Below are 243,793 nucleotides of genomic sequence, written 5' to 3' on the forward strand. Positions count from 1 at the left end.
CAAGGTTCTTAACATTTTTGTGTCATTTGTACCATTTCATAGTCTAATTAAGTCTTTGAATTCCTTCTGAGATGTTTTTAATGAATAAAATAAATGTTATTATGTTTTACAAAAGGAAATTAACTATTGAAATAAAGATGTAATATCTTTTCCCATCTGAGTTCATGAACCTTCCCAAAGTCATTCATGGACCCCAGGTTAAAAATCCAGGTATTATATGATCTATAAAGTGCCTTCCCACTCTAAGTTTGATTCTGATCCAAAGATAAAGAGGTCATCTGAACATACTCCAGAAATTGATTTCCCAATCTAAACTAATCTAAACCCAATCTAAAGAATCAAGAGCCACACTTATGGTTGAAGGAATCTCTGAGACAGGCTGAAGCTTGGTTATATATTTTCATTAATCCAGGTATGAGTTGTAGGTACCTAATTAATCCCTTTCATAAAGCAAGGAGTTCCCTCAAAAAAAAAAAAGGAAATTTCAATGTTGTTTTTGGTTGTTTCAGAGGCATCCTATAATATGTCCAAAACATAATTCATTATATTCCCCCTCCAAAAAATACAATCTCCCAGGTTTGGCATCATTCTAGAATCCTCACTCCTGCTCATTCTACATATTCAATTAGCGGCAAATTCTAATTCTACTTCTCTTGCATCTAACCTCCTGTACAATCTGATTCTACATTATCTTTCTAGGTTTATTATATATTGTTCTCCTGCACACACTCTACGATCCAATCAAACTGGACTTTTTTGTTTTTCCTCACACATGGCTCTACCTCTCATCTCTATATCTCTGCACTGAACACTGAAATGTATTGTCCCCTCCCCTCTCCCTCTTAGAATTCTCTATTTTCTCTAAGACTCAGTTCTGTTTAAAGCTTTTCCATGATTCCCCCACCCCCTCAATTCTATGGCCCTTTTTATTTTGTACTTTGGTACATTTTGACACAGGGCAGTCAGGTAGTGCAGTGAATAGGGTACTGAACTAGAGTCAAAAAGACTCATCCTCCTTAGTTCAGACCCACCTCAGATACTCCTTCAGCAAGTCATTTTAATGCTGTTTGCTTCAGTTTCCATCTTAAAATGAGCTGGAGAAGAAAATGGCAAACCACTCCAGTATCTCTGCCAAGAAAACTCCAAATGGGGACATGGAGAGTTAGACATGATGGAAAACAATGGAAGAAAAACAACATGTATTAGGACAGTAAGAACTAGTCCAATTTTTACCTGCATATCCCTAAATCCTAGCACATAGTAGGTGCTTAACAAGCACTTGATGATTTATTGAACTAACCATTACTATTACCCAGTGTGATGGGAAAACAACAGAAGGAACCCTTCTTACATTGGCCCTACACCAGGATCTTCTTGAAAGAGTGTGGCTCTGTCAGAGTATAATTTCCCCTCAGGACTTCCATGATCATTACAGAAGTCATTTGACTTAATTGCCATTTGATCTTTCATTGGAAGAAGGCAGGGAACATTCAAACTTCTAGTTTCTTTGTTCCTTAGCTTCTCTCTGTCAAATAAGTCACAAGACTTTGCGGGAAGGGGCTTTAGAGATTATCTTGTCCAATCCCTTCATTTTCAGATAAGGAAATTGAAATCCAAAAAGGTTGTAAATTTGGCCACAATTAAAGAAGGAGTAAATGAATGAGTGAGAATTTGAACTCAAGTCCTTTGACTCCAAATTCAGTTTTCTTTATTAAACCATGCTTCTTTTATAATGAGTGTGAACTTAAAGAAAAATGAGATATAAAAAGGAACTCTTTTGAATTGGTTTTAAATTTTAAAGCTTCTCTTTTGATGCCCTTATATGAATTTTCTTAAGGGGAGTAGTACTAAGGAGGATTAAATTTCTATTCTCAGGAAGGAAGAAAGTCCAGAGTGGGGACAGCTAAAGAGTTTAAGTTTACATGTATCTGATCTGTGTAGGAACCATACTTCTCACTAATATACTAGTACCAATGTGATTTCTCACACAGCCTCCAATTCTCTGTGGACTCATGTGGGTCTCAAATGTTGGGGTTTTTTTTTACTTTAGTTTCATCTGTGTTTGTTAAAAAGTACATGTAGGGGGAAAAAGTACATGTAGTTCCCTCATAACCTTTTAACTAACTATTGTCCATTGATTCCACAGAAATGCCATATATGTCAAATACCTTTGCAAGGATCACTTGTTTCATAGAAATAAGGTAAAAATGGGCAAATGGACAAATGGCATGGGACAGAAAAAGGGTTCCTTCTGTTGCTTTCCCATCACACTAGGTAATAGTAGTGGCTAGTTCAATAAATCAGCAAGTGCTTATTATTTTTCTTTGAGGCTTGGATATACTATATTAACTGTATTGATTAGACAGTCTTTTGCAGTATATTCCCATGTCCCTTAAGTTCTTTATCCTCCTATTCTACAAATTAAGTTTTTCTGCATCTTTTATTTTATATGATTAAATGATAGACCATTTCTCCTTTACTATGCAAATTCTTCCCTTATATCCTATTTGTCCATTTACACAATCAATTAGCCAGCATTTATTAAGTGTCTACTGTGTGCTAGGTACTATTATAGTTAATATGAAGAAAATTGAAATAGTACCTGCTCTCAAGGAATTTACATTATATTAAGTAAGACAACATGCATGTATTTAAGTATATGCAAAATACATACAAAGTAAATGCAAAGTAGTTTTGAGGAAAAACCAATAGTAACTAGTATAGTCAGGAAAGGTCTTATGTAGTACAGTACTTGAGCTGAACTTGGAAGGAAACTTGGGATTCTAAAAGGGGAAGATGAGGAAGGAATAATTTTCAAGCAAGGGAGTCAACTAATGTAAAGACATAGAAATGGAAAATGAATGTTGTGCATAAGGAGCATCAGGTCAGTTCTGAGGTACCATGGAGATCATGAAGGGAAGTAATGAATAATAATGCTGGGAACCTATGTTGCATCTAGCCTGTGAGAGGATATTAATGCTAAACAGAGAAATTTAGAAGTAATAGACTGTGTTGTTTATATACATGGTCAGATTTGTGGCTTAGAAATGTCACTGTGGCAGCTGTATGGAAGATGGATGAGAATAAGGAATGTCTTAAATCAGGCAGATCAATTAAGAGATAATTTTAGTAGTCTGGGTGACAAAGACTTGATCTAGGATGGTGGTCATGAGGATTGAAAGAAGAGAGGGAATGTAACAGAGGTTGTAGAAATGGGATTAGCAAGATTTTGCAATTAATTGGATAGATATATGGGATGGGGAAGTTGAGGATGACTTGGAGGTTGGAACTTAAATGACTATAAAAGTGATAGTACCCTAAATAAAAATAGGGAAGTTTGGAAGAAGGTTGGATTTAGGGGAAAGATAATGGGACAAGTTCTGTTTGGGGAAATAATGAGCTTGAGATAACTACAGAATATCCAGTCTAAAAAATCCAATAGGCAATTGATGATTCAAATCTCTCTCAGGAGAGAGTCAAGGGTTAATTATAGAGTCTTGGAAACCGTCTGAGTAGAAATGACAGAAACCCACTGGACTTAGGATCTGGAAGAGAGATGATGGGAAAATTATGTATTTTGTCATCACTCTAAAAGTATTTAAGAATGAAACTGGAAGGCAGACAATTGACAGTTTAAAAATGGAAAAGATATTTACACATTCCCAATAGTAGATCCTTGTCTTCATCAATGGCTTTGTAGCTACCACAATTGAATTTTAATATCCCAATCCCCAGTATGTTACATTTTTAAAAACACATAGAAGTACTAAATTTTTTTTTTAATTTTAAAGCCTTCAACAGATAAAGTATAAACAGAAGGAAGAATTCTGTGATGAGAGTGACACAGTGTTGAAGACACTAGGGGTTGAATTTACAATATACCTAGAAGAGGAAAAAATTATTGAGTTATTAGGAAGGGGAATCACAGATATTAGTAGGAAAAGACAGTTTAGTAGATATTTATAAGTCTCAACTATATGTCTATTCATTCATCCCTTATTAGAATACTCTAGACATTTATCAATTGTGTCTTTAAAGAAAATATAAGAAGAGAACAGATGTTCTTTGCCTAATTGTATATTTGTTGAAATCTTTTGGTCATGTATCACAATTTTTTAGTGTATCCATCCTTACTTCTACTACCCTAAGAAACATTTTTTTAAAAAATGCATTTAAGCAAAACCAATCAACATATCAATCATTGCTGACAGTATTTGCAATATTTCATGCCCACAATCACCTACTTCAGATAAGGGAGGGTGACGCATTTCCTCAATTCTTCTTTATGGCTAAATTTAGTCATTATAATTATGCATCTATTTGTAAGGTGAGGAAGAGTTAATCTGTACCTATCTCAATTAATATAATATGTTCAATATATAAGCTTATTGTAGTTTTAGTTTAGTTTAAATACAGTGGTTAGTGCTTTATGAGGTCTCTTTATGAGTTGGGAATTTCTTTTATTGGACAAAGAAGGGAAGAGCTAATCATCTAATCCAAAATGTTAACCACACTTTAGAAGGTTTTTAAATTGTTGAAAGAATTTCATCAGAAGACAGAGGTAGAGTTAGTCAGGCAGTAAAGGATTCTAAATTGAAGAATACTTGAAGAAATAGTCCCTTGTATCTGGATCTGTATCAGTACATTCAAAGAGAATCACACCAAGGAGAAATACAGACATAGATAGATCTAGAATAACACAGCTTCAGAGAGTTTTTAGATTCTAGAAAGGCCAGTGGCTACCCTTCTGTCTTGTTTGTCCTTGGTATGTATATCTCTCTTTGGATGCACTATCGGCTACTAGTCCAGTATTTCCAATAACTGGTGGGATGGAAAAGTGGGTTGTTGTGGTTTTGCTTAATTTGTTTCTTGGCAAGCCTATTGTTGTTATCATTTTTATTTTGCTTGCTGTTAGTCATATATTTTGTGTTCTATGTATATGCATATACTATTAAGATTCATTCATGTAATTCTGCATGTAATTTAGACTTGTAGGAAGCAAAGTAAATTATATGCTATTTTATTAAGTCTGTTGAATGTATTTACTAACATATATTTGTCATAAACATCACCGTAAAGTAATTTCTGGGGATACTGGGTTAACCATCCCTGTCCTATTAAATGTCAATGTATTTTTATGTTGTCAGGAATAGTTTCAAGTGTCAGTTGATTTTGCAAGATAATGAGAACAACAAAAGGTTTTGTAAGTTCAGAAAGAAAAACAAGACCTTACAACCCTAAGAATTATTTGAGCTACTATGATTCTTGAGCTAGAAAAGGGGCAAATGGAATATCAATGAGTTTCAAAAGAGTCAGACATAACCTATGAGAAAACAAACTAAGAGGAAGACCTGGGGTAGTCCCATCCCCAGACCAATCTTACACTTCACAAACTGAACCATAAAGCTTTGGAGGTACAGAAGCAAAAAGTCACAGAAGAAACTTCAGAAACTAAAGGAAAAACTGAAATGAAGGTAGAGCTTCAGAAGAGAGGGGAGAGATCAAGTGGGCCATGGGACTTTTACAGGCATTTTAGAAGAGAAAATGCAAGCTGAGGCTAGCAATTATATTCACCTCTCCAAGGACTGAGAGAATTTCAGAAATAAAACTCTGTTCTTTCTTCAACTTTCCTACCACCTGCCTATTCACTAGTAATCATTGTTTCACTTGATTTTTAACCTAAATATTTCTTGTATTATGATTTTATCTTAAAACCCAAAAAAATTCATTGCTAGATATAATAGGCATAATTTTGTTCATCAATTCATTTATTATTTTTTGTTTTTGTTTTTGCAAGGCAATGGGGTTAAGTGATTTGCCCAAGTTCACACAGTTAAATAAGTATTAAATGTCTGAGGCCAGATTTAAACTCAGGTCTTCCTGACTCCAAGGCTGGCACACTATCCACTGATTCCATTGATTATTATAGCAAATTGAGCATAAAATTGCTATGTCTTGGCTCATATCTAGAAAAGAGTCTATGTGAAAGATGAATTTCCTATTAATAATGAGGACCTACTAATATCCTTATTTCAAATTATAGTATAATTATTGCATTAAATCCCAGAATATTTCAGTCTCTTAAATGAGATTTATGATTACTTTTAAAAGTTCAGCCTAACTATCCATAGAAGAAGAAACAATGGATGAAGAATGTCTAAAAAAATTGGTCCATCAGTATACATATCTTAGACAAATACTGGAATAGGACTTCCATCTTCAGAATTAAATACAAGGAAGAGAACAGATAAGATGACATTTGGAAAATTGTACAGTATTTTTAGGAAGAAGCTAGGAGTTATTGAAACAAAAACCCCATCTTTTAAACATTAATAGTCATCCAAATCAAAGAACACTAAAATCATCAAGGAATCAAAAGGTCATCCAAATAGCACAGTAGTAATGGAAATTATATAGAGCGCGCGCACACACACACACACACACACACACACACACACACGATAGAAAGAAGAAAGAGAGCATGCACCCATGAGAGAGAGAGAGAGAGAGAGAGAGAGAGAGAGAGAGAGAGAGAGAGAGAGAGATGAATGGATGGATGGATGGATGGATGGATGGATGGATGGATGGATGGATGGATGGATGGATAGATGGATGGATGGATAGATGGATGAATTAATAAATGGATGGGCAGTTACATAAGTGATTGGGTAGATGAAAAGATAGATATGCTGTAGTGTATTACTAGTGGCAAGTTATACCCAAAAGCAACATCAAAGATATCATTAAAGAGGTATGTAACCTGAAAAAAGAAGTAGTTGATCATATGGTAAAAGAGAGTAATAGTAAATGGAAAATCTTTTGTGGCCAGGACCCGTGTAATATCAAGATACCTAGAGCAGAGATGCCAAACAGGTGCCTTAGGCCTCAATGCAGCCCACAACGCTCCCAGTACGGCCTGAAATAAATTAAAATTTAATAGGGAAATCTTTAATAAAATACATAAAAAATACAACAGAATATATATTAGACTAATTTGCATTTCCTCAGTCAAGAAAAAGCCCACAGGGATCCTTATATTTGGCTTAGTCACCGACTTCTATTTGAGTTTTATGCCACTGACCTTGGGCGGGGGGAAGATCTTCAGAGATTTGAAGGGAACCCCTAAGGAGGATTTATAAGTAAACATAGAAAAACATTTAATGAAATAGAAAAGATAAGATTGGGTGGAAATTGGCATTTTTGGAAGGCATACTCTCATCAGTAAATTTAGAGATGCTTTGAAGTATGTTGTTTATTGTTTACTTTTATATGTGGTCTAAGTTTCCATGGAAAATTTAGTGACATAGTATGATGTTAATGTGAGGGAAATGACTTGAAATGAATATTCAGGAGAAAAAAAAGGACAAGTTAACCAATTAGGCAATATGTCTTTTAGTCTTACATCTTGTTCACATTATATACGCTCTGAGAAACTCAATTAACTGGTTTAATTGAAGTTTCATATTTGAGCCCATAATGTATTTACCATATGCTTGGCAGAACAGCAAACAACATCCCTGATTTTTGGAAACCAATATCCTAGCAAAACCAGATGAGCAACTATTAAGTGATCTAGCTTAGGTTTTGTGAGCTTAGGGTGGGTATTTGCTAGTGTTTCATGTTTTAGTTTTATTGGGAATTGTAGAAAGGGTGGAGGGGAGTAGAATCAATCATCAGTCATGCTTTATGGAACAGGAATTAAATCATCATAGTACTTTTTGAGGTGAGCAATATGACTATCACATCAAATGTAAATAAATCCTTCTTGCACTCTCTAGGTCTAAATCCTAATTTGGGCTCATCAACAGCTGAAAGTAATCCTAGAATTTCATCTTACATTTTACAGAAGAAGAAACAGAAACTCTGAAGTCAAAGGACTTGCTCATAGTCGGAAAGTGAGTCAGTAGCACAGCTGGAAAGAGAATCTAGAGGTCTGGATTTCCAGATCCTTTTCCTACCATGCACTGCCTCTCTTTAGTCAGTCCTAATGATCCTGGACACTACTAATTCTACTCTTCTCCTGTTTTAGTCTTGCCCCAACTTGGAGTCGTGGTTCTCCCACTGTTCTTCACCAGTCCAGGCCCCGGCACATGCAGCCATTCTGCTCTGAACACCCAAAAACTCTAGAATTAAAAAAAGAATGCCATTAGACTAAGATCTTTCCCTGGAAGCCTTTAAGGACAAGAGTTAAAGAAAAAGGGAACAAATATTAAGCCCTGCTATGGGACAGACACAGCACTAAGTGTTTTGTAAGTATCAGTAGGTATCATCTCATTTAATCCTCACAACCCTGTGATTATTAGTATCCCCACTGATCTTCAGTAGACTGAGGCAGACCATAGCTGAATGAATTAGGCAGGTAAGCATCGCTAAGTCATCTTGACCTTTGTCTTGCCTCTGAACTTCAATGACTCTGGAGGAGAAAGTGATGCTGATGATTCTACACAGCCTTGCTTCACTTAAATCCAATTCATTTGCAAGCCAAGTAATGTCCAATTGTCATTAGTCCTCTTTGAGAACAAAGAACAATCGTGACTTGCCCAGGGTCTTAAAGCTAGTAAATATCTGAGGTAAGATTTGAACTCAGGTCTTCCTAATCTCATACCCCATGCTCTAACCACTGCACCACCTAACTAATTAGAAATATCCATTGGTCTGGGATTGCTTTAAAGTTTAGTCCTGCTTGGGGACAAGGAAAAGGACTAACAATAACTATAATTCTTTTAAATCACCTACCATTGAACTTCCAAGAGAGCTCATTGATGGCATTCTTTGTGAAATATGAAATCAGAACATAACTCTGTGGTCAGTATCCAAAGATGGAGCATTACTGACTAAAGGCCCATCCAAAGAAGGTGATTGTTTTCTAATTTATAACAATTTGACTATTATCTTGATCCTAATAGGTTATGGTATAATCTGTCAGTTCCAAAAATTATAGGAGTTTTTTGAGGTCAAGCAGGCAGATGAGTACACTCACTGCCATCTCTCCCACAAATGTGGTACCATCTGATCTCTTAGAGCTCATCACCACCTTAGAGTGGTCACCGTCAAGCCCTCTAATTGCTGCATTGGTCACTGTCAAGTAGGGGTGTCTAATGTCTGATTTCTAGGCAATACACATGAATCCAATCATCCTTCTGGGAAGCTGAGCATCTGTCCAAACCCTCTCATCATGAGCTTCTGAGTAGTTTAAGTATCATCCTATCAGATAGCTAGGTCCTCATAAGAGGTTTTATACAAACTTTCCTTGTCCAGCTTCTAAATGATGCATCAGTACCACAATTGACTGGTGATTTCATCCATGTGTATAAACAACACCAGTACCTGTTAGCATCCATTCATATTTTCTCATCCTGTACAGTTCTTATTCATGTCCTTTGACAGAGATTCCAAGGAGGAACTATCCTATAGGCTGGAGATCTTCCTCTAGCCCAGCACAGGGGAACCTTTTCTCTGCTAAGGGCCATTTGGAATTTATAAATTATCCAAGGACCATACAAAATTATCATCTCAAAAATTAGCCTGCTGTATTTGGTCAAACATTCAATTAATTCATCCCTAAAAAGCTCCTAGACTTATTGAATTTTGAATCCTTCTGATTGCCAGGGCAGCAATAGATCAAATGATAAGACCCTGGATCAGAATATTGTCATCCTTTCTCTAGGTCATTTCCTATTTTGTGAGTCTTCATGCAGTATCCTAGCAGCCCCTCTGTTAAAAATCAAACTCTAATCACATGAATCACCACCATCTTTTCTAACCATTTATTCCCTTACAGAGAGTGAAATATGAAGTCAAACCTAGTTCTGAATCCTGCTTTGAATCACTTACCTTCATTGAATGATGATGATGATGATGATGATGATGATGATAATAATAATAATAGCTAGGGTTTATATAGCACTTTAAGGTTAACAAAATACGTTAAAATCATCTCATTTGATCCTCACAACAAACCAGTAGAATAGGTGCAATTATGTTCTCTATTTTTTTAATAGGGGAAACTAAGGCTAAAGTGACTTGCCCAACATCCCATAGCTATGAAGTGTGTGAAGCCACAAGCTTCCTGACTGTAGACCCAATAACCTATGTCACCCAGCTGACTAAAAGTGGGGATAATAATACCTACACTGCCTCCTTCATGAGATAAATAGGAATGAGGATCAAATGAGTCCATGTATGTGACATACTTTGTAAATATTAAAGGACTATATAAATGTCAGCTGTCATTAATCTCTCAAAACCTCAGTTTTCTCACCTGTAAAAGAGTGATCATACTCCACTATCTACCTTAAATGGTTCATGTGAGGAAAATCTTTGTGTAAATTTTGAAGGTGTATGTAAATGAGTCAGCCAATCAACAAACATTGCACTTACTATGTTCCACTCACTGAAAAAAATACACAAACCAATCACTTTCTTTTAGGAACTCAGATTCTAATGGGGAAGCCAATATGAAAATACCCATATATGCATGTATGTATTTATGTATATACATACACACACACATACTAAAAATATAATGTCAATAGGAAATAATCTCAGAAGGTAAATACTAACTGTAGGAGAAAGCCTACTTACAGAAGGACATCTAGGAAAATCAGGAGATACAGTTTAGGAGGGAACAGGCCCTTCCCCTCCAAAAAAGGCAGAGTCAAGAGAGAATTTCATCTCCTCATTTAGAAGGAAAATCAAGTATTTGCTAGATGAAGTGGTTTCTTGGTTCTTTTGGTGTCCTCATCGTAGCAATTGTAAACTTTTGTTAAGAAATGGTTATAATAGTTATAATCAAAACTAATTTTTTATACAATCTGTATATTATTTGTCAAAGACAGCAATTTTTTAAAAACATGTTGTTAGAGTTCATGTAAATGCCCAATGACTCCTAATGTGATAACCCCAACTAACTGATGATTTGACTACACATAGCAGTGTGGTCATTCTGAATGTCTGCCACATCAATGACTGGTTATTTTTTATCTGTTAAGATACAATCAATTTCAATAGATAGACAGGCAGACAGACAGTTAGACAGATAGATAAATAGATGACAAAAAAACAAAAAAAAAGATATGGTCAATTTTATTTTTAAAAAAATAATGGTGATTAAACATTGCCAAGAGCAATGCCTTCTGGCTTTCTTCTTAAAGATAGTATTCATGAAATATGTGTTTGAGATTTCTAATATTCTTTAAGGTATAGGCCTCTTCTGTTTCTTAATCCTCAATCATATTTTCCAGTATATCTTTTAATGTCCTTTCCTTGTGCCCATTTTTGTATTAGCAGTCACTGAGTATCAACTTTGATAGAATCATTGAAATTAGATAGAATCATTCCAAGTTCTTCATAGAGTTTTTCTTCCATATCTCATATAGACTCATAAAATGAAATTGTCTTCCTTATGGTATCTTTTTCTTACGTTCATCATGAATGCTACAAAATATGAAGTTCAAGTGTCCAAATAAATTATTTCTCTAAGTTATTTTGGGTCTATTTTACACTCTCCAAAGAGAATCTGAGCTGTCCTTCCATTCCACAGCTATTTATGTCTCCTGACTTCCTTTATAATAAGAATGTCAATATTGATGTGGTTCATTTCTTCTAGAAGCACATCACTGGACAAAGAGTTCTTGTTTAGAGAAACGACAAATAAAGGTTTAGAGAATATCATAAAATCTGTGTAATTCTTTTCTAACCCCTTTTCCTGCTATGCTACCATTATCATTGCAAAAGCAAAAGGGAACCAAGCAGGATCAAGAGTTCTTTTTCATTTTTTCTCATTTTCCAAAGTCATGGCCTATAGCTTTATCATCAAAGTCCCTCTGGACCTAGGCTGGCCCTCAAAAAAGCAAACACAATCTGACATTAGGAGCAATACTGAAACTTCCCCCAGCTTGGGAAAACCTGTTAGACAGAGTCCGTGCTCCATTAGTAAAACCTTCCAGGACCCATGATCCCCCCTCCATAACACAGCAAAGCATCAGAGGAAGATTTTTGTGTGGGGTTTTTTTTAATAATAGCATTTCTACCAATAATAACCTGTTTGCAACTGATATAAACTACAAATCCCTAGACAAACACTCTCAGTATAATTAATATTTCCTGATTTGATCCTGTTTGATCCTACAACCCTATAAAATGGGCACTATTGTTTTTGTTTAGTTGTTTAGTAGTGTCTGACTCTTTGACCCCATAGGGAGTTACCTTAGCAAAATGGATTTCCTTCTCCAATGGATTAAGGCAAAAAAATTGCTCAGGGTCACATTAAGCTAGTATATATCTGAGCCAAGATTTGAACTCAGGTCTTTCTGACTCCAGTCCCAGCACTCTATCCACTGAGCCATCTAGCTGCTACAGATGCTCTTATTATCCTCATTTTACAGTATAGAAAATGGAGGTAAGCAGAGGTTAAGTGATTTGCCCTGGGAGTGATTTGCCCTGGGTTACCTAGCTATTAAATGTCTGCAATTAGATTGGAACTCCTATCTTGCTGTCTTCAAATCTACTGCCCTATCCACTGTGTCTTCCTAGCTTTTCAAAACTGAGAGTAATACAGGGGAACTAGGTGGCCAATGATTAGAGCACCAGTCCTGGAGTCAGGAGGACCTGAGGTCAAATCAGACCTCAGACACTTGATACTTACTAGTTATATGACCTTAGGAAGGTCACTTAATCGCATTGTCCCACAAAAAAAAAAAAAGAAAGAGAATAATAATACCCTGTGTGACCTCCCTCATCAGACTGAGGATTGAATAGGGATAAGAAGCAAATGAGACAATATGTGTAACATGTGAAAGTTAAAGGAATAAACTTTAAATGGAGAGATGCATAGGGTCACCAAAAATATTCTGATTGAGCTTTATCTGCTGAGAAACTCCTTTGTATTATGCCAAATTACCATTTAAAATAGAAAAGCAGACAAGAAAGGAGAGAGGAAAAGGAGAGGGTGGGATAGAAAAGAGAATAAGAGACGAGAAGAGGAAGGAAGAGAAAAAGAAGACAAAAGGGGCAAAGAAAAAGAAAAAGGTGATCATTCTGTGATCTTTCTTCTCCCTTTATGTTCTATGCTCCAAATCTAAATTCTTTAGATCAGGATCTATGGGTGCTTGTTTCTTTAAACGGTTCTGGAATAACTTTTTTACATTAAGGACACCCAGAATAAATTCAGTCCCTAACTAATAAAAACACTAGGCGATGACTAATCCATAAGAGCTATGTACTTAGTTTACACCATTGTTTTAATGAATTCATCTTTCTGTTTCCAAAGTAAAAATAGAGATGCTCCAAATGGAACAACTCATATGCTTCTTACTTCTCAGATTATTTCAGAGCTCAAGTTGCTAGAGCTGCCTGGCTAAACATTCACAAGGTTTCCCCTCCAGAAGTTCAGACCTATCCTTACATGACTGTACATGAAGATGAAAGATTATGGATGGTTTCAAACTTTCTATCTGAGTATCAGTGGCAACTGCAAAGGTCTATCCTTCTCTTTCTCCCAGTATGATGATGAATTATCAAACTACATGTCAAATGGAAATTGAGGTTCTGTCACTGAAGTCACTCTTTTTTTTATCAGTCTGAAACAAATTCAACCAACACGTATTGATCCCCATCATGTCAAGGTACTCTGAAAAATGCAGAAGTATAAAAGACAAATTTGTTGCCTTCAAGGACCTCACAATAGAGAAAGAAGTAGAGGGAACTTCTGATCAATACAGTGATCAACCATGATTCCAGAGGACTGATGCTGAAGAAGGCTTCCTGCCTTCTAAAATGAGATACACAATTTTGAACATGGACAATAAGAAAACTGGTTTTGCTTGACTTTACATAATTTTTTTTTGTTTTTTGTTTTTTTAGTTTTTTGCAAGGCAAATGGAGTTAAGTGGCTTGCCCAAGGCCACACAGCTAGGTAATTATTAAGCGTCTGAGACCAGATTTGAACCCAGGTACTCCTGACTCCAAGGCCGGTGCTTTATCACTACGCCACCTAGCCGCCCCCGACTTTACATAATTTTAATGAAGGTTTAGTTTTTCTCCCCCCCCCCATTGTGAGGACATAGAAGAGAAAGAAAAAAGGAGACAAGTGCCTGCTAATTGAAAAAATAAGAAAAATAACCAAAGCAATGTGATGCAGTGAAACGTACCTTTGGAATTGGAATTAAGGCAGCTAAATGGAACAGTGGATAGGGATCAGACTCTTCTTCTTGAGTTCAAATCCTGCCTCAGATATTTACTAGTTGAGTGACCTGGGCCCTGAAGTCACTTAAACCTGTTTGCCTCAGTTTCCTCATCTGTAAAATGAGCTGTAAAAGGAACTGACAGTCCATTGCAATACTGTTGCCAAGAAAACCCCAAATGGAGTCACAAAGAGTTGGACATGACTAAACAACTGATGAACAACAAAACCTGTGTGACTTTGAGAAAGGCAGACATTTAATTTCTTTGGGACTCAGTTTTCCCATCTATATAATGAGGGGGTTGAATTAGATACTTCTGGTTTGCTTCTCATTTCTAAACTGATGATTTTAATGTAATGAAGGTAATTAGGTATCTTGATCTGATGGACTGGGAGCCACCCCACAGAACACGTTTGAAGAAGGGCCCGAGGAGAGACAACAGGTCCCATTCTACTCTCCCTAATTGACCTCATTACACTACAGCCCTCAAGCTTTGCTTCTGACCTTTGGATGTTGTTACTTTGCTTCAGTTGCCTCAGCTGCTTCAGTTTCTGGGTCTCTCTCCTTGGAAAATCCATCAATCCCTAAGACTTCCTCATCCCTCCACCATGTTGGTCTCCGTCTGCAATTGATATGTTCTCCAAGGCTTTCATTTTGAAGAGAGACCCAGGACAGCAATCCTTCAGGCTTTACTTCTGCCTTTTCTCACTCCAGTACAGTACACTTTTCTCCCTTTTGTGTTGTCTTCCCTCTATTAGAGTACAAGCTCCATGAAGGCAGGGACCACCTTTCCTTTTTTTCTTATATTTGTATTCCCAACCCTTAGCATGTCTAATATAGCGGAAGTTCTTACTAAATCAATTGTCCCTATAAATAAAAATAACTGTCTTTTGCATAGCACTCTAAAGTTTGCAAAGTGCTTTATAAATTATTTTTAGAGATCTATGGGGGGAGATAAGGCATATTCACAAATACCTATATTTGTCCCATAAAGATCATAAAAATGAGATCCACAGAGTTATAGAGATCAGAGAAATAAGAGAAGACTTCTGGCTCTGGGAAGAAGGGGCATTTGCCCAGGAACTATTCTCAAATTATAGGTTCAATACAGCTATCTTGTAAATATGTAGGTCTTACTTATACCTTCTAGCTGGAACCAGAATATGTGTGTGTGTGTGTGTGTGTGTGGATATGAATGTGCAAACAAGGATGCATGCATGTGACTGTGATGATGATGATGATGTTTGTCCTTCATTCTCAAAGAGGACCATGACATCATAGAGGTGATGTCACCACAAGCATATGAATTGGATTTGAGTGAGGGGGTGCTGTGCTAGGTCACCAGCCTTACTTTCTCCTCCAGAGTCATCTGGGTCCAGTGACTAGATATGATCAGGACAAGTGGAAATGGTCCTGGATGCAAGGCAATCAGCCTCTACCAAAGCAGACAGGTGTCTGCTCTACAATTTATAGTTGAAGAGAGATGATTAGGGAACTGAAAAGAGAAATGATTTGTCCAGGATCACACAGTCAGCATGTGTCTGTCTGATTCTGATGCTAACTCTCCATTCCCTGCTCCATACTGCCTCTTGGGCATGTATGGGCAGACTTGTAGATAGAGATGGATAGTTCATAGATGTAGAGGCAGAGATAGAGAGTTAACTAAGTATGATGAATAGAATGGAAAGAACAGGAGATCCATTGATAAAGAGTTGACTTAGGTGGATGGATGGATGGATGGATGGATGAATGGATGATAAATGTGGGTATGTAGAGAGTAAACAAGGCACAGGTAGGTAAATAGAAGATGACAGATAATTAAATAGAAAAGTAGAAGGACCAATGAATTGATGCTCTTGGGGCTGATCATCATGACCTGAGTGTATGTCCCAGATCTATCACAAATATAACATCTGAATCCTAGCCATAGAATTGCTTCAAGTTCAACTCAAACTAACAGGGCTACATTCATGGCACAGAAAGCTCTCAGGCCTGGAGAATTCCTGACCAGTTTGTATTTGTCTCAAGAAAAAAACAATAACAATCAAGTCAGTGATAGGAATTAGCATCATTCCTACAGCCAGTCCAGAGTGGGAAGAGCTGCATATACTAATCTTCTAACAAATAGTTTAACATGTTACTCTTCCCCTAGGCTAAATCTTGGGAAGAAGGGGACCTCAATTGGACAGTTTAAGATCCTTGAACTGCTGCCCAGGAAGAGATTTAACATAATGTTCTGAACAAGAGAGAAATCCAAGAATGAAGTAGACAAAGGAAAACAGAAAAAAATGTTATTAAAGAAGTAGGAAAGGAAGATGCTGGACTTTTTTTTTTAATACTTTGTAAGCAAGCCCTCAACCAGATTTAAATATAGAGGTTGAGACTTATGTGCTAATATAAGTATATACATGAACTTTTAATAAATGAAAGGAAACAGAGCTTTAAAGTAAAAGATTTTTCTTGACTAGTCAGCTGCAATTGAGAATTAGGGAAGTGCCTACTATGTATCTGCTAGGTGATGAGACCAAAAAACAAACAAGCAATCAAAAAACACTAGAAAATGAAATAACTCTGCTCTTAGTTGGAAATGAATGAGTGTGTGTGTGTGTGTGTGTGTGTGTGTGTGTGTGCTTCAGGTACTAAGCTAATCAATGTAACTTGAATTTGCTTGTATCAGAGAACTATGTATGTATCAGAGGAAACTGGTTTGTATACTAATTAAAAAAATGTGTCTCTGACCTATTTGGCTAAAACACAAGCTGTTTAGTTACTGAATACTGTGGATTTATTGTTTAGTTTTGTTGGCTTTGTTTTGTTTTTCAGATTGTCCACTGCCCTAATTAAGGGCTCAGCATCACTTCTTGACTGTATTGTTGTAATGGCTTCCTACTCTGATAATATATTGTCTGTGTGACCCTTTGCCTAATCTTTTTAATTATTATGAGCCAGACAAACATAAGCACTGAACATTTCACAACACAAAGATGAACAGAAAAAAAAAAGAATGGCATGTGAAACTAAAGCACTATATACACTTTGGTTTGGGGGTTGATTTTTTTTCATATTTCAAACTTGGTGTTTCCATCATCACCTTGTTTGTGTGTCTTTCTAAACTTCTATTCTCTGACACTTTTTTGGTATAGCTATCATTAGCCCACTTTCCCATTTACATCTTCCCCCCATTTAAAAAAAAATCTAAAAGTCCTCACTTACAACAGATGCTATTCAGTAATTTTTTTAGTAATGTCTGACTCTTCATGACCCAATTTGGGGTTTTCTTGGCAGAGATATTGGAGTGGTTTGCCATTTCCTTCTCCAGCTCATTTTATCAATGAGGAAATTGAGGCAAACAAGGTGAAGTGACTTGCCCAGGGTCACACAGTAAGCATCTGAGGCTGGATTTGATCTCAGGAAGAGGAGTCTTTCTTACTCCAGACCTGGCACTCTCTCCACTGTGCCACCTTAACTCAGGCCCTCAATACCTCTCAATCATATTTTTGCAATGGTATCTCAACTAGTGTTCCTTCCTTAAGTCTCTGCCTGCTGCAATTCATCATCTACAGTGTTAACAATAGGATTTTATTTGAGTAAAAAACTGGCCACGTCACTCCCATATTCAAAAAAATTAGTGGCACCTTATTGCCTTGAACATAAAATAAAAACGCCTCTTTGGGTTTTCAAAAACCTTACATTACCTGGTCCCACTTCCAGTCTCATTAGATATTATATTATTACTCCCTTTTACACACTCCATTTTCTGCTCATGGGTCACCTTTCTCAATTATCAGGAAAGTAACTTCTTTTTCCAGTTTTCATATATCAATAACAGGCCAATGTCAACCTTTCTGGATATTTCTTGTAACCATCCCCCTTGCCTGGAATGCATACCTCCCTTTCACAGAATTTCTATCTTCTTTTTAAGATGGCTCAAGCATCACCTTCTATGTGAGGTCTTTCCTGATCTCTATAAAGGTCCATGTTCTTCCTCCCTATAGTGTATTTATTTTGCATTTGTTCTGAATTTATTTCTTATTTATGCCTCCTGGCTATCCTGAATTCTTTCAGGTCCCAACTAAAAACCATTCTTAATCCTCTTAATTCTAGTGCCTTGGTTCTCTTATTTATATTTAAACTTTCCAATGTGTTTGTTTGTGGTCTCCCCAAAGAAATTGTGGTCTCCTCAAGGGCAAGAACTATCTTTTGCCTCTTTTTGTAGTTCCAGACCTTAGTACAGCATGACATACCATAGGCACTTAATAACTGGATGGAAGAATGCAAATTCCTAGAGAATAAAGATTGCTTGTTTTTTTTGTCTTTGCAACCCTAGTAACTAGTTCAGTACTCAGCATACAGTAGGTGTTTAATAAAGGCTTGATTAATTGGTTGAATGATTCAATGCCAAGAACAGATCTGATTCTTTATAACCTCCATTTGAGGTTTTCTTGGAAAAGGTACCAGAATGGTTTGCCATTCCTTCTCCAGCTCATTTTACAGATGAGTAAACAAAGTCAAATAGGGTTAAATGACTTGTTCAGCATTGCACAGCTGGTTCATATCTAGGGTTGAATTTGAATTCAGGTACTCCTAACTACAGGGCCGGCACTCTATCCACTGAGTTCAAATCCTGCTGTTTGATGCTAAGGCAAATCACCTCTCTCATCCTCAGTCCAATATGATACCCAGGATGTCTTCTCATGATCTGGCTAGGGACCTTCAGGTATGAACTTGGCCCTGATGGAAAAACCTGGGGTCAAGTAATTTCTTTAAGGATAATCACACATTTTCCTTCCAAAATAGCTCTAAAGCTTTGTTGATCTCCAGAAATTTAATCCAGAACTAGAGGTTGATTAGATTAATGGTTGATAATGATAGCATTTGCTTTGGAGGTTAAAAATTTTTGTATAAGTGCCTTTTGGTTTTGCATCTTATTTAATTCCAAAATTTCCCTCTCCCTCTCCCCTACCCAATGAGCCACCCCTTATAACAAGGATTTTAACAGAAAGAGGAAAAAATTAATAGTTCAAAAGCATCAATGTATCAGCCATGTCTGATAATATGTGCACTATTCCACATTCATAGTTCCCCACCTCTGCAGTGAAGGGAGGGAGATGCATTTTCTCAACTCTTCTCCAAGGTTGTACACCACTGTTTCATTATCGTTCTTGTTTTAGTCATTGTATGTATCATTTTCCCAGATCTTATTACTTTACTCTACATCAATTCCCATTAGTCTTCCTATGTTTCCCAAGATGGTTCCAGGGCACAGTCTAAAGTTCAGGTGGATTGGGGTAAGAATGATGAGAATGAGGGCAGGAGTGCAAGCAGCATGGTTTGAACATCTGTGAAGAACACTTGTGAAGTAATGTTATCTTTCTCAAGGAAAACCTTGCCGTAGAATCATTACTTACTAAGTGCTCCAGTGCTTACTACCTGTGTGATCTTAGGTACGTCATTTAACCTTCCTTGGTCTAGGTTCCTCACCTGTAAAACCAAGGGTTCAGACTCAATAGCCTCTGAAGTCCCTTCTAATTCTACAGTCATGATCTATTTTTTAAAAAATTCTCCTTGTTTCCCCCCTCAGCATATACAATATTGATTTTTTGTTTTTAATATATAATATTTTCCCCCAATTGCATGGATATATATTATCTTGAAAAAAATTTAAATACAAAAGAAAATTCAAAAACAACTCTAAAGAAGGAAGAGGGTGACTAGGTGGTACAGTGAATAGAGTGGCAGGCATGGAATTAGGAAGATTTAAGTTCAAGTCTGGTCTCAGACACTTACTACCTCTGTGATCCTGGGGAAATCACTTTACCTTGTTTGCCTCAGTTTCCTCATCTGTAAAATAAGTTGGAAAAGGAAATGACAAACTGCACCAGTCAAGAAAATTGCAAATGGTATCACATAGACTCAGACATGACTAAACATGACTGAACAACAACAATAAAAAGGAAAGAATGGAAACAACTCAAAAGATACTTTCCATTCTTGTGATATGAAATATTTATGTAAATCTGTTTTCATGTATAGATAGAGCATCTCATTTTGGTTCTTTTTTTGTGCTTTGTGTTGGATTTTGGCAGAAGTATACATTGAATATTATCACATACAGTAGGGCTCTGTTTATTCCTTCTGTACTTAAGCCTATTTTCAATCACCTTGTGCTTTTCCAGTTTATGTAAAGTTGCAGGACATTCAATGAGGTGAAAAAAAAATTAGATTCCCAGAGAGCCTGCCCTCACTGATAGCAGCTATTTGGCTCAATTTTTTTTCCTGACTGCCCCTAGAACATTAACTTTTACAATTTGGCTTTTTTTTTTTTGGCAGAGTTACTGTTCCTTCCTAGCATAGTTATGAAAATACAATGATTACAATTCTCCTCAAATTGCCCAGGAGGCATAGATTGTCATAAATGCTTAAAAGATAACCTTATCCTCCAAAAGGAGGAGAATATCACTGCTTTGTACTCAGGATAGAACAAAGTACAACTGCCTTACTCATTGCTCTGTAAGTAGTCTATAAGGAAGCAAAGCTGCTCTTGCAATCATGCCATACATAAATGGCTCTACGGGGGGGGGGGGGGGTGTGAATCCACATTTATTTGAATTAAACATGGGATTTCCCCTATTACAAAAATTTGTCTGGTAAATGATCAGGGCAATGCCCCCTCCAGCCAGTAAGGATGAAGAACCAATATCTTCCTAAATGCAAAGGAAAGGATTAATGATAACATGCATTATACTGTTAATCACTAGTCCTAATGAGGTTGTAAAATAAGAAATGTGTAAGGTGTTGCTACCTTACAGTTCAGAACTACTACATAGTGTCTCAGAAGTCATTATTAAAACTTAAAATTGCACTGAGGGTTTGGGGGATGTCATATATAACCAATTCATCTTTTGTTCTGGTCATCCATTTCATTTGTGGCAAAAATGTTGAGATTGACACCAGGTTCTCCCATTTGTATTTCCTCTTGTTGGTTAATGGTCTAGGATTATATACATTGATAGTATTAAACAGCTAAAAATGTTTATAGATGTATAAAAAGATGTGTGATTCTTAGCACCAATTTTTCTGCAACTCTGCCATCATCTTTGCAGAACAGAGTCTTGCAGGACTAAGGGCCATTTTATGTTTTTTCTTGTTTCATGGATTTCCATGATCCAATTATTTATTATCTACTGACCAATCTAATAATGATAAGCTTCTTTACACTTCCCTTTTCTGGTCCTCAGTGGCATCTATTGTTTGTTGTTAGGATTATACTTGAAGTCGTTTCAATATGTTGAACCCTAACATGGCTACTGTTCCATTGCATAGCTTTTGAAAACACAAGGTCAGCCTCACAATGAGGAGTCACTGAATGAGTTTGTGAAGGTTTGTTTCTATCCTAAAATATAACAGCACTAGAATATTCCATCCTAGTCATTAGCAATCTATGCAACAATAGAGAGCCAAAATGAATTAATTCCCTTTTAGTTATTGGTTAGAAAAAGCTAACAAATATAACTATGTAAGACTTAGGAACCCTGATCAACACAACAGAATCAATCATAATTTCAAAGAACTTATGATCAGACATGATCCATGATCTCCACCTTCAGATAAAAAGGTAATGAATTCAGCATGAAAGTTGGAACATATCTTTTTTTTGGGATATGGTTGATGCTGGAATTTGTTTTGCTTGACTATACACATTTGTAACACATTTTGTTTTTCTTGTTTTCTCAATGGGTGAGAGAGAGGGAGGTGGGAAGGAGAGAAATCAGAAATGAAAATTAAATTAAATTTAAAAAAGAAAAATCTAACAAATATAGTGCCATCAAATTCAACAGTATGCTAAAAAAAACAACAACTAAATTGGCCCACTACAGAACTCTGTGATCTGCAAAAACATACTTTTAACTGATTATGTATGTTCTAGAACTCAATATATTTCCAGTTCTTGGGCACTCACCCAACTACTTCCTGGAATTGCTCTTTTCTTGTGTTTTGCTTTGCACATCTGGTCCAGCTAAGATTCTCTCACTCTAAAGCAGATGTCACTTGATATAATACCCTACTCTTATGTGTTTTAATTCCCTGATTGGTTTATTTGTAACATAATTACAAGAGTGAATTCTATAATGTTTTCTTATGATTAAAACATTCTAATGATTTGCTTAAAATTGGGCTCCTTTGTGATGCTAAAGGCTGATTGGCCCAGGATTGTGATGTTTACTGACTCATAATGATAGAAATTATAAAAAGATTTATCAGATCATTCCTGCATTACTGAACCTTGGAGAACAGCCTCTGGAGTTGGGTATCAAAACTGAAGGAGAAACTCCATTGGTAGCCAAACTGAGTCCAAGCTGTAATACCACTCAAATGAATATTCCACCAGAACACTGCAGACTATTAGCCCCCCCCCCCCATCAAAAGGGGGCAATGTTGCAATACATTCCAATATGTTAGGGAATCTGAGGGGCCAGAACTGCTTTCAGGAGAAAAGTAAGTGTTCCCACTGGGCATCCTTGCCCAAACAAGTGAGTGGAAAAACCTAGATTTCTTCCCTTGTGAGTAAAAGCCCTATTGGACTGGCCCAGCTCTTTATTTTTTTATTTTCTTTTAGGTTTTCGCAAGGCAAATGGGGTTAAGTAGTTTGCCCAAGGCCACACGGCTAGGTAATTATTAAGTGTCTGAGATCACATTTGAACTTGGTACTCCTGACTCCAGTACTGGTGCTCTATCTGCTGCGCCACCTAGCCATGTCCCCCCTCCCCCAGCCCAGCTCTTTAATAGTTGCTAGCACTTTGCTAATTTAGACAGACTAGCATAGGGTCTGATCCTAGAGTGATGATGGTATGAATGAAAAAGATTAAAAATTATTTCATTGGTAGAAAAACAGTAGGGACAAAGAAGGAGAATGAATAAAAGAGGATTCCAAGATCTCAAGTAGCTGGAAAGATGAGAATGTCACTACAGAAATAGTGATGAGAGAAGAAGCTGTGTGGGGAGAAAGATAATGATTTCAGCTTAAGATATATTGAGTTCAAGATAGTAGCAGAATATCCAGGCTAAGATTTCCGAGAAGGAGAAATTAAATTTGAGTGTTGAGCTCAGGGACTAGAAATTTGGCTCTTCTTCATATAAAGGTAAGACTTGAAACCATGGAACTAGATGAAATCAACAGAGAGAAGAATGCCAAGAAAAGCCCTGAATTTCAGTTGCCTACTAGACATTTCCACTTACATGTCCCACCTGCATCACAACCCCAACATATCTAAAACTGAATTCATTATTTTGTCAGCCTCATTTAATAACTATTTCTCAAATTCAGAGGTCTGTCTCCTAGCTTTCACATAGCCTGTCTCCCATGTCTCCCTCCTCATCTCTCAGAATCCTTTCTTTCTCCAAGATTTATATCAGGATACCACCTCCTCCACAAAGCCTTGTTGAATTCTACCTCCCCCTTCCCTTGATATTCGTCTGCTTGCTCTTCAAATTACCTTGTATTTATTTAATCTGTGTACATATTGTATTCTTCCCCAGACAGAATATCAAAGCCTTAACAGAAAAAAATTAGTTTATTGCTGCCTTTGTAACCCAGATCTAGCACAATGTCTTAAAAATGTTAGACCCTAAACTGCTTTTCATAGAATAGGATTAACTGGACAGTTTGGGTAGGAAAATGGTCAGAGAGATCCCTGAACTGTATAAGAAAATACCATTAGACTATATCAAGATGTGCCCTTAGGGGCAGCTAGGTGGTGCAGCGGATAGAGCACCGGCCCTGGAGTCAGGAGTACCTGAGTTCAAATCCGGCCTCAAACACTTAATAATTACCTAGCTGTGTGGCCTTGGGCAAGCCACTTAACCTCATTTGCCTTGCAAAAACCTTAAAAAAAAATGTGTCCTTGCTCCCTTTGGACAAATGTGTTATCTACAGTCATTATTGAATCACCACTGAGATTTAGGTGAAATTTCTTCCTTTCCAGTAATCCAGGGGATACTTAGTAATGTCAATCTTCACAAAGCACCAGATCCATTTTAGATGTGCCACAGGAGTCATTGTTCCTTATAGGATGAAGACTCTCATGCCAGAGGAAATTGGAAAGTCAGATCCATTTGAGAAAGAACAAAACTGCTTATTCTGTTATCAACTCATCTTTCAGATGATTGTATCCTAAAAATAAGTTATATAAATATGGCAAAGCTATATTTCACCAGGGTTGTCGTCCCATCCAGTATTCTTACAAAGTCTCTAGAAAGGCTTTATTAAAGCATTGTGCTTTGGAAAGTCTGGAGAGGAAGCATCGTATTCTGCAGAGGTATCAACTACAGAGAAAAATGGGGGCCACTATACCATATAACATAAGGATCTACATAAGTCATAGTGACTAAGAAAAGTACATATTTTTTGATTTTGCTAAATATTTTTCAATTACATTTTAATCTGGGTCAGCCACATTCCCAAAAGGTGGTTTGCATTTTGCCTGCCTAAGAGCCTGTGCTCTCAGTAATAGAGGGTCAATCTTAGAGTCAAAATGGGGTTCAATCCCCATCTCTGTCACATACTTGTATGATTCTGGGCAAGTCCCCCTAACTCTTCAGGGCTCTAAACAACTCAATTAGACAATATCTCAGGGCAAGTGTTGATATTCAATTTTTCACTGGAATTCCCTGCCCAATGAAACCATAGGTTCAATATAAATTTAAAAACCTTGTAAAGATTCTCCAGGTTCAATAAAATTGTGATCTACCCATCACTCTACTGAAAGGGAACTTAGAGATCTGAAACATAAGAACAAATACAATGGAAAACTGGAGGTATTTATTAGAGCCAAAAGTACTAATGTAAAATTACTTTAAAACCAGGGATATGCAATAGGTATGCACAGTCATTAGATCTGATTATCAATGAATAGACCATTTATTCATTCACACAGCCTAGAAAATGGAAGGATTTTCTTTCTCTTTTTTACTTAGACTGCACATTGACATTTTAAATGTGACAAAGATACAGCACTCTGCATAAGGGCAGTAAAGAAACCTAACAGACTTTACTACAGACTATATATCATGGTTTTGATTAGAGGCTTAGGTAAATTTCTTTTATAAATTAAATGATAATTCATATTGACAGTTTTCTAAAATTTGTAAAATATTTCCTTCACAATATAGTAGGCAATGTAAGTATTATTCACTCCATTTTACGGATTAGAAAGCCAGGGTTCTGAGAAATTAAATGTTTTGTTCATATTATTACAATTAGTAAATGTCTGAAGTTCAAGTTAAACCCACATCTTAGGGCTCTCCAAGACCAGCATTCTATACACTACCCTCTCAGGCTTACCAATAATAGCTTCGGGGACTACAACTAATTGTATCAGCTAAATCATAAACCTTATTAATTGTGTAATGTTCCTAAAGCAGGAATTCTTATCTTAGCTTGTGTCATGGGCCATTTTGTTTCTTTCTTTTTTTTTTAATGTTTTTGCAAGGCAAATGGGGTTAAGTGGCTTGCCCAAGGCCACACAGCTAGGTAACTATTAAGTGTCTGAGACAGGATTTGAACCCAGGTACTCTTGACTCCAAGGCCGGTGCTTTATCTGCTACGCCCGCCACCTAGATGCCCCAACCATTTGCTTTTTAAAGGAAAGCAATTATACTGAAATACAATTATTAAAATATTTTTTAGTTTATAAAGATAAACTTCCATTTAATGTTACAGTTTTATTTTTATTGTAAAGTTAGCAAACATCAGTAAACAAAAAATATATAAAGAACATGAAGACTATAAGAAATTGTAAATCTACTATGAATAGTTTGATTTTTAATATATTAAATACATATTCAATATAGTAAATTTAGCAAAGTAGTAACAAAATTTCTCATTTCTTACCTTCTGTGATTATTTTTGTATTGTTAAATGTTTACTGATGCTTCCCCCCCCCATTTCTATCACTACATACTAATTCTGTCTCCCCTTCCCTATCACACTCAGCTCCAAAAGGAGCCCTGCCTTGTACAAATTGATATATATAGTTAAGGTATTTTTAATAAATAGGTATAGTCAAGGAAAGCAAATAATACATTGATCCTATCTAAAATTGTGTATCTCATTCTGCACCTACATTTCATCACCTATCGCCCAGGTCACTGGCACACTTCATTATCATTCCTCTGATGTCCTTCCAGGTAACTGCTTCTGATCAGAACTCTGAAGTCTTTCGAGTCCTTCATTTACATTATCATGGTCAGTCTGACAAATATTTCCTGGTTCTTGTCATTGTTCTCTGCATCAGTTCTTACAAGTCTTCCCACATTTCTCAGAATTCACCATTTTCACCCTGTCTCACTACAAGTCTATTTTACAAAGAGTTTTATTTCTATTTCCTTTATGGCTTTCCATCCTCATACTGTGTCAATGAGGCAAAAGAAGTGAGCTGGTGTCTTTTCCTTTTTGTGATTCAATCCCATTGGCTCTTTTCAGTAGCATTGTTAATCCTTGTAAAATCTAAAGTGATTCTTAGTTTTATGATCCACACTTATTTTTATCCCAGCAGTCATTGACTTCTTACTATTGTGTAGCTAAGGATGTTACCTAATGAAAGAGGTGTACAGTTAATTCTAGAATAAGAGGAGGGTGTCTAGCAATTCCCAAGTGGCATAAGATAATGCAATGCATTAAAAGCCCATTCAACGAGTATTTAAATCTATTTGCTATCATTTTTTTTTTCCTTTTAGAGTTAGAAGTGTTGACCAGGGAATTTGGATTAAAAAAAAAAAACAGAAAATGGATCTGCCTAGATTTTCAAAATTGGGTTAGTGAGGTAAGGTTGAATCGAACATAAAAATGACTGAATTTTGAGAATTGGAATGGATCTTAGCAACCACAGTTCAAGAAAAGAATCCCTACAAGAAGAATTGGAACACATAGCTACCATCTGGAAGTCCTCCAATGATAGGTAGATCACCAACCACAAAGCAGATCATTGTGTTTTTTGAAGTTTTTTCTGATCTCAAGTCTAAATTTACCTCTTTGTAACTCTTGCCCATCTCTCCTGAACAAGTTTAATTTCTCTTTCTCATGTTAGGTCTTCAAATCCTTCAACACAGTTATCAAATCCCAAGAAAGACAAATAAAACAAGCAAGAAAATTATACTTCAGTTAATACTCCATTTGTTCATTTTCTCTCTCACTTAAAAAGCAAGAAACAAAATTTTTAAAAGGCATGCTTTAATCAGCACTCAGAGTTCATCAGTCCTGTCTCTCTCTGAAGGTGGATAACATTTTTGATCATGAGTCTTTTGGAATGGTTTGGGTTCATTGTATTGATTGTATAGATTCAGTTGATTGCTATACTCCCTTGCAAAGTGATCTCCTGGTTCTGCTCACTTCATTTTGCAACATTCACATAAGTCTTGGCCTATTTTTTTATTTTAGTCTTCGTTTTCTTCTTGAAACCTCCTTGTTCGTATCCTTTAATCACTTCAATAGAAGAAAGGCTCTTTTTACATATAATTTGACTCAGTTCTCAATAAAGTTAAGAAATGAGGCATTTAGGGGCGGCTAGGTGGTGTAGTAGATAAAGCACCAGCCTTGGAGTCAGGAGTACCTGGGTTCAAATCCGGTCTCAGACACTTAATAATTACCTAGCTGTGTGGCCCTGGGCAAGCCACTTAACCCCATTTGCCTTGCAAAAAAAAAAAAAAAAACTAAAAAAAAAAAGAAATGAGGCATTTAGCAGGGAAACTTGCTCTTAATTTTTTGCCCTAAGAATTTCACCTTTCTTTTTTTTATAATTAATTTACTCATTTATTTTTGAATTTTACAATTTTCCCCTAATCTCACTTCTCTCCCCCACCCCCACCCCACAGAAGGCAGTTTGTTAGTCTTTACATTGTTTCCATGCTATACATTGATCTAAGTTGAATGTGTTGAGAGAGAGAGATATCATTATTCTTAAGGGAAAAAAATAATTACATAATAAGATAATGGGTTTTTTAATCAAAGGTAATAGTCTTTGGTCTTTGTTCAAACTCCACAGTTCTTTCTCTGGATACAGATGGTATTCTCCATAACAGATACCCCAAAACTGTCCCTGATTGTTGCACTGATGGAATGAGAAAGTCCATTCAGATTGATTATCACCCCCATGTTGCTGTTATGGTATACAATGTTCTTCTGGTGCATCTCATTCAGCATCAGTTCATGCAAGTCCTTCCAGGCTTCTCTGAATTCCCATTCCTTCCTGGTTTCTAATAGAATAATAGTGTTCTATAACATATATATATATATCACAGCCATTCCCCAATTGATGGACAATCACTCAATTTCCAATTCTTTGCCACTTCAATCAGAGCTGCTATGTATATTATTGTACAAGTTATATTTTTACCCTTTTTCATGATCTCTTCAGGGTATAGGGCCAGTAGTGATATTGCTGGATCAAAGAGTAGGCACATTTTTATTGCCCTTTGGGTGTAATTCCAGATTGCTCTCCAGAAAGGTTGGATAGGTTCACAGCTCCACCAATAATGTAATAGTATCCCAGATTTCCCACATCCCTTGCAACACTGATCATTGTCCTTTCTGGTCATATTGGCCAGTCTGAGAAGTATGAGGTGGTACCTCAGAGATGCTTTATTTAATTTGCATTTCTATAATAAGTAATGATTTAGAGCAATTTTTCATATGACTATGGATAGCTTTGATTTCCTCATCTGTAAACTGCCTCCACATATCCTTTGGCCATTTGTCAATTGGGGAATGGCTTGGTTTTTTATAAATTTGACTCAGATCTCTATATAACTTAGAAATGAGTCCTTTGTAAGAAATAATAGTTGTAAAAATTGTTTCCCAATTTATGACATTTTTTTTGCAAGGCAAATGGGGTTAAGTGGCTTGCCCAAGGCCACATGGCTAGGTAATTATTAAATGTCTGAGACCGGACTTGAACCCAGGTACTCCTGACTTCAGGGCAGGTGCTTTATCCATTATGCCACCTAGCTGCCCCTTACTACACTTCTTTTGATCTTGGTTACAGTGGTTTTGTCTGTGCAAAAGCTTTTTAATTTAATGTAATCAAAATTATCTAGTTTGTTTTTAATGATATTCTCCATCTCTCTTCCTTAGTCACAAACTGCTTTCCTTTCCATAGATCTGACAGGTAAACTATTCCTTGATCTCCTAGTTTGCTTATAATATTGTCTTTTATGTTTGAATCCTGAATCCATTTTGATCTTATCTTGGTATAGGGTGTGAGGTTTTGGTCTAATCCAAGTTTCTGTCAATTTTCTCAACAGTTTTTATTGAAGAGAGAAGAGTTTGGGATAAAAACTGTTGGGAGAATTGTATCTTTCAATTCAATTCAGTCCTCTGGCTTGTCTATCTTTTATTTTTAATCTTTTTTCTATTATACTCAGTGTTAGCTAGCCCTGCCTATAGATAATAAAATTCATTTAGAGCACTGCTTCATCTATGGATTGATTTAATGCACCATGACCAAAACCTTCACCTTCTTTCAATGTGATCACAGTCATGTAGTATAATTTAAGATGAACCTGATTTCATGGTGAATTTGCTATGCTCTGATACAAAGATGTTACACTTTCAAGTCACAATAATATTTAAAGTTCTAAAAGCCATTCTAGGACTTGAGAGAACCCCAATTTGATTATTGGGAGTTAACATCCTAGTCTAAAACCGGCATCCTCGATGTCCCCTTTTGTATAATTTAGGTTCACTCTTGTCTGTTTTATTGAAATAGCTAGGTAATATAATGATGGAATGTTTGATTGGGAGACCTAAAGACTTGAGTTCAAGATACTTACCAGTGGTATGACCTGAATAAGTCACTTAATTTGTCTCAGTCTTAGTTTCCTCATCTGAAAATGAGGAATAATAGAATCTATCTTACCTCACAGGGTTATTGTGAATTCCAAAAATTGTTCAAATTTAAAGCAGTATATAAATGCTATTACTAGTACACATCACACTCAACTTCATGTACTATATAGAAACAGGGCAAAGTATTGACTTGCATATTGTAGGTACTTGATAAAAGTTTGTTGAGCTCAATTCAGAGTCACTAGAAGCTGCTGCCAGGGTATCCATGTGCTTATATTGGATTACAACTTAAAACCAGAATGCCATGGAAAGAGCATGCATAAATACCCTTCATGTTCTGGCTATTAGTTAATGGGATGTTTCCATGCATCTTGTTGCTGCCATGATTACTGTGTGTTTCTCTATTTGGTTCTCATCCTGTCCTATCTTGGAACTTGGATGTAGTGGTCTGTCATCAGTTTCTTTGGGTTCTGTCACCCTCTCTATGTAAATGTGTCTTAGATCTGTAACATCCTAAGCTAGAATCTCTCCTAACATCACAATCAGCACCAATTTCTTCCTGGATATCCCCAACTGGATGTCTCAACGGCATCTCCAATTCAATGTGTCACAAATAAAATTCATTACCTTCTTTTACCCCCCCCCTCCAAGTCCTCCCTCTGCTCAGTTTTCCTATTCTATTTACAGGCCCCCCAACCTTCCTCAGTAACCCTGATTAATAGTTTCTGTTATCCAGAATGTTTCCTCATCCCCATATCCAATCAAGTTGTCAATTCTGATGGATTCTACCTCCTTTCTCTTGAATCTGTCTATTCTTTCCACTCTGGCCTCTCTGATTTCTTGTATGGACTATTGCAATGACTGTCTACTTGATCTCTTCCCCTAGTCTTCAACCCATACTTTACACTGATGTCAAATTGATATTCCTAATATATAGAAATGTCTGGATGACACAGTGCCAGGCCTGGAGTCAGGAAGAATGAGTTCAAATCTGGTCTCAGATAGACTAGCTATGTAACCCTGGGCACATCACTTAACCCTGCTTGCCTCAGTTTCAACATCTGTAAAATAAACTGGAGAAGGAAATGGAAAACCACTCCACTATCTTTACTAAAAAAAAAACTCCAAATGGAGTCATGAAGAATTGGACATGACTGAACAAATAACAACAAAAAATTCTATATCTTAGACACACCAAAAAAAAGGTGTTACTCTCTTACTCTAATGATCTTCAGTATCTCCCTCTTGCCTCTAGGAGAAAATATAAACTCCTCCACTTGACATTTTAAAGACTTTCACAATCTGGATCCAGTCTACCTTTCCAGATTTATTGGATGATTTGAACATTATCTTTATTCTAGCTATACCGTCCTGTTTCCTATTGCCTTTATATGACATGACAACTCCTATGTCTATCCCTTTGCTTTGGAATGAATCTCTGCCTCTTAGATTCCTTCCACACTTCTTAGGAGTAGGAATTATTTCATTCATTGTATTTATATCCCTAGTTATAAATTCCTGACCCAAAAAAGGCTTTTTGATTGATTGATCTATCCTCTACACCAATATCCATCATGCTCTTCTCCACAGCTTAAAACAATACAGACTGGGGGATTTCTTTGGGAGTGTCCCTGGGACTGACTCTGTCTCTCTCTGGATGTGTCTCTCTGTGTGTCTGTCTCTGTCTATCTGTCTGTCTGTCTTAGTTGAGTTATCTCTCTCCCAATAGGAGAACTCCCTCAATCTATATTGGTTGGTACATATTCTCTTGTGTGTCCTTTCTCTGATATCTGTTTTGCTATACTTAAAATGAGTTTCTTTAGTATTTTCTCTATATGTGTATATTGCAGAACTGGTATTTGATTGGAAGGGGATCAATCCTTACAACTCTGTCTCTCCTCATTAGGAAATAATTTTCAGTATTTTAGCTTAAACTTTAAAGTCCTCTAGACTAACAATATCTAAGGGAGAAGATAAACATAATTCTAGCCTGGGTTTTCCTCTCTTAGGAGACCAGAGTGACTGGCCTCAACTTCCTACTTCCCCCTCCTATCACGAAAGCAAATCTCACTTGGAGAAGGCAGGTTGGAGGCTCTAGAGATGTCTATTCTTGCCTCTCCTTCAAACCATACAAAAGAAAACTTAAGGTAGAGTCTGATTTCTGCTACAAGAACAGTTTCCTTCTTGTCTGGAATATTTCAGAGGCAGCCAGATGGTACAGTGGATAGAGAGAGAGAGTTGGATATGCAGTAGGGAGGATATGAGCTTAAATCCTGCTTATTTGTACCAGTTGACTGGGTGAACCTGATTAAGTCACTTAACTGCTGCCTGCCTTGGTTTCCCCATCTGTAAAACAGGAATAATAATAGCACTTACTTCAGGGGTTGTTATGAATATCAAATTCAATAACAAATGAAAAGTGCTTTTCAAGTCATAGCTATAAATGCTAGCTATTATCATTATCATTGTAATTATTTTTCCTTCCAGACAATTATTTCCAATCTCCACCATCATAGGACAGACTAGTTGGTAAAAGAACATTTCCTGAAATGAATCCTGAAATCCTGAAAGAATTCATTTGCCTCCAAAGAGATGCACAGCTTGCTCCAGAGAATAATTAACTCTCTATAAAACCAGCCCTGTTGTTTCTAAGAGGGCAGCACAAGAGCGTCACAGGACTATACCGGATGCTATGTTTGGCTGTAATTCCCTTACTTGTTAAACAACCATTTTAAATACTCATATACCAGCTTTGCTTCGTGTATTATTTAATTTTTTCACTGTGCCCTTCTTAAAGGGACTTTTTGCATTATGAAAATGAACAGATACCTAAATCATGATAATATATAACAGCATATATGATTTTTAAAAATCACAGAGGAAAAAAATCTGTCACTATCACATCAACAAGGTCAGTGATGACATCATCTTCTCAGCTATGGGAGTGACCTAAATTCTGCTCCCACTCAACCTGAGTCTCTCAGTGCCCTGGCTTAGAAAGTGAAAATACTTGACAGAAAGTTTATGTATCATTTTGCTGAACCATTCTCCTGTTTCCTATTCTCAGGAGGAATATTGCCCACTTACCCTCACACCTCTCCAAGCCAGGGGTTATATAAACATTAGGCACATGGGCATAGCAATTCCTTATTGATGGAGCTATGATTTGGTCCAACCATTCTGGATAGCAATTTGGAATGATGCTAAGAAAAGTGACTAAAAGTTGCATTCTCTAGTAATTCCCCTGCCAGATACTTACCCCAAAGAGGTCCCACAATCATCAAACCATTTATAGTGGCACTTTGGAAACAAAGGAAATGACTGAAAATTGGGAAATAATTTTGTGGGACATAAATGTAATGTTATACTATTGAGCTACAAGAAATAATGAATATATTGAATACAGAAAAGCATGCAAAGTGAAGTAGACCAGTAAAAAAATACTGGCAATGCCAAAAAAACAGTGTATATGAAAAGAACAAGAACCAAAAAAAATGAGACTGGATGTTGTCAAATTATAATGAGCAAGGTTGACCTGAAAACTGAGATGTAAAAATGTACTTCTCTCCCTAATCTATAGAGGTGAGGGAACTTTGGGTATAGAACACTGTATATAATTGGACTTTAGTTGATGTTTTGATTAGCTTATTTGGTTTTCCCTCCTCTTTAATTCTTTATAAGGGATAGTTCTTTGACATGGGGAAGGTTTATGATGTAAAAAAAATAGAAGCAAAATTTTTTATTTAAAAAAAGAATAAAAAAATTCTATAACAAAGATGACAACAAAACTAGAGGGAGAGTACAACACTGGGACCTAGAGAAGGGGCATAACAAACTACAGAAAATAAAAAAAAAATGAGGTCTGCTGTGCTTCATATCTCAATTCTTAATAACTCCTCTATTATTACATAAGTCCTCTCATTATTAGATGATCTTAATATACCAGAAACAAATGCCATGTGCATATCATTTGTCATATATTGGTCAAGGCAACATCCTACCCCTTTTATTACTATATGCCAAAAAAATAGGCCATAGATTTTTGTGAGTAGGTGGAAGGAAGGGAGGGAGGGAGGAAAAGAAAGAGGGAGGAAGGAGGGAAGTAGGGAAGGAGGAAAGAAGGAGTTATTAAGTACTCACTTGTGTCAGACATTATGCTAAGTGCTTTGCAAATATTATCCCATTTGCTCCTCAGAACAACCATGGGAAATAGCTACTATTATTATCTCCATATTACTAGTGAGGAACCTAAGTGATTTGCCAAAAGTCATACAAAATAAGTGTCTGGGGCCAGTCCTGACCTTACAACCAGGACTTTAGTATCATAATTTTAATTTTTTATTTTTGTTTTTCCTTAAATTCTTTTAAAAATGTTTTTATTTTTAAATTCAATTTTATTTTATTTTCAGTCCAAATTTTCTCCCTCTTCCCTCACCATTGAGAAGGCAAGAAAAATGAAAACCATTACAAATATAATACCATCATTTTTAAATTTTGAAACACCTAAAATAGATGATTTGTTTCTGTAAATTCAGGACACAGAGAAGGAGAAATGTGAGATTGTAGTTTACTCCACTCCTCATTATAGATTCACCTACATAAAAGCAGAAACAGTATCATCATGGGCTTTGATCAGTTGGATGCTGCATATGTAATAATAGAAATGTCTTGCATTTTTGCTATTTTCCTCATCAAGAGATTGCAAACACTTTGCTGATATTAGCTGGGGATGCATTTCAGTATCTTTGTTTTACAGGCAAAGAACCGGAGGCCCAGAACCACTAAGTGATTTACACAAAGTCATTGACAACATAATCAGCTGCCGGGGGAAGAGATTTTAAAAGTCCCAGCTGGCCGCCACCTAGCCACTCTCCTATTCTACCTCATGCATATTGCAAATCATTTTGTCATCAATTCAAGAACAACTACAGGGTACTTTTCTATGGCCTAAAAAATAATAATAAGGACAGAAGAGATCCCTAGTAATTACTGTAATTCTCTCCCTTGCCTTTAGTTCTCATATTCATCATTTTTTATTTCACAATATTATTCCATTACACTCACATACCATATTTTTGTAGTTATTCCTCAATGGCTGAGCACCACTGGTTTTTCATTTCTTTGCTACCACAAAAATGTTCACATGTATTTAGCATACAATTCTCATATATTGCAGGTGTTTAATACATGCTTTTTGGATGAATGCTGGAAGGAAGGAAGGAAGAAAGGAAGGAAGGAAGGAAGGAAGGAAGGAAGGAAGGAAGGAAGGAAGGAAGGAAGGAAGGAAGGAAGGAAGGAAGGAAGGAAGGAAGGGGAGGGGAGGGGAGGGGAGGGGAGGGGAGGGGAGGGGAGGGGAGGGGAGGGGAGGGGAGGGGAGGGGAGGGAGGGAGGGAGGAAGGGAGGGAGGAAGCAAAGAAAGAAGGCATTTTTCTTGGCAAAGCCTCTGGAGTGTTTTTGTCATTTTCTTCTCCAGCTCATTTAACAGATGAGAAAATTGAGGCAAACAAGGTTAAGTGACTTGCCCAGGGTGACACAGCTAATGAGTGTCTGAAGTCAAGTTTGAGATCTTCCTGACTCCAAGTCCAACACCACCCAGTGGCAATATTAAAGATCTGAAGCATGTTTTTATATGGTCACTTACACTTTGAAATTCTTTTGAAATGTGCTTACCCTCCTTTTTTGCTCCTTATCTATTATTTCCCTCACCTTCTGTTAGAACAATTTGTCCAAATAAATTAGGCAGATGGGAACTATGTATCATTATGCCACATCACTCAAAGTAAACTATTTCAACAACTTGTATGGCTTTTAGAAATTCTTCCTTACTTATTGTTATTAATTTCTACCAATAGCAAAATTCCTTTTTTCCCCCTGGAAATAGAAAATTTCTGATCACCTTCTACATTAATAACACTTTATTTACTTAGAGACTGTTGATAAGCTGTCCCTCAGCTCTCACTATTAGGCAATCTCACCTGTCATCTTCATTGCTCAGCTTTCTTTGGAACCTGTAAGTGTTATGGTTAATATTTAATTTTGAGCTAAGATCAGATATCCTGCAAAGTGGTTTAATGTTTAATATAAACAGAGAGCAAATATATTATTTTATTATGCTTCCTATTTATTGATTTTTTAAAAATTCTTCTTCCTGATGATTGACTTTGCAAATGATATTGCTTCAGGTGTGATTTTCTTTAGTTTACACTAAATCTTCTTACATAGCCCCTGTAGCTAATGTCCAATATTAATCACCCAGTGGCAAACTTTTCTCTTATTCAGTGAAGTATTTGACCTTTTAATAGGGGAACCTAAGGAGTACAATTTTTAAAAGACCATAATTTTGGTGCTTAAAAAGTAGCAAATAAGAAAATCTTTCTATAGTGTAACCTTACTAGAGAAACAAAGAACTGTGGAGGCCAGCTAGTCCAACTTCTTAATCTCATTGAAAAGAAAACTAAAGATCAGAGTTAACAACAAGCATTTATTAGTTATTCATTCATTCATTCATTTTGCCAACTGCATGCAAAGATAGTTTTCAACAATCATCTTTGGGTAAGTTTTGAGTTCCACATTTTTCCTCCCTTTCTCCCTTACCTCCCCTGACAGAGAGTATATAACTATGTTAAACATATTTCTATATTAATCCTATAACAAGCATTTATTAACCATTTATTATTTGCAATACACAGTCTTCTTAAGTGCTAGAAATAAAAATAAAACAGAAAGATAACCCCTACCTTCAAGAAACAAAAAGCAGAAGTTGAGTTGAATTTGGAAAAAAAAAACAAACACCAAGAATTCAAAGAAGAGGAGGTAGAGGAATGGGCATGTTGTACAGCCATGATGAAGAAATGAAAAAGTGCAGAAAGGTCTTTTTCCTGGTTTGTAAAGTACATAAGGAGAGTAACATGGGAGAGAGCTGGAGAGGGGAGCAAAAGTTTAAAAGATAAAAGGAAGCCACTGGAACTTATTTGGTGATAGACTCAGGATGGGTTAGAGAAAAACTTGAGGAAAGGAGATCAATTAGAAATTTATTGAAATAGTTCTGGTGAGGAGTCATGAAGACTTGAATTGGAGTATAGCTATGTAAGCAGACTGAATGGATCATCTTCAAGAGATGCTATGGGGCAGCTAGGTGGCAGCTAGGTGGTGCAGTGGATAGAGCACTGGCCCTGGAGTCAGGAGTTCAAATCTCAGACACTTAATAATTACCTAGCCTTGGGCAAGCCACTTAACCCCATTGCCTTGCAAAAAAAAAAAAACCTTAAAAAAAGAGAGAGAGAGAGATGCTACATAGGTAGAAGCAATATTATTTAGGAATTGAATATGTGAGGTGAATGAGGAAGAGTCAAGGGTGACATGGAATCTTTGAACCTGGGTGACTGAAAAGATGGTGGTGCCCTCAATATTAATAGGGAAAGTTCACAAGTGAAGTGGATTGAGGTGTGGGAGGTTAGAAGTTAATAATTTTTGTTATGTTGTTTGAGAACTATCTAGTTTAAACTATTTTTAAACTATCTAGTAAGCAGTGACATTGGAATAGAGATCAGGAGAAAAAATATATATATATATATTTATAGGTGTGCATGTATATAAATATATGTATGTATGTGTGCATATATATATATATATATATATATACATAAATGATATCTGGATCTGTAAGTCATTTTCTTAGAGATGAGAATTCATCACAAGGAAGTGGATGAGGTCACCAAATAAGAAGGCAAAGAGAAAAAAGGGAAGGCGGCCAGGACAGAATGCTGGAGAAAGCCCAGAACCAGTGAAAGCCATGGATAAAATTCCATCAAAAGGGACCTCATGTAGTCAGACAAGAAGAGAACCAATAGGTAATCTAAGATCTAGGTGATTATCTGTGTAACTACATAATATTACATTTAGAAATTATCCAAATCACTAAATAATTATTTTGCTTCTATGTGAGCTGTTATAAAGACTATAGTTAGCACACATACATAATAATGTATATGTATATGTACATTTTTGTGGATATATATCTATATAAATATATATATACATTATAAATTATCAGTTTTATTAATAGATTTTTAAAATAATCCTACAAAAACATAGACAGAGCATCAAACCTGGAGTCAAGAAAACTTGGGTTCAAATTTAGCCTCAGACCTTTATTAGTTGTATGAACCTAAGCAAGTCACTCAATATTTGTTTTATTCAGTTTTCTCATCTGTTAAAAATAGCATCTACCTCCCAGGGATGTTATGAGGATAAATGAAATGATAATTTATCAAGTATTTAGGGTAGCTCCAAGCAGAGTAAACACGATATTCATTTTAGCTATCATTATTATTATCATCGCTATTGCTATTGACTATTCTTACCTACAGGAACCAGCTATGACTTTGGGTCTTAGTTTCTTCATCAGTTAAATGAGTCTAATTTATGGTTTCAAAACCTTATTCTATCTCTTAGACTCCTAGACTTTCTAGCCATCATCTTTTCTTATCATTACTCTTCTAGGGACATAAGCATTGGGTGATTTGTTACATCTGAGAAGAAGTATAGTGAATGCAATGATGGGTTTGGAATCAGTATATCTGATTTTGAATCTTATTCCTTACTACTTTGTGACACTGAACAAGTCGCAACCTCTTAGGGCCTGAGTTTCTTCATGTTGGACTGCAAAGCCACTAAGATTCCTTTCTAACTCTAAAATTATGAGTATCTTCCAGTTGCACTGTATCTGTGATGGTTCTTAGATACTACTCATTGTCTCATGACATAGTGAAATGACATTTGTAACCATCGTTGGTTCTGTTAAAATAACAGGAAAAGAAAAAGAGAACTCATTGTTGACCTCCAAAAGGAGAAAAATCCTTCTCTAGTCCTACAAGGTTTCCTCCCTAAAGAAGAAAAAGATGACTTGGTTTTAAAAAAAAAAAATTCTTATTCTTCTTTTTCATTCAGTCTCAGTGGAAAATGTCTGCAGCAATATTATGGAAGAGATTTGGGAGGCTAGAGGAAGAGACAAGGAGGGAAGGTGGGAGGATTCCTTTTCAAGTGATTAGGATAAGATTAGGAAACAACTAGGCTGGGGAAGTTGTGATTACTCAATCAACCAATCACATTTTATTTATTTGTAAACCAGAGTTTTTGTGTTAAGAGACTTAGTTGTAAAATCATGAAGCTTCACTGGCATCCTTGCTAATACTCCCAAATGGAGATGACTCTTCATCTCCTTTTCTTCCATCCTTTCCAACTCTTTGTGAGTCCCATTTGGGGTTTCCTTGGTAAAGATATGTTAATGGTTTACCATTTCCTTCTCCAGTTCATTTTACAAATGAGAAAACCAAGGCAGACAGGGTCAAGTGACTTGACAGTAAGTGTCTAATGCTGGATTTGAACTCAAGAAAATGTCTTCTTGCTCTAGGTCTGGCCCCCTATTCACTACCCCCACTCTTTTTCATTGGTTAGTCTTTAAAGAACTCTCCCCTCTACCTCTTTTTAGACTTGACCCCAGTGCTTTTCATGAGATTACCTTCATTTGCACTATATAAATCTTGATTAGACATAGTTATTTGCAAGAAAGTGAGCTCTGGGAGGGTAGGGATAGCTTTTCTCTGTATGCTACACAGAGTCTCTGGCACAAAGTTAATTATTTCATAAATGTTTATTGACTGACTGTATAAAACTTGAGTTTCAGACTGTATAAAACTTGAGTTTCAGATTGCATCAGGGAAATGCCTGTGAGATAGAGAAAGCTTATGGAGTGTATATTTAATCTTTGCTCCCCATCCCCTGACTCTTCACCCCTTTTCCTCTGCCAAAAGACAGGTATATTCATTTCTTCCATTTCATTTGGGTGGCTTCACCAACCAATAAATGGGTCAGGAGTTAGAATCAGAAAGAAGCACAGATTGTCTGGAACTCTGCTTCTTCCTCCCTGGATATTCTCTTAGCTGCATTTAAAGATCTGGGGCCTCATTGGGGTAAGTAGGAGATGATTTTGAGGCCTCCAAAATTTAGTCTTTGAGGGACTGTTGTGCTTCATAATATGCTCATACTGGCAGGCAGTAGACCATTTCCTAGCTTTGTCAAACCTTGTGTTCCAATAAATAGCTTCCACAGCCTTCAGGTCACCTCTCAGCCATGATGGCTTTCTCCAGTCAACCTGATCCATATCTGGCCACTGAACTCAAATGGCTTCAGAGGAGAAAGTGAGGCTGATGACTTAGCACAGCATCCCCTCACTCAAATCCATTTCACTAGCATGTCATGACATCACTTCCTTGATTCATGGTCCTCTTCAAACAATGAGACATCAGTGAAAGGAAGGCTATTCTCTTTCATTTTATAAGAATGGGGACTAGGTCCAAAGCAAAACATAACCCATATAACTTATACCCAGTTGACAACCATGAAAAAGTTTGTTCAATGAAACATTGCAGGTGGAATTTCTGCATCTTTGTAATGGAGAGTTGGGTGGACAGATTCTGGTGCATTCCAACCTTCATTAGTCTCAATCAATTCTTAGGTTTCAGTGCACACACCCAAGTAGAGTCTCCAAAGTCAACTGAGGTTATATAGATAGACTTGAAAGAAATTGAGTTTTGACCAGGCAGATAGCTATTTGGAGTTTTCCATCTCAATTGTATGTGTTCTGAGAAGTCATTTTTCAGATGGGGGGTTTATCCAGGACTGATGCAAAGTGAAGTGAACAAACCTAAAAGAACATTGTACACAAGTAACAGTAATATCGTAACAATGAATAACTGTGGAAGCCTTAGTTCCTCTGATCAATACAATGATCCAAATCAATTCCAAAGGATTCATGGAGAAAAATGCTATCCACCTCTGGAGAAAGGATTGATGAACTCAGGTTAGATTAAAGCATACTTTTCCACTTTGTTTCTCTCTCTTTTTTTTTTGCAATATGGCTAATATGGAAATGCTTTGCATGACTTCACATGCATAATTGATATCATATTCTCAGTGGGTAGGAAGGAGGAAGAGAATTTGGAACTCAACATTTTTAAATGAATGTTAAATTTTTTTTAAAGATGAGAAAGGCTAAATACCCACAAAATTTTTCTTATACGTACAAGGGATTAAATAAATATTTGTTGACTAAAAACAATGGACTTGCCTAGAGTCATACAGTCTTCCCCTGTGTAAATAGAGCCAGAGGAGTAAATCATAAATAATCCAAGTCTACACAAAGCAAATTTTTACTTGAACTTTTTGGACAAGGACTTCAGAAATTCATTTTATTGACTACAAGGACATGGCCAGAGTGGTGCTTCAGATCTATTTTGTCAATCAAGAAAAGCAGATAGCAAAATTTATGAACTAAAATGGAAGTTGGTTCAAAATTCGAAAGAATATCAGAGGTGATATCTTCCATAATATAAATACAAGTACAAGTACAAGGACTGTGTGTGTGTGTGTGTGTGTGTGTGTGTGTGTGTGTGTGTGTTTGTGTGTGGTATGTAGATGTTTAAATAAGAAACTACCTAACCAATTGATATTTTTGACAGACATCACATTTTGTCTGTCAAACTAGGTGCCAAATTCAAATCCTTTGCGGTTTATATTAGCTGTTACAAACCCCTGGAAATCAAAAGTAATTTGTTGAAGGGTAATTCTTGTTCTGTGCTATTTCCCATCTAAAGCAACTTAATAATCTGTGTCACTCAAGTCTGTTTTCTCTAGCAATTAAAATATGGCAATCTTCTTCCTGTGTTTTTTGCTCATTAGTCAGGATTCCCAGATGATTGCTAAATCATAATCTTGGTCTGTTTCCACCCAGTAACCCAGGGAAGTTTCCATGAAACTAACAAAACTAAGAAACACTTCATACTACTTTATAGCAACAAAATAAAAGGACCGTAAACCAGAAAATGAGGATAGAAACATCAAACATAATGAAAAAGAAATGTAAGTGTAATTAGGCCTCCCAAGAACAATGTTGTCCTGTTCACATTCCTTTTTAGTAAGAAAAAGGCAATAGATATACTTCCTGGGATTAGAGAGAGATATGTACAAGAGGATGAAGACACATCAGATTTCACCTCACCCTCCCTAACACCCCCCTTGCCTTTCAGAGTTTGCTCCGTTGGCCTGGTGGGAATAATCCCCAAATGTCTTCCTTTCATGCTACAAAAATTGGAAGAATTCTTCCCATTAGGGTCTGATTAAGCATTTCCTTCTTAAAATAACAACCTAGTTTCTTACTCATATGGACTTTTGTTCATTCACAGGTCAGCATTATGGAGAAGAGAGGGAACAGGAATAAAAGGTGATGGTACTTACTGAAATGTTAAAAGCTAATGCTACCAAGTCCCAAAGATCACAAGTATAGCATATCTTCTTAAGTTAGGAATTCTCCCTAGAAACTGTCCTATAGTTGAAATTGCTTGAAATCACACTTCCTGGGTTGAATAATTGAGTTATAGAACTGGATATAACAAACAAACAAACAAAAAAAAATGAAATGTTCAAAACTGAAGTCCTGTCATTTTGCTGTTCACAGTTATAATCTTTTGTCTAATAATTGATAATGATGACCAGTAGCTTTGAAATAATTAAGTTGTAACTAAAAGAACTTAAAATAATTGAAGTAGTATCCAAAAGAATCTGAAAAACTTCCACTCTCCTACTTATCTGGATAGACACTGATTCTATACATTTTGCTATCTGTGGAAGTATACCCCATGAGTAAAAAAACTAAAGGAAAAAAACTATTAAAGTCCTTTGAAAAACTAAATTATTATAAAACATTGTGTATTGTAGTCAGAAGCACAACTAGCTATGATTATATCTCCAGCAAATTGAGTAAAAGGGAAGGGTGGCTAGTAAGGACATAGGAAATGTTTATAGTTGAACCAATACATGCATATAATGGCATTACCTCTCTGATGTTCATAGTCTTCAAGAACAAGAAGTAAATATCATCCTCATCATCAGTCAACATCAATAAGACCCTGATGACTTGGGGGAAAGAGGGGTATCTATCCCCATGATACTGAAATAAAGTCCTTTTGCGCCTTCCTTGGAGGAAAGGGTGATAAGAGATTGGCTTTAGGGGGCAGCTAGGTGGCACAGTGGATAGAACACCAGCGCTGGAGTCAGGAGGACTTGAGTTCAAATTCAGGCTCAGACACTTAATTACTTAGCTGTATGACCTTGAGCAAGTCACTCGATAACCCATTACCTTGCAAAAATAAAATATTTAAAAAAAGAGATTGGCTCTAATTGTATACAAGTATGCCACAATTTTCCAAATGAAAAGAATTATAGCTGACATCTAAGTTTACATTTTAGCTGGAAATAGAATATATATATATATATATATATATATATATATATATATATATATAAAATACAATACAGATATGATCAATCTGAAAAAAAAATGAACAGACACTATAAACAAATGTGTATTTTTAAGGGCAGAGTCCACAGCAGGGAAGATGAGTTAGCAATTCATTAACTATAAAATTTGTGTCCTTTTTGGTATTCTACAAATGTACTTACTAGGAATTGCAGACTTTTCCCTTCATTGTTTGCATTAATTCATATTAATGAATGATAAATTTTATGTCAGGATATCATAAGATTATATTTTAAAGGGCAGAACATTAATGTTAAATGTGCTGATACTAAATAATCAAAACATGAGCCCTGCGACCTATTTTCCATTACAGAATTGCAGTCATAAATTCACCCACTTACAAATGTTTTTGTTTTTTTTCTCCCCCCCTACTAAGGGCATTGGCCTGATCTGGTTTAGTTGACTTTCATAAGGGATTAGAATTACATTTTATGTAGGTTCCTTTTCCTGTGACCTATATTCAAAAATGACTCCCCTACTGACTGAATATTCAAATATTAATATATTATATTATCATGTTAATATGTAAAATATATACAATAGTATATTAATTGATTCTAATACTGATATATGTTAACATTTTAATATGTTCTAAGTATTTTTAATATATCACCAAGCCTGGTACTTGAATAGCCAGTCTTGTAATCAAATCAGAGGATTATTCATTTTGAAAACAATTATTTACTTTACAAAAATGAACTATCAAAAATTCTTTAAAAATGGACCACTTAAGATCACATGACTTAGACCTCAAAGGGACTTTAGTGATCGAGTCCAACCCACTCATTTTACAGATGAGGAAATTGAGTTAAAATGACTTGTCACAAAGGTAAGTAAAAAAAGGTCAGAATTTGAATCCAGGTCTTCTAACTACAAATCCAGTGCTTTCTCAGTCTGCCAAGTAGGAACAGCTTCAAGTATGATCTTTACAAGATACAAGCCTCCATTATCTGATGACAGGTTCGCTTCAGTTTGGAAAAACTTGTCACCAAATTGGCTGCTGGCTGGCTGATGGTTTCCGACCATGGTAACTCTTGAAGATAAGCTGCAGGAAGGGTGTGATTTACATTGGTGGAGGAAATACCCACACCAACAAAGTCACAGATCCTGGAATTAGTGACACAGGAGTCACTGAACTGGGGCAACAATTGTGCATGAACCCACCTAAACCTCTGAGACAGTCCAGGTCACAGAATATGTGAGAATATGTCATTTATAAATATTATAGGCTCTTTGTGATTTCATTTGGGCTTTTCTTTTCAAAGATACTGAAGTGATTTCACACTTCTTTGGTTCAATTTATAGATGAGGAAACTGAGGCAAACTGGTGACATCACGTTAAATATAGGTAATTCTCCCATCCTACTTAGCTATTCTATAAGGAGAAACTAATGTGAAAAGACTGCCATGCCCATATAGATGTCCCCAAGGTACTCGGTGTGCAGTGCCAACCTGGAAACCTCTGAAGGCTGCCATCAGTCTGTATTAGGTCACACACGCTCCCTTGATTATTAGTGTAAAACACCCTGGTGATTCACACCGTGGAATGTTTGAGCCAAGGATGTCGCCTCATATACTGCAGGGAAATACGGCTTTATCTGGATATTATGTAATCTGTCTAATGTAGCAAAGTAATAAAGGAATTTGGTGCTTTAAGGGAAAAAAAGACCACCTCCATTTTTTGGCTTTTGCCAGAGGGTTCCCTGCGGGATCCTCAGCTGGGCAGGTGATGGATGAAACTAGGGTTAGAACAGAAGCTCTCAAGTAGGTCAGTTTTGTCAAAGAGGCTAACAGTGGGCCCTAGACATTAACCCTTGCCACGCGGGGCCTGTGATTGGCACCCCGAAGTCCCTGGGTGAAAGGTCCCGTCCGGCCGGCCGGCCGCATTTGCCCTGCCTGTGTCCCGGGTCTGGCATGGCAGGAGAAGTGGAGCTGGTGCGGCCCGGGGCCGGCTGGCCCAGCGCCCTTCCCCGGCCTTTGCAGCTTGGGGACCCTCCTTAGGCCGGGGCAGGTGTGGGCGGTGCACAGGGCGGGGGGGGGGGGGGGGGGCTGGATCCCACTTGGGCCGCCCCCCGACGTGACCTGGGCCCAGCGGCCCTCGGGGTCCCTCGGAGACCCTCCCGAGTGCTCGGCGGGCCAGGGCCCGAGGCCAGGGCGGCCGAATCCGGGCTCTGGGCCTGGCTCGTGCAGGGTGGGCTCCCCGCGGGGCCGCTCCCGCTCGTCCCCGCCCCTCGCCGCCCCGCAGCACCTCCTCCCGCGGGCTCGGGCTCGGCCGCGCGCGGGCAGCGGACCACGCAGGGAGGGCAGGGCCCGGGGGCCGCGGCCGCTTCCCGCCCGCCCTGCGCCGCAGCCTCGGGGGCCCCCGCCCTGTGCGGGCCGCGGGCCGGTGAGCCGCCGCCGGGGCCGGGCCTTTATATGCCGCCGCCGCCCGGCCGGCACGCGGCTCTGCTCCACCCCGGTGCGCGGCGGCGGCTCCCGGAGCTGCCCCGGCCCCGGCCCCCGCCGGCCCCCCGCGCCCGGCCCCGGCCCCAGCCCCGGCCCCGCGCCCCCGCCCGGCCGGCGCCCAGTGTGCCCGTGCGCTCGTGTCTGCGAGTCGCGCGTGAAGGGGTGTGTGTGCGCGCGCGCGCCCGTCAGCGCCGCGGCCGCAGGAGCCCCGGCTGTGCGCGCCGGAGCCCGGCTCCGACCTGGGCCTCCCTCCCCCGGGACGCGGACCCGGCGCCCCGACCCCTCCCCCCCGGCCCCCGGGCCCCCGGCCGGGCCACAAGATGGCGGGATCGGTGGCCGAGCGAGACTCGGTGCTGGTGAGTGAGGCCGGGGGGGAGGGCCGGGGCCGGGGCCGGGCCGCGGCGGGGCCGGGCCGGGGCGGCCTTGCAACCCAGCCGCGCGCGGCCCCCCGCCCCTGCCCCGCCGGGCGCAGGGCGGGCGTTAGGAGGGGGCGCACGTGCGGGGCGGCCCGGGGCGCGGGGGGCGCGGCGGGCGCCCCGAAGTGCCTCTCCTGTGCTTCCGTTTGTAGAAACTAGAAGACGGGCATTTCCACAACTCGCTGGGGTCCCCCGTCCAGGCAGACGTCTACTTCCCCAAGCTGGTGAGCCCCCTGCCCCGCACCTTCCCCACCGCGTGCAGCGCCCTCCTGCCCCGAGGAGCCGGGCCGGCTCCGCCACCCAGCTAATGCTTCTTCTGCCCCTTCCAGATTGTACCATTTTGTGGGCACATTAAAGGCGGGATGAGGCCAGGCAAGAAGATCTTAGTGATGGGGATTGTAGACCTCAACCCCGAGAGGTAAGGCTCCGCTGGTATCCTAGAATTTGTGGGGACTAAACTGCTTTTCTTCTTACCTGCTTTAAAAAAAAAAAAAATGTTTTTTGTATAAAGATAGGGATAGCTTATATCCAGAAAGTTTCAGGGGAGGGGGCACAGCTTATGTTCAGGAATTCAATGTAAAAGCTATCAATAAAAATAAGGTTTTCACAAAGCATCAGGCTCCATCTGGGGATGGTTGATGGGAGTGCCTAGAGGAGAAGGAAAACTTCTCTTTCCCTTCCAACTTTGTGGTCTGGTGCTTCTCTTGCTTCTGGATCCATTTCCTGCCCAAGGAAATGCCAAGAAACTACCACGTTCCCATGAAAAGAATTTCTGTGAATCCCATCCATCATTTCTGCAGACTGCTATTTTTATCAAGGATTATAAATATAGACACACATTTTCCCTTTGACCTATAGAGGGGGTTAGGATCCTTTCATCATTCTTTTATGTGTTTTTTGAAGCCAAGATATGATTTAAAGAACCCATTACTACGGGATTTCAATGCAAGTTGATTGTTGTTCCTTTAGTCAACCTCTTGGGGCTATTTCTGGTACTGAGAGTTTTAGCAGTGTTGGGTTAGAGTATATGTAGAGGCATTCCTTTGATTGGGGACTCAGGGGTACAGGTTGGAGAAAAAGGGAGACAGACAACCCCTTCAGGGAGAAATAACAAAAGTGTGGATAATTGAAAATCTATTTATCATCCAAAATCCCAGTTTCCATCAATAAATTTTTCTTTCCCTCACTCTGCTGGCAGGTAGCAGCATAGCTGATTTAGGAAACAGAACTTGGGTAATCTAGAAAGGATGACTGGTAATCCAAATGTTGATCTTTCAGTTTTGAGATCAGTTTGACATGTGGGGACTCCAACGACCCTCCTGCAGATGTGGCCATTGAACTGAAAGCAGTATTTACAGATAAGCAGCTGCTCAGAAATTCATGTATATCAGGAGAAAGAGGTGAAGAACAATCAGCAATTCCCTATTTCCCTTTCATCCCAGACCAACCATTTAGGGTAAGTCCAAAGAACAATGTAACACCAATTGCATGGGAGTTTTGTGCATGTAACTAGTTGGTGGGTGGAGAAATATTAAGCTGCCAAAATTTTCTGCACATTCTGAAAATAGGCTGTCTAAGAGTTGTAAATATTTAAAATTTTAATTATTTAGAGGGGTATTGTATATTAATGCTTGAAATAGTCACTATTGCTCTGTCGAATAAATTGGATGGGTCCCATGAACCACAGAAATGAATGTGGAGTGTACTAGGAATAGAAACTTTTCACACAAACATCCCTACTGCCCCCCCCATCAGACTTGATAAGCACATTCAAATGACTCTTTGAATTACTCCCAAGGATTACATATTTTAGTCATTAAATGACAATTTACTTTTTCATGTATTTCTACTTTTCTTTAGGAATTGTGAATATCATTTCACCAACCTATTCACTGATACCTCCCTCCTAGAGTTTATGCCCTTGGGACTGGACTAGGGAGCGATAGGGTAATTCAGTCCTACCTTGTGGTTTAAAATATGGGAAGCCAGTGATAAAGTTTTATGGTGCCTCTTGTTAGCATATGTCCTACTGTTGGCAGCTATAGTTTAAAGGCTCCATGTCTCTTAATTAGGGACTGACCCTTTGTATAGTATAGTAGATAGCACCATTGAACCTGGAGTCAAGAGGCTTGAGTTCAAATCCAGCCTCAGACCCTCATTTTATATCCCTGGGCAGGTCTCTTAACAGCTTCCTGTTAAAATAAGTTTACTTATCTGTAAAATGGGAATAATAATAATAATAACACTGACTTCTCAAAGTTGTTGTGAGGATCAAATGTGATCATCTTTGCAATATGAGTATATATGTACTCATAAATATATGTACATATGTATGTATGTATATGGGCAGCTAGGTAATGCAGAAGATAGAATACTGGTTCTGACCTGAGTTCAAATTCAGCTTCAGACCCTTGATACTTCTTAGCTTGGTAACTCTCAGGGCAAGTCAATCTGAATTGCCTTGCCAAAAAAAAAAAAGTAAAAAAATGCTACACATTATCATTATTATAACCTCATTCTGAATAAAATTTGCCTTTAATCTACTGATCCTCATCCCTTACCTAGAAATTCTAAGCATGAGATATATGAGGCAAGAATTACCTCTTCCCAGTTTAAAAATAGAGTCAAAACAGTATAGTGGACAGAGGGTTGTACTTGAAATCATGAAGACCAGGGTTCAAATCCCACTTGTGATGTTTGGCAGTATGACCAGGTACAAGTTACTTAATGTCTCTTGGCCTCAGTTTCTTCATCTATAAAATGGAGATAATACATACATGTAGTATCCACATTACATAGCCTCAAATGAGATGATGTTCAATAAGACTTTTGAAAACTTGAATCTGTAGAAATGACAGTAGTTACTATAAACATTAGAGAATGTGAGAGAGAGAGACCTGTCCAGGCTGATACCCATTCACCCACCAGATGTGGGACTGTGGCCAACATGAGGGATTCCAAGAATAGGGACTCTGGATGGGAGTAACTAAAGCTTCTTGACTGCCATTTTGAAATAGTCGACAATAAATTGAACCAGGATCAGGGCCTTCTGTGTTAATCTCACCTCAAGAATGATCCTAATTAAATGTGATTAATGTCATGTGTGGAATCTCTCCTTACATGGTGAATACCCATGTCTTAAGAAACACATTCCAAGAGACCATTAATTACAGCCTGCGGTAGATTATTTAAGGTGTAGTTAAGGAAGAGAGAATGAAGGCACAGTGTTTGTATGGAAGTAGCTTATTTGACAGAGGCCCTGATGATAAGGTATGTAAGGTGCTTTGCAAACCCTTAAAGAGTTATATAAATTTCAACTATTCTTATTGGAAGTTGGTCCAGCATGAACTGACATGTCAACTTCTTGACCAAATAATAGAATCGTTTCACTTCAGGAATGAAATTAGTGGTAGAAGTTAGGTGGGTAAACAGTGGTGGTATCAAATAGCATATTACCCTTCTGCCAAGGACATTATCACTTCCTTGGTGTCGGATATTTGAAGGCAGAGCAATTGTGGGTCTGTAAAATGTGCCTATTCATTCCTAGATATTACAAGATCATGTGTTAGACCAAAATCATTGAAATTGTACACTGAATTCATCATTTTGTTTTCCCAGGTGGAAATTCTTTGTGAACACCCACGATTTAGAGTATTTGTGGATGGACACCAACTTTTTGATTTTTACCATCGAATTGAAACACTGTCCTCAATTGACACAATAAAGATCAATGGAGACCTCCAGATCACTAAACTTGGCTGACTTTGGTGCCGTGCTCATCATCCCTATTCCAAATAGGAGCAGATGCCATCATCTATTGTCTAGAAGAACAATCCTACCAAGATATGGAAACTTAACAAAAACAATACAAACAAAAACAAAAAGACAAGCTTCTCTGTGTGCAGTTTAAACCCAAAATGAGGACTTGAACCATGGCACCCTCATGAAGAAAGCTTTTGGGTAACAGACACTGAGCCGTAGTCCTGGAGCAAAGTAATACATTTATGCTGGGTTTTGTCCCTAGAATGTGTTTGGGGTCGTTTGTGGTTTGGGACTTAATTGGCTGCAATGTCTTCATCTTTCATTTGCAGAGGGAAGTCTGCAAACAAAAGTGCTAAATAATAATAATAATAATAATAATAATTTAAACACGGTATACCGAAAAGCTTTTTTTTTTTTTTTGTGCAACCATTGTTTCTGCACTGAAGTAGATTCATGTAGCACAACCAATAACATTTTAGTCAGGGTATTTACATAGAATGTAGGTTGTTCAAGTTTTTTGCACAGCATAATATTAATAGAGTTTTTAAAGCTTTCTTGTAGTTTATTTATTTATACTCAGTGTATGTATTAGAAGAATAAGCAATGTTATTGAGTACAGAGAATAGCAAGTCATGAAGTTTTGAATGTACAAATGACTTAGGTCCATGGGATAAATTTTTATCATCTTTGAAACACATATAATTCTGTTTGAATAATTGGGTTCTGGGGGTATCTATCCTTTATACCCCTAAAATTAAGCTCCTTTGTAATAGTTGATATAAATGTTTTGGGGGGGGGGGGAGAGAACTTTGCAGTAATTTAAGTAAAATAATTTCCCATGCTATTGGTCATTACATGTCACATTTACACTGATTTTGCTCCTTTCTGTGAATCAACATGATACATAATAGGGCTTCCCTAAGGGTAAATTCCTACTCTTTTTTTTATTTTTGGAATTTATACCATAGCTCATTATCTAATGGTTCAATTTATCAAAAATACTTATGAAGTGATTGTAAAAAACAATTTTTTTAAATTGTATTTTACAAGGACTTTCAACTTATTATGAAGAGGATGTTTGTGACCTGATAGATAGCAAAGTAAGAATACCAAGAGAACTCTGGATTTTAAAGTAAGGTATTTATGCTGTAACACCAATAGCTGCCGAATTTCAAAGTCACACAGGTCTCCTTTCAAATGACACTCTTAGTAATTTCCTAACCAGTACTTCCTCTGCTTTGGCTTACTGTTACAGACTGACAGAATCAATCATCTTCTGTTTCTATTGATCCATGCAGGGGGAAAGGCTAGGATTGAGGCTCGATCCTGACTAAGTAATTTCATTTTGTTTAGTGTGGACAGAATTTTGATACCACCTGCTGGCTGAGCTGATAAACAGGTGCAGTTTCTCTAGGGAGTGGTAGTAGGTACTATCACAATGTTTAAGAACTGGACTCTGAGCTCCACCCTGTGAGGCTGAGCTGGTGGTATTGGCTAGAACTTCAGTATTAGTAATCTTCCTAGGGAGGGCAGAGCATGGCATGGGAGGAGTCCGAGAGCTTCAGTTTGACTCCCAGCACTGCTCCCTTGTGTGACCTTGGGTACTTCTCTGGCCATTTTTGAACCATATAATAATGATGGTTTCTACAATCCTAAGAGTGACTGCAAGGGTGGGAGTGGAGTGGGGGAGGTGTATTTATATATAGTTCAGATTTTGTTAGTAGAATATTGAGTCTTGTTAAGGTCATGTTTGCTTTTTAGTTATTTTACACAACATGCAGACAAATGGAAATGACCAGTTTGTTTCCATATGTCAAAAGAAGGTAGACAGTGTTTCAGTACCAAAGTATAATCTTTTTTTTTTTTAAAAAAAGCCAAATCATGAGGTTTGAGGATTCTTCCCCATCTCAGAAAGTGTGTAACACAGTCTTACTGTGTTATATAAGAAGATTATTTATTCCTCAGATCTACTCTGCTCTGAAGAGTTTTAGGTACTAGTTTGGACTATACTGCCTTTGATCAACTTTTCTCACCTTATTCTGAAGAGAATTTGTAGCAAGCAATCTATTTATAGCCTAACTGAGCTCTGCTCATCATTAAATGATCACCTTTAGAAGGTAACCCACCAGCTACATAATTCAGCAGAAAATAGAGGTCACTTGAGTGTAACCAGCTGGAAACTACTCAATTCTGCCGACTTATCACTGAACCAATTAACAGGTCTTTAGACGGATTAGCAGCAAAGGTACCGTGTTAACCCTTTCATCTCAACTCAGATATGGCCTTGAAAGCCCTTAATAAGCCTCTTCAGGAATGCATTTTAGCCATGAGAGCTTGATTTGAGTGCTGCTAAATTGAAAGGTGAATAATCCTGTGATTTTAATCATTTTTTTAAGCTTCAATTTGAAAATAATTTTTACCTCTTCTATGAGGTCTAAGGTGGGAAATGAAAATGAGAAGGTACAGTTTAAAATTTCACAAGAAAATGTTGTTATATAGATGTTATATACTGAATACCAGAGCCCTCATTTCAAAACATGATTAAAATCATCCCAAATATCAGATTAGACTAAAGAAAGAAAAATTAAGCTTTACCTAGGGTCCTTAGCCTCCTTTGTGTCATGAACCCCTTTGGCAATCTAGTGAAACTTAGGGACCCCTTCTCAGAATCATTTTTTAAAATGGCATAAAATAAAGTAAAAAGTTACAAAAAAGGCCAGTTATATTGAAATACAGTTGTCAAAGTATTTTTAAAAACAAGTTTACAAGTCCTTAAGTTTAAAACCCCTGCTTTAGACAATCTTATTTCCTTCCTACAATATGATGTCTGTAAAACAAAATTGAAATTGGTGTCTTCTCTTTAAATTATTTAAGGAACTTTAAGATTTTGTTTGGACATGCTTCCAGTGAAACAGACCTTCATATTGAACTCCTTGAGGTTCCCTCATAAAATTGATAGAATGATTTTCATTTTATTCAACCCCCCCCCAAAAAAGAGGGAAGGAGAAATGTTGCCTTGACATTCATGTAGAGATAGTATTCCTATAAGAGATTTTCAAAGAAACACTTTCTTATTTTCTTCGTGGTGTAAACTGTTGCTGATGTGTTATCCTATGTCACTGCTGAAAATTATTTGCACTAAAATAAAAGAGCATTTTGTACAAAGTGTTTTTCACATCTTCTAATTTATTTATTGAGCACCAAGTATGAAACAATGTTCTATACTCCTTTCTGAACTCCACCTAGTGATTTTATCTATGTCAGCAAACTGATCAAAGGCTAGTTTTTTATACTGCATGTATGTTGCAGATGTTTGAGAAATAGTGAATGGATGAGATCCTAGCCATATTTATACTGTTTTTGAGATCGTGTTTAAGTTTCTCTTCTTTGTTTTTAAAGCATGCTTCTGGGAATCAGGAGAGAAGCAAAAAAATAAATCTCTAGAGGGTGATAGAAACAATAAGCTTTGACTTTTTATTGCATAAATATCTGGTAAAACAGTATTTTGGTACATAGGAATTTAGCAAGTTTCAATCAACAGTTACTAAGCATCAACTGCAACTGTTATGTATACGTTATATTTAGTAGGCACTAAGCAGATGAAGGATCCAGGTCCAAGGTTATCTCTCAAGTGGTCAGGTATCTGGAGACTTGAAGAGTTCCAAAGCCAAAGGAGCTGCTATACTATTCCTGCTGGGTAACTTTCTGTATGAGTCGATACTAATCTTCACAGCTTTAACTTAAGCTGGGAAAGAGTTTTGAGGGAAAAGATGCTGTCTGTCAAACCCAAATGTGCTTCTCTCCAATTGGGAAAGTCCCCTCAGACAATATACCTCTAACACATGACCATATTAACTTCACTTCTCTTCCCCTCAAGGCTAGAATAGTAGAGGACTATATGGCTTCAGGTCACTCTAAATATAATAAAAGAATTGAATTATCAAGTAATGTGGGGGCTGTGATAGTTGTGACTGATTTTTTTATATCTGCCTATAAACATGACATTTCAGTGTTCATCCAAGGCAAGTCAGGGTCATTGTCACAATTGTTATCTTTCCATCTGCCCCTCTAAAATACAGAACAGAAAAAAAGTTTGCTTTACAAATCACAATTTTTTTTTAAACCCACAAGATTGAGGATGTTTTGGGGAAATTAATTTTGATTTATACCAAAAGATGAGGGTGGTGAGCCACACTATAATTAAGAAAAAGTAGGAGTGGTAAGGGGAGTATACTTTATGGGGCTGACAAAATTACTCTTTTGAAAAACTAAGTACTGGGTTACGTTTCTAGTCACTTGATATGTTTTCAGAGGTACATGTTTATATGTTGAAGTTTGGGAAACTTACTAAAAAGCATTTCAAAGGGAAACTATAAATTAATACATAGCATATTAGTCTTAAAATACCCTTCCATAAGAAAAGTGTAACTGAGTTGAAATGTGCTCCTTTGTATCCTATGTCAAAATACATTTATTTGCCTTAAGTGATATTCATTCTTAGTTATTTTAATTTAATGTTTTACTCCCAAAAGATTGTTTAGGAAAAAAAAAAGTAGAGAACTCCCATTCAAAAAGAAACAATTAAAATGGGTATATCCAATATACTCTACAATACCCAATTCCAGTACATGGGGGAAAAATCCAGATGTTTTCCCTGGCTTTCCAATCATCTCTTAGAAAAATATGGGATTATGTGAACAATAGCCAAGGTTAGGAGAAATCATTGTTTACTTGATATAGTAACATATACTATACCCAAATAACATACTTTTATGTAGTTAATAGCCTTTTCCTGTGTTTCTTGGATTTTGAAGAATATTTTGATCTACAAGTTTTTCATGAATAGTAATTAAATATTCTACTAGTAAGCCCTGCACTCCCTTTATGTGATGGTGTCCACTGAACAATATATACTACATGTCATAACTAAGTCTATGATGTTAACCCAAAATAAAATAGAACTTATTTTACTTGGATAGTAGACAATAGGAAATCTAGCTGACTAAGAAGGATGAGGAGTAGGAATGGGAAGGTCTGTTTCATCAATCCTATGTCAATCATAATTTGGGCAAGTCATCCATCTATCTGCCTTCCCATCTAGAAGATCATAGGATCCTATGATACCTGTTTATGAAATGAGATGACAAGGAATTCTATGAATACAAGATAATGTTTATTATGATAACATTATGATAATCCAGGGTCAATATAAATGTAAAACTAATTTCTTTACTAATTCTCTATGATTTTTATAATGAAAACTATTAAAAGTGCATTTCTTGGGGACAGCTAGGTGGTGTAGTGGATAGAGCACCAGTCCTGGAGTCAGGAAGACCTAAGTTCTAAGCCATCCTCAGATACTTAATAATTACCTAGCTGTGTGACCTTGGGCAAGTTACCATTGTTTTGCCAAAAAAAAAAAAAAAGCATTTCCTTGAGTGAATATTTTAAATTATTATTATCTAATTATAAATATGCAACTCTGAATACTGAAGCAAACATTAGAGGTATATTACATGGGGCATAGTAGCTAGGTGGTACAGTGGCTAGAGCATCAGCTCAGGAGTCAGGAGCATTAAATTCTCAGATACTCAATACTTACTTAAGCTGTGTGACCTTGGACAAGTTACTTAACCCCACCCCATTGCCTTGCAAAAAAAAAAAGTATGACTTTCAGAAATTTTTAAAGAATTATACTCAGAATTTTTTAGTTTTTATAAGAGAAGCATAGTGTCCCTAATGCAATGATAATGATATTCAATTCAGTTCAAGGGATTATTTTTTATTATTTTTTAAAGGAACCAAAGGTATGCATTAAAGGACTTGAAAATATGCGAATCCTACACCATATCTATAAACTATAAAGACACTCTGTGAGAGACCTATTAACAAAAAATGAATGAGAAATATGTTTATATATAAACATATATATGTATATATATATGTATATATATATACATATATATATATATATATGAGGTGGTATAATTTGTTGCTTTTTGGTTCTAAATGATCCTTACCCAAATTTCTTTCATGTTTCAGTCAATAGGAATAGACTCTAGGATCCAGATACTTTAGATAAGCTTAGAACTGATTACTCAAGTAGTTGACTCCCAATCAGTGATAAGTCTCATAGTAGAATCATGCCCTATAGTTATTACTTTCTTACTTCTATTTGTGCATTCTAATATCCTTCAAATTTAAGCCCTGGTAGATGGAGCTCTGACCTCAGAGTCAGGAAAACCTGGGTTTATCACTGACTCTCTGTCATTGATTCCCACCAACCTGCTTTCCCCAAGGCAAAAAATCCTGTAGTTAACATTTGGTATCACCTTATTGACATCCTTTGTCTTAGAGAGATAACGGATGTTCTCCCTAGAGATTTTAAAGCAAAAACTAGATAGAAAGATTAGAAGACCACTCATTGGAGACATTATAAAACAGAATTTTTAGGTATTGCTTGGACCATTTAGTACTTGATATCCCTTCCAACACAAATGCTCTATGATTCTGTTTGCTATTCTGTGATATAACAAGGAGAAACTGTTTCTATGACTTTTTTTTTAATCACCCTATCTGGTTGATTATTGATTATGGAGTAATCAACCATTTAGATTGAAAAGTAAAAATATAATTGTTTTTACACTTAGGAATCATTAATTTCATGTCATTGTCAAGATGACTTTTGACTAGTCAACTTAAAAAAATCTCTTTCTCTCACAATCCTTCTGTATAGACCAGCTTGAGACCTCCAGCCTCTACATTTTTGCTAGTATTGTTACTCATTACTGGAATATCTTTTCTTCTTTATTAGTTTGCTGAATTCCTACCCAAATATTTATTTGTTGATACATCCATTTATATTAGGACTAGGTCTCTCCACCTCCCCCAGGCTAGAAATGCAATCCCAATCCGGCATGAGATCTTTGATCTGCTTTGTCAATCACCCCTGGTTGGGTAGCCTGACCCTAGCCACATGGTATTAGTTTCTTTTTTAAGTTTTTTTTTCAAGGCAATGGGGTTAAGTGGCTTGCCCAACACAGCTAGGTAATTATTAAGTATCTGAGGCCGGATTTGAACTCAGGCACTCCTGATTCCAGGGCCAGTGCTCTATCCACTGTGCCACCTAGCCGCCCGGATTAGTTTCTGATACTTCATTGGCTTATTAATGACCTCAATGGATTCATCAACTTCAATCTCCTTGGCATCAGTGATTACAGAACTGAGCCACCACTCCTGCCTACACCCAAATTATAAAGCCAAATTCACAGGTCACTTTCCTCTACCAAGCCATTCTTGCTCATCTTACTTCACACTGGCAATAAACTTGCCCATAATACTTCATATCATATTATTATTATAACTCTCTCTGTAATACTGTATACTACAGACACTTGTATTTGTGTCAGATATCTCTATGAAATAATAAATTCAAGGGCAAGGAATTATGTCTTATCTCCATTTCTATATCACAAAATAGTACCCATCCCATATTTGTAGAATGAATTTATGGAGTCAGTCTTGGCTGATAATATATATGGGTTTCACAACCTCAAACTAACACAGGGGGTGGGGAGAGAGAGAGAAAGAGAGAGAGAGAGAGAGAGAGAGAGAGAGAGAGAGAGAGAGAGAGAGAGAGAGGAGAGAGAACTGCCAAATCTGGGCTATTCAACCAACTTTGATATCTACCTACCACCCATTTCTTACCTGTGGCTCCGAGAAGATATAGCATGAGCAGCAGCTACACTGTCAACCATCTCAGCAGAGGAGCTAAACCAGGTTGAGGGTAATTAATACGCCTCAAGTCTGTTGGTGAGTTAGGGGGATGTCTACATCAAGCATATGAAGACTTTTCCTGGCAGAATGGGCAGATAAGAACAATTTGTTCCAATGACCACGAAGGCTGTTGGAGCAGATAAAGAAGCCAAGGCCATTCACTGAATCTTAAGCCATTGCCAATCATTCTGACTTTTTTCCTTTTCCTGGTGTCTTTCTTCCGTGACTTTGGAAGAAAGAATGAAGCTGATGACTTTGTGCAAACTCTGCTTCACTTAAATCCGGTATCATTGGTCCTCTTGAAAAATGAAAGACCACCATCAACAACAACAGCTGCCACCACTACTACTACTCTCACCACTACCATACTACTGCTACTGCTGCTGCTGCTGCTGCTGCTGCTACTACTACTACTACTACTACTACAATTACTACTACTACTACTACTACTACTACTACTACTACTACTACTACTACAAGGTAGAGTAAGATGGAACAAAGTGAAGAATCTAAATGATTCTCTAGGAAGATTTGATGGGGGAGAGGACACTTTCATCTAGGGAGATGGGGGGGGAGAATCAAGACTTCAATCTCTATGTGCCCATTTGGGGTTTTCTTGGCAGAACTACTGGAGTGATTTGTCATTTTCTTCTCCAGCTCATTTTTAAAATGAGAAAACTGAGGCAAAGTTAAGTGACTTACCCAGGGTAACACAGCTAGTAAGTGTCTGAGGCTGGATTTGAACTCATAAAGATGAATCTTCCTGAGTCCAGGCCAATCAACAATCTATGTACTCAGCCACCACCTAGCTGCCCCCCTCATGGAAGAAATAAGATCTAAGATCTAGACTAAGAAGTCTAGAAGGGAAGGATGAGGAGGGAGATCTGTACAAGAGGAGAGAGATGGAAAACAATGAGACTAAATTAGAAAATAACTAGAAGTAATTAATTCCGGTCATAGACTGAGAGCCAAAAGAGGTCATAGAGTCCAACAGACTCATTCTACAGAATATGACTTGCACAGGATCACACAGATTACCCAAAGTAAAAAATCAGAATTTGAATCTAGATTCTTTAACCTTTTTTCTTTTTAAAAATTTTTATATTGTATTTTATTTTTTCCCTAATTACATATTAAAATAAATGGGGATTTTTTAAGTTTTGAGTTCCAAATTCTATCTCTCCCTGTGTTTCCTTCCTCCTCCTGTCCCTGAGATGTTAAGCAAGTAGATAAGAGTTTCTATTGCACCACTGATTAGGTTGTAGTATTAGTGAAGGGGACCTACCTTGACCTACCTTGTCTTAATTTAAGGGGGAAATTACTGAATAATTCATGCTATCCTAAAAGGGTTGTTGTTAAAGAGGGTAGAGGATTCTCCACTCTCTAGGGACAGTCAAGCAAAGATTAGACCATTTGATTATTATCTTTTGTAATCAAAGAGATCAAGACATAATATGAATAATGGCATGACTTGCACATTATGTTGATTGTAGTGAGGGGAATGTTATACAAAAGCATCCTTCTCACTCCCTCTTTCAGAACCATCTTCACTACATGTCCTGATCTAATAGGAAACAGGACTTCTTGTGATTGATGATCTGGATACAGAAGGAGACCTTGGGCTTTTGGGGTGGGATCTTTCCCATGTTAATGAGGCCAAGACCAAAGTGGAGAGAGTATTGGGTCATGATCTTCTGTTTGCAAATGACTGTACACTCAATGCAGCCTCTGAAGCTGAGATGCCTTCTTCCATAACAAAAGACAAGAATCAATGAGGCATTACTAATCACTACTATAATGCCCAGCATTGCATCAGTATGGTAATTTTTGAAAACAAAACTTGCAACAATATGGTAAACCTAACCTGTCTCTTGATAGTCTGTTAATAGGATGAGTTTATGGCAATAATCTTTTGATGATCTAATTATCAATAAGATGATTTTATGGTAATTGTCTTTCAACAGTAAGGTAAAACAAATCTGTCTCACAATGGACCACTTGTCAGTGTGGCACAATTGGCAACAAATTTTGAACAACAGGACAAATTTGTTGTAAAGAAAGTGCTTTTCAGGAACATACTGGACTGGTTTTTACACTCCAAAGAATGCATTATATGATTCTGGTAGTCATCCAAGATTGGAAAGGTGGGTTGGAGCCAGATTGTGAGGGGTCTTAAATGTCAGACTAAAGAATTCACATTTTATCCTTGCAGGTTTTTTGGGCAAGGGAGTGTTAAGTCAGACCTGTTTTTTAGGAGGATCATTTTGGTGACTACATAAATGGATATACTGGAAAGGGAAGGAAGAAAATAGGAACAGGGAGAACAGTTGAAGGATAATAATAAGGCAAGAGATAATTAAAGTCAGACTTTGGGGTGGTAGCAGCAAGAGTCAAGATGATAATAACAGTTAACATTTATTTGCATAGCATTTTATGGTTTGCAAAGCATTTTCTAAATATTATCTCAATTATACACACACACACACACACACACACACATCTCACTCCTTACAACAACCTTGTGAGGTAGGTGCTATTATTGGCTCTAATTAACAGATGAGGAAATGAGCACACAGCAATTAAGTGACTTGTCTAGGGTCACACAGCTAAGATGTTTCTGAAGGGAGGATTTGATCCCAAGTCCATCCTGACAACCGTTCCAGCATTCTATCTACCTCACTAACCTAGTGGTTAGAGAGTGTTTAGAGGTAGAATTAACAAGACTTTGCAACTGATTTTGATATGGGGAACAAGGAAGAGGAAAGCATCCAAAATGATCCTGAGATCTTTAAACTGGATGACTGAGAAGATGGTGGTGTCATGATTAGAGAAAGGAAGACTTAGAGGAGGGTCAGGTTTAAGAACAGAGGATAAATTCAGTTCTGAAGAACAATCTGTCACTAGGCCCTGGGGAAGCAGGTCCCTGAGATACCCAAATAAAAAAATGAAGCAATCTACACTCAGAGACCTTAAGTTTGATCAAGGAAAACAAGAAGCATATATATTTACTTATTATTTTACTTTTTTTAACAGAATAATATTTTTACAGAATAATGTAAGGGAGCTGGAATCAGGAGAGGCTTCAGGTAGGTGGTGCTTGGGCTGCCATCTTGAAGGAAGGGAATGAAGTCTATGAGGTAATGTGGTAAGAAGAAAGTGAAGAACAGGAATGGGGGGAAGGTCAATTAAAAGATTCAGAGAAGAGAGTGCAGGGGATGAACAAAGGACTATCTGGACTAGAGTCAAGAAAGAAGAGTGGAAGAAAAACTCAGCACTTTGTCCCTTTGGCACAAATCTGTCAGCCACAGATTTATTAGTTATCTATGTGAGCATGGTTGTTAAACAGAAGATAATGAGATCAAAAGGGGACAAAATTTCTACTATGAACTGAAAAGCTTACTAACCAAGCTATTTATCCTTATAAAGAAGTGTTCAGAAACAAAACAAAATTCTAAGAATACAGAATTTTAGGGATTGATTCACCAAGTAGAACTAATAACAAGTTAAGGCTGGACATTCTTTGTTTTTGTTTTTGCTTTTTTAGGTTTTTGCAAGGCAATGGAGTTAAAGTGACTTGCTGAAGGCCACACAGTAATTATTAAGTGTCTGAGGTCAAATTTGAACTCAGGTCCTCCTGACTCCAGGGCAGGTGCTCTATTCACTGTACCACCCAGCTGTCCCTAGACATTCTTAGAGATAATGTCTCCCTGGAAAACAGAAAACTTGGGTTTAATTTCTGACTTTACAAGCTGGGCGACTTTTGTAAAAGTCATTTCAACTTTCAAAGATACATATACTATCAGAGTTGGAAGGGGAATTATCCTCAGTTCTATAAATGTCTGTTCCTTCTTCATCAAAATGAAAGTAATCTTCAAATTACCTACCTCTTAGGGGTGTTGTATGGATTTCATTGTGGGTATCCTCTGAAGGATATATTCAGGGTCTTCTATTCTCTCTGCACTGTCTCACTTGATGATCTCATCAGCTCCCATGAATTTAATTTTCATTTTGCAGATAGTTATTGCTCCATCCATCAGCTTCTTTGTGAGCCATCTATTTGTCCAGCCCTGACCTCTCTCCTAAACTCCATGCTCACATCCTGAATTACTACTATGAACTGAAAAGCTTACTAACCAAGCTATTTATCCTTCTAAAGAAGTGTTCAGAAACAAAACAAAATTCTAAGAATACAGAATTTTAGGGATTGATTCACCAAATAGAACTAATAACAAGTTAAGGCTGGACATTCTTTGTTTTTGTTTTTGCTTTTTTAGGTTTTTTGCAAGGCAATGGAGTTAAAGTGACTTGCTGAAGGCCACACAGTAATTATTAAGTATCTGAGGTCAAATTTGAACTCAGGTCCTCCTGACTCCAGGGCAGGTGCTCTATTCACTGTACCACCCAGGGCAGATAGGGGTGGTAATGTGGTAAGAAGAAAGTGAAGAACAGGAATGGGGGGAAGGTCAATTAAAAGATTCAGAGAAGAGAGTGCAGGGGATGAACAAAGGACTATCTGGACTAGAGTCAAGAAAGAAGAGTGGAAGAAAAACTCAGCACTTTGTCCCTTTGGCACAAATCTGTCAGCCACAGATTTATTAGTTATCTATGTGAGCATGGTTGTTAAACTTCTTACCCAACTTCTTACCACATTACCACCCCATGTAAAATGGGGATCATAACAGCACCTACCTTTCGGAATTGTTGTGAGAATCAAATGAGAAAAATATTTTTAAAGTGTCTAGCATGTAGTAGGCACTATAAAAAACATTTATACTCTTCCTTCCCACAAAGCATCCTCTACCTACAATTCTAAGACAAGCCTGTTTTACCTTTTCACAAGAAACTGAATTTTAAAGCTATTAGGGAAGCAGCTAGGTGGTATAGTAGATAGAGCACTGATCCTGAAGTTAGGAGGACCTGAGTTCAAATCCGACCTCAGACACTTGATACCACCTACTACCTGTATGATCCTAGGCAAGTCACTTAACCTCAATTTTTTTTAAAAAAGGGGGGGGGGAAAGACATTAGGGCCTTGAGAAATCATATATTTCAGCCCACCCCAAAATCTATCATAGTTATTACAGATAGAGATATTATAGATATAAACATTATTATCGACAGGGGCATATTTTAGAAGAATATCCACTAGGTTACTTTACTCCTCTAACCCAGTTCACACTTAAGTAGGTTTACCAAGTGCTTTGCTACCTCTGCTTTGTGACATCTGGCAAAGTCACCTCAAAGGAGTGTGGGATAGTGCTGAAGAGATAGTGGCTTGCAAAAGAAGCTGATGGATGGAGCAATAATTCGGTCATGGGATCCTGTATTCTGGCTGTGCTTAGAGTCATTGCCAAGGTGAACTGAAGAGCTGGGAGCTGTCTCAGCTGTTTCTGCATAAAAAGATTGGAGAACCAGTCCTACCTACCAGGGGTTTAGAGATTAATGAGTAATGAGCTGCATATCTCTGACAGGGCATCATTTTCCCCTAGAAGATACCTTGGGACACCTAGCAACCATAGCCAGATGTGAAAACAATCATTTAAGTCTCAAGCTTGCTCATCCATGATTTCTGAGAGCTCTGAAAGTCACTAATTGTTTCTTTTCTTTTTTGTTAAAAAAATTTTCCTCACTGGACAGGAAAACTTTCAAATTCTTGATTTTAATCATCCTTGTCTTGGCCATTCATCCTGTTGCTTCATACACTGTGCTATTTTTGTTTTTTTCAGATGCACATTTTAATTTATGAATGCACAGCTAATGAAATTGTCCCCATTCCACCTGGCTTGTGCTCCCTTCAATTCACCCCAGTCAGCTCTTTATCCCCCAAAATCACACTTCTTTTTCATTGCTTGGCCTCAATTCTAGAGTGAGACCAGAAATATAGGAAACTTAAATTCACTGTCTTTCCATACTTCCACTAACATCTTATTCTGATGCCTCATCATGTTGTGGAGGTCACCTTGGGCTCTCAAAGGTAATGCCAATGGAAAACAAGTTCTGGAATGTTCTACTGACAAGTCAAACTAAATTGAGAGAGGTTCTTCACCATGTTGATTTTTATAACTACAGAAACTCTCAAACAACTCTGTGATTTATGTCAGAGAGGATTTATAAATGAAAGGAATGGACCCACATAGAAAAGGATGAATCTTTGAAGTAATAAGGCATTCTTTTCAGAACCTCTCTATGATGGAACAAGGAATATATTCACTCTTTTCCAGGTAGTGCTTTGGTCCCAGTAAGTACAAGATCCCAAATTAAAATAAAATCTGATAAACATACAGTCGTGTCCACGGAAGTGAAGGGAAGATATTGTAGAGAAAGAAACTGAAAGGATTGTCAACAGACTGGATTTGTTGGGTTATTGAACTGTGAGGCAAGGATATTCAAACCAATGAATTTGGAAGGGTGGTAGTAGTAGTAGTAAGAAAATTCAGGAGAGGGAGGGATTAGGGAGGGAAGGAAAGCAGTGGGAATAAAAATAATGATTTCCCTTTTGAATATGTTGAGTTTAAGATGTCTTGTTTGTGACCCAGTTATTAATGTCCAACAAACAATTCAGGATGTGAGCATGGAGTTTAGGAGAGAGGTCAGGGCTGGACAAATAGATGGCTCACAAAGAAGCTGATGGATGGAGCAATAACTATCTGCAAAATGAAAATTAAATTCATGGGAGCTGATGAGATCATCAAGTGAGACAGTGCAGAGAGAATAGAAGACCCTGAATATATCCTTCAGAGGATACCCACAATTAGTGTATTCAACATAAATAAGGATGTAACAAGAAAAAATGAGGAGTAGCTAGAGAGATAGGAGAAGAGTCAAGAGAGTGCATGAAAACCTTAAAAAAAAGAGAGAGTATACAGGAGAAGAGGATCTGCAAAGGTTGCAGAGAGGTTAAGAAGGATGAGGATTAAGAAAATACCATTAAGTATGCCAATTAAGAGAATTTTATTAATTTTGGAGAGAGTATTTTCAGTTGAATAAACTAGATCACAAGGTTTAAAAGAAAATGAAAGGAAAAGAGATGGAGGCATTGAGTGTAGGTGGATTTTAAGAAGTTTGGCCTTAAAGCAAAGGAGAAACAGAAATAAAGAACCATAGCTAATGGGAATGGTAGTACATAGTGATGACATTGTAAGTATAGGCAAGTCATGAGTAAGCTACAGGAAGGTACCCAGTAGACTGGAAGAGATTTCCATTTAGAAATCAGGGATGAAAGGGGGGGGCAATCTTTGGGATAAGTCAAGGGAGATGGAATCCACAGTATAGAGGATTGACCTCAGCAATCAAAAGACCCACTTCATCTAATGGAAACTAGGTTGAAGGAAAATAATAGGGGACAATTCATTGCTGAATGTGCTCATTTATTTCAGGGAAGTACAAGATAAAGTTTTCAGCAGAAAGGAGTGGTGGATGAAGGGAGGAGAAACGGTATGGGACACAAGGAAAGAAGAAAAACTTTGGAATAGTTGCTAGTTAGGGTGATAAAGATTACTAACATACATTTATTATAGATTCAGTCAGTAAGTTAAAAGGGAAGAAGGAAGGAAGGAAGGAAGGAAGGAAAGAAGGAAGGAAGGAGAAAGGGAAGGGGAAGGGGAGGAAGGGGAAGGGGAGGAAGGGGAAGAAGGGGAGGAGAAGGGGAAGAAGGGAAAGGGGAAAGGGAAGGGGACGGGGAGGAAGGGAAGGGGAAGGAGGGGAAGGGGAGGGGAAAGGGAAGGGAAAGGAGTAGAGAGATTAAAAGAGACTGCCAGAGTTGCTATGGTTAGGGTGAATTTGCTATGGTTAGGAAGAGAATGAATTTGTATAAATGTGTATCAAGCTAACCAGAGTGCTTTCATGGGACCCTATATATCTGAAAAGACTTCTGAAAGGGGAAATCATTAAAAATGTAAAGGTAAAGAAATAGGAATCTGGGGTATGAAAAGAGAAATGGAATCATTTCAGAAAACTTGAGTTTGAATCTGACCTCAGACATTTACTAGTCATTTGACCCCAAGCAATCACAGAAGATAATGGAGAGCATTCCAGGAATGAAGGACAGCCAGAGAAAATACCTGGAGTGAAGAAATAGAGTCTTGTTATGGAAACAGAAAGGATACTGTCTCTGGATCAAAACTCTGTTTAGAAATGTAAAGATAAAGAAATAGGAATCTAGGATATAAAAAGAGAGAGAGATGGATTCATTTCAGTTTAATCAGATTTCCGAAGATAGTAAGCACTTCTAAGCTGGGAAAAAGGAAGATTCAGATGAGACAGGTTACTGTTTACCTTCAAATAGCCTGTTTTAATTCTTGCAGGGTATGTTATTTGGTTTTTAAACAAATAGTGATGCTTCCAGCAGAGACCATGTTGAAAGTGAGTAGACAGATTTATCACTCAAGGTACCCAGGAGTGAGTTAGAAGTAGGTAATTAATAAGGTCTATCGTGACCAGTAATAGTGTACAGCAAATATATCAAACAAGAAGTTGTCCAAATGGATGGTTCACTATGTGAGTCATTACTCCCTTTCTGTTTTCATGCACCTTGTATATGAAAACCCAAGGTAGCTAGATAACATAAATGGATAGAGCTCTGAGTCTGGTATCAGAAAACTTGAGTTCAAATGTGACCTCAGACATTTTCTATCTATGTGAGACCAAGCAAAGCACTAAAGTGCCTTAGTTTCCTCAACTTTTAAATGAGAATAATAAGAGTACCTTCCTCACAGGATTTTGTGAAGTTATGTTGAGAGAAAATATCTATAAAGCATCCAGCACATACTAAGAGTTACCTTAAATAATACTTTTCCTCTTTCTTCCAAAAACAGCTTTAAAAACTGTGTCAGTCATCTAGTTTTGAAGGGATTTCCAAAATGAAGTAGTAAGACATATTAAAAAACTGGTAAGAAAAAAAAGTTGGGAAAGGGATCTCTTGTCAATGAAGGAGATGTATTTAGTGTGACATGACCTATCTTGATAAAGTCATTCTGGGTCTGTGTTATGATCTAGCTTTCAAAGATATTTACTAACCAATAAACTAAGGTCCAGAGAGATCAAATTCCTGTGCCAAAAACAATTTTTTTTTCAAAAAAATTAAACTGTCCCTTTCACTATCACCATCTACCACTCTCCCCTCCCACATTGAATAAACAAACAAAAAAAAATAAGTAGATGGGTTGGTTAAATAAATAAATATCAAAAGAACAAATCTAAATTTCTCAGTAGATATTATCTATATAATCTGACAAAATAAATCCCCTACATTAGCCTATTGTTAGCTAAGTGTCCTTCTGAATTTTAAGTTCACAATGGTGTTATTCAGGGATGATTATTACTATTATTATATTTATCAGACTTCTAAGTCTCTCCAAAGTTGTTTCTCTCTGTGATGTTATCATTATATGAATTATTCCCCTATTTCTTCTTACTCTGATCAATTCATAAAGATCTTCCCAAATTCCTTCAAAATTGTTCATTTCAATATTTTGTTGTTGCTTTTTGAGACAAGTAATAGTGTGCAGTTAGTAGGGTAGTAGGGGTGGTAGGTAGGGCAGTGAATACTGCTGAGTCTAAAGTAAAGAAGATCTGAATCCAAATGCAGCCTAAACTATGTGACCCTGGTAGCTAGATGACATTAACCCGTTTGCCTCAGGTTACTCATCTATAAAATGAATTGGAGAAGGAAATGGCAAATTACTCCAGTCTCTTTGCCAAGAAAATCACAAATGGGATTTTAAAGAGTCAGATACTACTGAAAAACAATTAAAAATCCCCAAAGCAGTGTGCTAATAAATGTTTAACAACTAGTTCTCTTGGAAAACTTTTGAGTGTAGTTTCCATTTTTAGCATTTTCTCCATTACTTTTTAAAGTCTAGACAATTAACAAAACAGTAAGTCAATCCTTGCAATGAGCTGGAATGAGCAGGCCCCCAACACATTTCATCATTTCAGTCACATCAGCTTTTTGTGATTCTATTTAGGATTGTCATGGCAAAGAGACTGGAGTAATTTGCCATTTCCTTCTCCAGCTCATATATACAGATAAGGAAACTGAGGCATACAAGGTTAGGTGACCTGCCCAGGTTCACCCAGCTAGAAAATGTCTGAAGCCAGATTTGAAGAGGAGTCTTCCTCGCTTTAGGCCCAGATCTATTTACTGTGCCACCTAGCTTGTCCTATAAGAATAGCTAACATTTATGTTACTTATTTTGTTACCCGCCATTGTGCTAAACACTTTACAAATATTATTGCATCTGATCTTCACAACAACCTTGGGAGGTGGGGTTTGTTATCATCCTCTTTTTACAGCTGAAAAAGCTTTATTTGTCTGATAGTCTCACTCTATGTCCCAAATGGTAAATTTCCATAAAACTACTTGCCTGGAAAAAAGATGCAACCCCACTTAAGACTGTTTCCTATAATCTGGAGGCTGAGAATCCCATAATAAGCAAAACTATTCAAGTAAGGTGGTGTTCAGACTCACCCTTTGGTTTGGTTCAGACTTGTGGAATTTGATTATGTTTCTTCAAGTATAACATCATCTGAGCTCCAGCCTCCAAAGCTGCTGGTTCCTGGGAAGAACATTCTAAAAACATTTTTTTCTCCTTTTGAAATGATGCTTTGATGGTTCCAGACAGTGAGTATTGGGAACATAAGCATTCCCTTTCTCTCCTCCCTTTCTTGAGGCACAATTCACTGGCAGCAATTGGCAAGCTGTCAATAGAGTTACTTAGAAGACTCAGGCTTAAGATACACCTGCTAGTGGTTTCTTTCTAGAAGCAATAAATGCCCATTCCAATTATTCATGTGGTCATTTCTACTTTGCATCCACAAATCCTGTGGTCTTTTTAAAATATATGACAAAGAGTGGCTAATATAACAAAAAAAAAAAGAAAAGTGTTAGATGTTGGACGGGATTTGGGAAAACTGGGACACTAATGAACTTGTTGGTTGAGTTGTAAACTGATTCATTCAGGAGAGCAATTTGGAACCATGCTCCAAGGGTGATAAAACTGTGAACACCCTTTTGATGTAGTACTACTACTTACTAAGTCTGTTCCAAAGAGATCCAAAAAAAAAAAAGGAAAAAAGGACTTATTTGTACAAAAATATTTATAGTAGATCTTTTATGGGGACTAAGAATTAGTAATCAAAGGGAGGCCCATCAATTGGGGAACAAGCTGTGGTATATTATTGTAATTGAATATTCTTGAGCCATAAGAAATGACATGCAAGATGATTTCAGAAACATCTGTAGAGACTTACATGAAATAATGTATAGTGAAAGTGAACAGAACCAGTAACAGCAATACTGACTGATGAGAAACTGAGAATAACTTAGCTATTCTCAGCAATATAATGATCCAAGACAATCTCAAAGGGCTAAAAGATCTAATGATGAAGCATATTTGAATAGAGAAAGCATGATATTTTTCATTTTTCTTATTTGAGTTTTCTTATACAAAATGACTAATATGGAAATGTTTTACATAATTCCACATGTATAAACTATAGATTGTTGACCATCTCAGGGAGGGGAAGGAGAGAGAGATAAAATGTGGAACACAAAATTTTCTTTCTTTTTTTTTTTTTAGGTTTTTGCAAGGCAAATGGGGTTAAGTGACTTGCCCAAGGCCACACAGCTAGGTAATTATTAAGTGTCTGAGACTGGATTTGAACCCAGGTACTCCTGACTCCAAAGCCGGTGCTTTATCCACTATGCCACCTAGACGCCCCGGAACACAAAATTTTAAATAAAAATGTTTTGAAAAATCTTTTTTTAAGTATCTGACAGGATAATTGTGTATTTTTTTCCAACTCATACATTTGAGATTACTTAAGTGTTTTCCTATCTGAAAGAAAGGAAATGGACAAGATCAGCACTTTTCAAATATGTCCAGTTTAGGGAAAACTTGGTGAAGGTAAATTTCTCTCAATTTACCTGTGGTCTCATTACTTGCCATTACAACCAAAAACTTTAAGAGAACAGGTGGGAACATTGGCCTGCTATTACAACCCTCATAAGGAACACCTGGTTTTCCTTAAATATCAAATGTTAATCATTAATTCATGCTGGAAACAAAAGTATAAAGTGGAAGTGTGGTGGAAAGATCCCTAGGGCATCAGGTAAAGTGATCTGGGTCTGTCGCTAATTTTCCTACATGTGACTTTTAAGCAAGTCATTTAATTTCTTTGTGCCTGTAAAATGTCTCACTACCAGATTGGTATTGAGATCAAATGAGACCATGTACATGAAAGCACTGTGAAAAATAAAAAGGGAAAACTAAATACAGGGTAAAACTCATTAATATCTTTATGAGGAAAGGAGAGAAATTTAACTGACTAATGGAACTATGATGAACCAGCAGATATCCCCTGACCAGACTTCAAAACCCTTTGCTCTAGACAATTTCTAGAGCCGAATTTTAATAACTGCAATCCAAGTTATAGACAGACTGTAAAATATTACAGATGAGAAGTAACACAGCAGACAAAGGGCAAAGATTATCATCAGATAACTGGTCATATATGTATATGTAGCTAGAGTGAGTGATAATCATGGGATGGGACAGTCAGGAGAATGCAAAGGTTCTGTGACAAACTTGTGGGAGGATGTGGATAAGCATCATATAGAATGGGCAACCAAGGATGGATTACAATCTGCATCTTTGGGTTGTACAGTGTAGGAAGGAGTAACCATACAAATGAGATGATTCCTACTCCTATAAGACTAGAGCAAGAGTTCTGTTCCAGGGAACAGAAGTCTTCTGGGATTATGGTAGGTAAGGGGGAGAGGGAGAGAGGAAGGAAGGGTTTTGTGTTTGGTGGGTTTTTGGTAGATTATAGGAGCTCAAAGAGACCTTGGTGGCCTCATTCAATCTTTTCATTTTTCAGAGGCAGAAACTGACACTAAGAGAGATGAGACAACTTGGCAAGTCACCCACCTGAGAAGCTGAAGAACTAAGACCCGACCTCCTGATTCTGAACTTATTTTATATTTTTAAATTTGTATGAAGGTCTGACACATACTGGCTATGACACTGGAAAAAGTGAGAACTTCTCAGTGCTGAGACAATTCTCTAAGACCATAAACTCTAGAACAGTGGCTAATCACCACTGATGAAGGGAGTTTTCTCATCAGGACTTCCCTGTACCAAGGAAATCAAAGGCCAGATCAGAGAAGGGAAGTTATAATTTCTGAACTGAATTTTTCTTTCAACTATCTTTCAAATGTACTCCTATCTTCACCCTGAGTATTGTTCCCAAGTGAACCAAGGACACTTTGAGAAACCACACTGCATAAATATCATGTCAGGAGAAGAGATCGGGAAAAGTTTTAGTAAGCAACAATCTTTCTAATTGTAACTTGTGTCATGCTCAATCGCCCATGCTAATTGCAGCCTTACTCAGTTGACTAAAACGGTTGGCTTACCTACCTTGACAGCTTTGAGTTCAAATCTGACCTTTTCCCTCAACTGTAAAATAGAAAAAATAATAGCACTTCCCCACAGGGTCACTGTGATGATCAAATGAAATAGTAGTATTAAAGCATATAGCACATAGTGTTTAGTAAAAATTATTTCTTTTCTTTTTTCTTCCTTGTTTTTGTTTTCTTCCTTCCTTCCATTCCTTCCCTCCTTTTCTTTACTCCCTCTCTTCTTTCTTTCCTTTCTATCTTCTTTCCTTCCTCCCTCTCTCCCTCCCTTCCTTCTTTCCTTCCATGAACAAACCGTGGGTCCCTAAGTCCCTATGAGTCATAGAAAGAAAACAGACCCCCCCCCCAAGTAGGGTATAGACAACATAGTTTTGTCCAACAGAGTCAGTACAACAAGGGACTGTGGGGTGGGGCAGAGATGAGACATACTTTTTAATATATTTTACACACACACACACACATACATACACATCTTAATTCTAAAAAAATTCTATTCTTCATAGTGTAAAAATGTTCATTGTGGTTTCCAATTGCATGTGTTAAACAAAGCCTCTCAGGTGTAATACCACAAAGGGCTAAGGTATGGGGTTGACCATTTTTTTAACCTAAAGCTCACAGGTATCTTGTCTAGGTCTTTCATCCAGGACCCAGGAATGGCCCCTTAGCCATAGGCAGAATATATGAGCTCAAATACTAGGAAGATGAAGAAAAGACCCCTAGGGCCACTGCAAGGAAGACAACTGGATGCAGGGATCCCATGAGAGATCACTGTCAGAGTTCAACACTTGATGTAAAGATATGAAAGGGTGAAGGGAGGCTACATAATGAAGAGGCAATGACCAATTTGACAGAACTTTCCCTCTGGTTTCTTCCCTTAAGAGCACAGTAGTGGAAGTCCAAGTTCTAATGGCAGAGAATGGAGCTACTTGAGAGCAGGGATGGCTGTTCTCTGGGCAGCCCTTGTCCTATATCTTTCTTTGGAGATAAAAACCAAATGAGTTTCACTCCTTGCTCTGGTCTCCCCGCCCTTGGAATTCAGGTGTTATTAGCTCAAACCGAACACTCCCTCTTCCCTCCCTTTAGATATGAACTACTCTTTAGTCACTGTTCTCAACTCCACCCCTGAAAAGAAATTTCTCAGTGTGCGTGGAGGAAGGGAGAAAGAGCAATGGAGAAGACAGTGTTGTTGACCTGACTATCTGACCCTCTGCCAGGCAGCAAGAAATCCTGACCCATATTTATCCAACATTCATTAAAATTTTTATTGCTGTTATATATTTGTTTCAGTGGGGTTTTCTAGGCAAAGACGCTGGAGTGGTTTGACATTTCCTTCTCCAGCTCATTTTAGAGATGAGGAAACTAAGGCAACCAGGGTTAAGTGACTTTGTCCAAAGTCACATAGTATTTGAGGTCAGATTTGAATTCTTCCTGACTTTATGTTCTGAACTGTATCCACTGTGCCACCTACCTACTCTTATAAAAACTGATAAATTAGTATTGTCCTTTCTTTCATATTCCCCCTGTGCCTCAGTCTTATCCAAATTTGTCAGTGATCATTTCTGCTTGCATATTAATTAGTCACTATTTCTTCTTTTTTTGCAATTTTTCTATTCACAAGTAATGTAAAACACAAATTTTTAAAGGTTATGATTAATCCTATATCATCTGGAGTCAGTCTGCTTTTTTTTTATTTAAGGCAATGGGGTTAAGAGTGACTTGCCCAAGGTCACACAGCTAGGTAATTAACAAGTGTCTTTGAACTCAGGTCCTCCTGACTCCAGGGCCAGTGCTCTATCCACTGTGCCACCTAGCTGTCCCCAGGAGTCAGTCTGCTTTAAAAGTACTAATTAAAACAAGAACTTAGATAATGTTTGGATTAGACATCTGCCTTCTCAAACAAAAAGGGAAGGGAAATGGTAAAGAGAGGAGAGGGGAAAAAGCATCTTTATTAAGTACCTAGGATGTACTAGGGGCCTTTTATAAATATTTGGAAGAAACAGTACTGTGCTGCATGAATTTTGAGTGTGGAAAGTTCACCACTAACAGGATCTATGTGGACCTCTGGCCTTAATTATCCCATCTGGCCACAGCAGCCCCAGTGGGGCCAGATCTCATTCAACACCAGCCATGAATGGTAGTAGCCCCTTTTGTTACTCTCTCTTTCCATTGCTGCTCCATCTCCTTACTCCTTCCTTGCTCCTGCTAGAGCTCTTCCATATCATCCTGTTTCCTCCCAAGTCTGCGAGTCTAGGCCATGGAGCTACTTTAGCATCAACAATGCCTGTTGTCAGGACAAACAGGTCTATCTAACTCCTCTCTAGCATCACTCTTACAATGTTGGAGAAATCTCATCCAAAACCCCCAGAACTTACTTCTCATTCTGGGAGCTCAATCTACCTTCTCCTCCAGGCAAGGGAGGGATAAAGTCAAGCACTATCCCTTTGAAACTCACCCCCTCTCCCATCCATAGACCACCAATCCTTCTCTCAGATGTCACCCTTGAATATACAATTCTCCATGGTCTAAAAGAACCACAAGGTTACCTTTGCAACTCTATCTCCACATACATAGTAGGCTCCTCCAAAATACTTATGGATTGTCATTGTTATTATCATGCCAGTCTTGGACAGTTACATGCCATTAATAGGTAGTAAATGTTCTACTTTTTTAAAAAAGTAAAGTAAAACAAAATATTTTACTTTAAAAAGTATGGATAAGAAGCAATATAAAAGGGAACAAGAGATGCTATTAAAAATCCCCACAATTTCTATCTTTGTTTTTTTTGCTTTTTTGCATCAACTAGGTGGTTCAGTGAATAGGGTACCAGACCTGAGGTTGAAAAGCCCTGACTTTAAATCCAGACATTTACTAGCTCTGTGACCACCAGTAACTTAACCCCCAATGCCTCAGAAACAATATTTGCACATTCTATAATTTTTTAAAAGACATCAAACTGCTTCCTTATCTGTAAAATGAGGAATTTGGATGAAAAATCTCCAGTGATTACTTAATAAATATTTGTTGACTAGCTTGGTGTTGACTCTAAGGTCTTATTAGGCTCCCCATTCTCCCTTACCCAGCATATATATTTCTCAAATCCAGACCCTTTTTTCTACTTGTACAACTAATACCTTAATTCAAGTCCTTATCACCTCTCATCTAGATTATTGAAACAGCTTCCTAATTGATCTGTTTGCTTGGTCTCTCATCACTCCAGTTTTTATTCTACACATAACAGCTAAAATAATTTTCCTTAAGAGTAGCTCTGATTATATTACTTCCTTACTTAATCAACTTCACTGCTTTCCTATTGTCTCAAGGATAAAATAGAACTTGCTTAGCTTTTATACTCCTTGACAGCCCTCCCAACCAACTTTTTGGTTTCATTACATGCTTTCCTCCTCCCACATGTTGTGATCCAAGCTGGCTTCCTCCTTCTTCTTCACATCACCCTCCCATCTGGAGCTTTGCTGTAGCTCTTCCACAAGCCTAGAACATACTTTCTCCTTACTTCTGCTTCACAGAATCCCTCTCTTCCTTTAAGATAAAATTGGGACTTCCAGAGCAGAGCCAAGATGGTGGCGCAAAGCTAACAAGCTCCTGGAAACTTTTCCTACCAAAGATACATAAAGCCTCTACTCTGACACTCACACTACAGATCCCACCAATAAAAAGAGAGGATTCAAAAAAGTGTTCAACTGCAGACATTGTGGAGGATCTTCAATGAAGGTCTGTTCCTTTGGGGGGGGAGGGAAGGGAAGAAAATTCCAGGAGGTGGTAGAGCTAGGAAAGCCAGCAGGAGGTTTTTAGCCACAGTGCAATCCAGGTCCTGACAGCTTAATAACAGAAGTCCCGGCAGCTGGATAGCAAGCCAGCAGGGAGGATCCCAACTCCAAAGCTTGAACCCTGAGAGCACCAGGGTAGAGGGACTGGGTTGGGAACAATCCTCTGTTAAGTCAGAACCTGGACATAAAGGAGGAAACAAACATCTGCAATGATAAGGCCTGGACTGCATAGGTAATATCTTGGCCAACAACAAGCGAAGGATCAGACTCCAGCCCCAGCAAAATAAAAGCTTGGATCTATACTCCAAATATCCCAGGAACAGAACTACAATAACAAAGATGAGCAAAAAAGCTAAAAGAGTGCTCACTATAGAAAACTACTTCACAGATAAAGATAACAGCAATGCCATGTCTGAAGAAGAAAACTGAAACATCACTCACAGGAAAAGTACCAAAACAGTCTATAAATTGGACTCAAATACAAAAGCTCATCAAAGAGCCTAAAAAAGAATTTAAAAACCAAAGAAGAGAAGAAGAGAAATGGAAAAAAGAAATGAAAGTCATGTAGAAAAATTGTAATATGTTGACCAAAGAAATCAGCTCCATTAAAAGTAAAAATAACCAACTGGAAAAGGAAACACAGAAGAAAATAAAATCCTAAAAATTAGAATTGAACAATTAGAAACTAATGAATCTACAAGACCACAAGATTCCATTAAACAAAATTAAAAGGCTGAAAAAATTGAAGAAAATGTAAAGTAATTTCTAGGGAAAATGAATGACCTGGAAAATAGATCCAGAAGAGTCAATCTACAAATCATTGGACTACTAGAAAGCCTGGACCAACAAAAGAACCTAACATCATGCAGGAGGGGCGGCTAGGTGGCGTAGTGGATAGAGCGCTGGCCTTGGAGTCAGGAGTACCTGGGTTCAAATCCGGTCTTAAGACTCTTAGTAATTGCCTAGCTGTGTGCCCTTGGTCAAGCCACTTAACCCCATTTACCTTGCAAAAACCTAAAAAAAAAAAAAAACCATCATGCAGAAAATTATAAGGGAAAACTGCCCTACTCTACTAGAACAAGATAATAATATAACAATTGAAAGAACCCACAGAACCCCTCCAGAAAGAGACCCCAGGATAAAAACTCCAAGGATTGTAATAGCCAAATTCCAAAACCCTCAAATAAAAGAGAGAATATTGCAAACAGCAAAAAGAAAATAGTTTAAATACAAAGACGAAAACAATCAGACTAGCACAGGACTATCATCATCAACATTGAAGGATCAGAAGAACTAGACTAACACATTTCGAAGAGCTAAGGACCTGGGATTACAAACCAGAATGTACTACCCTGCAAAATTCAACATATATTGTCAGGGGAAAAGATGGATATTCAATGAAAGATAGGACTTCCAGAACTTCTTGACACAAAGACCAGAACTAAACAGAGAATTCAATTGCCAAATGCAAGACTGACGAGTTACATTTTAAAAAAAGAAAAGAAAAAGAAATTGAAGAAACCATCAATAAACTCCCTAAGAAAATGTCTCCAGGTCCATATGAATTTACAGGTGAATTCTACCAAACATTTAAGGTACAATTAATTCCTATTCTACATAAACTATTTTTTAAAATAGGAGAGGAAGGAGTTCTGCCAAACTCCTTTTAGGACACCAACATGGTGCTGATACCTAAACCAGGAAGAACCAAAACAAAGAAAATTATAGATCAGTCTCCCTAATGAATACTGATGCAAAAATCTTAAATAAAATTTAGCAATGAGACTACAGCAAGTTTTAATCAGGATGATATACCATGATCAGGTTGGATTTATTATACCAGGCAAGCAGGGATGGTTCAACATTATGAAAACACTTAACATAATTAAACATATCAATAATAAAACCAGCAGAAATCATATGATTATCTCAAAGATGCTGAAAAAGCCTTTAATAAAATATAATATCCATTCCTATTAAAAACACTAGAAAGTTTAGGGATAAATGGAGTTGTCCTTAAAATAATAAACAGTATCTATCTAAAAACCATCAACAATATTATATTTAATGGGAATAAACTAGAGCATTTCCAATAAATTCAGGGATGAAACAAAGATGCCCATTATCACTATTACTATTCAATATAGTATTGGGAATGCTAGAAGTAGCAATAAGAGAAGAAAAAGAAATTGGAGGAATTAGAACTGGCAATGAGGAAGCAAAACTTCACTCTTTATAGATGATATGATAGTATACTAGAGAAACCGAGAAAATCATCTTAAAAAGCAACTTGAAACAATTAACAAATTCAGCAAAGTAGCAGAATATAAAATAAACTCAAATAAATCATCAGAATTTCTACATATGAACAACTGAACCCAAGAACAATATATAGAAAGAGAAGTTTCATTTAAAATAACTGTAGACAACATTAAATACTTGAGAATCTACCTCCCAAAACAAAACCAGAAACTATATGAACACAATTATAAAGCTCTCCTCACCCAAATAAAGTCATATCTAAATAACTGGAAAAATTCCCATGGTTAGGTCAAACTAATATAATAAAAATGACAATTCTACCCAAATTAAATTACTTAATCAGTGCCATACCAATCAAACTACCAAATAACTACTTTACCAACCTAGAAAAAATAGTAACAAAATTCCCCTGGAGCATCAAAAGGGTAAGAATAGCAAGGAAATTGATGAAAAAAAAATGTAAAGGAAGGTGGCCTAGCTCTCCCAGATCTAAAACTATACTATAAAGTGGCAGTCATCAAAACTGCTGGGTACTGGTTAAGATATAGAGTAATGGATCAGTGGATTAGGATAATTTCAAAAGAAACTACAGTAAATGACTGTAGTCATTTACAATCTACTATTTGACAAACCTGAAGACATCAAGCTTTGGGATAAGAACTCACCATTTCACAAAAATTGTTGGGAAAACTGGAAAATATTATGACAAAAACTAGGCATAGATCCACATCTCATACCCTATACCAAAAAAAGGTCAAAATAGGTACAGGATTTAGACATAAAGAGCAATAGACCAAAAAATACTCTATCTGATCTATGGAAAAGGTATAAGTTTATGACCAAAGAAGAATTAGAGCTCACTATAAACTGCAAAATGAATGATTTTGACTATATTAACTTAAAAAGTTTTTGTACTAATAAAAATCAGTGCTGCCAAAATTAGAAGAAAAGCAGAAAGCTGGGAAACAATCTTCATAACCAGGAGTTCTGATAAAGGTCTGATTTCTAAAATATATAGAGAATTACATCATATTTATAAGGTCATAAGTCAGTCTTCAATTGATAAATGGTCAAAGGATATGAACAGACAGTTTTCAAATGAAGAAATTAAAGATATATATATATATATATATAATCATATGAAAAAATGCTCCACATCACTACTGATTAGAGAAATTAAAGTTATATATAATCAAATGAAAAAATGCTCCACATCACTATTTATTAAAACAACAATGAGATATCATCTCACACCTATCAGATTAGCACAGATGAGAAAAAGGGAAGATGATCAATATTGGAGAGGTTGTGGGAGGACTGGGACATTGATGCATTGCTGGTGGAGTTGTGATTGGATCCAGACTTTCTGGAGAGTAATATGAAACTATGCCCAAAGAGCAATAAAACTGTTCATACCCCCTTGACCTAGCAATTCCAATTCTAGGTCTATATTCAGAAGAAATTGTAAAAAATGGGAAAAGTCCTACATGTTCCAAAATATTAATAGCAGTCCTTTTTGTAGTGGCAAAGAATTGGAAATTGAGGGGATATCCATCAACTGGGGAATGGCTACACAAGTTATGGTACATGAATATTATTGAATATTATTGTTCTATAAGAAATCATAACTGGTAGGACTCTAGAGAAGCATTGAATGACTTACAGGAGCTGATGCTGAGTGAAGGGAAGAGTCAAGAGAACAATGTACACATCAACAACATTAAGAGATGAACAAACTCTCTGGAAGCAACTCTTCTTGACAGTCCAGAAAGTTTGGACAATTGCATTAGACTGGTTATGGAGTATATTATCCCCAACTAGAGAAAGAAAGAAACAAAACAAAACAAAACAGGAAAAAAAAAGAAACACCCCTACAAAATCTGAAGAACACTTTATAAAAATTATCTCTTATGTATCTCTTTCCCTTAATCCTAATTCCTCATGTCAAAAATTACTAATTTGTAAATATGTTTAACAAAATATGAATGTAAAATGCTAACCTGACTGTTCCCTACTGAGGGGGGTGGTGGGAAAGAAGGGTTAAGGGAAATTTTGTAACTTGGAAATATGCACATTCAAATGGATAAACATTTTTTAAAAAAGGATAAAATTGGAGCACTATTTTCTGATTAAAGTCTTTCCTGATCTCCCCAACTGTTAGTGTGCTCCTTCTCAACTTACTTTTTTTTTTTAGGTTTTTTTGCAAGGCAATGGGGTTAAGTGGCTTGCCCAAGGCCACACAACTAGGTAATTATTAAATGTCTGAGGCCAGATTTGAACTCAGGTACTCCTGAATCCAGGGCATGTGCTCTATCCAGTGCGCCACCTAGCTACCCCTCCAGCTTACTTTCTATCTAACTATTGTAATGAGAAACTTGTATATATATTTGAATTTATTTATTTTATATTTATGGAGTACATATTCAGTAACTAGGTGATGCAGTGGATAGAGTATTGGATATGGAGTCAAGAAGACTTGAGTTCAAATCCAGTTTCAGACATTTCCTATCTTGAAGACCCTGGGCAAATCACTTAATTTCTGTTTGTCTCAGTTCTCTCAAATCTAAAATGGTGGTGATCCCTTGAAAAGTGCTTAAAATAATGCCACATTGGGGCCTCTCTCAATGCACATTTTCTTCCCCTTATGTATTTCTGTATGTACAGCTGATTTGCCCCATTAGAATGTAAATTCTTAGGAATAGGGATTGGTTCATTGTCTGTATGTATACATATATCTCCCTAGAGGTCTAGCAAAGTGTGCAGCACATAGTAGATACTTAAAAATTGATTCTCAAAGGTTAGGTCAGCAGAACAGAAGCTTGAATAGGCTCTTTCAAGCTGAAAAGACTTTTTGGCTGTCAGTGGATGGTACATTTCAGCATAGCTAAGTCCATAGAGACTCATCACCAGAGCATGCAATTTTCCCTTATGGAGGAATCACCTAGACCAATAAAGTCATAGATCTAAGAGTGCTGATTATAAAAATTAATAATTAAACCCTCAGGAATGAAATTCTTCTCATTTAATATTTTAAGATTAATATTTTCTATTTTATAATAAAACTTTTATCTTTTAAATGTTTATTTTGTAATTTTAGTGAAATCCTTAAATTTTATGTATGTAGTACATAAATAAATTTTACATAAAACATAAATTTTATAACTAAAATTATAAATGTATAAATTTGCTTTATTACCATTTGTCTTGGACCTGTCATTTAAACTTATCACTTGGGAATGGCTAGGTGGCATAGTGAGTCAGAACCTCAGACACTTGATACTAGTTATGTGACTTTGGGGAAGTCACTTAACACCACTTCCCCCTTAAATCAAAAAAAACAATCTTATCACTCTTTTATAGCTTCTTCCTTCCTAATTTTTACTTTCTTCTCTCCTTTTCATTTGCTTCAGTTTTCCTTCTATATAAAGTTTACAAGAATTCAAAGTCTTATTTAATGTAAGAGCATAGACTTATACATTTAGAACTAGAAACCATCTTGTCCAACACCCTCATTTCATCTATCTATATTTTCATTCATTCATTCATTCATTCACTCATTCATTCATCTACTTCAGATGGACTTTGCTATATGTTTTTAGTTGTATGAAATTTCAAGGATGTCTCCTCAGTCCTGCTATAAGGTGTAAAGATGCTAGGTGACATAAAGTGCTAGGCTTGAATTTTGGGAGATCTGAGTTCAAATTATTAATGTGATTTAAGCTCTTTTGTCTCTGTTTTTTCAACTGTATACCTGACATCTAGTTAGGTGCTTGATAAATGATTGTTTCCTTCCTGTCTTCAGCACTGTCTATATACATTTATGGTATGGACATATGTTCACTACATATGGTGTGCATATTCACGTGTGATCAGGAAAGAAATAGTAATTTATTGTTTATATATTATATATAATATATATGTACATGCACAAATATATGGTAGGTAGATGTATATATACATATCGGTATATATGTTCCATGTTACATGGGTATATATATATATATATATATATAACACATATATATATATATCTATACTTACATATTATATATATTTTTATTCCTGAGAATTAGAGTTTAAAAATCAACTCAATTATACTTCAAAAATATTTCATTCATTCATTCATTCAGCAAACATTTATTAAGTGTCTACTATGTGTAGAATTGGAGTATATGGGGGAGTTCAGGGAGGACTAGCACCTCTGATGTTAGGACTTGCCCAGCCTTTTTCAGGGCTGCTCATCCACCAACTTTTAGCTAGAGAGCTCCAAGAGAATATAGCATGCACAGGAGGCAACTGTTTTGAGAAGGTGGACAATACCAGGTTGAGAGTGTCCAACAGACCTCACACTTGGTGAGTTAAGAGGTGTCTATCCCAAGCATATGAAGACCTTTCCCAGTGGAATGGGCAGGTGTGAACAATTGATCAAATGGCCCAAGAAGTTTGCCAAAGCAGAGCTGTGGAATGCTTCAAGACTGGTCAGATCTGGAAGATGCCAAGGTCATCCATTGCATCTGAAGTCATCACCAGTCATCTTGACTTTTGTCTTATCATTGGACTTCAATGACTCTAGGAGAGCAATGTTGACAACTCTGTGGACCTGTACCTCATCTAAATCCAATTCACATATGAGTCAAAAGACATCACCCCTATGATTTTATACAAAGTATTTGTACCTGACTTGTGGTAGGTTTGTATTGGTCTAATCAGCCACAGCTGGGCACATCATATAGTGATGCCACCAGAGTGACGTTGTTTGAATCCTCTTCAAGAATGAAGGATAACTACACCTACTGTGAGCAGAGTATTGTGATGTGTGGCCTTTAGCTTCCTCCTCTTCTAAAACCTGTATGTCCTAACTGGAGCTAAAGAGAGGGTTCTTATTTTGATCTACTTCCATAAGAATAAAAGGTAACAAGATGCCAATAATTATAACATTAAGAGTTTATTTATATTTGCTTAAATGATCTTTAAAAGGCCCTTCTAATTCTAAAATCCTACAATTCTGTAATACCCCAAATACCTTTTTCTGCAACACCCTCAGTTTAAGACAAAAAAAAAAAAACAAAAAACTAAAAGCCAGAGAGGTTTTGACTAGCCCAAGATCACAGAGGTCATAAATGTCAGAGATGGGGCTTATCTGGATCTGACCAAAGTATATTGTTGTGTTTACAAGTCCATAAGTCAGATTTCAAGGAAAACGAATCTCCTCCTCTCCACCCCACCCCCCCATCTTCTACAAATACAAGCATACCTGGGTACCTGGGTTGAGAGAACACTCTCTTCTTTCAAACTCAGCTTGCTTGTTTTTAACCTAAGCTCTTGCCCCATTCTCACATATGCCTGAAGGTAGCTTCTGGGATTTGGGACAGAAGAAGTTCTCCAATCTCAGATCTCACTGATTCTGTGGTGAGGCTCAGTATATAAATCTAAATCAATTTGTCAACACTTCTCTCCCCATACTGCAATTATTTAAACAGATCCAGTAAAGTGAAGGGAGTTTACTCCCAGATGAAAAGGGTTGGGGCTGGAAAATTTGTGAGCAGATTCCTAGAGCCAGACCTGAAAGGGCATTTCTGGAATTTGAAACTTGTTTATTATTTTTTTTATTAGGAATTTGAAACTTGTAAAGACTTAGCTTTTAGTCTTTTTTTCCCCAAATATTCTCTCTCTCTCTCTCTCTCTCTCTCTCTCTCTCTCTCTCTCTCTCTCTCTCTCTCTCTCTCTCTCTTTTTAGGTTTTTGCAAGGCAAATGGGGTTAAGTAGCTTGCCCAAGGCCACACAGCTAGGCAATTACTAAGTGTCTGAGACTGGATCCGAACTCAGGCACTCCTGACTCCAAGGCTGGTGCCCCATCCACTGCACCACCTAGCCACCCCAGATATTTCTCTTTTTTAAGCAGTTAATATTACCACCAAGGACTCAGCACTCTTTTATATGGGGGGTGGGGGAGAGACAGAGAGAAAAGGAAAGAGGGGGAGGAAAAATAACAATCACTGGGACAATAACTAGAATAGGTTGAAGGAGTCGTTTACAAGTAAAATGATTCAGGGGTATAGAGAAGGTCCTCCCTTTGCCACCCAGAAGAGCCTCACACATTAGCTCCACAAAGTTTAATCTTTAATATAGGATAAAACCTTTTATTCCACAACTAGAAAAAAAAAGCTTAAAACACTTCTGAGAAAGATATGAAAGAGATTTAGATTTATGCAGAAATATAGATGACTGAGAGAGGTAGAGAAAATGTTATTGCTATTATTTAGTCATTTTCAGTCACTCTTGGTGACCCTATTTGGGGTTTTCTTGGCAAAGATACTGGAGTGATTTGCCATTTCATTCTCATTTTACAGATGAGGAAACTGGAGCAGCAGAGTTAAGTGACTTGTCCAAGGTCTTACAGCTAGTATCTGAGGCAAGATTTGAACCCAGGTCTTCCTGACTCCAGATCTGGCACTATCCCCTGTGTCACCTAGTTTCCAGTAGGGCTGCTAGTTGAGGAAATAAGAAGATTCTATCCACCTGAAATGATGTATGGGGAGATAAGGAAAAAGGCATAACTAAAAAGAAAAATGGCAAGAAAGGTGGTTTAGAAATGTGACATAGACAGTATGAGAAATTTGTGCCAGTTCAAACTTCACAGATTTTGCTCATAAAATGGGTGCAAGGAAGAGCAGGAATATACAACTGCAGAATTGTTGACAGGCATTAATGAAAACATATATGAATTTAGGAATCCAAGAGAATGTTTATCAGAATGGCTTCTATACTTTAATGAGAGAGACTCATCATCAATAAGTAGCAATTTATGTGCAAAGATTTCTCCAGAATATCCTTTTCAAGTCAATTTAAATCTTTTCTCTTTACTATAGAAATCAATTCCTTATTCTGGAAAAATTAAAAACTTTAAGAAAGAAAAAAAAACTTAAGAAAGAAATTTTAAAAAGAAAGAAAGAATGGAACACCCAGGCAGTAAGTGTTGCTATGGAAACAGAAAACTCAAGAAAAATGCTAACCAGAAATGCATCAGGTTGGTGGCATCTTTTTTTTTTTAGGTTTTTGCGTGGCAAATGGGATTAAGTGGCTTGCCCAAGGCCACACAGCTAGGTAATTATTAAGTGTCTGAGACCGGATTTGAACCCAGGTACTCCTGACTCCAGGACTGGCGCTTTATCCACTACGCCACCTAGCTGCCTCCTGGTGGCATCTTTGAACTTGGTTTGGAGATTTGGAGAAAAAAAAGATGCTGGAAGAGATGGATATTTCTTCCACACTGAGAAACAAAAGAAAGCATGGGGGTATTTTGGGGATGTTAGAGGAGCACATCCTAGCACAGAGCAACATTCCCCCATCCTGTGATCCCTTCCAGTAGTTGGGGCAGGAGAATGATCAGATTTGTGAGGTCCCAGAGGTCAAACTCAACTGATTTCTCTTCCTTCTCTTCCCAAGGATATAATTATTGCCCTTTACCAATCAAAAGAACTGTTCCCCCTCCACCTACCCACTGCTCATTGTACTTTGACTGCTGTCACTTTCCTCTCCGAGATAAAGTGAAAATTTGCTGGCCACTAATCCTTGTTTGATTCAGGCAGAGATTCAGTAAAAGATGTCAATCTCCTTAGAAAGACCAGAGACACATCCCAGCTTGAGAGTGGGCTGAGGGAAGAGAGCTGTGATGAAAGGGGAAAGAACTGATATTGATTCTATCTGAATTTTTCATAATACTAGAGATAGATCCTATGCTCCTACCCTTGGGCAAGTACAGATTCTCCATAAACCAAAGAGCCTATAAACAGGAATGAATTTTACTAGCTATAGTGATTTAAGATTTGTAAAATATCTAACAACCCTGGGAGAAAGATATTATTTTCTCCATTTACAGAGAAAGAAACGAGGCAAAAAGAGGTTCAATGTCTTGCCCAAGGTCAGTAAGTGTCTGAGGAAGGACTTGAACTCAAGTGTTTCTGATTTCTATGTACTGTACCATCTAGCTGCTCTATAATTTTATACAAATATACCTAGACCTACTAATATAATTTTATATATATAATTTATTTTATATATATTATATTATACTGCTTTATATTAAACATAAACTTATGTTAGCAGGTTTATCATTAATAATTACATTGGAATATAATATGAGCAGTTAGATGGTACAATAGACAGTGCCATCCTGAAGTCAGGGAAATGAGTCTTTCTGAGTTCAAATATGACCTGTTTTGTGTGACCCTGGGCAAGTCATTTAAGCCTGTTTGCCTCAATTTCCTCATTTGTAAAATGAGTTGCAAAAGGAAATGGCAAACCATTCCAGTATCTTTGCCAAGAAAACCCCAAAAGAGGTCACAGAGAATCAGACAATGACTAACATATTGTCTAGTCCATGGGAATGGGGTGAAATTTTATCAAATGTAATTTTAATTGGTATGGAAAATTCTAGGTAAGGAAACTGGACACTTCTTTTTGACTTAAAATCTTAGGAGATTTATGTAAGGCACTGAAGGCATTAAGTGATTTCTGCCATGGTCACATAGCCAAAAATGTGTTAGATGTGGGACTAGAACCCAGAATGTTACTAGTTTCAGAGCTAGGTCTCTAGCCACCAAGCTACGTGGTCTCAAATGCTTTGCTAAACCAGTTTCAATAACTGTATGCCAAAAAAAAAGAACAAAAATTTAAGGAATTTCCTGGTGAGATTTTTAGCAGAAGTTGAAGGTCTTAGAAAGGCCAAAAGTAAGGGACATTTAAATGGAAAGGGGGAAGCAAACCTTCAGATGCAAAAAAGACAGTGTCCATAGAAGAAATGGTCTGAGGTTTAATCAGCTCCAATACCCCTTTGGGACCTCACTCATCCCCTCTCTGCTCTCAATGATAGACTGGATCCTCTAGAGAAGTAGCTGACACTGCCATCATGGTCCTAGAGATAACTGTGGATTTTTCTTCTTCTCACAGGCTCTTCTGCTCAGAGGTGGTCACTTCAGGCAAGAGGTAGGAGAGACATAGTCTCTCCTGAGTGACAAAGCCTTCCAGGCTCAAAAGCTCTTTTGCTCAGTAAGGTCTTTCTTAGCCTGATCAATTCCAATTCAATCAGTTCTGCCTCCTTTGAGAATTTTAGGCAAGTGAACTAAGCAACTTGTACCCTGGAGGCAGGTTCATTGTTTCACTGATCTTGTCATATGCAATTGAACTATTTGAGTCAGTCCTTATCCCTATTTGTTAAACTAGGAAAAGAGAGATGGACTGCACAATAATAAAATTAGATTTCTTGTAAATTGGGTCCAAGGTTGGACTCAAAGAATATTGATAACTCAGTGTTACTGTGGAATGCTCCAGGGATCTCTACATGTTATTATTGTTCAGTCCTTTTTGACCCCATCTGGGGATTCTTGGCAGAGGTACTGACTAGAGTGATTTGACATTTCCATCTTCAGCTCATTTGACAGATGACGAGATGAAACTGAGGCAAACAGTATTAAGTGACTTGCCCAAGCTAATAAGTGTTTGAGGTCATATTTAAACTCAAGTCCTCTTTACTCCAAGGTTCTTCAATCTATCCACCCAATCACCTCTACTTCAATAGTTGATAGACCTTCTAGTCTTCATTTCAATATCCCTATCCTTTAGTCCTCCACAACTACCCTTCCACTTTTTCTAATCTTAAAATCCCTTCCCCCCACCCTCTTATGTCAGGATAGTCTGATACTACCTGTTCTTGCTAAAAGCAGCTTGGCTCTTAATAATCACTGCTTCATTTTCTAGATATTCATTAACCATCTTTTTTAATTATCTGTTCTAAAATTTTCCCCAGGAATCAAAGCCAAGCTCTACGATTTGTAATTTGAGGGCTCTGTTCTCTTTTCCTTTCTGAAAACTGGGTCAACATTTGTCTTCTCCAGTCCTCTATTTCTCCCCTTCAAGAAAGCTTGATGATGAGAAAAGTATTCACCACCCATGAGGGCTCAGGCCCCTCAATACTTCTCCTGACCTCCTACCCCTCTCCAGAGCCTGAGGATGGTCAAGAAGTGGGAGAGGCTCCACCACTAGAAGCACCTTCCCATCTTGGCCTTCCCTCTGTAGTCCTGCCTGTTTTACAGATCAGAGGATTTGAAGAAGGATGGTAGCAGCCCTGTTCTGCCAGGATGAGAACCACAAGACCTTCCTTAACTATAACTATATACCTGGCTACCCACTCCTGAAACCCTCTAGGCTCCACTGTCTCTCCTGCCTCTCATTCTGCAGTGTTCTGCATGATTTTCTTAAATTCTTATTATAAGGATGTTTTCATCTACCTCATCACTGTTCCTGTAATATTTCCAGTCCTTTTTATGGAGCATTACGTCCTCCAATTAGAGTGTGAGTTCCTTGAGAGTAATGTCTTAATTAGCATGATGCTTAGTTTGATTAGAACTGCCTTAATTAGCACAGGGACCAAGAACAAATGAAAGGCTATGTGTGTGCTGTTTTGCCTATGCAGATTATGTGTGTTCAGGTGGGTATGAGTAGATGTGGCCTACAGGAAGGTATGAATATTCTCCCTCTACCCTTATTTAGGGGAAAAATTGACTCCTGGCAAGAGAAAAGCAAGAGATTGTACCACTTTAATCTCCTTAAAGAGAGAGACCAGAGACTGGCCACTTCACTCTCCTTAAAGAGAGGCAGTACCAGAGTAGACATATCTATTCACAACCAGAATTATGGTGAGTCTAGGAAAAATCCTTTTTAATTTGAAGCAAGAACTCTCAGAAAAAGGGGCCCAGTTCCTACTCAAGAGGAAATAACCCAAAATTTCTGGTGTAATAAGCTGGGGATAGGGATATGCTCAACATGCCAGCTTTTCTATATGTTGGTTTCTGCCTGGAGTCCTTCTCTCCCTTTAGGGACTTGAAGAGAGTCTGGTAATGAATGTCATTTCTCTTGAACGTAAAAGTTAAAAGAATAGGATTTCCCTTCTTTCAGTCAGGAAGTTCATCTGGACCAAGTGATTTGAATTAATTATACAAACTGAACTTAAAAATTATCCCAAGCATACCTTTTTTGAGTCAGTTATTAAACATATACCAGCATACCTTTGGATAACAAAACCAAAGACCATGATAATAATGAAGACTAGATTTAAAAAATAGACAGATAGATGACAGATTATGCTTAAGGAAGTTCAGTGTGTTAACACTAAAGTTATACAGTTATACAGAAAAATAGAAGGGATAGATTATGATTAAGAAATTTCAGTGTTCAGGATCATGGAGGTGGAAGTTATAGATAATGGTGAGAGCTAAGATATAACAATTCAGGGTTGGCTGAGGTGGAGTGAAGATACGTAGGTCATGGGAGTTGTGTAGGTTGATGAACTTGGAGGTAAAAGTATTCAAAGTAATATCCAAGGTACATGTCTAAGGATGAATCTGGGAATAGAGAAAGAGAAAAAAACACACACACTTAAAAAAAAGAAGGAATAGTAGATACTGCAGTGATTAACCAGATTCCAGGTGTAGGAAAGCTAGAGAGATTTGGGAGTTTTCCTGAACATGGACGAAAAATATTCCTCCAACACCAGAGAACACTCAAGGAAAAAAGCATTTTTTTTCTGTGATCCTCAGAAAGCAGTTTCCACTATCTTCTAGTTCCACCCTTTCTGAGATGGCAACTAGTCTAGAAAACTGTGGTCATGTAGATTTATCCTATTAGAATCTTGGATCTAGCCCTAATTCACTAGGAAATTTTACCTTCTCCACTGGTCTGCTATATTTCCATGAACTTTAGCTATTATATACTAAACTATATACTTTACTCATGATCAAAGAGGTAAAAGCAGTTCTTTCTCCCTAGATAGATAGATATGTAGATAGATAGATATGTAGATAGAAACAATTATCATGAGGATTAACCATGTGCCTCAAGTCATCTTCACCCAATCAAGGGGGCAAACCCCAACCCAAGTGATTTCAGGCATAATCCAGCTGTCTAGACCCAGCTCTTCCCTATAAGTCCTTTACTTGTGCCAATTATGGTATTTAGCGAATGTCTCTAAAACCATCCTTCTCATAAACCCTCAAGAGGGTCCCAGTCATGGCAGTTAGGGGAATTGAAATAGAACACCTGGCACCTGGATGACCCAGACCATCATCATTGTAATCTGTTCAATTCTTTTCTGGCATGTCTTTGCCTGCAGAATGCAGAATAATGGAACTAGTCCTAAAAAAGACCACTGTTCTCTTACAGGTAGATATTTCCTTAATTAAGTTACTTAATTACTCTTTAGCAATTCCACTCTCAGATTTGGGAGCACAGAACAGCAACTTTGATGCATACTTCCTGATGACACAACCTGGACATATTCATCTGTTCATCCATCTAATCTTGCACTCAAAATATTTTTATTGAATGTCTCCTATGGACAAAGTATAAGAGTTGATACTAGAAGAGATATAAACACAATTAAGATATACTCCCTTAATTTAAGAGCGCTTATGCTTAAGGGTGGATATCTAGTAGGGATGATAAATTATGCACATATATAATACAAGTTAAAACATGAGTGAATATAAATAGAATTGCTATGAGAACCATTAAAGAAGAGACCACTTCCAACTTTTGGGGGGAAGGGTGGGAAGGGTAGGAGAAAGTCTCCTAGAGAAGATGAATAATGTAAACTGGACCTAGAAGAATAAGAAGAAAGTCAACAAGTACAGATGTAGAGGTGGGTATTTCCTCTTAGAAATGAGTGGAAGGAATTAACCCAGACTAAATGTTGACTCTTGCTTGTGGAAGGAATGAAGAGCAGTTGCTAGGCAGTTCCCAGAGGCAATGGGCAAGGGTACTAGCAACCAAGCTAAGTATTTTCTTTGGTATTTTGCCAGCATCTGTTAAATGAGTTGCAAGTCAGTGATTTACCCTGGAGGTTGTTTTTCATAAGAATTCAGTTGTTTTCCAGTCATGTCCAACTCTTCATGACCCCTTTTGGGGTATTCTTGGCAGTGGTACTGGAGTGGTTTGCCATTTCCTTCTCCAGTTCATTTTGTAGATGAAGAAACTAAGACAAACAGGGCTGAGTGACTTCCCCAGGGCTACAGAGCTAATAAGTGCATGAGTCTGGATTTGAACTCAGGTCTTTTTCATGCCAGGCCTGAACTCTATCCACTGTGCCACAAGATGTAATACAGTTTAACAATTCTGCTAATTATCCAGGTAGTGACTGCTTTATCCAGGTAGTGACTCCTTTCTGAGGCTGATTTATACCCATTCCTTCTACCACTAAGACACCCTGGACAGTAACTGACCTTTCATCCCTGGACAATAATTGATCTTCCCAGTCCAGGTGGTTGGTTCACCCTGTCCTCAATTTCCACTGCTCCAAGGAATGTTAATTGGGACAAATGCAAGTCTCAGGTCCTTTGTTGACAGTCAAGTCAAATAGCACTAGACTTGGAGTCAGAAGAGAAATGGAGTCCTAGCTCTGCTCTTCACTAGCTATGGGACTTGAGCAAATCATTTTACTTTTAAGAGCCTCATTTCCCTCATCTGTAAAATAAGAAGACTTTTACTGACTACCTCACAAAATGACTATTTTTTAAAAGTGCTTTGTAAGTCTTCAAGTGCTACAAAATGTGAATTGTTAATGTTATGTAAGGGATCCATGCTAAAATTATTTGCTATTATCATAATTTAAAATTACGTTTAAAGACAACAGAAAAAAAAAGACAAAGATTCTGAAGTTTAAAACCTTTAAATCAGAATTATACATCACTGACATCATCTCCACCCCACAACAGGTTATTGTTGAGAAAAAGAAATGCTACAAATCAGTCAAATTATCTTTTTAGGAAGATGTCCTATGGGGAAGGAACTGTTGGTCTTTAAAAGGATTCTTTGAAGATCTTTGAAGAAATTTGATATTTTGGGGCAGCTAGGTTTCACAGTGGATAAAGCACCAGCCCTGGAGTCAGGAGTAGCTGAGTTCAAATCCAGCCTCAGACACTTAATAATTACCTAGCTGTGTGGCCTTGGGCAAGCCACTTCCCCATTTGACTTGCAAAATCCTAAAAAAAAATTTATCTTTCTTGACCCTCTTTGGAGAAGAAACTAATTATGAAGAATGTCTTGTAAATTCAACCTGCTACATTTTGGCCATGACTCACATGTAGCATTCCTAGGATATCATTTTTCTGTGCTTTCTTTTGTTCATCAGGTTGTATCCTTATGGAGCTAATTTAGCAAAGGAATCAAATAGGCTGACAGTTAGAAGTAGTCATTTCTCCTGAATTAGTATGACTTCACACCTTGTCATAAAGAGCCCAGGTTATGGTTTTCTGAATCTGGAGGAAAAGGTCCAGGGTTGCTCCCTTTCATCTTGCTACCTTTCAATGGCACTGTTTGCCACATAAATAAATATTCTTTCTCATTAAGAGAGCAATTCTAGTTTTCCTACCATCATGTCATGGGTTGAGAAATTAATACACATATTCCATTGTGAAGAGGGAGTATGACCTTAGTTACAAAAATAACTTGATTTAGTGTGGAAATAATATGACAGACTAGTAGGGGAAAGAAGGAATTCCCTCCCATATTTATTCAGACTGCAGCTATTGGGAATAATTAAAATAATGAAAGAACAACAGAATAAATCAACAAAACCTTTAACTTTAACTTGGTCATTTCTCTCAGAGAAGGTAAGTCAACTGTATTTGGATTATAAACACATTCATTTCTAGAGGTTAATATTTTCATATTTGCCTTTTGTCTGATAGAGATTTAGCATTATACATTGTTGCCCTAACCCACAATAAATTTTTCAGGGACATTGAATCAAATCTAACTCTGAATGGGCCCAATTTTGGAGTTAGTGTCCACCAAACTGGTAGATACCTTAGATATTTGGAAGTTATGAGCTGCATGACCTTGGGGGAGTCACTTAATTCTGATTGTCTTGCCATCTCCAGTCATCCTAATTTATACCTGGCCACTTGACACAAATGACTCTGGATAAAAAAATGAGGCTGATGACTTAGCACAACACTTACCCTCTCAAATACAATTCTTGTGCTTATCAAGCATTGCTTCCCTGATGTCATGTTCTTCTTTGAGAATAAAGAACATCACCATCAACATGAAAAACAAAAATTGGGAGAAAAGGGAGGAAAGCAGGTTGAAGTCTAGAAATAGGGGAAAGAAGTATTAGGGAAAAGAGTTTGAATAATGAATGCTGATCTCTTAAGGAGCTCTTCCATAAACTAAAAATTGTGAGTACTTTATCTGTCAGGCTGCATATTCGCTGACTGGTTTGTAACTATAACAACTAGCAGATATTGTCACATGAAGGAAACACCATTCCTCCAATTTCCCAAATTTATAGCCTCTGAGTCATCATTCACTCTCCACCCCATTTATCAAATCAGATGCCAAATCTTGCCATTTTTACCTGATGACATCTCTAGAATCAAACCCTTTTCCTTTACTCCCAAAGTCTCTGTCTTGAGTCTCTCACCACTTACCCAATGCTAAGTCACTTTCTATAAATACATATGTGACCATGTCACTTTTCTACCTCAACCAACTTCAGTACTGCCACTAGAAACTTCTCTATTAAACTTTGAAAGTCTTTCAAAACCCTGACCCAAATAGTCTTTCCAGCCTCATTGCTTGCATACCACTACCTAACCTCCTACATTCTGAGACCAAGTCAAACTGGACTTTTCTCTCCTCCTCACATTTGACGTTCCACTTCCCATCTTCCTCTTTTGCACTACCAGTTATCCCCCATACCTGCAATACTCTCCCTCTTTATCTCATTTCCCCAAAAATCAATGATCATTACAGATCTTTTCATTATAGCAAAGGCAGTGTCCATCATTTAGGGAATAGTTGATGAGTTACAGTATATTAATGTAATGAATTATTTACATATAAATATAATTATTTTACCTAAAGAAATGATGAAAGGGACAGTTTCAGAAAAATCTGAGAAAACTTGAATAAAATAATGCAAAATGTGGAGATGTAGGGGCAGCTAAGTGGTGCAGTGGATAGAGCACCAGTCCTGGAGTCAGGAGGAACTGAGTTCAAATCCTAAAGCACTTAATAATTACCTGTGTGCAAGGTACAACATGGAAACAAAGTCAAGACTGCCGGAGTGCTATCTGTGGGGTGGGGGTGGGGGGAGGGAAGCAAGATTGGAGGAAAATTGTAAAACTCAAATAATATCTTTAATAAAAATTTAAAAAAAAATTACAAAAAAATAATTACCTGTGTGCCCTTGGATAACTCACTTAACTCCCATTGCCTTGCAAAAATAAACAAAAAAAAAAATGAAATGAAGAGAACCCAAAGAACAATTTATATAGCAACAACAATCTGGTTTAAGCACTCTGATCAAAGCAATGAACAACTATCACTTCAGAGGACTAATGGTGAAGTATTTTTCCCATGGAGGAATAATGGACCTAAGGCATAGAATGAGATATACATTTTTCTTTTATTTTATCAGCTTTAAAAATTGATGTTTGGGGGCATCTAGATGATGCAGTGGAGTCTAGCCCTGAAGTTAGGAGGACCTGAGTTCAAATTTGGCCTCAGACACTTACTTATCTAGCTGTGTGACCTTGGGCAAGTCACTTAACCCCAACGCCTTGCAAAAAACAAAAACAAAACAAAACAAAAATTGATGTTTGATTTTTACATCTCTTAAGTTTCCCCTGTAAGCCTCCCTCTTCTCCTTCCAGAGAGCTATCTCTTATTTTTTTTATTTTCCATTTATTAATGTCTCCCCACTAATTCTACCTTCACTGAAATTTTCTTAAATGAAAAACCAAAGTTATTAGTATACATATACATAGTTCAGTAAAACAAATTGCTACAGAGACATATTTTTAGATAAGGCAAATGCTTTGTTCTGCTGCACTATATACTTACTTGTTAAAATGATTGTATTTTTCTTTTTTCATTTTTGGGAGAGATTTGGCAGGGAGAGGGGAAAGTTAGTGATAGCACTACCAAAAGGCAGAAAAAATAAGAAAAAGGAATCATTGCTTTTTTAAATACAAAGAAGTCAGAAGAAAGTTAAGAAGGAAATGGACAATCAGAATAGCTTAGAAAATAATATGCTGAATTTATTATATTTTTATTTAAAAGAATAAACTATAAGATTCATTTCATATATGATATTTTTTCATTTTCTACTATGTATATGGAAATATTATTTTAAGTGTTTGTTAACTCCTAAATACAAAAAATTAAATTGTATGAATTCTTGCTAAGAAATTTACCAAATCTCTAATGGATCATTTTGTAGTTCTGAATGTATATGTTAAAACTAGTATTGTATATGTGTTCAATGTTATAAATATGTTCTTCCTACTGAGCTTTGATTTTAGGATTCCAGTAAAGGTTCAACAAACACAGACACAGTTTTCTTGCTAATAAATCTACATTCAATGTATCTTGGCTGACAAAAACCAAGTTAACCTTTTTCCATTGGTTCAATGTAACCTCAAGATTCCAAGCTCAAAGGATGGCTAGGTTGCACAGTGGATAGAGCACTGGCCCTTGGAGTTAGGAGTACCTGAATTCAAATCCAGCCTCAGACACTTAATAATTACCTAGCTGTGTGGCCTTGCGCAAGCCACTTTAACCCCATTTGTCTTGCAAAAACCTAAGGGAAAAAAAAAGATTCCAAGCTCAAAGCCTTCAATCTTTTAACTTTCTTTTATGTACATTAAGAATTATGAGACAGCTGATCAGAAGGCAGTTAGGTGGCTGACACTGGGCTGGGGTCAGGAAGACATGAATTCAAATGTGACTTTTCTAGTTCTATCATCCCAAGAAAGCCACTTAATTTCTGTTTGCCTTAATCCATTGGAGAAGGAGATAGAGAAACCACTTCGATATGTTTACCAAGAAATGTGGTTGGGAAGTCATGAAGAATTAGACAGAACTGAATAGCCAGTATTATAGATTGTCTCCAAATGACATTTGGATATCTTTGGGAAAAGATTCTATGAGATAGAGAAGTTGTGTAATGTATTTTTCATTGGAGTCCTCTAACAATTAATTAAATTATTAATAACAATTTGGAGGATGACTCCTTCTTTGACTCGGAAACCACTGTCTATTTTTATTTAGAAGTAATGATAATGAGTTTAAAGGCACATAAAATATAAGAGACTTAAACTACTTTCCCAAAAATGTCACAATGCAATTGCTCATGAAGGACATCAATCACTCTAGCATTATCATTCAGGTCTGTTTTATATATCTGTAAATGACAAAATAAACCATGAATGTAGAACAGGGTCAAGGATTGTGATAATCACTGAAGCTGTAAAAATGGTCTATTGTTTCCCCAGAAGCTTGTTCAGTAATGTCAGAACTGATAACAAAGTTACTCTTTCACTCCTACAACTTCTAGGCAACTTTTGTTAATTCTTAGTCAATACATTTTTTTATAAATGTTTATGTTTTATTCTCATATAAGTTGTAAATGTTCTGTGTAAAGTACATAAATGCATTTAAAAGTTCCTAATATACAGCATGTGCTTAATATCAAAAAAGCCTATCTGGTTGACATATAAGCATGCAACTGGTCTGTTTTCAGAAGGTTCATTAATGTTCTTGTCTCTTGATAATAGATAAGTAAAAGCCTTCTGTTAAGAAAAACAAATTCACCTTTGCATCTGCTTTTTTTGTTTTAGGTTTTTGCAAGGCAATGGGGTTAAGTGACTTGCCCAAGGCCACACAGCTAGGTAATTATTAAGTGTCTGAGGCTGGATTTGAACTCAGGTACTCCTGACTCCAGAGCTGGTGCTCTATCCACTGTGCCACCTAGCCACCCCACATCTGATTTTTAATTATTTCAAGCACCAGGATGAAGAATTTAAACCAATACTTGTGACACATTCATTCAACTTCAATGCTTTCCTGTCTTTTAAAAAAAAACAACTAGTTTTAATTAGCTATTTTGATAATGCTGTTCTGTTCTTCAGTATGTTAATAGCACCCACTCTTTCTCTTTGGCATTTTATCCCCACTTTGGGTATTTGTTTTGTTGGATTTCATGCAACCATACAGGTAATGCAACCATCTCCATAAGTTACCTCTATCTCTCCTCTGGTATCTTTGTTTCTCTATTCTATGTTTATTTCTCCTTTCTCTGAACATTTAATTAATGCTCAATTGTTTATTTTCTTTTTTACACTAATTTGATTCTTTCTGTTACCTTAAGGTTTTTAACTCTTGCCTCTAACTGTTGATTAAGGGAATCTAGAATTTCTAACATACTTTTGTTTTCTAGATTCTGTGCCCACGTTTCTCTTTGTGATCTTTAATTGGGTAATTATGAGATTGTTTTCTACTAGACATGCCTTTTACATATAGATATGAATTTCCAATGCCTGTCTGAAGGATTTCATTAGCTCTCTCCAGACAGTTCTGTCTTATTCCTGGATGGCTTCATCTTTCCTTCTATAGTCTTCACTCTGACAATGACAACTTCAGGTCCTGAACTATTTTTTATAATTTTTTGGCAAACATCATGGAAAAATATATTTGTTCATGATGCTGATAACAAATACCAATTTTTAGATTTTACATTGTCAAACTCAAAAAAGGATCTTTCAAAATTCTCATAGGCCTAACTTCTCAAAAATCATGTGAAATATTTCAAGGCTATCTGTGTAATTGTTTCAATATTGTGTAACATTTATGAACCTCAGTCTTTCTAACTTTTCCCTTTTCAAATTTTAATTGCTCCCAAATTTCAGCTTTTATTTCCTCTAATCAAGGATTATAGATCATTGCCTCATATTTGTCTGTACTACAATGTTGTATGAATTGGAGTTAACAAAAAGCAGTACAAAGCCCTTACTTAAAACTGGTAAGGATCTATTTCTAATTTTGTAAAATGCAATCATATCTTCAGTCAATCACATGCACTCATGGTTTTCCCACTGTAGTGATATCTTTACTGAAATATATTTAGCAGGTAGGATCATTGGTATTTCTATTCATGTAACACAGGAACATGGACCACCATTTGCATGCAGACTTCTAGAAAGCACTTGAGACCCTGTGCTGCCTGATCCATTTCTTTGACTTTTAAAAGTCACACCACACTGATCTAGATGCTATTTTAATCAGTGTTATTGCCAGACCCTAACTGGTTATTATTTCAGGTCTCCTACCAAGTCTGCTACAATATCAGCCTCAGAGCACTGCTTCCATCACCCAAGCTGCCCTTCCGCTCCTTTGCCACTCTCCCACACACTTTAATTTTGAAGATATTATTATTACTCTTGTTATCTAATTATATTTTTGATGAATCATAGCATCACAGATTTAGAGAGGAAAGGGTTGTTCAAAACCATCTAGCCCCAACAACTTTATATTACAGATGAATAAAATGAACATTGGAAAGTAAATAGTAAGTGGTAGATCTGGGATCTGAACTCAGTTCTTTTGATTCCTAAGCCAGAAAGCACTTTTTCCTCTTTCTAAAACAACCAAAGGATGTCACTTATGATATTCATGATAATGACCTTACTCATATCATCTTTTTAATGAAATTGAGATAGAAGGTTTGCTTTTATTTTATATTTACTCTTCTATGGGCTATTGTGCTTCACTAGAACATATACTCATCATCTATACACTTACCAAACATATCCTTGGGAAATATCAGACAACTTCAATAAGAGGTAGGGTGATAGAGGTGGCATATACCTTGTCTTATTCCTAGATGGTTTTATTATTTTCTGTTAGTTCTATATGTTTTGAAAGCTTTACATTCTACAAAGTCGGATTATGAAAGTTCTGTTTAATAACATCTATTTAAATATTATTTTTCAATTTATGTGTATCTATATCATGATCAAGTAATTATGGGCAACAGTTTGTTGATTGAATTATCAATGATATTTTGGACCTTATATTTGTGATATGTTGTTGGTCTGTGGTTGTTGTTATTGTTGTTGAGTTGTGTTTGACTCTTCATTTTGACTTTTTATTGGCAAAGATACTGGAGTGTTTTGCCATTTCCTTCTCCAATTCATTTTATAGTTGAAGAAACTGAGGCAAACAGAGTTAAGTGAATTGCCTAGGGTTACACAGCTACTAAGTGTCTGAGGCCAGATTTTTCATCTGTTAGTTTATAAAGGGAAGTGAGCATTGAATATAAGATTTTAGCCACATGATTACTATTATTACTCTGCTGAAGACAATGAGACAAAAGAAGCCGACCCTTTTCTTTAGAGGTCACATTCCCAAAAGTCTGAATCTGGTCCACAAGTATCCTTTGTTGAGAAAGGCTCCTTAGTGGAGATGGGGAGGATTTGATGGCCTCAGTAGCAAGCTGTTAACATTGCAAATGCAAAATAAGACCCATGAGGAAATGCTCAAGGAATCAGGAGTATTTAGGCTGAGAACAGAAAACTGCAGAGGAAAAAAAGCTGTTTTAAGACCCATGTACATTTATGGGGAAGGAGACTAACTATCATGCATCATTTCTTTTAAAAGAACAGAATAGGGGCGGCTAGGTGGCACAGTGGATAAAGCACTGGCCCTGGAGTCAGGAGTACTTGGGTTCAAATCCAGTCTCGACATTTAATAATTACCTAGCTGTGTGGCCTTGGGCAAGCCACTTAACCCCCATTGCCTTGCAAAAAAAAGAACAGAATAAGCTGTCTCCACACCATGTTACCTGCCTTCTTGTCAAATTCCTTGTCACCCTCTCCTTGGAATCCTGGACTCTGCCTCTGGAAACTGGGTTCTGATCAGTGAGCTTTCAAATCTTGTCCACAACCAGGCCTCCACACATCTTCACAGACATCTCCGAAGTTCACTGCTGAGCTTATCCTCTCCCCAACCCCTGCTTTCTAGTTCTCTTTTATCTTTTGACTTCCCCATTAGAATATTAGCTCCCTGAGAGCTTGACAAGATTGACTTGTTTGCTTGTATTTATTTGTATCACAGAACATAATGTCTGGTATATAATAAATACTTTATCAATAAAATGAAATAATAGGCTTGAATTATAGTCTGATAGATTTAGATTATCTAGGAAGAAAGATTTTCTGACCAGGGAATGGGAAAAACCTCTGGAAACAATCAAAGATCTACAAGTCTTTGCAAATAGAGCAGATTTTCATTAGTTTGGGAGTAATACAGGTGTGGCCAACAAGTTCCTCATTTCTATAGTTTAATGAGTTTATCATATAATGATCCATGCTCCCTCTGCTGGTTCATCCAGACTCCAGTCCTGTTCTTTTTTCCTAATTTTCCCTTTGCCTTTATTTTCATCCTTTAATGATTCAAGGTTTCATGATTTCATCTGTATGAATATTGTCCTGTCAATTCAGATCAAAACCCCTCCATGCTTCTATAAACAATATGGTGAATTACTATGGTCCAAAAAGTTTATTATCTGGCCAGGTTGGAAGGGACTTAATGTCCACCTAAATATAGTTATCCAGCCACTGTATGAAAGCCACTTTTAGATGAAAGAGTAGGGGGGAGGGGAGAAAAAAGAAGGAATACCTCTTGAATGAGCACATTTCACACTGGGAAATAGCTCTACTTATTGAGAGGTTTGTCTTCTCAAACCTAAATTTGCTTCTTTACAACTTCTAAGAATAATAGTTGTATATACCAAGGGCTTATTAAGCATCTTCTCTGTGGAAGGTCCTGCACTTGACTGTGCTGGTCTTTCCAAGGGGATATCACAGCACACCTGGCCCATCTCTAGCCTAGCTGAACCTATAGAAAGAGATGTGATTACATGAAGATTTGAGAAGGTTGGAGCAAGCACTAACAACTAAAGACATCAGGAAAGTCTGATCCTGTAAGAGATGAGCACATGAGCTGAGCCTTAAGGGAGGCAAAGGGTTCTAAGACATCAAGGTGATGGGAGTACATTCTGGGTTAAGAGACAATCTTTGCAAGGGGGAATAGGCAGGAGGAGGAGGACTAAAAATTTGTGGAACAACAGATGGGTCAGGTCAGTCTCCCTAGAACATGAATTTTGTGAAAGGGAGTAATATGTAATAGGTCTGGGAATCAGTCTAGAAATTAACTGCTGTTGAGTCTTTTCAATCCTACCTGACTCTTTATGACCCCATTTGGGATTTTTTTCCCCCAGCAAAGATATTGGAGTGGTTTACCATCTCCTTCTCCAGTTCATTTTACAGATGAAGAAACTAAGGCAAATGGGGTTAAGGGACTTACCCAGGGACACACGGCCAATAAGTGAATTTGAACTTAGATCCTCCTGTCTCAGGGCCAGCATTCTATCCACTGTGCCACCTAGCTGCCCTCCAGATTTTGATTATAAAGGGCTTCAAATACATTGCTCTTAGCTTTACTCTTAGAGATCAAAGTAAAATTGTTCTTCCACATGGCAACCCTTCAAATATTTGAAGATCACTATCATGTAAGTCTTTTCTTCTCTAGGCTAAACATCTTTATTTACTACAAGTGATCCACACAAAGCAGGAATGACCTTTCAACCACCCTAGTTGCCCTGTAGTTCTCTTCAGTTTATCCATGTCCTTTCCAAAACAGTAGACTCCAGATATTGCCTGAGTGACTCCCAAGTAAAACCTATAATTGAATCTATCAAATGTTTTCCATGGTAATTGTTTCACTTGACTCTCATAATGATCCTTTAAGCTAGTAACAGTCTCCATTTTACAGATGAGGAAACTGAGTCTGAGGTTTGTCTGAGATCACACAACTAGAACACAGCACAATCAGGACCTAGATCCAGGATTCTGAGACTGGACCTCATTCAAATCAGAACCCTAATTATTTTGCTTATATAAAAGTTTTATTTTGTACATGTTCAAACTCTAACATGGAGGAATCCATGTAGGACCAGCTTCTGGGAAAAGACATTCTTTGTTCACCTAACATGGGTAAAAAAGCTTTCAACTGACTGTAGGTGGAATAGTCTCTCTCTCTCTTCAATGTCCAAAGGGATTGTAGTCCTTATTTGCCTTACATCATGGGTTTCATGAACTGAGCTGAGACCCCTTTTTTTTATCTTATCATCCTGAGAAACAGGTTGGGGTTTGGGGGTTTTATTCTAGTCTTGCTTGTTGTTCTTTTTGACTTTGAGAGAATGACTCCACAAGACTCAGATGAGCCATGGCAACTCTGGAGGTAGGATTTCAGGTTGAATGTTCCTTCTAGGCAGAGAGAAAGCTCTGAGAAGCCAGGGAGTCTAAGGAATTGACTATTCTGGACTTGAGGGATTATATGTGTCAATGTATTGGGGGTGGGGGCTGTATATATGTTCTTATTATTTTGAAAGAAATATTCCCTTGAAAAGCTAACATGACTGCTAAGTGGTTAATTGGAACTGGGGTAAAGGAAGTCCCTTAAAGCTGAAAGAACACTATTAGTATGGGTTGGTGTCAATAGCAAAGAGACTGATGTCCTCAAACTCCCCTTAAGGTATCCAGAAACCTTGGAGGAGAGGTGAAATGTAACCTCTCTGACCTTCAGGAAGTCTGGGCCAGAGTGAACCCTCTTACAGAAAGATTAAAAAGACTGGAAGAATCCTTAAAAGAGTATAAATCAAAGAAGAAAGTATCATTTGTACTCCTTTCACTTCCAAAAACAGACATTAGACTTCCCATTTGCCCCAAATTAATTTCAACATCTCTCCCTCTTTTTATTATTTTTGTTGTTGTTACTTGTTTTCTAAGAGGGTCAATGATGCTGCAAGGAAAATGTCTTGACTTGTGTGAGAATTGGAGATGAGTGAGGTAGCCTCACTCTCTGCTCCAGTCATCCAAGTCCAGTGGCAAGACAAAGGTCAAGACAATTGGCCTTGGCCCAGCATGCACCAGGTCCTCTTACTCATTTTATATCCTCAATAGGGAATGTGCTCACAAAGGTAGTTCTAAATCAAGATTTGGAAAGTAATAGATGCACCACAGCAAAAACTGAGTCTATTAAAAATTAGTCTTTTTCTGTTAAGCCCTGCAGTGGTGAAGATGGATCAATGGTCCAATGATTAAAAAAAAATCCAGGTTAGAACTGAGATGGTCCTCAGATCAGTTTGATTCTTTTGAAATACACATGACACCTGTACTTCTGCCTAGTTTTGACCATAACTTCTGAGATTGAAGTTTAAAAACAAAGTGGCTCTGGGCCCCTTTTCTGATAATGAGAATATCTATTCTTGGGAGCTTTTCTATTTAGTTGACTTTGTTGGACTCATATTTTGAGTATCTGGCTCAGTTAATAGGTTATGATTATCCCAGGAGATAATCAATCAGTTATTTGCCTAAGAGCCTATGGGATAATTACTACTTTTTGCTCTTTTCAGTGGTACCATGACCCTAAATCTGGAATCAGGAAGACCTAAGTTCAAATCTGACCCAAGACACACTAATCAGCTGGATGAACCTGGGCAAGTCACTTGAACTATTTGCCTCAGATTCTTCAACTATAAAATGGGGATAATAATAATAATACTAATTATCAAAGTTGTCTTGAGGATAAATGAGATAATATTTGTAAAGTGCTTTTAACATGAAGGCATTATTATAAATACTAATTCCCTTACCTTGTTTCCCCTTTATTAGAGTTGGAGGCAAAAAAAAAAAAACAGAAGGAAATAGCAGTGGTCACCTCCATGGACTGCTTAAGTATTGGGCTAGCATCATGAGAATTAGTTGAATAAGTTGTGGATTGGTCATCTAATACGGAGGTCATCAAAGACTGTCTCAGGCTCCATTCTCCTAATCACATCTCCCCAATTTTCTGAGGACAGGAAAAAAAAAACCTAATCATTTTGAAGATTTCCAAAACATGGACTCCTATTTTCCCATAATTCTGATATTTTCTCTTGATAGAGTCTAGAGAACTTAAAAATATATTTGTGGATGTGTATTCAAATTGCCTGGACAATCAAAGTTTTCTTGTTCCCCCTTCTTTTGGGATAATTGTTATGCTCTATCCTGATTTAATCTTAATTTTTTCTGCTTCCTGCTCAGAGCTCAGATTTCAAAGAAATACAATAGCTAGAAAGAAGGAAACAAGAAAGAAAGGATAATGGCAAATTTGGAGGTAACCAGTTTCAATGATGTTTACCTCCTCCTGATCTTTACAAGAACTATATGACATCAAGAAGGAAAAGAAAAGAATTATTAATATTAAATTCCTTATGAATCAACATCAAAGGAAAATGTTTGAGTCCCAATGGGAAGATTAGGCTTTGAAGACATAGCTTTCATTCTCAGAGTATAGAAAATGATTGGCTGGAAAGAGACCACTGCTAGCATTTTGTACAGTGGAATGCTAATGAGGCTCTAAATCTATGGTGTGTCTGTCAATATTTCTTGATTTACTGAAGCCACTGTCACAAAATCAGCAGTATGTTTATTTCTCACCTTCAGAACATGTACACTTTATTTCAAAGGCCCTCTCCTAAATCAGTAGAATACTGGCAAAAGTTTGCATGGATGCTATTACCCTTAGAGGTCTTCATCAAATGCTGTAGCTAAATTTATAAAAGAGGACTATGGGAGAAAAAACTAAGACTGAAAAAACTTCAAATGGAAGCTAAAGTCCTTCCAGTTTCTTGCAAAGGGGACAGGGCTCCTTCAAGGAGTATGAGTCATTGTATTTTTTAAATGTATAACTTTTTTTAGGGAAAAGGGAAGGGGCAAGTTGTAAAAATCTGCTCCAAAAACCAGATTTCAGATACGCAAATGAAGGACACAGTTGGAAGCTGATGAATCTTATAACAGGGGTGTGGGTATGAATGTCTCTGGTTGTTAATGGGGGATTCCAAGACCCAGGGGTCAGGAATGAGAGAAATGAAAGGAGTACCTTATTTAGGAAGCCTCTGTAGTATTTGGGGCTTGATGTAATACAGATATTTACAATTTTCAAGTAGGAGTAGAAGAGGGTCTTAACATTTATCCAAATTGTGTACCATTTATCTACCCAGCCAGGCGGCACAGTGGATAGAGCATAGGGCCTAAAATCAGGAAGACCTGGGTTCAAATATTTCCTCAGAGAAGCTGGGCAAGTCACTTAATATTTCCTTAACTGTAAAATGGAATGATAATAGTCACATAAACCTCACAGGGTTGTTGTTTAATAATAATATTTGTAAATGTACTTACTAGAGTTCCTGGCCCATGGATAATTGCTTATTCTTCCTCTTGCCCCTTACCCAAAATATAATGTTGGGAAGTAATGGTGGGAATATAGGCTGTAACATATTACTATTTAATTATGTAGAAAAAGTGGCATAAATAGATAATGTCCTACAAATACCTAAGTAAACCAGGAGGTTGGTTGGCCATGTAGTAAGAAAGAAGGATAGCAGATGTGCAACTCAACTACTACATTGATATCCATATAATGTTAGAAAATCTAAATACTGGCATCCAGCACATTGAATATACCCATAATTATAGAAGTGTATGGACAAGAGTCCCACAGGATAAGAAGTCGTGAATAGATTGCCATCTGTAGGAAGGAAGGAAATATCCATACCAATAAAATCATGAACCTCCTTAAGAGGGTAATGATGTGGGGTAGACAAGTGTTATAAACCAGAAGTGGTTAACAATTCAGACATGGAGACCACATCTGTCAATCAGCCAATTAATCTGTAAGCATTTATTAAGGGTTTAAATGTTTCAGGCACTAGAGATACTAGAGAGATTTTCAGTAGAAAATGAGATTACATTGTGCTTGGGAGGTAATGTTGGCAGAGAATTAAGTATAGAAAAATAAAAAGTATACATGGATTGAGAGGTACTAAAAACTGGGGGAAATCAAGAAAGGCTTATTGAAGGAAACAGAACTTGATTTGAACCTTGAAAGGAACTGGTTGTTTCAAAGGTGAGAAGGAAAAGAAGTGGAGTAGGAGATAGAGTAAGTGTGGTGTCCAACTGAAGTATGAGTAAAGTATTATAATAGAAAGATCCACTAGAGTCACACTATGAAGAGTACATCCTAAAGACAATGGAGAGTCACTGAAGTTTCTTAAACTATGACATGGATGGGCCTTTAGAATATGAATCTGGTAACCATGTAGTCATATGAAAGGGAATTAATCAGGAGGCTATTATAATAGTCCAAGTAAAAAGGTGATGCAGTCCTGGACTGGAGTGATTATGAGAGTAGAGAAAAAAGATGTTCCAAATGTAGAAGAAATAGAATCTACAAAACTTAGAAACTGAACATGCAGAATAAATGAGTAGAGGGTTGAGGATGAGTATAGATTGTGAACTTGGCTGACTGCAAGAACAGCAGTGGCCTTGAAAGAAGTAAGGAAGTTAAAAGGAAGGATGTGTTTAGGAAGAAAGATAATGAGTTCTCTGTTGAACATGCTGAGTTAAGTGGATAACAGGAAATTGATATTCTCAATAATGAAGGATATAATAGCAGAGCAAGCAGCTGCTCTTGATGAAATCAAGTCACCTCGACCAGATTAATTACATTCAAGTAATTTAAAAAAATGGCAGGTGGCATTAAGAGGTCAATAATGTTTGAAAAACTATGGAGACTCTTTCAGGGGGAAAGATGGACATTTAACAAAATAAGAGATTCCAACTTTTCCTGATGAAAAGACCAGAGCTAAATAGAAAATTTGGACTTCAAACAGGAGGCTAAAGAGACATATGAAAAGGTGAAAAATGGAAAAGAAAAGGAAAAAACTGCTCTCCAATGAGATAAAACTGGCTACATCCTCACCTGGGAGAAAAATTTTCATAACTCTTGAGAACTGCAACTCTATTAGAGAGAATATACTTAGCCAGAAGTAATGAACACTTATGACTTGTCTATGACTCTAATAGAATGATTTTAAAAACAATATTTCCTTTAAAAGGGAGGATGGCAAAGAGATGGGAGGATGGAGGAGACTGAATGGGGTAAATCACATTACATGAATAGGTACAAAGAACTTATTGCAATAGAGGGGAAGAAGGGAGGAGGTGAGAACCGCCTGAATCTCACTCTCATCAGATTTGGCTCAAAGAAGGATTAACATATGCATACTCAGTTAAGTTAAGAAACTTACCTTACCTTTCAAGTAATAAAAGGAGAAAGAGGGAGGTTGGGAGAAAAAGGGGAACTAACAGAAGGAAGGGAAGGAAGAAGGGGCAAAGGGAAAGGGGAAAGAAAGAGGAGGGGGTTGGATATAAAGGGACAAACATAGTGAAGGTAGTATTCAGAAGCAAAATACCAGGGATATTTTGGATAAAATGAAAAAAGGGGAAAATACAAACTGGAAATTAGCATGGAGGGCAATAAAGAGTTAATAATTATAACTATGAATATGAGTGGGATGAACTCTCCTATAAAATGTAAGTAAATAGCAAAGTGGATTAAAAAACAGAAAAACTATGGAGAATGGGAGATATATCAAAAAAGCTGAAAAGAGATACTAAAGAAGAAAATAATGACAAATGTCCTGGTTTTCAAAAAAAGAAGAGAAAAGTGTTTACAAGCTAAAAACCAGTGAATTCACATGAGAATTTTTTTTTAAACGATCATTAGAGAGATACTGCAAATGACACCATATTGGGAGGGATAGCTAGCACACTGAACGACAAAGGCAGGATCTAAAAATATCTTTTGCAGGATAGACTGCATTATGTTGAATCTAGTAAGATAAAATTCCGTAAGGATAAATGTAGAGTTTTAATTGAAATAAAAAGAAATAAATGAATAAACAGCTTGACTAAAAAAGACCTAGGTATTTTAGTGGACTATGTATTCTGCCTTACATAAGACATAGATCCCTGGAATAGGGATATGATAATTCCTTCTGTTTTCTACCACCTCTAAAACAGTGGCATCAGTTTTGCGTACCATAGTTTAAGAAGTCCTTTGATAAACTAGAAAATTTCCTTGAAGAGGACAACCATGTCACATGAATATCTATTGAAAGAACTGGGAACAGGGGCAGTTAAATTATGTACCAGTTCTGGAGTTAAGAGGACTTCAGGTCAAATCCAATCTCAAGAGACTTACTAGTTGTGTGATCCTGGGAAAGTTACTTAACCCCAGTTACCTCTTTTTAAAAAAATGAGAAGAGAGGATTTAAAAAAAAAGGAAAGAAGAGGAAAGGAAAGGAAGGGAAAGGGAAAGGGAAAGAAGAAAAGGGGGAGGGGAGGGAGGGGAAAAGGGGGGAGGGGAGGGAGGGGGAGGAGAACATGAATTGAGAATGTTTAACCTGGAAAGTAGAAGATTCATTAGGAACATGATATCTGTCTCTACATATTTGAAGTTCTGTCATGTGAAAGAGGGAATAGACTTGAAACTATCTGACCCATGGAACAGTCAGGAAAAAATGGGTAGAAAATATAAAGAAGTAAATTTAAGTTTGAGGGCATTTCCTTGCAATTAGAGTTGTCCAAAGTGAATTAGGAGGGAGGAGTTCCCCCTAAATGCAGGCCTTCAAGCAGAGACTGGATATCACTTTTTGGGTAGATTATGTTGAGAATTCCTTTTGAGATATGAGTTGGATTAGATGGCAACTTAAATTTCTTTCAACTCTAAAATTCTGTGATTCTGAGGAGCCTCTAGGGCATAAACGTTATCTAGCAGGCAATTGGAGATTTGGAGCTGGAACTCTGAAGAGAGATGACAACTTCATAGAGATGATCTTTGAATCTATGAGCTGATTAATTCATCAAGCAAAAAAAGTAAAGGGAGGAAAATCTAAGGCAGAGCCCTGGGGTATACCCACGGTTTGTCCAACTAGGACATGGATAATGACCCTTCAAAGAAGATCAAGAAGAAAAAGTCCAACAAGTAGAAAGACAGTCTTTAAAGATCAATGTTGGGGGCAATCTGAGCAGGATTAACATATGCATACTCAGTTAAGTTAAGAAACTTATCCTACCTTTCAAGTATTAAAAGGGGAAAGAGGGAGAGGGAGGGAAAAAAAGGAACTAACAGAAGGAAGGGAAGGAAGAAGGGGCAAAGGGAAAGGGGAAAGAAAGAGAAGGGGGTTGGATATAAGGGGACAAACACACTGAAGGTAGTATTCAGAAGCAAAATACTGGGGAATATGGATAAAATGAAAAAAGGGGAAAAATACAAACAGTGGATAGAGCATTGAGAATTCCTTTTGAGATATGAGTTGGATTAGGTGGCAACTTACATTTCTTTCAACTCTGAAATTCTGTAATTCTGAGGAGCCTCTAGGACATAGAAGTTATCTAAAAGGCAACTGGATAGAGCACGGGTGCTGGAGTCAAGAGGGCCTGAGTTCAAATCCACCTCAGACACTTAATAATTAACTATCTATGTGACCCCGGGCAAGTTACTTAACCCTGTTGCCTTAAATAAAATAAAAACTAAAAAAAAAGATCAATGTCATGAAAACCCAAGGAAGAGAGACAGTATTCAGAAGGAGGAAGTAGTCCACAGTATGAAACACTACAGAGAGATCTGGAAAGATAAAAGCCAAGATCAAGGTCAGTGGATTTAGCAATAAAGAAATTAAGGATGACTTTGGAGAGAACAATTACTGTCAACTGCTGCGCCTAAAAATCTGATTGCCAGGAGCTGAGGAGTATGTGGGTGGTGTGAAAGTGCACTAATGTACCATTGATAGAGCTGTGAATCGGTCTGGCCCTTCTGGTTGTTGCTCAGTTTCAGTTGTATCTGACTCTTCATGTCCCATTTTGAGGTTTTCTTGGCAAAGATACTGGTATGTTTTGCCACTTCCTTCTCCAGCTCATTGTAGATGAGGAAACTGAAGCAAACTGACTTTCTCAATGATATACAGTTAGTAAGTGTCTGAGGCCAGATTTGAACTCAGGAAGATCCTGAATTCTGTCCATTGCACCATAGGTGCCCTATCCATTCCAGAATCAAACTCAAAAAGTCACTAAACTGAGTTTATCTTTTGATCTAATAAAATACCTCTATTAGTCATAGACCTCAATGAAGTCAAAAACAGAGGGGGGGAAGGGACTCATATTTACAGGCTTTCTTTTATAAACAAAGCACTAGAAACAATCACCTGGAGAATGGACAAAGTTTGGTATATGAATAAAATGAAATATTATTGTACTGTAAAAACTGACAAATATGATGAATTCAGAGAAAACTGGAACATTAGTATGAACTAAAGTGACCAGAACCAGGAAAACAATTTATAAATTGATCAAAATAAAGGGAAAAAAAATTAAGACTTCAGAAGAATGAAGCATTTTTCCTACCTCTTGGCAGAAAGTTACTACACTCAAGGAGCAGAATCAAGCATACCAATTCTGACAGAGACAATATGTTGATTTATTTTGCTTGGGCATATTTATTTTGTTACAAGAAAGGACTTTCTCTTTGGAAAATGAATGGAGTTGGGGTAATAAAAATGATGCAAAAAAAGAGTATGAAAATATCAACATTTTAAAAATATATAGAAAAGAGCAGAAAGAAATTCAAAGCTCATAGACAAGCAGGACAGTTTTGTTACTGCAGGGTGAAATTTAATATACAACTTCAAAATCTGTATATTACAAAAGTTCACAGTTTCACATAGTATTTTATTTTCTATCCTTTGTATGTTGAATTCTCCCTCATATTATGACGTCAATTATCATCCCTATGCCTATATCTCCACACCAACCTCTCCCATAACCTCCATTTGTGTGAATCCTAATACCTCAGTGTTTACAAAACTGCAATCATCTTCCCTAAAACAAGTTCTTTTAAGTGAAACATTAGTGTCATACTTTTTTTCTTACTTCCTAATCAGTTCCCAAATCCTAAAAAATATCTCTCATGTACATCTTCTCCTTTCCACTCTCACTGCTACCACTCTGGTCCAGACCCTCATTACCTAACCCCGGACTCTTATAATAGCCTCTGAACAGTTCTAATTTCTCAGTCTTTTCCATCCTATAAGCCATTCTTAACATGCCTTACTATATCACTAGATGGTTTAAAATAGTCAGTGGTGGGGCAGCTAGATGATGCAGTAGATACAGCACCTGCCCTGGAGTCAGGAGTACCTGAGTTCAAATCCAACCTCAGACACTTAATATTTACCTAGCTGTGTGGCCTTGGGCAAGCCACTTTAACCCCATTTGCCTTGCAAAATCCTATAAAAAAAGAATAAAATAGAGATTCCTTAGTCTGTTTTTCCATAGGTTGGCTCTAATCTGCCGTTCCTCTTTTAATTTATGGTGTGAAGAGGTCCTCCAAAAGGAGGGGGTCCTCACTGAGTTTTGACCTGTGAGAATAAATATGTGTTAACCTTCCCAGAGTTTGTCCTAATCAGGGACAAAAGTTACCAGAGGTTTGAGGCTTAAGGAAGAGCAAAACAGAATTGGTTAACCCACACATTTATTGATATTTTTCTTTAAGTTGAGAATTATACAGGCTTGCATAGAGGCTAGAAAGTCAACACCCCCCCCCCAAACAGAGCCCAACAGTGGGGGTTTATACAGTTTTAACTATCAGAAGGTGGGATTTGAAACATCACCTCCAACTTGTCCAATCAAAGAAGGATATAGCCCCCAATCCAGGATGGGATAGGGGCAACTGAAGAAGAGGTGGGGGGGCAATCCAGGAAGAAGTAGGGGCGCCAAACATCAGACATTCCAGTAAAAGGAATGTTGTATCCTAAAAGACCTTCCATAGTATGGAACCAGGTGTAGGACTATTTTGATGGGATTAAGAAGGCAAACCTTTGCTCTGTATACAACTGAGACTTTCTCAATTTTACAATTGCTAAATTGATCTGATTACCAGTAGGCTTTCTTTAGTGTCTGTGTGTTGACCTCATTTACCAACTCTACTCTTTAAGATGCAGAAAAATGATTCAAATATGCACTTCCCTTTTGCACTTAGACTGCAATCAAATTGAATTATTAGCTATGAACTATTAGACTTCTTACTGCTATCTCATGCTTTTGAATACTCACCCAAACCCCTGGATGTGGAATGGACTCCTCATCATCATCATCTCTATGATAATTTTGTTATTTCCAAAGCTTACCTCTGGTTCCATCTCCTCCATGATGCCTTCTCTAATCTTAGCTAGAATTGATCCCTCATTCTTAAAATTTCTCAGACCAAACTGACTTCTCTTTTACTCTTACAAATGTTTTAAATTATTATTATTTCCTCCACTAAAATAATTTTCCAATGCCTCAATGTGGCATAGAAGTGACCTTGCATTCTCTAAGGTAACCTCAGTGGAATGCAAGTCTTGGCAGTTTTCCTCAAGTTGTAAAGACTTTGAGTACTTCAATACCAAACAGACCTTATGCTATCCAAGTCCAGCCTACCTAAGTTTTGAAAGGCTCATCATCAAAACATTGTTCATTGAGTAATGGATTTTTCTGGCCACAACAACCCACAAAATAGTGTACAATGCACTGCATTGGTAATAGAGCTTCAGATCTATGAATTCATGATTGTTTTGAATATTAAAGTATTATATTTATTTGTGCACATTTTCTTTCATTTATAAAACATCCTGAGAACAGACAGAATCTTTAGCAATGGCTTTTTAAATTTAATTGCTTGGTCAACTGCTGTTTGGACACTTCTAATTGGATGACCTGCAGGTACAAACAAAACTCATTCTCTTTTCCCCAATCCACTCTTCTCCAAACTTCTATATTTTCATCACAGAAAGAAAACAGTTCATAACCTCAGAGACTTCTTAACACTCCTTCATACCCCATTCAATCATTTTACCAGTTTTGTCCATTTTAACTCTACATCTTTCCCATTTATTCACTTGACACTAGCAAAGTCACCCTGGTCTCTTTTTTACCAGGACTATTATAATAACTTCCTAATTGATTCTTTCTAATTGATTTCTCTAACCCTTTCTAATTCAACTTTTTTAAGTTTTGGGGGTTTGGTTTTTAGGTTTTTGCAAGGCAATGGGGTTAAGTGGCTTGCCCAAAGCCACACAGCTAGGTAATTATTAAGGTCTGAGACCGGATTTGAACCCAGGTACTCCTGACTCCAGGGCTGGTACTTTATCCACTACACCACCTAGCCACCCCTCTTTTTTAAGCTTTTAAAAATTTTTTTTATTTATTTAAGGCAATGGGTTAAGTGACTTGTCCAAGGTCATGCAGTTAGGTGTCTGAGGTCACATTTGAACTCAGGTCCTCCTGATTCCAGGGCCGGTGCTCTATCTACTATGCCACCTAACTGCCCCTCTAATTCAACTTTCACAGTTGCCAACATTCTTAAATACTAAGGCACAATTTAAAGACTAGTATGAAAAAGTTGTATTTTACTGTTCTACTTGGTCTCTGAGAGCAGAAGTAGAACAAGTAGGGAAACAGAAGGGGCTATTTCACTCTCATATAAGGAAAAACGTCCTAATAATTAGATCTTTCTAAAAGTACCATGGACTGGTGAATGAGAATCCATACCCTGTTACCAGAAGACTTCAAGCAGAAGCTGAAGGGATATTATAAAGGAGATCCCTGTTTGAGGAGATAGACTAGATGGATTCAACAATTAAACTCAACAAGTCTTTATTAAGTTCCTGTTTTTTGTAAGATGACATAAGAGGTGATGGAAATAAACAAAAATAAAAAAGAAACAGACTTCTGAGGTTGGTTCCCCACTCTAAAATTCTGCCATTTTTCAAGCATCTAAATCACTCTGGCTCTTATTGACTGGCCAACAACAGATCTCAAGCCAAATCTACCTTAGTCATTGTTTGAGTCCTGATTGGTTCAATTTGATGTTTATCTTTCATTCCCAAAGAAGACCATGACATCAGGGAATTGAGGCCATGACATGCAAGTTAGTTAGATTTGAGAGAGGGGATGTATGCGTCACTTTAATGACTGAAAGGCCATTGTCTTAGCAAACTGAGACCTGTTAAACACCTTAGCTTTAAAAGATCAGTCTCCCACTCATCCAGGGCTATCTCCAGTCATCCTGATTCATATGGACCCAGATGGTTCCATAGGAAAAAGTGAGGCTGGTGACTTTGCACAGCCCTTCTTCCTCCCCTAAATCCAATTCACTTGCATGTCATGGTATCAACTCTCGGATGTCATGATATTCTTCGAGAATGAAGGACAAACAACATTATGCATTGCAGGACTGTATTGAATGCTCAGGTAAGGCATGATCCTTTCCCTAATGAAGCTTAGAGTCGGATAAGAAAATATGACATACATAAATCACTATACTAGAAAGACTAAACAGAAGAGTTGGGGGGCACTAGGAACGAAATTTCCTTGGAAGAAGAAAGCAAAAATACAGGACTTTTGTTTAGTTATGCAAGACTTGCTAAGGAGTAAGAAAAAGAAAGGCAAGAAAAATGGAGAGAGGAAGGAGAATGGGTCCTGTCAAGAATAAGCATGCAACTGAGACACTTTAGGAAACATCTGGAATGACAAAGAAGTACAAAACTAGGACTATCAGGTTTGCATAGTTGTTGGGCTTGTCTAAAGATCACTGGAGCTGAAGAAGGAAATGGCAAATAGCTCCAGTGTTTTTGGTAAGAACTGAAAAAAAAATTAAACAATAAAAATCACTGGAGTTATCACAGTCATAAGCCGTTTCTTCTCTAAAATTATTGTTTCTTTGAACTTTAAGGACAGGCCCTTGGTATAATGGAAAGAGCACCAGATTTGACATCAAAGATCTGGCTTCAAATTCTAGTACTGTTACTGACCACTTGAGTAATCTCCAACCCTTCACTTCATATTTCTGGGCCTGTTTCCTCATCTGTAAAATGCATAGGGTTGGAGTATATGGCTAGGGTTCTTCTCAGCTCTAAATCTGCAAGTTTTTGAATTGAAAAACAGCCTCCAGTGCCTAGAAACTGGGAAAATACTGAATAAAGCCACAGACACATTTCCCTGACAACAAAATGACTTATGATTCAGGAAAAACAAACATGCCTAGATAATGGATTGAAGATAGATTGATTAATAATAGAAAAGTCTTTATAGGGCTATGCAGATTGTAGTACTTGTTGGAACATCTATCTGAATGTGCCCAGACGGATATCTTTGGGAGATTAATTCATGCCTGGGAATAACAATTAGTATGAACCTTTCAATACTTAAAGAAATGAAATTTCTCATTCACCATAAACTGCTGAGATTATGATTATTTCCTAAGGAGGCAAGCCATACATATACACACATACTGTGAGCATATATACCCCAAACAAAATAAATTTCACTATCCACTAAAAAAGTCATTCTTTCACTGTTTACTTCTTGATAAGCCTATCAATAATGATTCAAGTGAAATAAAATTCTACATGATTTCCAAAGACATCAGACACTAGTTTTTGTCAGAGGATATCTTAACATTATTGGTATGTATTACCAAACACTATGCAGTATCGACTGGTTGTGAATTGGTTGCCATTTTCTTGACTGCTTTCATCCTGAGAAGAGGCTGAGAAAAATATTTCCTGAGCAAAGAGAACTTAGAATTCTGGAGCAGTTTTGAAGCTGAAAAAGGATAGTTTTTTTTGAGAGGGAACAAAGAAAGGAATCTTAAGGGTCAGAAGAATAAATTGAATATAGTAGGTATTTAAATATTGCATGAATTTAATTTATTGATGAAAGGATATGTAAATCTACCACCATTTCTTTCAAGGATAAAAAGACTCTGCCTCTTTCAGGTCAGGAATTAAGTACTATAGGGGCAAGAATCAGGACAGAAATTTAGCTTAGGAGAATATGTCACAGAGCTAGGCCAACCTGACACCTTAAGCATCAAAACTTAAAAATATATGTCAGTAGTTTGAACTAAATCTGAGCTTAACAATGAGTAGAAACATTAGAAACAGCTGGTGGTATAGTGAATAGAATGTGGACTCTGAAGTCAGAAGATCTGAGCTCAAATCCACCTTCAGGTATACTAATGCTTAACCTCAATTTCTTCAACTGTAAAATGGGTAGGCTTGTTGTGAGAAACAAATGAGATCTTTTCCTAGGAAAAAGCTACAGTTCCAGGCAGATATTGTGTGCTCTATAAATTCTTATTTCCTTGCCTTCTCCAACTTGTCCTGCCCTCTGCTGTTATTTTACTGGAATTGGGGACATTTAATAGGCATTCTCTCAACTTCCCTCTTCTGTACTTCAAACTCTGTCTTCACCTATCTTCCTATTTCAGAGGATGAAATGTATCACTCTACTCCTTGACAAGACTGTGCCTATGCCTTTAACCTATTACCCTTCTCATCCTCCCATTTCCTCCTGATCTTGATCCATCAATCATCCCCTCACTTAACTTTAATCTTCTTCTATACCCCCTACCAGGAGGTGGCCCTCCGTTCTCTCTCTTCCACTCCTCTTTCTCTCTCTGCCACACTTGTAGAAAGAATAACATTGTACTTACTGCTTCCCTATTCTCAACCCATTCACATTTCCACCTTCTTAAAAATTCTCTAAGGCATCCATGACTTTTTAATTCACAAATCTAGTTGCCTCTTCTCAATTCTCAACCTTCTTGACAGTTTTGAAGCATCTGCTACAATTTATCACATCTTCTTCCTTGATGTAAGGGGGAAACATGCTAGATTTGAAGTCTGAGACCCTAGATCCAAATCCTAGTTCTGTCCCTGACTACTTGTGACGGGTTGGGAAAGTCGTTTAGCCTTCCTGACTCAGTTTCCTCATCTGTAAAATTAGGAACTTGGATTAGATGCCCTCTGAGGCCTCTTCTATCTTTAAAACTATGATATGGAATCCCTTGATCTGAAACATTATTCTCTCTTAGTTCTACTTTCTGAGCATTCCTTCACACTAATCCCTCCTTCTTATGGCTCTGACCCTCTTCTCCCCATCTCTCCCTTGACAATTTCACTTGCTCTCCTGACTTCATTTTATTTTTCTCTAGATTTGGAATTTCATAAGTGTAGGAAATTCCTTGTGAAGAACCCCCTCTTTCTACACCATCCCCACTCAAAACAATAAGCAACTGCTCTGCAACTCAATCTTAAGAGGGTTGCTGAGAATTTAAATAATTTGTCATATGTTATTCATCCTTCATTTTCAAAGAACGTCAATGATATCACAATATTGGAGTCAAGATTCAGGGAATTCAGTTGTGGCTGATCAGTTCAATAAAAGTTCAGAAGGCACAATTGGGCACAAGTGGTCCATTAGAACATTTAGAGTGGGGCAGCTGGGTGGCGCAGTGGATGGAGCATCAGCCCTGGAGTCAGGAGTACCTGGGTTCAAATTCGGTCTCAGACACTTGGTAATTGCCTAGCTGTGTGGCCTTGGGCAAGCCACTTAACCCCATTTGCCTTGCAAAAACCTTAAAAAAAAAAAAAAAGAACATTTAGAGTGGAAGTGTTTCTAGATTGGCATAACTTGTATTTTTGTGTTTCAATGATTTTGCCTTGCCCGTGGAGTACAGCACTTTCTCTGATACCAGCATGTTATGTTGATGTCCCATACTAGCGATTCCCATGTCTCACAGTCAATAGTAAAGTTCTTCAGAGACACCTTGAGAAATGAGGATATTTGCCACTTTTGTCCACCACGTGAGCATGTAGCTTGTGCAAGTTCTCTATATTGTCTTTGGGTAAGGGTGGGTTTGGTATTGGAATGTGGCCAGACCATTGGTATTGTGTTCTCTTCCACAGAGCTAGATTACTTGGCAGCTCTAGAAAGGACTTCAGTGTCTGAGGGTGCCTCATCTTGCAAGGTAATCTTCAGGATCTTCCTGAGATAATTTAAGTGGATGAGGTTCAATTTTCTGGCATGGTGCTGATAGACTGTCCAGGTTTCATAGGCATCTGGCAGTGATCACCTGAGAGTTCTGGAGTCCTTAAGTTTGGTCTTCAGCCTTCTCCCTTCTTCTTCTTTCCCATAGGTTCTTAGGTTCTTCTAGAATCTCCCAAATGCTAAGCTAGCTCTGGCAATGTGTGCATCAACCTTATCCTTTATGTGGACAGCCCAAGAGAATTTACTGACAAGTGAAGTGAACTTATCCACAGCATTCAGAATTTCTCCATTTCATGTACCCAAAAGCCCCATATATGGATGGTGGCATGCTGGCTGGTTTAGAACCTGTGTCAACCAATCTTTATCAGTAGCAAAACTTGAGAGTCTTGACTTGAAGAGCATTATCTCATTTCTAATATGCCATACTGCCTCACATAAAATGGGTGTCCCAGAGACATCTTAAACTTACCACACCTAAACTCAATGCATTATCTTTTCCCAAAAAATTCTATTTTTTTTAACTTTCCTGTATCCGTTAAAGGCACCACCATCGTGGTCTCCCAAGCAATTTTTCCATCTTCTTCACTCTCATGCCCCTACTGTTGCCCAAATCTTGCTGTTTCAACCTTTTACAACATTTCTTGAATCTGGTGAATTCTTTCCACTCATATAGCTAACCCCTTAATATCCCTCATTAAATTATCACAGCTTTTCCTTCCTAAAACATGGTTTTCTTCATTTTCCCTTAGTCCTAATTCCTCATATAGAAAATGACTAATAGGTAAACATGCTAAACACAAATGTACATGTACAATGCTCACTAGACCAGTATAATGCCTGTCACATAGGAGAAACTTAAATGTTTGTTTATACACACTCCTCTCCATTAAGGACCCCACCATCCTTCTAGTAAGGCAAAATTACAACTCAGTTATCTTAAAGCAGGAGTTCTTGATCCAGAATCTCATTTTCACTAATCTCTATCCAAAATCTAGCTTCTCCTCCCATTGTGAATGTAGTCAATATAACATTATTCTGAGAAAAGAAGATTGACAGGTTCTACTCGTCTGACAAAGGAGTCCATGACAGAAAAAGGGCTAGGAATGCTCATCAATTGTCACATCTTGCTGATTCTACCTTCATAACATATTTTATATTCACCTATTTTTTCTAATCTCATGACTAACTTTCTTTACTCTGACCTTTAGCACCTTTCACCAAGGTCGTTATAATTACTTCCTAACTGGACTCCCAGCTTCCAGCGTCTTTCTTATCCAATTCAATCTCTGAAGAGCTGCCTAAATAATCTACCTATAGCTTAAATCTAATCATGTTACTTACTCCTCCCTTCTAGAAGGTGGTTCTGTTCTACGGCCTCTAGAATAAAATCCAAACTCTCTGGTTTATCTATCATTCAAAGTCTTTCATGATCTAACTCTAATTGATTTTCTACTTCTAACGCTTTGCACTGCAGCCAAATTTACCTACTTGCTGTTTCCTTAACTTAGCATTCCATATCTCCCCCCTCAACCTTGTTTTTTTAGAAAGTGTTGCCTAGAATGTATGTTAAATTCCAAATGAAACCCCTCCTCACACTTGCCTCTTGACTTCCTTTAAGGATCAGTTCATGTGCCACCACTTTTGAGAAGTCTTTCCTTATTGTCTCAGTTGTCAGTACTTGCATAATTCAAATTGTGTTGACTTTACTTAACTGTAGACAGTAGAATGTAAGTACCTTGAGGGCTGAGAGGTTTTCATTTTGTTTTTGTATGTTAACATCTCATACCATGCTTTTACTAGGTGTAAATAGGACCTTAGCCAAATAAGGAATGAAGTATTTTGATCACTGGATGAAATCAGATTATATCATACTGGAAATACATTAATATTAACTGAAAGAATCAGACATGCCCCAGATCCTGTTTTTATTAGAGCATTCCAACAGGTGTCTTCCAGTAGGAGATTTCAGCAACAGGCCAAAGTAGGAATGGAATGGAAGCAATGTCCTTGGGTGAGTGAAGGGGAGAAGAATTAAGTTCTCTCTTTAGTTCCCAACTTCTCACATTGATAAGAGCATAACATTGTAAACTATGAAAGGTTGGAAGATTTGAGTTTCTAAAAGCTAATTAATCTGGCTGGTTGATTGATAATTAATGGGGAAAACTGCAGATGAAATCTCAAGAGTGATAGTATTTTTTAAAAGTCTCCTGGCTCCTAGAATCTTGAGTGGAGAAATAGTAATTGACCTCAGGGGACCTAACTCACTTCTGGGAATGGGAGGTAGGAGAATGTTGAAAGTAGGGAGAAGAGAGGTATTAAATTACCTTCCTAAAGGAGTGTAAGTCTTAGGTAGGACTCTGTGGAAAAGAATGACAATCTGGAATGTCAAAGAATTTTTTTTAACTCCAAAATTAAATTTTAATTCCAACAAGGATGCATTTTTCAAAAGGATCATACCTGGCTAGAAATTCCATACAAATGAACAGACACTACCTTGACAAAACAGGAAAGCAAGAAACAATTATATAATACAGAATAGACATTCAGTTGGTTCAATCAAGATAAGATATCCCTTGAACAAAAATTTTATTTCCAATATTATGAGTGTTTCAGTCAGTCCAGTATAACATTTGGTGGTAGTGTGTTCCAGAAGGGATGTCTGATGTCACCTTTACTGTGGGAGGCTACTGCTGGCTCTTCAACGTTTCTACTAACCATTCCATTGCTTCATCAAGGCCAGTGCCTTTAGTTGCTGATGTTTTGTAAATCTGCCATTTTCGGTCCTTCAAGGCAGGGAGCCCAAGTGAATTTGCCATCTCTGTGGGGGTCATGGCCTGTTCCACATCCTGTTTGTTTGCAAACACCACTAAAATCGCTTTCCTTAGCTCTTCTTCCTCTAACATGGCGACTAACTCTGACTTGGAAACTCCAATGCGATCTCGATCACAGCTGTCTACTACATAAATGACTGCATCTGTGTTTGAATAATAACATCGCCAGTATGGCCTGATACTTGTCTGTCCTCCTAAATCCCAGACTTGAAATTTAAGATTTTTGTATGTTACTGTCTCAGCATTGAAACCAATAGTGGGAATAGTAGTAACAACTTCTCTAACTTGTAATCTATACAAAATGGTTGTTTTTCCAGCTCTATCGAATCCCAAAATTAAAATTCTCATCTCCCGAGTTCCAAACAGACTGGAAAAAATAGTTGATAAAAAAGCCACCCATGGTGCCACCACGGCCGCTCCGGCCTCCTCAGGCCCGGTCCCCAGCGAAGCTTCCCCAGCGGCAGAGGCCACTTCCACGTCAGTCAAAGAATTTTTCTAATAACCATTCTAAATTCAGTTTTCTTTTAAGGTGAGTTGATGAACCATTTGAATCTTTTATTTGTTTCTGTATCTGTCATGAGTTCTGCATTTTCTATGGGATGAAATAAAAGTTCTCATTCCAAATCTGCATGTGCTACCATTTGTCCAGGAATTACCCACTTTTGGGGAAACTAGACACAAACTATACCTTGAATATGTTTTTTCCTGGGGTTAATAAATCAAAAAGATAAAATATCCTTCATTGGTCAGCCCTCAGGATAAAATCCTGTCTGTATGAGAAAAGTTAAGAGTTACTTTTTCTATGATGCAACTCTAAAACTTTATGAGGTAACTTTAAAAGTGCGAATTTTTGTAGAAGTAGCTTCAGAAAGTTTGTAGCAAGACTCATCTAAAGGAAATAGAACTTCCCCATAAACTATTCTGAAATGGGAAGTCACTCCCCTGCCCTTCCCCCCCTCCAACTTTTCCTAGTTGATCACAGGTTTGCACATTGTACTCTTTGGATATGACGCTACATTGTAAAGATCAGCAATTTTAGACCAGAACTTTAGAACCTAAACTCTTCCACAATCTAATATAATAAATAGCCAGGGCAAAGTAGCCAAAAGAAAAAGTAGGAGAGGCCCCAACATGCTGTTGACCAAGAATGGCATTATGGTAGAGTGGATGAAATTTTAGATTCTGAAAATAGAAAGTGTATATACATACATATATATATATATATATATATATATATATATATATATATATATATATATATATATATATTCAGATTCCTTCTCTAACATTTCCAATCTATATGTGACCATGATATTAACTGACTAGCCTAGAGTCACAAAGTAAATGTCTGAGAACTGGACTTGAACTCAGATCTTTCTGCCTCCAGGTCCAACATTTTAGGCACTGTATTCAGAAGTTTTCACATGAACCTGCCTGCTATTCCTATTTTATGGAGAACTCACAGGAAAGATGTTCACATGGTGGTCAAAAGAAGCAATACAAGGACACTCTCAAAGAACTTCGGAATTGAGTGACATAAGAGACAAATGACAAAGCATGGTGTGCCCACATCAAAGATGGCACTGTGATCTATGGGCAAAGCAGAATTGCAATAGCCCAAAAGAAGATGTGCAAATTTAAAGATATCACCACTTCAAATGTTCATATGAACTACTTGTGCTCAATCTGTGGTAGAGCCTTCCGAACTCACATCATCTGATTAGCCATAGTTTGACATACTGTACACTGACCCTAACATAGTGATGTCATTTTTATCCTCTTCAAGAATGAAGAACTACAACTAATGTAACCATGAACCAGTTATTTGTTCTCCAATCTGTTTTCTTCATCTGTAAAATGGGAATAATATCTGTATTGAGAGGTCATTGAGAGACTTAAATGAAATAATGCATGTAGAAAAACTGCAAAAACTTTGAAATGCTATACTGGATAATATTGGTATTAGATGAGAAGTACTCCTCTAGCAAGGTGTTAGTAGTTATCAAAGATCCTTTCCTTAACATATCTGATAGTGTAGATAGATGAGTGCTGTCAGAGACAGCAGAGACAAGATGAAGGCAAAAATTCCCAGAAACTCATCTCCCCAAAACTCCAAAAGCCATCAAATTATGACTCTAGACAAAATCTAGAGGGGACACAACCCACAGAAAGACTTAGTGATACAATTTTCCAGTCCACGACAACTTAGAAGATCCCCAGGAAAGCTCTGTTTCCCTGGGCCAGGAGTTGGAAACAGCCACGGTGCCCCAGGCCAGAGAAAACCAGCTCCAGCTTCCAAGAACAGCTTTTGGGGCATCTGGGCTCCTGGTGGAACTTAGGTCCATGGTAGAGGGGGCAGTTTCCAGACTTCTTGGCCCAAGGATCACCAGGACAGCTTAAAGGGGTGATCAGAGAACTTCAACACCAAAGGATGGAGCCCTGGCCAGCACCAGCCTCAGTATTATACTCAACTCTTCCCTCTCAGTCTTTCATATCCAATTTCTTTTCATTTCTATCTCCTCAATTCTCATTTACATCTCGCCTCCACTCATTCATAACTGTAGGTCATAACTTTTAACAGTTCTCTGGGTGAAGGTAATAGGCTTCTAAGTGGTCTGACTGCCTCGAGTCTCTGCACACTGCAATATATCCTCCACTCAATTGACATTTTCTGGTCTGACCCTGTCATTTCCCTATTCAATAAATGCCAAGGGCTCCCAATTACTTTCTTTTTTCCTTTGTTTTTTTTTGTTTGGTTTTTTGCAAGGCAAACGGGGTTAAGTGGCGTGCCCAAGGCCACACAGCTAGGTAATTATTAAGTGTCTGAGACCAGATTTGAACCCAGATACTCCTGACTCCAGGGCCAGTGCTTTATCCACTACACCACCTAGCTGCCCCTCCCAATTACTTTCAAGATAAAATAATCATCTTGTCCCTTCTCACTTTTCCCGACTTTTTTTAAAATTTGAACTTTTTTTTTTTTTAGGAATCAAAAATCTAGCTTCTCTCCCATCCTCTGCAGCTCACTTAAGAAAAAAAATCCTGTTACAAAAATATACAATCAAGTTTTTAAAATTCTAACATTGGTCATGGCTCCAGAAGTGTCTCATTCTGCATTCTTTGACCTAATCCCTTCCTTGGAACAACTAGGTGGCACAGTGGATAAGAGTGCTGAGCCTGGAGTCAGGAAGGCTCATTTCCCTAAGTTCAAATCTGGCCTCAGACACTTACTAGCTATGTGACTCTGGGCAAGTCACTAAATCCTGTTTGCCTCAGTTTCCTCATCTGTAAAATGAGATGGAGAATGAAATAATCTTTGTCAAATAGAATCACCAACACAACTGAAAATAACTGAAAACAAATCCCTTCTTTAATCTACCATCCCTCTTATTCCCTTCATTTTCCTGTTGTGTCCAAATATTTACATGCATTTTTCCTTTATTTAATCAATTCAAATGAGTTCAAGCATCACATGCTTCCCCAACCTCTTTTTCTGTACAGATTTCTACTTGTATACCCTGATGATGTGAGATTTAACCTTCCTCTCCCTTTTCCCTCTTTGGTGCATTCTTCCCTTTACATTCTTTTTTAAAATCAAGACATAAAAAAATAATCACTTTCAGGTCTTCTGCCTTAGACTCCTTCAATGATACAGTTCAAAAGGGACATGCATCTCCTTCCAATATTAGATTATAACCAGGTTATTCTTTAGCTCCTTATATTTGTTCTTTCATATTTGATATTCAATTATTTCAGTCATTTCTTACTTTTCATGATTCCTTTTTGAGGTTTTCTGGGTAGATATTGGAGTGGTTTGCAATTCCCTTCTTCAACTCCTTTTATGGATAAAACTGAGGCAAACATGGTTTAATGACTTGGCCAGTTACATAGCTAGCAAGTGTCTGAGGGCAGATTTGAACTCAGGTCTCTCATGTTCTCTGTTTACCTTTTTATATTTCTCATGATTCCTGTGCTTGCACTTTGAAATTTCTATGCAGTTCTGCATTGGGAATGCCACAGAGCTGGAGTTTACTTCTGAACTTTTCTTTGCTCAGTATGCATTCTGGGGCCTAAGACTCATGCTCATACAAGAAATAGACTGTGCCCACAGAATATACATTCTAATTGGTGAAAATAACATGTAAATAAATGATGCATGTGCAAAGGGGGCCTGACCAATGGAAGCCCATGCTCAGAGGATGTGCAGCAAGCCTGCGGTCAGCCAGACAATGATGTTTTCCCAATGTCTCTTTTTGTGGCCCCCTTATCACGTAAACAAGAGGGATAACAAGTTAAAGTGTTTTCTTCCTCCTTCCTGGCAAAGCCTCTGGTACAGAGGCTTCAGATCTTAATCTCCCCCACTGGGCCTAAACATGGATATGAATAAAGGACTCTTGTTTTTTGCTTGTGTCTGTTCCTTATTTTAAGTGAGGGAGTATTGGAAATGTTCCTAACCTTGCAAGCTTCAAAAGGTAGAAAGTATGAGCCACTACAAATCTAGTAACAGGCGGCCAGCCAGAGTTTGCTATCAACCAAGGCTCCAGTGCAGCCCTTAAGGATCTCTGAAGACTGGGAGCCAAGGGAAGCAGTAGCCAAGTCCCTCACACACCCAATGGCTATACTAAATTCAGAGGTGAAGTTGGGGCAAACCTCTTTGTAGAAACTGCTTTAAGTTTGAACCCATTTGCCCCAGGAACCAAGATGGTATAGAGCACACCTTTTCATTGTTCAGGTGGGGAGAACTCATTTTATAAGCAGTTCAGATACTATCTTTTGCAAGAAGGTGGTCCAATGCCTCCAGTTGCTAATACCCTTTATGCTTTATATATTTGTATTTTATTACCCTGTATGTCACTCCCAGATTCAAATGTGTTATGGGATTAGAACTTGCAGTTTTGAGTTCACCATAAGGGAGACTATAAGCTCATATAATATACTCATGAAAAAAATACTGATAACATTTTGAAATCATTGATATATATAGTTTGTAGGATTCATCCCTGCCCCCCCTTTTTCAATTGGGACACTTGCCTTTTTGATATTTCAAGAACACTGGCAATAGCTTAGACATCATATCTGTTAGTTCTTTCCAATTACTAGACAGTTTGTTTTATACCTACCTCTTTGCAGCCACAAATCATGCTCTGTCCTTGATGTTTATTGGTGATAAGCAAATTTTTGTAATGATAACAAACCCAATTCACAAGTAATCTTTTGTACACAAGTGAATGGATCTGATATGCTAAAAATGAAACCATGGAAAACTTTCCAAATCACCTCTAAAAAGTTGATCAAGTCATAAGACAAACAATTTGACCACTGTAGCTATGAAACAAATGTGACCACCAGCAATTTGACTAGTAAATCAATGAAATGGGAAATCTCTGAGAAGATTCCCATGTAGTAGACCTCACACTCATAGAAGTGTCAATTTTTTGTTGTTTTTTTTTTGCAAGGCAGTGGAATTAAGTGGCTTGCCGAAGGTCACACAGCCAAATAATTATTAAGTGTCTAAGGCCAAATTTGAACTCAAGTCCTCCTGACTCCAGGGCCAGTGCTCTGTACACTGTACCACTTGGTTGCCCCCTTAAAACTTAATTTCCAAGCAACTTTAGACAATTTAGTTTTTAGATTTTGTGTCTGGAAAGGATCAAACTTCAGGTTTCTGGGTTTAAGTGATGATTTCCCTTCTAAAGAGCTTTCTTCTATTGAAGTTCTGGATTAGAAAATGTCTCAGCTGCCATCTTATCTTTAAAGTTCCCTTAGTCTCTGTGGCCCCATCAGCTTGGAACATCCCTTTGACTCCCTTCTCCCATTAGTGAATTCTTCCCAGCACCTTCATTTTGAGGAAAGGTCATCCACCCTTTATTTCTCTTCCTGTTCTTCTGACTCAGTGGTCTAATTACTATTTTCTCAACTTATAAGTTCCCTCAACCCCTGTAAACTTTTCATCCTGGGAAGTCTTTCTGTTCCTGTTCCTCTCATTAGTAAGTTCTTCCCAGAAATTCCTCTTTGAGGAAAGATTCAGTCTAGTCATCTTTTATTCTCCTTCAGGCTCTACTTCCCTCAATTTAGCCAAGCTGAATTTTCAGCTCCCTTTTTATGTGTAGTCTTCCACCATTATAATCTAAGTTCCTCAACAGCACTGGTTATCTCTCTTTTTGGCTTATATTTGTATCCCCAGTACTTAACAAATTACTTTGAATATGGCAGCTTCTTTAGCTATTTCTTGTGCTTATCCATTGAACAAATATTAAGCATTTACCAATGCACACAGAAAGTGATGTTAAAAACCCAAATGTACAAAGACACGCATATTTAAACTAGGGTTAAGAAATTTTCATTTAAACTTTTATTTTGGTAATATGAAGTATAATTCTTTTGTAGTTTGCTACTCAGAATAGGCAAAGCAAATAAGGAGGCAAATATTAAGTGGCTTCCAGTGTCAGGCCATGATCTGAATGAAAGGGATACAAAGACAAAAGGCAAACATTTCTGTCCTTAATGAGTTTGTTTATATCCTAATGAACACACACACACACACACACACACACACACACACAAACAGACACAGCAGGATTTCACCATTTCTTTACTTGAGCCTTGGAGTCCCATGGGCAGTGACTTCAAGTTCAGTCCCTCAATTCCTTATTGAGTGGGGGGGGGGGGGGGGAGCAGGAGATTCTCTCTTGCAATGCCGCCACAACATCATCAGAGTAAGACCAAGTGAACCAAGGCACGTCAGGTGCAACCCTGAGAGCCCAGGTACATTGCATCAATCAGGGAGACTACAGCCACCAAAGGACATAAGTATCAGTAAACTTCTAGGCCTATCCAAAAGTGGAACTGACTACTTCAGGAAAGTTTCCCATCAACAGAGATCTTTAAGCAGACACCAGATAACCACTTGAGGATATTAGAGATTAAAACTTCAGCAAAGTGTTGAGTAAGATGAGCTCTCAGGTCCCTTTTAGCTGTTGGGGTCTATGATTATGATAAACAATACGTTTCATACAAAGCAGATAGGAAGGTCACCTAACATCTGTCTGCCAAAGCTTCCTCATCTGTAAAATGGGGATAGCACTTGCCTCCCAGAGCTTTTGAGATATTTGTAAAATGCAAACCTTAAGTGCTATATAACTTTTATTACTACCAATTTCAGTTTATTCTATCATTCTAATTATGTATTCCTAATGTAGCCTTCTACATTAGAACCTATTTCCTTTGTAGCTTTCATCATTCCAGGAACATTAACATAGGTTTAAATTTTATTTTAACACTGTATGGAATATTACTTTGTTTTAAGAAATCATGACTTGATTTCTTTCTTAATAAACATGTAAAGACTTGCAGGAAATAATGAATGGAATGAACAGAAACAAGAGAACATTGTATACAGTAACAGCAATATTCAATGAACAACTATGAACAAAATTATTCTGAGTATTATACTCAAATCAACTACAAAGACCTACTAAGAAAGATGTTACCCACCTCGAGAAAGTGGTAAAAATTAGTATATACAGCATGGTTTTACATACATATCCATGTTTCTAAAGGTGGCCTTCTCCAGGGCAGTATGGGAAGGAAAAAAGTACAAAGTGCATGGCAGAAAACAAAAAAACTTGGGAAGCACAGATAACCCATAGTATTACTAGTTTTTTTAAAAAAGTAAATTATGAAATTAAACATGGTTTCATATTGAATCATTTGTATTGCTATGGAAATGTTTTTTCTTTTGTATTTAAGTTCAAAATGAGTAAAAAATTAAAAGTTGTAGTCCTTGTTTGCTTCTATTTTCACATTTTAAAAACTTCTTTACTAATCATTCTTTTCAAGATCAAATTAAGGATAGAGCACCAAGAGCCTAGAGTCAGGAGAACCTGAGTTCAAATGTGATCTCAGCCACTTACTGCCTAGCAAGTCACTTAACCCCCACTAACTTGAAACAAAAAATCAAATTAAGGTAAAAAAACTTTGTAAATGACTTTGAAAAAATTGGTATGAATATCTTAATAAGCAGTGTGATATACTGCAAAATCTTAACTTAGGAGTTGAATTTGGATTCCATATTTGTCTAGGTCAGTCACTAATTTCTGGTGTAAACTATCAGTTTGAGTTTCCTTATATGTGAAATGAGGGGATTGGAATAGATCAATTCAAATAGAAATGGGGGCCACACATATTGACAATCAGGAAAATCTGTGTTCAAGTACAGGATAATTCATTAAATCTCTTACTTACCACCTACAAGCAGATTTTGAAGAACATAGAAAACATTTCTTCTATTATCCCTCATCTTTCCTTTCTTCCTTTTGTGATTAAACTCCTAGAGAAGGTTCCTTCACTTCCTTTCCTCTTACTCTCATAATTCTTTAAGGTCTGAATTCAGACCTTATTCAACAGAAACTTTTTAAAAATTATGAAGAATCTAAATTGCCAAATATGATGGACTTTTATGCTCACCCTTCTTAGGTCTTTGACAACAGATCACGGTCTTCTCCTTCATACTCTCTTCCTAGGTTTTTCATGATACTCCTTTTCTAATTTATTTACCTATTTTTTATTTTTTCCTGGGTCATCTAAATCATACCTGCTAACCATGGGTACCAGGCTCTGTATTGGACTCCCTTTTTACTCTATACTGAATTTCACTTAGTGATCTCATAACTCTCATGGATTAAATTATCTCTTGATTCTCAAAATCTATCCAGTCTCACCTCCATCTGCCTATTGTACATTTCTAAATTTTAAACCCCAAATTGAACTCCTTTCCCCCAAAATCTTTCCCTCTTCCTAATTTCTCTCTTATTGAGAATACTATCATTTTCCTAGCCCCCTCTTCCCAAACTCAAAATCTTGACCCCCCCCCGCCTCTGTCCCATATCCAAATCTGTGGCTAAGACCTATCAATTTTACTTTTATAACATTTTTAGCTTTATAACACTTCTTAGTTCACTACCACCCTAGCGCAGATCCATATCACCTCATGTCTTTAAAGCTCTGCAATAGCCTGCTATCAGTCTCCCTTGTCTCATCCCACACCAGTTTATCCTCCATTAGGTTGTCAAATTGAGTCTGACCATTTCACCTCACTACTCAGTAAACCACAGTGGCTTCATGTCTCCAGGTTCAAATATTTTGATTCGGATGGGATGAAAATCCATCATTGCCCCCCTCCCTTCCTTCTGAGTCTTCTTTTTATCTTAATACCTACATAAACTTTATGATCCAGTGACAAGAGGCCGCCTTGATATTACTTGCCTAAGACAAAGACAGTCCATGGCCCAACTTCGGACAATTTTTTTTCCCCAGTTACATGCAGAGGAGTTTTCAACCTTCATTCTTTAGTAGACTTTTGAGTTCCACATTTTTCTACCACCTTCCCTTCCCTTCCCTCCCCCCTCCCCATGGCAGCAAGCAAACTGATATAGGTTGTGCACGTACAATTGTGTTTAACATATTTCCTTATTAGTCATTTTGTGAGAATTAGAACTGAGGGGAAAAACATAAGAGAAGGGAGGGAAAAGGTGAATCTAGCATGCTTTGCTCTGCATTCAAACCTCATTTGTTTTCTCTGGATTGTCCTTAGTCACCTGCTGAGAGGATCATCTCACCATGTTGTTGTTAATAGGTCCAGTGTTCTTCTCAGGCATTTTTAATGGCTGTTCCTCTTTCCTGGAAGGCTCTCCTCACTTCCTTAGGCTTCTTTCAGGTCCCAGGTAGCCGATTCTGATGGTCCTTCAGGGCCTCCCTGCTGATTATCTCCTCTTCACCAGGTAGCTGGTTTGGACATTGCTGTTTTCACTATTTGCTTCATCAGGGTGAGCCCTTAAGAGCAGGGTTTTCTATTTTTTAATCTCCAGCCCTGAGCAAGGTTCCTAGCACATGTAGACACCCAATATTAAATGTTTACTGACTGCCCGAGTTCCAATGAAATTACAAATTAGTCTAATCCCATCCATGATTTAATAATAAACTTTCTTAAAGGATAGTGCCCATAGAGCATTTAAAAGTTGACTCTTTTTTTTTGATTTATATATAACACAGATGTATGTACACGGGTGAGTTCATAGGTAAGTCATCCCTGTGTTCTTTTCTCTTAGCAGAACAAACAGGGGCAACTCAATGGTACTTCCCCCAGTCTGGGTGGGGGCACTGCGGTGGGAGAATGGAAGGGGTGGTGCTCTTTCACTGTCAGGGGCATACCTTTGACTAAGGCAATCATAGAACCATTTGTTGCCCTACTAGTTATAGAGAAGTCATGGAAACAATCCAACCTCCATCAGAAGCTATTAACAATTTAATTTTTCCTTCAAGAGAAATGCTGATTTCAGTTGTACAAATATCTCTACTGTGGACTGGATATTTCAAGTAGGTGTCCCTCGAATCTAATGCTGTAATAAAATGAGCTGAAGTGTAATGCTTCCAATGGTGGTTCAGCTATGCCTCTGATATTAAATATGTTGACTATGGACAAATGACAGACAGCCTAAGCATTGTTGTGAAGCTCAAATTAAAAAAAAAGTGTATAAGCATTTAAAAATTTTTAAAGCATTATATAAATGTCAATTACTACTGCCATCATCAGTGTTATAATGGTCATTTTAACTCATTAATAAAAGAAGTAAAACTGGAATCAAAGTCATTCTCCTATTGGCTAGAACATATTTGTGAGAGCCTGGGACTTTACATAAACAACTTATGACAGAATCAAGAAATCTGAACCCTTATTTCCAGAAGTCATATTTTTAGATCTCACTTCTTCAATATTTTATATATGTAAATAGAATTTTTTTGCAGTAGCCTGAAATCTTAAACCTTACAGTAAATCTCAATATGTAAGCAATAAATTTGACACACAAAATCCAATGAGAACAAAAGGCAAATTCAATAAATAGGTCTTAAGTATCTGGAATAGTTTCTTTTGTAAAAGAAAAATGTATTCTTAGAATAAAAACAATTTAAGTCAATGAGTTGATTTTTCCCTTAAAAAACAAAAAACTTTTCAAAATAATTCAATGAGTCCACAATAATTTTTGTCTGAAACAGTTAATCCTTCCTCATCTTCTATTTTATGAAGTCATTGAGAACTGAATGAATTCAGATAAGCAGACACATAATGGCCAAAACCAAATTTCTTAGGATAAATTGGCCCATTCTGTAAAAAGAACAAGATTAGAAGCAAAGTGGAACAATAAGGTGTAATAGAAATATAATGGTTAGAAAGTCAAGTCTTTCTCTGCTACTCTGTGATCTGAAGCAAGTAATTTAATATTTTATCTGTATTCTCATTTTTTTTTAGGGTTTTTTTTTGCAAGGCAAATGGGGTTAAGTGGCTTGCCCAAGGCCACACAGCTAGGTAATTATTAAGTGTTTGAGACCGGATTTGAACCCAGGTACTCCTGACTCCAGGGCCGGTGCTCTATCCATTGCACCACCTAGCCGCCCCTATTCTCATCTTAAAATGAATTGAATATAAATGGGGGTCTAACATAATAAGGCTATTAAAATTTTTAGGAAATAGCAAAATATGTATTTAGTGATATGCAATAAAAACTATTATACACAATTTGGAAAACAACAAGACAAAAATAAATGTGACTTAGCAGAAGAGAATATTAAAAGAACTGTAGTGTTATATAGTAGCATACTAAGATGGCACTGGATGAGCAATTTAACTCAAGGATCCAATATAGTCTTAAGAAAAGTATAATTGGGCCACTGACTCTACAAGTGTCTTGGATAAGACAACCTGGGTTTATGATATCAATGACCTTAACAATTTAGGGACTGAGGAAAGTCCTAAGGTCAGTTTTTCCCCCAATGTCTATCCATCCATAGACCCCATAATTTGTCATTTTGCACCAATTCCTGAATTCTACCTCACTCAAGAGAGGTAAGGGGTTAACTGGATCATAGATATAAATGTAAAACTTGGCAGAGAACCCAACCTCTAACTTAACTTCGATGTGAAAGGGATGGGGGGGGAGGGGATTTTGAGTGACTGGGATTGAAAATGTCCTAAAAGCTATATAACCACATGGACCTTAAGGTTATTTACTGTCTCTAGCTTAAAAGAGAAGTTACTATAAGTATTTATATTCACTTATTTTGAAATCTGCAAAGCATTTCTTTTCAATTCAGTTCAACCAAGCATTTATTAAGTACCTACTTACAGTGAGGCACACTCTCTGCTTTCAAAAAAATTACTTCCATTGGGAGATATAGGCAAATACAAAGACCACACAAAGTTATTATCATAGAGAGCAAGCACCAATAACTTAAGAGGAATAAAAAAATAAAGACCACTCAAGTTTTGCTTTGAAAGAAATAAAGAAAATCATTTTATCAGGGAGGTGATGCCATTACAAACATCTGAATTGGTTTTGAGTTGAGGAGGTGCTATGCTATGTAACCAGTTTCTTTTTCTTCTTCAGAGCCATCTGGGTCCAGTGGTTAGATAGGAAGCAGGACTAGACTGGAGATGGCCCTGGATGCAGTGGATGAACTTGACCTTTTGGCTAGGTCTTTCCAGGATCACAGTTTAACTGAGGCAACATCCAATCAGTCATTAAGTTAGGTGAAAAAGATGAGAAAGAAATAAGGAGCCTCTAAGAGGAAGACGTAAGGAGAGAATGCCTTTTTTTGGCAAGGGAGGTAATGGACACAGAAGTAATATCTAGGCCAGGAAGGAGCATATGGGTTGGTGTGACTGGAACAGCAATTTTGCAAAAGGGTATAACATAAAGTAACACTGAAAAAGCTAGGGAGATAAAACTTAAAAGACTGTGGAAGGCATCAAATGCCGGGCTAAAGAATTATTCTGGAGGCAGATGGAGTCAATGAAGATTTTTGGGTAAAAGGATGACAGTAATATGGAGGTAGTAACAGTACATTCAGAGCACCTGAACCAGAGTTCAAATCCCAGCTATGCTACATATTTACTTGTATGACTCCAGGCAAGTCATTTAATCTCTTTAGATGTCAGTTTTTTCATCTATAAACTAAATAATAAGACTGGATGACAACTAAGGTCTTTCCAAGTCAAGAACTATGAAGCTACTGATTCATGTTTGAAGAATTTCAATTTGGCTGGTGTGTAAAAAAATAAGTCTGAAAGCAAGACTAGAAACTGCTGCAACAGTCCTGGAAGAGGTGATAAGGACCTGGGAAAAGGTGGTGGAGGAAAGGGAGTAGATTGGAAAAGATGTGGCAGAGATTTGGCAATGGAATGGATGAAGAACTAAAATGAAAGTTATGAGCCTGGGCAAATGGAAGATGTAAATGTATTCAAGAGGAAAAATGTTGAGGGGAGAGGAACATTTGGAGGGGAATATAATGTGTTCCATTATTGTAATGAATTTTGAGATGTTTGAATTTGAAATTTATCTGTCCAACAGTCAATGGGTAATAATGGAGAAAGTTAAGGGGAGAAATTAGTGCTATATTTTTGTGAAAAGCATCAGCAATATATTATAGAACACATGGAAATTGATGGTGATCATTGAAAGAGCATAGAATGAGGGTCCCTGATGTTTTGTTTTGTTTTTTTAGGATTTTTGCAAGGCAAATGGGGTTAAGTGGCTTGCCCAAGGCCACACAGCTAGGTAATTATTAAGTGTCTGAGACCAGATTTGAACCTAGGTACTCCTGACTCCAGCACCGGTGCTTTATCCACTACACCACCTAGTGGGCCCCCTGATGGGAGTCTTAAAGGGTACCCTCATTTAAGTGGCTAGAATCAAGTTTCCAGCAAAGGAGATATTTTCAAATAGATAGGAAGTCAAGGAAAGGCTGAACAAATTGTGGTATATCAATGTGATGTTATACTATTGTTTTTTGAGATACAATATGACACAAACTTCAGAAGAGCCTGGAAAGACTTGCTTGAAGTAATTCAGAATAGAGTGAGCAGAATCAGAATATTATTCAAACAGAACACTGGGATGATTAACTATTATGGACTTGTACATTTCCACACTATGATAATCAAAGATAATTCTAAAAGACTTGTGATGGAAATTCCCATTCATATTCAGAGAAGGAATTTCAGAGTTTAAATGCAGATCAAAGCTTGCCATCTTAAATTTTTAAAAGTTGCCTTTTGTACTGTCTTTTTTCCCTATTATTTTTTCTCTGGATTTGATTCTACTTTCACAACATGATTAACATGGATCTATGTTTAGTATGTTTATACACATATAGTTTATATTAAATTGTTTTCTGTTAAGTGGAAGAGGGGGAGGGAGAGAAAAAATGTACAACCTCAAACCCTGCAAAAAATGATTGTTGAAAACTAATACTGTATGGAGTTGGAAAAAAATAAATATTAAAAAAAATAGGTAGGAAGACAACCAAAAGTGTTATGAAAACCAAGGGATGAAAGACTAAGAGGAAGGTATGTGTGATGACAAAAACTTCAGATGGGTAGAACGATAACTGACTGAAAAAAGGCCACTGGATTTAGCAGTTAAAAAAAAACATAGTTACCTTAAAGAGAGCTGTTTGATGGTGGCCCACTCAAAAACTAAACTATAAGGTTTTCCAGGCATGTGATAAGTGAAATAAGACAGATAAGGATAAATGTCAGAGAAGAAATACAGGATCAGAGTTTGTGAAAATATGAGGATCCAATGAAGGCTTCTGAAGGGCAGGAGATTGTTGTTTGATCAATCAATAAATACTTATTATGCATCTACTAGGCACTGTATGTAAAGTCAAAAAAAATCAACAAATAAAGAAATTGAGGAAAGAAAAAAGAGAAAATGCTCAGGTATGTCTATAGAGATGGGTGGAGACAGGGATCATTAAGTACATAACTTTCTCCATGAGCCTGCTTTCCTAGACTTCATCATATCTAGGAACTTAACAATCTGAAAGATGAAATCAGCCCACTAACTCGTTCTTTGTCAGATCATTTTCTACCCAAGTTGCATCATGTTCCCCTCCTCTATTCTAATTTGTGAATTTTACAGTATCATTAAACTATATTAACGTTAACAGTATAAATTAACTTTATTAAAATGTATTAACATGTTTGCTTATATTGATTTTTCCACCCTAATTTTTCAGATTTTATTTTTATTATTATGTTTACAATTAGTACATATGCATATTAACCTGATTCTGCTTTGTCATCACATGTCACACAATATTTTTGTGCTTCATATTTGCCATTTTGTGTGGCACAATAATATTCTATGTTTATAATACAATTTGTTCAACCATTATCTAAATCACGAAAATCATTTTTATCATTTAACAAAAAATCCAGATAATTGAAACTTTATTTTAGAGTTTTTAATCTATTTTTCTTTAAATATTGATACCCCTGTTTCAACAAAAATTGGTTTCCAAAGTAAGCCTATGCATTTTAAAACATTCTGGGAAGAGATGTAATAATCTTCAACAGACAATAAAAGTAAAAAAGTGCTGCAAAAAAAAGGTGAAAAACTCCTACTTTGGATTAACATTTCACAATAAGTGCAATATCATCATTCAGGAGTGATTCTAAGTAACCCCATTTAGGGTTTTTTTGGCAAAGATACTGTCATGGTTTACCATTTCCTTCTCCAACTTTTTTTCTAATTTTTTTTTCTCTGTTTGGATTTGATTCTTCTTTCACCGATGAGGAAATGGATGCAAACCCGGTGAAGTGATATGTCCAGGGTCACACAGCTATTAAATGTTTGAGACCAGTTTTGAACTCGGGAAAATGAGTCTTCCTGACTCCAGGCCTGGTGCTACCCTCTCTTTGAGCTTTCTGTAAGGGCTATGCAATTCTAATGGTCAGAATATAAGAGTCATCTAGTTAAAAAAAATCTTCATGCTTTAGTCATAAATAAAACACTAAGTGAGTTCAAGGATAAAAGTTTTCTCAGAGTGGAACCCTGGATTCATGATGTGGCTATTCCTTTTTTTTGGATGGCTAGCAGAGGGTAGTTGGATCAAACTAATCCACACTTCTTTTACTGAGGTTCTACTCAGAATCTTACTATTTAACACATACATTTTTGGATAATATTCTTTTTTTCTCCCCAAATCTGTTATTTTTTACATTTCCTCATAGTTTGTAATAAAATGCCGGGTGGGTTAGATGCAAGAACGTACACTGCTGAACCAGCAGGGGGCAAAATACAATAGGAATAAATTAGAGACACTTGAATGACTTTCCTCACTACTCAGGGAGCAGGAAAAAAAAAACCGTCCGTCCACCAACAGACAAAGATGCAAACTCTATAGGTCTTACACGGACTGGGTGGCAAAAGACAAATGTTCTACTGGAGCTCTCAACGTCCGCGTGGATACATTGCAGAGGAGGGGATCATGTAGGAGAAGCTGCTTTCCCCCTTCCACTAAGGAACTCGGCGGCTGCCCCGGGATGGTTTTCTCATGGTTTCCAAAAATCTCTTCAATTATTTAAATCCCCTTTGCCGGCTGAAGCACGTGAGTCAAGCACGATAATCAGCACCCGGTACCGCGATCTAAGAGAAGGCTCATCCTGAGCGATTACAGTAATCCGCGTCGATATCCAGGTAATTCGCTCCAGGACCCGGCTTCTCGGGGCGCAGCATTACTTCCTGGTTGCCCCGCCTCCCATTAGGGGATCCAACCTCATCTCACCTTTTCCCTCCCCACTAATTACCATCAATAATGCAAATAATTTCGCATTGAAGTCCCAGCCTAGAGTGTTCTCCTCGCGCCCTCCCCCACACGCGGCGGCAGTAGCCCCACGCCTCCTCCCTCCCCAAGGCAGGGCCAGCCCCAGCCCCAGCCCCTCCGGCCCCTGCCCTGGAAGCCGGCAGCCTCAGATCCACTTCCCTTTTTATTTTTAAACCCGGGGCTTCTCGGAGCGGTCCAGCGGCTTTGGAAGCACTGCGGAGGAAAGGGCGAGTCCTCGGGGAGGACTCTCGGGTCTTCTCTGGTCCCATCCGGGGCCCGGGCGGCCGAGGACAGGAGCCCCAGGCCGGAAGCGGCGCTTCAGCCGTTGCTTCTTACCAACCGTCCGAACCGAAGGGGATGGAAGAAGGGAGTTGCTTTCCTTCACTTACCTCCGCGCCCATCCTCGCGCCAGGGAAAGGGCAATCTTGCCCGCATCCAAAATGGCGGGCGGAGCTCCGCGCCAGACAAGAGCGTCTGTGACACGCGCGCTCCTCCGGGGGGGCCCTCCCCGTCTCACCCGGCCCGGCCCCGACCCGGCCACCTTGCGCCCGGAAATGACGCGGCGGCGGCGGTTCCCCCGCTGCATGATGGGAGAATGTGTGGAGTGGGCGGGGGGAATCTCCGCGGAGGCGGCGGCGGCGGCGGCGGCGGGGGCGGCGGGCGGAGGCTAGCGGGATGGGGGTCCCTCGGAGCCGCTGACAGTCCGGGTGCACGCAGATGGCGCCGCTCCGCTGACGGGGCGGCGGGAAGCCTGCCCTCCCTGGTCGCCCGCTCCGCTCCGCCCCGGAGGAGCCAGTTCCTCCCCCGGCCCCGAGCCATGCCCATCGCGGCCGCCCCGGAGGAGCCAGGTAAGGAGCGGCGGCCGCGCCGGGGTCTCCTGCCCCCCGAGGACGGGGCTGCCGCAGCGCCGCCGGGGCGGAGGGCGGGGGTGACGGGCGGCGGCGCGGGGGGCTCCGGGGGGTGCGGGCCTGCCCGTCCTGGGCCGCTCCCCTCCGCGGGCCCCGGCCCGGCGCTCGTGCCCCTCCACCTGCCCGGCTTCCCCCTCCTCCGCTCGGAGGGAGGGCCAGCGGCGGCCGCCGGGCACAGTTGGGAAGTTTGCCGCTGCCCCCCCCCCCCCGCCCTGCCTCGTGACAGGTGTAAACACGGCGCCTGCCCCCCGCGACGCCGCCTCCCGCGCGGTCCGAGCGGACCTCCGGGGCCGGGAGGCGCGGCGGCCTCGCCTGCCCGCCCGAGGGGCCGCTGGACATGCCCGGTCCGGTCCGGAGACGGGCTTGTCCCAGTGGGGCCGAGAAAGAAAAGGCGGACGAGTCACCCTTTTCCACCCGGAGATCTGCAAGCGGAAGCAGCGCCCCAGATGCTTTCGGGCGTTCTTTTTTTTGTTGTTTGTTTCGTTTTTGCTTTTTTTTCTTTTTTTCCATTTCTTCCACTCCTGGGGGAAGTCGAGTCGAATTAAGCTTTTGAACTTCAGCTGAGGTCTGAAGCCTTTCCTGCTTTGCCAGCCGACTTTCCCAACTTTTATCCTGAAGGATAATGTTTACCTTTGAGAACAAGACTTGCTGATAGCTTTGGAATTGCCCTTTTAGGCTCGAATATAAATTAGCCGAACCACGCTGCCATGCTGACTCGACTCGGAGAATGTAAACGAAATTTTGCACACTTTTCCCAACTTAAAGTGCCCCCTCCCCCGCAAAGATTTATAGATTTCAAGTTGGAGGAAACTTTAGAGGCAGTTCGGTTTTTACGGAGGAGGAAATAAACCAAGAGTTGACATATCTAAGGTCAAATTAGGCAGTTGACAGCTGGGATTTGAACTCTGATCCCCTGACTTCCAAATCCTTTGTTTTTGCCTATTTAGTAGACTTTTAAAATTTAACTTTTGCTAATGTTCTTGGCAGATCTCACTAACGTTGACGAGAGTAAGCAAAACAATAATTTCCTGAACTTTGTCTAGCGTTTTTATCCACTGAAATAGACTACAGGTAGCACTTTTAAATTAATATGTAGATATGGTGCCTGATCATTATAAAATTATTTTAAATTGGAGACTTTTGAAACTTAGTACTTATCGTATTATTTAAAGAATTAGTATTCTGTAGGTAACCCAAAATGCCATACTCATTTCATAATTTGGATTTATATTGTTACTAATTATGAAATATTTGGGTTTTGGTTAATCTCTTCCCTCCCATCCCCACCAAAAAAACTTCTCAGAAACTTGACAAGCCTTAATGTAATTAGAATTATCACTGTATAAATTTGAAAAAGTTTTCAAGATTTTTTAAATGCTTTAAAGAATTGTTTGGTTTGAAAGCTTGAGATAGATACCTGATATTTCACACTAAAATACATTAATGTTTCTGTTTTGATTAGATTCTTCATTCACAATATGATTAGTATGAATATATTTTAACAAAATTTTACACGCTTCATCTATATTAGATTGCTTTCTGTCAGGGGAGGGGAAGAGAAGACATGGAAGGAGAAAAATGTGAAACTTGAAACCACACAAAAAATGATTGTTGAAAACTATTTTAGCATGTAGTTGGAAAAATAAATATTTAGTATATATAAATGAATGCATTTGTAACTTTTAAGACCATACAGTAAGGGGGGGGGGGGGCTAGGTGATGCAGTGGCTAGAGCACTGGTCCTGGAATCAGGAGAACCAGAGTTCAAATGTGACCTCAGACACATTTGCTTTGTGACCTTAGGCAAGCCACTTAACCCCATTGCCTTAAAATAACTAAAATTTGTTTAAAAAGAGAAATAACAGAAACTTGAAAGTCTATTTAACCCAGTTTGACACTTTACAGATGAGGAACCTGAGGCTCACAGAAGATAAATTACCTGCCAAAGACCACACAGCTAATAAGTGCAGATTGGGAATTAAATGAGGAAGCATCTGATTCAGGCAAATCAGAAATCTCACATTCACTAGCTTTGTGACCCTGGACAACTCATTTAACTTCTATTTGCTTTAGTTTCCTCATCTATAAAATTGGGATCACAATAGCACCTACCTACAAGCATTGTTAGGATAAAATGAGATGATATATGTGAAGAGTTTTACAAACCATCAAGTGTCACATGTAAAATGGTATAAATTCAGATTTTCTGGCTCCAAACCAATGCTTTTCCCACATTACCCTGCTGTCACAGTAGTTTTTCCCTGCCTTACCTCTCCCCTTCCCAACCAAATCCTTCCTCTGCCCTTTTCTTCTTTCTTGCCTTCCCTGCCTCCCAGTTCCTACTGTTAGTATCAGAGCCCTCTCCAACACCTTTTCCCTCAGCTCTTTTTTGCAAGTCCCTTCTCAAACTGCATTTCTGGTGCTTCCCTTCTCCCCACGTTTTCTTTATTTTCTCCAACCCCAGGGTAAACCAACTTTCACTGCTCTCGTCCCAGTTCTAAACAGTGGATTTATAACTTTGAAATTAGTATTGCTTTTATTTCATTGGATTGATAGAATAGTATGGTGAGAACCATCCTCAAAACTAAAAAGACCCGGGTAAACTGTCTCTGCCACAAGCTTTCTTGTGACACCCCCCCCCCCCCCCGTATAGATCAATTAGCCCTCGCTGTACCCCGGATGACTCTTAATTGCTAGGATGATGTTTACTTTTCTTGTTAGAATTTTCACCTCCTAGTTTCCTTGTACCAATGAAATCACAGCTCCAGCCGGGTCTCCACCCTTGTCCTTTAAAAGGCAGTAATTACTAACAGGAGGAGTGTCTGAGAGCTTGGGAAGTGGTAATGAAAAAGAAAGGGGCTATCCCCCTGGAGATTATAGTAATTTAAATACTGATTCTGTTACAAGCATTTTCCAATAAAATATCTATTACATAATTTTCAGTAGAACTTATATATATATTACACACACTTCCAAACAAAGACTGTAAAGTTTTCCTTATTTTAAAAATGGTAGCTCTAGATTGAAACTTAAGAGCAATCAATATGATTTCTCTGATTATCTAAAATTAACCACTAGAGGCCCAGAAATGTGTGTATTTCAGAAAGGTATGTTTCTGGATTAGGGGGGTGATTTGCTTCTTTTTATTGTTTAGAAAAGGACTTTATTGTTTGAGTATGCAAACATAAAAATTTGAAAAAATACAGTTTTTGAGGTGTAGATATGCTATAGCCAAAGAATGTAATACTTTTAACTCTTTTAGAAAACAGATTCTAAAATTTTATGTAGAAAATTTAAACAAATATATATTGTATATACTGTGTACATAATCAATCTTTTGGCATATTACTGCATCTTGAACGTAAGCTAAATTAGCACACAACCTGAATTTTTGACCTTATCTTCCTTTCAGTTCTTTTAATATAGCTTTCTTTTCCTAAACTTTTAAGCTCTATGTAGTTCTTCTTCTGCCTATTGCTAAAGTATTTTACGAAATTAACTAGTGAATATATATCTTCCACGATCATTTGAATAGAGAATTTCACTTTTGGCCAATCTCACATTGCTTTTTCTCATCTTGTCTTTATCAAATACAGCTGAAGGTTGATATGCTCTACAACTACCTATAATGCCTAATAAGAAAATAGGCATCTTATTTTTACTAGGAACAGATAATCCAATGTAACCCTAAATGTTAATAAAAAATGTTTTACTATTATTTTAAAGTGTTCTTAAAGACATTCCTTCTATTTAGAAAAACCACTTATAAAAGTGAAACTAAGAGATGTTAGGCCAGGTGGGTTAAATGCTTACTATTTTATGTATGTATAGATCATCTTACACAATGCATATTTAATTCTTTGGAAACATGTTCCTTCCCTAGAACTGAATACGTAATAAAGACTTTACAACTAGTATAGCATGATGAAATTTAGTTAAGATCGCTATATCAGTAATAATATTAGATGACTTTTATTTCTGAAAATTAAGGCCTTTTATTTCTTGGAGAACCAGAAAGCACCTCTGATGCTGTTGTGTGTCTGGAAGAATGAAATGCCAGATGAAAACCTTGATACTTTGTGGGAAATGGGGGAAGAGGGAGGTTGTTTATTTAAGGAAGAGGAGCATTGTTACATAGGTGACATTTCTAGTATTATATATCCTGCTATGAATATTGTTTATAATATTGGAGGTCATTCCTTAATCTTGGATATTTTAAGGGCATTTAGTAGTTACCCTTTTTCCAAGAATAGCTTATAATAATGAAACTCTTTTCTGAACTAGGAACTACAGTGGAAAGAATGCAATCAGGAAGATCCAAATTCAAATCAACTCTACTTGTTATCTGTTTGACTGTAGACAAACCATTTACCCTCTCTTTGCCTCAAGAAAATAGAAATAATAATAGCATCTCTCTCTTGCACAGTGCCTGGTGAATAGTAGGTGCTAGATAAATGCTTATTCTCTTGCCTAATTGTTTTTTCGTCTCTGTATCTCTTTATTTGATATAGTGGGTTTTTAATAAGTGCTTGTTGGTTGATAAGACTTAATTAAACCTTGAAGAGGTTTTGTATTATAAAACAAAATGATGTTTCAGTTTCTTCCTCTATTAAATGTTTTCACTTAGCAGGGCTTATGTTTAATAGATAAAATTTTCTTTTTATTGTGGCTTTTTTTTATCTTTTTTCTCCTTAGTTGTTCATGACCTGCAAACAGTTGTTGGTCTCACTGCGTGCAGATAAGTTACTCTTGTTGCAATAATATGCTCAGAATCAAAAAGCATTGACTCCCCCCCCCAAGGTTGTAACTGGAGGCAGACTTCTGTTGGTCATATTTAGTTATAAAACTGGGGAAAAAAAATTACTTTAATCACTAAAGCTGAGTTAAGCTGACTTTTTTTTTTAAAAAATTGGAATAATGGAATTATTAACTTTTATTTTAAAAATGCTAATTAGAACCTCAGGTAGCAAATCGTGGTCCTCTATATCCAGAGAGAATTTGAATTATTTTTTTACTCCCAGTCATTTCTCCTCATTCTTCTTTCTCCATTCTCTCCTTTTAACCTCCCGAAGTTATGATGGAGTCCATTCAATGAGAACTCCTCCCTTCTTCCTCTTCTATCACTGAGACATCTTCTGCCATTTTCCTCCCCACTCTGCCAAGTAGATGTGACCCTTCTCCTTGCCAAGACTAATCCTTCTATATGCACCAGTGATTTCATCCCCTCCCTACTTCTCAAGCAAATGGTCCCCACAGTTATCCCCACTGTCTCTTGTATTCAGTTTCTCCATATTTACTGACTTCTTCCTGCAACTGCAATCCTCTGTGTTACCCCATCACTTTGTCCTACTATTCCCACCAGTCTTATCCTATATCTTTCCTCTCCTTGGCTAAATTCCCCAAGAAAACCTTCTACACTAAGCACTTCGGCTTCTTTTCTTATTTAAACTGTCTGCAACCTGATTTCTGACTTCAAGTGAAACTGCCTTCTCCAGATTAACAGTGATCTTTTAATTGCTAAATCTAATGATTTTTTTCACACCTGATCTTCCTTGACCTCTTTTGACACTGGTGATCATCCTCTCCTCCAGGTTTCTTGCTTTCCTTTCTCCCTTGTGTGACACTGCTTTCCTCAGATTTTTCTCCTCCTTTCTGTCTGACCCTCTCCTTTTCTGTCTGATCCCCTCCTTTTGCTAGACCTTTAGGTCATGCCCACTAACCCTGGTTTATCTCAAGGGGTTCTGCCCTGAACCCTCTTCTCTTTACCTCCTATAATGTCTTGTTTCATGATCTCATCAGCTCCCACAGGTTCTATTATCATTCTCTGCAAATGATTCCTAGATCTCTATAACCATCCCAATCTCTTTCCAATGTTCCATCCCCATAGCTCTAAATTGCCTTTAAACATATCAAACTGGCTATTCTGTAGACAACTCAAACTCAAAGTGTCCAAAATAGAAATCATTATTTTCTTCAGAAATCCCTGGGTCATGTCTTCACCCCCTTCTGTCTTCCAAAATTTACTTATACTGTTGAGGGTACGTCCATTTGGGGTTCCCAACCTGACTGTCATTTTCATCTCCTCACTTGCACTTTGGCCACATATGCAGTCTTTTGTCAAATAGTACTTTTCTTCTGCTGCTTTCTTTTTCTTGTTCTTCTCTCCATTTCACACAGTTACAATTTTTCATCTGGACTGTTACAGTAGCCATCTAATTGGTCTCCCCTCTATCCAGCCTCTCCCTACAACAATTGATCTTCTCATCTCAAGTGCCATTGTGATTTTCCTAATTTGTAAAAAATAGGAAATAATTTGTTTGACTTGCAAATTCTTCATGACCTTGCCCTTTCTGTCTTTTCCAGTCGTCTTAAATTTTGCTTCACTCTCTGACCCAACTACATTGGTCTGCCTATTTGCTGTTCCTCACACAGGCTCCTGAATCTGCCTTGTTACTACTGACTGTCCCTGGTTCCCTCCTCTTCCACCCCAAATACATTCCTTCCAAATGATCTCCCATTTTCTACTGTTTGTACTTTTTTTTTTATGTACGTGAGAAAGGAAACGTGTAACATACATAAGTTTGGAATGCCCACCCCAAGTGTTCACACATAGACTATTAGTGCCCAACTTGTGGTAGCTCAGATTGGTCTGCTCCAGCCACAGTCAGACACACTGTAATTTTTTTTCAAACATAGTGATATCATTTTGGTCTTCTTCGATAACATAGGACAAGGACTAACCAACCATGTCCCTAGTTATTTGGATGTTTTATCTCATTATAATGTGACTCTTTGAGAAGTAAGAGCAAGTCTGCATTTTCACCTTTTCTTATATGCACGTCTTAATCCTGGCATAGAAAACAATATGTGGTGACTGACTTTTATGAGCTTACTGTAATATTTTGTCAATATTTTTAAAGAGCTTGTTAGTTAAACTAAATAATTTCTATTGGTCAATTTGTAATATCAGTACTTGGTTTGGGGGGGAAGGCATTTGAACTAGTTAAAAAAATTCTTTAACCTTTGTTTTCATCAGATTTTTTTAAACAGCCTTTATTATGAGCCTGTGGAAGAAATTAGAATCAGTTATCAGTTAATTAAGTGCCTGGGTTTATATGTGGTGTTCAACAAGGAGGATCAGTGCCTTTTGGTGTGAGACTTGCTCATACTTCTAGTGTCTACCTGGCTCCAAGAAGCTGTAGCATGGGCAGTGGCCACATCCTCTAAAACCTTATTGGTAGATGGGCTAAACCAAGCTGAGGTTAACAGGCCTCAACTCTGTAAGTGAATTAGGGAGGTGTCCACTCCAAGCATGTAAAGACGTTACACAGCAGATAGGGACAGTTTGTTCTGATGGTCTTGAAGGTGGCTGAAGCAGGTGATCAGAGAGCAAATATAACAGTGCATCCTGGGCCCTGATCAGTTGTCTTGACTTTTGATCAGTGATTGGAAGACAGTGAATCTGATGACTTTGTGCAACTAAATCCAATTCATAACCATCCTATGATGTCCTTCTAAAATGAAGGACAAAACAACAAAATGCCTGTTTGCTAGGCACTGTGCCAGAGATACCAGTATGTAAGAATGGGACAATTTACTAGAAAGAACTTAACACTCTAATCAGGGAAGACAGTAAATATATACATAAGCATATAAAGTATAAACAAAGATACTAAATACAAGGTAATTTGGGAGAGAGAGCTGTAGGAATTAGAGAGGAAATGCTTCATGTCAAAAATTAATGCTTGAGGTTGAGCTTTGAAGAAAGAAAGGATTCACGAAGTGGAGGGTGGCATGAGGACAACCTAGGTGCAAAGAAAAGAAGGAAGGAATGTGAAGAAGTGAGAGAAGAATAGCTTAGTTGAACCACAGATTGTGGGGAAGTGGTACTAATAAGTTGGGGTAAGATTGTGAAGAACTTTTTTTCTTTTTTAGGTTTTTTTTTTTGCAAGACAATGGGGTTAAGTGACTTGCCTGTGTCCACACAGGTAATTATTAAGTGTCTGAAGCCGGATTTGAACTAAGGTCCTCCTGACTCCAGGGCCAATCCTCTATTTCCTGCGCCACCTAGCTGCCCCAATAAATTCCAGGACTCTTAAATCAAATCTTGACATCCTAGAGGTAATGAGAAGCCAAGGAGTTGATTGAATAGATCAGATCTACACTTAAGGAAAATCACCTTGGCAGCATTGTGGAAGATGAACTGAAATGTTGAGAGACTTGAAACAAACATACTCACTGAGAGACTGTTGCAGTAAGCTAGGCAATATATAATAGGAAAATTATGGTTATATGAATAGAATGAAAGAGTGAAAGAAAAACAGTAAGATTTGGCAGCTGAAGGAATATGTGTAGTTAAAATCCTACCTCTGCCTTTTAGAAACCTTGGATGAGTCAGTTAAGCTCTCTTTCTCATCAGTAGAATGAGGAAGTTAGAATAAATGGTCTCTTAGGTCCTTTCTAGCTCTAAATCTGTAGTTGATGTTATTTTTAAAGTAGTGACATACCTTTTTGATTAATTTATATACTGATAGCCAAAGATTTTAAAGAAATCAAGTAATTTCTGTCTTAAGTCAAGGCAGCAGTTTTTCATTTTGTTTCTTAAATTACTAATCTATTCCTAAACTATATGATTGAGCTTTAATTCTATTGTGTGTGAGTGCAGCACAAGTAATTTAGTTTTTATCTTGTACAATGTTGATTTCTAGATGATTATAAAGCTAATTTTTGAAAGTATTCCTATAAGATCCTCTGTTAACAGTAGCAGCTGCAGGAAGTCACATTTGATGGTTAATGTTATTTCAATTTAAGTAGGGTTATTTTTTCATCAATCTGTTAACACAGTGATGGTATGTGTGGAACTTTTTGCTATTAAGAAAATTGGAAAGAATATATGGGGGGGGGGCAGCTAGGTGGCACAGTAGCTAGAGCACCAGCCCTGGAGTCAGGAGTACCTGAGTTCAAATCCAGCCTCAGACACTTAATAATTACCTAGCTGTGTGACCTTGTGCAAGTCACTTAACCCCATTGCTTTAAATAAAAAAATAAAACAGAAAAAGGAAAGAATATATGGTTGTCTGACTTTTAAAGTGTCCATGTATAGCTGAAAGAAATTTTTGGGATCATCCAGGACAATGTCTTTACTTTTTGAGAAAAGGAAACTGAGTAAGCAAGCAGAATCAGAATTCAGACTCCAGGCCCTTGGATGATCCCAGCTGATAGAAGGCTTTTGCTTGAGTTAAGAATACCTGAGTTAAAGCACCCATCTCTGCTGCTGAGATGTTGATGATTAAGAAGAACCGAATTAGCATTTATGAACACTTCTTTAAGGAGGGAATAACGGTAGCCAAGAAGGATGTACACATGCCAAAGCATCCTGAGCTAGCAGACAAGAATGTGCCAAATCTCCATGTCATGAAGGCCGTGCAGTCTCTAAAGTCTCGTGGCTATGTTAAGGAACAGTTCACATGGAGACGTTTATACTGGTATCTCACCAATGAGGGCATTCAGTACCTCTGGAATTACCTTCACCTACCCCCTGACATTGTGCCTGCTACTCTTCAAAGAAGCAGATCTGAGACAGGAAGGCCAAGGTCTAAAGATCTGGAGGGTGAGTGACTTGCCCAGCTTACCCGGGGTGAAGTTGACTGAGACACATACAAACTATGTGCTGCTCCCCCTGGTACTGACAAGAAGGCTGAAGCTGGGGCTGGGTCAACAGAATTCCAATTTAGAGATGGATTTGGTCGTGGACTTGGTCAGCCTCCTCAATAAAAACTGTAGAGATATGTTTCGTATTGAATAAAATTGGGGGGGGGGGACCTGAGTTGAATACCCTTTGATCCAACAATGTTAAGTCTATATCTCAAAGAGATTCAAAAAAAGGAAAAGGACCCACTTGTACAAAAAATATTTATAGCAGCTCTTTTTTGTAGTGTCCAAGAATTGGACATTGAGAGAATGCCCGTAAACTGGGAAATGACTGAACAAGCTATAGTATATGATTGCGATGGAATACTATTTTGCGATGATAAAAAATGACAAATAAGATGATTTCAGAAAACCTTGAAGAGACATGTAGATAAAAGGGGACTGAACCAAACCAGAAGAAAGTTTTACATTGCAATAGCAATATTATACCATAAAGAGCTGTGATTGACTTAACCATTCTCAGCAATACAATGATTCAAGACTATCCCAAAGGGCTCATATTGAAACAAGCCAGAAAAAGAAATTATATTGTCTTTTTTTGTTCAGGTACAAAATTGCTAATATGGAAATATTTTTCATGATTGCACATGTATAAACTATATCATATTGCTTGCTGTCTCAGGAAGGTGGGAAGGGAAGGAGGTATAGAATTTGGAACTCAAACAGAAGAAAAATGTTAAGGATTTTTTTTTCTGAGCTACATATCTTTTATTATAAGGGACAGTGTTACCTGATAATAAAAGATTGGTCTCATGAGCCTTCCTCCTATCAAGAGACTACTGATTAAGGCTATTTCAATATATTTTTATAAGCATACAACAAAGAACAGCACAGAAACCTTCTAATTGGCCAATAACACAGAGATGAAAGATCATTATTGGCTACTTCAAAGAAAGACCACCTTCATTGTTAAAGATGAGACAAGCTCAGATTGTCCTAACCAAGTAGCCATAATTATCTCAGGATTACCCTACAAATCTTGCAAGAGATACTGAGACAATTCAGGACTGTTTTACCATGTAATGGGGGGGGGATAAAATTTTATTTTAAAAAATAACAGTTCATATTCCTTCTCTGACATTATTCTCTGGAATAGGTATGGCACTTAACACCTATATGTTTTCAGAACTCTGTAGGACTTTATAGATAAACTAGACTGGATGTATTGGTGGAAGAATGATATTATTATTATTATTATTATTATTATTAAGAAGTTCTTTACTTCCAGAATCAACATGTTTTCCTACTGTATCAGGCTGCTTCAGATAGTACCTTAGCTAATTACTACTGTTTGATTCTATTAATTGCCATATACATAAATACTGAAACTTGAACTTTGCTTGCTGAAATTTATTTTTCTAGTTATTTTTTTCATGAATTCCTAATCATTTTTTTTCAGAGATATGATCAAGATAGAAGAGAGAAAGTTTTAAGAAATAGTTTTTGTTTTAATAGTTGTGAACTTTTTTCATTAGCATGAGAATATTTTTCCAAGTTGAGAGATTCTTCATGTCTTTATTTTTTAATAATTTAAACATTTTTGTAACATCAGGAAAACTAAGAATGAAAGCAAATGGAAGATGAGTAATTTAACTTATAGCTTCAAAAAATTATAGTTTCTGATGTGTTCCATAGCCCATAATTGTAGTGTTGAGGTATTTTGAATATTTTCTTCACCATTTCAGAAAATATAGTGTTAGATCATGTTAATCACGTGAAATAACTTTAAAGTTCTTGGGGGAGGTGCACCTAGGTGGTAAAGTGGATAGAGCACCAGCCCTGGAGTCAGGAGTACCTGAGTTCAAATCCAGCCTCAGATACTTAATAATTACCTGTGTGGCCATGGGCAAGCCACTTAGCCCCATTGCCTTGCCCAAAAACAACAACCCTAAAGTTCATGAGAGAGAGATACAGGAGAGAAATTTTAAGATAAGAGGAAAAAAAGGTGAAATTGTATGTTTCTATTCATTTAGAAAGTATTAAGCATCTGCTATGTGCCAGGCACATTTTTACTAGTCTGGGAAGACAAATACAAAAACTTCAAGGAACATATATTCTATTAGAGGAAACAGCTTGTACCTAGAAAATCAAATACAAAATATATATACAGAATAGTTTTCAACGGAAACTGGATTAGAAACTGGAAGATCAGGATACATATGACTTGAGCTTTTAAGGAAGCAGATGATTCTAAGGTAAGGAACAAGTAAATTCCATTTTTAACCTGGATAAAGAAACAGAAAGCAATACAATTTGGCTAGAATCAAACAATAGGAATGAATTAGGTTTCTAATTTGTACTAGACACTGTTCGAGGTGCTAAAGATATAAATATAAAAAACATTCCTACTTTAAAAAAAACTTTAATTAAAAGTTAATTAGCTGAATCTACCTCCTTTCCTAAGTCTCCTTTTTTCCCCTTACTATTAATAATAAAGGAAAAACCCAAGCACATATAATTAAGCAAAATAGATTCCACAAAATCAGTCTAAAGCCCTGACCAAATACACACACACACACACACACACACACACACACACACACGTGTGGGTGGTCTTTCACCTCTTTGGAAGTGGGTACCAGGTTTCATCATTAGCCCTCTGGAATGATGATTGGTGATTACACTGAACAGAATTCCTAAGGTTTTCAAAGCTTCTTGTCTTAATTGCTATCAGTATACAAATTATTCTTCTGGTTCTCTTCACTATCAATTCATACAAGTCTTCCCAAATTTCTCTGAAACCATCTTCATTATTTATTATGGCACAAAAATATTCCAACACATTTACATATCTTTTGTTTTGAGCCGTTTTCCAAGGTTATGGGGGTATACCCTCAGATTCTCATTCTTTGCCACATCAAAAAGAACTGTATTATTGTACATCCTTAAAAGTTTATTTAGGCACTGGGTAGCTCCAGACCTGAAGTCAGCAAGGCTCATTTTCCTCAGTTCAAATCTGATCTGACATCCAGCAAATCACTTAATCCTATTTGCCTTAGTTTCTTCATCTGTAAATTCAGCTGGAGAAGGAATTATCCTACCTCTCCAATATCTTTGCTAAGAAAATCCCAAATAGAACCTCCAAAAGTCAAATTATAACTGAACAAGTCCTTAATAAATAAGTTAATTTTTCTCAGGACTGAATCAGTCCTTACTTTAAACTACCCTCTCATTAATTCCTTCTAATATAATTTCTCTGTTAATTGAGTTGTATGTTTGTACCTAAATTGGAATGTGAGTGTGTTAGTGTATGTTTGTATTTTTCCTTCTTTAACTAGTTCAGATGAGAGTGAAGTTCATGTGTCAGCCACTTCTCCCACCATTTGTTTCTCTTTATGTAGAAATCTGTGTATATATCCTGCTTTTGTGACATAATTGCCCTAATCTTTTCTTGCTCTCTCCCGCACCTCCAATCTACTCCTCTTCCTTTCTGCATTCTTCTTTAAGACTATCAAGACATAACAGAATCATTCTTAGGCCATCTGTCTAATTAGACTACTCTATTGATATTTTTCTTTTTATGTTTCTATTTAAACATCTGGGTTTGAAATTCAAAGGTGGTTTTTTAAGGTGGTTTTTTTTTTTTTTTTGCAAGGCAAATGGTTAAGCGGCTTGCCCAAGGCCACACAGCTAGGCAATTATTAAGTGTCTGAGACCGGATTTGAACCCAGGTACTCCTGACTCCAAGGCCGGTGCTTTATCCACTACGCCACCTAACCGCCCCAGAAATTCAAAGGTTTTACACAACTCTGGTCTATTAGAAATGCTTAGTAATCCTCTATTCCATTAAAGTTCATCTTTTTTATCATTTAAGATTATATTTGGTTTGCTGTTTTGTTATTCTTGGATGTTAGCCTATATACTTTACCTTCTTGGAATATTGTCTTCTAAGCTTTCTGCTTTATAGTTGTGGCTGCTAAATTGTGTGTGATCCTGATTGTAGCCCTTTGAATTATTGGTTGGGGGGATGCTGGTTGCAAGACAGTGGGGTTAAGTAACTTGCCAAGGTGTCACAGCTAAATATTAATTATCTAAGGTCAAATTTGGACTTGGGTCTTCCTAACTCCAGGGTCTCTTCTCTAGTCACTGTGCCACCTAGCTGCCTTGAACTCTTTTTTTTCTTGCTGCTAGTAGTATTTTTTTCCTTTGATCTGAAAGCTTTGGATTTGGTTATGATGTTCCTGGAAATTTTCACTTTGGAGTTTCTTTCAAGAAACTCCTGCTGTTACCAGCAGATCCTTTTTATTTCTACTCTGCCCCCTCTGGTTCTTAGATCTGGGTAATTTTCTTTTAAGATTTCTGAAATAGTTTTGATTTTGTCATTATGGTTCACTGATTCTTAAATATTTTCCTCAATCTGTTTTCCAGATGAATTGCTTTTGCTTTTGACCTTGTTTTATTATTTTTTTGGTTGAATGGAGTCACTGACTTCTATTTGGTTCATTCGATTTTTCATGGAGTTTTTTGCTTAGGCAAGGTTTTGTACCAAACTGTTAAATTCCCCTTCTAATTCATTCTTCTGTAACTCATTTCTCTTTGATTTCTCCCTCTAGCATTCTCTTTTTAGTAACAAAAGTATTTTAACTTTTTTTTAAAAAAAGCATTTCTTCTTTTTTCCCAGGAATTCTTGTTGAATTTATGCACATGTTATATTTTTCTTTGAGGCTTTGCTTGTAGTTTTTGGGATTATTCTTCTCCAGTATCTGTGTCTTGAACATCCATGTCACTGTAACAGTTTTTATGATGAAGTTCTTTCTCTATTTACTCATTCTTCCAACTTTTTGACTTTGGGCTGATCATTTTGCTGTTTTCTTGGGGGATTGAGTGTCGTGTTGTTCCTGACTCCTAAGGACCACTTAGGCTAGGTACCTGCAAGTTTTAGGGTTCCCAAATTGGTTTGATATAAGGTATAGGGTAAAGTCTCGTGGCTGCCATTTTGTATAAGCTGTGCAATTTTCGGATCTGGATTTGAGTTTGAGCAGTAGTAGGATACTACTGGACTCAGTGTCTATTAAAGCCAATTGGGAAGCTTAGCTACTTCACCTCCAGAGGTCTGGACTTTTCTTGCCATGAGTATTGCTTTGTGGACTTGGCTACTGATGCTACTCAGATCTACCCAGGACCTCCCTCCTTGGAAATGCCATCCCTGAGTATAGATCCCCTTATCTGTCTGCTATGGATCTTGATCTGACATTGGGTAGTGGTGACAAAACTTTGATTTGCCTGTCTTCATTGAGGTGCCCTATCATGGGTCTGCATATGCCCCAATAAGGGTCTTGAGCTTCTTGTTCTAAACAAGCAGCCTCTTTCTGTGCTGAATTGCTCTTCAAAGAGTGTTCCTAATGAGACACCATCCCCAGTGCCTACAGCTCTCTCTGTCACCCTGCCCTGATCTGGGCTGGAAAAGTAACACATTGTGATTTTTGTCTTATTTTCTTATCAGAATTCAGACTGGTGTGTTTTCAGGATCTGTTTGGAGGTATTCCCTGGAACTGCTTCCTTCTCTCCTGCCTTATTGGTTCCATTTATGAATTCTTCTCAAGGCATTTGCATTCTTTCAGAGGAGATGACATGTACCTTTTAAAGTATATACAGAAATAAATACAAGACAACTTCAATACCTGGTTAGTTAGTAAGCAAGTCAATTAGCAGTTGAAAGGATAGATCACCTGAGGATCATCCTTATTCATGATGTTTTGATACAGGAAGGGTATAGAAATGGGGCCAGTACTCTGGTGAGGAAGGAACTTCAGTGGTTGAACCAAAGGAAAAAAACCTGCTAGCATACCCAGCAAATGATTACCCAGCCTATTCTTAAAGACCAAGGAAGAAGAATTTATCACCTTTTGTCAAGCACATTTTACTTTTAAACTCATGTTGTAAAATTTTTCCCTGACATCAAGACTGATTAGTACTCCACTCATTGAATCTGGTTCTGACCCCTGGGACCAAACAGAGCAAATCTGACTCACTATGATTGTTGTCCATTTTCTCATCAGGATTCAGCTATCATGATCCTTCTGAGTCTTTTCTTCCTAAGACTATGGTAAAGGACTCTGAGTTCATGTCATAGGAGGATTTCTAAATCCTCCTATGACATGAACTCTGAGTCCTTTACTATCTTCATTATACTCCTGTTTACTAGCATGCCTAGAACTGAAAAGAAATTCCAGATGAGATCTACTGGTCAAGGTATAATGGGACTACCATTTTTTTTTTCTTGGTAGCTATATCTTCTGTTATAGCAGCCCAATATTGAAATAGCTTTTTTTGGCTTCTACATTATACTGGTGACTTAATTGAACTTGTAGAGCTAAAACTTTTTAGCTGTCTTTCAAAACAACTAATATCCCCAATCTTGTTCTCCACTCCCATCTTGTAATTGTGAGTGAAGCTTGACACAAGCAAGACTTTATATTTATCTTACTGAATTTATCTTAATGCAACCCAATGTACTACTATCATGAGCCTTTTGGATCTTGATTCTGTCCTCTTCTGTGTTAGCTGTCTCCTCTAGCTTTGTGTCAGATGCAAACTTGACAAGTATCTGTGCCTTTATTCTAGTTATTGATAAAAATGTTAAATATCCAACAGACCAAACACAGGTTCCCTTGAGCTCCTCTGGAGATATTCTTCCATGTTTACATTGAACCATGAACCACTTCTCTTGGAATCTAGCCATCCATCCAGTTCTTAATTTCTCCATGAGAATAGCATGAGATCTTTTATCAAAAGCTTTTCTAAATTCTAACTGTCCTCCATCCACAGCTTTTCCCCTCACCTACTAGTTTATTAATCCCATCAAAACAAAAAAAAAATGAAGTTAGTCTAGCTAGACTTGTTCTTGATGAAATTATGCTGACTATAATCAGCACTTAACCTTTCTTGATATTCATCAACTGTCTCCTTAGGGATCCTTTCTAGATTTTTTCCCAGGAGTCAGTGTCCTGGGGAGGAGTTTAACATATCCTGGGAGTTAGGGGCATGGCACCAGTGTGATCTAGAAAATCTGAAAAAAATTTTGGCCCTTCAAAAAGAAGAAATCTGAATTATTAAAAGATAAAGTATGTTATATTTTACACATTTCTGAGTTTCTAAACTTTTCTGTGTTGTCTGCTGGTCTTTGTATGTCATCTGCAGCATTCACAAAACTCCCCCAAAATTCCCACTTAATTTCTTATGCCAGCTTGCAATATATTAAAACCATGTTGGAGAAAGTCATGATGTGGAAGGGATAATTGTATATTGGAATATAGCTGACTAAATATTTTCCTGGATCTCAAGTGAAGAATGTTTTTGTTAAATTCTAAATGCCTTTTGGGCAAGGACCTTGTCCAGTTAAATTCAGCACTTTAATGTTTGTTCTTATTTCCTTCTCCCCTTCCCCCCAACCAGTGGACTAAGAGCAGGGATCTCTTACACAAGGTTTTCAAAAAGCACTGCTCTCCTACCTGCTGTTATTGTTAATGACCTTACTCCTTTAACATATACTTTATTAACTTTGTTGTTTTTCCCTTAGTAGAAAGTAAGCTTTTTTTGTGGACCAGGGTTCTTTTTGTTTTTCTCTATTTTTTCAGATCTTAAATAGTATACATTTAAAAAATATTTGTCAAATAAATTAAGGTTTTAGGGGATTGGAATATAGTAGAGACTTTTGAATGGTGGCGTAAGGAGTTTAAGTTTGACTCAATAAACAATGTGGGGCCTTTGAAGACTTTGGAACAGAAAAATAATGTGACTAGATCCATGCAGAAGAATGGCTAGTTGGGGTAAAATTGAAATAGTAATAATATTTTCCTTTCTTTACATGATTGTGGTGATGAATTATATGTGTGAAAGCTCTTTATAAAACAAAAAGGCATGTTAGGTGCAAAATGTTATGAACTTACTCTTTAGGAGTTGTGAACAGATCTGGGTTCAGATTCATGAGGGCAGTTTCTTAAAAGGAATTGAATTCTCTTGAATTCTCTTGAACTAGATCTCAGACTAGATTTGGAGGATGAATAGAATCTGACTAGATAAAGAAAGTAGGAAAATCAGGTGATGGTGTAATATCATGAGTGAAACTATGGTTTCATATTTGATTACAGTGAAAAATTTCTCTAAAAAAAAAGTAGATGTGGGCTAGAGTTTGGAAGGCCATGAAAACTAAATAGAGAAATTTAGATTTGATGTGGCAAGAAATTGGGGAGAAGGAGTTTTACACCATATCTGTTGAGTTTTACATGAAGTCCAAAAAAACACTTAGGTCTTAGTTGAGGATAGAACTAAAATATAAACTTCTGTGCCATCTCGTGTGTGTGTGTGTGTGTGTGTGTGTGTGTGTGTGTGTGTGTTTTCTCAGAGAAGAAGCTACCATAAAGTTTGGAAAACCAGAATAGCTTTGTATCTAGACAAATGAAATATCATTGTGTCTAGCCAAATTAGAATGGAGGAAAACATTCTCTCATTGGGTAAGTGGTGATTTTTGAGGAAAGTTTGAATAAACTGGAAATTAAGCCACACTTAAACTATCGATGGAATTATGGAGATGAATGAGAACACAAATAGCTTATAAGTGTGAAGTAGGTGTGAAGAGGTTAATTATGGGAGCAGGGTCTTGCAGGAACCTGGAAAGGACTCTGTTTTTGAACATAGTGAATTGACTTTGTTTTAAGAGAATGAATCCCTCTTCCTCTGAGCCTGGAAGAAAGTATTAGTGAATTAATATAGAGAAAAATATGTTGTAATAGAGAAGATAAACATAGGGGTACCTACTAAATGACCTTAATTGATTTAGTGGGAAAGGAGGCATTAACTAAAGGTAAAGAAAATTAAATAGTTTGTAATGAATTGAATTGACAGGGTTTTAGCTAGTAAGAATCTTTGACATACATAAAATAGTAGGATGTACATTGGTACCCAATAAAATGCTATGTGAAGGCATTATTACAGTTTACAGAGCATTTTCCTCACAACATCCAGGTGAGGTAGGTAATACAGATTTTTTCACTTAACAGAGAAGGAAATTGAGGTACAGCCATATAGGGATTTGCCAAGGGACCAACAACTAATACAAAGAGTAGAGACCTAAATCCAGGTCTTTTAATCCTGTAGTGCTATGCTGCCTTTCTTAAGAAATGATATCACAAGCGGCTCGGTGGTGTAGTGGATAAAGCACCAGCCGTGAAGTCAGCAGTACCTGGGTTCAAATCCGGTCTCAGACACTTAATAATTACCTAGCCATGTGGCCTTGGGCGAGCCACTTAACCTCATTGCCTTGAAAAAAAAATTTAAAAAAAAAGAAATGATATCACTAAGCTCTTAAATATCCTATAGTCTTGATGTTGTCAAGAACAAAAGGTGAATTTTTTTTTCTCCACACTAGTTATTTTGAATAACTGAAACCATTTAGAAATTAAATGCAAACCCTGAATCTTAATGCCAGAGATTAAAAATTAATCCTTATTTCTCATTGCACCAAAGGATTTTGTAATTCATTGATGCTAAGAAGTTCTTTATAGTTTTTCATTTTTCTCCATTTGATTTAATTATAATATGTAATATTAGTTGGGTCCAAAGTTGTCCAACCTACAATAAAAGAAATAGGCAAAGTTCTGAGCCAATGGCATGTTGGTCCATGGCCCCCTCCACTCTTCTTCAGGATCTGAGATGCCCCTTTCCTCCAGGTCCTTAGTACCAGATACCTAGACAATTCAGATGAAGCAAAATAACCCATAGGCTGACAAATGGGCTAATAAACAGACTTTGACAGACCTATCTTGATTTTCAGAAGATCCTACCAATCAGGCCCATGGACTGAGCTGATAAACAGATGTCAAACATACATGAGCCACTTATTGGACATGTGCACATTGTCATCAATAGATGACGAGGGACAGAGGAACAACAAAAATATCTGAGAAACTTTCCTTATAATTGAGTCATCTGTTATATCAAGGAAAAAGTTAGCTTCCTTTACAATTATTAAGCAAGTAAACTTAAAATCCACAGTTCACAGTTCTGGAGTCTAGTATTCAGAACTTAGAATCATTACTCCTGTGGAATCATATCAAGGTGAAAAGTATTGATTGAAATAAAATAGGGGTACAGTTAATCATCTCACTTTTATATAATTCTCATTTGACTTTCACAACACTGAAGTGGGTGCTATTTTGTAGATGAGGAGATGATCTCAGAGGTTAAATGACTTACCTGGAATCACACTAGGAAATATCAGCTGGTACTCAAACTTAGATCCTTATGACTCCCATGTACTGCACTTAGGAGAGTGTCAGAGGAACACCATATCATGTTATCTAAAATGATATCAATAACATTGCTTTGCAGATTCAGTAATTATAGAGACTTTCAATTCTCAAAACTTTAATCTAGTGAATAAAGTTTAACTGGAAGAGTTTTTTAACAGATTAAACAACTAAAATAATTCTAACAATCTCAGGTCTTTAGATATCTCTAATTTTTTTTTCAGTTTTAAAAACTTAGATCACCTAAAATTCTCCTTATTACACTACCTAGGAAATTGTATAAGCCCTAGAAACCATGCTTGCTGCTTTTTTTTTCTTCAGGAACCCAACTGAAAACTTTCCCTCTTCTTTTAAAAAAAATTAATAATGTAAATTTTAAATGAAAATTTATGCTAGTTGGATTGACTTCATTTTTTTCTGTGGAGGCATATATATCAGACATGTTGAATCTTTTATATTTATACTTTTTTTAAGTTTCCATTTTAATGCTTTTTAATAACCTAAAAAAATAGAGCTAGTCTGACTTCCAAACAGTCCTCCAAGTTCAAGTTGAATGGCATATTATTGAATCACAAATCAATTTACTTTTTTGTGAATAAAGAGAGGAAGAGTTGTGAAATGTCATTGGCAGGAATGAGGTATTTAAATATACATTTGGTATCTTGAATTTCATTGTTTTATATTTTTAAAATACTTCAGGGATAACTGCTTAGAAATCAGCATTTAGCATTTTTCACTTTTAAATATTGCATTTTCTGAACTGTGAAGTATTCCTATCAAAAAGCCTGTATAATTTTCATTAAAAACATTTTTTATTTTAAAAAAATAGGTGGGATGGGGCAGCTAGGTGGTGTAGTGGATAAAGTACTGGCCTTGGATTTAGGAGTACCTGGGTTCAAATCTGGTCTCAGACACTTAATAATTACCTAGCTGTGTGGCCTTGGGCAAGCCACTTAACCCCATTGCCTAGCAAAAACCTAAAAAAAAAAAAAATAGGTGGGGTTTTTTGTGGTTCATATCATGAATCTTCTTTGGTATTAATATACAAGTTTGAAAGTCCAAATGAAATCAGGTACATTATATAATTTTCTTTTCCAAAATTTTTGTCATCTATTATACATTTTTTCCCAAAAGTAGCTTTACCTGAATAATCAAATAAAATAATAATAGAAAGTATTAATATAATTGGTTTTGAGACATTTTAGAAGATAGTTTAAGAGTAACTGAAAGATATGCCAAGGAATCTGCATTATTTTTGTCATTTAAACTTTGGCTGAATTAAACTGCTTTTATTCCTTTTTTCTGTGGAAAAGTTTTGTTAACACATTTATTTCCACTTTCCTTAAAATATGTATTCCTCCTCTTTCATTCCCAATATCAGCTAGTATTCCTTCCAGAAGAAAGCTTAGGGAATGTCATTGACTTCTTTTCTTTTCCTATGGTTCTAAGTCTATATAAGTCTGAGACCATTAAAAGTAGTGATATACCAATCATTGGTTATTTTTTAGAGCTATAGCCAAAAAAAAGTTGACCTATATTCCATTATGAAAGTGTACATATTATTCTAAAGAAAACCTATTTCTGAACATAGTAATTAAACCCTTCTCCTAAAATCCTAGAACTTAGAACTATTTCTTGTCTAATTATCTAATTATCTAATACTGCTTTTTAAAGTTAACCCTTAAAGAAACAAAAAAGAAAAACTAATTTTGCATCAACCTGTAAAATTTTGGGAATTTAAAAATTATGATAGAATGAAAAAAAAATCCTTTTTTCTTTTTTTGTTTTTTTGGCAGGTATAAATTAATCTTCTAAAAGCAGTTGAACAATGGAACCAGATATCATTCGAATGTACTCTTCCTCTCCACCACCATTAGACAATGGAGCTGATGAAGATGATGAAGATGAATTTGGAGAATTTGGTGGGTTTTCTGAAGTCAGTCCTTCTGGTGTAGGATTTGTTGATTTTGATGCACCAGAGTTTACTAATTCCAAGGAAGAATTTATACCCTCCAATCATTTTATGCCGATTCATGGTTTCTCAGAAAATGTAGATAGCTTTACAAGCTTTAAGCCTATTAAAAATGGTAATGGTAAAGACAGCATTGCTGAACTTCCTAGTCTTATAAGAGAACAGTCTGATGTTGTACCTTCTACCACCAGCAAAGAAATAATTCAGTGCAGAACTTCAGATACTTTAATTGAGAGTAGAGGAAGTCCAGGAGTTTTAAATGAAGTAGTAGGGCAGAAAGAGAATGTTGGAACATCTGAAAGCTTCTCTTCTGACAGCTTTAGAATTGATAGGAAAATAGTTAGTCATGACAAGCAAATAGATAACTGTAATGGTGAGAAACCCACATGTATAGAGATTCTTACAAATGGGTTTGCAGCACTGGACTCTGTAAATCCTCAGGGAAAGGAAGACTTAGACATTATTGATTCAAAGAGACTAAAGAGTCATAGCACTGAACTTCATTTAGACTCCACACCTAGTCCTGCTGAGGAATTTGCAGATTTTGCCACATTTTCCAAAAAGGAAAGAGTAAAACTGGAAGAAACAAGATGTGATGTTTTAAAGGTCAGAGAAGCGCTAACTATTCAGGAAAACAATAAAATAAATAGAATCCATGAAGGAAGTTCTGTGAAACAAACATCTTTGGATAGAAGCTGTGAAAATGAAGAAAAGACTCTTGGTCAAGAAAATCAGGTTTGCATTTCAGAAATCAGTGTAATAACTAATGAAACTTCAACACTGGAACAAATTGAATCAAATACTAGCACACAATCAGCCTTGAATTTAGTAGACAAAATTGATAATGCAGAAACATTTAGCAGGAGAGAACAGTGTGAAACTGATGAGAAATTTGATTTTTTAACTTTTAAATGTGCAACCCTGTGTATGGACAATATTAAAACTTCTGAAACCAATGACAACATTAGTTATTGTCCCAAAGAAGAAACTGTTAAATTTACAAATATTCAAAGCACCAGCATAGATCTGCCAGAAGAAACTGTTTTGGATGATTCTACAGATTTGAAAAATGGGGATAGTAGTAATGATTTTGTATCTTGCAGTGATACCAATGAAGATGATTTTGGTGACTTTGGCACAGTCAGTGGTGCAACTCCACCTTTTGTTAGTGGTACTCAAGATTCAATGAGTGACATAACCTTTGAAGAGTCCTCAGAGCAGTTTCTACATTTTAGTGAACCAGGTGATGACTTTGGTGATTTTGGGGATACAGATGCTGCTACTTACCAAGAGGAAATAACATATTCTCAGTTAGAACTGAAACAGACTTCTGATATTGTATCAGAAGGATATGAAGATGCAAGAAAGTCTTCTATGTCAGGAATTGAACCTCCTTCAAAGATAAAAAATGGTGGTTATAGTCAATTTGAGAATCTTGATGTGGGGCCAAAAATTCAAGATGAATGCAGTGCTTTTCAAGACCCTGATGATTTTGCAGATTTTAGTTCAGCTGGTCCTAACCAAGCTGCAGATTGGAATGCCTTTGAGGATGAGCAAAAGGAGAGTTGCTCTTGGGCTGCGTTTGGAGATGAGCAAACTGTGGAGTCTCCTCTTAGAAAAGAATCACATAGGACAGGTGAAAGTATTGTTAATCCAGTGACCCAAAAGAATCACACTGTTCCTCTGGCAACTTCTCAAGGAGCAGCTGTTAGTGACCATTCACATGAATCAGCTTCTTCTACTCAGGTAATTTATTATATTTTCCTCTTGCTTTGTGGCACATAAATTGCTTTGGAAGCATGAAATTGAGATGTACAAAAGATATTTTCAATGGATACATCTTTATTTTCCACTAAATTTCTTGTTAGATTGAAAATTGTTAGCTCATATTTGAAAATTTTCTCCTAAAGAACTCAGTGAATTTCTATAATTACAGAAAATGTTGTTTATATTGTTAGATGAGTATTCCTATAGAAATGCATTTAGAACTTGCCAAAAGTGTAATACGAGATAACCCATTGAAACTTCTAATTCTTTACCTTACCCCCTCCCCCCCAAAAAAATAACAAAACATACATTAAATTAGGCTTTTGAAGTTTGGTGAGATTCAGAAGCTTGGAAGTAATGATTGTTTACAGTTTCCAAGGTGAAGCAGAAAAGTAGTAAAGAGGTTTTTTTTCCCTCTTCCTCTCCTTTTTAGTTTTTGCAAGGCAATGGGGTTAAGTGGCTTGCCCAAGGCCACACAGCTAAGTAATTATTAAGTGTCTGAGGCCAGATTTGAGCTCAGGTACTCCTGACTCCAGGGCCAGTACTCTATCCACTGCACCACCTAGCCGCCCCTCTCCTTTTCTTTAGAAAACAATTTTATTTTGAAGGTTTGAGGGATGAACTACAAGTGCTTATTGAACTAGACAGAAAAAAAACCCATTTTCCTCATATTTTCTAAGAATACTTGGTCTGACTTTTTTTCTCTTACCTCATTTTACTTTATATTTTTTTTTGTATATACATAGTGTCATCCCATGTAGATTCTCTTTCCAGCCACCCCAGGCCTCAGCCTCTCCTCCACTGAGTTACGAGAGGCCTTACTCTGGAAGGTTTTTCTATTCTGAAAGGTAGTCAAGCCACCTTGATCCCAAACCTCATTGTACCTAAGTTACCATGAGGAACTCTGTTTCTAAGACTCCTGAATAGGAGCCAATGTCTGTGTGACTTGAAGTGGGTTCAAACCCTCCATCTTGGGGGCAGCTGGATGGCACAGTGGATAGAGCACCAGCCCTGGAGTCAAAAGGACCTGGGTTCAAAAGTAACTTCAGACACTTAATAATTACCTAGCTTTATGACCTTGGGCAAAAAAAAAACATCCATTTTTGAAGCTGTGGAAGTCAACAAGCATTTCTGAAGTACTTACTATATAATAGGCATTGGTAATACAGACAGGCAAAAAGGAAGATTGTCTTTATCCTTAAGGATACCCAAAAAAAGAATAGGGGTTGGGGAGCTTGGAATATAAGAATGACCGGTGTGACTTTTCCCCAAAATTGAGCATTTTGTGGAAGAAAGGGGCTACAAGGGCAGAGGGGAAGTTAGGCAGCCTGAGTTTAGCCTAATCTCCAAGGACACCCTCACAGCTTATAAGACGCTGGCCTTCTGGGAGACAATGAGAGCCCCTTCTGATTAATTTAGACATCATAATATACTAGATAATGGCAGCAATCTATCAGCTGGTCATTTACTGCTATAAGAAACAGATTTCCCAGCTGGGACTCCATTCATTCCTATCTACCGTGGTCTTAGTCCTCCATGATCTATATCATTCTCTTTGTCCTTCTGTCCCTTTGTGCCCTCTGGAATCCCTCTTGTAAACAAGCTCCATTTTATCTTAAATGAAGGATAAAAGGGGTTTACATTCTTTTCATCTTCAGCTGACTGTCCCCAGAAGACAGTGGGAAGCCCTGGGTGCTCTCAAGTGCCAGGGTTACTGAGACAGACCAAGGAGAAAAAACATGCCTTGCTCCTCCTCCCTTATAATTCTAGATTGTGCATTGTTACCACCACTGAGTAACTTAGAGGTTCGCTCTTTTTGGTCAAACTGAGTCAGTGAACTCCTATCAAACTCCAGATTTTCCCTTCCTGAGAAGTTCATTCCCTAAGTCATAGTCCTTACTTCAAGCTCAGCCCCTGTTCTCTTCCGTGCAAATTTTAACATCATATTGATGACCTCTTAAGCATCCTAATATCTAAGTTCATCAGTCAGAAGCCTTCAACCATTTTGCAGAACACTGACAGATCTCTAGTTGACTCTGGTCTCCTATCTTTTTTAGTGATTTACTCTTCCTTAAACCTGTTTCTCATCCTCACCAAATGAGATCTCCAACTTCTTTATTCCATGTTCTCTCAGAACACATAGAAGGTAAGATTTAATCTGCGTCTGTGTACAACATTCGTAGATCTGACCAAGACCTTTGATACCGGCAGTCGTGAGGGCTTACAGAAAATTATATCAAAATTTGATTGCCCAAAAGAAGTTCATCAGATTTATACATCGATTCCATGGCTGTGTGTTTGTTTGCCCAGCTTTTGGAGAGTGGATGGGCTTTTGAGATTTCCCAGTCATCAATGAAGTAAAAGAAGGATGTGTCCTTGTTCCCATTCTTTTTAGCCTTTTAGCCCCCTTTTAGATGTTTTCAGCCATGCCATCAAATGCCTTCACTGAGGCATCATGACCTCAAAATCACTGATGGCAAATTCTTTCACTTGGAAAGGCTATAATCCAAGACCAAAGAAGAGGGAGTATTGGTCATGATCTCCTGTTTGCAGATGATTATGCACTCAATGTAGCCTTTGAAGCTAAGAGACCACAAAGTATGGATTGATTCCCTGCTGCAATTGTTAATTTTTGTCTTAACAATTAACACCAAGAAAACATAGGTTCTCCATCAGCCAGCAGTATACCATCCCTATGTGGAAACATTGGTTACAGCAAATGGAGGAGTTTTGAGTACTGGGGACAAGTTCACTTATCTTTCCACAGAGGTAACAATGACAATGAGGTTGACATCTCATTGCCAGAGCTAGCTCAGTAATTGGGAGGCTCTGAAAGAAAGTATGGAAGAGAAGAGGTATTAGATTGACTACCAAACTGAAGGTCTAGAGACATGGTGCTGACCTCATTGCTATATGCCTGGGAAACCTAGATAGTCTACCAGTACCATGTCAGGAAACCAAATCATTTCCATTTAAATTGTCTTAGAAAATTCTGACAGTCACCTGACAGGCAAAGATACCAGACACTGAGGTCCTTTCTCAAGCTAAACTGCCTTGCATTCAAACGTTACTACAGAGAGTGCAACTACAATGTGCTGGAGTCATTGTTAGAATGCCAGATGTGTGCTTGTCAGAAAGAGTATTCTATGGAGAACTCAACCAGGGCAAGTAAATGATCATAAGGGCATCAGAAGAAGTGATACCAAGACACCCCGAAGGTTTCATTGAAGAACTTCAGAATTGATTGTACAGAATGGAAGGCAGTGGCACAGGACTGTTCAGCATGGCATGCCCTCATCAGACAGGGTGCTGCACTCTTTGAGGAAGGCAGAACTGAAGCAGCTCAAAGGAAACGTGACATCCATAAGTTGAGAGTTCCCAACTCAGGTGTTCACATGGACTATTTGTGCCCAACCTGTGATAGAGCATTCCGAGCTCAATCTGGACTGATCCATCAACCACAGTCAGACACTGTAATTTGTCTCAAACATAGTGATGTCGTTTTGGTCTTCTTCAGTAACGAAGAACAAGAGCCAGCCAACCCCCACCCCTTCAGTCTTGAACCTATTTTTAACTTTTTTACTTATATACTGATAGATACCTTTGAATCATTCACTCTCTTGTCTTGTGAACTTGCCCATGAACCACTTTTCCATTCCTATCTCCATGCTTCTGAGCACTATGAAGAGAATGTCCTAGAGTTGCCAGCTGGGTTCCACACAGCTTTTCTAAACCAACATACTCTTTAGTTTCCCTATGCCACCTCTTTTTCCTTTCCTTTTCAGCAGAGGATCTCAACATGCTATGTGGTTTTTAATTTTTATTTTTTCAATTATATTTAAAGATAGTTTTCAGCATTCACTTTTGCGAAGTTTTCTCCCTTCCACCTTTCCCTTTCTACACCTTAGCATAACAAGTAATCTAATATAGGTTATATATAATACTCTTTTTTACTGATAAACAAGACCATCCATCTGAGGCATATCATCTCCTTTAAACCCCGCTTTTCATCATTCTTCCATTCTCTCCTTATTTACTGCTGAAGAAGTAAGAATTCTTTTCAAATGTTCCATTTATGCTCTGAATCTTATTCCCTCATGTCACCTCTCCATCATCTGTTTTGTTTTTCTCATCTTCAGCTTTTTCATAGCCACTGGCTTCTTCCGTCATCTTCAAATGTTCTCAGATGTTCCCCAAACCCTTAAAACAAATTTCAAAATCTGAAAAAATAAACCCTGTCATTTGACCCTGCTCTTCTCTCATGCTATCACCCTATATTTGCTTTGTCTTTCAGTCAAACTCCTAAAATTGTTTGTCCTTTTCCTTATCTTCCATTATTTCTCAGTCTCACCATTAGAATAAAATTATTCCTTCCAAGATTGCTAACTTTTCATTGTGAAGAAAATGCCCTTCCCCCCCCAGTCCTAATTCTTTTTTTGATCCCTCTGTGGCATATTTGACACTTGACCACTCCCTTCCCAGATGTTCTTTCCTTACTTTTTATAATACTACTCTCTTGTTGTTCTTTCCCCATCCACCCGACTACTCCTCCTTGGTATCCTTTGTTGAGTTACCATACTCCTCCTGTAGGGTATCTTATATATGGTGCTTTGTCCAACTCTCTTTTCTTAGTGCTATTTATCTCCCAGGAGTTGAATTATTTCTGTGTAGATGACTCCAAATTCTGTACATCTAGCTTTAATTTCTCTTTAACTCCAAGTCCAACTGACTGCTGCCTCTCTCCACTTGAATGTCCTACAGGTATCTGCAATTTAATGTGTCCAAATGAAATTCATAGTTCCTAAAAGCCATCTCTCTTTCATACTCCAAGCTTTTTGTTGAAATAATTGCCATATTTCAAAATATCAGGTTCATAGCCTTGGAATTATCCTTGATTCTTCTTTCTTCCCCAATTTTTGTATACTATAATTTGGCAAATCTACCTCCATAATATTTCTCATCTTTCCACTTCTCTTCATTCACACAGGCATCACCTTTGTATAGGCCTTATTACTGCTTGCTTGGTTTTTATTTCATATTTTTGTTTATTTTCTATATTAAATAGTACATGACCTTATTACTATAAACATCAAATAATATAATTGTCTATTAAATAAATAAAATGAATTTATTAAAATAATTTTTAAAATAGTTTTTCATTTTCAACAATTATTTTTTACTAATATGTTCCTCCTGCCTGTCCCTATTGAACAAATGCTTTTTAAAAACAAGAAAAATAAATCCCCCAACATATAGTACATAGTCCAGGAAAACAAATTACCACATTAACCATATCCAAAATTGAATAGCACTTTCTACATTTCAAGCTCACTTTCCTCTGTCAGGAGGGTAACTAGCATGTTTTATCTTAAATCTTTTGAATTCATAGTTTATGATTATATTGATCAAATTTCTAAAATCCTTCAAAATCTTTTTTCATATACAAGTCTTCTTCTCTAATTCAGCTTTCAAATTAATATTCCTAAACTACAGATCCTTCTCTCTCTCTCTCTCTCTCTCTCTCTCTCTCTCTCTCTCTCTCTCTCTCTCTCTCTCTCTCTCTCTCTTCTCTCTCTCTTCTCTCTATCTCCTTCAAAATCTTGAATAGACTTCCTGTGGCCTCTTAGGATAAAACATGATCTTCTCTATTAAAGTCCACCACAATGTTTCCCACCTGAATTTTTAATCTTAATTTATTTTATTTTATATTATTCCCTTGAACTTAAGATTTTTCCTGGTATATATCATTCCATGCATTAACATACTTGTTAACTATCTAGGTCCACTGTCCCTTCAAGCTGCCCCTAATTTTCACACCTTCTTACTGTCAGACTTCTTCTGTTTGTTCTGTTCTGATATGTTTATGTTTTTAATTTGCCATGTCCATGTGGATTGACAATGGTAAATCACTTAAATTTAAGTGTTCTAAAGTGCTGAAATAATTGTCTCCTCTTTTTGCTTCTATGTAATATATACATTCTAGTGTTACTTAAAAGTAAACTTTGGTTATAATTGCTTTTAAAGCTAATGTGTTTTAAAATATCCTTATCCTTTCATTTTCTTATAATTTAATATTTCAACCATATTTTACTATTTTGATCTATTTGTTGAAGCAAGAATACATTTTCTATATCTCAAAGACTTTTCAATTTAATGTTTAAAGCCTCACCTTAATTTGAGGAAGAATAATTCTTGCCAGAATGAAGCCAGATGGAAAGGAATGGCATTGACTTTCATGAACTTACTACTTTAAAAGATCCGTGATTTAATAAAGCTTTGGCACATACCCATTATTAAATATAAACTTGCACTTTCATCTATGAAATTTTGATCTTAAATCAGCAGATTTCCATTTTTAAGTTCCAGAGGTGTAAGGAGCTTTATATTGAATACTAAATGGTTCTCCTAGCCTCTTTTTAGCATTTCTTACCTTTTAAAGTCCAGAAAGATCCTTTATTTGCAGATAACTTCTGTCATAAATGCTTGTTTGGAAGATAACTTCTTTGGAAATAAGAATTTTTCAAGTTGCTCACCCTTAAGCCACTTAAGGTAACCATTGAATTTATTTAATAACAATTTTGCTAAATTGTAAATTATTTGAGAGTTATAATATAGGTTAGATTGAATAAAGAATTTGAAGTTTAAAAGGTATATTTCTTTGGAGAAGAAGCAGCATAGCCTGCTGCACCAGATAAATAAGCCTCAGACCAGAAGTTTTTCACCTAGGGTTCGCAGATTCCTTGGATAGATTTCAGTGGTCCAGATTTATTTATTTTTTTAGCATTTTGATAACTGTATTTTGCTATCATTGGTTTATAAGACTATGCATCTTATTTTGTATATAGAGACATTCTGAAAAGAGATAACAAATTATTAAGAACACCTTTAAATTAGGGCAAGTAGGTGATAGAGTATATAGAGCACTGGCCTTGAAATCAGGAGGACAGGAATTTGAATCCACCCTCACATGCTTTCTAGCTGTGTGATGTTGGGCAAGTCACCTTGCCCTGATTGCCTCCCATCCAAGGCCATCTCCAGTCATCCTGATTTATATCTGGCCACTGGACCCAGATGACTCTGGAGGAGAAAGTGAGGCTGGTGACTTGGCACAGCCCCCTCTCACTGAAGTCCAGTTCATGTGCTTGTTATGACATCACCTTCCCATGATCTTCTTCAAGAATGAAGAACAAACATCATTATCATTAAGCAATCAGAATTTCTTTCCCTCTTCTCTTCACTACCTGTTTTATAGTAGTCTGTTACTATCTGAAATTTAGGATTGGGGAGGAAAGACATCATTATTTTATCAGAAACATCTTGATGTTTTCTAAGGATTGAGTTGTTGAACATGAAGTTTCCTTTCTCCTAGTCTGTATATTCTTTTCCACTTTGATATCTTGAAAGCTATTCTGATTGTCTTTAAAATTGTCACCTCCATGATAGACTCAGGGTGCATATAGTTTTTGGACATGATTTGTTTCTCTAAACTTTACATATTTGTTACAAGGGTTTCTTTTTCCTTTTCAGTTGGGGGAGGGGGGGAAATGAAAGTGGGAAGGAAAAAAGTTAGATTTTCACTGAGAAAAATTGAATGAAATTTTTTTAAACGATTTATGAAAAACTTTAAGAGACAAGATAAATAGAAAATGAGTCATTTTTTGGAGATGATCAATTTGGGAATTTGTTTTGCTTTTTTCCCTTCTCAATGAGGAAAGGAGGATAAAAGGAGAAACTAAATACTTGTTAATTTTAATTTTAAAAAAATCTTTTTAAAATAGTGTACAAAAATTTCACCTCTCTGTTGGATTTCTTTTGAATATATTTTGCCTTCCTTATTTAATCTTAGCAAGTGTTAGTGGTATTCATTCACAGGGTACATTAGGTGCTGGGCTAGGTGCAAAATGTCATTACACTAGCAATGTTGAGAATATATTCAAAAATGTTGGCAGATCTGTTCATTTTAAGTCTATATCTTTCCTCTCTTTTTCATCTTCAAATACAATGTCATTTGATTTAGCAAGAACTTCATGCCAAATTTTTGTAGATTCATTTTCCCCTCAGATGCTTTTCAATGTTTTGTGAGGCAAAAACTATATAAATGTCCATCTTCCTCCAATAATATTTTATAAATATACTTATACTCTAAATTGGTGTTACCCTTAGCTTACCATATCTTTCCATGTGACAGGGATTGAAATTTTTGCATCATCTGAACTTTATTTAAAATAAATGAAAGTATTATGTATTAATTTAATCATGGTTAATATAATAAAGATTGTTATGATTTATAATTTTATGATTTCTGATGTAACTATATTATAATTTACAAATTATAATAATTAAAACAGTAATAATAAAATATTTGCTTTTGATTTACCCTTCATCTCTCACTACCCCCATAAGTTGCCTTCTCACTACTATACTTTTACATCGTTTGATTAAATAGGAACTTTTCTATGTAACTTATTGGAGATGCACATAACTTCATCTTCTCTTTTGTCTTTTCTTCCAAGCTGAACTTTTCATTGACCTTTTAGCTAGTCAATAATCTGAGTGCCTTCATGCCAAAATGATTGCTAAATTGATTCCTATGTGTTAGTTTTTTCCATGTTGTATACAGTGTTTGCCAGCTACCAGTAGTACTTTCTAACTGTTTTTGAAAAGGAAAAAAGTTCTGATATATAAATATGAGGCCTCTGAATAATAAACATGCCCATAGGGTCTAACAGAGTTTTCCCTGTACTTCCCTAGCCTCACATTTGTATTGAAGTTGGTCAAGTTTAATGAATTGAGACTAGATTAAATTTCATTGGTATAGGAAAATTCAGCACATTCTCTCTACCAGTGCAGGTTGGCAACTTCTCTACAAAATAAAGCACCATAAAGTTAATTGATTGACCTAGAGTCATGTAGCCAGTGTGTCAGTTGAGGGACTTGAGCCTTTCTGGCTCAAGTATACTATGCCATGTAACCTCTCTTATTGAGCTATAAGTTGACTTATTGGAATATCTGCTCAAATTGTTCATGTAATTTTTGTATTTCCTCCTCTGCATAAAATGTTGGTGAATAGGTATAGTAACCTTGTTGATGATCTGATTGTCTGAGGTCATTTTTCAAATGTCTTAGTGACCAAATGCCTCATAAAATGTTTCTTGTTAACTTTGGGTGCAAGTTGAAACTAACTCTTCAACTTATTTGTTTAAAGATGAGCTAATGTCCAGTATGATATCAGCTTGCTGGCTGTTAGATAAATATTTGATGATGTTGATTAATATTTTCTTATACACGATTTCCCAAAAGTGTTAGTAGTTTTTTAGCCTTAATAGCCTACCTTGAAGTTTGCAGCTTTCTTTTCATGTACTGCTTCATTGATCTATGAGATTATGCACAGTGTCAGCAGTTAAATATTTTAGAGGCAGTTAGGTGGTGAGGTAGATAAGCACTAGGATTGTAGTCAAATTCCTGAGTTCAAATGTGGCCTCAGGTCCTTATTAAGCTGTATGATAGTAGGCAATTCCTTTAACTTTTTTCTGCAGATAAATTGAGGTAATATTTCTAAAGTGCTTCAAATGGTAAATCGTAATATGTAAATGATAGCCATTATAATTAAGCTTTGCAAGCTGAGAAATGTAGTATCCTTTACCCAGTTTCTTTTCCTCTACCATAATCTCTGCAGAATGGAAAGGCAATTTTTATAATTAAGTCCTTATGAATTCCAGTGATCAAAAAAGAAAAGAATTATTTTGTGGGCAACCAGAATTGTCCTCAGGCTACTATCTGTTGGTTGGCCCATATTCAACTGAGAAGATTTACTTGAATAACATCCCATTTATTCTCACTTGAATGCAACTAGTATAATTGATAATAGTCCTCAAGTATTATGTTTTGAAAAGTGAGAGTTTCAGAATTCAAAATTCAAATCACCTTTTTTGACTATGCCCCTTGAGTGTGTAAAACAAATATATTTGTGAACTATGACTGTCATTTGTTTTTTTTTTATTTTCTTGTAAATACTTTCTTATATTTCAGTGTTTTAAGCATTGAAGGCAGCACATCAGATATTTTCTCTAGGCTCCTGTTCTTCAGTACTCTTATTTTTTCATGTAACCAAAACTTTGGTACAAATTTCTTGACAACTACTTTTCCTTTTTTTTTTTTTTTTTTTTAAGGTTTTTGCAAGGCAAATGGGGTTAAGTGGCTTGCCCAAGGCCACACAGCTAGGCAATCATCAAGTGTCTGAGACCGGATTTGAACCCAGGTACTCCTGACTCCAGGGCCAGTGCTTTATCCACTGCTCCACCTAGCCACCCCTAACTACTTTTACCTCTGATGGTAGCTTTTAAGCATTACTTTCTTTGGTGGTTAAAAAAAAAATTTAGAATCCCCCTCATATATTTATTTCTTATAGATGTACTGCTGTACTAATAATTATGTGTATTTTAATATTTATACAAGATGAAAAGTTTAAAAGACTTTAAAAATCACTTTAAATAGAGCCGCTAGAAGTTGAGTGACCTGGTTACACTTGCACTTTTAAGGATATCATGTTAGCAGTTGAGTGGAAGATGTATTAGAGAAAGAAAGACTACATACCTATTAGGAGACTATTATAATAGTCCAGTAGAAGAATGGTGAGAGCCTGAACTCGTGCGGTAGCTATATAAGTAAAGGGATAATTACAGAAAAAAGAGATATTGAATAGTTAGAGAAACATGTTTTGGCAACTCATTAGAATTGTAAGATGAGTGAATTGTTGAGTAGTGTACTGAAGTTGCAAGCATAGTACTGCATGTTGAGTGAACTCCTATCTAAAGGATATAAATAAGAGTATGAGATGTGGCTAAACTGTAAGATGGACCATTTGAGACTTGAAGAGTCAGTATGGCTTAGCTTAGAACTTGGAGTTGAGCCAACTGTTATTGGAAGCAGTATCTACAATGATGAGATCATAATTGCAATGAAGTGTTCTTAATGGAAGAAAAGATGAGATAAGATTAAACAGGGGACCTGCCCAATTACTAAGAGTAATAGGAAACCAGTAAAATTTGTCTTGGACTAGGACTAATAACTATCGTGTGAACCCTCAAGTCACATTAATGTCTGAAGAAGAAAATGGCACATCATTCCAGTATCTTTGTGAAGAAAACTCCATGGACAGTATTGTGACAACTGAACAACAGCAACAATATATCTGGAAGGATCAATCCCACTGATACTTCAGGACCCAGATAGTCCTGCTTGTAAAATCCTCCCCAGTCAGGACTTTGCTCTTTTCCTTTTTGACCTCATTTAACACCTTGTACACCACTGTAGTTCTACAGGGGCAAGCATGCATTGTGGTCTAATTATCTTTGTATGTACTTAACACCTTGTACAGTGCTTTGCTACTTAATAAATGTTAAATGAATATAGTCGTCAAAAATCTTAAAGGAAAAAGTGATATAAAAGCCAAATTTCTTGATAGCCAGAGGAAGTTAATAGGGAACTGGTCAACACATATGGAATTGTACTTTGAGATGTCTTTTGGTAATATACTCACCTGACAAGCTTTCTGAGAAAAGAAAAACAACCACTTTTAGTTAGTTCCCATTCCTGGAATAGTTTGACATATGGGAACCCTACTGAGAACTGAACATATTTCGGTGGCTTCGTAGCTGTTTGATACTGTTAGAGACAAAAAAAGAGTCTAGCACTTGCAGAATACTATACTTGTCTCTTAACTAGTATATTTACTCAGAAAATCTGGTAGTCATGTAGGACAGTTGGGCTATATTGTCTTTGCTTCAAAATTCTAGTCATTACAGCAAATTTCAGGTGAGTGTGAATGGACCCCATGAAACTGATAACTTCATTCAGATTTGCGCTTTTCAGAATTATGATTTTATAAAATGTGGTCATTGGTTCCAACCAAATGAAAATATGCAATGAAATATTTTTAAGTAAGTTGTAAAATGTTTATTAATGTAATACAGCAAAAGATAAAAAGATTTGATTAAAACCTATTGCAAACTAGTAAGAGAGCCATTATAGAAAGCAAAAACTAAAAAAAAATTACTGAATATCATTCCTAAAGATAAGCCTACATTGATGATAAAATCATTATTGTTGAAAATATTTAGTAGTATAGACTAAATTATTTTCTCTTTCTTTGAATTTTCATAAATATGCATTAGTAGGTGCATAGAGTTTTATCCACACCTTGGCAAAGTTGTGTGCTTGCTTTCTCATACAATGAATCAAATATATAGTTGGATAAGTTGGGCGTTATCTTAAAAATCATAAGTATTAAATGTGAAATTGTGTCCTTGCAATAGTTTTAGGCTAAAATAATTAAACATCAGTCTTTGAACACAGCGTTATACCACCATGCTTTCTTACTGGATCACCAAAGAACTTTAGGTAATTGATGGTTTGAATCTCTCAAACCCAAGAGGATTTTAAGATTGATAAATAAGCATTACTTTTCATTTAAACTCATCTTCTGTGTAAACCACCAATAAAAGAGATAAGCAATCCTTAACACTAAATTCAAGATGAAATACAATCTGAAAGGTATCCTTTTCTGGAATGAGCCTGTTTTATACACATTAAAAATTTGTTAATCAGTATATCTACTTTGTTCAGTTATTTTCTTCAGAGCATTCTCATCTGTACTGGGCTTATCTCTGATTACTTTAACATTATCCAATTGAACTGAGTTTTTAAAGCAACAGAACCAAAAAATTTCGTGTACTATCAACTTCATTTCCATTTTTTTAAACTTAAATAAACTTGGAAGTTTTTGTTTGAATAACTGCCCTGCTAAAAGGAATACATATTTTTATTGCAATATATATGACTTAAAGATACTTCAATTCTATCATTGTAATACATCTTTTCCTTGTAATTGTTTACAGACTACAAAAAGTTGATGCAATTTGCCTTTTTCTTTTATTTTTGCCTGAACATTATATAATTTTTTTACTATAGATTTAGTCTTTCTTACATCTCATCCTATTTTAGTCTTAGCCATGACTATGTTCATGCCTTGCATCACTTTTTTTTTCCTAATGTAATAATGAACTTCTTGTTTTATTTTTGTGCTGGCAGTATTTTCATCTGAAATACTCTTTTTTGTTCATTTTTTTTAAAGACTTTTTAGAGGAAATAGATACAACTCCTGGCTTGACACTTCCTGAGATTGCCTTTTGGAGTTTCTTTCAGAAGTTTTACTGTGGATTTATTCTATCTTTACTTTGCTTTTGGGCTGTCAAAGGTCTGAGCAGTTTTCATTATTTCTTGAAATAATATCAGGCATTTTTTTAAAAAAAAATCAGATTTTAGGGGGGTGGCTAGGTGGCATAGTGGATAAAGCACCGGCCTTGGAGTCAGGAGTACCTGGGTTCAAATATGGCCTCAGACACTTGATGATTGCCTAGCTATGTGGCCTTGGGCAAGCCACTTAACTCCATTTTCCTTGCAAAAAAACTAAAATAGGGGCGGCTAGGTGGCATAGTGGATAAAGCACCAGCCCTGGAGTCTGATTCTTAAGTATTCTCTTCTTGGTTTTTGGATCACTTATTTATCTGTCCTAATTTTCAGGGAATCTATTTGGATAAGCCCAGTTTCTATTCTACGTGATATATTCTTCTGATTCTTTCTTATAGCTGTCATATTTCAACTTTTAATCTCCTGCATCATATCTGCTATGTATTCAGATAGTCCTTGTGGAAAATCTTTTGAGTCTTTACACTCTTAAGCTTTTTTTTCTAAGAAGCCCTTCACTTTGCCTAAAGCTACAAGCATCTCTCACCATCTCTGTTCACATTAGGAGACTGCCATATTGTTTGTTTGCCTTCTTTCATTATGACTTTTCTGGCAGGTTGCCTCTAGATTTCTGGTTGGTTTTTATGGTGCATTTTGGGCTTAGAAAAAAGACATTTACACAGGTTTTTTCATTAGATTTCTTGATCAGAATTTGGCTTAGTGCTATTTTTTAAGTTTGTATTGGTAGTAGGCATGTGACAGCTTAGACTGCCTTCCTCTTTTCAAGTAGTTATGTTAGCAAAGTTTTACAAATTAGTTTTTTTTAAATTCTATCAAAATCAATCCAAGTTAAATGTTATTTTATTTGAAGAGTCTTGTGTGTAGTTTCTTTGTTTTTTACATACCAATTTCAGTTTTACTTTCTAATTTGATATCCACCTCATAGCATATTTGTACATCCCTACAACTTCATGGAAGAATGATAGTAGCCTTAGTTGTTTCTACTGACTTCATACCACAATTATATTAGCTTAGGGCCTAAAGAGTATGCTATATCCCTAATTTCATAGCTTCCACAAGTGAGGTTAGGGATAGAAACCATCCTTATATAGAGATATTATTTACAAAAAATAGCTTTTTCACATTGCTGTGAACTAAGTATTATCCTCATTAAAAAAAATTGTTTTAGGAGACTTCTAGGGGCAGAGCCAATAACAAAGTAGAGAAAGTTCTAAGCTGAGTTCTTTGAATATTCTCTTTTAGACAACTTTAAAATAATGCCTTAAATCTAATTTCAGCATGTAAAAACCAACAAAAGGTTAGAGTGAGATGCTCTTCTATCCAAAGAGAAGTTAAAAAGTAGAAAGAGAAATTTGTGACAGACACCACATAAGAGGCTGACTCAAAGCCCACATATTTGAAGCACCGGTGATGGGACTAGAGGGTGGCAATAGAAGCCATAGGATTTTTGAGGGCTCTCAATCCAAACAGGGAAAGAGAACTGCCTGTAGTAGCACTAGCCTCAGGACCCATACACTATTAGGCAGTTTTATTGTAAATAACCACTTCTGGGTAAGTTGAACACAAGCCCAACAAAAATTCCTGGAAAAACTAAAGCTTCTTTTCAAAATCCAATAAGAGTGGTAGGAAACAAATTAGGTAAAGAAATAAAAAAGGGAAGAAAATTATGAAAAGACAAAAATTGCACAAAAAAATAACAAATACTTTAAAAAACAAAATTGAACAAATGTAAAAAGAGGCACTAATCTTTATCTTGTTTTAAAAAACTATAGAAAAAAATGTACATGGAACACAAGGGGTTAAGATCCATTTTTGAGTGCAACTGAGGTCCAGTTATAGAAAATGAGTCAGTTGAGAAACTGGGTAGCTAGAAGTCTTTAGGGCATATCATTATGGGTGTTGAAGTGCCCTGGTAGGCAGGCAGTTGGGAAGGAAAGAAAGACAGTGAACCAGACACTGAATTCACTGAAGAAAAAGCTGCATTACAGGGGTCAGTTGGTAACTGAGGTATATGCAGTGTTCAGCACCTCTGATAAGTATTTGCTGAGCACTTTTCAGGGTTGCTCATCTTCCTTTGGTACTTATTTGTCACCCACTGCCCAGTTAAACCATTTCAGTAGACTGGCTAAACCAAGTTGAGGTTCATCAATAGACTCAACAATGGGTTAAGGGGAATGCTATCCCAAGCAAGTGAAGACTTCTCCTGGAATAGACAGATGAGAATGATTTGTTTGAATGCCCTTGAAGATGGCAGAAGCAGATACTGTGGAGAACTTAGAACTGGGTAGGACATTAAAGATGCCATGGTCATCCATTGTCAATCATCTTGACTTTTGTCCTGTCATTGAATTTTGATGACCCTGGAAAGAGAGTGAAGTCAACATTTTTGTGTAACTCTGCCTTAATTAAACCCAATTCATGCACAAGTCAAGACATCACCCATCACTTCACCCCACCTTGATCCTCTTTGAAAACACAGGATGGGGGCAGCTAGGTGGCGCAGTGGATAGAGCACCAGCCCTGGAGTCAGGAGGACCTGAGTTCAAATCTGACCTCAGATACTTAATAATTACCTAGTTGTGTGGCCTTGGGCAAGCCACTTAACCCCATTTGCCTTGCAAAAACCTTTTTAAAAAAAGAAGAAAAGAAAACACAGGGTGAAGAGCTATACTAAATGGTAAATAGCATTCAGATTATTAAAGGAAAAAAACTAAAGGATTTATAGGAGGAAATAGACAGTAAAACTATACTAGTGAGGGGACCTCAACTTTCTCTTCTTAGAATTAGATAAATTTAACCATAAAATTAATAAGAAAGTGGGCAGCTAGGTGATGCCATGGATAGAGCACTGGCCCTGGAATCAGGAGGACCTGAGTTCAAATGTTGCCTCGGATACTCAATAATAATCTAGCTGTGTGATCTTGGGCAAGGCACTTAACCTAATTGCCTTGCAAAAAAAATTTAATAAGAAAGAAGTTAAGGAAATGAATAGAACCTTAGGAAAGTTAGATGTGCTAGACCTCTGGAGAAAACCTAATGGGAATAAAAAAGAGTATGCTCTTTTTTTCCTCAGCCATGTATGGCACCCTCAGAAAAATTTGACACGAAATGAAGCATAAAAAAAAAAACAAATGCAGAAAAGTAGAAGTATGAATCCATCCTTTTCAGATCATAAAGCAATATAAAATTACGTTAAATAAGGGTTATGGAAACATTGTTAATTGAAAACTAATCCTGGGCGTCTAGGTAGCGCAGTGGATAAAGCACCAGCCCTGGAGTCAGGATGGGTTCAAATCCAGTCTCAGACACTTAATAATTACCTAGCTGTGTGGCCTTGGGCAAGCCACTTAACTCCATTGCCTTGCAAAAACTAAAAAAAAAAGAAAACTAATCCTAAAGAATAGAGGGGCATCAAAGGACCAGTCATAGAAGCAATTTCTAATATCTTTAATTACAATTTTCACAGAAGAAAAAATCAAAACTATCAGTGCTTTAAATCCTACAAGTTAGAGAAATACAAATTAAACAACTCTTACATATACCTCACACCTATCAGATAGACTGACATGACAGAAAAGAAAAATGATAACTGCAGGAAGGGATATGTTAAAATTAGGACACTGATACACTGTTGGTCAAGGTGTGAGCTAGTCTAATTCTTCTGGAGAACAATTCAGAATTCTGCCCAAAGAGCTCTAAAATTGTATATACCCTTTGATCCACCAATATCACTTCTAGGTCTATATCCCAAAGAAATCAAAGAAAAGGGAAAAAAGTAACATTTGTATAAAAATATTTATAACAGCTCTTTTTGTAGTGGCAAAGAAGTAGACACTAGGAGAGTACCCATCAATTGGGAAATAGTTGAAGTAGTTGTGATATATAATTTTGATGGAATATCATTGTGTTTTAAGGATGGAGTTAACAGCTAGACCGGTGATTTTCTTTTTTGTACCAGTTTCTGTACATATTCTAAAATGCTATAAAACAATTGCAACAACTTTAAAATAAAAGTCACTTCAAAGAACAATAAAACTAATCATATCCTTGAACCCACAATACCAATTCTAGTCTTTTATCCAGAAGAAATCATAAAAGTTGGGAAAAGTTTCACATGTTGCAAAATATTTGTAGCAGCTCTTTTTTTGTATTGACAAAGAATTAGAAACTGAAGTGATACTCAACATTTGGGGAATGGTTGAATAAGTTATGGTATATGAATGTCATGAAGTACTATTGTTCTTATAAGAAACCATGAATGGTTGGACTCTAGAGAAGCATGGAAAGAATTATATAAACTGATGTTGAGCAAGAACCATGAGAACAATGTACACATTAACAACATCATTTTGAGTTGATCAACTTTGATGGATGCAGCTCCTCTTGGCAGTTCAGAGAGCTAGGACGACTCTAGGAGGCCTGTTATGGACAATGTCATCCACATTCAGATTTTAAAAAACAAACACAGTATCTAAAACACTTTTCACTTTTTAAAAATTTCTCATTTTTTCCTTCCTATCCCATGGTTTTCTTGATTTATCCTTAGTTCTGATTCTTCATACACAAAACAACTAATATGTAAACATGTTAAACAAATGTACATGTACACCATTCTGGAAGGGGAGAAGGGATGGTGGAAAGAAATTGTATAACATGCAAATATGAAAGCTATGAAAGTGGATACATGTTGAAAAACTTTAAGAATATATGATTGAAAAAAATAAAATATCAATCAAAAAAATAAAGTGGCTTGCAGATACATTCAGTTTGAGTGAAATATGAACATTGGTATTTATTTTGCGTAACAGAGGTCAAAGGACTCTAGGCTACTAATGTTAAGCCGCATTAATTGGGCATTATTCTGGGGTCCTAGTAACTCTTACTAGTTGTGACTCTGCATACTTGAAAGAGAGTGCCAGAAAGACTAAATAAATGATAGTGGAATTAAACTTAATTTAATACACGAATAGGTCAGTGATCCAAATTACATGCACTTCTTACTCAAATGAATCTGTGATATCAATTTGCATCTTAATATACCAGTGGTGCAGATTGCAAATAGTTAGTTTCTGCTTATCTTGTGTAATTTTTGTCCATTTCCTCCCATCATTTAGCCACAAAAGGTCTACCTATATTGGAGGCCTTCCTTAGTTTTTCCTGACATAAAAGTACCTGTAAATCACTTGGGACAGGGCTGTCTCTTTTAAAAAACTTTTAAAAGGTTTTATTGAAACAATAGACAATATATTTTGACTTGCCATTTTGTTGAAAGCTCTGTGATAGCATGGCTTCATTTTCTAAAACATTTAGTAAAACCCCACAGGCAGGTCTTGCATAAAATAACTCTACAGAGCTTTGTTTTTGAACAGCCCTGACTTGGGGTATCTACATGTCATCCCTAGGATACATCACATCTCACCTCTCTTTTTCTCCTCCTTATCTGAAGACTTGTCTTTTTTTTCCTTTCCAATTCAACTCTTCAACATGCTCCCTTGAATTCCTCTAAATATCTTTTTTAGCAGAGTGCCCCATTATCGTCCTTTCTGAACTCCATTGTTTCCCAATCTACTGGCTTCTCACACTTGATATCTCTCACTTAGACTACTAAGAGTCAAGGTAAACTTATAGACAGTATAAAAACTGTATGATTCTCAGCTCCTAGCCTCACTCCACCTTATTTTTTTTAACCTCTTTTACCAACTTATCACTGCAGAAAGTGATTTTTCTAATTTTTCTTTAATTTCACACATTATCAAAGAATTCATTACCAAATGGACAGGGTACTGGTAATGAGCCTCTCAGTACTTAGTTATACTAGGCCTTGGAAAACAGATTTTGTCTATTGCTGGGACCACCCTTAAAGCTCTGTCAGAATGGTAGAAACTTCTGGGGCTTATTTATACAATGCAGGCATAGCATTTGAGAACCCTGTGTCACTTCCACACCATGATGAGGCATTGTAGTAGGATTTGTGTGTATATAATCTGTTTGTGTGTGTGTGTGTGTGTGTGTGTGTGTATCTTCATATACTTTAATTTATGATGACTTTAATCCTAATTCCATGTCTTGGATGCAATTTAATGTAGTGGGTTTTACTCAAAATTAAGTCTTTTAGTCGCTGTATTCCAGCTCTTATAATTCATTTCCTAACTGAAGGCAAAAACTGAAGTGGTACACATTGTTCTCTCTCTAAAGTCCCAAAATTGAAACAAAATTGAAAGTTAATTCTCTATTGTATACAGTTTGGCTCACTGAATAATAATTCCTATCTTGAGAATCAGTTGAATGAAAAGAAATAAGATAGATGACTGCAGTCTTTATTCCCTCTACTTTTCTAGCCCCTAGTTTCATTGGATGCAGCTCTTTTCCTCTAAGTTTGACTCATTTCAACCAGTTGTGAGTTTTTGGTTTTGTTTGGGTTTTTTTTTAGATTTCAGAATTCTATGTAGAGGATAAGAAAGAATGGTAAAGGAGAAAAAAGAATGGTAAAGGAGTGGGAATGCTCTTTTCATATGGAAAAATATTATTCTAAAGCCTTTGTAGTTAGCTTCCCCCTCCCTCAAGTTTTAGATTAAAGATTTTTGATTCATAGAAGAGAAATGTTAATTTCCTGCTAATGGTAATTGTAAACCTACTACAATATGTAATACACAAATTTGATAGCATTAGTAAACTATTCAACATATACATGATATTACTGCTGCTGGATACTCTACTCTCAGTGCTGCTCACAATCCATTCATACATTTTTTTGGTTCAGTTACTGTATCCAGTAAATTTTCCCAAGAGAATCTACCTACTATGCTAAAAAGTCTTTATCTAGTTCTTTTAACATTTCTTGACTCTGAATATTTTTGCATGTTTAGCTAGCCACTTTTGTTTATTATATACAAAGTCTTTCTTGACAATATGTTGTAGCCTAGTTAAAATCCAGCTTGCTTCCCTCTATTACCTTTTGAAACACCTGTTATAAAGATGAGGTAAGAGGGAAAAGGGAATATTAAATTTTAGAAAAGGCACTGATTTTACAGAAGGGGGGAAGGGCATAGAAACTACTTCATAGAGAATCAGTTGGAAGGAGCAAGATATATTTAACCTGGAAAAGAGACAATTTAAGGTGCACAGAATTATTGTCTTTAAATATATGAAGAATTTATGTGTGTGGATAATGGAATATATTATTTGGCATTAAAGGAAAGAATTAGGAGCAATAGACTTAAGTTACAGTTAGGTAGATTTCAGCCTTCCTAGTAATTAGACCTTTCTTAAAGTGAAGTACAGTGTCTCGGGAGGTAAAGGGTTCTACCCTTACTAGGAGTTTTTGAGCAAAAGTTGAATTATTGCTTGTTGGGGATGTTTCAGTGCTTTCAAAATTGCTGGCTCTATCAGATTTCTTTTCCATGTGCTTATTCCAATCCAACTATTCTTCCCAACTTCATTTTTAAGGGCATTTTCATTTTTTCATATAGAACGTTAGGAATTGAGAGTATTAAGATTCCAAGTGTAGTACCTCCTCTGTTAAAGATAATGAAAAGAGGGTGTCACTTTATAAATTATGATTTTCATCTTTTGTCCTTTATTACATGCATTTGAGATTTCTCTAAGTTTCCTGTAAAGTTAACTTTTTTCCTATCCATTTTCTGGGTTTTGATATCACAATTTGTTTGTATTGGTCAGATTTAAGCTTTTGTATCATTTTTAAATCTTTATTTTTACTACTTTATTTTTTATCATTTTTTTAATCTTTATTTTTGCTATTTTGTTTTTTCTAACAAATCAGTGGTCTGACTTCAAGAAATAGTTCAAATTTCCTCCATCAATAACCAGTCATTTATGATCAATATTTAATCAGTTTCTTTTCTTCCTTTATTTTTTGTGCTGTCCCTTGATGTTCATCATTTCAGAACTTCTCAATTCTTGTATCCAGCTTCTTCTCTCTAATACCTTTGACTTTATAAACCCTCCCTTAGATTATTGTAATAGACTCCTTCCTAATAGAGTTACCATTTTAATCCATCTTATGCAATGCTGCCAAAGTAACTTTTCCTTAATCTTCATTCTTCCCAAGCTACCTTGTAGATATTTTTATTTATTTTCTTTATATAAAGTCTGTATGCATTTTTGTAAGTACTTATCTCCTCCATTAGAGTATAAGCTCTTTGTGGCTGCTAAGTGGGTAGAATACCAACCTTAGAGTCAGAAGGACCTGAGTTCAAATATGAACAAATATGAAGATGAAAGTTCAAACTTGAATTTTTTAGCTGTGTGACCCTGGGCAAATCGTTTAATCCTGATTGCTTCACTCCCCCCCAAAAAAAAAGATCCCTTTGTGAGAGGGATTGTTTAATTATACTTGTCTCCCCATTGCCTGGAATAGTGCCTGCCACATAATGAAGTATTTAATGAATATTGAATTGATTGATATATAGGCATCAGTCCTCTAAATTATCTTTTAGCTTTTGGATTTTTTTTGTTTCTTAATTTTCAACCCTATGTTCATGCATTTTTTTCTTCTATTACTCAGCTTTTCATTCTTATTTTGGAGAGGGAATTAGAACATTGGAATATAAGAAAGATCAAGTCTTAATGTAAAAAAATATAATTTGGAGGGCCAGCTACATGTGAATTTTGTTTATTTTGCCCAGAAGAAGCAAAGTCTGCATCATATTTCCAATTAGGCAAGTTATCTAATCCCTTTAGAGCTAATTTCATGTCCTTCTGTTGAAGAGAGTAAATGCCTAAGCCCCTTGACATACTCAAGTTGCACAAGTCTAAGGATTTTGAATCTATTCTTTATTTCAGTTTTTCTCATTTGTAGAAAGATTATTCCCCCCAACATTTTAATATTGAAAATATTATCTTAAAGGATAAAGCAGATGGAAAAGTCCATCTTCTTAATAAAACTGTTGTAGACTTGCTACAACATATAGTGCTCAGATCTATGAAGATGTAGTATTGCATGACCTCTGTTTTCTGACAAATGTTCTAGTTTGGCACTGAGTGTAATATTATGTAGAATTGAAATCAAAGCAATCACATGTAAGATAAAATTAGTAGCCTTAAAATAATCTGAGTTAATCATCTAAACCTAAAAATATTTTTAAATTGACTAATAAACTTAATCAAGAAACCAGGAAATTTGCTAAGTGGGTACTAAGGAACATGTATCAGTTTTTGTTAAGGAAGAAATAGCTATTTACTTAAGAATTTGCAAAAGATAGCACTGTTAGTTGACATTTACATGCCCCTTTTATGATTCACAAAGCACTATACATTATTTCCTCAAAATAAAACTAAATATAGGTAGTGCAAAGTAGTATTGCCATAGAAAAATCTAAGGCAAAGAGATAAAAATAAACTTGCATGAGGTCACCCATTAATACATAACAGATCCTAACCTATATAATTCACATTTTTCTGATATCAAATCTATATTCTCTCTAGTCCACTACAGTTGTTTAGTTTACTGCATAATCTGTCTTAAATAATATTTAAAGAGAAAATATAAACAATTAGAGTTAATTCATGAGTCTTGTTTTTAAAGGATCATGAGACTAGAAGATTTAGAGCTATAAGGGAACTTAAACATCATTTAATAGATTGTATTACAAGTACTAATGTAGAAAACTGCAAATTAACATTATACTGTGTTGTATTTTTATTTATTTTGTCAACTATTTCCCACTTACATTTTGATCTGATTCAGAATGCACAAGTTTTATACAGTGGCCAGCAGATGCCTCAGCATTGAATGATTAAAACATCTTCTTTGGGGCGGCTAGATGAATCAGTGGATAGAGCACCAGCCCTGGAGTCAGGAGGACCTGAGTTCAAATCCAGCCTCAGACACTTAATAATTACCTAGCTGTGTGGCCTTGGGCAAGCCGCTTAACCCCATTGCCTTGCAAAAACCTAAAAAAAAAATCTTTGTTCAATTTCCACTATAGCTATTGAATGTATCTTTAACTTGATTATAGAACTCAAATGCGAAAAGAAAAGAACTCAAATGCATTTGAATGAATGAACAAAAAAAACCACTTATTAAAAATGCTTACTATTCTATTCCATCTGTCCTTTGATGGCTCTATCATCTGTACTCTCATTTATCTTTAAATGTCTCCTAACTGCTTGTCCACTGACATGCTTGCCCATGTCTCCTTCATCCTCAACAACAACAACAAAAATAGTTTTGATCATCCATTCCTGCTATCTATTGCTCCATATCTCCTCTTCTTTGTGGTCTTAACTCCTTGAGAAAGCCATCTATAAGAGGTGTTTCCACTTCCTTTGCTCTTATTCTCTTTTTAATTCCCAGGCTTCCAAACTCAGCATTCAGCTAAAACTGCCCTCTCCAACATTACTAAGTATCTCTTAAATGAACTTTAAAAAACCAAAACCAAAAAAACCAACCAATTTCCTTTTCTCAGTCTTCATCCTTCTGACATGCAGCTTTTTGGGTTTGGGGGGGGGTGGATATTATGTTCCCTTTATTTTTTTAATATTTTTATTTTGAATTTTACAGTTTTTCCCCTAATCTCGCTTCCCTCCCCCACACCCCCCCACAGAAGGCAGTCTGTCAGTCTTTATATTGTTTCCATGGTATGTATTGATCTAAGTTGAATCGGACCTGCAGTTTTTGACAATGTAAATCACCTCATTTCTTTCCCCCTCTCTAGGTTTTCAAGATACTACTCTCAGCTGGTTCTCTTCTGCCTGTCTTGACCACTCCTTAGTTTCCTTTGCCAGATCTTCATTCAGGTCATCCCTAATAACTATGAGTAACTCACAGAGCTCTTTACTGGCCTCTTCCCATTTATACTACACTTAATGATCTCATGCAATCTCATAGATTTATTTAGCAGTAGTGTGCTGATGAAGTTCTCAGATTGTCCATCCCTAACCTTTCTGTTGACCTCCACTTGCACATTCCCAACTGCATATTAGCCATTTTGAAATATGTCCTATAGGCATCCTAAATTCATTATGTCCAGAGCTAAACTCAATACCTTTTGTGCTAAGTCTTTCCTCTTCTTGACTTCCCTCTTAATGCTAAGAGTGCCACCTTTCTTCCAGTAACCCATGTGACTGAACATTCATGGTAGAAATTATGTGTCATCTCTCTTACCTCCCCCTCCTCACCCCATATCCAACTTGTTGCCAAGATTGGCAAAAAGTTGATAACTTTTACTTTGTTAGCTCTCACACACCTTCCACCTCTGAGCCACCTTGGTTCAGGCCCTCATGCTTAGCCTGTTGTAATAGCTTCTAGAGAGTCTCCCTCCAATCCTTGCCCTAGGTGTCAAAGTGATCTTCCTTAAGTATAAATCTAACCCTGCATATCACCACTCCAACTGATAAACTCCAGTGGCTCTCTGGAATCAAATACAAAATTCTTTGTTTGGCATTCAAAGCTCCATAACCTGGTCGTCCCCTCTCCCCATCCATTTTCTTCAATACTGTTCCTTGTGCAAGCATTTTCAATGGTCATTCCCCAATGCCTGAAGTTCTCTCCTTCCTCATCTTTACTATTTGCCTTTCCTGACTTTCTTCATATTCTACCTAAAATCTCATCTTCTTCAAAAAGCTGTTCCCTCTCCCCCTTAATTCTAGTCTTTTCCTTCTGTTGATTATCTTCTCTTTACCATATATATATATATATATATAATATGTGTGTGTGTGTGTGTGTGTGTGTGTGTGTGTGTGTGTGTATCTCTTATCTGTACAGAGATGTATTTGCATATTATCCCACTCAGACTTACAACTCTACAAGAGCAGAGACTGCTATCTTTTGCTGCTGTTTGAATCCTTGGCACCTAGCACAGGGATTGTTTGGAATCTAAGAAGTGTTTAATAAGTGTTTATTGGTTGACAAGGGATATAAATAAATACAAGCAAGCTAGACAGGTCCCAGCCTCAAAGAGTTCACATTTTAATATGTAAAAAGAGCAACTCTGTGAAAGTGGTGGCCATGGAGGAGGAATATTTTTAAGAGGAATTTCATGAATGATGCTTAAAGCAGTACGATGAATGATCAACCCAAACTTATCAGGAATTGTAGAGTTGAGTTGATTACTGTTCTCAGAACTAGGGTTAATAGGTAGGAAGTTGAAAAAAAGGACCTGGTGGACCTGAGATCCAACAAGATGGAATGAATGCTCACCAATAAGAGACCAGCATCACAGGGGTAGAAATTGGAAATCAGGAAGCATGTCCTAAAGCTGACTATGAAGAGGGGCATATTGTTAGATGAAAATAATTCTGTAGTATTTCGATATTACTTAGTGAACTCTAGAAGATTATCTAAAGGTCACAGAACTAATTAAACAAAGATTCAGGACTGGAGCTAGGTCATCAAATTGAAGACTCTTTATCCTAAAGCACACTGGCTCTTATTTACACCATAAAAATTCCTAGTGCTTTTCAGTATACAGGATAGACAAAAGAGCCCATTCTGGATTTAAAAATCAGAGAACCTGGGATCAAATCCCAACTCTGCTATATGTATGACTTTAGACAACTCAATTGACTTCTGGACCTCAGTGACTCATTGGTAAAATAAAGGGATTGAACAGAGTTTATCCAAGGTCCCTTTTAGCCAGTCCTAAATCCTGTGGAAAACATTCACAAATTCTGTCACTTTTTCAATTTTAGTTTGTTTTGTTTTTTAATCATACTGGGGTATTTTTGAAAAAGTAATATTAATAGAATAAGCATGATTGAGGATCATGTTCTTATTTGAAATTTCTTGTGCTAAGATTATTTCTTTTTAAAATCAAAATAATTACATTTAGAAAAATAAAAGTAATTTTGGGGGGGTTGTTTTGATGCAGATAGCATTGCTAAACCGCCTTGAACGAATATTTGAAGCCTGTTTTCCTTCCTTACCTGTCCCGGAAACTAAAGAAGGTGTTACTTCCCTGGAGCACTTGCTAGAAGCAAACAATACACAGATCAGAACAAGAGAGGCTTTGGGGGAAAATTGGTGAGTAACTGACAATTTGCACTGTGCTAGGGAGTCAAAAAAAAAAACAGAAATAGTTCTTACCCTCAAAAAAGCATATATTCTCCTAGTGGGATACAGTGTATACAAACAGAAGTAAATACCAGACTATATAGTAATTTAAGGGGATCAGGAAAGACCTTTGTGCTACATACAGGTGGCAGCTCAGCCTAAATTCTGAAGGATACTTGAAATTCTGAGAGGCAGAAGTGAGGAACTGCATTCTAGATATGAGTCATAGGAACAGGAGATGAAGTTTCATAGATTGGGAAAAACAGGGAATTTTGTTTGGTTGGAGTACATGAGGAAATAAGTATAAAAATAGGTTTAAGCTAGCCTTAAATATGAAATAGGAATTAAGTTGTATTTATTATGAATGTGAATTAACTAGAAGGATGATGATATCTTGGACAAAATAAGAAAAGGAGGAAGAGGAGATATTTTGAGATGCCTGTTGAACATCTGAGGGGTAGAGGTCTAGCAAGAAGTTGGAGATAGAGTATTTAAGCAGAGTAGAGAGAGAGAGAGAGAATTGCTATGTAAATTTGGGAGTTATCAGTATAGAAATGAGGAGGCCCAGAACTGATGAGAGATTACCAGGAGAGAGAGAAGGCAGAGGATAAGTAAACTTAGATGGGCACATAATTAGGAGATATGCAAAGAACAAAAATGATAATGTATTACAAAGGAATAACAAGTATGGGGGTTAACCAGGAAAGAGCCACAATAACTGAAGGTGGGGGGGGAATATAGAGAATACTTGAAGAATCAGTGATTGGGGGGTATCTGAAGTTTGGTAAAAGACTATTGGATTTAACCAATAGCAGATTGTTGATAACTTGGAGAGAGCAATTTCAAGCAAAATGAGGTTAGAAGTCAGATTTTAATGGTGTCTTAACTTTTAAAAATTTAATTTTCTTAAATTCCTATCAGTTATAGAATAGATTTTCTGATTTGGACTTGTAATTTCATAAGGGTAGAAAATTCTGCGTGTGAAAACTACCTCTATCAAGGCAGATTTGAAATTTTTCTATATTTACAGTCTTGTCAAAGAGTTTCTGGGAGTACTCAAAAAGTTAAGTAATTTTTCCCATAGTCATAGTTTGTTATTTGTCAGAAATAGCATTTGAACCCAGGTCTTACTAACTCCAAGACTTGGCCTGTACCTCTATACATATAAATCAAAACAAGTTAATAATGACCAAATATGTTATTTTTGACAGTGCCTAAATGAGTTTTTTCAAATATTGTGTAACTCACACTTCCTTAAATTGCTATATTCAGACATTGATGAAGCTTAAATAGATTATATTCTGTCTGCTGTGAGCAGTCACATTGTAACTGCATTATGTGGTAAAAGTTGCTAAGTCAACTACACTTCATCCTGATGACTTTTCATTTGGTATGGGCTGTTATAGGGAGCTATTCGCTGTGTGGACAGAGCTGCAGGATATCCATGATGCATATGGCCTGAGATACCAGTGGGGTGGCTCCCATAGCAACAAGAAGCTTTTGTGTTCTTTGGGAATCGACACACGAAATATTGTGAGTTTGATAATTATATCAAAAATTACTTAATCGGAATATGTTTTTAAATTCCACTCTAACTTTTTTTTGTTGCAAGGAATTAGTTTCTCAAGAAGACATATTGCTATATGAACAATAAATAACAAATACATTCATAATTTAAATGTGACCTTACTCTTTTCTTTTTCTTTTTTCCTAAAGAACTATGTTACCCTTTTTTAAAAAGAAAACCATCACACCAAAATTCTCTTATTTAAAATAGTTGGTTTAAAAAAATAGCTAAAGGTTGTTTTAAAATTTCTTAAGATAATTGAAAATGTGTAATATAAGTGACAATTGAACATTTCAGAAAATAAGTGGTTTTTTAAGAGTATGGTAAAATCTTCTTTAAATATGTGTTCTTTCTCTTTCACATGTAGCTATTTACGGGCAATAAGAAGCAACCTGTTATAGTGCCCATGTATGCAGCAGGCCTGGTAAGTATAGGAATGTCCTCATAAATCTTCAGTCCTTGATGTCTCCAATTTTAAAATCACATAAAAGGAAGCTTTTAAATTAAATTATAGTGGAAATTAGGAAATTTGAAAAAAATATTTCTACTAACTTTAAAAGTATCTTTAACATTTGCTTCCTTTCTCTCATGAAGCAAATGGTAGACATACTTTATATCTTAATCTAAAATCCATTTTTGTCTCTATTAAGATGACACTTGTGATATCTTTTTGTTGTTGTCTAAATAAGTTTTGATTTTTTTTTTATTTAAGAATGGGATTAAAAAGTGATTTACCCAAGGTCACACAGCTAGTTAATTATTATTAAGTATATGAGATCATATTTGAACTAGGGTCCTCCTGGCTCCAGGACTGGTGCTTTATCCACTGCACCATCTAGCTGCCCCCCTAAATTAAGTGTATTTTAAAGGAGTGGTTTATTAAAGTTTACTTGAAGGCTTCAAGGAAAAACATTCAGTTTCATCTTATAAAATGCTACATTTGGTTAATGCACCATTGAAACTCTACAGTAACATTAAAGTCTTGCATTAAAAAACTAATGTTCTTATATAAATTATTATTATATATTATATAAAGGATTCCTATTAAATAAATTTGTAAGTTGTTCAGTCACTTAAAACTGTGGTTTTTTTCCCCCAGATATACCAGGTAGCCCAGAATAATTCAAAAGAAATTATTCAAATTTTTTTATGAAGGACTAAATAGTATTTTAAAGTTTGCTTTGGTTTTTGATGTAACTGTGAATTATTGGTGTCCAAAACAATTTTATATGTAAACAAAAATATTTTTTAAACTTTATCACCAATAAGTTTTAAACTGAAGGGAAAATCCTGTGGTCTACTTAAGGAAAGAGCATTTGAAAGCAGATTTACAAAAGAAGGTGAATATATATATGTGATTATTTATATGTATACACATATATACAGCAGGAACATTTTTTTGGTGCTCCCACCTCTCCTTCCTTCTCTCCTTCCCTCTTCTCACTCTCAGATGAGGTCCTGAGACTGAAAAGAAGGCCTAGATTTCTGAATTTCTTTATAGGGTGCCTTAAATACAATAGACCACTCCTCTGAATACTTATTGATTTGACCTCTGGGAGTATTAACCAAATGAGAAAATAAATCATAAATGTTATTTATTTAATAAATGAAAATTGGGTTTTTTTAAGACTTCAGTAACTTTGAAAAACATATGTATATTTGGTAATTTAAAGCCTACTTAAAAAAGATAGTACATGATCACATAAGGCATAAACTTTCTTTTAAATTGTCCCTGGCTGTTAAGTCAAAGGTTTTATTTATAATGCACTTTTGTTTAATAAGGATTAAACATCTAAATGCCACAGTTAAGGAACAAACAGCTTGTGTGGGAAATGGACAATATCTCTTTATTAGTGGTTTAGCATCTTGAAATTTTTGTCATTTTAGAGATAGTTTGAACAGTTATTCTCCTCAATTGCTATTCTTTTGCCTCTTTGTGGTTTTTATTTGATTAGTTCACCCTTGTAAACTTGATTCAAAATAATAAACATTTTGTTGAAAAGTTTTTTTGAAAACATTGGGGAGAATCATTATATCCTAAAAGAACTTTAAAGTATAGAATATGATACTTTGAAAATATTGCATGCTGAATTTCTACAAGCATAAATAGAGTATACCATGAGCCCTCCTACTCCAGACTTGTTTATGTATTCAGGATGCAGTAATTTATTTTATTATACTATATTATACTATTATATCATATTATATCATATTATACTATACTATGTTATACTATTATTATATTTTATTATATATTTTTTGTAGGTAATAACAGAAGGGGAAATTATTAAATGCCTGTGAAATTGATGGTGAAAGTATAAAATAGATCCTATGAGATCAAAGATCTTAAAATTATTTTAAAATATGTGGATATAGTTGCTGAAAGGGATTTCTAGAAACAAATTTATGGATATTCCCTTCTGTAGTTTATTACTTAATCTTGTATTTAGCATCTTCAACCCTTTACATTGTTTTTGCTGATGACTACTATAACTTTTTTTAGGGTATGTTAGAACCCACAAAGGAACCATTGAAACCACTATCTGCTGCAGAGAAAATAGCTTCTATTGGTCAGACTCCCCTTATATCTCCAGAGATGAATGCATGTACATCTGATCAATTACAGGTAAAAAAAAATAATCTTTTTTTTCTCCTTAAATAAATGTAAAAGTTTCTGTCATTTTCTTAAAGCCTTTGATAAAATTTGGAATTTTATGTTGTGTAATTCAGTGATAAACTAAGTTGAGGGGGGGTTTAAAGAAGGATTTAATTGAAAACTAGTGGTTTTTATCCAATGGTTCTTTTTCTGTAGAATCTTTTTAACACAAAAATTCAGTGATCCTAAATCCTGTTATATACTCTTTTTTTTAAATAATGTGTGAAATATTATATTTGTAGGAAGCTTCATAAGTATTAGAAATAGTTCATCCAAGTTGGTATATGTTTCATGGTTATATTTAAAATTCCACGTACATAAGTAATTATTTTTGTACTATTTTTGAATTAAAAACTCTTAAATTTTAGCCTCTTTGGCTAAGCTTGTTTTCCAAACTAAAGCAAAAAGCTTATTAAAATAATCATTTTATATGTGTGAAGTTTCAGAGTTAAATTTAATCTGGCTTCTTTTTTCCTGTTCTTTGCATCAGCACACCTAAATATACTTTCCATATAATACTTTCCATTGGAAGGAAGGAAGCTTTTCTGTTCACATTGGTTTCTTCTTAGTTCCAGATTGACTTAGTATTTTCTTAATTTCTGTTATAGTTTTTAGAAGAATCTAATATGTTCCAGCTTTCACTTCCTGGTTTCCAGACCAGGCCTTTGCCATCTCTTGACTTCATGGGCACTGGGATGTGTGGGTGGGGTTCCCAAGGATGTGAGTGCATGCAGCTCAGGACATCAGTTGCAGAGGAGCCACAGCACAGGAAATGGTGTAAGTGAAACCATTTAGTTATCTTCTGTGCTGGGTTTCTTCTCCCATGCCTCAAAACTTGTAGCAAGGCAAAGGTGGGGCCTGACCCTGCCTTTTTTTTTCCCCCTCCCTAGGATCAGTGCCTCCTTGTGTGTCCCTCTGGCTCTCCACCACCCCAATCTTTTTTCCCTAGGATGAAAATATCCTTTCCACTTATCCTTCCCCACAAAAGTCTTTGTAAGCTTTTCCTTTGTTGAGCCTCTAAATCAACTCCTCAATGCCATTAATTTTCTTTTATTCCCAGTGAGTTAAATTGAAAGATTGCAGCCCAGAAAAGACCCTGGCAGCTGACAAGTCTTTGGAAATGAGACAGTGCAGACACTGGGGGTCTAGAGATTGTCTTGACATAAGGCAGGGTTGTATCAACCCCTCATAGCACAAAGACTGGGGGAAAGGGAAGGGAAGCGAAACTAATTCAGCCTTTGGCAGAATGGGACCTTAGGGGTACAAATCTTCTCATAGCCACTTCTTCCTCCAGCTGACCCTAGAAATGCTTTTTGATTGACTTTATTATTTTATTTCATGATACAAATACTTAATTATCATGAAGCACAATAACTACCATGCATATAATCAAATATCAGGTTAATTTTGTTACATAATTAATTTTTAACCCTGAATTTCAGCTGTATGTAGTGTTTTGTGCTACTTACCAGAGAAAATTGTCCTTTTTTCACTTGGAGCTTTTGCAAAAAATTATTTACACCTTTCTACTATATTAAAATTACATATATATCATATTTCAGCCATTGGCTCATCATCCTCTAAATACAATGTATTGAAAGCCTGGATCACACCTAATCAGAATTTTCTGATTTCTAGCACCTAGCACACAGATAATGAGCAAATATTTATTAAAGATATTTGTCTGCCTTCAAGTTACATAAAATCTTGTTTGTTTATATACATTCAGTCTTTGCACTACTTTATTCAAGTAGTGTGATTAACTGCTTTTGACCTAAAAAGCTAGAAGGAGGGCACATTGATCCCAGCTGGACCTGCATGTGTGACTGTTCATTTCCACCACAGGGAATCTACCCATCATACTGAAAGCATTTTCTCTAGATCTTTTCACATTTCAAGGCTATCATTTGGATCATGCAGCCTCTTTTAATTATACCCATGCTCACTATATGATAAATCTGTCTTTTTTTTCTTGTTATTCATATTTCTGATATGTTTCATGCCATTCCTCTTCTGCATGGTAACATATTGCCACCTACTGATACCTACTATATATCTTTTACATACCATTATTACCCTTTAGGTAACCTGCAACTCTTTCAGACAACTCTTTCAGGCTATCAGTATAGTGATACTGCTAGAACACTATCAGTATAGTGATACTACATTATTGGAAGAATATTGAGATTAAAACATTTAAAGTATCATAGTTTTCCTCAAAGTAGTCTAACATTCTCCCCTTCCATTCAGTTGTGCTCCTGGCTCATTGTCCATGTGTAATGTCTCTTCAAGCTGTATTTGTTGAAGGGTTCTCTCATTGGGTTTTTGTACAAGTGCATATCATCAGCTTTACATTAGACATTCTTTATTCACTTTAATTTTCCTATGTGGAGAATTAGACTGAACCTTTTTTTAGTGGAATGGATAGATTTTTAATAGTTTTAATTTTTTAAATAAGATTAATTTTTAGAATAATTACATCATAGTCATTTCTGTATATAGCATTCCCTATTTTAATTGAACCCTCCTTTGTAACAAAGAAGGGTTAAGCAAACAAATAAATACAGTGACTGAATTAAATATGAATGCAACATTCCTTCCCTGCCTGTAGGTTCCCCCCTTCTCTGCCAAGAAAAAAGTCTGAGTCATTCTCTGTGGCCACAGTTGTTTGTTATAGCAACTCCCAGCTTGGCTTTCTTTAACCTTTAACCTTTCTTTTACATTACTGTAGGCATGGTTCTGCTTATTTCATACAGATCTTACCATGTTTCTCTGAATTCCTCATATTTGTCATTCTTAATGTATAATAATATTACATGAAAGTCATATACATATACACACACACACACACACACAGTTGGTCATTTGACACTCACTTTGTTTCTAGGTCTTTGCTAACACATAAAAAAACTGCTAGTATGAATATTTTGGTATATACTATAACTTTATTTTGGTTACTGTCCTCTTGGTATAGAGATCAACTAGTAGGATCACTAGATCAAAGGCTATGAGCACTGTAGTTACTTTACTCACATAATTCGGAATTATCTTACAGAGCAGTTGGACCAGTTTATAGCTCCTCAAACTCTATCACTAAACCTCTCAATCCACAGCCCATCTCCATTGTGCCATAGTTTGTCTCCTTTGCCATGAATTGGCAAAGGTGTTTTTTTTATTTGCATTTTTTTTGTTATCAGTGATTTGGAGCATATTTTCACATAGTTATTGATAGTTCTTTACATAGCCTTTAACTGCTTATCTAAGCACTTGGGCTGACATACAGACAGTTCCAAAAGTCTTGGCACATACACATACTCTGGAGCAAATAAATCTAATTTATATGAAATAAGTCTCCAGTTTACTTGCCAAATAGGGACTATTTTCTCTAATACTTTTTATTCTTGGTTTTATTAAACCCTGAACTACTAGGTTTTTAAAAATGATTACAATTTATAGTTATTTCTTCTAATTTGTTCTTCAGACACGGTCTATTTATCTGTTTTTTAAACAGTACCAAAGAATTTTGATGATATCTTAACTTTTTTCACTTGGTATTTATTAGTATTATATAGAAAATATATTTATTTATTTTAGATTTATTTTCTTTCCTGTTTTATTGAAGTTAATAATTATCTCAGTCTCTTCACTGATCCTTAAAGTTTTCTAAACCTTTTTTTTATTAGATAGGAATAATTTTTGTCTTCTTACTGTCCATATTTAAACCTTTTTTTTCTCTTGAATTTTTTCCCTTATATAATATTTCTGGGGGCAGCTAGGTGGCACATAGATAGAGCATCAGCCCTGGATTCAGAAGAACCTGAGTTCAAATCCAGCCTCAGACACTGAATAATTATCTAGCTGTGTGGCCTTGGCCAAGCCACTTAACCCCATTCATTGCCTTGCAAAAAAGCTAAAAAATAATAATAAATATAATATTTCTAAAGAAAAACTAATAGGCCAGAAAATATAAATGAAGTAATAGGAGGTAGGAGAAAATCTTATTTTTACCCAAACTATTTTAAATGATTATCGACCTCATTTAGGAAATTTTTTAGTTTTTATTCTTGTCTGCAGCATACCATTTTGAGAGAATCATACAGGAAAAAACCTTTTTCATGTTAGATATAAATCATCAACCTAACACAATATCCAATATTTCACTAGGATCTTACCTACTGGACTTGGAAACAGCTGTAGTTTTTTTCTGTATAACCTTGAATAAGCTATTCAATTTCTTTAAATCTCAGTTTCTTCGACTGTAAATGGACATATTACTTGTTATTATCTACCTCACAGGGTGATTATAAGGAATAAAGAAGATAATATATGAAAATTACAGAGTACTGTATAAATATAAGTCATAAAAGGATTCATAATTCTATGAAATTAATATACATATACTTTATGGCAAAGTTAAGCAGAAATAAATGAAATAAAACTTAGGAATCTACATGGGTAGAAATATTACATAAAGATAGGTAATTTTTCTTAAGCTGACTAATAGTATTTAACAAATGTAAAACTGTGGGTTTTTTAAAAGATTTATTATGTGTATTTATATATACATATATACACATACATACTTATTTATATTTAGTATTATTTGATTATCATAGCTGCTTTTTGCATAGATGAGAGTGTAATCTCAAAAAAATTAAATGGCTTATCCAAAGTCACAGAAGTAGTAAGTATTGAAGCAAGGACAACAAGTTATAAATTATAGTAATACTTTTATGGCTACAAAAGCATTTTACATACATATGATTCTCACAGGCATCCTGTGAAGGGAGGTTTTATAACTAATATTAGAGCTAGAATGATTGAGTACCTTGCCACAGTCACAGAGCTACTTACTAAGTACGTGGCAGAACCAGATATTGTTTTCAGTGCAGGTCTCCAGCCTGATTTTTCAGTGCTTATCTAAACACTTAGGGTTGAAAAAAATTTGGGACTGATATGAATCAAAAAAATGATAAGGGTTATAAAAGTGTTGCTGCTCTACACTTGATATCATCGATTTAAAAGATGTAAAGAAGAAAAATGATTAAAGAATTAGCAAACAATTCCTACAAAGAAAAGCTAAAATGATGTGACTGTTAAAGAGAAATCATACTTCCTAGGTTCACAAAAAACCCATACCTAAACAATTAGACATCATCTTCCTCAATGGGGCCCTTAAAAAAATAAAACAGACTCCACAAGAAATGGTGACTTTTCATGACTGGAGATCTTTAAGATACAGGGTGTGACTATAAAGTAATGAGACTGGTGTTTATGTGCAGGATCAGTCTCATTACTTTATAGTCATGCCTTGTATATGCTCATCCTTCACACTGATGCAGCTGTATTCTAACTGGAGGTGGGAATATGGAATAAATGACCTAGAGATACTCAACATTCATTCAGTATCTGATCTTTGAGGTAATTTCTAATTGTAAGATAAAAGTATTCATCTATTGCTTTCATAATTAAAGTACTATTATTTTCTTTAGTTTTTGAGGCTCTTTTTTAGCACTTGTTCCCTGTGTCCATAGTAAATGCTTCTTAAGCCTTCCTATTCCTTTTTAATCTATACCTGAATTTTTTTTTTTTGTTCTTTGATTTCCTAGTTCATTTTAAGCAATCTGGGTCAAATTTGTTGTTTAGGAAAATAACTATTTTTCAAAAAATCCAAATGTGCTTTGTAAAAACCTTGAGAAAAATTTCCTTTTACTATGTTTCTCTTCTCTTTAAGGACACATAAAACTTAGACATTATTTTTTAAGTCATACAATCTCTTTTGTTAAATACTTTGATATGCAAGTACAGAATTAGTAATTAGTTAATAAGGGACTTTGGGTATTATTGTGGATTATGATCGTTTGTTGGAGTAAGAGTTTTGAACTTCAAACTGGTGTATAAAAAGGTGACTAAGATTTGTAGAAAATAAAAATGTATATAATTCATACTTACTGAGAAATTTAAATATGTATAATCAGAAGTGAATATTATAAACTAAGAATATCAAAGAATTTTAAGGAAAGAACTGCTTTTCCACACACATAACAAGTTATGGGTGTGATATGCAAAAACCAGACCTTCTCATTCATATTTTCATTTCTAACAGTACTAATTAATCAGTGACTTTGAGAGGCAGGGGCGGTATGGTATAGTGAAGAGATTGCTAGATATTGAATCAAGAAGGCATAGGTTCAAATCCTACTTTGGTGTGCCCAAGATCACACTTAAAAGCTGTATGCTCAGTGCAGCTAGGTGGTGTAGTGGATAGAGCACCAGCCCTGGAGTCAGGAGGACCTGAATCCAAATGTGGCCTCAGATACTTAATAATCGCTTAGCTGTGTGACCTTGGGTAAGTCACTTAACCCCATTGCCTTAAATAAAAAATTTTTTTAAATCATTTAAGAACTGTATGCTCCTTGGGATAACTTCTTTGAGCCTCAGGTTTCTCATTTATTAAATGAAGAGGTCGGACTCTTCAGGTCTCTTCAACTCTAAATCTATAATCTTCTGAACCTATAACTTTCAAATTTGACTGAATTAAATCATGTAATTAATTACATGTGCACATTCTGAGATTAAGGATTTTTTCTCATTCAGATTTGAGTAACTTTCTTTATTTCTTCCACTGAGACATTCCACATTGACTTAAATTCTAGATCTCATGGCCCTCTCTTTGACTGTATCTGATAAAAATCAACAACAATTTGTCAGTGATTTTTTTTTCTAAGACATTTTTTTTTGGTGCCTACACCAATTTCAATTGAGAAGGCAATATGTGGATATAAAATATATGGAATAGTTTCTCATGTTTCTTTGTTTTTAAAAAATTGTCATCCTTGTCATTGAGGATAGATAGCACTGTAGTACTATTACCTGCATAGACTTATTATAAATGTGACTCTTGAACATGGTGAAGCCCACATTTCATTACATAGTGAGTAAACAGTCTCCATTGCATCCACTGCTATTAGCAACTATCTTTGCCTTTTAGCTTATATCACATTATTAGCCAAATTCATAGTAAAAATTACAGGTTGTTAGTGATAAAGCCATGGCTGAAATTCATGTCTCTTAATCACCATCCCACAATTACTTTTGCTGTAAACAAATACACCTTTCTTATAATTCCCTCAGAGCATTAACTATGCCATTCTCCTGAAATGTTTATTGTAGTGCTTCCTCCTTTGGTTTACCTATATTTTCTTCAGCAGTTTACTATCAAAGTAGTCATCTTGTTCATGACATTTATGGAGATGTGTTTTTTTTAGTACTTACATCATTCTCTGGATGATGTGGTTTTCCTTATATGCCATGTTTGACTTGTTATATGGTACTAAATATCTACACATTTTAAAAACTAATCTTTAAATTGAATGGAATGAGTGTAAGCCATCTAAATTCTGTGTCCAAATAATAGGAGGTTTGTTGAATGCATTAGTTTTGTTTTTAGATGACCTAAAGACATTGAAAAACTGACAAATGACATAAGACAAGTGGGGTTATAAAAAAATTAAAGAGTTTTCGGTAATAGTGATTTTTTCATTTCAGTTATTGTTGTCTGACTGATATGATCTTTTTAAGCACTGTTGATCGGCAAATATAGTAATAGCATGAACTATCCAGGTAATTGTACAATAATGTAATAACCAGAAACAGATTTGATGTTAGTCAACAAGATTTTTTTAGTAAACAGTAAATTACATGTGAGTGCATAAAAAAGTACATATATATATATATATATATATATATATATATATATATATATATATTTATATTTATATACATACACACACAAATATACATAAATGGGGCTAGTATATCCTGAGATAAATATAAAGATATGTGTGTATAAAAATAAAATCCCCCTGAATGAATGAATCAATCAATAAACCAACAAACAAAACAAAACATTGCAAGAATACAAAAGACTTACAGTGCCAGGTCCCTATCCTATAAGAACTTCATATCTATTCTGTGAGGCAGCCAGGTGACATAATAGATAGAGTGCTAGGACTGGAATCAGGAAGACCTGAGTTCAGATCTAGCCTCAAGTACTCAGTAGCTGTGTGACCTGGTAAGTCATTTAATCTCTGTCTGCCTCAGGCTTATCATCTGTCAAATGAAGGTAATGCTAGCACCCCTGCCCCTTACCCAGGTTGTGGTGATAATCAAATGGTATATTTATAAAGTGCATAGAAGACCTGAAAATATCTAAATGGTACCTATTATTGTTATTTTATTATTAAAACATTTCTAGGAAATTTTCTCTCACCAGGGAGTTTACTATCTCAAGTAAGAATTTGATAAAATTTAGCTCATTCCACCAGTTCGTGTGAATTCAGCTTGTCAGTTTCTTTCAAGAGTTTTTATTCCAGGTATACTCATGTAACATTGATTTTTTTCCAAACATTTTTTTTTCATTTCTGCTTGTATTTTCCCCTGCCATCTTGTTGAGTCGTTTCCACAATTTAGTTAGGAAAGTTTTTAGGAAATAAAGGAGTTTCAGACATTTTAGAGGAATACTTTTATTTCTAAATGTTGTCTTTTATAGACTTCACTTAAAAATATTAGTACTAAAATCTAATCAGTAACTTTTCATAGAATTAGATAATGTTCTAAATTCATAAAGTAGATTTAGCTTCCTTAAAATTATAACTTAGTACTAGATCTGCTGAGGTACCACATTTTTTCAAAAGAAATATTATTGTACAAGTTAGTAATAACTATTTTTCGGTTTCTTTTTCACCCACTAAGAGGGATGATAAAATTATAGGTTAAATAGTCTAAAAAACTTTAGAATCCTGTCTGTAGTTGCATAATTTTATGCCATTGTCTTAAAAAAACTTCATTAAATATCAGAATTCTCTCTGCTAAAGAAAAAAATGTAAATATGAAATTTGAAGTAGAAATTTTTCTTTCAGTCAACTCATTGTATAGATGAAGAAACAAAGGATCATAGAAGATGAATGACTTGCCTGAGGCCATACAGCTAATTACTAATAGAGTAGTAAGAACTAAAACCTTGTTCTCCTGATTCCCAAGATGGTTCCAGCTAAGAAGTTTTTAGTAACTGTATCTTGGACAGTGTTTTCAGGTTTTACAGCATACATTTTTTAGGTATAATTCTTGGGTACTGACTAAATTTAACCTTTAATGAAAAATCAGAAGGTTTTAGCAATTTATTGCCATTTAACAAAAAGTTGAAAGTTGGATTAGAAGATTGTAATTAAAATCAGTCCATAATTATCCATTTAGTAAAATGAAGTTTTATATGATACTCTAATCTTTTTTATGCTGTTTTAATAAAAGAAATTTTATTTTAAATATCTTACATTGCTATAATCTGGATTGACAAGTTTTTATTTTTATTTATTATTATTTTTTTTTTTTTTTTGGTTTCCAACTCTAGGAATCTCTACCACCTGTCCAGTTTGACTGGAGTAGCAGTGGCCTTACTAACCCTTTAGATGGTACGTCTCTCCGTAGAGCCTCTAGCACAAGAGCTAGAGTTAAGAAAGCTACAAAGTTCAGACAAACTTCTCTCTGCTGATTTTTTTTTTTAAAGACATAATTTCTTATTCTTATCTTTGGAAATTCAGGCTTTCCTTCTGATTGGTAGTTCCCCCAGAAAAACAGCCAATTCATGATATAATATCACAATGTATTTAGCAAGAACTAGATTAAATTTTATTTCAATTACTATAACATTAAGAGCCTAGGTAATTCTGATCATCCTTTTAGTAGCTAAATAGTAATTTAACTTGGAAAAAATATTTTCCTGATGAACTTTATGGAGAGGGTTGCTTTTTGGATAAAAAATACAATGAATAAAGGAGTTTCAAAGCAGAATTGTTTAACCAAAAGCAATTTGCAAACTATGCATTTTTTTGGCTCAAAAGTTTTCAGATACATTCATATTTTATAAAACACCAATATTAAGATATAAAACATGATTTGATGGTTTTTTAAATTCAGTTCATTTCAATGTTCAAAATTATTAATAGGTAATGAATGCCAGCAATTCAAATTTTACCAATGAAAAACTGGTATCAATTACAGTTTTTAAAAATGCTGGTAAGGGAAGCGTTCTCCCTATAATTTAGAGGTTGAAAGTAGGTAAGAACATAAAAAGTTAAAGAAGGTTTTCTTTTTCTTAGAAAAACTTAGTTCGCAATAAAAATAATGACTCCTCTTTATGGTTGTTTAAACATTGGCCAAAACTTTTTTATTTTAAACATCCTTTAATGGTCCCTTATGATAGGAGAGTAGTGGTGCAAGGATACTTAGACTATAGCAGATTGGATACCTTAGTGATGAAGGAAAGCCTGGATGGACCTTTTTGCTGTTGTCTAGTGTCTTATTACTTCAGTCAAATCCTCATGCTTCCTTTTAACCAAACAAGTTCTTTAAAAATGTATCTCATTTCTGATTACTGTTTCAGAGTTAAAGGGGAACAGTACAGCTTGAAGTTGAACATAATAGGGTAGGACAATTGTGGCATCCAGAACCACATAGAATATTTTAAACTAAGTCACTGTCTTGGTCTATACCCTGAAACTGATAAAATTGTCAGATTTTACGTCACTAATTAAGAACCAGCATTATTAACTTGAAAGACTGGTTTGGGCATCTACAGTAATGAATTTATGATGAACTGAAATTACAGTATTGTTTCCCTTTAACAGGCAGACTTAACCTGGGTCTTTCTGATATGACTCCCATTTTTTTATTGAAATAAATCTTTTCTTTCCAAAGCTATTAAGTTATTAGTGTTTAATTACTTGCACTGTACATGAGAAAATGTACATTGAGTTAAGTTGTTACTGTCTTTAGATATAACAAACTAATTCTGTAAGCATTGTTTTTATGTTGATTTTTAAATTGTATAATGAGTACTAATTATAACTTGCATGTTCAAGTGTGTGTCTTACCCCTTTTTACACATAACCCCTCCTCCCTTGGCTTACCTTCTGTATGGCTGCCTACCACCACGGTCACTGAATTCCAAGCTAGTGGAGGTTCCACTCTCCTGAACCTTGATTTCTTTGGGCCCGTGGATGACAGTAGCTCTAGCAGCACCACCACCATCCCAGGTCAGCAGAGTGTTAAAACCACAACTATGATCTAACTTGTTACTAATAGCATGATCATGGCATTTGACTTTCCTATAAGCAAGGAAAATAATTTTATCATTCTTCTATGATCTCTAATACTTATTCTTTCATCTGTCTTCATTTTTTGCAGTACCAAGCTACAAGTAACTTAATTTGAAGTCTTTTTAGGGCAAAGTGTACTGTCATAAGACTGAAATAGCATTTATGAATGAAAATTTATTCTTCTTAGTGACTCATTGTATTAAAGATTTCCCCCATTCCATTCATGACAGATGTAAGACTTTGCTGATTTTTAAAGCACATTTTAAAGCATAAGTACAAACACATATGCATCATTTACATTGTAGTGCCTGTTATTACAGTGTTATTGCAAATTGCATTCAGATAATTACATGTACTTTGGTGCTGCTAATGTAGAATTAGGTTCCAAAATATTGGGGCCTGTTGTTTTGTCATATAGTTGACACACAAATCTCTATTATTGTTTTTATGTAGTTATTTTTTAAATGGCAGGTATGCTGTTACCTCTGAAGGAAAGTGTTATCGCAAAATAATAAGACAGTCGTCTATGGGACGTAAAAAGTTAGAAACTATAAAAACTTTGGAAAATGCCTGTAAAAAGGAACGTTTAGTCCTACTTAAATTCAGTCCATTGACCAAAGGACTACTGTATTTTATCATTTTCTAACTAAATAAAAAATGAACATTGTAATGATGTTTTTTATGGTTACATTTTCTTTAAAATAATTTAGTTTGAATTTCTGTTACCTCGACTTGTGTTCTTACTGTCCTACCAACTGATCATAGGGCAGCATTAGTGACCCAGACCTTTGGGTAAAAGGTTATCCTTGACCCTTTTTGATACCCCTCTCCTAGCCACCCCAGGTCTTAGGGATATTTTTAATTTTGTCCTGCTCCACAAGAGATGCTTAACAATTGACATCACCCCCATTCCCAAAGGAAGTTCTAGGAAATAGGGAGAACTTGGAAAAGGCAGCTGATGTATAACCCCATGTTTTTTCTTGCTCCCAAGAGCTGCTCACTCATTCGGGGTACCTTTTTGCTGCCAATTGGTACAATGACCATACCCTGGAATCCAGGTGATTCATTACTGTTTTCATTTGCTTGTAAGATTTTGCAAGCTTATAAAATCCAGCATGGGGTTTGTTTCAAAATGATTTGTCATCCATTTGAATTACTTCTAAATGCATTGTTGCAGTGGACTTGCCAGTATGAATAAGTTAACTACTGAAGGACATCTCATACTTTTAGTTTGATTGATTACCAGGAAAAGCTGCAACAATTTATGCAACTTCCTTGGGATGAAATGAACTTCCTTAGCTTTATTTTCTCACAATTTCATAATATGCTTTAAATGAGCTCACTATTTTTTCATTTGAATTCCTAACAATCTTTTAAAAATTTAATTATAATGCAAACCCATTTAAATATCACAACAGGAGCACAAATAACAGGAATTCATAAAGAGATGCAGAAGTGACAGTAACCTGATAACCCAGTCTAATGTCTGGTGCTGAGATCCAGAAGAACATAGTTGTAGGACAGACTTTTACAAAACAGTCTCATAGCTGTAGTAATGGAAGTGCATTACTTTTTTAACCTATTTTTTTACTTCTTTCAGTTTTCTCATAAATTATGATAACTACTATATGAATTTAATTAATCTAAATTCTGTTTTGACTTATTTTCTTGCTTGTTGGGGTTTTGTTCAAAACTTGTCATTGAGCAACAGTTATAAACACCTTCCTTGGTAGGTCATTCTACCACTTGCTTGCATTTTTTTCTGACTTGTTTCTGGGAAAGTCATTTTGTCTTAGCTTGCAATTATTATTTTGTGTGTAAGACTTATTTAGGAGTTGGCATAGAATTTGGTGGACTAACTTGAATTATACAAACCTCATTAAGGTTCTGTCAAAAGTTCCACAAATTATTCTCCACTTATATCTATATTTGTAGTTCTTTGGTGTTTTGAGAAATAACTTTACTATGTTCTTTAAATATCCACTTTTACTGTTTGACAGTAAAGCAACCAGTGTTACTTTTATTAAACCTGACAAAAACAAGCCAAACTTTCTCTCACACCATTGTGTTGCCAAGCAGAATATAATTCTTCCATAGAACAGCAAGCATGCTGCATTGAACATCTACTTAGATTCCAAAGTAACCTCAGAATTTAACCTTTAAAAAAGAAAATTTTTCTCTTTCCAGCTTGTGTCTTAAATCTATAACTTTTAACATTCTAACTGTAGTCCTAAATAAATACAGAACTTTTTAAGAATAGATCTATAATGTATTTTGAAATAATATGCCATATACCTTAATGGGATTCCAAGAACTAGGGAAAGTAGTTGCATTTTCTATAGCCTTTTTCCCTTATTGGAAGTGGAAGCTGGGGGGGGGGGGGGGGGTTGTTGCCTGTGCTTATTTGGGTTCTGTGAACATCTGAGATCTATTTTTAAAAGTCTGCTGATCTCTATTAAAAAATAGACTTAATACAGTGTGATTCCTGGTTTTCCATTATCTTGTTCAGTAAGAAAGGAGCTTGTTTATAATTTGGGGGATAAAAAATGGATGTCCCATAAATACTGTGGGGAGGCGTTAGGAATGAATAAGAAGGATAAGACATTTTCAAATTTTCCCCAAAAAATCTTTTTTAATTATCATCTAATCATAGTTTCAAAAATCATTACCACAACTTGCAGTTGAGCCAAAGGTGTGTTGCTAAAGTACACTAGCAACAATCACAGTAGAGAGTATTGCTGTGGAGTTACTTCACCTCTTCCTGCTAAATGCTACCAGTGTTAGCTAATAATTGTTTTTCTAAATAACCTCTTTTTAGGTTTCATTAATTACTATCAGAACATAATGTTCAGTGTTTTTTAAATCAAATTTATCAATACACATCGATTAAGCACCTTCTGTTTTTCATGGCACTATGCTAAGTGCACAAAAATATGTATTTTGTCATCAGTGAGCTCATATTCTAGTGTTTACAACTAAAATTGTTTCCTTGAACCATAAGTTCAGCTTACTTAGATCTAAATAAGTATTAAAGTTTCTAAATCCAATGCTTTAAGTTGAGGTTTGATCTCTGTCCATTCTTCCTCACCTCCCAGAGAAAAGAATCTTAACTTTATATTGTGCATTATAAATCCTATATAGGACATTAAAAATTGGGAAGTATACATTTATACCTAAACCTGTACAAAAGTATGATTTCTTGAATTAAGAATGAAGGTTATAATGAGAAATAATAGTATATGATTCTGAAAATAATTTGTGGTGATTGTAAATTACTCAGATGCTTTCAGAATTTAAACTTTTTACATCTTGAATTGTAATTAATTGACACCTTTGCATCCTGCCATCATTGACTATGATTTTATACTATAAGGTGTGGATCCAGAGTTGTATGAGCTGACAACTTCAAAATTGGAAACCTCCAACTCAAGCATAAAAGTGACTGATGCATTTGCAAGACTCATGTCCACAGTGGAGAAGACAAGCACATCTACCAGGTAAATTGCAATAACCAACTAAACCTGTTAAAGATATGGATTTTTTATTGAAAATAATAAGTATTAACCACTTATTTATATTCCTTGTCAAAGCCAATCTGAAATGAAAAGATATGTGATGTGTCCATTGTTTTAACAAACTGAATTACTTTTTTTTCAATTTATCTTTGTATTCCTGTGCCTAGCAATGCTTTGTATATATAGTAAGTAATTAGTAAATGTTTTTTGAACTGTATTGTCAAAAGTTTTTTTTCTTTAGGATCCACTTGCCTACTGAATTTTTCCTTTTTTTAAAAAGAATTTATTTTTAACTTAAATACAAAATAATAAAAAACGTCATGTATGCAACAAAATATGAGAGGATTCATAATCTAAAGAAATGTTTCTATTTCTTGAAAGTCTTTATAATAAATACTACACAATGTGTTCAAAATTTTCCATCTTTGCTTCCTTGTAAGTTTTCTTCTGTTCTTTGTTGCACACTGTTTACTTTTTTTTTATTCCTTCTTCTCCCCCTCCTTCCTTCCCCCAAGGCTACAATTAAGCATAAATATACACAAACATATAGATACATACATACATACATACATACATACATACATACACACACTTAAACAGGGATACATACTCATACACACATAGATGTGCCTATGTATCTGTGTCTATATCTATACACACACACACACACACACACACACACACACACACACAGAGTAATACTTATCTATATAAGATTTGTGTGTATCTCTCATTTTTATAGCATTTCCTGAAAGCAATAACCCCTCCTCACTCCTGTACTTTACTGCTACTTGCTAATTTGCCCTCTTATTCTTTAACCTTCCAAGAATTCCTCCTTTACACACCTTCTATACTGTCCTCCCTGTTAATCAATACACCTTTACATATACCCCCTATCTTATTTCTTCATCATCTAACTCAATACCCTCCCTTTCCCCCTTCTCTTATTTACCTCTTTAATTTAATATTTAAATTTTAGTATCTCATTCTGCTCGGCTCTACCCCAATCTTCCCTTCAAATTGCCCAGTGCTAATAACCATCTTGGACACGTGGTTTACATTTTCCTGTATAAATAAATAGTAAACAATTTGTCCTGATTGAGTCCCTTACAATTAGACTTTGATGTTTACTTTTTCTTTCTCTTGGTTCTCATATATCAAATTTTCTATTAAGTTTGGGTCTTTTCGTAACAAAATTCTGAGAATCTAGACAATTCATAAAATGTCAAAAATGTCCTTTTTTGCATTCAGGATCGTCCTTAACTTTTCTAGGTATGATATTTTCAGCTATTCAGGAATTCAAGACTTGTGGTCTTTTACTGTAACTGCTGAATTACTATTTTAAGATACAGTTTCTTTGGTGGTTATTTAGTAGATTATGTAGTAGTTCTATAGGTTAGAAATTTTAAATAAATCTCTTCAAGTAACTTACAATCTAGTTTTTTATAAGGGAATTAAAAAGATTATAATCAGGGTATTTGACTAATATTCGTGAGCTTTTAAAAAAAACTTGTCCATACTGACTTTTCCAAATTTGGAAATTAGGTGCTCTTCCACCTCCCTATTCCCACTCAACTATATACTGAATATGAAATTAGACATACGAATTCTATTTTCCATACTTATTTCCCAAATTCACCTGACCTTTGCCCTTCTATCCTTTTTACCTGAATGAAATAAGTAAAATTACAAGTCATCTTTCTTAGGTATTTCTATAATATGCTATTTTTGAAATCCAGTTGATTTGTGGAAGGAGAAATTTTTTTCTCTTGACCTTATAGAAACTGAGTGTCGTGGCTTTTAGAAAAAGCAGGACACAAGAGTATTTACTAGTCAGTTTAAAGACCTCAGTTGAACCCTTAAGACATATATTTAGTTTTTTACAGCAACTAGAATTAGTACTTAAACCAATACTAAAGGAGTTACCTGTTGAGGAAAGTACTAAATCTTATACTGACTATGCTACAAAAGATTAATGATTCATCAGCATTATTCAAAGGGAAATATTTACCTTCCATCTATCTGGGTACACTTTTTATCAAGTATTAGTGCTATTCTTGAATGAACACTTTCTCCCTGCATATCAAATCCCAAGTTTGCCATTTACACCAATCTTTTTTCATTTGATTTTTATGTCATCAGAAAGTAGTCATCAAAACTTTTATCTTAGAGCAGCTAGGTGGCACAGTGGATAGAGCACCGGCCCTGGAGTCAAGCGTACCCGAGTTCAAATCCGGCCTCAGACACTTGATAATCAGCTGTGTGGCCTTGGGCAAGCCACTTAACCCCATTGCCTCGCAAAAAAAAAAAACTAAAAAAAAACCTTTTATACATATTTGGCTCTAAATTTTGGCATGAAATATCACATTGCCAATCAAATCTCCATTCATTGTGTGTATGATTATTTTAAGATTTTAGATATGCTGTTATATCTGCAGAGGATACCCTTTCAACTCTGTCCAGGTTGAATTTTTAATCTGTGTATTGTTTTCCCATACATTCTCTCCTTTTAAGCTAGTAATCATTTTTATCAGACTTGTGCTATTTGGCAGAATGTTTGAGGAGAATATGCAGAATTAATAAAGCTCCACGTTAAGTAAAACTAAATGAAGCTGTATTTTTGTTCTTAGACTTTTAGAATTTTTTAATTCATTCTTCCTAAATTCCTTCTGTTATTAAATTTTTAGTTTGATATTCTTTTCCTAAATATTTTGTCTTAATGGTAATAATTAGAAAGTTTTAAAATTGCCATTTGAAATTGAACCATTAGGAGGAGCTCTAAACCTCGTGATTGACTTGCCTTAGTTTTGCTCTTCAAAATAGATGCTGAACTATGAACTATGTACTATATACACTAGAAAACTTTCCAAACCTTATCACTTTAAGAATTTCCTTTCACTTTTTCCCATTCTTTAGCATGTTTTGCATGTTTGGGGATTGAGTTGGCAAAATGTTTTAGGTGTTTCCTAAAGTCATTTTTATAACTGTATTGAGTTCTTTAGCATATATTAAACTTACTTAAATAAACCAAAGCTGCTCAAAAGCTTGATAGCCCAGTATTTCTAGGTTTGAACAATTGGTTGCTAACCATATAAGGAAATGAAAGTTGTAGATTTAAATGGTCAAATACAATTATCCCAAGCCACCTTGTCCAGAACACAAAGGGGGAAAACCCAAGAAAATATAGATCATTCATATGTTCACCATAGAAATACAGTGCAGAATGATAGTGTTCAACTCCCTCATTTTCCAGAGGTAGGTTTAAATTAGTAACGATAACTGACATTCCTATAGCATTTTAAGTTTTGCAAAACATTGTAGGAGGCAACTAGGTGGTACAAAGGAAGTCAGGAAGACCTGAGTTCAAATTCGGCCACAGACTGTTGATCCTTCTAGCTGTGTGACCTTGGGAAAGTCACTTAACATTCATTCCTTTTCATTTAAGCCTCAAAACAACTCTTTGAGATAGATAATAAAAAGCGTTATTATCTATGTTTTACAGTTAGGAAACAGAATTCTAGACTCAAGATTTAGAATGGAAATGCTCTTAGAATCCAGTAGATTCAACCATTTGGTTTATAGATGAGGAAGTGCAGGGAGAGACATTAGATGATTTGCCCAGGGTCACATAGGTCAAAAGCATCAGATGAAATTTAAACCTTTATCTTCCTTATTTCAAAAGTCAGGAAGAAAAAAAAAAATCTAGTGCTACAAGCACTGTGTTTTTCATATAGGAAAGACAGTCCCACTTAAATACAGCAGGTTTATATTGCCTGAAATAAATGATGTTTGAAAGAAGAATTTTTTTGTTTATATTATTACAATAATGTTGTTGTGAGAATAATCATGAATCCCCCTTCCCACAAAAAAGATAAGAAACCTCAAGAATAGTGAGAGAGGAAAAAAGTGTGCTTCTACTTCAGTCTGTGTTTGGATTCCAATGGCTCTGTCTCTGGGATGAGTAGCCACCAGAGAAGTTACTTCAGTATTTTTCCCATAGTTGCTATAACTAATTGTATTTCCCTCTACTCTATTCCTCCCCATTCTGTTCCCTCTCTCCTTTCACCCTGTCCCTGTTTCAGAAGTGTGTTGCATCTGAGTACCTTCTCCCACAATCTTTCCTCTCTTCTACCTCCTATTCCTCCCTTCCCTCCCCCATTCCCCCTTATCCCATCCTTTTCTCTCATTTTTCTCTAGGGTAAGATAGATTTCTGCCCTATTAAGTGTGTATGTTATTTCCTCTCTGAGCCATTTCTGATGAGAATGAAGGCTCACTCATTCCCCTTCATCTTCCCTCATTCCACTCCATTGTAAAAGCTTTTTCTTGACTCTTACATGAAATATCTTAAGCCCCTTCTTCATCTCCTTTCTCCTCTTCTCAGTACTTTCTTTTATTATCCATTGACTCCATCCTCTTACTATAGTATATCATTATGTTCAACTCCTTCCTGTGCCTTGTCTATTTTTGCTCCTTCTAACTGCTCTTATAAATGAGAAAGTTTATATGAGTTATCAGTATCTTGTTCCCATGCAGGAATACAAGCAGTTCAACATCATTAAGTTCCTCATAATTAGTCCTTCTCGTCCCCCCCTCACTATGGTTCCCCCAAGTCCTGTACTTGGAGATCAAACTTTCGGTTCAACTCTGGTTGTTTTAATGGGAAAGTTTGAAAGTCCCCTGTTTCACTGAAAGTCCATCTTTTCCCCTAAAAGCGAATGTTCAGTTTTGCTGGGGAGTTGATTTTCAGTTGTAAACCAAGATCTTTTGCCTTCCAGAATATCATATTCCAAGCCCAACAAGCCCTGATGCTGCCAGATCCTGTGTAATCCTGACTAGAGCCATGGTAGTTGAATTGCTTATTTCTGGCAGCTTTTAGTATTTTCTCTTTGACTTGGGAGTTTAGCTATAATATTCCTGAAAGTTTTCTTTTGGGATCTCTTTTCAGGAGGTAATCAGTGAATTCCCTCAATTTCTATTTTACCCTCTGCTTCTAGGATCTCAGGGCAATTTTGTTGTAGTATTTCTTGAAAAATGAAATCTAGGCTCTTTTCCTGATCCTGACTTTCAGGTAGCCCAATAATTTTTAAATTATATCTTCTGGATCTGTTTTCAAAGTCAGTTGTTTTTCCAATGAGATATTTCACATTTTCTAATTTGGGGTTTTTTTGAGTGTAATTTTATTTCTTTCTGAGTTCTTGCAAAGTCACCAGCTTCCTTTAGTTTCATTCTGCATTTGAAGGAGTTATTTTCTTCAGAGAGCCTTTTTAATCTCCCTTTCTAGCTGGCCAATTCTGCTTTTTAAGGCATTCTTCTCATTTGCCTCTTGTGTTGCTTTTTCCATTTGACCTAAACTGGTTTTTAATGTTATTTTCTTAAGTATTTTTTGTATTTCTTTCACCAAGCTGCTGACTTGGTTTTCATGATTTATCTGCATCACTCTCATTTCTACTCCCAATTTTTCCTCTGCCTCTCTTAATTGCTTTTCAAAGTCTTTTTTGAGTTCATCCATAGCCTGAGCCCATTTTCTATTTCTCTTGGAGGTTTTAGATACAGAAACTTTGATTTTGTCATCATCTGAGTATGTATTTCAATCCTCCATGGGACCAAAGCAATTTTCTGTAGTCAGATTTTTCTTTTTCTTTTATTTGCTCATTTCCTCAGCCTATGATTGATTTACCACACTTCCAAGACTTTGGGGAGGGGGGGATTATCCACAGGGACCTTAATTCCTCCAAGGTCTTATGAGAGGTTCTGACTGCTCTCCTATTCAGGCCCTCTTCTCTGCCCTGGAGCTGTGAGAATGGTGCTTGCTTAGCTATGGTGATGTGGGAACCAAAACTGCAACCTGGATCTGAGTGTGGGCAAACAGCTGAGTCCTGCCCTAGGGAGAGCAGAGAGACCTCTGTAGTCTCCCCCTTACCGTCTATGGGCTGAGATCTCTGGTCATGCTGGGTGGCTTTACCAATTCCCCCTGCAGGTTTCTCACCATGGGGCTTCTCTGAGGCCCAAGCTCCACTCTGCACTCACTGATGCGGCAGGGTTCTCTCACCACCCCTTCTGGCTGTCTCTGATGATACCTGGGCCAAGAGGTCTGGAAACCACCCCCTCTGCCACAGACTGACTGTGCTGCACTGTGGCTACAGCTGTGCTGCTGCTTTTTCCAACCCCCGATCCTGGTAGAAGAGACCTTTCCCACAAAACTTCTAAGTTGTCTTGGACTGAGAAATTGTATCACTCAGTCTTTCTGTGGGTTCTGCCCCTCTAAATTTTGGCAAGAGTCATAATTTAATGTCTGTTGGAATTTTGGGGAGATCAAGTTTCTGAGAATTCCTACCTTCATTTTGCTATCTTGGCTCCACCCCCCCCAAAAGAAAACATTTTGATTTTAAACCAGTGATTTAAAATAAAATACTGTTTAGTCATAGCCAAACAAGTTTTTAGGAAAGGTGCTTGGGTAATTTCGTACCTTACATTTGATTGCTACCTAAATCCTATTCTGGTTATTGATCATCCTTGAAATTAAAAGGTAGGAAAACAAAATTGTTTTAATCAAATAGTATTGGAAACTTTGTATAAATAATCATTTTGTTCAGGAACCAAGTAGGAAATTTCACATTTTTTAATAAACTCCCACAGACCTCTACTATTTAAATCCTTCAATTAAATTAAATTAAAGTGTGCCCAAAGGACTTACCTCAATAAGTAGGGTAGATTGGGAAAGAGACAAAAAGATTAATGGGAGATTCATTGACAATAAGCTTAGAGAGTTGAAAGATTTCATTGGCCTCAATGAAAGTAATTTATTCAGAAATTTCATGTAACAGACATTTTTCCTAAAGACACATTTAGCTGTGTGACTCAAAGAATTTTTTTTTCCACATAGAGCTAGTCATCTTATAAAATACAAAAGTCTACACATTGTTGAGATAAGGAATAACTTAAGCCTTAACTCTAAAATCAGCAGTGATTATGAACATATTTCTGAATATGGTCCTTGGTATACATAGACAAGTTGGTACTTCAAAAGAAGGCTCAGAACACATGTTCATTTATTCTCTTGTTTTATGTTATGGAAAGGTTAACCAAAATTCTTAAACACGAACTTCAAGCAGATAGCTCCTATTTTCCTACAGTTTCCTACAATGATCTCCATATTTGCTTAGCACCTGCATTTACTAGTTTTGAAAAAAGAGAAAAGGAAGAAAACAATATTAATGATATTGTAACAAGTTGTTTAGTGTAACCCTGACTTGTACAATGTAGTTTTTGTACTGCCCTGCCTCAATCACAGATAGAATTTTTAAATTACCTAGGAATCTTTCTATCCTAGTACTGCTAGAGTTTGGTGCCATGCAATCCTATCTATAATACTTTATTAATTTTCATATATGCTCTTAGCTATGAGGACATTACCATTCATTGTAACTGAGAATACCCTGATGGTGGTGATTGCTGGTCACATGTGTAACAGTGGTATAGAACTGGTTTTTTACAGAATTTTGTTTGCAGTTCTGCCTTAGACTTGGAGTTAGATGAAAGCTTTTTCCTTAAAATATCTACTCTCTTTCTGATTTCTATACTGCCTGCCCAGGACAGGTCTGCTACATGTTATTCAAAGTCATTCTTATATGCCACCTTGATGTGTTTACTCCTACTTGTGGTTACTCCACTTTAGCTCACTTTAAAAAAAAAAGATATTTGGGTGTTTTACTATAATCCATTCACCAGACAAGATCAACCCAATGAATCAAATTATGAGGGATATTGTTTCAAACCTTTTCACTTATCTGTAGTGAAGTTAATATGCTTTTATAGTTCTACCCACATATATCCAAATTGAGTATCATAAACAAAATTCAACTTAAAATTTACTAACAATAAATAGAATGAGTATAAGAGGCAGCTAGGTGGCACAGTGGATGGAGCACCGGCACTGGAGCCAGGAGGACCTGAGTTCAGATCCAGCCCAACACTTAATAAATACCTAGCTATGTGACCTTGAGCAATTCACTTAACCCCATTGTCTTGCAAAAAAAAAAAAATAGAATGAGCATAAAAGGTTCAGTCAACATTAAACTGTGTTATCAAGCCCTGTGTTCAACACTGGAAAATAAAAATAAAACCAGAAAAAACAGCAGTGCCTACTTTCAAGGAGCTTATATTCTGATAGGGAAGATAGCAAATGAAAGCAAGCTGAAGGAGACAAAGGGGAGGTACCCAACTACCATGGGGGCCCTCTAGAAAAAGTATGAAGAGCCAGGTCAGGAGTACATCCCAGAGAAGAATAAAGATATAGATGACCTGAATGTGTCTTCCTTAAAACAGAGGGCCTGGGAGGAACTAGCCAGTCAAAGGAAGGAGCTTCAGGAGAGAAAGATATAGTTAGAAAAGTCCAAAGATGGTGTGAACTTCCAGGGTGAGGAAATTTTTAGAGAAAATCTGGAGAGTCAGGAGCACATCTTGGAGAGGAATGAATAATACTTCCTGAAATATAACTCTTAAACACATACTCTTGGTTTTTTAGGCAACCTTCCTTACAATTTATTAATACATTAATACATTGTTTTCCCAAAATATAGATATAAATCATGTTTTTGGAATTTGGTACCATTTTCCCATTTTAATAAATGTTATACATGGTTAGGTTCCTAAGTAATCCCATAAGATTATTTAATTTATATCATGTGAATTACAGTCGGTTCTGTTGTCTCAGAGATAGCTCCTATTTTTCTTACAGTTAGATTATTTGTGATCTTTATTTTGTCCTCAAGTGTATTCAATACAAAAATAATAAAATGAGGTTGCTTGTAAGGCCAAAATGGGGGGGGGGGGTGTAGAAAAACGAACTTTGTGAATAGTTGGTATCGATATTATCAATGTCTTGAATAAAGACATAGATGCAGCACTTTTCATATTTTTAGCTAAGAAAGAACTGAGAAAGATGGCATTATACTGGATCATAAGAGTCTGAATTCAAAATAGAGGCAAGCTAGATTGTTGTTAGATGGAACAAATCCAAAAAAGTGAAATTCAGTATGAGTTCACAACTCCAATACTTGTGAGATTACTTTTTGGAAACCAAGTACAATGTGTAAGAGGCATGGCTAGACAGCACCTTGTCCAGAAAAGCTGTGGGGAGTAGTGTAATCTGCAAGTGATATGACGGTGTGAAAGCATCAAGGGGCAGAGCATCCAGACCTAGGGAGACACTGAGACCTACTCAGACCCATCTGAGAACAGACATCGATGAGTGGTAGAGCATCCCAGAGAGACAGACAGACAGACAGACAGGAGTAATGTCTGAAGAGCTATCAAATGGGAAAGAAATGGAACTTGCTTTGCTTGGCTGCTCAGAATCAGCAACCTCATTTAAAGCCCTGAATTCCCAGCCTCTCTGTTCCCACAACATGGCATATCATCTCCCTCCTTTTCACCTTCCCATCTCATTTGGAATCTGCTAGAAATCTTTGCCTCATGGTTGTGAGGCATCTACTTTTATCTGCTTTATCTGCCTTAACACAAATCCACCTAACACATAACAGGCATTAAATGCTTGTTTGATTGGACTGCAAGTTATAGAGAGGCACATTTAGGTTTGATCTTAGGTCATGATTTTCTAACAATTAGAATTATCAAAAGTAGAGTAAGCTGACTCAGAAGGTAGTATGATTTTCCACACACACACACCCTTGCCCTCCCCAGAAAATCTTCATATAAAGCAGGGGTAAGAAATCTTTTTTTCTGCCAATGGTCATTTGGATATTTTGTAACACTGTTCATGGGCTATATTGGTCAAATAATTAATTCATCCCTAAGAGGCTTCTAGATTTACTGAAATTCAGGTATCACCTGATAAAGGTTGAATGATAACTTTTAGATGATGTATAGGGAAAATTATTTAGATAAAGATTGTTTGGACTAATAGGCCTTCTAGTAGGTCCTGTACAACTCCGGGATTCTGCAATTTTTTTTTCCTTTGGGGATGCTAGGAAAACCATCTCTCCTTAAACACCTCTGTCATCATTTCAGCAGGATTCCTTTTCCTCTTCCCCCCTTACCCTAGTTCCAAATCACACACCTATGGAAGGAACTCAACTTCCTGGATACTTTAAGAGGTGGGTCTTTTTATTTCCATTGCATTTTTTTATTCAGAACTTAACAAGAAACATAATATTTGCATTTGCATATACATTTTGGCAAAGAAGAAAAAGATTTTATATGAAATATCATTTCTTTTATAGCAAACTTGCTTTGCTTTTTAAGGATTTAATAATTTCATCATTCTTTCAAAGCTTTCAGTGTTCCTTGCTTGTTGATTGCTTCTGACCTTCCTAAAGTTCTTTTTTTTTTTTGCATTTTTAAAATTTGTTTACTTATCCCTAACTTTTCATTCCTTTTTAACCTCCCCAATTAAGGAGAAAGGAAAACAACACATGTAGCAAATTTGAATTGTCAAAAGAAATTTTTACATGCATTTTGAGTCCATCCTCTTTCTACCCAGGTGGTACATGCTTCATCAAAAGACCTCTGAAATCACAATTGGTCATGAATTCATCAGAATTAAAGGTGATTCAAAGTAGTATTTGAATTGTTTTCCTGGTTGTTAACTTCACTCTTCATCGAGGTCAAACAAGGCTTTGCAAATTTCCCAGAAAATGTCTTTTTCATCATAACTTGCAGAGCAATACTATTCCATTCTACATTCATATACTATAATCCAGTCAACTATTTGGGGAGGTAGATCTTGACAAGCATGCTCCAGGTGGATGTGGGGTGTGTAATGTTCAACAGGGTATTAAGGGCATTATTCTCTTGAAATACAATAGCCACATCTCCAAAGCTCCATTAGCAGTGGAAACATTGTGGTAGTTTATGATCATAGACCTTTGGTTGAAAAAGTATTGATATAAAATTGTCTGTCTGTAGTTGAAGTACAATATTACTGTACAGATCCAGGACTATTGACAGACATTTAAATGTGAGGTTGCCAAATTGAAAATCTTTTTTTTTAACTAAGTTAAAATTTAGGTAAGAAAAATAAATTCTTACTGTTTGAGGCATCTCTCTTACTGTGGCAGAGTAGAAAAGTTTGAGATGTTGCTCTGTCTTCTCCAAACATGGACCCACTGATTTCAAATGAAGTATTGTTTCTCTTTTCTCTTCACATGTCTTTATTGAATTTCACAAAGTAACTCTTGCTCTCCTTTCATCCCTTAGTTTGTTTTTGTAAGCCTTTGCTACTTTATATTTGTTATTCTCTTATTTTTTCTCTCACTTTCATTTCCCAAAGTCATCTTGTCCCTCTCTCATTCCTCATAGTAAAGGATAAAAAGGAAAAAAGACAGGAGGTAGCAAAACTAACCAACACATCAATCAAATCTGATATTGCAGGCAATATTTTGCAATAGTGCATCCCCACCTTCACAAAAAAGAGAGGAAAATGCATTGTCACATTTCTCTTTTGAAGTTCAACTTGATTATTATAATTTCACATTTGTTTTTTCAATTTTTATTCATTTTTCCAATTACATATAAAGATGGTTTTCGATATTCATTTTTGTAAAATTTCCTCATTCCCAGTAAAGGTAATACACACACAGGGGCGGCTAGGTGGCGCACTGGCCCTGGAGTCAGGAGGACCTGAGTTCAAATCAGGCCTCAGACACTTAATAATTACCTAGCTGTGTGGCCTTGGGCAAGCCACTTAACCCTACTGCCTTGCAAAAAAAAAAACTAAAAACTAAAAAAACCCTAAAAACCTAAAAGGTAATACGCACACAATCATAATATATAGATTTCCATATTAGTCATGCTGTGAAAGAACATTTAGAACAAAAGGGGAAAAACTACTAGAAATTAAAAACAAAAATATATATATTTTTGGTTCTTTGATTTTTTTTATTTTTTTTTTTTTAGATTTTTGCAAGGCAATGGGGTTAAGTGACTTGCCCAAGGCCACACAGCTAGGTAATTATTAAGTGTCTGAGACTGGAATTGAACTCAGGTCCTCCTGACTCCAGGACCTATGCTCTATCCACTGCGCCACCTAGCTGCCCCCAAAAAAGTGAAAATAGTATACTTTGATCTGCATTCAGACTCCCTAGTTCTTTTTCTGGGTGTGGATGGCATTTTCCATCACTAGTCTTTTAGAATTGTCTTTGATCACTGTATTGCTGAGAAAAGTTAAGTATCATAGTTGATGTTGTTGCTGTGTATAAAACTTTTTTTTTTTCCCAGCTCACTTCACTCAGCATCAGTGTAAGTCTTTTCAGGTTTTTCTGAAATCTGCCGATACATCTTTTTTTATTCTTTTTTCCAGTTACATATAAAAAATAGTTTTCAGGATTCATGTTTGCAAAATTTTCTCCCTCCCATCCTTTCCATCTCCCCTCCCTAAAATAACAAGTTATATGTTTGTGTAATCATATTATATTTCCATAAAGTATAGCAACATTTTATTTCATTCACATACTACAGTTTATTTAGCCATTCTAAAATCAGTAGACATCTACCTTATTTCAGCTGGATCAATTTCTGAAATATAGCATTGATCAAAATACTTGAAATTCTGGACTGAATTACTGTCACATGGAAACCTTATAAGAAAATGTCTTTTTAATTTGTGTTTCTTATAGCCTGCTTTCATATCACTCAAAATTTTTTATAATCTCATGGTCCATAGAGCATCAGCCCTGGAGTCAGGAGGACCTGAGTTCAAATTCGGCCTCAGACACTTAATAATTAGCTAGTTATGTGACCTTGGGCAAGTCATTTAACCCCATTGCCTTGCAAAAACCAAAGAAGTAGTAATAACAATAATAATAATAATAATCTCATGAACCTAATCAAGAAACAGTTATTTAATTCAGATCAGTTAAATGACTTTTTTTTTTAGAGATCCACAAGGAAAATGTTCTTACTGGCAACAGTGTTGGTTCACTTTGATTTTCTGTTCCTTTTATTTGAGAACCGTGTTTGTTCAGCAGTACCATACAAGGAATTCTACTGGCATGAAGGCTATAAAATTCCAATCTATCTTTTTTTATTTGGAGGATGGGGGTTCCAAATATCTCCAGACTTTTCTTACCCTACTCTTGTTAATGGGATGCTGGTGATTAAATTAAGTCAGTAACTTTTAAGAGTTTCAATAGGGGGCAGCTAGGTGATGCAGTGGAAAGAGCACTGACACTGGCGTCAGGAGGACCTGTGTTCAAATTTGCCCTCAGACATAATTGTTAATAATTGCCTGGCTGTGTGACCTTGGGCACTTAACCCCATTGTTTTAAATAAAATTTAAAGAAAAAATAAAAGGTTCAATGGATCAAGCTCATTCGCCATTTGAATTCTTCCCTTCCATCACCATTGAGCTAGACTTTTAAAATAAATGATGCATTTGTTATAGTAAGATTTTCCACTATGAGTCAACTTGCATTTATTTTAAATGTCTAAAAATTAAATGGTTGTCTTATACTCTAGGTTTTGTTTTTAGTAAAGGATTATTAATTTGCACTACACTTTCGCTGTGGAATTATACATGTGTGTATGTTTGTTACCCACATACAAATATTTATCTTATGTTTTGAGTCGATTGTTGATGAAGAGATTAATGACTTTGGATTTATAACACTGATATTACTATCATTGACAACTATCATCGATTAAACATCAACTTTTTAGTTTTTGCAAGGCAACAGGGTTAAGTGGCTTGCCCAAGGCCACACGGCTAGGTAATTATAAGTGTCTGAGGCCAGATTTGAACTCAGGTCCTCCTGACTCCAAGGCCGGTGCTCTATCTACTGCGCCACCTAGCCGCCCCACATCAACTCTTTAAAATGAGAATAGCATATGTGGCATTAACTTCAAGTGAGAAGACATTGCATTGATTTATAAAGAATGCATGTAATGTGATGTTTGTTACACACTTAAATATCTTGTTTTTATTTGAGAAGAGCAGACTGTGTTAATTTATGTTTTCACTGGCATAATGATCTTCCATTTATAGTTTTCAGTATAAAAATGTCAAGCCTGAGTATATAATAAAATCACTTTATAATAAAATAAATTTGTGGTTTATTTAAAATAAAATAATTAGATTTTTTTTTTAATTAAAAAAGGTTGAAGTTTCAACATAGCAAAAAAAAATACCTCTGCCCTCAAAAAGAATAAAATAAACCCAAACAAAATAAAACCTGAGGATAGATCTTAGCTAAAGATTTTAGAAGTGCTATACCTGGAGAACCTGAATTTTGATAGACCAAAATTAGGTCACCACCACCTTCCCAGTGCCAAATACTGAAAAAAGTTCACAATGCAACTTTGTTTTCAATTCTTAAGTGTTCTTTTTCACAGTCTCTTAAATAACTTTGTATCATGGCACTATATAAAATGATTACAGATTAAATATATACTATAAGCCATATGATAGTGGATAACTTAAAATATATTTCCTGTCACACCCCCCAAGTAATTAAAAGTGAAGGCTTTTAGAAAAAATGGTGGAAAAAAACATTTTTTAAAAGGTAGGGTAGGGGCAACTAATTGGCGCAATGGATAAAGCACCAGCCCTGGAGTCAGGAGTGCCTGGGTTCAAATTGGTCTCAGACACTTAATAATTACCTAGCTGTGTGGCCTTGGGCAAGCCACTTAATCCCACTTGCTTTGCAAAAACCTAAAAAAAAAAAGGTAGGGTAATCTCCAGCAGTCATGTGGGGTGATCCTGAGGCAGAAATGTCCTTTCTCCTTTCCCCTCAGCCATTTTCCTCTTTCTCTCCAGATGGAGCAGTCCGTTCAAACGTAGCTGGCCATAAGAGTTATAATCTTCAAAATCTTGAATATATCTCTTTCTTTTCACACCGTAGTGGAAGATCAGTCGGTGGTTTAACTGCTGATATAGTTCCCAATGTCTCTGATGGCAGTTCTTATAGAAGCCTTGCACTTTTGTTTCAGCTTTTAGCCCCAATAATCTGGTGTTGACTTTTCTAGTCATCCTACAAAGCTTTTTGTTTTCATCTTGGATTAAAGAGACAGGGAGTAATAGAAAAGGATCAAGTTTAATTGTAGAGTGATGACCTGCAGTATTTTGTTCTATATATACACTTCTCTGACCCTCATCTCTCCCTGCCTCCCCAAATTCAAGGAGGAAATAATTAAAGAAATTACTTGGCAGAAAGAAATCGATTAGACATTAACTAATTAACTTGGCTTCCAATTTTCTTTTTCATTTAAAATCAGAAACTTTGGAAGCAAAAAAAAATTAGGATCTGTCTGCAAATATTTTTAAATAGTTACTGTCTTGAAATAGCCTATAGGTGGAATTACAATGATAGCTCTTACTGAACAACTTTTGAAGATCATTTAGAATTTCCAGTGGTGCTGATAGTCTCAGCCCATAGGCTAGGAAAGCATTGGTCCTTTGTCTATATGCCTCTACTACTTCCTCCGGGTCTCCTGTTGATCATAACCTATAAAACCCTCTATGGTTTCATCCCTGGTTACCTTAGAGACTGCCTCTCTCCCTCTGCTCTTTGAGCATCCTCAACAGGAGAAATCATTCTCAGTGCTGCTGCTAATGGGCTCTCTCTCTGAATCCCATAGGGGCAAAGTCTGGGTGTTTTTACATAGAGGACTTTCTCTTTTTCTGGAATTCCCTGATGAAAGCCAGCAATGCCCAAGGTTGAAATTTCTTGCAAGGGTTCAGGCCAGACACATTTTATTCTATATTACTGTTTTAAGTTTTATATTTTCATAGACGATAAAGACAGTACACCTGTGCCCTTAGGTTCATTGTACTTTAGTAACATTTTTGAATTGTAGAGACTTTGAGTTGTAAATGAAGTTGTAAACTGTTTGCAGAAATGAAAAATATGTACTACTTGCTTAGGTAGAAAGACATTTGACAAAGGGAAGAATCTTGAAAAAACTGCCTTATGTTGAGCAAAGTCTAAACTGGGGGTAGATAGAGAACTTCAGTGACTAGTGGGAGTAACACACACTTAAGTCCTTTGCAGGTTGCTGGTTCATACCATAGAGCAGATTTTCCCCATTGACAGTGAAATGATTAACATGCTTTTTTCTTTTTCTTCTGTAAACAGGAAGCCTAAAAGAGAAGAGCGTCTGAGTGAAGAGGCTGCCAAGGTGATTGCTAGCCTTCCCGACTTAACCTTCATGCACGCCAAGGTGTTGATGTTTCCAGCTACATTAACACCTTCAACAAGCTGCCACGAGAAGGCAGACTGATAAGAGACATGAATTGGACAGTTTCTATTGATTTTTCCAGCCTTCTTTTCCCTTCCCACCACCAAAAGCAAACTTGCTTTAACTTAAAAAAAATAAAAACAAAAAACAAATTTCAAGTTCAGCTGATTTGTTGGTAAGCAGCACTAGAAAGATATACATAGTAAATGTATATTTATTTACATACTGAAGTCCTAAATTTATATTAGAAAAATGTAAATAATTGGGGGTGAACATTTTTGAAGATTTATTCTTTTTGTGTTGCTGGGGTGTATACATTTATGTCTTTGTGAAATACACTGGTGGTGTCCTTCTTACAAAACTTTTAAAATTAAAAAAAAAGAAAATTAAAAACTCAAATCTTCACTGTCTGTGAAATCCCCTTCAGGTGTTTTTTCAGATTGCATTGGATGTCCTCTTAATTTGTCTTAACACATTGAATTACTTTTGCTATCAAAAATGAGCTCCAAAGGTCACTGTTTATTTTATTTTATTATTTTGTATGTGGTGGGATTAAGTTTAGATCTTAAAAAAAAAGGCTGACGATTTGGGGCTATTTTTTAATCTTTTCAATCTGGCATATCACTGTACTGCCTTTATAAAAGGTACTTTCATCAGTTGCTATTCTGTTAATAGGGATGGATCATTGTTAGAACTTGATTGGGAGGGGTTGTATTAGAAAAAAGATTGTGTCTGCTTTAATCAATTTGATTTAGAGAAGGACCAAAATTATATGAATGTCTTGCAATGAAACTTACCTATTACTGATTTTTTTTTTGTTCTCTTTACCACTATTTTGTTTGAGGATTTTGCACAGTGTAAAATGACATAATCATAGATTGCTATGGTTTAGGCTGTATATACAGTAAAAGACTATGGGTTGTAAATGTTTGGGGAAATTCCTATGGAAAAAAAGAGAGATGTAGAAGAACCTCTAACAAGGTTAATATGCATGCCCCAGGTCTTTTGAGATTTAAGTGTGTAAATTTCCTTTTAGCTTATACAGAAATAAAATAATTTAAAAGATATATACATATAATCTGGTGTCTCTTTGTAGAGAAAAAAGGCTACTATCATTTCCATTTTTGTGGTCAAGAGCAAGTCAAGGAACTTTGCAGGAGGAGGTAGTTTGATAAGATTTCTATACCACAATGCCCTTCAGAAATAGTGAGGTCTGCTGTCTAAAAACGAGAAAAGAATTTTATCCTGGCCCATAAGAATTGGATCCCAGCTGAACTGTGCTGACATGTGACCTTATGATATAAAACCAATAATCACAGCAGTTTCCTACAATATGGTCTCATCTGAGTATATTGACAGTGCCATAGAGAAGTGCTAAAGAGCCAGTTGTTATTTCTCATTTTGGTTTCTCAAACAAAATACAGTGTGAAGTCAATTTAGGGAACAAATATCTCCAAAGTGATTTTAAAATCTACTAGAAGGTTTTGATTCAGTAATTTGTTAATCAAAGCCTGTTCTTGTAGCTGTGTATTTGTGAGCTATTTATTTAAAAAAAGAAATATTTAAAATTTAATTTGTAAAAATGCCATGTTGACCTGGACAAAAACTTGACAAGGCTTAATAAATGGCACTTCTCTGGAAGAAGCAGCCAAGTAGTGGATCTATCATGTTATTATCATGTCAGGCCTGAATCTTTTGATTTAGGTTCATATAGTCACATCTAATGATATACTACCCATCAGAAAATTTATTTTCTGTAATTTTTTTGGCTGTGATGAACTCGGACTCTATAGCCTGCTTCTGTTCTTCCTACATTAGAGCAAAGTTCTAATTCATCTTGGGTCTTTTTGGACATAACTGCTTCATTTTAGAGACCTCCTTCATGATAAAGGACCACAGAATAGACCTCCAGACAATATCTTTCTGTTGCCACAGTCATTTGTTAAGTTCCAAATTGACAAGTAGCATCTTTTCAGATTTAGGATCTTTCCCATCCAGGCTGAGGGTGACTAGGACTACCAGGATTCTGGATTTTGAAGGACATCACAAAAAACAGTAGTCATCAGGGAAAAACTGATGGTAATAATATCTATCAGCTCTAAAATTCTATGATTCTGTTCTGTGAACTGTTATGTATAATAACACACTACTTTGTTATGTTACCTATAAGACTCAGGGTTTAGTGAGAAGGGGTGCCAGTGAGACTTGATTCTTTGTCTCCTGGACTTAAATCGACAGCCATATAAGTGTCATAGAATTTGTTGATCTTAAACCTGGTAGATCTCTAAGTGAGACACAGCTTACTTAGCCTTTTTCTAAGTATGTGACCCTAGGAGAGTCACTTGAGTCCCTCCTGGCCTTGGTTTCTTCACCTGTAAAATAGGCATGATAATTTTGCTATCTATAATAATTAACATTTATGCAGCACTTAGGTAAATATGCCATTCATGGAGAGCACAGTGCCTTCCACACATGATCGTTTGAGTCACACAACTCCTATAATACAGGTACTTCAGATAGACATCCTGGTTTTACAGATGAAGATCCTAGCTCACTGAGATATAAGTGACTTGTCTGGTTGTTAAATAGTCAGTAAGTGACCTGGGCAGAATTTGAACCCAAGACCTTTCTAACTCATAGGTTGTCTGGAAAAGGTGCTTTCCATCCCTGAAAATTTATGTTTATCGTGACTTCCTTCACATTACTTCGCTTTTCAGTTAGAAGAGGTTTAATGCACCCTTTGATGTGAAATTAACACCACTATAATGCATACTTTATCTCAGGGCTTGTTCTGGACAGGCTGGTATTTCCCTTTCTGTCTGTGTCTGCTTTTTCTTTGCTTTTTAAATGAAGCACGTTAACATTTAGTTGTCAGGTTAAAATCAGTGCTTCAGTTTATACAACTAAAAATTTGTAGCCTTGAGCCAGACCAGTGGTATAATTGTATTAAAGAGCACTGTCTATTGTCTAAAAAAGTATGTTTGGAGTCTTGACATAGTAGGCTCTTCATCGCTCCTGGCACGTTAATGAAGCTCATAGGGAGGGGAGCGGAGGGAGAGGCTGCCAGCTGCAAGCTGATCTCCATACCCAGCCTCACAACTGCCCGTCGTGGCAGCTGCCCATTTGTTTCCTAAGCACAACCAGAGGACCAAGCAGTGGGGGAAGGGAAAGAATCCATTGAGACTTGAAGGAGCTGGTTGGTGCCCAGAGCCATCAAAACTGGCAATAAGGACTGGATTCAGTTCCATAGAAACAGTAAATCATCCACCCAGAATCTCATCCCTTTTACCACTGGCACCAAAAGCAAGGGTATTATGGGGCAATTCAGGTCAAAATGAAACTTTGGGTTCAAACTACCCATGCTTTGATTTTTATGTCTGACACATAATAATAGGAGATATTTACAGATGTTTTTAACATTGGTAACACATTTTATATTCATTCTTACTGGCTCTTCACAACCCTGTGAGAAAAGAACTACAGGTTGTAACTCCATTTTACAGATCCTTAAGTGACTTGTCAAGGTACAAATAGGTATGAGTCAAGCCTGGGTCATACTCTTTTGTCCTAATCTAGTAGTCTTTCCACCGCTGTACACTGCTCCCAAGTATGGAAACTTGTCATTCGTTGTCCCTTGAGATCTATATACTATTCTTAATAACTGAATGATTATATTTGATATAACAAATTGGTATCTTCAGTATCCCACATTTCTGCCTGGAGTAATTCATTATAATAATATAGTGAAAGTAAATGTAAGTGTTGGGATCATTGTGATAAATGAGTAGGCTTCATTAGTCCAAGTTAGAAGTTTAATTCTACTGGTCTGTTTTTTTCATGAGTTATTTTGTGGAATTTTCTGTAGAATTTTATAATCTGAAAACAACACCAACATGTCCTCCATGAACATAACTACCTAAGTCCAGGCTTTCATCACCTCCTTCTAAGACTGTTAGGACAGCTTCCTAATTAGTCTCCCTTCTAGTCTCTTACCACTCCAGTCCATCCTCTACCTTATTGCCAACTTAATTTCCTTACACGTGAATCTAACCATGTAACTTCTCTACACAGTTGATGACAGTGAATTCCTGTTGCCCTTAGGATAAAATATAAACTCATCTATTTAACTTTTAAAACCCTAACACAACCTGGTCCCAACTTATGTTTTCAACTTCGCTGGATGTCACTCCCTCTCCCATACCCTGCCCTCTAGCCATTCTGCTGTTGCTCAGACTTCATCTCTCACCTTCCCCTACCTTTTTTACTGGCTATCCCACATTCATGAAGTGTACCTCCACATGCACTTCCCTCTCTCCCTTTAAAATGAAGTTCAGGCACCATCTTTGACACGAAGTCTTTGCTGGTGTCACTATTCAGTGTTCTGTGTGTCTGTGTGTCTGTGTGTGTGTGTGTGTGTGTGTGTGTTTGTGTGTGTACTTTCCCCTTAGAATGTAAGCAAGAAGAGATTATTTCTTTTTCCTTGTATTCCTAGTACGTAATACATAGTGTTAATCGTTTTTCAGTCATGTCTGACTGTTCATGGCTCCATTTAGAGTTTTCATGGCTATAATATTAGTGGTTTGCCGTTTCCTTCTCCAGCTCATTTTACAGATGAATAAACTGAGGCAAATAGTGATGTGACTTGCCCAGGGACACACATCTAATAAGTGTCTAAGACTGGATTTGAATTCAGGAAGGCAAGTCTTCCTGACTCAAGGTCTAGCACTATTCTCTGCACCACCCAAATTGCCCCAACATAAGAGATGCTTAATAAATACTTGTTGATTGCACAATGTCTTTTCCATTTCTGAGGGATATGATAGGAATGTTGCTTCTCTAGTTCTGGTCACTGGAGGTGTATTAATGTGGTCTAAGATGTCATTCGCTTCTTTGACAGCCACATCACACTGTTGATTAATTACATTTGCAAGTGTTTTACACATTGAACTGTTGGTGAAACATATCTCTTCCCCCCTCATCCCAGTATCCTACTCCTGTGAAGTTGTTTGTTTTTATTCTAAAAGTCTTTACATTTATCTCAGTTAAATTTCATATTTTTTGCTTTAATCTCACTTTTTAGCGAAATAAAATATTTTTTAGTTTTTGACTTGTCCCACCCAGCCTTCTTATTCTTATTTGATGAGCGTGACAGCACTAGACCTTCCAGGTTGACAATGAGTCTTGATTAACACTCTTTGGTAAGGATTCAACTGGGAATATACTCACCTGTTTTAATTTTTCTACATTTCTTCACTTTATCCACAAGAATATCATAAAAGATTTAAATAATTTATTGCAATGAAGATACAAAATAACTTTGGCATTCATAGATTATTTTCCTAGATAAGCTCAAGTTAGAACTTATAGTTCTAACAAGTCAGTGATCCAGTACCCAAGCATACTTTGAGGGACAATATTTACTAAAAGAAGAATATAAAATTACTGTATTATTTCTGGCTCATTAGCCATTTGCTTTTTCTGTTGCTTTTACTTACAAGTTTCTGAACAAAACTGGAGGAAATCTCAGCATTGTGCTTACTTGGTATATTACAAATTCATGTGCTATATATATATATAAATCCATGGACTCTCAATGCCCCAAAGTTATTTTATTTTTCCCTTATTGATTCTCTATCTCACTCCCTAAAGAATCCATTTTCTCAAGGGGCAGCTAGGTGGCACAGTGGATAGACCACTGGCCCTGACACTGGCCTCAGACACTTAATAACCTATCTGTGTGGCCTTGGGCAAGCCACTTAACCCCATTGCCTTGCAAAAAAAAAAAATGTATTTTCTCTGCTTAATTCTCCCATAGACATGAATATAGTTCCCCTTTCTCAAAAAATTTAGACCATTCAACATGAGCACTCTCTTTTCCCATTTTAGTCATCTTAAATCCTTTGATGTGTTTTCACTTTTTTCCTTTCCCCTTGTCTCGACAAAGAAATGACTCTTCATGCCAGGGCCAACCCCTTTACATATGTGCTTAATTACATCCTCTCCCATCTTCTCTAATAGATTGCATCTTCAGATCACCTTCAGCCAGTAAGTTGCATCTTCAACCTCTTCACTGGTTCCATCTCTAATTATATCAAGCAAGTCCAAGTCTCCACCCCCTTCCTTGAAGAAAAAACAAAAACCTGTCATTCACAAGCTATCTACTAAGTCTCTTCCCTTTCTCGATCAAATTCCTTGAAAAAAAAAATTGCTTCCATTTCCTCTCCACTCACCACTCAACCCTTTGAAATTAGGCTTCCAACTACATCACTCAGTTGAAATTACTTTCTCCAAAGTTATCATTGTTCTCCTAATTTTCAAATCTGATGGCCTTTTCTCAGTCTTAATCCATCATGACCTATCTCCTGCATTTGCCACTATTACTTACCTTCTGGTAAGTCCTCCTGCTAAGACAACCTACTATCAACTTTTGTGATCAACTCTTCCTTGTTCATCTCCTACCTGTCTGACCACTCTTCAATCTCCTTTGCTGGTGAATCCACATCACTCCCCTTAATTGGGGATATTCACTAAAGTTCTGGTTTGGTTCCTCTTTTCCCTCTATATTTTTAGTAACCTCATTAATTCTGATAGATTTACTCCCATATCTATATATCCAGTCCATTTCTCCTTAAAGTTTTACATTGCCAATTCCCCTGATGAACATTTCATACTAGATGTCCTGGAGTCTTTTTTAAAGGAAAATAGCATTTTAGAAAAACACACACATATATATATAAAAATCTGATCAGCAATAAACCTACTCATTCACCTACCCAAACCCTCCACCATCATCCCCTACTTTAGAAAAAAAAAAAACCCATTACAACTATATGTAGTCAAGTCAAACAGATTTCCACATTGGCCATCTCCAAAAAGTTATATCTCATTTTGCAGTTTGGGAACCTTCATCTCTCTGAACGTGGGTAACATGTTTCATCATTATTCCACTGGACTTGTGATTGGTCTTTACAGTGAAGTTGTTTATCTTTATCATATTGTCATGTATGAATTGTCCTTTGTTCCTTTTCCCCTTTTCTTCTCATTTCTCTGTTAAGTGAAATCTATTTCTGTACCAACCCATGAAACAAGTAATAATAGCAGTAGATATAGTATACTATATTATACTTGTATATTCTTTAACCAGATGAGAGGTGAAAATGTCAGTAATTCCCTCCTTATCCCTCCTCATTTTATAGATGTCTACTTCTCACCCTGATTATTTGAGAAATTTTCCCTTAACCTTCCTTTCTTCTCACCCTGTTAGTATAATTCACTTTCTTTCCATTCTCTTTAGATCATCAAGACATAATAGAACCACTTGTCCAATTAGACTTCCTCTCTGACCTCTGACGTTGGTAGAGTTCAGGTGAGACACAAGTATCTTACATTAGAAAGAAAGCAGTTAAATCCTTATTGCTTTTGCGTGTTCATTCATCTTTACTTCTTTATATTTCTTTTAACTCCTGTGACTGAACTTTAACATTTCTATCAGCTCTAGTGTTTTCATCAGAAATACTTGGAAATACTCTATTTCATTAAATGTCAATTCTCCCCTTTCCCCCTCCCCCCCATAAATTATTCTTAGCTGTAAGCCCATATCCTCTGCCTTCTGGGATATTGTATGTAAAGTTCTTCACTCCTTCAGAGTCAAGGCTGCTAAATCATGTGTGATTCTGACTACATAGCTCCTCAGTACTTGAATTTGTTCTTTCTGGATACTTGCAGTATTTTTTTTTCTTTGACCTGGAAGCTCTGAATTTTGACTATGATGTTCCTGAGAGTTTTCATTTTAAAGTTTCAGGAAGTAAACAGTGGATTCATTCTCTTTCTACTTTGCTCTCTGGTTCTGTGAAATCTGAGCAGTTTTCTTTTGGGATTTTTGCTAAGCCCTCTTTTTGGTTATAGCAGTCAGGTAGTCCAATAATTCATCATTTTCTTCTTATTGATCTTTTTTCCAGGTGAGTTATTCTCCTTTGAGATGACTTAACCATTTCTTCTATTTTTTTTTTCAGTCCTTGTTTTCTTCCAGGAATTCTATTTGAATTTATGCCCATGCTATATTTTTCTCTAAGACTTTGCTTGTAGATGCTTTGTTCTTCTGGGTTTGTGTCTCTCATATCATCACCATAATAACCCTTTATGTTGAGATTATTTTGTTTGTTTACTTATTCTTCCAGCCTACTTCCTGACTTTAAGATTTAATATTAGGAGCAGGCTCTGTATACCTCTGGTGAAGTACTGAGTGTTACATTATTTATTTCATGATTACAGGGACAGCTTAACTAGAAACTTTCAAGTTTTCATGTTCCCAAAGTGACCTAACTCAGGACAAAGTCTGATTGCTACCCCCTAATCTGGGCCCTGCAAGTTACTAAACTAAGTTTAGAATTGAGTATCTGTTGCTGGACTCCCACTCCCCTACCCCCATCAGCCAACTCAAGAGCTCTGTTGGTTCAGAATGACCAAATTATGGTCACTTTAGCTTGTTATTCTGCCCTGATTATTTCTCTGAAAGTCTCAATCTATTATAGCAACTAGACACCTCTTGTTCCTGCCTCTGAGCTGCCTGTGACTGCTTCCTTCCACAGAGCATCACCCCTGGGTGCAGTGCCCTTCTCAGTCTGTCCTGGATCTATGACCCAGAACTGGATAGTGAAGGACAAAGCTACCAGTTGGCACCTATTCCTGAACCTTGCATGTGTGAGTCTGAGACTTCCTCTTGCTCTGTCTCCCTGAGTGCCAGAGTGCTTCTCTGTGTGCTTCTGGCCAAATTCATGACCTAGTGTCCAAAGATCTCTCTTTCTTCCTGAGCTGACCAGGACTGGGCAGATAACTCTCTCTTAATTTGGGGGGATGTCTCTCTATCAGGATTCATCTGATGTGATTTTTTTAGATCTGCTTAGAGGAGTGTGGGGGGAGAATGTATTTTTTCCTGTTACTATGCTTTCCTTAAGACTTAAGACTTGCCTTGAAAAACAAAAAAAAAAAAAAAGACTTCTTGAAGTCTATGTATCTAATAATGAACTCATCTTTCCCCTAAACCCACCTTCTTCCAAACTTCCTTATTTCTATCAAGGGCCTCAGGTTAGTAATCTCAAAATTATCCAGTGAATTGCCAAATCTTGCCATTTCTGTAATCACATCTCTCACATTCTACTCCTTTCCAAAGTCACTCACCTCTATCACTGCAGGAAACTTTTAACTGGTCCCCTACCACCTTTCTAATCACTCCAGTTTATGCTATACACTTTATCCAAATTGACTCTTTTTGTTTGTTTTTGCAAAGTCAATGGTGTTATGTGACTTGCCCAAGGTCACACAGGTAATTATTAAGTGTCTGAGGATGGCTGCCCCAAAAGTACTCTTAAACAAAATTCTGCCTGTATGATTTTCCTTCACAGTCAACTCAAATGACTTTCTCTTTTCTCTAGAACAGGGGATCTTATCTTTTGTGTATCTATCTAAGCTTTGGCACCTCAGAATAGTGAGATAGATGGATAGATAGATATAAGATAAAAACACAAGATGATAAAGGAAACAAACATAATGAAATAAAGATAGATTTTTTTTTCCCCATCTACTATCACAGACTCTGAAATCTGTCCATGGATCCTATGGATAAATTCCTGTTTTACTTTTAAAGTCTTTCCCAACCCCTCTCTCCAACCTCATCAAATATATTACTCCCCTCTGGCACTGTCTCTGGCCACACTAGCCTTTGCTTCTGTTCTTCACAGGTAACATTTCAGCTCCTATTCCCTTGTTTTTGCAGATGACTAGATTACACTATCCTTTCACCATCACCTCAATCTCTATCTCTTTTTCATTTCCCCCCACCCCTCTCCTTCCCTTTCTCCCTTTGTCTTTCTTCTTTTTCTGTCTTGTCTATTGTCTCTTTTTCTTTCTCCTAATGTCTCTCTCCTCTGTTTCTCCTCCCCCCCGTGTATTTCTTCTTTCTTTATCTCTCCCTCCTTCCCTTTCCATCTGTCTCTCTCCTGTCTTTGTCTCTCCCTCTCTCCATTTCTCTCTTCCTCTCTTCTATTAAGATGCAGTTCAAACACCAACTTATTCCTGATCCCTCCCAAATGTACTTATATTTAATTGTTAGAGATATTTGTATTTGTTCACTATATTTATGCTTACACATTCTTATACATACTCATATCCCTTATTAGAATGGAAGCTCCTTCCATGTAAGGGGCTGTTCCCATCTGTTGTACTTTGACCCACAGTGCCTGCCATGGACCTTGACACTTAAAAAAAAAAAATCTGTTGATTAATTGATATTCTCTGGGAGTAGAACCTAGAAAAATTTCAGTTAAAGGGAAATATGCCTTTCTTTCTCAAAGCAGAAACTACCCAACTGGATCTGTTTGCCTTCCACAAGTTTAGCTAAACTTTTTTTTCAAATCTGTTTGTAGATGATCTGTCCCACCAATAAAGACATGAATTCCATAAGCTAATTATAAATTTTTATTTTCTTTTATCCTTAATTTAACTTTTTAAAAAAATTAAAAGCCAGGAGCCACCTATTAGTAAGAAGAATGGCATTTTTTAAAAAATATTTTTGCAAATCTCTTCAATGATATGGAAAGACAACTGGATTTTCATATCTGCTTCTGCATTCAATTTGTTGTTATATACTGTTTTGGTTGAAGTATATGAAGAAAATTCAGCCTCTGCCAGATATGTGGCTGTAAAAGGGAGTCATTTTAATAGGCAAATAAATATTTTTATAAAAAGAATTTTGACTTTACAGTTCTCCAGAAGGGGTCTCTGGGGACTCTCAAGGGTTCTCAAGGACCTCCCTTTGAGTGCCACTGGACTAAATAATCCCTGAGGTGTCATTCAGTTCTAGACCCTCAAGGAGCTTAAGGAAAGCTATGGATGTATATTCATCCTTTTTTTTTTTCCGGTGAGATTTTCCATCCAGTCATTGGCATGGCAGATTCAGTTAAATCTCTAAAGAAATCCTAAAACACTATACTCTATACTAGTTTCCTTTTCACTGAAACACATTCTCAAGATGTTAACTATTGATTTTCCTAGTCCCTACTAGAAATATCTATTTATTCCTTTTAAAATAACAATAAACCCATTATATATATATATATGTTTTTCTGAAAAAATAGCTATTTACCAAAACAATTTGTCACATGAGAACTCTCTACCTAAACTTTGATTCACTTCTGAAGTAGTATGGGTATCAGAGAGCCAAGAGCCTTTTTTGGAGCTTGGAAGGCTGGGGGGGGGGCGGCACAGGAGGATCTGTCTCCCTATTTCAACTCAAACAGTCCTCTCATGCTCAAACCTTATACTGATTGGCACAAAAGATTTAAAACACTATTTTTCCAACCAGGATCCGTTAAGGTTATTCCTTCTTAGGAATCTGATGACCCTCAGCCCCTGGAGACTTAGCATATTAGGATCCAATTTAATACAGACATTACTCAATTGATTTTAGCCACACTTCAACTCAGAACTCCAGAACCACCAGAACTCACTCAATCCATCATCCTCATCTCCAGGAGAGACAACAGAACACAGGTGGAGGCTAGGACATCAGACTTTCCCCTGAAGCACTTTTGAGAATCATTCCCTTTGTCCTAGGACCACAGGAATAAGACATGTTCTCCCCACCCCACCCCCACTCCTCAGATGCTTCTTGGTTTTTCAGAGTGTAGTTCTGGACCCATCAGCTTCTCCTAGAGTGGATTGTACAGCCATCATATAGCCAAAATATGTTAAGACTGTAGCTAGAGAGGCCCTTTGAGCTCCAGGTTTACAGTGTTGTCATTTATCACTTAAATAGATTAGAAGGGGGGTGGATGACCACATGTTCTGTGGAATGGCCACAGATGCTAGTAAAGTTGCCTCAATGATTTCCCCCCCAAAGATGTTGTCAGATTGATGATCCCCAGTTTCAGGTAATATGATGAAAAGTGACTGGAGGATGTATTCTGGAGGGAAAGCTGCCTAGCCAAGGATTAACTTTCATCCTGGCCACTTACTTGCTTTTTTTCAGAGTAGCATTTCTTTGCTTTTACCCTTTTTTGCATGTCAAAAGATGTGTATTTCTTAAGTTTTCTCATTTTGTGTTGGGGTAGTGTTTCTCTGAGCACTGAAATCTTGGCGAAAAGTTTAATGTCTGTGGCCAAACTCCCCTTCCTGGGCCCAGGACCATAAATCTGGTCAATTTACTGAGCAAGTATGCCGCCCAAAGCCTGCAAAGGCACTGCCTGCTAGTTATTTACTGAAAAATTTAAGCAACAACAGGATCCAGCTCCCCAGCCAGGCAGCTTTTGCTGTAATGGATATTTTTGCTTAGTGGGAGGAGGAAGGAGAGCCATCTCACCCCCGGTTCAGGATTCCGTCACAGAAACCATCCATTTAAACCATTACGATCTGTTTCGTTGCAGTTTTCCTGAGTTTCCCTAGCAACTGGAACCTTGATATGGGTGGGAATTGTTCATTAATTTGCTCAAAAGAACATCTTAGGTCAATTTTTAATATCTTTTCAAAACAAAACGTTTCCAAAAATATGCACCTAAAATATTTCCCTATCGACCTAAGATTGGCAAAAGGGAATCCTCCCTTTTCCTTGTTTGTTTCATCACTCACCATATTTAATCACATTTTTGGTCTCAATGTGAAAGACATGGTTTGAATCCCAGCTGTTTCCTATTACCTCTGTGACCTTGGATAAGTCAGTTTACTGCCAGAGATTCCGTTTCCTACATATGTAAATTGAGAGGGTTAGAATAGATAATGTTTTAAGGTCTCTTTTAGCATCTTTTCCCCAATGCCACCAAGATTTTTTGAGAAAAATCATAAATGTGTCTTCAGGGAAACTTACAAAGCTAAAGTTGCCTCAGTCCTAGGAATATGGGAGTGGCTGTTTCCTTGAAGTCACTATCTTGCTGATCCCTTTTAATTTTATTATCTGCTTGCTGTTTCAGATGTTTGGAAAGAAAAATTTTCAGTCAGATGATCCAGAAAACTCCATTTTCAAAGAAACCAAAATATCTTCCCATCCTGTATTCTCTCTGTCCATTCTATACTTAAACCAAACTTTACATACATACATACATACACATATATATATATTTAAGCAAATCTTAGTCAAGTGAATTTGACTTCACCCAAACACCTTTTAAAATAACAAAAAATCCTTGCAAGTTCCACCTGTTTGTCAAAGCAAAGTAACATTAGCAGACTGAGTCCATCTTAGAATATATAGGAAAAGGAAGATAAGATGATCAGAAATGTGAATCTTTAGGGGCGGCTAGGTGATGCAGTGGATAAAGCACCGGCCCTGGAGTCAGGAGGACCTGGGTTCAAATGTGACCTCAGACACTTAATAATTACCTAGCTGTGTGGCCTTAGGCAAGCCACTTAACCCCATTTGCCTTGCAAAAAAAAAAAAAAAGAAAAAAAAAGAAAAAAGAAGTGGGAATCTTTACAATGAGTTTATGTGAAAAAGGTCTGATATCTCTGATATGTAGGAAACTCATTTCCACGCATAAGAACCTGAGTTAATCCCCAGCAAATAAAATGATCAAAGGGTATGAACAGATAGTTATTATCATAAAGGAAAAAATCAAAGCTATCACAGCAACTACATGAACAAGTGCTCCAAATTCCTGATAATTAGAGAAATGAAAATTATAACAAATCTGTTATTCTACCTCACTCATCAGATGGACAAAAATGACAGTTGCTTTAGAGGGGCGGCATCATCATCATTATCATTATCAACATTTCCATAGCATATTTAATATAAGGCTTTGTGCTAAGTAAGCAATTTTACAAATATTTTCTCATTTGATCCTCACAACAAACCTGGGGCATAGGTGTTATTGTGCTCCCCATGTTATAGATGAGGGAACTGAGTATACAGAGGTTAAGGGACTTGCCCAGGCTCACACAGCTATAAATGTCTGAGACAAGATTCGACCTCAAGCCTTCCTGACTCCAAGATATCTATCCAATATCTACCCTATTGTTGGAGCTATGAATTTACCTTTCTTATCTGGAAAGCAATTTGGAACTTTACCCCCCAAAAAAAATCAATGAATTGAGCCATTAGTTCCACTATTGAGTCTATACTTAGGGATATGTAGGTTAAATGTTTAACAATGGGCTCTCCAGAAGAAAAAAAAAGTGTTCATAATTTTAAGTTCGATTATTAACATGATCTTACTAAGAAGGCTTCTGTGTTATCCCTATTAAAAATAATGCTTGCTGGTGGGGTTTTTTTTTTTTTAGGTTTTTTTGGCAAGGTAAATGGAGTTAAGTGGCTTGCCCAAGGCCACACAGCTAGGTAATTATTAAGTATCTGAGGTCACATTTGAACCCAGGTCCTCCTGACTCCAAGGCCGGTGCTTTATCCACTATGCCATCTAGCCACCCCTTGCTGGTGGTTTTAGATAATTTTTTTTTATCAATTTAAGGAAAACTTCATTTATACATCTTCTTTCAAGTTGTTTATTTTTTTAATGTTATTAATGCTAGGCAATGGATTAAACATTAAATCAATGAAGCTTTGATTTGTAGTATTTTCTGATTATGGGGGGGTAAATGCTCAGACTGAAAATTTAATAATCAGGCCCCAGATACCTTGTTTATACTCCCAGAGGGATGAAAGAAAAAAAGAAAAGGGTTCATACATGCAAAAATATTCAAAACAGTATTTTGTAGGGACAAAGCTAGAAACTAAGGGGATACGCATCATTGATGAAAGGTCCTAAAAAATTATGATACTGGAATGTAATGGAATATTATTGCTCCATAAGAAATAGCAAACGGGATAGTTTCAGTCACACTTGGGAAGATTTACATGAACTAATTCAAAGCAAATGAGTAGAACCTGAAGAACTCGGATCAATGCAATCATCAGCCATGATTCTGACAGTGAGCTCATGGTGTGTAGAATGAGAAGTGAGTATTTTCAGACATAGCCTATGAGAGAATCAGATTTGCTTAATTATTAGTATCTGGTTACCAGGGTTTTATGCTTCTTTACCCCGATGGGGTTGGGGGTGGGGGGACTAGTAATATTAGGAATTACCCTTCTCCAAAAAAGTTTTAAAATAGATGAAACATTTTTAAAAATCCCTAGTGGAGAATAAGAAAGTCAGTAAGAAACACAGACAAGTTGGACAACTTTGAAACTACTTTGTTGCATTTGTTGTATACTTGGAGGGAGAAGTAAACTATATCCAGTATAGATTAGTGTCTGGGTGTTCAATCCTGATTTTCTGTGCTGTTTTGTATATGGAAATGCTCATTTGGTGTTTATTAAGTTCAGGATTTTTTTTTAAAGTTTTTTTTAATTAATTGTGAAAACTACCATAAACTTCTGGAAACGCCTTTCACTAACGATTTGAGAATGGAAGAGAGAGTGGGCTGGAAGAGAAGGCTATTAAAGTTTGGTTTGGGGCTTCTGTGTTTTGGGGAGATCCTATGAGAAATCCTTATTCCAGGCTTTTCCATAAACAGGTCCCTTCATCTGTCCATGGTTTTAATTGCCATGTGATTTGCTTTTGAAAGATTGTGAAAGAGTAGACAAGAACTGGTTATTTCAGATAATCATTTCAACATGAGACTTGGTGTTGAGCCAAAGAACAAAAGAAGTCCCTCAGTTCTATTTCTCCTGCAAATAAGCCCATGATGGTCCTTGGCAACTTGTTGGGTTCATAAGGTGGATGCTCAACAGTGCCCAAGTTGAACTGTGATCTTCAACACCAGAGGTCAGTTTTTGGACAAAAGGAACTGTGAGGCATCAGGCAACATCTCAACAATCCAAAGTATATAATAACTATAGAAAGAAAACTACAAAGTTCTCTTTCCCAACACAAGTGTCCTAGAATTCCATCCAAGTAACACCATTGACCTATATATGGAACACCAGTGTCGAAGAATGGAAGGTGCAGATGACCCTTTGATGGACAGAAGTAGGCAACAGCTTGTCATCAAATAATGACCTGTGTCACTCTCAAATGTGATGTTAAAAATAATAATATCTAGCATTTATAGGGCACTTTTAAAGTTTGTGAACTCATCTGATCCTCACAACAGCCCTGTGATAGCTATTTTATAGATGACGAAACTGAGGCTGAAAGCCCAGAACCACATCGCTAATAAGTGTTTGAGGGTCAAGTTTAACTGACTCCCAATCCAGTGCTCTCTCTACTACACCACCATTTTTTTTAAGTCCTTTTCAAAAATCATCATCAAGGAGGCAGCTAGATGACGCAGTAGATAGAGCACCAACCCTGAGTCAAGAGGACCTGAGTTCAAGTTTAGCCTCAGATACTTGATACATACTAGCTGTGTGGCTTAAATCCATTGCCCCATTAAAACAGCAACAAAAAATCAAGTGAAAGTCATCATCATCAAAGACACTTTGGTCAGAAAAGGAGAAAAGATGGCATTAATAAGCAATAGCATTAATAAGGGATTCATTCTAGCCATAAAATATTTTTAAAATGTAATACATGGGCTTTAATGAACTTACAAATTATTTGGAGAGATAATGTGTATTCATGTTAAACACTAAGAAAACAATACACTATGAAAATATATGAGAAGAAAACACCCATCATTGGCAGAATTGCTGGTGGGAGGGGTCCACAGGAGTATAATATTGCATATAATATTAGAGGTTTTTTAATATATTAGTTTTACCCCAAAAAAATCTTCCTCTTTATTGTTTTTAATTTAATTTTTTTAGCGTTTTTTTAGGTTTTTGCAAGGTGATGGGGTTAAGTGGCTTGCCCAAGGTCACACAGCTAGGTAATTAATAAGTATTTGAGACTGGATTTGAACCCAGGTACTCCTGACTCCAGAGCCAATGCTCTATCCACTGCATCACCTAGCTGCCCCTTTCCTCTTTATTTATTTGTTTGTTTATTTATTTTTTAGGTTTTTGCAAGGCAAATGGAGTCAAGTGACTTGCCCAAGGTCACACAGCTAGGTAATTATTAAGTATCTGAGACTGGATTTGAACCCTGGTACTACTGACTGCAGGGCCGGTGCTTTATCCACTCCACCACCTAGCCGCCCCTCCCTTCCTCTTTATTTTTAAAAAAATTCTTTGTCAATAAGGATGGCTCTCTGTGAAGGGGTAGAGGGAGGAAAATAGGGCAAATCTAAGTGATATGAAAACAAAAGTTATCAATAAAAATCCTTTTAAAATCTTTTTAAAGTTTAAGACTATAAACAAGGAAATTTTATCATTGCCTTGTTAAATGTTTTTAGTTCATGGTTTCACATATAACCCTCTTTTTTGTTCTTTGAATATCAAAATGTTTGTGTTTTTCATGATTATTAAATTTCATAATTTTAAAAAAATTTTAAGAAAATAATACAAGGCAAAATATGATCAAGTGCTTTTGAACTGGCTTCCTGAGGGTAAGAAAGAGCCAAACTTAATATTATATGATGCCAGTGTGTGTGTGTATGAGATACATGTGAGATACATATTCTAGGGGAAGAAACAGTCAGGAAAGGAAAGATCAGTGTTGCCTGAAGCTTAGACTTTAAAGCACTGTATAAACAGCAACCACTATAATGAGCAATGAAAATGGAAGCAAGGAAGGAAGAGAGATGGGGGGAAAGAGAGTGAATGAGAGAGGGAGGGAGGAAGGAGGGAAGGAAGGAAGGAAGGAAGGAAGGAAGGAAGGAAGGAAGGAAGGAAGGAAGGAAGGAAGGAAGGAAGGAAGGAAGGAAGGAAGGGAGGGAGGGAGGAAGGGAGGAAGGAAGGGAGGAAGGAAGAAAAGGGAGGAAGGAAGAAAAGGGAGGGAGGAAGAGAGAAAGAAAGAGAGAGAGAGAGAAAGAGAAAAGAGTCCCTGTTAAATTTAATAATTCAATCCAGTCTAAACTCACAAACTTCTTGTCCTCTTGTTCTGGAGGGACAAGTGTTCTTTCTTTGAGGCTCAAGTTTCAACCTGTTACCTAACTTAGCCATCATTTTATTTCTCTCCTGTCCTGCTTCCAACACCACATCACTCTACCCTATGCAAGGAATAGGTAGTACTCCAGATTCAATCAATGGCCTGACCATTAACTATGACTTTGATACCAATTGACTGGGCATGACACATCCCACATATCACTTGATGAAAGGTCAGTTTTATAACCCTATAAAATCTTTAGCATTCAGATTCTTCAGTTATCTAATTAAACATCACATTTTAATTAATGATCTTATTATATTATATTAATCAGTCAACATGCATTTATTAAACACCTATTAGAAACCAGGCATTGTGCTGTGAAAATGAAGCTCTGGGGATACAAAGGAAAAACAAAACCAACAACAAAAAACTCAAACTAGCCCCTGCTCTCAAGCACCTCATAGACTAATGGGGAAACCATCTGAAAACAACTATATATAAAATCTATACAGGAAAAAAGTTCAAAAAACTCTCTAATAGAAAGCATCTGTGAAATCTCATTAGATGATCTCCAAAGCCTCTACTATGTCTAAATGCTATGATTTGTGTGATTCTGAGATTGGAAGGATTTGGATCATAGAAATTATTTGCTTTAGAGCTGAAAGAGATTTAAGAGACCAAGTCCAAGGCCCACATTGTAGGAATGAAGAAACTCAGTGCAAGAGACTGGCCCAAGGTCATTCTGGCAGAAGAAGGTGGCAGAGCCAGGATCCAAATTCACTTCTACAAGTATTATTCAAGCACCTACTTTGTGGAGGAAAATGATATAAAAGTAAATAAATGCAAGCTAATTTCAGGAGAAAGAGGACATTTACCTCAGAATACAGGGTTATGTTTTCTGAACCTCGAAGGGCATCAGGGACCCCCAAAAGCTAGGCGAAGGAGGAAGAGCATGCTAGGCAAGTGGGACAGAAATGGGAGATGCAATGCCATCTATCCAGATCAAAGGGAATAAGGGAAAATTAGACTGAGTATATAGGTTGGAACCAGATCATGAAAGGGCTAAATGCCAAACAGACATTTCTAAATTATCTTAGAAGCAATGGAGTTTGGCAGTTTCTTGAGCAGGGGAGTAACATGGTCAGATGTCATTTAAGAATATTAATTTGGCAACTACATTGAGGATGGACTATTACAAGGACCTCCTTGTTAACCTCCCAGCCTCAAGTCCCTCCCCACTTCAAACTCCCTAAATTATCCTCCTCAGAGCCACCAAAGTGATTTTCTTAAAGTTCAGGTCTGACTCATTCATACTCTCCTCTCGCTCTCTGTCTCTGTCTCTCTGTCTCTCTGTCTCTCTCTCTCTCTCTCTCTATCTCTATCTCTCTCTCTCTCTCTCTCTCTCTCTCTCTCTCCCTCCCTCCCTCTCTCCTTCACACTTTCCTCCCATCTTAAACATTTGCATTTGTTGTTCCCCATGCCTAGAATGTACTCCCTCACCTTTTGTCACTTCAAAATCTCTTGTATTTATATTATATTTATTTGATTTATTTTTATATGCCTGTGGCTATACGACCCTAGGAAAACCTCTTAGTATCCCCAGACAACTCTGGAACAAAAAGGTAAAGATGTATCTGCTGTCTTCCCTAAAAGAATTTCAGAATATAATACCCTGAGAAGACTTTCCAGTCCTCCCCCCACCCCCAAGGCTAGAGGCGCTCCCCATCCCCAGCCCAGTCCAGGTATCCATTCTATGATGTGCTTTGTATATACTTATGGTTTTTGATAGAGAGAGAGAGGGAGAGATAAAGCTATATAGATATGTGTACCTATGTATATACATGGGGTTTTCCCTATTGAAAACAAGGACTATTTCATTTTCATCACTGTGTCCCCAGTGCCTTTAGTAGGCAATTAATAAGTGCTTGCTGATTGGTAGAGAATAGAGACAGAGCCCATTTAAGGAGACTATTGTAAGAGTACAGGTGAAGGAATAAGGATCTGAAAGAAGGGGGTGGCCTTGAGAGTGGACCAGGGGATCCAAGGGACACGGGAGGCTTATTAAGAAGTTCAGTAGTTGACTAGATGTTGGAGGGGAGAGAGAGAGAATGAAGGGGCTGTGAACATGGTGTGACTAAAAAGGAGAGTGATGCCATTAACTAAAAAAGAAGAAAACAGAGAAAGGAAAAGGCAATGAGTTTCCTTTTAGGCATGTTGAGTTTGAGATGCCTGATAGGATATCAATCAATCAATCATTTTACCAATGCCAACTATGTGACAGACACTGTGGTAGATACTATAGGGACATGCTTCTTTTGAACCATGACTTGAAAATAAAATTTTAAAAACACACATAAAACATAGGAGGTAAATTGGGGTGAATTGTTCCCATTACCAAGAGTGTCAGAAAAGGATCTTAAGTAGGGGCCGACAAAAAAAAACAAACTTGAGCATCAAACTACAGACACCTTAATTTCACATATGCACAGAACTGAAAGGCAACTCAGAGACCAATCAGTTCAATCCCACAATATAGGATGCAGTTTCAACCTGTTTTCAATCTCTCAAAACTTCATTTTAAAAGGTGTTGCCAAAAACCTAGACTTATATGAACTGATGCATTGTGAAGTGGAGAGAACCAAGAGAAATGAATTCAGTAATAGTAATATTGTTCAAAGAACTGTGAATGACAGCTGTTCTCAGCAATACAATAATCCAAGACAACCGCAAAAGACTAATAAAGTATTCTGACTTCAGAGAACTTTCTTTCATTTTTTTTCTTTTGTTCAAATCTTCTTGTATCAAACGACTAATGTGGAAATGTTTTACACAATTGCAGATGTATAATCTTTATTTGCTTATGATCTAAAGGGAAGGGGCAGGGGCAGCTGGGTGGCACAGTGGATAGAGCACTGGCCTTGGAGTCAGGAGTACCTGGGTTCAAATCCAGTCTCAGATACTTAATAATTACCTAGCTGTGTGGCCTTGGGCAAGCCACTTAACCCCATTGCCTTGAAAAAAAAAAACTAAAGGGAAGAGGCAAGGGAAGGAGGGATAGAATTTGAAACTCAAAACTTTAAACAAAATGTCAAAAAATTTTTAAAAAGGTGCTGCTACTTTTCATTAACAAATCTGGGTCTATTAACTTACTGTGCCACAGTCACTTCTATGAGCCTCAGTTTCTTCATCTGTAAAATTACTTTTAAGTTCTTCTAAGGTTCACTTCTAAGGTTCTGGGTTACTTTTATTTGTTGACTGGTTGGTTGGATGATTTATTTATTGGTTTTAAGCACAGAGGGTGGGAGGAGAAAAAAGGGGGGATGGAGAGTAAAGGAAAAAATTGGAAGAGACCTGAAACAAATCCTGGGATGGAAGGTGTGAAGAAGAATCTGTTTCCTTTGCTTTCCTGGAAACAGCCTCCTATGATGTCAGAGCTCTAAGCACTATGAACACTGTGTCCTACTGGCAACAAGGATTAAGCTGAGGGGGTGGCTAGATGTTGAA

General features: G+C 36.7%; 2 protein-coding genes and 2 pseudogenes across 3 annotated transcripts; 3 read left to right on the forward strand and 1 right to left on the reverse strand.

Annotated features, from left to right (window-relative positions):
* Positions 1-46,037: 46,037 nt before the first annotated feature.
* Positions 46,038-53,187, forward strand: LGALSL (galectin like). Its single transcript, XM_074207223.1, has 5 exons — positions 46,038-46,200; positions 46,413-46,484; positions 46,590-46,678; positions 47,539-47,716; positions 49,879-53,187. Exons 1-5 carry the CDS (start codon positions 46,165-46,167, stop codon positions 50,020-50,022), a joined length of 519 nt encoding a protein of 172 aa, XP_074063324.1. The 5' UTR covers positions 46,038-46,164; the 3' UTR covers positions 50,023-53,187.
* A 65,709-nt stretch (positions 53,188-118,896) lies between these two features.
* On the reverse strand, positions 118,897-120,115 carry LOC141502474 (ADP-ribosylation factor-like protein 1 pseudogene; annotated as a pseudogene).
* A 16,965-nt stretch (positions 120,116-137,080) lies between these two features.
* Positions 137,081-223,850, forward strand: AFTPH (aftiphilin). Of its 2 annotated transcripts, XM_074207236.1 has the most exons (10): positions 137,081-137,265; positions 159,080-161,001; positions 187,119-187,270; positions 188,707-188,833; positions 189,235-189,291; positions 191,371-191,493; positions 200,933-200,993; positions 202,533-202,616; positions 206,053-206,176; positions 222,287-223,850. In XM_074207236.1, exons 2-10 carry the CDS (start codon positions 159,112-159,114, stop codon positions 222,429-222,431), a joined length of 2,763 nt encoding a protein of 920 aa, XP_074063337.1. In that variant the 5' UTR covers positions 137,081-137,265; positions 159,080-159,111; the 3' UTR covers positions 222,432-223,850. The 2 variants fall into 2 exon arrangements, with proteins under 2 accessions (XP_074063337.1, XP_074063344.1); XM_074207243.1 differs by lacking the exon at positions 202,533-202,616 and having other exon boundaries at positions 137,082-137,265; positions 222,287-223,848.
* On the forward strand, positions 137,641-153,131 carry LOC141502498 (small ribosomal subunit protein eS10-like; annotated as a pseudogene).
* Positions 223,851-243,793: the final 19,943 nt, after the last annotated feature.

This window comes from Macrotis lagotis, chromosome 1 (assembly GCF_037893015.1).
Source record: "Macrotis lagotis isolate mMagLag1 chromosome 1, bilby.v1.9.chrom.fasta, whole genome shotgun sequence".
NCBI lineage: Eukaryota > Metazoa > Chordata > Mammalia > Peramelemorphia > Peramelidae > Macrotis > Macrotis lagotis.

Excerpts from the sequence above, each read along its gene's own strand:
- LGALSL (XM_074207223.1), top strand. The coding sequence starts at position 46,165 with ATGGCGGGATCGGTGGCCGAGCGAGACTCGGTGCTG. Across the intron at positions 46,485-46,589 it reads ACGTCTACTTCCCCAAGCTG|ATTGTACCATTTTGTGGGCA; the intron begins GTGAGCCCCCTG and ends TGCCCCTTCCAG. Across the intron at positions 46,679-47,538 it reads GTAGACCTCAACCCCGAGAG|TTTTGAGATCAGTTTGACAT; the intron begins GTAAGGCTCCGC and ends TTGATCTTTCAG.
- AFTPH (XM_074207236.1), top strand. The coding sequence starts at position 159,112 with ATGGAACCAGATATCATTCGAATGTACTCTTCCTCTCCACCACCATTA. Across the intron at positions 191,494-200,932 it reads GTACATCTGATCAATTACAG|GAATCTCTACCACCTGTCCA; the intron begins GTAAAAAAAAAT and ends TTCCAACTCTAG. Across the intron at positions 206,177-222,286 it reads AAGACAAGCACATCTACCAG|GAAGCCTAAAAGAGAAGAGC; the intron begins GTAAATTGCAAT and ends TTCTGTAAACAG.